Here is a 287,075-nt window from a genome sequence, read left to right as displayed (position 1 = left end):
CTGACCCTCACCGGGGGACAAGTCCCACACACACTGACCCTCACCGGGAGTCAGGTCCCACACACACACTGACCCTCACCGGGGGACAGGTCCCACACACACTGACCCTCACTGGGGAACGGGTCCCATACACATACTGACCCTCACTGGGTGGTGGGTCCCACACACACTGACCCTCACTGGGAGACGGGTCCCATACACACAGACCCTCACTGGGGGACGGGTCCACCACACACACTGATCCTCACTGGGGGACGGGTCCCACACACACTGACCCTCACCGGGAGTCGGGTCCCACACACACACTGACCCTCACCGGGGGACAGGTCCCTCACACACTGACCCTCACCGGGGAATGGGTCCCATGCACACTGACCCTCACTGAGGGACGGGTCCCATACACACTGACCCTCACTGGGAGACGGGTCCCACGCACACTGACCCTCACTGGGGACAGGTCCCACACACACAGACCCTCACTGGGAGACGGGTCCCACACACACTGACCCTCACTGGGGGACGGGTCCCACACACACTGACCCTCACTGGGAGACGGGTCCACCACACACACTGACCCTCACTGGGGGACGGGTCCCACACACACTGTCCCTCACTGAGAGACGGGTCCCACACACACTGACCCTCACTGGGGGATGTGTCCCACACACACAGACCCTCACTGGGGGACGGGTCCACCACACACACTGACCCTCACTGGGGGATGGGTCACACACACACTGACCGTCACTGTGAACGAGCCCCGACACACACTGACCCTTACTGTGGGCGGGTCCCACACACACACTGACCCTCACTGGGGGACTGGTCCCTCACACACTGACCCTCACTGGGGGACAGGTCCCACACTCACTGACCCTCACCGGGAGTCGGGTCCCACACACACACTGACCCTCACTGGGGGACAGGTCCCACACACACTGACCCTCACCGGGAGTCGGGTCCCACACACACACTGACCCTCACCGGGGGACAGGTTCCACACACACTGACCCTCACTGGGGAACGGGTCCCATACACATACTGACCCTCACTGGGTGGTGGGTCCCACACACACTGACCCTCACTGGGGGACGGGTCCCATACACACAGACCCTCACTGGGGGACGGGTCCACCACACACACTGATCCTCACTGGGGGATGGGTTCCACACACACTGACCCTCACTTTGAACGAGCCCCCACACACACTGACCCTCACTGGGGGACAGGTCCCACACACACTGACCCTCACCGGGAGTCAGGTCCCACACACACACTGACCCTCACCGGGGAATGGGTCCCACACACACTGACCCTCACTGGGGAATGGGTCCCTCCTCAACACACACTGACCCTCACTGGGGGACGGGTCCCACACACACTGACCGTCACTGGGGGACAGGTTCCGCTATTTCTTCCTGACATTGGGTGTACTTCACTTGCCACCTTCCCAGGAGTTCTTCCTTTCAGTTCCCCAATTTTGTCAAACTCACGTCCGCTGCTGTCTGTCCTTGTGTCTACATCTTCTGCCTGCCAGTAACTATCCAAGAGAAATTGCAATATTGTGACATGCGGCATTGCTCAATAGTGTCATACATTTAATGCAAGTCTCTCCAACAGCTGTCAATCTTGTTCTGTTGCTGGCTGCTGGTCATAACACTTCTTCTCTTCTGGAGGTGAATGTTTATTTTCTGCCACAACACCCTTGCACTTTAGAGTTATTTGTTCCTGCTCTCAATGTCAGAATCAGAATCAGGCTTAACATCACTGACAACACAAGTGAATCTGCAGATGCTGGAAATAAATAAAAAACACAAAATGCTGGCAGAACTCAGCAGGCCGGACAGCATCTATGGGAGGAGGTAATAACGATGTTTCGGGCCGAAACCCTTCATCAGGAGTGAAGTAACACGGGATGGTCGAGGGGGGATAAGAAGTGGGGGGAGGGATAAAGTAGAGAGCTGGGAAGTGATAGGCTGGAGGGAAATGGGCTGGGGGAAGGTGGAGAATTATGGGAAATAAAAGAGAAAGAAAGGTGGGGCTGGGGGGAGAGATTATAGTGAGGGGAGGGGAAAAGAGAGAGAAAGAGAACCAGACTAAAATAATAGATAGGGATGGGGGTAAGGGTGGGGGCAGGGTATCAACGGAGATCAGTGAGTTGGATGTTCATAGCAGCAGGAAGGAGGCTACCTAAGCGGGAGATATGGTATTGCTCCATCGACCTGCGTGTGGCCTCATCTTGATGGTAGAGGAGACCATGGACAGACATGTTGGAGTTGGAGTGGTCTGTGGAATTGAAGTGTGTGGCCACAGGGAGGACCGTGTAGCACTTCCCAGGACACTTCTTCCCTCACCACCATCCCAGGAACGGTAGAAGTGCTACACCTGCCCCCACACTTCTTCCCTCACCACCATCCCAGGCCCCAGACAGTCCTTTCAGGTGAGGCACCACTTCACCTGCGAGTCAACTGGGGTGATATACTGTATCCGGTGCTCCCGATGTGGCCATTTATACATTGGGGAGACCCACCGCAGACTGGGAGACCGTTTCGCCGAACACTGGCGCTCAGTCCTCCAGCAGTGGCGGGATCTCCCTGTGGCTACACACTTCAATTCCACAGACCACTCCCACTCTGACATGTCTGTCCATGGCCTCCTCTACTGTCAAGATGAGGCCACACGCAGGTCGATGGAGCAATACCTTATCTCCCGCCTAGGTAGCCTCCTCCCTGCCAGCATGAACATCCAACTCACTGTCCTCCGTTGATACCCTGCCCCCACCCTTACCCCCTTCCCTATCTATTATTTTAGTCTGGTTCTCTTTCTCTCTCTTTTCCCCTCCCCTCACTATAATCTCTCCCCCCAGCCCTACCTTTCTTTCTCTTTTATTTCCCATAATTCTCCACCTTCCCCCAGCCCATTTCCCTCCAGCCTATCACTTCCCAGCTCTCTACTTTATCCCTCCCCCACTTCTTAACCCCCCTCGATCACCCCATGTTACTTCACTCCTGATGAAGGGTTTCGGCCCAAAATGTCATTATTACTTCCTCCAATGCATGCTGTCTGGCCTGCTAAGTTCTGCCAGCATTTTGTGTTTTTTAATATCACTGACATATGTCGTGAAATTATATATATATTTAACAGTTAATTTAAATAAGCAGTGCAAAAATGAAAATAAAAAGGTAGTGAGGTAGTGTTCATGGGTTCAATGTTCATTTAGGAATCAGATGGCAAAGGGGAAGAAGCTGATCCTGCATCATTAAGTGTGTGCCTTCAGGTTTCTGTACCTCCTACCTGATGGTAGCAATGCAAATACGGCTTGTCCTGGGTGATGGATGCTGCCTTTTTGAGGTATCACTCCTTGAAGATGTCCTGGATACTAAAGGGGCTCATGCCCATGCTGGAGCTGTCCAGCAACTCATGTATATTCCACTGATAGGGGCACTGTGCTCACTGAAGTAAGCTGCCTACTATTCCCAAAATTGACAGGGTAATTTGATTGCTTACAAGTCCATGGTGAGTCTTGCCCAAATAGGGAGTGAGCGGGAGTATTCAAGGACATTTTCAACCCCTCAGTGCTACAGGCAGAAGTTCCCACTTGCTTCAAAAAGGCAACAATTATTATAGTGCCTAAGAAGAATAATGTGGGCTGCTGTAATGCTGGTAGCACTCACATCGACAGTGATGAAATGCTTTGAGAGGTTGGTCTTGACTAGACAGAACTCCTGCCTCAACAAGGACCTGGACCCATTGCAATTTGCCTATCGCCACAATAGGTCAATGGCAGATGCAATCTCAATGGCTCTCCACACAGCTTTAGACCACCTGGACAACACAAACACCTACGTCAGGATGCTGCAACATGCACAACACGTTGGAGGAACTCAGCAGTTCGGGCAGCATCTGTGGAAATGAACAGTCAACGTTTCGGGTCAAGACCCTCCGACCTGACGAAGGGTCTCAGCTTGAAATGTTGACTGTTCATTTCCACAGATGCTGCCTGACCTGCTGAGTTCCTCCAGCATGTTGTGCACGTTGCTTTGACTCCAGCATCTGCAGCGTATTTTGTGTTTAAGTCAGGATGCTGTTCATAGACTATAGCTCAGCATTTTATACCATCATTCCCACAATCCTGATTGAGAAGTTGCAGAACCTGGGCCTCTGTACCTCCCTCTGTAATTGGATCCTCGACTTCCTAACCAGAAGAGCACAGTCTGTGCGGATTGGTGATAACATCTCCTCTTCGCTGATGATCAACACTGGCACACCTCAGGGGTGTGTGCTAAGCCCACTGTTCTACTCTCTGTATACACATGACTGTGTAGCTAGGCATAGCTCAAATACCATCTATAAATTTGTTGACGATACAACCATTGTTGGTAGAATCTCAGGTGGTGATGAGAAGGCATACAGGAGTGAGATATGTCAACTAGTTGAGTGGTGCTGCAGCAACAACCTGGCACTCAACGTCAGTAAGATGAAAGAGTTGACTGTGGACTTCAGGAAGGGTAAGACGAAGGAACACACACCAACCCTCATAGAGGGATCAGAAGTGGAAGGAGTGAGCAGCTTCAAGTTCCTGGGTATCAAGTTCTCTGAGGATCTAACCTGGTCCCAACACATCGATGCAGTTATAAAGAAGGCAAAACAGCAGCTATACTTTATTAGGAGTTTGAAGAGATTTGGCATGTCAACAAATACACTCAAAAACTTCTATAGATGTACCATGGAGAGCATTCTGACAGGCTGCATCACTGTCTGGTATGGAGGTGCTATTGCACAGGACCAAAAGAAGCTGCAGAATGTTGTAAATCTAGTCAGATCCATCTTGGGTACTAAAATACAAAGTACCCAGGACATCTTTAGGGAGCAGTGTCTCAGAAAGACAGTGTCCATTATTAAAGACCTTCAGCACCCAGGGCATGCCCTTTTCTCACTGTTACCATCAGGTAGGAGGTACAGAAGCCTGGAGGCATACACTCAGCGATTCAGGAACAGCTTCTTCTCCTCTGCCATCTGATTCCTAAATGGACATTGAACCCTTGAACACTACCTTACTTTATCAAAATATATAGTATTTTTGTTTCTGCACATTTTTAAAAACTATTCAACATGCGTAATTGATTTACTTGTTTATTTATTATTATGTTTTATTTTATTTATTTGTATTATTATTTTTTTCTCTCTCTGCTAGATTATTTATTGCATTGAATTGCTGCTGCTAAGTTAACAAATTTCATGTCCCATGACAGTGATAATAAACCTGCTTGTGATTCTAAGAATTTGGTCACAGGGTTACAGAGCCCTTCAGCCCACTGTTCCAATGGTGACAGTACTGTGCAATGTTCTTTGACACATACAGCTAGGGTGCCTCAGACCTATGCACAGTACTGGAGTAAATTTATGTATTGCACTGTATTGCTGCTACAAAAGAAAACAAATTTCATGATACCTGATTCTGATATGGGTCCCCATTGTGGACAGAGAGTGGGAAGGGGGCAGGGAGAGGTTAATCATGGTTGGGAAAAGAAGAGAGAACCGGAAACACCAGAGATGACATTCTGTAATGATCAATAATCCAACTGTTTGGAATCAAATGACCTTGCATCAGGGCTGGGTGTGTCTTCACCGCAGTACCACCCTTGTAAAAAGAAAATCCTCTCCAGCCCTCTAAACTTCCCAGGCTCCCAACTTAAATCTCTGTCCTATCACCGCCACCAGGCAAAAAGTGCAAATAAGATTATTGCTCCTATGTATTGCTCTTCATGGATTTGTCTGTCATTATCAAGGACCTCTCAGCCTCAACCTTTCATAGGGAAAATCAACTCATGCCAATCCATTCACTTCTTCATTTCATTTCCCTTTCTCATGCTCATCAACAAAAATGCTGCTGATTATTGTGGATGATGCAAAGTGAGAAACACTACTCCCAGTTAGGAACTGTTTCTGAAACCTCCCAACATTTCACAACCCTGCTTTCCAGTAATGCAATCAGCAATTTTCTATTTTCAAAGTTCAGAAGTATATTTATTGGTAAAGTACTTGCATGTTCCCATATACTATCTTGAGATTTATTTTACCGGGTTAAAAGGAATACAATGGAATTTACTGAAGAGCTGCACATAAACCGACAAACAACCAATGTGCACAAGAAGACAAACTGCAAATAAAAATAATCCTGAGAACAAGAGTTGTAAAGAGTCTTCAAAAGTAGGTCGTAGAATCAGTGAGTGATGTTATGCATACCGGTTCAGGAGCCTGATAATTACTGTTTGTGAACCCAGGGTATGAGACTCAAGGTGTCCGGACCTTCTAACCCTTAATGAGAAGAAGGCATGGCCTGGATGGTGGGGGTCTTTGATGATGGATGCTGCTTTCTTGTTTCAGCGCTCCACGTAAATGTGCTCAATGGTGGGGAGGGCTTTGTCTGTGGTGGACTGAGATGTATCCAACACTTTATATAGCCTTTTCCATTCCTGGGCATTGGCGCCTCCATACCAGGCTGTGACACAACCAGTTAGGATAATCTCCACTGTACATCTATAGACGTTTGTCAAAGGTTTTGATGACATGCTGAATCTGCAAAACTTCTAAGAAACTGGAAGGGCTGTTATGCTTATGATGACTCTTCTGTGCTTTGCCCTGGACAGATCCTCTGATACGTTAATTCCAAGGAATTTAAAGCTTCTGACTCTCTCCACCTCTTTGGCTCATGAACTTCTGGCCTCCTCATCCTGTAGTCAATAATCAACTCTTTGTGTTTGCTGATACCGAGTGAGAGACCGTTGTTGTGGTACCATTTATTGTCTCCCTCCTATATGCGGATTTGTCACAACCTTTGTTTCGACCACAAACAGTGGTGTCGTCAGCTCCTCAATATGGATTTGGAGTTGAGCTCATTGTATATCATTAAGTATAAAGTGAGTAAAGCAGAGGGCTAAGCACACAGTCCCGCAGTGCAGCTGTGCTGATGCTGGGAGTGAAGGAGATGTTGCTAATCCAAACTGAGTAAGGTCTGACAGAGAAAAAATTGAGGACCCATTTACTGAGGCCCAGGACTTGGTGCCATCTGCTGTCAGAAATTTGGGAAATTACTCTCTCTCTCTATAGATTGAGCAGTTCCTACCAAATATTGGAAGTCCCAGATACAGAAGACATTTCAAATAGTGAGAGAGTCATGATAGAATGGTGGAGCAAACCTGATGGGCTGAATGGCCTAATTTGCTCCTATGTCTTATGACCTTCTGGAGAGTTTAGGACAAGAGGGTACAGCCTCAGAGTAAAAGGACATCCCTTTGGAAAAAAGATGAGGAAGAATTTCTTTACCCAGAGGGTGGTGAATTTGTGGAATTCACTGCCATAGATGGCTGCGGACACTTAGTTATTGGGTATTTTTAAAGCACAGGTTGATATGTTCTTGATTAATAAGGGTGTCAAGTGTTATGGGAAGAAGGCAGAAGAATGTGGTTGAGAGGGAAAATAAATCCACCATGATTGAAAGGTGGAGCAGATTTGATGAACTGAATGGCCTAATTCTGCTCCTATCTCATATGATTTTGTGGAAAAAATTCTCTCTTAGATCACCCCCCTAAACCTTCTAACTCTTACCTTAAAGTTATGTCCTCTCCTCTTAGACACTATCATCATGGGAAAAAGAATCTTACTACTTTCCCTTTCTATCCCCCTCATAACTTTGTCTACCTCTATCTGGTCCCTCATCAGCCTCCAGAGAAAACAAACCAAGTCTATCAAACCGCTCTTTATAACAGAAACGCTCCAGTCCAGTTCACCAGTCCTGGTGAATTTCCTCTACATCCTCAACAGAGAAAGGGGAGGAGCATTTGACCCAGAGTGAAGTGATTAATCAGGCCGCTGCTGACCCTTACCTCACCAACTACATTTTCTCCATATTCTGTACCAGAAGCAAACCCTACACAATATCAAATGTTCTAAATACTTACACGTATCCAGTGATATTTATAGAAATTCCAGATTTCCACTATCCTGTGAACTGCCAGACATCTTCCCAGAAAGGGATCTTCCCCACTTTAAGCTTTATGATTTCAATCTGAGCTGTAGGATTTTTATTTTTTTCTAAATATTAGCTATTTAATATATTTCATACAAACATTTTCTCTATCAATGATTTTGAATCCTTCTGTCACTTCAGAGGGTCACTCAGTGAGCATCTTATTAAACACTGCCCTGTTCAGGAGGAGCAAGACCAGACTTACGTTATCCTCTGTGTGAAATTAGGCTCCCTGCACAGATTTTATGCTTATTAGTTGCAGGTTCAAATCCACCTCTTGGATCTTGAACTGACAAATATAAGCTGGCTCTCCTCCAAGAGATTGCAAAGTTGTTGGAGATAGTCTTTCGAGATGAGATATTAGGTCAGTAACCTATCTGCTTCTTGTGTGATATCAAAGGTACTGTGGTATTGCTTTAAAGGTGCTCATCCGCAGTGGCCTGATGAATGCTTATTCTTCAGATACTGTCACTAAGTGAAGAAATGATCTGATTATTCTCACTTTATTGGTTGGGTGATTTGTTGTGTGAAATGGGTTCCTACATCAAAGCAGGAACTACACTGGAAAATGCTTCATTGGTTGCTATGTGCCATCAAAATTTTCCAAATAGTAGTTAATTTTATTTTAACTCAATGAGACTTGTTCTGGAACACACTACCTGAGAATGTAGTGGAGACAGGTACCCTCACAACACTTACAAAGTATCAGGACGAGCATTTGAATTGTCAAAGTATGGTAAGCTACAGGTCATGTGCTGGAAGGTGGGATCAGTACATTATGGTGAGCCAGTGTCTTTTTCTGTGCTTTATGCCACTCGAACTCTATGACTAAACAAACAATAGACAATAGGTGCAGAAGTAGACCATTCGGCCCCTCGAGTCTGCACCGCCATTCTGAGATCATGGCTGATCATTCACTATCAATACCCAGTCCCTGCCTTGTCCCCATATCCCTTGATTCCCCTATCCATCAGATATCTATCTAGCTCCTTCTTGAAAGCATCCAGAGAATTGGCCTCCACCGTCTTCCGAGGCAGTGCATTCCATACCTCCACAACTCTCTGGGAGAAGAAGCTCTTCCTCAACTCTGTTTTAAATAACTGACCTCTTATTCTCAATCCATGCCCTCTGGTACTGGACTCTCCCAACATCTGGAACATATTTCCTGCCTCAATCCTATCAAACCATTCTGTTCACCTCCTAAGTTTCTCAACTAAATGTTATGAATAAAGTGGTTACAAGTGGAACAATTATTCATGAATTATTCATTTGATTGTATCATTGTTTTATTTTGCGCTGTCTTACCTTTGCAGTCATTGTTTCCACTGTATGCTATAATTTTATGCATAATTTACATTCTGTGTGTTATTTGTACCTGTGGACCTGTGATGCTGCTACAAGCAAGTTTTTCATTGTCCCTTATTTCTCGTCTTATTTGTGCACATGACAATAAACTCAACTTGATTTGAACTTGAAAGAAACAATACTTAATAAAGATACAAAGAGTGACTCTGGTGTGGATCTCTTTTCCGCCATATTTTGTCAGCGTGTTCCTGGTATATCTGTTCTGTTCCAGTCTGCAGGGATTTTATAATCTTTGAATCATAGAGTCATAGAACATGAGAACAGGCGTGTTGCCCACTAGGTCCACACCAACCCTCAAACACTAGCTGTTCACTGATCTTGTGTTCTCCATGACCCCGTCAACTCCCTCTGGATTCCACTACACACATTCGCTCAGCAACGTACTTGCAGCAATCAGCGGTCAACCAAGCCAGCACGTCCTTGGAATGTGGACGAACCCAGATGTTCATGGGGAGGAAATGCACACACTCTGCACGGACAGCACCAAGATCAGGCTTACCCAGAGGTGTGGGGCAGCCTCTCTGTAAGCTGCACCTCAGTTGCAGTTGGTAGGACTGGTGTTGTAATTATATTTACTCATGACTTTGATGCATCTGAGTGTCATGGGTTATAATCAATAATTCTGAAACCAACATAATCCAGAATAAAAAAATCACATGTTGCTACCCTTTCACCAAGTCTGTATCTGGAGATTTCCAGTGACTTCTATCTCCTACCTTGTGAGATTCATGCTAATGAACTGACCTTGGTCAGACAACTAATCATGATGTAGTTCATTTTCATGATAGATGTTTATTGATTGTTCAGAGGGGATTAACCATTTCTGGCTCATAATTTCACTTCTTAATTTTCTCAATTAAAAGTTATAACTAATGTGCAAACATAGACATAAATGACTTAATTGCTCTTGGCTAAACATTTCCATCTCTGAGATGTTTATTGCAAAATATTGTTTCCTCTTTGCCTTCTCTTTTAGAAACATCCTCCCAATTTCAATTCTTCTTAAAAATGGTTTAACTAAAATATCACCTGCTTCTAGTCTATGGAGCTTCTGTCAATGCTTTGATAGTTCAAACAACTTTTTGAAGCCATATTAACATGTATAAGTCAGAGACCCAATCTTCAGTGCAAATGCACCCGATATTTCCACGGCATATTGTCTCACTTACATCCACTTCATTCGGCACTCTCACTGTATCATGTCTCTTATCTGATCCACTGCAAACCAACCTTCAGCTTTCAGGTGATCTTCAAAGGAACACCAAATCACTGGAGATCAAGACTTCTGTTCACCACTCTGTGTTCACCACAATTGTCTCATTTTCACCATGGAAGTATAGCTCCATATAGTTATATATACAGCTCCATTCCCCATCAGGAGGGCCTTGAAGCTCTCCACTTCTTTCTAGACAACAGACCCAACCTGCCCCCCTCCACCACCACTCTCCTCCATCTGGTGGTCATGTTGTCAAATGCAGTTCTTTTCAAATATTGATAAATAGGGACACAACCTGTTCAGTTTGAGTAATTAAGAATTGTCCTTAATGACACTTTTTCTCACTGATATCAAAACCAAACTTACCCCCTGTTTATGAATCATGCCGAGTTATTCAGGCGAATTAATAATACAAATATTTTTGAAAAAGTACCCAGTTAGTGAAGTACCACTTATGATTGAGAATATACAATTGAAATTACTGTTTTCTTTAATTCTGGTGCTCTGGAAACCCTTAACTGTACCATACAGAACTTATACAAAAGTAATAAAGCATTATGTTACTAAGAGAAGATTTGAATTGAATTGAATTGAATCTCGGATCGGTTATTCAAGATCTCATTGTACTCCAAGAGTGGAGGGAGACAGATGACGACTTTACAATCTAGCGACTCAAGCTGGAAGCCTTCTGCCTTCCTGCCAGATTTTTCTGCAATGCCAGAGCAAGATGTAGTATGGGAGTGGATTACTCTCTACACTGAACAACTCGAAGAACTCTGGTCTGACTAGTGAGCGGTTGCTCTGGTCATCCAGAATTATGTAGGCTTTGATGGCCTTGTCTTTGGCTCCCTTAGGGTATACCTTAGTAAGGCAGATCTTTGAGAATGAACTGCTTGACTAACCTGAACCGCAAACTTCTGTGCAGCTCGAGCTGACAACAGTTGTATCGGGGTGATCCTTTCCCTCCCCGATGTCCTCTTGTGAGGGTGAAGGAGCCTTGGCAGTTTGCGGTGGCAGGCCAGGATGCATGGCCACATCGTGATTAGTGCTGTTGCATTCTGAGCACTTTACGGGGAAGTACACTCTTTAGCGAGGTGGGAGGTAGAGGAAAAGCACTTAGAACATATTCTTTTTTCTTTGAGAAGGGCCTTTCTTTCATCAAAGGGTTTGTTTCTAAACATTCTGCATCTTTTGAGGGGGTGGGGTTTGTTGTGCAATGGACAATTCTTGCTAGGGTCTTTGTTAGTTGTGGAGACTTCGGTTTTATGCACTGAGACGGGTTTATTGATGTCAAAATTGTTTGAAATGGATTTGACTGGTTTTGTGTGAGTTGTGATGCTACCTTGATTCATGAATGACTGAGCGTGTACGTTCATGATGGGATTTGCTGTTCTGACTTTAGCCTTTGTTTCTGCTCTTGCCAGATCTGATAAGTTTGGATGTCAGGAAGTATTTGTAGTCAGCCCTTTCATACTTGAGTTTGTTGCGAGTTGCAATTGTGAATTGTCTTCCCCAGGTGGATGCAATGCAACAAAGCTTCCCTGTGATTTCACATGAGGTGGGATACCAACAGGCAAGTATGGAGAGGGAGAACGAATCTGCAGGTCAATTTGAGATTGGACATATTCGCTGGTGCATTCCAATTTGCCCCTTTCTGATGTAGATTTTCCTGTTTCATCCAGAACGTGCATTTCTTCAGCATTTTCCAACACTTCTGCTTCCACCACGGCTGCATCAGCTTCTCGTTGTAGCATCAGCATTTCTAACTCTGCATCTATCCTTGCCTTTTCCAACTGGTTTTCCGCTTCTCTGGCAGCCTTTTCCATTTTCAGTTTTGCTTCTTGGTTAGTGTATAACACTCGCACCTTGGCGGCTTCTGCTTTAGCTCTTGCAAGGTCAGCCACATTTGCTGACGTCCTACTGCCAACGACTTAATGCTTGATCACAAAGACATCATACCACTTGTCGAAACACCTAACAATGCCGCCTTTTCACTGTAGTGTTATCGTGCAATGTGTTGAAACTCTGACTAAACACCAAGTTAAATTGGAGCCAATGAAGACAGAGTCCCAGTCAGATTAACCATTTACTGTTCACTCTTCCACATTAACGTATGGTGAAAACTGTTGATAAAATAATACAGAATATATACAGTATCTGTTTCCTTCTTGAGACCACGTGTGCTCTTTTCTTTTAGCCAATGTCCTCAGACGCCCAGGGGAGGGAGGGGGTCACGTCAAACCGCCACCGGGCTCGAACTGCCCCCGTATTTGAAATTGAAAAGCACGCTGCTCCGACCACCGCTTCCTTTAACAGAATCCATGTTAATATTTTTTACTGCAAATACTGTCATATGAACTTACGGAGTTGCTTCTATAATGTTTCTTTGTGGGTAGACACGGAGCTCTTCGCGCTCATGCTGCACGCACACCCCCACCTTTCCACCTTCTCTGAACCAGAACTTGCCCACAACATGCGGCGATACATCACAGACAATGAACTTTATCTTTAACTAGAAATAGTTGCGAACAAATTATTTAAAGCGGAAATGTAATACAGTTAAATAAATGCCTTAAGGGCAACACAGTACACATTCTCTGATATTAAGTTAAACTATTGACCCCCCACAGCCAGCGATCTGGGAATTACTTGAACACATAGAATTTCTTATAATCGGGTGACCGTTGTCTCAGTAGGAGGCTAAATAAAGTTGGCCCAACCCCTACTAATTTTTGATCAGTGTGTTATAAACAGAATCCTGACTGCATGATGGTTTGGTATGGCAATTGCTCTGCACGCGATTACTACAGTTTTGGACACAGCTCAGCATATCTGGGAAACCAACTTCCCCTCCGTGGATTCCGTCTTTATTTCTCAGTGCCTCAGCAATATGGGCAGCATAAGCAAAGATCCCACCCACCCTGGACATTCCCTCTATCTTCTCCCCTCTCCCATTGAGCAAAAGATGGAAAAGGCCTGAAAGCACTTACCACCAGGTTCAAGGACAGACTCCACCCCACTGTTACCAAACCGCGAGAGCACTACTTGTACAATAAAGCCGACTCTTCACCTCACAATTTACCTCGTCTACACAATCTATCAATCACAATCTTGCACTATCGATTATCTGCACCGCACATTCTTGATAGATTTTACTTTTTATTCTGCATTGTTTTTCCTTATTCTAGCCCAATGCACTGAGTAATGATTTGATCTGCATGAACAGCATGCAAGGCGAGCTTTTCACCATCCAATGAATTGAATTGAATTGACTTTATGACTTATGTCCTTCATATACATGAGTAAAATTCTTTAAGTTACATCTCTGTTCAACTGTGCAGTGCAATTATAGCAATTTACAATAAATACTATGTACAACAGTATAGTCAGTGTAACATAGAAATACAGTAGCGTCAGCATGAATTAAGCAGTCTATGCCATGTAAAGGCTCTCTCTACAATTTTTTCCCTTTGTTAACATCAGCATAAAATTGAAGTAGTTGCCGGGTGGGGGAGATAAATTGCCACAAGACCATAAGGCATAGGAGCAGCAGTAGGCCAATCGGCCCATTGAGTCTGCTCTACCATTTGATCATGTCTGACTTATTATCCACCTCAACCCCACTCTCCTGCCTTCTCCCTGTAACTTTTGACACCCTTATTAATCAGGAACCTATAATCTCTATGTAAAACTTGCCCAACAGGCTGGTATACGTCTAGGGGAAAAAAGTCCAACCACTCTCCAACCCCGCCTCCCGTATATGCATGTGCTGTGGGAATCAAGTTAATGCAGCGTTGCACACGCAATATCAAACTCACACCAGATATCATTATGGAATATACTTTAAAGATTTTATAAAACTAAATGAGTACTAACAATACTATCAGTACTAACAATATATGAAGGAAAAGAAAATAAAGTAAAAGGCGCCAAACTTATCAGAGTTCAGTCAGCTTAGTGCACATCGTTGGAGCTCAACCATCAAACCATTCGACCCCTCGTCGCTTTCCTCCAGCCTCCATGTCCTCGCACCTGGGACCGCCCTGGTGGTCAACCGAGCAGTGCAACGCACGCCCACCTTCCTCGGCGTCTTCTTCCCGACCCCCCTAAAAAGACTACGAAAACCCCGCTCCCATACCCACAAGACAAAATAACATTTCCCCATTGGTTAACAAATGAATACAATCCCCGTTATCAGCGATTCTAAAACTAAACAACTGCGGGAGAAAGCACTTATCATAACAAAGAAGCATTCCTACTTTTAACAAAACAAAGAAGCCATTTTGATTAACATACACAGTACATTGTACATCCATTTTAAGTATACCTAATGACTTGGCCTCAAGCCTTCTGTGGCAATGAATTCCACAGATTCACCACATTCTGGCTAAAGAAATTCCTCCTCATCTTTGTTCTAAAGTTACATCCTTCTATTCAGAGGGGGTGCCCTCTAGTCCTGGACTGGTCCCCTCTCCCCACCCCCAATCTAACAAGTTTCCACAGGAACACCTTTGAGAGTCCTGTCCGGCTGCATCATTGTGTGGTATGGGGGCTGCAAGGCATCAGACCACAAGACAGTACTAAGGATCAAAGGTTCATTTTATTATTAAAGCATGTATGCAGAATACAACTCTGAGATTTGTCTTCTCCAGATAGCCATAAAGTACAGAAAACCATAGAAGTAGCTAAAAAAAAGACATCACTTCCCCCGCTCAAAAAGAAAAGGAAACAAAAACTCACAAACAACACTTGCACAAAAACTAACAGATCACCCAAACCCCCAGCCCGTCCATCGGCAACAAGCAAAAATGGGCGAGAACACGATAGAAACATGGAACTGATAGAGGCCAATATGAACTACAGTTTAATCCATAAATATCAGAATTTCAATAACTTTGCCAAGAGCATCAGGGCCCAACAGCCTCGCTAAGGGCAGTGACAGGAACAGGCGGTCCTTCCACCAGCCTCTCCAAGAACGGCTTGCTCTCTTCCACATTTGCCTCGATGTTTCAATCTTTTCTGACGTTTTAATCAGTGAGAAATGTAGTTGGTCATGCCCCCTTGTCTCGTTTCTGAGCGTCTCCTCGTGGTAGCTTGTGCTCACATTTCTCTCCTGGAGTTTTCTTGGGAACAGCAGAGTGCTAGCTCACTCAGTCGAGTTACAGACTAAGTCCCAGGCTCCAACAGTTTCAAAAACAAAATTAAGATAAAAAGATCAAGAAGATGTAGAAAAACTGAAATGATTGACTATCTGGAAGATGTCACCTGAGGAATCGTCGTTCGCTGGCACTATCTTGACCGGAAGAAAGTGAGTTATCGCTCCCCACCATTTGTGATTTTTACAAAGAGTATTGTTGACAAAAAGCGTGAAGCATTGTTGGGTAACCCTACCACCCATCCCACATTCACTACAGTCAGGAAGGAGGTACAGGAGCATCAGGACTAGGACTGCCAGACTGGGTAACAGCTTATTCCCTCAGGTTGTGAGAGTAATGATTACCCTGTCACCACCAAGGTCTCATCACTAGGACAACAAGATGTTTACTGCCCTGAATACCCAGCTGCCACTGAGGTCCCGTCACTAGGACAACAAGATGTTTACTGCCCTGAATACCCAGCTGCCACTGAGGTCCCGTCACTAGGACAGCAAGCTGTTTACAGTTTACCTGTGCCGTGCACTACATTCATTTTGAATTATATTTTATTAATATAGTTTTGATAATATTTTATTTTCTGTGCTGTGTGCGAAATATGCTTGTGGGTGTACCATGGTGCGAAAAAGCGCTGTTTTGTTTGTTTATGTGCATGTATGATCAGATGAATGATAGGAAACATCCTCTCCACATCTACTCTATCTATCCTTTCAATGTTCAATAAGGTTCAATGAGATCTTCAGGTTCATCAACCTCTTGACTGAGATGAATTTCTCTACACTGATCCTTCAAGTTCAAAGAGATCTATTATCAAAGTATGTATAAATTATACAACCTTGAGATTTGTCTGCTTATAGGCAGCCATAAAACAAGATACCCAAAAGATTCCAATTTGAAAAAAGACCAATACCTAATGTGCACAGAGAGAGTGAAGAAACACGGGCGCACACACGCACACACACACACACACATCATGCAAACAATAAAAACAAGCAACAGCATTCAGAACGAAAGTAAGTCCATAGACCCGAATCTTGGAGCAGTGGAGTAGGCCCAAAGCCTATGTCTCAGTTTATCAGACAGCGGGGCAAATGGCCATGAAGCTTGCAGACTCGAAGCCAGGTATTTCTTGATCTATGAACCACCCAACTTCAGTAACACCTGTTTAAACCAGACCTGTAAAACTGACTTTCCCATTTTCCTCCTACTGATTGTCTCCAAGGTCTACTTGCTGGTTTAAGTCCCCCCGCCCCCACCACCACCCATGGGCTGACTTCAATATGGAAATCCTGGTCAAATGACAAAAAAAAAGTCCAGGAAATGAATTCTGTAGCAGCTATTCAAGATGAGTCATTTCAACAAGTGGTGAAATTCAGTAAAGAGGAAACCCGCAGAAGAAAGGACAGAATAAAAGCCCAGTGAGGAACCAAGAGGAACTCCACTCCATCCCATCATGAGGAATGCATCGATCATGAAAGCTTCTCCTCCACAGTATAACACTTTCCGTGATATTGAAAGAGAACAGGAACCGCAAACAGGGTAAGAGCTGGAATTAAGCTTTTTAAATCAGATGAAATTAAGCAAAGCTGAAGTTAAAATAAGCTTTGTGTAAATGTTGTGTTTATTGTTTAAACTGGATATTTAGTAGGAAAGGAGTAAGAATTTGCATTTTGATGTTGTAAAATGTCCTTGTCTGCTTTCACATAAGCAGCACCAGACAAAATTCAGTACCTGCCCAAATGCAGGAGACATTAGAGCAAAAAAATGGGACCCATTCTCAGGGTCTCATGACAGGACGTGGCCTGGAAGATTAGTGTGCTTTCAGGGAGCTGGATTTTCGTGGCTCTGGAGGCGGGCGGATTCGAGGCCGGTGCCTCCACCTAATGTGTCGTGGGAGTACAGGGAAGGTCGAAAGCAGCAAACTGACTGGTGGCTGTGTGCCCAGAGACCCAAGTTCTTTGGGCACAGAGCTTGGAAAAAGCAATGCAACAGACTTTTTTTTAAATTAGTTTTTTAATACATTTTCTACATTGCTACAGATAAAAAACCCAGATTGAAATGAAGAACATTAATACAGTGCAAAAATAAACATACAATAATAATATAATACAAAAGAAGATAATTGAGAAAGTACCCAAATTGAAGACATGTAAAATTAGTATCCTTCCCAAGCCCTGCAACAAAAAAGAACTCCAGACCAACCACAACACAATATAGAGAATATAAATCAGGACATTCAAACCCCCAAAACTGTAAATACACTTAGCAACAGAAGATATTAATGCCTACTACCAAAAAAAAGGAGCTGAAAGCAAGGGACTGAAAAAAAAAACCTTAATTAAGAGGAAGGTTATGAAAATACTCAATAAAAGGTCCCCAGACCTTATGGAACTTCGTATCCGAATTAAGAACTGAATAATGAATTTTTTCAAGGTCTAACCAGGACATAATATCGTTAAGCCATTGAGCATAATTCGTGGGCGGGGCAACATCTCTCCATCTAAGGAGGATTAAACGTCTAGCCAGGAGAGAAGCAAAAGATAATATTCGACACTTAGTTGAACTCAGACGTAAATCTGTCTCACCCAAAAAACCGAACAAAGCAATTAAAGGGTTAGGTTCTAGGTGGTGATTCAGAATTTAAGATAACGTTATGAAGACATCTTTCCAAAATTTCTCCAAGCTAGGACAAAACCAGTACATATGAATAAGAGAGGCCTCGCCCCTTTTGCATTTATCACAGAGAGGACTAATGTTAGGGTAAAATCGAGATTGTTTAGATTTAGACATATGGGCTCTATGAACAATCTTAAACTGTAAAAGGCAATGGCGAGCACAAAGAGAGGTTGAATTAACCGATTTGAGAATCGAGTCGCAAGTCTCATCAGATAAGGAGATGTTTAAATTATGCTCCCAAGCCATTCTAATTTTATCCACAGGGGCACGCCGTAAAGATGCTAATTTATCATGAATAAATGATATTAAACCTTTATCTAGTGGATTAATAGAAAGAAATAAATCCATAACATTTTTCTCAGGTATTTCAGGGAAGTTAGGAATTAAAGGATTAATAAAGTGTCTAATTTGGAGATATCTAAAAAAATGAGCATTGGGCAGATTGAACTTAGCAGAGAGCTGTTGAAAAGATGCGAAACAATTATCAATAAAAAGATCTTCAAAATGTCTAATGCCCTTCCTATACCAATCATACGTAGTAGGTAAAAAAAAGGTGATTATGTAAGATAGGGCTAGAAAAGGAAAAACCATGGAAACCATAAAATCTCCTAAACTGAGCCCATATACGCAAAGTGTGTCTAACAAGAGGATTAACTATTAATCTGGACAAACTACTAGGGAGTACAGAGCCAAGAAGTGCAGAGATAGATAAATCTTTAGTGGAACTCAACTCCATTGCCACCCAATTAGGGCACTCGGGTTGGCCATGGAGAAAAGACCAAAAGGTAGCACAGCATATATTGGCTGCCCAATAATATAAACGAAAGTTAGGTAAAGCCATACCACCCTCTTTTTTAGATTTTTGGAGATAAACTTTATTAATTCTAGGGCGCTTATTCTTCCACAGATATGACAAAATAATAGAGTCTAAGGAATCAAAAAAAGATTTAGGAATAAAAATTGGGATTGATTGAAATAAATATAAAAGTTTAGGGAGAACATACATTTTAACAACATTAATACGACCTACCAAAGACATAGATAGAGGTGACCATTGTAACAGACTCTGTTTTATAGTATATGAAAGATTGGCAAAATTTTTACGAAAGAGATCTTTAAACTTCTTTGTGACTAATCCCAAGATAAGTAAATTGATTATGAACTACTTTAAAAGGGAGATCACGGAATGTTAATTCTTGTGCTTCCTTATTAATTGGGAAAAGTTCGCTCTTATGTAAATTAAGTTTATAGCCAGAGAACTGGCTAAACTGATCAAGAAGTGAAAACATTGGAGGTAAGGATGTAGATGGATTTGAAAGAAAATGTAATAAGTCATCAGCATAAGGAGAAACTTTATGCTCATCACCCCCTCTCCAAATCCCGGTCAATTCAGGACAATTTCGAAATGCTATCGCCAAAGGTTCTATAGCCAAATCAAAGAGAAAGGGACTTAAAAGGCATCTCTGACGGGTGCCACGTTTGAGGTTAAATAACTGGGATTTCTGAAAATTAGTCAAAACAGAGGCAGTAGGACACAAATACAGCAATTTGATCCAAGAGATAAAACTTTGACCGAAGTCAAATTTTTCTAAAACTGCAAAAAGGTAGTTCCACTCTATACGATCAAATGTTTTCTCCGCATCGAGGGAAATAACACATTCAGGAATCCCAGTTGGAGGTGAATATAAAATGTTAAATAAACACCGAATGTTAAAAAAAGGAAGACAGTTTTTAATAAAACCAGTTTGATCATCAGAAATAATAGAGGGAATAACAGTTTCTAATCTATAAGCCAAAACTTTGGCCAAGATTTTAACATCAACATTAAGCAAAGAATGTTGATGTTAATGTTGATGGCCTATACGATGAATACTCTGTTGGGTCTTTACCCTTTTTTAATAAAAGAATAATAGATGCCTCATTAAAAGAGGGTGGCAATTTACCGTAATTAAACGAGTCAGGTAATACTGAGAATAACTGAGGAGAAAGAAGTGAAGAGAATGATTTATAAAATTCTATGGGGAACCCATCAGGTCCAGGAGATTTCCCTGAAGACAATGCAGAAATTGCAAAAGATATTTCTTCTGATGATATAGGCGCATTAAGTTTGGCTTTAAAATCAGATGAAAGCGAAGGAATATTCAGATTATTTTAAAAAAATGATCAACAGAGATATTGTCATTCAAAGATACAGAGGAATAAAGTCGAGAATAGAAATTTTTAAATGCGTCATTGATTTCTAAGTGATCCAATGTAAAGTCTCCATTCTCCTTCCGGATCTTTGTAATATGTTGTTTGGCTTTGGAACATCTCAGCTGATTGGCTAGAAATTTACCAGATTTGTCACCATGAATATAGAAGCGACTCTTACTTTCAAGAAGTTGGCGTTCGACAGGTTGAGTAGACAGAAGATTAAATTTAGTTTGAAGTTCTACACGCTTCTTGTATAATTCAGGATTCTTAGTTTGAGCATACAGTTGATCCAATTCTTTAATCTGATTAATGAGGTCTAATCAATCTGCACAGGACTTTCTATTGAGATTTGCTGTATAGGAGATTATTTGACCCCTCAAATATGCTTTAATGGCATCCCAGACAATCTAGATGACATTTCAGATGATGTATTAGTATTAAAATAAAAGATTATCTGATCCTTAATAAATTTTAGAAAATCATCATCTGATAATAAAGTCGAGTCAAAATGCCAGTGTTTATTCCTCTGAGGGAGACCAGGAAAATTTAAAGACAAAGTAATTGGGGCATGGTCAGAAATCGGTATACTCTGATAGTCACAAGAATAGTCAAATGGAATAAGTTGATTATCGATTAAAAAGTAGTCAATTCTAGTAAAGGTATGGTGAACATGTGAAAAAAAAGAATAATCTCTCTCAGTAGGATGAAGGAAACACCATATATCAGAGATACCATAATTAGAGAGAAAAGAGTGAATAGCTAAGGCAGATTTAGTAGGTAGTCTAGTAACAAATCGCCACCCAGTATAAGAGAGTATGAGTTTAAATCTGGTAGTGAGGAGAAAAAACATTCAAAAAAATTAACATCATCAAAATTGGGAGCATACAGGTTTGCTAGTACAACTTTAGTATTGTATAATTTACCAGAAACAATAATAAAATGGCCATTTGTATCAGATATCTTATTATGGAGTTCAAAAGGAATATTTGAATTAATAAGGATGGAGACCCCCCCCTAGCTTTGGCAGCAAAGGATGAATGAAAATGCTGATCCGCCCACTTTGACAGAAGCCGAGAATTATCAAAACTAATATGAGTTTCTTGAAAGAAAGCAATGTCAGCTTTGAGTTGTTTAATATGCGAGAAGACCTTCCTTCTTTTAACAGGATGATTCAATCCCTTTACATTCCAGCTCACAAATTTAACCATTATCAATTGTTAGTGTATAGAAGGTAGCAAGCATATAAAAAATCAAGCAGTACAATAACAGTCTGGGAGCAAAAATGTAAACATAGATCTGTAGAATCAAAACAGAGACATGTCCTGAATAACAAAGGAAAACAAAAGAAACAGTGAGTAGTGTTGGAACAGGAGAACCCACCCCCCTGTAACCCAAAATTAGACGGCAACCTAAAAAAGCAGCTAGCTCTACCAAAAAAATTAACCCAAGTATGACTTACAGTTCTGTGTCATTAACAAAAGTTCCGTATAAATAATATAGCAAATAATAGCTAATTTATGCACTAGAAAACAGAATTACAAATAGGAACAACTTCAACATAAGTATAAAACTTAATACAAAGAAAATCAGAGGAAAACTAAAACTAACCTACCCGCGAAAAATTATAAAAGATTAAAAGAAAAAAAAGGGAGGGAGAAAAGGGGGAAATTATAAAATTCAAAGAGAGTCCTTATCAGCCATTTACAGAAAAAAAAGCAAAACTTAAACTATGAATCAACCAACAGGGAGGCCTTCAATAAAAACTCCAAACCTCCAAAACAAGTTAAAGACAATTGGAGTTCTCTATAGATAAGGTTATACAAAAATAAAATAGATTACACAGGTAAAATCTAAAAGTTCGCGGGGAAACATTAAACTTAAATTATCTATTTAGAAAAAACGCACCAAGTCCAGGGGGAGATTGACTACAGCCCTTCGAGTTTCAATAGATAATGACTGAATTATTCAAGTAAACTCTGAGTTCAGAAAAAATAGTTTTACTTCGAGAAGTACTATCAACCATTTTGGAAGGTCAGGCCGGTTCCGAAGAAGAGGTGGCTGGAAGACTTCCAACAAATGCCTCAGCCTCCTTCACTGATTTAAACCACTTATAATCTCCAGTAGTAAGTGTAATTCGAAGATCGGCTGGATTTCGGAGAGAGGGTCTGAATCCGCGATCAAAAAGCACTTTCATTACACCTTTAAACTCAGCACGTATCTTCAGAACCTGGGGGGCAAAATCCTCCACAAAACGAATGACTGTATTTTGAAAAGCAAAAGTACCTCTGCAGCGTGCCTCCATCATCAAACGGTTTTTCACCTGGTATTGATGAAAGCATAAAATAATCGGCCGTGGGCGGGAACCCAGAATTGCTCGAGGAACATAGATCCTGTGTGCCCTTTCAAGCTCAGGTGGAGTCTGAAGAAATTCTTTCCCGAAAATCTCACAGAGAAACTTAGAAAAAAATTCAACGGGAGAGCCCTTTTCAGTGGCCTCTGGCAAACCAAGAATTTGTAGATTGCAATGTCTGCTCCAATTTTCAAGACCCACCATTTTGGAAAAAAGTTTACTATTCTTCTCCTCCAGGTTGGAACAGAGAGTTTCAAGATATTGAACACGGCGTTTTAAATTTCCAGAAGTTACATCAATGCAAGATAAATGTTCAGCACGTTCATCCACTCTAGCATTAATCTGATCCAATTTGACATTCAGCTGGTTGAAAGAAGTTCTAAATTCAGTTCTAAAATCCATTAAAGTACCTTGCTGATGTTGTTCCAGAACAGCGATGTCAGCCGGCAAAGCCGTATAAGTTTCCTTTTTCCCGGTTTTAGTACTTTTGGTAGCCATTATAAGATAGATGTGTTTGCAGGCAGGTAAAACAGAACTAATAAAATACCTAACTAAGGTTTAAGAAGGGAGACATATAGTGCAAAGGTAAGAAGAATAACGGAGCAAAAGTTTGGAGCAACTAAACAATCGCTATCTTACCGGAAGTCCGCAACAGACTTTTAACACTGTATATTAGCGAGTTGTTTTGTTATGTCTCCCCTCTCGCTGTGAAATGGGGTCACCTCTTTTTCCCTTATTAGAGACAGAGAGTGCCTGTGGTACGTCAAATTACTGGGTGAACGAGTAGTAAAAGTCTGTGTCTTTGCTGTATGCTTGAGTGCTCAGTGGAGGGTGCATATGCTTTTTTGCTGGTGGGGAGTCATTGCTTTGCTGTTGCTTATATATGGGAGGAGGAACTGGAGGGGGGTTTCTGGGGTTTTAATATTTAACTGTCATTTATTCTTTGGGGCACTGTTTTCGAGGATGTTTGCAAAGAAAAAGAATTTCAGGATGTATATTGTACACATTTCTCTGACATTAAATGTTCCTATTGAAATTGTTCTAATGGCTGTCATAGACTCACTGGGCTGAATGACTGTAGAATGATCCAGAATGAAAGGGTTAATGTATGAAGAGTATTTGATGGCTCTGGGCCTGTACTCGTTGCAGTTTATAAGAATGAGGGGAGACCTTATTAAAACCTGTCAAATAGTGGAAGGCTTAGATAGACTGGAGGTGGAGAGGATGTTTCCTATGCTCGTGGGGTCTGGGTCCTGAGGGCACAACTTGAGAACAGAGATAAGAAGGAACTTTTTAAAAAATTTAGCCAGAGTGTAGTGAGTCTATGGAAATTATTGCTACAGATGTCCATGGAGGCCACGTCATTGGGTATATTTATAGGCTTTCGGTTAACAAGGTCATCAAAGGTTACAAGACAGGAAAATGGGGTTGAATCTATAAATCTTCTCATGTTCTGTTTGTGACCTCCAATTAGCGGCACTTTTTTTGACTAAGTCGACTTAAAATGCGTTAACATACAGAATGCATGCGAAGTTCAGGGTCGTATATTCGTATAAAATCGCTCACTCGTCAATCACCAGGCCCCGCTTTCCACGACCCGAGCCGATTTCAGCTCCCATGGAAACCGCGCCGCCACACCATGACGCATGCGCACGGCCGGCACCAGCAGCGCCTCACGACGCATGCGCACGCGGGCAGGGCTGTGCATCCATTTCGGATAGCGCCAACCGCATCGTCGCGGAAAGTCAGCATCCTGGAGGTGTTGGTGTTACTCTCTATGCAGCATTAGGGGAAAAAACTAATTATGCCGCGTAGAAAGAGAAGGGGGACATTATGGTCAAGAGATAACGCCACACGTCGTCGGGAAGCGGCAAGGAGAGGGAGAGAACAAGAATCGGATGAGGCCAGAGCCACATGACTCCAGGATCAAAGAGTCAGGGCAAAAAAGATGAGAGAAGAAGAGACAAAGGAGGAGAGGCTTGCAGTATTCTTGAAGGGTGGCAGATCAACCAGAAGTCAAGTAAAGTTTGTCATTTTGACCATAAACTGCTGGTACAGTACACAGTAAAAACGAAACAACATTCCTCCAGGACCATGGTGCAACATTAAACAACATAAAACTACACTAGACTATGTGGGACAACACAAGGCTACAGTAGACTACGTAAAAACAACATAAAACTGCACTAGACTACAGACCTGCACAAGACTACATAAAGTGCACAAAGCAGTGCAGGGCAATACAATAGTTAATAAGACAATCAGCACAGTGGAGGACAAATTGCAATATAATAGTAATTGTTGTAGATGTCAGTCTAGACCTTGAGTATTGAGGAGTCTGATGGCTTGGGGGAAAGAAACTGTTGCACTACTGGTTGTGAGAGCCCGAATGCTTTGATACCTTTTGCCAGATGGCAGGAGGGAGAAAGGTTTGTGTGTGGGGTTCTTCACAATACTGTTAGATTTGTGGGTGTGGTGTAAATGTCTGTAATAGCAGGAAGAGATACCCCGATGGTCTTCTCAGCTGATTTCACTAACTGTTGAGATCCGAGACGGTGCAATTCCCGAACCAGGCAGTGATGCAGCTGCTCAGGATAGTCTTGATACCGCCTCTGTGGAATGTGATGAGGATGGGGGGGGGGGGGTGGGAGATGGGCTTTTCTCAGCCTTCACAGAAAGTAGAGACGCTGCTGGGCTTTCTTTGCTGTGCAGCTGGTGTTAAGGAACCAGGTGAGATTCTCCACCAGGTAAACTCCAAGAAATTTGGTACTCTTAACGATCTCAACCGAGGAGCCGTTGGATGTTCAGTGGGGAGTGGTGGCTCCCTGCACTCCTGAAGTCAACAACCATCTCTTGTTCACATTCAGAGACAGGTTGTTGGCTCTGCACCAGTCCGTTAGCCACTGCACCTCCTCTCTGTATGCTGACTCATCGTTCTTGTTGATGAGACCCAAGACCCAGCACAGTTGTGTCATCGGCGAACTTGATGATGTGGTTCGAGCTGTGTGTTGCAGTACAGTCATGGGTCAGCAGAGTGAACAGCAGTGGACTGAGCACACAGTCCTGGGGGTCCCCCATGCTCAGTGTGATGGTGTTGTCATCAAAAGTGTCCTTCATTAAATGAGGATGAGCTATATTTATCTTGCTACACATCTTTCTTCTTTAATAAACGGAGTTTTTCTTCTTTAATTTCCAAAGGACATCACATCGGACTGCACTACCTTTCTATCAAAGGATGCCCCAATGGGTCACCCAATTATCTAGTAATAAATAAGGCTTGGTGGAATGGTGAAGCAAACTTGAAGGATCAAGCTGTCATTGTGCTCCTGTGTCTTTATGGTCTACTACATTGTAAGGAAATATGAAGTAAAAATCCAGCAGAAATACTGTGCTTCCCCATTTCTCTATCCAGATAAAAATCTGAAATTAACCAATAAGGTAGTCTGAGCTGACTGAAGAATACTGGCAGAAGTAAACTTTCTGGTGGTCGTGGCTGACGGTGTAGGTGAGGGTGAGGTGACATCTCAGTAAGGGCTCCAGAGAGCCCATGTGTGCCTTGGAAACTATGTGTACTTGGGGAAGGGGACAGAAGTCCCTTGTGATAATGATGCAGCTGTGCAATTGGGTTCATTTCTGGAGAGGTGATTATGAAGGGAACTTGATCATTTGGGGAAAGCACACTTGTGAAATCGTAAGTAGAATTCTAGTCTTGCTATTAAAAAGAGAATTGAAAGGTTCTAGAGTGTAAAAATAATTTGCAGATTTCTTGCTGGAATCAAGAGGTTGGGAAAGATCGCAGATCGGCAATACTTCCTCAATAAATGACCACTAGAATATCTAATAGAGATCTTTGAGGTGATGCAAGGCTCTGACAAATAGATGTATAGGAAGTGTGGGTACAGGAAGTCCACATCTTCTTCTCTCCCTTCTGCACCGCAGAACTAGGCTCAGTGCCAGAGACCCGATCGCCGTGGCCGTCCTCTGTCAGGTCACCCCCTCAACAGCATCCAAAATGAGATAACTACCGAGTGGGACGTACAGGAAGTGGGTGTATAAAACCAGGGCAAAGAATATAAAATAGTCATTTACAATTCAGTATGAGGCACAGGAGAATTTACTGGAGAGTGTTGACAGATAAGATGACCTGTTACAATGAGTGGCTCATGCAATTGACTTGCATGCACTTAAAGAAACCCCAGGACAGGTGTACATGGTGGTATAAATCCTGGAGATGGATTGGAATAGGAAGGTTGAAGATCCAGTGCTTTACTGCCAACTGAGAGACCTATTTACTTTTTCCTTGCAGGAAAGTCAACAACAGGCGGATGTTTCTGGCTGTATTCACAGCAGTCTTGGGAAATGTAAGCTTTGGTTATGCAATGGTCTACACTTCCCCTGTGGTCCCAGAACTGGAACATTCTCCAAACCCGAACCTTCAAATGAATACCCGATCAGCATCGCTGTTTGAGGTAGGAGCTCATGACGATGATCACAAAGGGGACTTCACTCTGCAGTCAGGAATGTTTGATGGGACAGGATAGGGGAAGCTCTAATTTGCATCTAGCCTGTGTTATCTTTGCCATGCCAATGATTAATGAGACATTGAAGGAGAAGTTGTACTCTGTATCTAGTCTGTGTAGTTCATGATTGATTGATTTATTGATTGAGATACAGTGCAGAATAGGCCCTTCCAGCACTTTGAGAAATGCCGGCCAGCAATTCCCCCAATCTAATCCTAGTCCAATCATGGGACAATTTACAATAACTAATGAACCTACCAACTGGTACGTCTTTCAAGTGTGGGAAGAAACTAGAGCATTAGGAGGAAACCCATGCAGTCAGTGGGAGAACATACAACTCCTCACAGACAGTGTCATGAATGGAACCTGGATCACCTGGACTGTAAACCATAAGAAATAGGAGAATTAGGCCATTCAGCCCATCAGGTCTGCTGCACAATTCCACCATGGCTGATCCCGGATCCCATTCAACCCCATACACCTGCCTTCTCACCATATTTTTGAAGCCCTGTCGGATCAGGAAACAAATCAACTTTCGCCTTAAATATACGTACAGTCTTGGCCTCCACCACAACCTGTGGCAGAGCATTCTACAGATATACAACTCTCTGGCTAAAATAATTCCTCCTTACCTCTGTTCTGAAAGGTCAATCCTTAATTTTGAGGCTGTGTCCTATAGTTCTGGATAGCCCCACCATAGAAAACATCCTCTCCACATCCACCCGATCTAGTGCTTTCAACATTCAGTAGGTTTCAATGAGATTACCTCCCCCCCACCCCGCCGGCGTTCTTCTAAATTCTAGTGAGTACAGGCCCAACGCTGCCGAACACTCCTCATATGTTAACCCTTTCATTCCCAGAATCATCCCCGTGAATGCCCTCTGGACTCTCTTCAATGACAATACATCCTTTCTGAGATATGGGGCCCAAAACTGTTGACGGTACTCCAAGTGCGGCCTGACTGGTGTCTCATAAAGCTCAGCATTCTCTCCTTGCTTTATATTCCATTCCCCTTGAAATAAATGCCGACATTGCTTTTGCCTTCTTTACCACAGACTCGACCTGTAAATTAACTTTCTGGGAGTCTTGCACAAGGACTTCCAGTTCCCTCTACACTTATGATGTTTGAACCTTCTCCCCGTTTAATAAAGTAAAATCTCGTTCTAAAATACTGATGTCAATTGGTATGCTGAGATAAAACCAATGTCAAAATTTTGTTATCTGTTAGAATAACATTTCCTGAGCCATCGAAAGAGTTACCTCAACAATCTGTCTTTTGAACAAAATCTTCTTTTCCAATGTTCACATTGTGACCCTGGTGCCAAACATTTCTTTTCACAGTCTGTCTTCACCTTGGGGACCGCACTGGGGGGCCTCAGTGCCATGTTCTTCAATGACTTACTGGGTCGCAAACTGACCATTATGGTGTCCACTGTGCCATCGGCCTTGGGATTTGTCTTAATGGGCAGTGCTCAGGCCATTTGGATGCTTGATGTTGGCCGTGCACTGACTGGATTCGCGGGGGGAATGGCAGCTAGCTCCATCCCGGTAAGTTAGCAAAGGATAACTTTCTGCCAAGTCCCTGAAAACACAAATTCAACCTTTGTATTTTGATGGAGGAGCTCAGCAGGCCAGGCAGCATCGGCAGATCTTCTCCAGGTGCTGCCTTCCAGCACTTTCTGTGTGTTGCTCTGGAGTTCCAGCATCTGCAAACTTCCTTGTCTTTGTATTTTGATCTTGCACAGCTAAAGAGACAGAAAAATCTGAGAGTGAGAAAGAGATGAGATAGAGATTATCTTTATTTGGCACATGTGCATCAAAACATTCAATGGGAAATGCACCATTTGTGTAACCTAATCAGTGAGGATTGAGCCAGTTTCTGGTGCCAACATAAAATGCCGCCAGCCTATATATCTATGGAATATGGAGAAAGCCAGAGCACTCAGTATGAACCCAGATAGTCACGGGGAGAATGTACCAACTCCTTGCAGACCACAGCGGGAATTGAACTCTCTCAGGACTGTCCCTCTGACGGTGTGATACTCCCTCAGTACTGTCCCTCTGACGGTGTGAAACTCCCTCAGTACTGTCCCTCAGACAGCGTGGGACTCCCTCAGTACTGCCACTCTGACAGTGTGGCACTCCCTCAGTACTGTCCCTCTGACAGTGTGACACCCCCTCAGTACTGTCCCTCTGACAGTGTGACACTCCCTCAGTACTGTCCCTCTGACGGTATGACACTCCCTCAGTACTGTCCATCTGACAGTGTGACATTCCCTCAGTACTGTCCCTCTGACAGTGTGACACCCGCTCAGTACTGTCCCTCCGACAGTGTGGCACTCCCTCAGTACTGTCCCTCTGACGGTGTGACACTCCCTCAGTACTGCCCCTCTGACAGTGCGACACTCCCTCAGTACTGTCCCTCTGACAGTGCGACACTCCCTCAGTACTGTCCCTCTGACAGTGTGACACTCTCTTAGTACTGTCCCTCTGACAGTGTGACACTCTCTTAGTACTGTCCCTCTGACAGTGCGGCACTCCCTCAGTACTGTCCCTCTGACAGTGTGACACCCCCTCAGTACTGTCCCTCTGACGGTGTGACACTCCCTCAGTACTGCCCCTCTGACAGTGCGACACTCCCTTAGTACTGTCCCTCTGACAGAGTGGCCTTGTGCAAAGACTATCCCTCCAGTGGTTTTGTATTCCCTCGACAGTACAGATGTGTCAGTGTAGATTTTGTGCTCAGTCTGACAATGGCATTCGTTTGTCTTGAAGGATAATCGATAGATCACTGGAGTGAGTTCTCCAGGACCCAAGCCTGGACAGAAAGTATGCAGACCCTGAGATGCCCGGTTGTCAAAATATCCTCCCCACGGCCTCACCGGTGTATTCCAAAGGAAAGCTTATGAATCATTATGCTTGGTAGCAGCCTGGCTGCAGGAGCTGCCAGAAGAATGTTCAATAACATTCAGCTGCCTTAGGGGCTCCACTCCAGATTTGCTGTCTGGGTTTACTTCCGTAGCCTTTGTGTCTCCCAAGGCTGCCCACAAGACAGTGGAGCTATTTACCCATAGCTGAGGATCTGGTTCACGAGGACTAGGGCATGTCCACACATCGGAGGGCCTGCGTGCTATGTGTGCAGCGGACAGACCTCCTCTCCGTCCAGCCTGAGTCTGAAAGGAGTTGAGTTTCAGTGTGTCACCAACGAGGAGGCACTACATGAGGCTTGCTGTTGGAGAGGCTGTGTACTGGCAGGGAGAGACTCACACATTCAGCTCTCCTTTTTGTGAGGCTGCTAGCACAGGCGTTAAAACTAATGTGCAGCTACTTCTCTTGAGTTTCAGTGTGTCCCCCATGGAACCGTCTGTTCCACACATCTCCCACCAAGTCTTCTGGTCAGTAGGTTATTAAACGTACCCTTTCTCTCCTGCAGGTCTACATTTCTGAGATATCAGTGGCCAAGCTGAGAGGAAGACTGGGCTCTACCCCACAGTTTATGCTTGTCTGTGGATCACTTCTGCTCTATGCATTGGGTGAGGAATTCCGTACATTGGGAGTGAATGGGAAAGGCTTAATCCATTGGGATTCTAAAATATGGGAGGGAAGGGATATCTCCTGCTGAGAAAACTGACTGAATTGTCCAAAGACATGACTGAAGTGGGGAGAAAAAGAATCTTTAAGAAGTAATCCCTGGGGACTTCCAGAGGGCATTTGATAAATTCACTCATTGATAGTTTTAACTAAAGTTCTTGTTCATGAGATTCAGGGCAAATTATGATTCAGGACAGGAAATTAACTGGTTAGGAAAGACTCTTTATGCGCAAGGTGCTAATAATTTTCAATTTTGACGTGTCCATCACTAGGCATGGAGAATTTAGACAGAGATGCCAAGATACGTATCAATAGATCAATGTCTATGATTGGAGAATGGGTTCAAAAAGGGGCAGAAGGAAAGAAATCTCTGAAGTGGAACAGAAAACAAAACTTGAGAATCTTTGCTCTCCTTTGAACATTGATGATAGCTCCAAGATGGATTGATTCTTATTTGAAATGATGGGGGGGGGGATTATGAAGTAATACCACAGATATTAATGAATGGTAAAAACAGCACGAGGTATAATCAGCCAATTCCTGTTCCTGTCTCCCACTGGGATTATGTGCACTGGAAGAGGGTGGGAAAGGCTTGGCCCATTGGGAATAGATGGAAAAGAATTGAAATTATAATGGAATGGAAGTGTTATTTATTTGCAATTTCTTTGGGGAAAAGAACACTAACAGGAGTCCTTCATTTCTTTTCCAGACCTGGCCCTATCCTGGCGTTGGCTGGCGGTAGTTGGGACAATTATACCAGTAGTATTGGTCATTATTTTGTGCTTCATGCCGGAATCCCCTCGCTATTTAGTCTCCAAAGACCGCGACAGTGAAGCTGTTCAAGCACTCATGTGGCTCCGGGGCTCGGATTTTAATTACTTGCTGGAGTACAGGGAGATTCAGGAGGCTCTGGATGGGAACGTAAGTGGAAAGTCTTTCTGTCTTGCCAGCAGAAGCAGAGACACCATGGCAATCATCAGTCGCTTTATCCCAACATTCACTCAACAAAGTGTAGACATTCCAGATCCCTTCCCACTCACTCCCATCACAAAGAATTCCAAGCTCACAGTGGAATGTAGAAACATGGTTTAGGCAGTTAGTGTCCAGCACTCAGTGAATTCCTGGCTGATCTGTGAGCACAATTGTCAATGAGGAGAGTTTATTCCCACAGCAGGGACCACTGACAAATCACAAGGAAGCTTGGATAATGTGGATGGAGTGAGACCTCCTCGGTTGATAGGCATTGATTCTACGTTAAGATTTTATTTTGTTCAGAGAACTGTGAAGGAATCAGTATATTCTTCACCCAAATTTTTTTAAATATCTCAAAGAAATTGAATCAGCACTGGCTCAATGGGGAGAGCGATGCCAAGAGACAGAAAGTAAGGTCCCACATCAAAGATTCACAATCAATGCTGGCGTCAGTGAGCTTGATTGAGGGAGTGTCACATGTTAAACTGTATGTGAATTCTCCTGGAAAAACATCAATCCATTGGATTATTCAATCATTTATCTCATTATTATTTCTGCATTCTAGTCATTGTCTGTAGTTTATCTTGTTTTCTAATACTGTGAAAGTACTTCAGTGCTGTACAAAGGCAAACTCTGTCTCTTTCCCTTTCCTTCCAATCTGAGATTGTGGCTCTTTGACTCCGACAGGTGAAAAAAGTGTCATGTACCGATCTCCGCCAGGCCTTTGTCTACAAACCCATGCTGATTACCGTCGTAATGAGGGTGTTTCAGCAGCTCAGTGGAATCACTCCCATACTGATCAATATGCAGCTCATCTTTGATAGTACAGCTGTAATTCTGGTAAGTAGCAACTCTGTCACCAACACTACCCAAACACAGAGCTTGCTCTGTTCCCAGGACCTGTTCATCTCCCACTGTCCCTAACTGCTGCCCTCCAGATGCAAGTCTTCTGTGCCATTGTCTGCAGAAAGAAGAGAGGGAAAGCTTGAGATAAGATGCAGACAAAAGTTGTCAAAGTAACAGCAAAAATGAGGAATTGGACCGAAAGTTGCAAATATCAGGAAAAGCTGATTTCCTGAGGCTCTTTACACTTGAAAATGCACAGAGAGACAGGACCTAATGGAGGTGTGATGATGTAGGTCTGGAATGTTTTCACTTGTGGGGAAGAAAAGCAGTCTAATATCATAGTTGAGAAATGAAACAAAGAACACAAAAGTCACGCCTTTGCCCAGAATGCTGCCAGATGGAAGGAGTACGAAGAAAACCTAAAATGTACGTAAAGAGAATTACAGAAATCTCATCTTGCAGCAGTTAGTGCACTTTAAGCACACATCCAAGTACTACCTAAATGTTATGAGAATTTCTGCCTCTTAGGCAGAACTCCAGACCCCTCATCCCAGGTGATAATCATTCTTTCATCCCTTCTCCATGACTTCAACCATTTACTTTAAATCTTTACCCTCTGCTAAAGGAAAGACACCTTTTGAATTTATTCTACCTCCCTCCTCTTTCCCTCTCTTCCCACTTCCTGTTCTGCACACTGACGGAGATATTTCTGTTAGAAAGGTTCCTATGATGCAGTACTGGTGGGTGCCATTCGCTTGGTGTCCGTGTCGATTGCAGCCTGGATAATGGACAAAGCTGGAAGACGGAAACTTCTCTTTGCGTCAGGTATAATAGGAAAAGAACTTTAAAGGTTCAAAGTGAAATTGTTTTGGCTTCTTCTATGGTGCATGAACAGATGCGGTAGCAATGATAACAGAGAAGGGGATCCAGCTCCATCATTGGTCTGTGTTGAGTTAGCTAGGATTTAGAAAGGACTTCTTTCTTCTAATGAAAAGAAGCAAACTTGTTCATAATCCATCAATAGGAATGTCTGTGAAGACTGGCTTAGGTGTGACCCTCATGGTCCTATAGAATACGAATGGGTCTTGGATCAAAGTTGCCAGGGAACAATAGAGCTGGTGGCTTCAGAACTGGGGGAGGTAATTGAGAGACTCTGGGAAACCAGGTTTTCCTGTCAAGGATGGCATTTATTGTTGGGTTATTGATAGTATGACACTAATTCAATGGCTCTAGATCACGTCAGAGGTCAGCTGAATCAACAGTGCTGGTGTGGGACTGGACACACAAATGGCTATGAACCACATGATGGAGATACACAAGTGAATCTTGCGTGTTTTTATGATAAGTCATTAGCTTTGCTTTTCTTTACCTGAAAGTTCAATGTCATTTCAACTTCTCAGAGTGGGATTTGAGCTTGTGTTGTGCTGAATGGCTTTCTATACCAATTAAACATTTTATTAAATTGCTGTACTTCTCAATGTGGGGGCTTTTGTTAAACAGGTCTTGAATCACTGTAAACTGCAAGGACGCTCATTTTTTCCTTCTCCTTCTCGCACCAGGTATAATTATGTTTATATCAACACTGACTTTTGGAGTCTACGTCAAAGTAAATGAGATAAGAAGTAATGTAACCAACGTTAGTACTGTGGAGAGTGGTCACTTTCCTGTCGAGCATCTCTTTCAGACCAACACAGAAAAATGGTTAACCCTCATACCTCTCATCAGCATCATGGTTTACATATTTGGTAAGTCAGATTGCAAGTGTTTTATTTAGGGGTCTGCAGAGGAAGTTTTACTTTATGCCAGATCTATGTTGTACCTACTGTAAGACATAGAAGCAGAATGAGACCATTTGTCACATCGGGTCTGCAACGCTATTTGATCAGGGCATTTTTTCTTTCAACCCCGTTCTCCTGCCTTCTCCCCATAACCTCTGACGCCCATACTAATCAAGAACCTATCAATCTCTGCGTTAAATATTCCCACGGATTTGGCCTCCACAGCTGCCTGTGGCAATGAATTCCACAGATTCGCCACCCTCCAGCTAAGTAAGTTCTTCCTCTTCTCAGTTCTAAAAGGGTTCCTCATATTCTGAGGCTGTGCTCTCTGGACCTGGAATTTCCCACAATTGGAAATATCCCCTCCATGTCCACTCTATCTCGGCCTTTCAATATGCTATCACATTCTTATTTGATCGGCTGTGCAAAGCCAATAACAATAGCCCAAGTGTCTAACCAGTGCCTTATAAATCCTCAGCATTATTTCCTTTCTTTTATATTCTAGTCTTCTTGAGATGAGTGCTAACATTGCATTTGTCTTCCTTACTACTAGCCTGACATGTAAATTAACCTTTAAAGAATCCTGCTCAAGGACTCTCTAGCCCCCTTGCACCAGTGATTTTTAATTCATTCCCCATTTAAAAAATTAGTCTACACCTTTATTTCTTCTGCCAAAGTGCATGACCATCCAGTTCACTACACTGTATTCCATCTGTCACTTCTTTGCCCTTTCACCCACTCTGTTGAAATCCTTCTTTGGACTCCCTGCTCCCTCAACACTCCTTGCCGCTCCACCTGTCTTAGTATCGTCCTCAAACTTGTCCTCAGAGACTTCAGTTCCATCATCCAGCTCATTAACATATAAATTGAGAAGTAGCGGACCCAACACCGACCCCTGCAGAAACCCAACTGGAAAAGGCACCCTTTATTTCCATTCTATGCCTACACTAGCCAGCCAATCTGCTGTATATGCTGGTATCTTCCCTGTAATACCATGGGCTTTCATCTAGTTTAGCTGCCTCAGGTGCAGCACCTTCTCAAAGGCCTTCTGAAAATCCAAGTAAGCAACTATCTTACTTGTTTCTTCAAAGAATTACAACAGATTTGTCAGGCAAGATTTCCCCTTAAGGGAACCACGCTTACTTTGGCCTGTTTTATCTTGTGCTTCCAAATACCCCGAAACCTCATCCTTAATGATGGACTCCAACACCTTCCTGGCCACTGAAGTCAGGCTAATTAGCCGATAATTTCCTGTCTTTTACATCCCTCGCTTCTTGGAGTGGCATTTACCTGATAGTGCTTGGTGGAATAGTGAGGTAGCATCATTAATATAATAAGCTGTGTTTGCTATAACCAGAATAAAGGGTTAAATCACAAGAACGTTGCACTTAGCAGAGGTAAGCTGCATTTATAAGTTAAAGGCAAGTTTCTCACAAGGAGATGAGGGGTCAGTGTTAAAAGCAGGGATTCAGTAAAAAGGAAATGGTGTTTGGGGTGAGAAACGTCCACAGAAATGGCTTCATTGCATTAATGGTTTCTCATTTGTTTCTAAAAAATCTTTTCACATTCTTATTTGACCTCTTTTCCCCATCCTATCCACAAGAGAGCTTTGCCAGTTGCCTTGTTGTGACTAAATACTTATATCTCCTTTTCACCTTTACATAGGCTATGCCCTCGGCTGGGGACCAGTAACTTGGCTGTTGATGTCGGAGATTCTTCCAATTAAAGTCCGTGGTTTGACGTCGGGACTGTGTGTCATCGTCAGTTATATCACAGCTTTCATCATTACAAAGTGGTTCCTGCCAGTGAAGGTTTGTTTGTCCTAATGTAACCATGAGGAATCCACCTTCTCTTGAATTCATGGGTTTCTGGGATTTGTTTTGTCTCCTGACCATGGAGAAAAATTCTATACACATTGATCCTCTGAATATCCAAAAATCTTCCAAGCTTGATTACTGGCAGCCCACACAGCTCACTTGCTGCATGAGTAAGTATCTTCTCTTCCCAGTCGTGAGCAGCCATTCCCTTCTCTTAGGATGTGACCCCTGGTTTGGTTTGTTTATTTATTTATTGAGATGCAGTTCAGAAAGGCCCTTCGGGCCCTTTGAGCTGTGCAGCCCTGAAATCCACCATTTAATCACTGCACAATTTAAAATGACCAACTCATCTACCAACCGGTCGATCTTTGGACTATTGGAGAAAACCGGAGTACCCGGGGGAAACTCACGCGGTCATGGGGAGAACGTACAAACTCCTTACATACAGGACAGGAATTGAACCAGGTCGCTGATACTGTAAAGCGTTGTGCTAACCACTGCATTATCTCAACATGCTCACCTGGCGAAGCTGGCATGAACTTTATTCATTTCAATGGGTTTTCGTCCCTGGAATCAACTTTACAAACTTTTGTTTCATTCCCTCTGTTGTAAGTTTATTCTGCCTTTGGTAGAGAGACTGGATCTGTCCATGAAGTTGTAGGAGTGGTCACACCAGGGCTCTGAATGACTGCAGTAATGTGTCTTCACTGCAGACTCTCAGGTGCTCTTGCAATAAAGGCCAACAGAGCATTTGCCTTCCTATTTGCCGGATGTTCCTGCTGCTTGGCCTTTGTATGTTTCTGTGCAGGAACATCGAGATTGCTCTGACTTCAAACCTAAAGACTCACTTTCAAGGGTTCTACAACTCAGTGTTATTTAATTGCTTTTAAAAACTATTTGCACAATTTATCTTCTTTTCACATTGGTGGTTTGTCTTTGTTATTTATAGTTGTTCATAAATTCTATCACATTTCTTTATTTTCCTTTAAGTGCCTAAAAGAAAATGAATCTCAAGGCAGTATACATGCTTTGATCATCTGAGTTTGAACTTCGAAGAACAACAGCTTTAAACCTTTCCCAATTTAACACAATATCTACTTCAAAATTTTGCCGCAATATATCAGATCTGGCATATCCTTACCCACTGACTTAGCCCGTCCATATTCCCTTAAAGCCTCTCTGCATTGTCCTCAAACTCAGGTTGTCACCCTGCTTCGTATTAACAGCAAACTTGGTCATAGAACACCTAGTCCCATGTACTGTAATGGTGAAGATATTTCACTGCAGCCATACAGAGCCCAGGGAGAACTCCCCTACAACTTTATGAAAGATCCAGTCTCTCTATTTAAGGAAGAATAATCTTGCAATAGAGGGAATGAAACAAAGATTCATCAGATTGATTTGAGGGACAAACACAATGAAATGTCAACATTTCTTGCCAGGGTTATTACATATAATGTTGTGCTAGCCCATGAGACACATCCACTTTACCCTAAAATGACCTATTTTCCCTACAATACTCTTTATTTACTAGATCATAGAGGATTAACTAATTTTGTTTAAACTACTGTCTGGCACCTTACCAAATCCGCCTGAAAGTCCAGGGCAATCAGTCCTGCTGGATGGTCAAGACTCGAAACATCGACTGTTCTCTTTCTCATACATGCTGCCTGGCCTGCTGAACTCCTCCAGCATTTTCTGTGTGTTGCTTGGATTTCCAGCATCTGCAGACTTTTTTCTTGTCCAGATAATTTTGCTTATTTATTTATTTATATGGCACAATACAGGCCTTTTGGCACACAATGCTGTGCCGAATATGTACTTCCTTTAGAAATTGCCCAGGGTTACCCATAGCCCTCTATTTTTCTAAGCTCCATGTACCTATCCAGAAGAAGAATAATGCCCTTAACTCCTGGTGGAGTCATCAGGAAGCTGTCACGACAAACTTTTTGCACCAATATGATTGGTGATTGCTCATCATGTGGTATTTCTGTAGCATTCTCCAAGTTTTTTTTTGTGAGGTTGAGTTGCTAGCTCGAAACTGAACCCAGCGCAGATGGAAAGTGTGCAAGGGAGCCGGCGGGATTCAAACTCAGGACCTTTCGCCCCAACATCCAGCGCTGATGCCACTACGCCACCAGCTGGCATAATTTAGTATTATTATTTCTTTCTTTTTGTCTTTTGCACCACTGGTTGAAGGCTCAAGTTGATGTGATCTTACTCTATTATGGATTTATTGAGCATGCCCACAAGAAAATGAATCTCAGGGTTGCATTTGGTGACATATGAGTTAGATAATAAATTTGTTTTGAACTTTGAAAGTTAACTGAAAACTACTCTTTTTCAGAAATCCTTTGGACTGTCTGTACCCTTCTTTTTCTTCTGTGTGATATCCATATTCGCTCTAATATTTACTGCTTTCTGCGTTCCTGAAACCAAAGGGAAAACCTTGGAGCAACTTGAGGATGAGTTCCGGAACCTGAAGGATTCCCCTAACGATGACAACAGTTGACGTGGAATCTGGACTTAGTGGAACTGGAAGTTAAAATCATGCAGCATTAAACTCTTATCTTCTTCACCCCCTGTGAGAGCAAACCAATCCTGAATTGAAATCCTTCTTTGCCTTTTCTTCATCACCTACTGTTGTGCAAAGGGTGATTGGTGTAGGAGTAGCTCCTCCTTGTGTATCTCTACACATCACTCACACGTCTGTTGCATTTGTAGGTCAGATACAGAGTAAAACCTTCTCTTACTTTGTCTCTCAAGCTCTGCCAGAGGAGCTACAGCATGGGCCAGATAAAGCTCCCTCCCCCCGTGCTCATTCAATTAGACTTCCAATGAAGGGAGCATTGGGATATACTCTGTTGAGAGTTTACAGCCTCTGAAGGTGACATATGTGAAGACTGGGATAAGCATTTCCCCATACTTCCTTAATACTTTATATATGTGCTATGCTGAATCCGGGAGAATGGTGACACTTGCAAACATGTCACAGTCACCGTTGATTTAATTTGATGAAAAAATGGACTTTGCTGTATGTTTCAACATACATGTGATAAGTAAAGTTAATCTTTTAAAAGAAAAATCTTTTAAAAAAAAATGTTGAAACAAAAGATGGGTAATTCACCCATAGACACATGCAGTCCTGCTTCCAGAGTGTAGAAATGTACTGGGTAAATTTATGTGCACTTTGTTTGTTTGTAATAAAATGAATTATTGATAAATGAATTACTTGAAATTAGTAATTGAAAGCCAACAGTGTCCTTATTACTCAAGGGACTTGGTGGATGGCATTCAGCACGTGAACTACCACAGCACACTACAAGCTTGAGAAGAAGTTGTGGCAAATCAGCTCTTTCACATAATGCATAATTGATTTATTAATTAGTAGATGAGAGGCCTATGGTCAAGGTGCAGGTAGATGTGACTAGGCAGAAAAATAGGCTGGCACAGACTAGATGGGCTGAAGGGCCTCTTTCTATGTTGTGATGATCCCGGACTCTTCATCTTTTTTCTATATACTTGAACTTCTATGATGCTGAAATGAACTTTCAATGTCCAGAACAATAGCCTTCATTATCCAGGCAAAAGGAAAATAACTGCCTATGTGTCAAGCTATGTTTATAAAACATTGGTTATTCCAGAGCTGGAGCATTGTGCACTGTTCTGTCCAGAAGACACAGGAGCAGTAATAAACCATTCTAGTTATTGAGACTGCTCTGTCATTCATTATCCCTCTCAACCCCATTCTCCTGCCTTCAACCTTATTAATGAAGATCATATCAACCTCTGCTTTAAACATACTCAATGACCTGAGTATCTTGAAATATATTCAGCTGTCTGCGGCAATGAATTCCACAGATTCACCACCCTCTGGCTATTGAAATTCCCCCTCATCTTGGTTCTAAAGGGATAATCTGTGCCCTCAGATCTTGGAATCCCCCATTACAGGAAACATCTTCTCTATCTAGGCCTTTAAATATTTGATAGGTTTCAATGAAATCTTCCCTCATTCTTCTAAACTCCAGTGAATACAGGCATCAGATACACTCATTCTCAGGAACATTATGATCCTCTTCTAAACCCTCTCCAGTGCCAGAACATCTTTTCTTAGAAAGGGGTCCAAAACTGCTCTCAGTACTCCAAGTGAGGTCTGACCAATGGCTTATAACGCCTCAGCATTACATTCCTGCTTTTATGTTCTAGTCTTCTTGAAATGAATGCTAACATTGTATTTGCCTTCCACAACACTGACTCAGCCAGCAAGTTAATTTTTAGAGAAACACACACAAAATGCTGGTGGAACGCAGCAGGCCAGGCAGTATCTATAGGGGGAAGCACTGTCTACGTTTCAGCCCAAAACGTCAACAGTGCTTCTCCCTATAGATGCTGCCTGGCCTGCTGTGTTCCACCAGCATTTTGTGTGTGTTGCTTGAATTTCCAGCATCTGCAGATTTCCTCATGTTTAATTCTTAAGAGAATCCTGCCTGAGGATTCCCAATTGCCATTGTACCTCTGATTTCTGAATTTCCTCCCCGTTTAGAAAATAGTCTACATTTTCATTCCTTCTTCCAAAGTGCATGACCATACACTTCTCTACACCATTTCCAACTGGTACTCCTTTGCCCATTCTTCTTATCTGTCCAAGTCCTTCTGCAGACTCCCTGGGTCAACTCGCTGGGAAGTTGCAGAATTTCTTTTATAAGCCTCAACACAAACGAGGATGCTCTATTTCAGGTATGAAAATAATCTTGGCTAAGCTGGATATTTTCCTTAAAGCAGAGGAAGTTGAGGAGTAAATTATGAGTGCACAGAACGTCTGGATAGTGAGAAACTCCTCCACAGAATAGGGACCGACACAAGAGTTGAGGGGAATAGAGACCAATACAAGAGTTGAGGAGGTTAGAGGTGATGAGGATTTTCTTTTTAACGTGGGAGAGCTGAAATTGGGAATGCACTCTCTGTGAAGGTGTTGGAGATCAATTACTCTTAGCACTTCAATCACCACCTAACGGAGTTTACGGACTAAGTGCTGGTTTGGATAGACGGCCAGCAACACAGTAGATTGAAGAGCCTGTTTCTGTGTTGTGCAGCTAGAACACTTAAAAAATAGTGCAGTAAAGTCTTTTATTTCACAGTAAATGGTCAGAAATGGACAAAATGTATAAAATATCCAATGTATTTAAATTTAAATAGACACATACCAAGTAAACAATGCCAATACAAACTAAAATGTGCAAGAATTTCTAATCCATTTCCAATTACTGCAGTCAGAATATGACCATGACCAATATGTTATTATTCACCCGGCCAACATTCCCTTCTCTATTATGCAAGGCTGTAAGTGTGTCTTGAAATGGATTAAGATAAGTATCACCTTTGGAAGGCATCCATTCCCTGGCTAAAAGGAATATATGCAGTGCTGAGGAGTTGAAGTAGTGATACTGGCTCATTTTATCCCCTCCACAGGGGACCAAGAATTGGCCAAGACTAGAGACATAACTTCAAATCATTCTGAAATGGCCTGGTCTAAAGTCAGTACCAACCCATTAGTCATGACCATCTTTGATAATCAGAAATGTGATGTTCAGAAGAATTATTGCACTAAAAACTGAGGTGTGAATCTGGCAGTGACTAATCAGGCAACAATAAATGTTACACTTGACTCCCACCCAGAAAGGATATTTAGCAACAACTGAGGTCAGTGTTCATAGGTCTGCTAAAGGACATCAGAGCAAAAGCTGCTATCAGTATGGAGGACTCATCCCAAAGATTACAGTATACTCCCAGTGGCCACTTTATTAGCTACAGGAGCGGAACCCCATGTGGTCTTCAGGGTTTGTTGTGTTGTGCATTCAGAGAAGCTCTTCTGACATCACTGTTGCAACACATGGTCATTTGAGTTATTGACACCTTCCTGTCAGTATGACCATTCACTTCGCCCCTCTCATTAACAAGGCATTTTTCAACACAGAACTCTCACTAACTGGATGTCCCTGTAAACTCTCGAGACTGCTGTGCATGAAAACCCCACATCAGCAGTTTGTGACATACTCAAACCACCCTGTCTGGCACTAACAGTCATTCCATGGTCAAAGTCACTTGGATCAAATTTATTCCCCGTTCTGATGTTTGATCTGAACAACAGTTAAACTGCTTTACCATGTCTGCATGCTCCTATGCATTGAATTGTTGCTACATGACTGGCTGACTAGATCTCGTATAAACAAGGTGTACAGGTGTTCCTAATAAAATGGGCACCGACTGAAACAAAGTGTGATGAGTCTTGACAAAACTAAGGCTCAGGTTGAAGGAACATGTGCGACATTGAGCTCCATAATACAAAACAACCAAGAAAGGAAGCTCAAGAGAGTACAGCACAAAGCTGCTTGTTAAGGTTTCCCCTTTGTTTTTGAGAAATATGTTTGTTTTTAAACTAGTGAAAGAGGACACAATAGATGACTCTCAGTAGCCCTGGAATTATTGACCAAGAGATATAGAGACTAGTAGAAATACCTTCACAAAACTGACAGCAATATCTACTCTAGAGGGTTTAGGGCTGATGCAAAACAAAATGCTTACAGTTTCAGGTAGACACCAAGATACAACAGTATCATTTCAGAAGCATCTGGATAGGTACATGAAAGAGTGAAGTTTGAGTCAATTGCAGGAAATTGGGAGCCGCCCGGTGAGCATTGTGGTTGGGGCAAAGAACCTGTATCCATGCAGTACTGCTCTTTGTTTAAAAGGGATATGTGGCAGTGTTAGCACCTAGTGGCAAGTCTGAATGAACTACTGACATCCGGTGCAGAACAGATGTGTGGAACAAAGTCACTCAATGTTGAATAACTTTTGTTACCAGTTGTATCATGGAGGAGCTGAAGCTTAAAAGCTTTCCCTGTCTGTACTGAGAGTCAGGCTCTGCTTTGTCTCAGGTAAAAGTTAAACAGACATTCTTTAGCACACATGATCGACAATTACAGAATGAATGAATCAAAACAAAGCTCGTTTCAAAACAGCTTTACCTTTCTCTCCTAAAAATGTTTGCTCCCAAGCCCTGTACTTCACTCAGTTGGCCACTATTTCAAAAGGGACAGCACTTCAGCTATTGTACTACGGGCAGTGTCACAGCCAAATCAAATTTGCTTTTCCCAGCATGAACTCAGTCAGCTCTCTAAAGATCATGTGCGTGTTTCTCCTTTTCTGTACACCACCGTCCAACAATACTCCAGATGGAGACAGCAGAATATAAAGGATTTTGTGACCATGCTCTGAATAGCCTAACTGGCAATTACATGTGATCCTTACACAGTCACAGTAGGACCTCCCTATAAACTTCCGCATGTCATGTGACCACGAAATTAACGCTTTCCTCTAAGGAGCACTAATTTCAGTAATTAAATACTGTAGATGCTGCAATCCTGAAACAAACAGGAAATGACAGCAATATCTAATAGGCCAGGTAACACCTATGAGAGAGCCCAATCACCTTTTATGAGAACTATATTAAGTCAATCACAAACAAGAGAAAATATGCAGAGTATCGTTTGCTAAGGCAACTCCTGAAAGATTGACAAATCAAGGGTAGGGAAGATTTAGTGATGGAACATATGAAGACGAGAGCAGGATGGGAACCAACAAAAGGAGATGAAACCTTCGACTCTGTTCAAAGGTAGGAAGCAGCACCAGTACAGATAGTCATCAATATCTTAAAAGAGTGAGAGTGAGGGAGATGGATGCAAGGATTATTGAGCAACTACTCCCATCATTGTGGGGTTCACCCAAGTTATAGAAGATGCAATTCTGTATGAGGAGTGTTGGAACACTTGAGGCAACTATGCCAAGAGTGTGAGTGAACTCTACTTTAGAAAACATTGTTGATGTGATTTATAGTGCATTACAATTCCAATGAAGGAAAATCCAAAAAAAAAGCCTGTATTTAAACAGCAAAAGGCAGGTTTGTATTAAACTGTAGTTTATAAACTAACAGTACTATTGAGAAATGATCGGAACCCCATTAATGTTGTAATCTGGCAATCACAATGGGTGGAGCACTGCCCCAGGCAGCAACTGCTGGGCTGCATTCAAACCAACCATCTCAAGGCAGTCAACATAATTTGAACTATAATCACAAGTATAAACAAGCCATCAGACTCCTGTGATTTAGAGTCAGCAGCAGGTTTCAACAAAGTTTGAAAACCAATATCCTCATAAATGAAGCAAAGGTATAAAAATTACATTATTAGAAAGAGCAGAGAAATTCTATTCTTTTGAAGGATTGATTGCATGTCAAACCAAGAGCCCATGGAAGTGGCTCTCTCTGCAGTGTATAAATTGGATGTACTGTATATAAATATAAAGTTCTGCTGGTTTGTTGATCTGTAGTTGAATGAGGTAAAACTAGTCGGTATCTTCTACTGCATCGCCATCTCATCGGTGACAGTTCCCGTCAACTTCTCCTCATCAGCCATTTTCCTATCCTTGAGCCTGGCATACGAAATGGCATCGCCCCTTCGGGGTTTGGGCAGGGTGGGGTGGGGAGAGCACATGGGGGAGAGGAAGGAGAGAAAGGCACCATTAGAAAACACAGGTCTAATAACAGACAACTCTAACATGGAACGTAGCCATCTTTCACTGCATTCTTCTTTTCTCTACTTTAAACATTTATCCAATTTTTGACACTTGATTGAATCTGTACCCAACTTCATTATGAAAAATCCTAACTAACTGTTGCAGCGAAACATTTTTTCCTCTCATCTCACTTCTTGTTCTTGTACCAATCGTTAAAGGGGTCTTCTGGCTGTGGTATAATTGCCACCAGAAAGAGTCTTGCCTTGTTTACTCAAAGTCCTACTAGTTTTTATCCCTTTCAACCCCATTCTCTGGCTTTCTCCCCATAACCTTTGATGCCATGTCCAATCAAGAACCTATCAATCTCTGCCTTTAATACACCCAACAGGGGGGGGGGGGGGGCCTCCACAGCTGCCTGTGGTAACAAATTCCACAAACTCACCACCCTTTGGTTAAAGAAATCTGTTCGCATCTGCTTTAAATGGACACCCTTCTGTCCTGAGGCTGTACCCTCTTGTCCTAGACTCCCCCACCATGGGAAACATCCTTTCCACATCTACTCTGTCTAGGCCTTTCAACATTCAAAGGATTTCAAAGAGATTCCCACCCCCTCATCCTTCTAAATTTCAGCGAGTACAGACCCAGAACTATCAAACATTTTTCATATGAGAACCCTTTCATTCCCAGAATCATCCTTGTGAACCTCCTCTGGACCCTCTCCAATGCCAGCACATCTTTTCTTAGTTGAGGGGCCCAAAACTATTCACCATACTCAAGGTGATGCCTCACTAGTGCTTTATAAAGGCGCAGCATCACATTCCTAATCTTGTATTCTAGTTCTCTTGAAATGATTGCTAACATTGCATCTGCCTTCCTCACCACTGACTCTACCTGCAAGTTAACCTTTAGAGTGTTCTGCACAAGGACTCCCAAGACCCTTTGCATTTCAGATTTTTGTATTTTCTCCCCATTTATAAAATAGTCTCCTCATTTACTTCTACTGTTAAAGTGTATGACCAAGCATTTTCTAACATTTGCCACTCTCTTGCCCATTCTCCTGATCTGTCTAAGTCCTTCTGCAGCCTATCCATTTCCTCAACACTACTGGCCGCTCCATCATCTACAAACTTGGCAACAAAGCCATCTATCATCTCAATCATTGATATAGAGCATAAAAAGAAGTGGCCCCTGTGGAACCCCACTAGTCAATGGCAGCCAATCAGAAAAGGATACTTTTATCCCCACTCACTGCCCCCTACCAATCAGCCAATGCTCTAAGCATGCCAGTAACTTTCCTGTAATACCATGGGCTCTTGGTGAGCAGCCTCACATGTGGCACCTTGTCAAAGGCCTTCCAAAAGTTCAAATAAACAACACCCACAGCATCCCCTTTATCTAACCTATTTATAATCCCCTCGAAGAATTCCAACAGTTTCATCAGGCAAGATTTTCCCTTAAGGAAACCATGCTGACTTTGTCCTATCTTGTCCTGTATCACCGAGAACTTCATAACCTCATTCTTAAGAAACTGACTCCAACATCTTCCCAATTACTGAGGTCAGGCCAACTGGTCTACAATTCCCTTTCTGCTGCCTTCCTCCTTTCTTAAAGAGTGGAGTGACATTTGCCATTTTCCTGTCCTCTGGCACCAGGCCAGAGCCCAATGATTTTTTGAAAGATCATTACTAATGTCTCTACAATCTCTACTGCTACCCCTTTCAGTTCATCTTGTCCAGGTGACTTATGAACCGTTGGGTCTTTCAGCTTTAGAAAAAACTTTATTTAATGCTGTGTTCACATAAGACATCAAACATAGTAAGTAAAAGCAACTGATTTCTATCCCATCAGAACTAAGGAGATCCAATGAGTTCAAGCCAAAATGACCAAAATCTGTTCTCATTACACCACAAACACAAATCCATAGCACTTTTCAACTACTTTATTGAGGCAAGTCATTCCAGAGTTTATTTGCAACCAAACCTATGCTATTATACACAAAATCCTGGAGGAACTCAGCAGGTCAGGCAACATATATGGGAGGAATGAAGAGCCAACCTTCTAGGCTGAGATGCTTCATCAGGCCTGACCTGTTATAGTTCCTCCAGCATTTTGTGCACCTCTGTCTGGATTGCCGGCATCGGCTAAATCTTGTGCGGACACGTATGCATTTATCAGATGAGTTTAAAAGCAATACAATGGCAGTGTCAGCCACAGTTGGGTTCTTTTTGTCTGTTTCTTACCGTAGTCCCAAAACAGCACGGCTCAAAAAAAAAAATTACAGCAGAATCTTCTTTTTCCCCTCTCTTTCCCTCTCACAATAACTCCTTGCCTGTTCTCCATCTTCCTCTAGTGCTCCCCTCCCCCTTTCTTTCTTCCAAGGCCTTCCGTCCTATGATACTGCCCCTTCTCCAGCCTTGTATCTCTTTTGCCAATCAACTTCCCAGCTCTTAGCTTCACCCCTCCTCCTCCTATCATTTTGGGTCTCTCCCTCCCCCTCCCAAATCTCTTTTCTCCGTTAGTCCTGACGAAGGGTCTCGGCCCAAAATGTCAACTGTACTTCTTCCTATAGATGCTGCCTGGCTTGCTGTGTTCCACCTGCATTTTGTGTGTGTTACAGCAGAATCTATTTGGCTACAGTCTATTTAAATAAATCAATTATCATTTCACTCTCAACTTGTAACTCCCATAACAAACCAGGTCTAAAATATAGCAAAGCTTCTAGGAACCAATGGTTGTGTAAAATGAATCGGGGGAAGGCACTTGCATTACAGACACGTATAATGTCAATCCCAGTCACCTTCAGCCATACAACCATCAGTTGCTATTTAACGTGAGGAATATCATCCAAAGATTTGTTTTGGATTATCACTAATAAAAACAATGATGTGTTGAAGTAGAACATGTTACGTAACAAAACATTAATATTTGTCCTCTCCTATCAGATTACCCCCTTTCTTCAGCACTTTCTCTCCTTCACCAACTTCCCAGCTCTTTGCTTCATCCCTCAGAGTTCCTCCTGTATTTTGTGTGTGTTGTACTAAAGATGGGTATCACCACAAATTCTGGGAAGAACTTGAAGGTTTATTGCTACAACTGAGCAGGAGCAAACATGTAATGTTAATGTTTTCCTCTCAGTTTGCTAGATATGCAATCCTTTTCCAAGGGAGTTTATTGCATTTTGGACTTTTGAAACTGATTGGGAATTCAATCACAAACAAGAGGAAATTTGCATACACTGGAAGTCCAAGCAACACACTCAAAATGCTGGAGAAACTCAGCAGGCCAGGCAGCATCTACGGAAAAGAGTACAGTCAATGTTTTAGGCCAAGACCCTTCGGCAGGATCAGTAATTGTGCTTATTCTTGCCTGTCACCTATCGTAAAGGCAGCTTTATAAATAGACCACTGAATTTTTAGGGTATCCAGATGAACACTCAAACTCAACTACTCAGTGATAACATTAATCAACTGCACCCATCGTGCTACACTCCAATCTTTAAAAGAAAAAATAGCAGGCATGAGACTCTACCAAGTCATTTTAGAATTACAGTCACCTCAATCCTGCTTCAATCATTTCCGATCTGTCCTTAAATAAGGATCAAACACGCTAAGAGTACTGAAGTGAAAACTCACTTTTTTCCAAGTGATGCAAGTCCATAAAGCACACCTGAAGCAAAAGCAATTCCATTCCCAAACAATGTAGTGAATGAAAAGCTCAGGAAAACTGGGAAAATTGCCATCCTGGGGGAAGAGAAAAATAAAGATACACTTAATATTCTGGAAGCCAGTAACAGGATTGGGAAAAATCAGGGGAAATCTTTAACACATCCAAAGATAAGTTTTGAAAATCAAAAACAACCTGTAAGTGTTAGAATATTGAAAATAGAAAGTGGTGGAAACATTTAGAGGGTCAGGCAGCATCTGTGGACATAGAAACTTCGGTGGTTCATGTATGTGATCCTTACCTAAATCAGGAAAGGGAAATCAAGTTAGTTTCTCATTTCAAAGAAGTTGTGGTGGTCAGTGGGGGGGGGGGGGGGGAGAAGGACTGGATTCTTTAGAAATGGGTCTAAGTAGAAAAGCAACTGAACTCCCTCAATCTGGGTAAGCCTGGCAACTAGCCAGTGGTGGAAAAGCTTTTACACACAATGATCTGGGACAAGACCCCAAGGGAAAAGAGTTTAGGGAAGCCAGCACAGATTGTCAAGGGGAAAATTAATTTAATCAATTTGAAAAGATAATGACAGAATTGACGAGGGGATATACAGGCAATGCGTTGTGCATGGATTTCCAGAATGTTCTGAAATGTATCATACAAAACAAATTTACCCACGAGGGCGAAGCACATGGAACAAAGCTGGATAAATAATTGAGGAGAGGTGGATCATGATAATTATTTAACTTTCCACACCCAATAAAGGCTAATAAAGTTCCTCAAGGACTTGGTACAGCGCATAGGCTTTGAGTATGCACTATTCCACGAGATCTTTACTTTTTGATCTTTTGACAGAAGGGGTCCTTACCCTTTTCATCTATATGAACCAGACATGGAGGCAGATTTCACAATTTCTAAATTTATAGTCAGATTACAAAAGCTGATCACCTCAGTCTCTTCAGATGGTTTCTGAGCTGTGTGAACAAGACTGCATATTGGCAGGTTTTGCAAATGCAATTGGCAAGATGACATGTAACCCTGCCCAGGGCAATCTGCCCGGCCCCTACCAGCTATCTACCCGAAACCATCGTGCATCATTACATATCCAGACAGTAATAAACCGCTCTCGCTGGCCACCGGCTCACCGACCATACAGTAAAGAACCCTAACAGCACTGAGCAATACAAACCTCTGTGGGTCACTGTCACTGCACTTACCCACAATAGAAGACAGCTTTCTGCCAGTAGCGGAGCTTATCAGCTCTTGCAGACACTGCATTTGCAAACTCGATAAACTGGCAGCAGAAGGGAGCTTCACATATGAAAAGGATAAATGCATTCAGCCTGCAGGTCAAAAAATAAAATGGAAACTTTACTGCACAAAATAGATACACAACACTTTGCAAATTACCATTAAAATATGCTTTAGATCATATCTCAAGAATAAAAAGTTGGGTTGAGGTGTTCTCCAATCTTGGCAAGCCGTTTCATCACCATACAAGGTGACATCATCAGTGCGCAGTTTACTTGTGGTGTTTCCTCCAAATGCTCAGCCTTTATAAACTTATCAGTTGATTGGTCGTCATTACGGAAACTCAATTGTGACACAGGGAGCATGGAGAACTCTGCATAATCTGGAATTTTGCCTGCATTGGTTTATTAATGGGATCGAGCTTTATAGAATTGTTTGTGGAAAGGCAGGCGTCCAGCAATTCTCTTGCGTCACAATTGAGTTTCCATGATGACAGCTGATCAACTGGTAAGTATATAAAGGCCAAGCATTCGGAGGACACTCCGCAAGTAAACAGTGCACTGATGTCTTCTCGTATGGTGATGAAACGTTTGCAAATGGATTGCCAAGGTCGGAGAACAACTCGACCCAACCATCAAACTTCCGAGCTACACATTTTCCGAGTTCTTTCCAAAATATATTATGTATTTAGAAAGCACGACAGGAATATTTGAAGAAAATACCCCAGGTACCAGGGCAGAGGAGCTAGCTACGTAATGGAGAAAGGAACCAGTGAATACGATAATAAACGAGCTTAAGGACAGGCCATACGTGTGTAGAACGTCACATGTATGTTGGATGAATGGTCTGTTTCAATGTAATGCAGAAAATAAGAGCAAGTCTATAGTCAAAGTGTGTGAAGCATTTGAACTAATTCAGCGCACAGAATGCAATATTTATTCAAATATAGCTGGGGCAGTCAGGACACTGAAAGGCCTGAGTGGCCTCTATTCTTGTTCTTGCAGCTAGGATAGACAGGTCTCTAGTGCAGTTACGTGATCTTTCCACATCTTGTGCACTGAGTGATGACAGATTTCAATACAGTATCAAACTTTTCTGCAACACATCACCTTTACCCTGATGGGGAAATCAATCTAAGATACTTGAGGCAAATCACTTTGGCAAGACTTTACATTAAAAATGTCCTCTGTGCAAAAGAGACACAGGGCTCAAACAAAACTCAGGCAAACTATTAAAAGGACACATCTACAATGTACAAAACAAACCCCTTTGGGCTCTTTGCATGTATTATTTTTTAATGTTTTCTGACTATAAATTCAGATGGCAAACGTGGCCAGGGGATAAGGCTCGGGATTGAAAGATGGTGTGGTAGAAAGTGAAACCAATGGCTTAGTCAAGTGAATATAATATACAGAGAAAGGGACCAAAAGAGCCCAGCTCCAAAGCAGGGACTGGAGAACTTCGATTTTGCTCTTTGGCACACTGACTGACTTTTCATTAGCCAAGTTGACCAATCTGATCGATGGTTTCCCCACAGGAGGGTTAAAACAAGCTCAAAAATGACCACCATTCCCAAAGCAAGACTTTGAAGTATGCCCATCACACCTGCTGTTTGCAGGTACTTACACCATCCAGACCCCAGCTGCGATGTTGAGGGGATTGATTGTTACACAGTTCCACACTCCAGCAATTGCACACGCTGCAAAAGAAAAACAGGACAGGAGAGGCTCAGTTGCGACTGGAATTACAAAACAGATCCAACATCTGGCGCACCGCTGGACTTTATCGGAGCACATAACCTCCAAATGCAAATATTCTTCACACTTTCCTCTCGGTTGTGCTTAGTTTAAGATGCACCACAGAAAGCTTTGCTCCAATTCGGTGCATGACCCCCGACCCCCCCGACTCAGGTCGTGGGCTCAAATGCCACAGATGCCCCATAATGTGGGTACATCACTAGAGGTGAGCTCATACAGAAGAGACCTTAAATTACAGCCCTGTCTGTTTCACTGGCAAATACAAAAACTTCCACCACATTATCACGAAAAGCAGGAGCATTTCTTCTGCACGTCTTTCGACCACCTTCACATGCGGCTAGCCGTTTGTGAGCGATTGGTATTTACAACCCCTCTCAGCAGTACAAACACTTCACAAGTGCACCACTGGTTGAAATGCAAGCCTCTGAGGTAACAAATGGTATTTAACAGATGCAATCTGCCTTTCTTACACAACCTTAAACCCAGAAAGTGCTCACTCAGCCTTCAACCTGCTTTTCTCATCTCTGGCAGCTCCAGCATCACCCCATCAGTCATGGCCTAGATCACAAGTCTCACAGTCAGAATGAAACAGGTCAGATCCCATCTGGTTGTGTTGATGCTGCCATCTTATCCTAAGATTAAAATGATTAAAAAATCATATTTGTAGCAACACGGTGATTGGGTAATAGACAAATGCACCGTACTCTGCTGTCACATACAGAACATGCTGAATTATCTTTGGTCAATCTTCTTCCACAGAAAGGATCTGGGAGAGAGGGAGGGGCAGAGCTCTGTGATAATTGAAGCCACTATGCAGAGGCGTTGCAGGAAGCAAGCATGTCCAACAGCTGGTGTTTGATGGGCAAAGGCAACACAGGCAAGGAGAAGCTGTTACTGGCAGTTCTGTATGGGTTATGGATAGTCCAGTGTGGTAATTCTCGTCCACTATCCAGTGCATTTATGTGCATAACAAATATCAAGTGTAACCAATCACTGCAGAGTGAGAAGAACCCGAGAATTCATCCAGTATGATCTTTACTAAATCAATACCAGTACCTGCTTGGAGTGGTGAAGTTTGCAACTCTACACTAGGAGTTGTTCAAGTGGATTTAACTGTTGGACTTTAAAAATCCATTGGTTCTGCTGGAGTTTTCCCAGTTGTTCAGAACACCACAAACCTCGCACTAACCAACCAACCCGAGCTTCCACTGCATGTTGTTTAACTGCTACGTTGGCCACATTACATCACGGCCACACTGCCAGGCAGTGCCTCCTTGAATTTCCCGTTTTGGATGGTGCTGAGAAAGCAGTCAAATACTTTGTTAATCTGTCTCTGCCAAACAATCATCGGAAGCAATAGCCTGCTGGGTTTCTTTGATCTATGGCTGCCTGATAGAAGACAAATTTCATGGTTGCATAACATGCACTTTGAACTTTGATTTCAGGGCCTGTAAGACTGGCTTTTTTTTTAAAGGGGAAACTAATTAAGTTCATGAGGAAGGAATATGCCAGCAGTTCAACGTAGGTAGAATATGAGTCTCAAACACAAACTCAAGTGGCATGCATTGTACTTAATTCACCAAATAACAAGAAAAATGTTCAATACTTTTAATGTGGGTTACAGAACTCAAAAAGGCTTAAGAAAGAAAGGAGAAATCTTTCCTATCTAGATGGCAAAATCCATCTAATTTTTCTCTGTACACTTTTGGATCCAATTACCCTATTGAATTATAGAAAAACTTCTTGTTAAATATGCACGACCTGCTTGTCCTGAAGCTTATGTATCACAGACCATGGTATCAGGCCTCAAAACACCAATGTAAAAGTGATCGCCACTCCAGCTGCCTCTCCCCAAATCCAACACATTCTTGTCACGTTACAGCCTGCCCACCGCCACAGGCTCTCCTTTCCTCATAACACACACAAAAAGGTGGAGGAACTCAGCAGGCTAAGCAGTGTCTATGGAAAGTCGTCGTTTCAGGCTGAGATCCAGCATCAGTCCAGCATTTTGTGTATCTTAATCTGGATTTCAGCATCTGCAGAATCTCATGTTCTTTCCTTTCTAGGATTTCAGTCATGTTAATCGAGTGCAAGGTATTTATGTATCAAACAGCTAGAGCTGAAACCAATGACTTTACTGGAGCACTAGCCCACTAATTTAAGTGTTATACTTCCAAATTCAGGAGTACTAAGTGACTATTCCACACTGGTGGGCTTCAGAGACAGACAGGACCTGTCAAATCTTCCCACATAATTGGAGATTCCTTTGTGCAAGAGCCCAGCACTGTGACTGGGCTAACAAATTCCATAGTTATCCCTCTGTTATGCAACACTTGCACAAAAAGAGCCAGGATTAGTGTGACAGGAACAGTTCCAAACACAATTACAGGTGTCACTTCAGCACCTCGGTTCTGTGGTTAAAATCAATGACTGATTCAGAGGTACTGTACAAAGGTCAGTCTCACATGCTGACACCAACAGACACTTTTCTTCACTCCCCCCCCCCCCCCACACACACCTCCCAACAGGCAGCCATTTGACCCTTTAATGACAGGTCTTCTTAGGGTCAATACAAGTCCAATCCATTTATTCACACCACCGTCACAGCTGGCTAAAATAATTTCTCTAAAAGCAGCCCGGCTAATTGTAATCATACTCCTGAGCAAGCACTAACATCACATCCATTCCCCCTCTTGACCCTCAGTGTACTGCCCCAAGATTTAGTTCACCATTACCAATGCGAAATGGTGCAGGAGCTCTTTGAAATTGTTCTGTTAGATAATACCCCATCTGCATCGCAGCCCCTCTTATCTGCACCAGTACCATGACACTTTCCCCTGATCAAATCACCCTTGGTTTTGCAAAACTCCAATCGCCCTCAGCGTCTTCTTTTAAAAATTAGAACAACCTCCCGCCAGTGTCATCCAAGTTTCAGCCAGAAAGGTGGACTGTACTCTTTTCCATAGATGCTGCCTGGCTTGCAGAGTTCCTCCAGCATGTTGCATGTGTTGCTTTGGATATCCAGCATCCGCAGCCTTTCTCTTGCTTACTTAAGCAATCACATTTGCCAGCAAAAAGTAGCTGCAGCTCCCAACATAGCAAGCTCCAGGTTGCAACCTTATCACAAGAGTGAGGAATGCTACTGCTTAACTGGTGACTCTGAAGATCTACAAATTATCTCAGTTGTGTAGCATTGTCGTTAACTAAAAAATAATCACTAACTCCACCAAAGTGTCAAATGCCCAAGTGCAATGAGACCCAATGTAAATAAGCAATTCAGAATTAAACTAAAGTATTCTTGCTTTGTTTATACAATCCAGGTCTAACGACTTTTCCACACCACAAGCGTTCATCATCTCGATCGCCAAGTACAGGGATTCTGGTCAACCCCTCACTTGCTCCCTAACAAAAGGTACCGCTGGACCAGCCCATTCGGAGCCGCAGAAACACCTCGCTCCTGGCCAGACACCCGGTCTCTGGTACCGCTACCGGATTACCGTTCCGCCCGACAAGCAGGCCCAGTACTCACACACCCCACCGATCACGGCCGCCATCCGGCACAGCCAGCGATACCACCACGTCATCTCGTCCGCGTCGGCCTGTCTGGGACCGGCTCCGCTCCCATCCTCGCTCCCAGGCCCCGCGTTGGGGTCCTCCGAGCTCGGCATGATAACCGCGGGCAAAGCGGCTCGGCGTCGTCCGCCACTCCCGGGTCCGCTCTCCGCCCTCTCCCGTCGGCGGGATGTAATACGTCAACGCGCTGATGTCATATCGGACACGTCACTGCAGGCTCGAAAGGAGGCGGGACTCATTTAGTGACGTCAGAGTTCGGTGGGCGGAGTCGATGGAGAGTCCGGGACAGCGGGTCGAGCAGCGTGTTGTGGGGAGAGGAACCGCCGACGGTTCAGGTCGTGACTGCATCAGCCCCTATAGTCCGGCAAAACTCCGATAATCCGGCGTTACTCCTTCATGCTCCAGGGAACCCTGTGAGGTGGGTGTGTACTTCTGAGGGGTGAACTGCAGCCTTTGGCACAAGTGTTGCCCAGTTTGCTGAGTGATGGCAGGATGGGGAATGTGAAGCCGGGTAGGTGCACTCGTTAGAGAGTAAGAGTATTTTGGATATATACCTCAAGAATGGTTGAAAAGAGATAAATGTTTAATGAATATACTGTTGGTGGCTGGTAAAAAGACTCTTACTAGGAAATGGTTATCACAGGAGAGTCCAGCTTTAAATACATGGATGGAAATTACAATGGACATTTACAAAATGGAGAAGATAACAACATCTGTTAACCATAAGCTGGAACAATTTGATTCATACTGGGGAAAATGGTTTAACTACATAATGCCTCATAGGCCTGATTTTATTCTCACAAATCAATGAAACTGTTGTAAAAAAAAATCACTCCCTGCTTATACATAGTTCTTTCCTTTTGCTTGTTTTTTTTTCTTTCCACTCTTTTCTATAAGTGTATACCTCAGATAAGTACTTTGTGGAGATTTCTGATATATATGATTATATGATATATATGTACAATGTCTGAAATACATCTTATGGAAATGTTTGTTTGATGATGAACTTCAATAAAAAAATAAATTACAAAAAAAAGCTAAAGAGAAAAACATGGGAGGGATCACTCTCCCCTCTCCTTCCCTTTCAAATCTACTCTTCACTTTTTTTTTCTCCAGTCCTGCCAAAGGGTTTTGGCCCGAAACATCGACTGTACTTTTTTTCCATAGATGCTGCCTGGCCTGCTGAGTTCCTTCAGCATTTTGTGTGTGTTGCTCAGAAGGGGAACATGATTGAAATTCTACAAATGCTTTTTAAAATCACAAACTGTTGGGAGAACTCAGCGGGTCAGGCAGTATCTGGAATGTCAGTGTTACGGTCAAACCTCAGGGTTGTATATGGTGACATATACAGTAACTACTTCGATAATAAACTTTGAAGCATTTCACCTGCACCAGGTCTGTAAAAATCCTCGTAAAGTGGTTACAAGATAAATCACACCTGTGCTCTATAAATAGAAGTTTTGAGAACAATATCAAGGATCTGTGTAAACATTGATTTAGCTGCAACTGGCATTATAATAAACTAGACTTGACTTGACCTTCTGTCAGTTCTGGGCACTGCACTTTACCAAAGAGGGAGTAGAAAAGGTTTACATAAATTGCAGAAATTGTAAACCAACTATCTGCAAGTCACACACATGGAATTCCTTTCCTAAATCTCTTTCTACCGGTAGGACACACCTTAATACTACTTAATTAATCAAGCTTCTGTCCTAACACAACCATGCTTATTGTGAATTTTTTTGAGAGTGCTACATAAAATATTTTCTGTTACATTGAGCGAGACCTTCTTCAGTCAGGGACAACCATGGATGTTGCATCCTAGCTCTCTAGATAGGCAAGCCTGGGCAGTATGATATCGAAAGCACGCTGTTGTCTGTATAGCAAGCTCCCCCTCTCCATGCATCTGATGAACCCAAAGGAGTGCAAGAGATGGATTCAGTTTGGTACCAGCAGTGTCACAGGAGTTGCCAGTCAGCATTAAACTCAACATAGGACTGCCTTACTCCCAAAGCCTTCCCCATGAGTGGGTATAGCCACAAGGCAGTGGAGGTTTGAGATCAGTTTTCCTTCTCCTAGATGAGCTGCCAACCATGACTGACAAGCCCCATCTGCCTGAAGCGACGGGTTTTAAGGCGCCATTAATCTGCCTTTGCCCCTTCTCTTGTTAGTAGAAGCAGTTCTGCTGGACCTGTTTGTCCAAGGCTAGTTGAGACGCACGCCATTGGGAGCATTTAATAGGTAGTGGGAGGTTGTCCCCACGACCACCCCTGGCTTTAACAACCTTAAGGAACCAATCTGCTACATTAATGGTGCAATATTAATACAGATTGATATTATTTGGTAAAGTGGGTAAAGGAAGAGATATTAGCCAGGACACTGAAAAAAATAGCAGTCGAATAATTTATGATTGCTTTAACGAGCCTGGTTTAATATCTCACTGAATGACAACTGCTCCAGGTTGTATTCTTTACACCTACCATCCAGGTTCTTCTAGGTGGTAGAGGTTGCAGTTTTAAGAGTTAGTAAATTGCTGGATTGCATTTTACTGATGGTTTATGTGTAACAGTGGTAGAGAGGATGAATGTTTAATTTGGTAATAGGAGGTGGAAGAGCCCGAGGCCTGGGGCCAGGCAAATAACCACTTCCTGAATGTCCACAAGGCAATGGAGATGGTCATTGATTCAGGAGAACCTGCGTCCCTCATGTCCCTCCTGACATTAGCAGTTTCAAACTCCTGTGAGTGCCCATCTCACACAACATGTCATGGTCCTTGAACACATCCTGTGTAATTTTGAAAGCTTATCAACGCCTGGACTTTCTGAGGATGCTGAAGAGAGCTGGACTATGCATTTCAGTACTTGCAACCTTCTAATGATGTGCAGTAGAGAACATTCTAACATGCTTTATCACCGTTTGGTACGGAAACTACACTGGCGGACAGGAAGTCTCTACAACGGGGAGTCAAAACTGCCTAACACATCAGTGGCATCAGCCAACCCACCATCAAGGACATATGTATATAAAGGTGCTCAGAAAGGGCCAATAACATCATTAAGAATCCTACCCACCCTGCTCATGGACTGTTTGTCTCAGTCCCATCAGGGAGGAGGCTACGTAGCTTCCACGGCAGAACCACCTGACTCAAATCAGTTACTTTCCCCAAGAAGTAAAGCCCATCAACACCTCCACCCACTAACCTACCCCTCCACTACTACTTTATCATTTCCTGTCAGAGCCACCCTTATGTACAGTCACTCCTGCACCTGACTTCACTTTACGCACATTTAAGCAATCTATGTGTGTAAGCTATCTTATGTATTTTTACTGATTTTATTGTATTTTTTGATACTAATCAACAGAAAAGACTTTCGTGTCAAAGTGAAAATTTATTTTTACAAATTGGTCTAAATTTATTTAAGTTACTAAACACAAAATAATTGATCGCACAATTACTCACCCCCTTCAAGTCAGTATTTAGTAGATGCACCTTTGGCAGCAATTACATTCTTGAGTCTGTGTGGGCAGTTTTAAGTACCCATTGTAGAGTCCTCTTGTCCAGCACAGTGCAATGTGTTAGTATGCTCTCATATACAATGCCTACAAAAAGTATTCACCACCCTTGAAAGTTTTCATGTTTTATTGTTTTACATTGAATCACAGTGGATTTAATTTGGTTTTTTTTGACACTGATCAACAGCAAAATACTCTTTTGTGTCAAAGTGAAAACAGATCTCTACAAAGTGATCTAAATTAATTACAAATAAAAACCAGAAAGTAATTGATTGTGTAAGAATTCACCTCCTGCAAGTCAGTATTTAGTAGATGCACCTTTGGCAGCAATTACAGCCTTGAGTCTGTGTGGATAGGTCTCTATCAGCTTTGTGCATCTGGACACTGTAATTTTTCCCCGTTCTTCTTTACAAAACTACTCAAGCTCTGTCAGATTCCATGGGGATCATGAGTGAACAACCCTTTTCAACTCCAGCCATAAATTCTCAATTGGATTGAGGCCTGGACTCTGACTTGGCCACTCCAGGACAAGTTTGTTGTTTTTAAGCCATTCCTGTTTAGCTTTGGCTTAATGCTTGGGGTCATTGTCTTGAGGGAAAACAAATCTCCCGTCGCAGTTCTCTTGCAGACTGCATCAGGTTTTCCTCCAGGATTTCCCTGTGTCTTGCTGCATTCATTTTACCCGCTACCTTCACAAGCCTCCCAGGGCCTGCTGCAGTGAAACATCCCCACAGCATAATGCAGCCACCACCAGGCTTCACGGTAGGAATGGTGTGTTTTTGATGATGTGTAGTGTTTAGTCTGATGGTCAAGAATTTTGGTTTAATCAGACCATAGAACCTTCTTCCAGCTGACTTCAGAGTCTCCTATGTGCCTTCTAGCAAACTCCAGCTGAGATTTCTTGTGAGTTTTTTTCAACTTTCTCTTTGCTACTCTCCCATAAAGCTGTGACTGGTGAAGCACCCAGGCAAGAATTGTTGTATGCACATTCTCTCCCATCTCAGCCACTGGAGCTTGTAACTCCTCCAGAGCTGACATAGGTCTCTTGGTGGCCTCCCTCACTAGTCCCCTTCTTGCACAGTCACTCAGTTTTTAAGGATGGCCTGCTCTAGGCAGATTTACAACTGTGCCATATTCTTTCCATTCCTTCATGATTGACTTGACTGTACTCCAAGGGATATTCAGTGACTTGGAAAGTTTCTTGTAGACATCTCCTGGCTTGTGCTTTTCAATAACCTTTTCACAGAGTTGCATTTATCTTCACGGTGTAGTTTTTGCCAGGATACTGACTCACCAGCAGTTGGACCTTCCAGATACAGGTGCATTTTTACTACAATCAATTGAAACCCCTTGAATGCACACAAGTTTATATATAGCTAAGACACCTTAACTAATTATGTGACTTATAAAAACAATTGGCTGCTTTGGTGAGCATATTAAAGAGGGTGAATACATATGCAATCAATTATTTTGTGTTTTATACTTGTGATTAATTTAGATCACTTTGTAGAGATCTGTTTTCACTTTGACATCGAAGAGTCTTTTTCTGTTGATCAGTGTCAAAAAAAAGCCAAATTAAATCCAGCATGATTTGATATTGTAAAAGAACAAAACATAAAAACTTCCAAGGGGGTGTGAATACTTGAATACTTTTTATAGGTATTGTACAACGTGTGTGTATGTGTGTGTTTGTGTGTGTGTGTATGTGTATCTATCTATCTATAGATATGCCACCCTGCCCGAGGTCAGGCCCTACCAGTCATTAGATACCAGCTGCAATATAGTATGCTGGCCAAGGAAGGAATGAACTGGACCCAGAAACTACTAATAACACATGGAAGATTCCGCCCAAGGTCCAACGTCGAGCGACTGTACACCTGCTGGAAATGCAAGGCCACAGTTCTGGAAGAAATGTGAAATATCCATGAGCATGTCCGAAAGATGGCCCCTAAGGATGACTTGCTAGGAGAATACCTCAGACTGCTGACAGGGGATATGGAAATGGAAGAGGGTGAAGCAGAGCCAGAGGACCAGAGGCCATGGCAGGACAAGCCACTGCATGGGATGTTCCATTGCCAGGTATCAGAGGTGGCTGGCATAAGAAGGTCTGACCAATGGGTGGAAGTGGCAGGGCTGAGGGATGGCACAGAGGCACTGTTCATGGCTGCACAAGATCAGGCGCTGAACACAAGCGCAATCGAAGCAGGGGTCTCTCACACCAGACAAGACCCATGATGCAGACTGTGCAAGGAATCCCCTGAAACCATCCAGCATATCGTAGCAAGGGGCAAGATGCAAGTAGGGACTGTAAACACTGAATGGCACAACCAAGTTGCAGGAATTGTGACAGGAACATCCGCGCTGAGTATGGATTGGACACAGCCAAGTCCAAATGGGAAACACCCAAGAAGGTAGTGGAGAAAGACAGAGCTAAGACCCTGTGGGACTTCCAAATACAGACCGATAAGCAGGTATTGGCCAACCAACCAGACACAGTAATACTGGACAAGGAACAGAAGAACGCAACAGTAGTTCATGTGGCAATCCCGAATGACAGTGACATCAGAAAGAAAGAACTTGGGAAGCTGGAGAAATACCGGGGCTTGAAAGAGCAGATAGAGAGGACGTGGAAGGCTAATCCCAGTGTGATAGGAGCTCCCTGTGACACCTGGACTGGGAGAGCGGACTACTAGGAACAGCAAGGGCACTGTACAGAACTCTCAAGCTCCTAGGCCTCTGGTAGAGGACCCAAGATTAATGCACATACACACTGCCCATAAGGGATGAGAAAAAATTATTAGATATATTACATTGGATCCAGACTAACAATTACATTTGTGTCCTGGAAAAGACATTAAACAATCTTGACCCCTGACTCTCAGCAGTGGTCCATAAGTATTGACCTCCTTAATGTACCCTGCCTCCCGGGGACTTTTCCTCAGCACCAGGGCTCCGTGTCTCATTGTTGTCACTGGGAGAGTTAGAATCAGTGCTTAAGTGAGACTTGAGTCCACAGATTTCTGATCCAACAAGCAATGCGTTCCCCCGTGAGGTAAGGATGACTGGCTGCTCCATTGAGTGGCCATGACAATGGGCATCATTGCAAAGGAAGGAGATAATGTGGACGAGTGAAGTCTTTTTTTAAAACATTCTTTTGGTATAATTCAGTGAAAGACATTTTGTTAAATGTCACTTATGAAACTGAAGAAATAAAAGCAGCAATTAAATATTAAGCAAAGTTTAGTCATTGAGAAACATTCATTACAAAGTTAGTTTTAAAGTTCAGTGGCTCCTTACTTACAACACATGCAGACCCTTTTTGAAAGTGATCAGTCGAATGCCTGAAGACAAAGAGAGATAGACTGGGATGCTGGGCACAGAAAATGTGGATGTGGGAATCAGGGAGGGTCGGGAGTCGGGTATGATTGCATACACATATTGGCCACTTTGATACTGCGTGTACCTAATATACTGCGTGGCCACTGAGTGTATGTTTGTGTCTTCTGCTGCTCCAGCCCATCCACTTCAGTGTTTGATGTTTTACACGTTCAGCACACGCTCCAGATGTAACGTGTGGTTATTTGACTTACTCTCACCTGTCCTGTCAGCTTGAACCAGTCTGGCCATTCTCCCCTGACCTCCCTCATTAACAAGACATTTTCACCCACAGAACTGCTGCTTACAGGATTTTTTTTGGTGGTTTTGTTTTGCTTTGTTTTGTTTTGTAAACTCTAGAGACTGTTGTGCAACGTGTACAGGTGTACCTAATAAAGTGGCTACTGAGTATGTATCGGAAGTGACTGGATGGAATGGGCTGGTATGGTTTAGCTGGGAGTCCTTGTGATTTTACTTGTGTAATGAGTATAGTCTGCATCCTAGGGTGAGAGTAATGTCCACGTGGGAAAGGAGAAGGCTAAGAATGCCTTCAGGTAGCACACGGTCTAAAACACACTAAACCAAGAGAGATAACTTTATGGGTGACTGCACGTGTGACCTTCTTCATGGCTTTCTTACCAGGCCAGCTCTGTACAAGGTAATTGCATGTGTCCACAAAAGCACTACAGAGTCCTCTTGTTTGGATAAAGAGTATTTGGAAGAGAGTACGCATGTCACCTTGTTACCATGACAATTGGATTGTTCATTGGGACCTCACAGTCCAGTCAGTTTCCACAATATACCAACAGCAGGGTTGTGTTGGTGCCGCTGATTAGATCACTTGCCTTGATAGAACTGCATTTAAAAACTGGATGCCAGGAGAGATTCACCTCAAGGGGACAAAGAGCCACAGTTTCTGAGCTGGAAGAAATTTCTTCTGTCTGTTGCAGAGGGTTGCGGATGCCGTATCACTGGATACATTCAAGGCTGAACAACCTTGCACTCTGTCAGTAAGACCAAACAGCTGACTGTGGACTTCGAGAAGGGTAAGATGAGGAAACACAAACCAACCCTCAGAGGGATCAGAAGTGGAGGGAGTGAGCAATTTCAAGTTCCTGGGTGTCAGTATATCTGAGGATCTAACCTGGTAACAACGTATTGATGCCCCTATAAAGGAGGCAAGACAGAATTATATTTCATTAGGAGTCTGAGGAGACTTGGTTTGTCACCTAAAAGACTCATAAGCCTCTACAGATGTACCGTGGAGAGCTTTCTGACTGGCTGCATCACCAGCCGGTATGGGAGGGGGTCTACTGCACAGGATCGAAGAAAGTTGCAAAATTAGTCAGCTCCATCAGGGATGCTAGCCTCCGTCGTATCCAAGACATCTGTGAGGAGCGGTGCCCCAGGAACACACCCCCACTACCCAGGACATGCCCTCTTCTTATTGTTACCATCAGGAAGGAGGTACAGGAGCCAGATGGCACACACTCAAAGATTCAGGAACAGCTTCTTCCCATCTGACATCTGATTTCTAAATGGACAGTGAACCTCAATATTTTTTAAATTTCTGTTTTTACACTACTTAATTAATTTAGATACATGTATAATTACTGTAATTAGTTTTTTTCTATATTTATCATGATTTGCATTGTACTGCTGCCACAGAGTTAACAAATTTCACAGCATATGCCAGTGATATTAGACCTGATTCTGAAATAGGCAGACCTATTCTCTGGAATAATAGGAGCAGGAAAGTTGAGCTGAAGCCAAAGTTTGAATGGCAGAGCAGGTAAGAGTGACCTAGCAGCCTTCTCGTTTCTGGTTCCTGTTTTCCCATAACTAAAGATGTAAGTGAGTCAGCATTCAAAATGATTCTGGGCTCACAGATGATGGGAGTTAACAACACCTCAGTACATATAAATTGGATATTTTCACATGCTTTCTCTATAATCCAGGCAGAATGAAACCAAGTGGAGAAACAGCCTGTTAAGTTTTACATGGAAATGAACTTTGCACATTACAGATTCATGCTGGAGTTTCTGCATTCTTTCTCAGAAAACATTTAATCACAAACAAGCCACTTAGTTCAAGAGCAATTAGGGATTACCAATAAATGTTGGACCCACATCCTGGAATTTTTTTTACCCATAAAGCCATCTCAGTCAATTAAACTGGATGCACCAGCCTCTCCCAAATATTAAATCACCCAAAAATGTCTCTCAGTCTCATTTTTGAAACTTTCAGTTTGTCTCCAGCCTCCAATGTTTTGGTGCACCAGATTCCTTTGTGATGAAAGCTTCCTGATACCATCCCTAAATAACCTCACCTGAAATTCAAGGTTAACCCCCCCCATCCTAAAATATCCCCTTCAGCAGAAATTATCTCCCTTCCTCCTCCCCACACCCTTCTACTCCCCTCCCCACATCCCCCCCCTTTCCTCTCCCCTTTCTGAAGTACCACATGTTCATCTTTAATCTTCGGGTCAATGTTGTCTCCTAAAGCCTTGGAGCTATGGGACTCAGAACCTCCCTCAGATCTTACTACTCTACAATTTACAACAGCATAGGTAACACATAAGGCCCCTGAGTTTTTGTGTTGCAGATTACTAGAGGGACTCATGCCAATTAATTAATTTCTGGTTTGATCATGTTGAATTTAATGAACCATAAATTGTCTAATCCTCAACTGTTGACAACACAAATACAACAGAAATCCATGGATCACAGTTTAGTTGTAATGTAACACTTGTTCGACCATCTTCACATCAGTAGCTCCAGGTGACCGATTCTTAAACCAGAAGTTACAGAAAGAGGTCAAGGGAAGGTTGTTTTCTGGTGGTGGGAACGTGGGAAAGAGGCAGTCCACTCGTTCTTCAGAGAATGCCAAGTCCTCATAATCACAACTAGGGGAAGATGTAATCAGCTGCTGCTTGGATGCGAACAGAAATGGATAATCGGACATTCCAGGGGGTGGAACCTGCTATAGTGTCCCATTATCCACAGTTCAGATGGTGGGTGCCCCTCATGGTTTGGGATGGTACGGCTCTGAACAAGGCCCGGAATTCAAAATCTCCATGAAATTCAATTTCAACAGAGTTTCCCAGCGACTGCCAAAGGAACAGTCGATTACCACGAAATGCAGAATATCTCTGGGTGCTGACATCCTTTATCTGAAAACATAAAAAGCTCAACTGTTAAAGACAACATACTAAAAATAATGGAGACACGTCAGGTCACAGTACATATAGGCTGAGCACCCCTTATCTGGAGTATTTGGGACCAGAGTATTTTGGATTTCAGACTTTTTCAGATTTTGGAATACTTGCATCTATTTAATGAAATACCTTGGGGATGGGACCCAAGTCTAAACACAAAATCCATTTATACTACATATACCATTTTTACATATACCCTGAAGAGGATCTTGGCAAACTCACTGAATTTTTCTGCAGCTTTGTAATCAGCAGACACTTTATCACCACAATTTTTTTTTAAATTTCATGCTGTGCCTTTTCTTAAATTTCTGCAACCAGCCTGCTGGATATTCACAATCACCTTCAATTTTCAGTTCATCTTAATAGATCGCTGCTTGTTTCATGGTCAGCATACTGTTAAGCAGCGTATGTTCATTCTGACACTGACGAATCCACTCTTTCAATACACCATCGAGATCTTCATTTTTTGCTTTATGCAGTATGTTTCTATTTTTCATTAACTTTCGTTCATCACATAAGAGAGGTCACGACTTCTGTAGTACACAGAGACCTGGGAACTTTCACAGCACCTTGTGGAATTTTCCATTTGTGACACCATGTCAGTGCACAAAATTTTTTTTTGGATTTTGGAGGGTTTCAGTTTTTGGATTTTTGGATAAGGGGTTCTCAACCTGTACTTTGTTCAAACTCAGTAAATCACAATTATTCAGTTCATTCCTTTTGACAGTCAGTGCCCATGGAACCTGTACCCCAGAGAATGTCTGTTTTTGTGAAACCATACCCCACTGAGAGTTCACAGAAGGGCCAGCAGAATATATAGTGTATAATACTGAGAGCAACTCACCAGAATGTAATCAGAGGATGTTGTGTTCACCCTGTTGTCAAATTTCAGGTGCAGGACTCTGATTATGATTCGATCTATTGGAGATACGGTGATAAAAGTCCGACAGGCTTGGCCCTCCTTGTAGGACTGCATGGGGTTGACTATAATACCCCAAGGTCCGTACAGCTGGACGTCACATTCTGCAAAATGGAAACCATCGCTGGCATGAATTTGGGTTAATGCTGACGTCCCATTTATCAACACAGACACATTTTACAGTGAAGCAATGATACCTTGAGTGGTTACACATATTAATATGTATCTCAGTCTTATTCGTCTTTGGCCTATACCTCTTCATAACCATAGTGACCAAATATCTATTGCTCTCAATTCCATAATGTTTCGTGTGAAGTTAATGGCTGTTTTATGATTTCACCTATGAGTGGCCTAGGTCTAATTTTAAGATGATGCCTGCTCTTCGCTGGGAGGTGGGGTGGAGATACAGCTCTACCAAAGGAGATGTAAGGCACTCCTTTGCTTTGCTAACACGAGGAAATCTGCAGATGCTGGAAATTCAAGCAACGCACATAAAATGCTGGTGGAACGCAGCAGGCCAGGCAGCATCTATAAGGAGAAGTACAGTTGACGTTTCAGGCTGAGACCCTTCGTCAGCGCTAAATGAAAGAAGAGATAGTAAGAAATTTGAAAATGGGAGGGTGAGGGGGAGATCCTGAATGATAGGAGAAGACAGGAAGGGGAGGGATGAAGCTTAGAGCTGGAAAGTTGATTGGCAAAAGAGATACAGAGCTGAAGAAGGGAGAGGATCATGGGACGGGGGCCTAGGGAGAGAGAAAGTGGGAGGGGAGCAGCAGAGGGAGATGGAAAGCAGGCAAGGAGTGATTGTAAGAGGGACAGAGAGAGAAAAAAGAGAGAGAGAAAAGGGAAATAAATAAATAGATAGAGAGATAGATAGATAAATAAATAAATAAATAAATAAGGGGTCAGGTAGGAAGGGCAGGGGGGCATTAACGGAAGTTAGAGAAATCAATGTTCATGCCATCGGGTTGGAGGCTACCCAGACGGAATATAAGGTGTTGTTCCTCCAACCTGAGTGTGGCTTATCTTGACAGTAGAGGAGGCCATGGATTGACATATCAGAATGGGAATGGGATGGGAGCACAGGACTGGTGCGGCCTTTTATATATTGGTGAGACCCAACGCAGACTGGGAGACCGTTTCGCTGAACACCTATGCTCTGTCCGTCAGAGAAAGCAGGATCTCCCAGTGGCCGCACATTTTAATTCCACGTCCCATTCCCATTCTGATATGTCAGGTTGACAGGTTTACTGGGCACTGGGCACTGCTGGTAGTGTGCAAGTGACTGGTAGAACCTGGGGAGAGACAATGTGAATGGGGAAATAAAATGAAGTGATTATTGTAGGAGGGGTGTGAATGGGTGGTTGATGGTTGGTGCAGACTTGATTTCTGTGCTGCATCTATGACACTATGAATTCTGTACAATGGGAGCATCACTTCCAGTTTTATATTCTAGCCTTCCCTCTGAAGGTGAAGCCAACATTCAAAATGGCCTATTTTTGAGATTTTAATTATTATTCTTCTTAGTCTCCTGAAATCTAATTAATGTGCTCCCATTCAAGTTCTTCCACTGTTTATAAAATACTCTGATCCCTCTCGCTGGTCATTAGTTGACCACTTTACACTTGCTGACACTGCTCTCTATTAGATATGTGTTAATATACATTTATTATACACTCCTCATGTTCTGTCTTGGTAGTCCCCAACCTAACGACATCAATGTTAATTTCTTTAACTTCCGGTAACCACACCTTTCTGTCCCCTTTTGTTTTCCCTATTCTCTTGGCCCCTTCCCCCCTCCCCTAACCCCTTGGCCTATTAATTACTCACACCTTCTCTCTTGTGTTCCCTGCCTCATTCCTTTTATTCCAGTGCCTACTGTTCTCTCCTATCACATTACATTTCATTTAGTACTTTGCCTCTTCTACCTATCATCTCCCAGTATCTCACATCATTTCCATTCCCCCTATCTTTCTTCCCCCCCCTCACCTGGATTCACCTATCACCTGCCAGCTCATATTCCACCCTATTGCCACCCTTTTATTCTGGCTTGTGCCTTCTCTGTCCAGTCCTGATGAAGGGACTCTGCCTGAAATGTCAGCTGTCCATTTTTCTCCATGGATGAGGCCTGGCCTGGTGTATCCCTTGGCATTTTGTGCTTGTTGGTCTCTAGTTTCCATCAGCCCTTAGAGGCAGTTTATTTGTAAACTCCCTGTCTCTCTCAGCTCCTTACCCTGACCTCAATGTGCAAATACACATTTTGTCCCCTCAGGGAAGACCCTTTGGAAAATATAACTTCCTGAGCGGTCTTGACAGTGGTGGGTTCAGAGAAGATGTTTCCGCTTGTGGGAGAACCTAGAGATTAGGGGTCATCTAATTAAGACAGAGATGAGGACATTTGCTTTCTGAGTGTCACAAGTCTTTGGAACTTCCTTCCTCAAGTAGCAGTGGAAGCATAATCCTTGAATATTTTGAGGTAAAGGTAGACAGAATGTTGATTACAAGTGGTTGAAAGGTTGAAGGGGGTAAGCATGAGATGAGGCTACAGTCAGATCAGCCACAATATTACTGAATGTTGAAACAGGCTTGAGGGACTGAGTGGCCTATCCCGAGTGCTAATTCATATTTCATATGCCTTGGCTTTCTGTTTTGATGTGTCTGATCACAGCCAGAGTGGTAAAATCTGCTCCCATATTTCTCCACTTGACTTTCAACAATAACTTAAACACCTTGGAATACCATGATACTTACTGGTGTATCTGGAATATCATGATCTCCTATGTTGCCTTTTACTTCTTTTGTAGTGTTGCCTTTCTCAGAATCATTGCAAAGCATATCTTTGCTAGATGGTACAGCCATCAGATTAGTCCCATAGACACGTTCCTTCTCCAGAGCCCTGGGAAACATTCCTCATTCTCCAAGTCTCTGTTAAATGTTTCCATTCAACCTGCTACCATTGCCCTTGATTCCAGATAACAACTTGCTATATAAACATAATTTTTCTTCATATTTTCCTATCTTTTACTCCTTTTTAATTGTTGACCCATTATTTTTTTATCTTTATTTAGAGATACAGCACAAGTCAGACCCTACCAGTATAATGAGTTGCACCTCCTATTTAACACATGGGCCAATCTACAATTACCGACTGACGTACCGGTTAGTTATAATCTACTAACTGTATGTCATTGGACTATGGGAAGAAACCAGAGCACTTGAGGGAAACACACATGGTTCATGAGGAGAAAGTGCAAACTCCTTAGGGACAACACTGGAATTGAACTCTGGACTCTGTTGCCCCAAGCTGTAATGGTGTCACACTGCTGCTCTGTTACCTGTGTTAATTAGCTTTGTTTTGCTCTAAAGTGAACAAGCCCACCTTGTCTTATGACCACCTGATGGTTCACTGATATTGGTCAGGCCACCAAGCTGTGCGCAGGGCTTCTAACAATAATACACTGTGAATGTCTGAGTTACTCCGAGAGAGCATAGGCTTAACATCTTATCTGAGAGCAGCAACTACAGCAGAACAGTTCTCTATCAAATTGCACTGGTGGTGACAATCTCCAGTTTGGCTTCCACTTTGGAGTTGTATTCAAGCCCACTGCCCCAGGCTGTTCCTTAGGCCTGACATGCAGCCAGAGACATACCTCTGTGGTACTGTCGAGATGAGTGGCTGCTGGAGAACTGGAGGACAGTTCCAAGATCCTTAGTGCTGCTCCACTGCCTGACTGTCAGCGTGTTGGTGATAGACGTGAGTGTAAACCCTTTCAGTGGGGAGCAGGTCTTCCAGAACAGTCGTCGCCCACAGAATGACAGAGAGTCCCCTGGTGGAAGAGTAAAGACATCTAAAAGATCCATATTTCTGCATTTAAAATGGAGTCAAAATTTCAATTTGTGTAGTTTACGTGACAGTTGTTCCCCTATCCCTGACATTGCCGCACCCCTCATCCTTCAACCCCAACATGCTGCCCATTCAATCAGCAACCTGCTGAAGCTACATTTCAGCACTGCGGACAGCGACACTGGTCTCTTACGCCTGCTGCAGCTCAGAGAGCTGGACAGAACACGAATTGTGATGACCTCATCCAGTGGACGTCCAATGCTGAACGTGCATTCCTTCACCTGCAGATCGGTCAGGTTCAACATGCCTGATTTGCTCAGAACCAGCTTGCCACAGACACCTGGAACAAAACAGCACACAGTCGGTGTAAGTGCACATCTCATGGCCTGGTTAGTAAGGTGTGGTAGTCAAACAGCCTGTCCAGCTTCCAAATCAAAGGATAAGAACAAATGTAAAAAATCATTGTATTTCAGTCAGAGGGGTGAATCTGTGGAACAGTTGCAGTAAGAATTTAAAAACATGTACTACACTTAAGTTTTAAAAATTATTTAAAAATTATATAATGAACAAATATACAGTAATACATGATATAAAATGAATGGGAGTCATGTAAATAAATGATATTTGGAATTGGATTTTGTGTTAAAAGATTATGAATTTTTTTTGTTTTCGATGTGATGATTGACACCAAATATGTTGTTGTATAAGTAAGAGGGGTAGGCATGATAAGCTGTAGCTTCAATCTACACCCTTTCAGTCTGTTTTAAAGAATATCTAAGTTTTTTGTTATAATTTTGACCTATGAAATCATCGTTGTAAATGATGCTCTTTTTCATGTTTGTACTGACCAAAAAAAATTAATTTCATTCATTCAATCCCATTTTGTTGCGATGAATGTTTCTGGTCTCTGAAGGAGCCCAACACTATTTCGGAGGACCTGTCCTGGACCCAGCACATAAGTGCAATTGCAAAGAAAGCACAACAGTGACTCCACTTCCTTAGGAGTCTGCAGAGATTTGGCATGACATCTAAAGCTTCTGTAGTGGAGTAGAGAATCTATTGATTGGCGGTGTCATGCCTGGTATGGAAACACCAATGCCTTTGAATGGAAGATTGTACATAAGGCAGTGGATTGAACCCACCACATCACAGGTAAAGCCCTCCCAATCATTGAGTGTATCTACATGAAACACTGCCATAGAAAAATAGTGTCCATCATCAGAGATTCTCACCACACAGATGATGCTCACTTCTCACTGCTGCCATCAGGTAGAAGGTACAGGTGCCTCAGGACTCACACCACTGGGTTCAAAAACAGTTACTGCCCCTCAACCGTCAGGCTCTTGAACAAAGGGGATAACTACGCCCACTTTACCATCTGTTGAGATGTCCCCACAACCAATGATCTCACTTTAAGGACTCTACCTTGTCATTTCATGTTCTTGTTATTTATTACTATTTATTTATATTTCCATTTGCACGGTTTGTTATTTCCTGCACTCTAGTTGATCTTCAATTGATTCTGGTATAGTTACTATCCTATAGATCTGCTGAATTTGCCTGCAGAAATTGAATCTCAGGATTGTATATGGTGACATATATTTACTTTGATAATAAAATTTATTTTGAATTTCTCCAGTTTGCCTTGGCACTCAGATCACAGTATTTAACTATACTGAATTAAGTTCCCAATGGTAACTAATTAAATCACCAATTTCTATTTTTATATTCATGCCTTACTGTATTTGCATTATATTAACAAATAATCTTTGAGACTCTGTAACCTGGTTTGTATGGATCTTCCCAAGAGAGCAATGTAAAGGAAGTCTTATTTGATTACCATCCCAAGCTTTAAGAACTCAGTGCTGGTCTCTGGATGAGCAAAGTGCTGCTATTATGTAGTTCTTCTCTCTGTACCTTCATTCCTTGAGCCTTTAGCCAGTGTAGTTGTGTTTGTTCTAGATTCTTGTGGTGTCACTGTAGCCATAAGGCTGATGGAGGCAGTCCCTGTAGGAGCCCGTGTCAGAGTTACAGTCTGGACTGTTGATTGGGTGGAGCAGAGTCCCACTTCACAGGACTCCTCGGTAGCAGGTTTCGTCAGCTCGTCACAGAAGGCATCAAGCACAACCTCATTTGAGTCTAGGTTGACACAGAGCAACTGCCTGCTTCGGACTCCATGCCCACAGGAAACCGAACACTGGAAACAGAAGAGCAATCAGGAGCGTTCTACTGGCTTTGCCTTCCAATCAACCCTGACTGCTATCGGAAGCCCAACACCCACCATCTCCCATCAAGTGATCCTTCCCCTCAATCCCAGCCACGCAACTCCTTCCCTGTAGCTGCATCTTCCCACCATCTTCACAACCACACCTTCTCACTCGTCTACATGCTATGTGTATCAGAATCGGGATTATTATCACTGACATACCAAATGTTCTTCTGAGCCAGCAGTGCAGCGCAATACATTTTAAAAAATCACCACAAGTTACAATAAGAAATATATTCCAAAGAATTGCACAAAAAGAAACAAAGTAGTGAGGTAGTGTTTATGTATATTTCAGAGGTCTGACGGCAAAGGGGAAGAAGCTGTTTGTGAAATGTTGAGTGTGTATTTACGGGCTCCAATACCTCCTCCCTGATGATAATAATGAGAAGAGGGCATGTCGCGGATGGTGAGGATCCTTTAAGATGGGTGCTGCCTTTTGAAAATGTCCTCAGTGATGCACCCTTCAAATCTTCCTATTTATTATTTCAAAGTACCAAACCCCAGTTACCCATTACTCCCTCATTCCATTTACCTGCCTTCTCATCCTATCCTTCCTTGCTAAACATAGGTCAGTGAGGTCTCCATCGACCAGGGCAGACCATGAATGCTGCTTCCTCGCTGTCTAGATACGCAAACCTGGGTAGGACAATATGGAGAGCAAGCTGTTGCCCATGTAGCAGGCTCCCCCTTTCTATGCATCTGATGAACCCAAAGGAATGGCAGAGACTGATACAATTTGGTACCGACAGCGTCTCAGGAGTTGCCGATCAGCATTGAACTCAATGTAGAACTGCCTTAGGGACTCCAGTTCCAGATTTTTCCCTCAGGGTTTACTCCTGAAGCCTTCCCTGTGAATGGGTATGGCCTTAAAGTAGCAGAGATTTGAGGTCAGAGTTTTCCTTCTCTGAGATGAGCTGTTAACCACGGCTTACAAGCCCCTTCTGGCCGGAGTGACTAGTTTCAAGGCACCAATAATGCATCTTTGTCCCTTCTGTCAGCAGAAATGGTTCCGGCAGGCTTAGTAGCTAAGCCACACATGAAGGCTAGGAGCTGGACGAGGTTGTCAGAGGGTATTTGAGACACACACCATTCAGAGCATTTGATAGGTGGTGGGAGCTTGTCCCCACTACCACCCCCAACTATAACAACCTTAACCTTAACAAGATAGGTCAAAGAAGATGCACTTGTAACATCTGTTGTGGGAAAATTATTGCATTCTATGTTATAAAGAACAGTACATAGAGAATCCGGAGCTGATCAGTGTTTACAGAAACTGTAGGTCATGTTGAATCATGCAGATTTACAGTGCAGAATCTGGCTTTTCGGCCCATCACATCCATACTGACCATCAAGCACCCAACTATACAGTCGTACACAGTTCCCATTTTGTTCTCCGGACATCCACATGACTCTCCCAGACACCCTAGGAACAATTCACTGCAATTAACCCACATATTTCCTTTGGGTAGGGGAGAAAAAGTGGAGCATCTGAAAGAAAGCCCCATGAATGCAGGGAGGACAGGAAATCTCAATCTAGCCAGCACTGCGGGTCAGGATTGAATCCCATTTGCTGGTGCTGTCTGACAGCCACCGTTTTAATTACCAGATAAAGGAAACTCAGTTAGCAGGAGGAAAATGTTACTGACCATCATTTATGTGGACTTCCTGAAACCATCCAATAAAATTCCACTAAATAAAATTATAGATTATGGGACTAGTCAAGCAATCCATATGTGGTTCACTCCAAGGATATGCTCTATGACCTCAGGTATTCATTACATCTTAATTATAATAACTAAATTACAATAATTAGTTATTGGGCACCTAGAATAACCTCCTGTGTTCCCATTCCCAGGCAGGGCCACTAACCTCAGACCAGTTTTGGGGATTCCAACCAAATGGGCAGCTGATGACACATGGGACAAGTGACAGAGGTTCCTCCAGCCCAGAGCAACGGGTTCTGTTCACTTCCACGTCTGTCCCATTGTGAAGCTGGACACAGGTCACCTTCCTCTCAGCCACACCAGTCCCACAAAGTACTGAGCACCGTCCTGGCTCTGAGACCTGCCACCTGAACATGAAAAGCATAAATTAAGCCAGTGTCCCAAAATCCATTTGATCGTCCTCTTCTCACTATGACTATCATAGTGACATAATGTTACTGTCTGGGCCAGTGTTCTCCTAATTCTTTTTACCTGTTTATCACAAACAAGCGAGAATCTGCAGATGCTGGAAATCCAAGTAACACACATAAAATGCTGGAGGAGCTCAGCAGGCCAGGCAGCATCCATGGAAAAGAGTACAGTCAATGTTTTGGTCCGAGACGTCATCAGACGAGACGAGCATCAGGGAGACGTTTGCAAATTGCTAAGTTTTCAGATTCTGTTGTGCCCTGCAAGAGCTGATGCCTGTCGAATCCTTTACCTAATGAGATTAAGTCTCCGGTGAACTCCATTCGTGCCGGAGCTATATAAAATGTTGGTATGGAAATATTTATAGCCTCACTGCAGGAAGGGTGTGGAGGCTTTGGGGAAACAGAGGGATGTTGAGTGTGTTAGTTATAGGGAGAAGTTGAACAAACTTGGATAGTTTTCATTGGAATGTAGCAGACTGAGGAGAAATCTGATACAAATGTTTAAAATGATGAAAGGTATTAATAGGGTAGATAGCCAGAATCTTTGTCCCAGGTTGGAAATGTCAAATACTAGAGGGCAAAGGCTTCAGGTGAGGGGGGGAGGGAAGCTTAAAGGAGATTTGATTTTACACAGAGTGAAATACAGTGCCAGAGGAGGAAGTAAAAGCAGACATTTAACATAGAAACAGAGAAACCTACAGCACATTACAGGCCCTTCAATGTTGTGCCGACCATGTAACCTACTCTAGAAACTGCCTAGAATTTCACTACTGTATAGCCTTCTATTTTTCTAAGCTCCATGTACCTGTCTCAGAGTCTTTCAAAAGTCCCTAGCGTATCCAAGACCCTATTGTATTAAAGAGGCATTTAGACAGACACACATATAGGCAGGGAGTAGAGGAATATGGACATGTGCAGGCAAATAGAATTAGTTTAGATTGGCCTCATGGTTGGCATAGACTTGGTACGCTTAGGGCCGTTCCTATGCTCTACTGTTCTATGAACAAAACTCATTCAGAACCAGTGCTTTCAAAGAGGCAAGGAGCAGAGAAGAAAGCTCACAGACCTTGGAGGGCAAGGATGGAGATTGCAAATTTCTAATTCCTCAGGTCGGCTCAGATGAAGACAGTCTTTGTCCGACGTCAGCTCCTCGCGGTCAGGTAATACCTTCGTACAGTACAGCAGTCTTTGCCTCACTCCTCCTCCGCACGGCATGCTGCAAGATTCAGACTTGTACCGCCATCTTCGGCAAAGATCAGGGAGAAGGAAGCTTGTTATTGTGGTTGTCAGCACAAGCCAGTAAACAAATTCAGACAGAGAGAAGGTTAGCGAAAATCCAGTGAGCAGATTACTGGACAGACCCGTAACAGAAACCCAACAAAAAGGGTAATTGTCATAGATACAGTTTAAATGAAAGGATATCATCTGTTGTCTGCATAAAAGAATTGATTGGTTCTAACCATCCTGGGGTAACCCAAGAACGTGAGGAGGCATGGAAAGAATGTAAGCCCCTTTATGTACTTCAAAGAATAAAATCCTTGGAACTTATCAAATAGTGGTGGTGGAATCATAGATAAGGAATTTATCAATATTGTTGATGATGAGCCACAGTGTCAGGACATGAGAGTCAAAGCCAGAGGTTGGTTGGGAAGATAGGGTAGCTGGGGTTGTATTTTAGGTAAGATGCATAGTTTCTGGACTGACCTTGAGATAGATGGGTTTGATGTTCGGGCTGGGGAAGAGGAATTTGGTACTGTGGGACTGAATATTGTGCATTGGAGATGTGGAGTAAGATGCTGGGTTGCTGACTTGGGGAAAGTTGGTGTTGGATTGGAAAGATGTGTTGGCTGGGGGAATTTGGGTTGGGGAAGATTTGGTGATGGGCTGGAGTCAGACAGTGAAGGGATGCTTTTTAACTAGCCGTCCCGAGCCAAGATGTTCACCTGCGATGAGCTGTACAATCCAGACTTCAAGTCTGTTTCGTAGCAATAACAAGCAAACAAAACACACAGTTTCTTATCCATGGATGGAGGTTGTTACCTTACAGGACAGGGATTGGAATTGCATATCTCTATGGAAGCTGGCCTTGAAGTGTTAGCACATTCCAAGGGAGGTACCCTCTGATATAACTGCCTCTCTTTCTTTACGCAGTACACCTCCCTCTCACGTACTCCACCTCCACAGCTCACATTACACGGGCCATACTCGTGGACTTTCCACCTTTAAGAAAATAAATGACAATAATTCCATATTAAGGTCGAAGCCTCTGGGTGAAGAGGAATGAAGCTGAGACAGGGTGTCTGGTCTAATATACATTTGTCTTTGTCAAGTTCACATGCATCCAGATTGGAAGTGTAGATTTTTAAAAATGTATTTTGTGGGTTGTGGGTGTAGTTGAGAGGATCACCATTTATTGCCCATTCTCTATGATCTCTGAAGGAAAACAGAGTTTTGCTGCATCACCTCTGATGGCCATGAAGGGTCAAACATATCGATAAGAGACTGTGGATAACCAGTCCAGAATGAGAGGGGACAGCAGGTTTATTGCTGTAAAGAATTTACTAAAAACACTGATGGGTTTTTATGGCTGTTTGACACTTACAATGTCACTTTTTACCAATCTCATTTACCTTCTGGGTGGGCTTGACAGGAGAGCCTAGGAAGAGCTTTATTCTGTATCTAACCTGTGGTGTTTCTGAGCTGGGAACACTTGATGAGGCAGTGAAACGTATAAAATAAGAGAACAGGTTAACCCTTTGACACTTTGAGTTGGCTCCATCAATCAATGTGATCATGACTGATCCTTTATTTCCATGTTAATATCCCGCTCTCCCCCCTTTGCCCCTTGATATCTTTTGCACCTAGAAATCCATCTCCTTTCCTCTTAAATATATTCGGCAACTTGGCCACTGCCTTCTGTGAAAGAGAAATCCACCTCAGTGTGACATCACTTTTTAGTCACCTCAACTCTAAATGTATTACCCTATATGCAGTCTGAGTTTATGCCCTTAGGTTCTAAAATCTCCTAGTCTGAGGAATCACCCTTCTTGCATCTGGTCTGCCTCACTCTGTTAGAATTTTGAGATGCCCCTCTCATTCTTCTAAACTCTGGTGAATACAAGCCTAGGTGAACCTTCCTCGTACCACAGCTATAACATTTAATGAAACTTCTCTGTGCTCCCTCCTTGGCAAGCATATCCTTCCTTAGGTAAGGAGACCAAAACTTCACACAATATTTTTGGTATAGTCCCACCAAGACCTTGTTTACTTGTAGAGGGACCTAGTCAAGGGATCTTTATTCTGCATCTAACTCACAGTGCATATTCCCTTAGATTGTCTGATGCTGGTGCAGAAATTTAAAGACCCTGGTTTCGATGGAGAACAGATTTTTAACCATACCTCCCTGTGATGTTTCAGAGCTGATTAAAAAGCTCGGAACTTTATCAGAGTAATGATATCAATTGATGATGTTGAACTGACTTACCAAGGGGGGCATGGCTTACTGGTGCATGGCATGTAGAGCATCTGAGGTTGGAAGTTCTGATTACAATATTCTTGTTGTGACTCCTCCTTCGTCTCAGCGCTCATGCACAAATACCTGATCTCTGATGTTCCTGTTTGGATCAACAACAATTGTTCACATAGCTCTGACCTTCTGCAAAAGCATGCTAATATTGAGAGTCACTGTTTGCAAATACACTATGGGCTGAATGGCCTTTTCTGTACTCTACTGTTCATTTTGGGCTTGGGAGAAGCCTCTTTTGTATTGAGATGGATGAAAATGAGCCTCATTAGCCTCAGAAATATCTCCAAGAAAGACTGCTTGTCGTGGTTCTACAAAATCTTTTATACAAATGCCAGTGGGAGGAAAGAGATTATCAACTGCCAATGCTGCTCGACACACTGAGTTCTTCCAACAGATTTCCTGTTGCTCCGGATTCCAGCATTTGCAATCTCTTGTCTCTTATTTTGGGGGATATCAGAAATTGTCAGGTTCCTGTAGGACTGTTCCCTAGTTCCTTCAAAAGAGAAACTCATGTGCGTGGGGCATTTGGGGTAAAGCCTATGTATTGTAACTATTGTGGACAAGTATGGGATTCTGCTAGACAGTGCAACAACAGTTCAGTCTCGGCACCTCTCCAACCTCAACAAACATGTATGGTGTTTATCAAGGCAACTGGACTTGCCGTGTTGTCTAGAAGATATTTCACCACTCATCCAAGAAGCTTCTTAAGTTCTGATCCCCGCTGGGTAGTTTTCTGTGAGTTGTTTAAAGGTATAGCAATCACCTGAGGGTCGTTGAGAGTTATAGAGGTAATGAGAGGGTCATTAGCCTTATCCTTGACTGAATGGAGGTGTGCGGAGATGCCAGGGTAGAGGTGTTAGGAATACATTGTAAGTAGCTGATAGGTGGTGTCGTACCCCACCCCCTCTGTTCAGGGATGTGTTTTCCAGTTTGACAAAGATGCAAAAATTAGACTAATGACCCTCTCATTACCTCTACAACTCTTAACGACCCTTATGTGTTTGCTATATCTTTCAACAACTCACAGAGTTTATACGTCGGAGAACTACCCACCGAGGACCAGAACTGAAGAAGTGTCTCAGATGAGTGGCGAAACATCTTAAAGACAACACAGCAAGTCCAGTTGCCTTGTTTTACTACTGCTTGATATGCAACAACCTGGATGACGGAGAACTTTCATATGGTGTTTAGACACCAGGAGCAACACCAATTATTAGAACATAAAATGTCATTGTATCCTTACCTTCACCACAGCTAACAGAACATGATCCCATTATGGGAACCCAGAGATAAGTGCTTCTCTCAGTTGGCACGCTCGACAAGCCTGTGACGTTCATGATATTTTTGACCTCCTTCCTCAGTTGCTTGGATCCCTGAATTGGAAACAGCATGTTCAAAGGAGAGTCACCTTATTCCACAGAGTGATGCACTGTAGGAGGTCACTTGGCCCAACATGACTGTGTCAGTTCTTTGAATCTGCTTTGCAATTAGTCCCACATCCTCTGCTTTTCCCCTATGGTTCTGTTACATTGTCCTTCATGTACTTAGCTTACACCTTAAGGAATGATATTTCTGAAATGCTACTAGGTATCACATTCCAGATGATAAAAGCTTTCACAAAATATTTTTTGCTCTTCTTCCCTGTATTTTCCTCTTACAGTATATCTGGCTTCTGATTCCCAAGCCAGTGGTTACAGTTTCACCTTAATTTTGAACACCATTACAAGTCACAAACAAGAGAAAATCTACAGACCCTGGAAATCCAAACAAGACACACAAAATGCTGGAGGAACTCAGCAGGCCAGGAAGCATCCATGGAAAAGAGTACAGTCGACATTTTGGTTGAAGACCCTTCCCAAAACTCTTTTCCATAGATGCTGCCTGGCCTGCTGAGTTCCCCCAGCATTTTGTGTGTGTTGCTATCATTACAAATCATTTTTCTGCTCTACAAGGAAAGATCTCAGCTTCTATGGTCTCTCCACATAACATAATTATAGCCCCCTCTTTCTAGTAAATGTCCTCTGCATCCTCATCTTTGTCTGACACCCTCCCTAATAACCAGAAGTGCATTCTACTTGGAACGTAGGCAGTGATGGGAATGTACTACCACCTGAGCCTACTCTCCCCTTGGGTATCATTGTGAAAATTCAGTATCAACTCCACTTTCTGCCCTTCACCTATATCATTTGATAACTTTGAGTCTAAAAATCAATCACTTGGTCTTGAATATAGTCAACTGATATCTCCAAGTCCTGTGCTGCAAAGAATGTTCAAGTTTCACCATCCCCATAGGTACGAAAATTCATGTCCTTGAGGCCATAAGTAATTTTCCCCCAATCCATGAGTCTGGACTCCGAGTTTTTTTAGGCTTCATAGCAAGGAGAAAAGTGCAAGGATTCCATCTGCCTTCTCAACCTATCCTAGCACCTTCAAAGAGTTGTATAAATGCATTATTAAGAGTTCTTTTTCCTGCATTCCCTGTATTACACTAATTAGTTTGCATCATGTCTCCCCACTCACCTCTCCTTATTCTTCCTGCCAAAATGCATGAGTTATCACATCCCCAAAGCAACTCAAAATGCTTTGTGGACATCAGTGATTTAAGTGTCAGCTATTGAAACTCAGGAATATCCCACTAACACAGGGGTTCCCAAACTGGGCTCCACAGATACCATTAACCTCAGTTAATGGCATACAAAAGTTTGGAAACTCCTGCACTAAAAGGACTGAGTCAAACTAAAACATTCTTGAAACTCACTGCACAAATGTTGACTGTTAGGCCCATCATTTCTCTACTGGCTCATCAAGCCTTAGAGGTTCTTGGGCCCAGTGAGTCATGCGGACAATTAAGGGCCTGTTTTCATTATTCCTACATTGATCCCATCTTTTTCTTTACACTTTCCCAGATTCAACCCATCACCTACACACTAGATGTAATTAACAGCAACTGATCGACTTAACACCCCACTCACACCTGAGGAGGAAACCAGAACATCAGGCGGAAATCACGCAGTCATGTACAAACTACACAACGACAGCGCAGGATATCAGAATTGAATCCTGGTCACCGGAGCAGTGACACGTAGCTCATTTAACCACATCACCCTGCTGCCATCGTGCTTATTCCCACGGCCATACATTTTACTTGAATCCAATATATTCATTATTTTTCAATACCAGTTCCTATCACTGTCTAAAGAATGTCAGGGTGGAGATAGGTCTCTACCAAAGGAGGTGTAAGGTGCTCCTTCCCTCCGCTAGCCTGCAGGCCACCCTTGGGCAAGGTGTAGCACCTGCTTAGCCCCCTGACCAGGCTCACATGAAGCCACAGGAGCAGGTGGTGGATGGTCGTATGAGTGGCCGGTATGTATCACAAATCCTGGTTATGCCACTACTGATGCCAGGTGGATGATCTCTGAAGAGTATTGATAATGGCTGGGATCACTCATCTTGCAAAGACGCTGCCCAGAAGAAGGCAACGGCAAACCACTTCTGTAGAAAAATTTGCCAAGAACAATACTGGTCAAAGATCATGATCACCCATGTCATACAACGTGGCACTAATGAATGAATGTATCACTTTTTAAAATATTTATGGAACCAGCTTCCACCATCTACTTATGGAGAATATTCTGGATGCCGACACTCTCATTGAAAGAAAATCCATCTCATCCCATTTGGTCCACCTATACACATTTTATGCTTGGTCACTGAACCACACACTGTAGGGAATGACTTTTCATCATCATATTCTTTGTCAAATCTTTAATAATTTTTAGTGATAAGACATTAATGTGCAACATTAACTCTGCTCCCTTTTACACACGTTTCAAGAACAACAGAAAAATTCCAGGCATTTTATGTTTCTATTTGAATTCCCAACATTGCTGCATCCTGCCTTTAAAAACTTTTCCCAGATCATCCCTCATTCATGTCCATTTTATGAAGGATATTCCCAACTTTTCCAACCTCAGCCATTAACTAAAGACCCTTATTCTTTGCAGAGATCTCATCAGGTATAAAATTGAAACCCAACTGGCTTGATATCAGCTAATACAAACCCAACCCATCTACGCTTCTTTCCTTTTACCAAAGTACATGACCATAGATCTCCTGACATTGTACTCCAGTGGCCTCTTCTTTGCCAATTCTCCTAATCTGTCTCTCTTCTGCAGCCTCTCTGCTTCCTCAGCTCTCCCAGCCCCTCCACCTAACTTTGTATCATCCGCAAATTTGGCCACAAAGCCATCAATTCCATCATCCAAATCACTGATGTGTAACGTAAAAAGAAGCGGTCCCATCACTGACCCCTGCGGAACATCACTAGTCACCAGCAGCCATCCAGAAAAGGCTGATTCCTTTATTTCCTTTGTCTCTTGCCAATCAGCTACTGCTTATCCATGTTAGTATCTTTCCTGTAATTCCATGGGCTCTCATCTTGTTAAGTAACCTCGTGTGTGGAACCTTGTCAAAGGCCTTCTAAAATCCAAGTAAATAACATCCACTGATTCCCCTTTGTCTACCCTGCTTGTTATTTCTTCAAAGAATTCCAACAAATATCTTGGGCACGATTTCCTCTGAAGGAAACCATGCTGATTTTGGCCTATTTTATCAAGTGCCTCCAAGTACTCTGAGACCTCATCTTAACATTTGACTCCAACATTTTCCCAATCCACTGAGGTCAGACTAACTGGCCCATAGTTTACTTTCTTCTGCTTCCCTCCCTTCTTGAAGTGTGAAGTGACATTTGCAATTTTCCAGTCCTCCAGACCCATACCAAAATCGAGGCATTATTGAAAGATCATTACTAATGCCCTTTCTGAACCCTGGGGTGTATACCATCTGGTCCAGGTGACTTATCTACCTTCAGTTTTCCAATAAACATCTTCATAGTAACAGCAACTACACTCATTTCTGCCACCGACCCTCTTGAATTCCAGCATACTGCTAGTGTCTTCCACAGTGAAGACTGATGCAAAATACTTATTCATTTCGCTTCCCCCCCCCCAATTATCGCCTCTCCAGTGTCACTTTCCAGTGGTCCAATATCTATTCTGACCTCTCTTTACCTTCTTATGAGATGGAGGACCTTCATTGCTACCCTAAATGCCTGCGGTGTAACGGGCAGTAATAATAATTACAATAATGAGTGTTTCTCCAATATATTGGAAAGCAAAATGGTACAGAAGTTGGATGTCTGAAATAAATACAGGAAATGTTGCAAGTACTCAGTAGTCAGGCTCTGACTGCGGAGAGGGAAACAGAATTAATGTTCCCTGATCAGAACCAGCCTCTAATCTTTGGTAACATTCTGAAAAATCTCTTTGGTACCTGTGCTTGGGCCTTCACATTTGTTCTGCTGTGAGGTGTGCAGAATTAACTTCATTATTCCTTACGAGGTCTGAACACTCCCTCACAGCCTGTTTGCTTTAAAAATTCTGTGGTTAAAGATATAAGCCCAGGAAATTTATGTGCCTCTTTTAGCCAGATTATCAACTTGTCCTGTCAGCTTTAGTGTTTTGTGTTTGCACAAACCACGTATATCTTCCGCAGGTGCCTGCTCACACAAGGAGTCTCAGGGGGACGAATGCACTTACCTCTGACCAGGGTACCTGATCCAGCTTAAAGGGACAGATGCTGATGATGCATGGTGTGATGTCTGGGGGCTGCGTCTCTGCCGGACACAGAGTCTTATTCACCTCGACGTCTGCCCCGTTGATGAACTGGACACAGGTAACTGATCGCTCTGCAACTCCAACTCCACAGGATGCAGAACACACTCCCGACTCAGAAACATTCCACCTGCAAGGATCATTGAGGACAAAATTTTGCCAGAACACTCAGCTGTTCCAGAGTTTATTGAACAGGCTGCACCGTCAAACCCTGCAGCCAGTGTCCACAAGAGCTCCCGAACTCAGGGTGTACTAACACTGTCAAACCCTGCAGCCAGTGTCCGCAAGAGCTCCCGAACTCAGGGTGTACTAACACCGTCAGACCCTGCAGCCAGTGTCCACAAGAGCTCCCTAACTCAGGGTGTACTAACACCGTCAAACCCTGCAGCCAGTGTCCACAAGAGCTCCTGAACTCAGGGTGTACTAACACTGTCAAACCCTGCAGCCAGTGTCCGCAAGTGCTCCCTAACTCAGGGTGTACTAACACCGTCAGACCCTGCAGCCAGTGTCCGCAAGAGCTCCCGAACTCAGGGTGTACTAACACCGTCAAACCCTGCAGCCAGTGTCCACAAGAGCTCCCTAACTCAGGGTGTACTAACACCGTCAAACCCTGCAGCCAGTGTCCACAAGAGCTCCTGAACTCAGGGTGTACTAACACCGTCAAACCCTGCAGCCAGTGTCCACAAGAGCTCCCTAACTCAGGGTGTACTAACACCGTCAAACCCTGCAGCCAGTGTCCACAAGAGCTCCCTAACTCAGGGTGTACTAACACCGTCAAACCCTGCAGCCAGTGTCCACAAGAGCTCCCTAACTCAGGGTGTACTAACACCGTCAAACCCTGCAGCCAGTGTCCACAAGAGCTCCCGAACTCAAGGTGTACTAACACCATCAAACCCTGCAGCCAGTGTCCACAAGAGCTCCCTAACTCAGGGTGTACTAACACCGTCAAACCCTGCAGCCAGTGTCCGCAAGAGCTCCCGAACTCAGGGTGTACTAACACCGTCAAACCCTGCAGCCAGTGTCCACAAGAGCTCCCTAACTCAGGGTGTACTAACACCGTCAAACCCTGCAGCCAGTGTCCACAAGAGCTCCCTAACTCAGGGTGTACTAACCCACGACAACAAGCTGTTGGTGATTCCACAACCTTAATGTTCTTGGATCAGGAGGGGGAGTTGAGTTAGGCTTTCTGCTGATTATACAGTGATTTGCCTGGCTGAAAATTTTTTAACATCAGGTGAGAAGGATCGGGTCAGGTAGGATGCCTTTCATTTTTGAAACCTTGCCGTGAGTTGTTATCTGCAGGGAATGTCCATCTTCCTCCCTCTATCTCTGACTCTGTGAGTGGTTCCCATCTAATCCTAGTGTAACTCATTCTCCCTGCGTAACTCTGCACCCTCAAGATAAAGAACGTAGATGCAGAGTAGGGGGGTGAGGATGACCAGGAAATTTGTAACCCATCATGAGCAGAGTGGAGGAATTGGGAGGGCAGTGGTGGAGTGGAAGGATTAGAGGATCATAGTGAATGAAGAGCATGTCACATTGCATGGATCAGCCTAAAATCTCCACTGTGAACACTTAACTGCATTCCAGTTCCCCCAATGTGCCAACCAACTACCCTCCTTCCTCACTCCATCTGTAATTCCCTTACTCCTCATGTAATTACCTTACTCCACACATAATTCCCCTGCTCCCTACATAATTCTCTACCTCTGTTCTTTATGGCCAGTGTCCATTTTCCTCCCTCTATCTCCGACTCTGTGAGTGGTTCCCATCTAATCCTAGTGTAACTCATTCTCCCTGTCCCTGCCCCATGCCACCCCTTGCTTTTGGGGTAATGGGCTCGCTTCTCAACCACATACCTGACAGGGCAGCTGTGGTTGTTACACATTTCCCTTGACTTGGGCCTGGGAGAACCAGCGCAGTCGGCGTCAGAAGTCCACTGGGTGTCAAGTCCCTCTTGCTTCAGGCAACGAACGTCCCTTCTTCGCTGTCCCCCGCCACAGGAGACGCTGCACGCGCCAAACTCGCCCACCTCCCACCTGTAGATCCAGATTAGCAACCAGGAGAAGTTCAGGGACTGCACGGCAGTAGCAAGAGGAAGTTTGCAACAGAGACTTTCTGTTTAATGGGTCAGAGAGATGAGGAATGGCAGGGAGTGGAAAGGTGGTAAATTTCTTCCTGCAGTAGCCATAACAATAAATATGTTCCCTGGGATTCTCTAGGAAGGCTGGGGTTCCGTGTGAGCAGGGAAGATTAAAAAGAAAATCCATAGAAGATTGTGCTGAAGGGATGGTAAACAAAGTGTATATGTGTTACTGAATGAAACAGAGAGAAGCTGGTAATTACAATACCATGCATTGCATTGCACTGCTCTGATCTTGAATTTACTGCTTGAGGAGTTTTGGGAATCAGGAGTTAAAGAGAACGAGCAAGCAAATAGGGCTAATTAGTTGAAAGAGCTGGTGGAGACACAATGTGTTCAGCGGGTCCCTCAAAATAGTATCATTCTTTGAGTGGAAATGCTTGCTGTTCTTTTCATTGAGAAGAACAATGTCCTCAAGTCTTTTGGTTCCACATCTTGTCCTGAGCTCTGGTCACTGAATACTTCCAAAAGAGTTCAGAAGCATCCTGACATCTAATTTAATAAATGCACATGGCATTGGGACCAGACACGTTCCAGAATTCTGGTGAACACACGAATCTTGCCTGGCTCACTTCAGGCATTTGGATAAGACATTTTAGGAGAGGGTTAGATGATGTTACTGATGCTTCTGATGGGTAAAGTCATCAGTTGAGGACAGGATTAAGCCAGGTATCACACCCCACTGTGGATCTGGGGTCACAGTGAATGAAGATTGCCCATTTGGGCCAGGAACTGCTGGCAGGGCCAACAAGGTGGAATCCAAACTCAAGTGAGCTCAGTATCTGTGGAAACAATACCTCAACTAGAATTGGTGTCTGTGGAATTCATCCCTTCTGAAGTTCATCCCCCAGTGAGGGTCAGTGTGTGGGACCCTTCCCCCAGTGAAGGTCGGTGTGTGTGGGACCCTTCCCCCAGTGAGGGTCAGTGTGTGGGACCTGTCCCCCAGTGAGGGTCGGTGTGTGTGGGACCCTTCCCTCCAGTGAGGGTCAGTGTGTGGGACCCTTCCCCCAGTGAGGGTCAGTGTGTGTGGGACCCGTCTCCCAGTGAGGGTCAGTGTGTGTGGGACCCATCCCCCAGTGAGGGTCAGTGTGTGTGGGACCTGTCCCCCAGTGAGGGTCGGTGTGTGTGGGACCCTTCCCTCCAGTGAGGGTCAGTGTGTGTGGGACCCTTCCCCCAGTGAGGGTCGGTGTGTGTGGGACCCTTCCCTCCAGTGAGGGTCAGTGTGTGGGACCTGTCCCCCAGTGAGGGTCGGTGTGTGTGGGACCCTTCCCTCCAGTGAGGGTCAGTGTGTGGGACCTGTCCCCCAGTGAGGGTCGGTGTGTGTGGGACCCATCCCCAGTGAGGGTCAGTGTGTGTGGGACCCATCCCCCAGTGAGGGTCAGTGTGTGTGGGACCCATAGAACATTGTCCGTACATCCCAATAGGAGTCAGCACAGTCAAGTAAGGGCAGAGAAAATAGGAAGAACATGGAATTCTGCTGTTGAAGGTTTCACTAACTTACCAGGAAGGGCATTGTGCAGTGTAACAGGATTGCAGCCTGTCAGGTGGCCTTGTTGCCTTGGAGCAGTGCTGCAGTTCCACTTCTTGCCCCAGTTTCTGGTCTCTACACACATAATGAACCCTTGCAGTTCCTGCAATGGTGCAAAACATATCATCAAATCCACGGTCATTCAGACCTTCAGATGTCTGGTCACTATGGAAGAATGACATTGGCACAGGGTGTATGTATACAGTGATATTGTGAAGGCATAGTACTAAGTTCAAAATAAATTTATTATCGAAGTCAACACGAGGAAATCTGCAGATGCTGGAAATTCAAGCAACACACACAAAATGCTGGTGGAACACAGCAGGCCAGGCAGCATCTATATGGAGAAGTCCTGACAAAGGGTCTCAGCCCGAAACGTCGACAGCGCTTCTCCTTATAGATGCTGCCTGGCCTGCTGCATTCCAGCATTTTGTGAGTGTTCCTTATTATCAAAGTGCTTCGATATCACCATATACCTGCCTGAGATTCAGCTTCTTGCAGGCTTTCACAGTAGAACAAACAAATGAAACAGAGTCAATAAAAAAATTTACACACAGATACAGACAAACAACCAATGTGCAAAAGACGACAAACTGTGCAGTGTGCGTATTTGTGAACTCACTCAGCACCTCTACAGAAATGAGAAAATGTGACTGTAAGCAGGTAGATGGTGAGCAACAAGTGAAGCTACCAACAGATGCCACATCTCATGAAGGGTGGAGGATTCAAGGGCAGAAGGAAAATGTACGGGTCCTGCTGGTTAAGAAGTGAAGGTAAATAACGGCATGATGGACTGAGATTGTGAAAAAACAGCAGGTAGTAGATCATGGTTAGGTGTGTAAAGATGAGAGATAAGTGCAGAATGCATTTCTTTTTTGTTGAATTCACCAAGATCTAATCAGAATCAGAATCAGGTTTATTATCATCGGCATATGTCGTGAAATTTGTTAATTTAGCAGATGCAGCATAATGCAATACATAATCTAGAAGAAAAATAACTAAAACAATCAATCAATTACAGTATACGTATATTAAATAGATTAAATATCGTGCAAAAGCAGATATATATATTTAAAAAGTGAGGTAGTGTCCGAGGGTTCAATGTCCATTTAGGAATCAGATGGCAGAAGGGAAGAAGCTGTTCCTGAGTCGCTGAGTGTGTGCCTTCAGGCATCTGTACCTCCTTCCCGATGGTAACAGTGAAAAGGGGATGCCCTGGGTGCTGGAGGTCTTTAATAATGGACGCTGTCCTTCTGAGGCACCGCTCCCTGAAGATGTCCTGGGTACTTTGTAGGCTGGTGCCCAAGATGGATCTGACTAGATTTACAACCTTCTGCAGCTTCTTTTGGTCCTGTGCAGTAGCACCCCCCCCCCCCCCCCCACCACCATACCAGACAGTGATGCAGCCTGTCAGAATGCTCTCCATGGTACATCTATAGAAGTTTTTGAGTGTATTTGATGACATATCAAATCTCTTCAAACTCCTAATGAAGTATAGTTGCTGTCTTTCCTTCTGTATAACTGCATCGATAACTGCATGACATTTAAGTTACTGGAAGGACGATTAGAGGTTAGTAAAAGTCATAATCTCACTAAATGATAATGGAGATAGAAATGTTCTCCACAATTAAATATACTTAGAAGTATGTTTGATGTACTGTAACTAAAAATGCCACAGACCCAAGAGATGAAAATTGAGAGTAGGCTGGTATGTATTCAATGAATCAGTTAGCCTCCATGTGCTTGTAAAGTTCTCTATTTATATGAATCCTAAATCTATTGGTTTAAGCAATAAAAATTCATGTCACCTCTGCTTAGTATGATGGACATGAGTATTAAGTAAGAGTTTTGATGGGATTTCTCACCTGGCCCGCAGCTTGTTGAACACGCCTCAGTAACTGGGAGCCAGACGTATGAATGATCTCGCTTTGCAACATAGAGGCTATACGTGATGTTCGGATTCACAATATCTCCATATTCCTTCCCATATTTCCGATACACCTGAGAAAACAAAAAGTGTAAGCAACTTTATGAATATTTGAAGTGGCCAAATACTCTATTAAATAGCACATTCGTGTAATTAAATCATACTATATGAAAATCTCCAGTATGACAGCCTTTCTCAATAGTCATTGGCAGTGTGGCACTCCCTCAATACTGTCCCATTGATGGTGCGATACTCCCTCAGTACTGCCCCTTCGACAGTGCAACACTCCCTCAGTACTGTCCCTCTGACAGTGAGACACTCCCTTAGTACTGTCCCTCTGACGGTGTGACACTCCCTCAGTACTGTCCCTCTGACAGTGTGACACTCCCTCAGTACTGTCCCTCTGACAGTGTGACACTCCCTCAGTACTGTCCCTCTGACAGTGAGACACTCCCTTAGTACTGTCCATCTGACGGTGTGACACTCTCTCAGTACTGTTCCTCTGACAGTGTGACACTCCCTCAGTACTGTCCCTCTGACGGTGTGACAATCCCTCAGTACTGTCCCTCTCACAGTGTGACACTCCCTCAGTACCGTCCCTCTGACAGTGCGACACTCCCTCAGTACCGTCCCTCTCACAGTGTGACACTCCCTCAGTACTGCCCCTCTCACAGTGCGACACTCCCTCAGTACCGTCCCTCTGACAGTGCGACACTCCCTCAGTACTGTCCCTCTCACAGTGTGACACTCCCTCAGTACCGTCCCTCTGACAGTGCGACACTCCCTCAGTACTGACCCTCTGACGGTGTGACACTCCCTCAGTACCGTCCCTCTGACAGTGCGACACTCCCTCAGTACTGACCCTCTGACAGTGCGACACTCACTCAGTACTGTCCCTCTGACAGTGAGACACTCCCTCAGTACTGTCCCTCTGACAGTGCGACACTCCCTCAGTACCGCCCCTCTGACGGTGTGACACTCCCTCAGTACTGTCCCACTGACAGTGAGACACTCCCTCAGTACCGCCCCTCTGACGGTGTGACACTCCCTCAGTACTGTCCCACTGACAGTGAGACACTCCCTGTACCGTTCCACGGACATTGCGACACTCCCTCAGTACCGTCCCTCTGACAGTGTGACACTCCCTCAGTACCGTCCCTCTGACGGTGCGACACTCCCTCAGTACTGTCCCTCTGACAGTGTGACACTCCCTCAGTACCGTCCCTCTGACGGTGAGACACTCCCTCATTACCGTCCCTCTGACGGTGAGACACTCCCTCAGTACTGTCCCTCTGACGGTGTGACACTCTCTCAGTACTGTTCCTCTGACAGTGTGACACTCCCTCAGTACTGTCCCTCTGACGGTGTGACACTCCCTCAGTACTGTCCCTCTCACAGTGTGACACTCCCTCAGTACTGTCCCTCTGACAGTGAGACACTCCCTCAGTACCGTCCCTCTGACAGTGCGACACTCCCTCAGTACTGTCCCTCTCACAGTGTGACACTCCCTCAGTACCGTCCCTCTGACAGTGAGACACTCCCTCAGTATCATCCCTCTGACAGTGCGACACTCCCTCAGTACTGTCCCTCTCACAGTGCGACACTCCCTCAGTACTGTCCCTCTCACAGTGCGACACCCCCTCAGTACCGTCCCTCTGACAGTGCGACACTCCCTCAGTACTGCCCCTCTGACAGTGCGACACTCCCTCAGTACCGTCCCTCTGACAGTGCGACACTCCCTCAGTACCGTCCCTCTGACAGTGCGACACTCCCTCAGTACTGTCCCTCTCACAGTGTGACACTCCCTCAGTACCGTCCCTCTGACAGTGCGACACTCCCTCAGTACTGACCCTCTGACGGTGTGACACTCCCTCAGTACTGTCCCTCTGACAGTGCGACACTCCCTCAGTACTGACCCTCTGACAGTGCGACACTCACTCAGTACTGTCCCTCTGACAGTGAGACACTCCCTCAGTACTGTCCCTCTGACAGTGCGACACTCCCTCAGTACCGCCCCTCTGACGGTGTGACACTCCCTCAGTACCGTCCCACTGACAGTGAGACACTCCCTCAGTACCGCCCCTCTGACGGTGTGACACTCCCTCAGTACTGTCCCACTGACAGTGAGACACTCCCTGTACCGTTCCACGGACATTGCGACACTCCCTCAGTACCGTCCCTCTGACGGTGCGACACTCCCTCAGTACTGTCCCTCTGACAGTGTGACACTCCCTCAGTACCGTCCCTCTGACGGTGAGACACTCCCTCATTACCGTCCCTCTGACGGTGAGACACTCCCTCAGTACTGTCCCTCTGACGGTGTGACACTCCCTCAGTACTGTCCCTCTGACATTGAGACACTCCCTTAGTACTGTCCCTCTGACGGTGTGACACTCTCTCAGTACTGTTCCTCTGACGGTGTGACACTCCCTCAGTACTGTCCCTCTGACGGTGTGACACTCCCTCAGTACTGTCCCTCTCACAGTGTGACACTCCCTCAGTACTGTCCCTCTGACAGTGAGACAATCCCTCAGTACCGTCCCTCTGACAGTGCGACAATCCCTCAGTACTGTCCCTCTCACAGTGTGACACTCCCTCAGTACCGTCCCTCTGACAGTGAGACACTCCCTCAGTACCGTCCCTCTGACAGTGCGACACTCCCTCAGTACTGTCCCTCTCACAGTGCGACACTCCCTCAGTACTGTCCCTCTCACAGTGCGACACTCCCTCAGTACCGTCCCTCTCACAGTGCGACACTCCCTCAGTACCGTCCCTCTGACAGTGCGACACTCCCTCAGTACTGCCCCTCTCACAGTGCGACACTCCCTCAGTACCGTCCCTCTGACAGTGCGACACTCCCTCAGTACTGTCCCTCTCACAGTGTGACACTCCCTCAGTACCGTTCCTCTGACAGTGCGACACTCCCTCAGTACTGTCCCTCTGACAGTGTGACACTCCCTCAGTACCGTCCCTCTGACAGTGCGACACTCCCTCACTACTGACCCTCTGACGGTGTGACACTCCCTCAGTACCGTCCCTCTGACAGTGCGACACTCCCTCAGTACTGACCCTCTGACAGTGCGACACTCCCTCAGTACTGTCCCTCTGACGGTGTGACAATCCCTCAGTACTGTCCCTCTCACAGTGTGACACTCCCTCAGTACCGTCCCTCTGACAGTGCGACACTCCCTCAGTACCGTCCCTCTCACAGTGTGACACTCCCTCAGTACTGCCCCTCTCACAGTGCGACACTCCCTCAGTACCGTCCCTCTGACAGTGCGACACTCCCTCAGTACTGTCCCTCTCACAGTGTGACACTCCCTCAGTACCGTCCCTCTGACAGTGCGACACTCCCTCAGTACTGACCCTCTGACGGTGTGACACTCCCTCAGTACCGTCCCTCTGACAGTGCGACACTCCCTCAGTACTGACCCTCTGACAGTGCGACACTCACTCAGTACTGTCCCTCTGACAGTGAGACACTCCCTCAGTACTGTCCCTCTGACAGTGCGACACTCCCTCAGTACCGCCCCTCTGACGGTGTGACACTCCCTCAGTACTGTCCCACTGACAGTGAGACACTCCCTCAGTACCGCCCCTCTGACGGTGTGACACTCCCTCAGTACTGTCCCACTGACAGTGAGACACTCCCTGTACCGTTCCACGGACATTGCGACACTCCCTCAGTACCGTCCCTCTGACAGTGTGACACTCCCTCAGTACCGTCCCTCTGACGGTGCGACACTCCCTCAGTACTGTCCCTCTGACAGTGTGACACTCCCTCAGTACCGTCCCTCTGACGGTGAGACACTCCCTCATTACCGTCCCTCTGACGGTGAGACACTCCCTCAGTACTGTCCCTCTGACGGTGTGACACTCTCTCAGTACTGTTCCTCTGACAGTGTGACACTCCCTCAGTACTGTCCCTCTGACGGTGTGACACTCCCTCAGTACTGTCCCTCTCACAGTGTGACACTCCCTCAGTACTGTCCCTCTGACAGTGAGACACTCCCTCAGTACCGTCCCTCTGACAGTGCGACACTCCCTCAGTACTGTCCCTCTCACAGTGTGACACTCCCTCAGTACCGTCCCTCTGACAGTGAGACACTCCCTCAGTATCATCCCTCTGACAGTGCGACACTCCCTCAGTACTGTCCCTCTCACAGTGCGACACTCCCTCAGTACTGTCCCTCTCACAGTGCGACACCCCCTCAGTACCGTCCCTCTGACAGTGCGACACTCCCTCAGTACTGCCCCTCTGACAGTGCGACACTCCCTCAGTACCGTCCCTCTGACAGTGCGACACTCCCTCAGTACCGTCCCTCTGACAGTGCGACACTCCCTCAGTACTGTCCCTCTCACAGTGTGACACTCCCTCAGTACCGTCCCTCTGACAGTGCGACACTCCCTCAGTACTGACCCTCTGACGGTGTGACACTCCCTCAGTACTGTCCCTCTGACAGTGCGACACTCCCTCAGTACTGACCCTCTGACAGTGCGACACTCACTCAGTACTGTCCCTCTGACAGTGAGACACTCCCTCAGTACTGTCCCTCTGACAGTGCGACACTCCCTCAGTACCGCCCCTCTGACGGTGTGACACTCCCTCAGTACCGTCCCACTGACAGTGAGACACTCCCTCAGTACCGCCCCTCTGACGGTGTGACACTCCCTCAGTACTGTCCCACTGACAGTGAGACACTCCCTGTACCGTTCCACGGACATTGCGACACTCCCTCAGTACCGTCCCTCTGACGGTGCGACACTCCCTCAGTACTGTCCCTCTGACAGTGTGACACTCCCTCAGTACCGTCCCTCTGACGGTGAGACACTCCCTCATTACCGTCCCTCTGACGGTGAGACACTCCCTCAGTACTGTCCCTCTGACGGTGTGACACTCCCTCAGTACTGTCCCTCTGACATTGAGACACTCCCTTAGTACTGTCCCTCTGACGGTGTGACACTCTCTCAGTACTGTTCCTCTGACGGTGTGACACTCCCTCAGTACTGTCCCTCTGACGGTGTGACACTCCCTCAGTACTGTCCCTCTCACAGTGTGACACTCCCTCAGTACTGTCCCTCTGACAGTGAGACAATCCCTCAGTACCGTCCCTCTGACAGTGCGACAATCCCTCAGTACTGTCCCTCTCACAGTGTGACACTCCCTCAGTACCGTCCCTCTGACAGTGAGACACTCCCTCAGTACCGTCCCTCTGACAGTGCGACACTCCCTCAGTACTGTCCCTCTCACAGTGCGACACTCCCTCAGTACTGTCCCTCTCACAGTGCGACACTCCCTCAGTACCGTCCCTCTCACAGTGCGACACTCCCTCAGTACCGTCCCTCTGACAGTGCGACACTCCCTCAGTACTGCCCCTCTCACAGTGCGACACTCCCTCAGTACCGTCCCTCTGACAGTGCGACACTCCCTCAGTACTGTCCCTCTCACAGTGTGACACTCCCTCAGTACCGTTCCTCTGACAGTGCGACACTCCCTCAGTACTGTCCCTCTGACAGTGTGACACTCCCTCAGTACCGTCCCTCTGACGGTGAGACACTCCCTCATTACCGTCCCTCTGACAGTGAGACACTCCCTCAGTACTGTCCCTCTGACGGTGTGACACTCCCTCAGTACTGCCCCTCTGACAGTGAGACACTCTCTCAGTACTGTTCCTCTGACGGTGTGACACTCCCTCAGTACTGACCCTCTCACAGTGTGACACTCCCTCAGTACCGTCCCTCTGACAGTGAGACACTCCCTCAGTACCGTCCCTCTGACAGTGCGACACTCCCTCAGTACCGTCCCTCTCACAGTGCGATACTCCCTCAGTACCGTCCCTCTGACAGTGCGACACTCCCTCAGTACTGACCCTCTGACAGTGCGACACTCACTCAGTACCGTCCCTCTGACAGTGCGACACTCCCTCAGTGCTGTCCCTCTCACAGTGCGACACTCCCTCAGTACTGTCCCTCTCACAGTGCGACACCCCCTCAGTATCGTCCCTCTGACAGTGCGACACTCCCTCAGTACCGCCCCTCTCACAGTGCGACACTCCCTCAGTACCGTCCCTCTTGACGGTGCGACACTCCCTCAGTACCGCCCCTCTGACAGTGTGACCCTCCATCAGTACTGTCCCACTGACAGTGAGACACTCCCTGTACCGTTCCTCGGACATTGCGACACTCCCTCAGTACCGTCCCTCTGACAGTGTGACACTCCCTCAGTACCGTCCCTCTGACAGTGTGACACTCCCTCAGTACCGTCCCTCTGACAGTGTGACACTCCCTCAGTACCGTCCCTCTGACAGTGCGACACTCCCTCAGTACTGTCCCTCTCACAGTGCGACACTCCCTCAGTACTGTCCCTCTCACAGTGCGACACCCCCTCAGTACCGTCCCTCTGACAGTGCGACACTCCCTCAGTACTGCCCCTCTCACAGTGCGACACTCCCTCAGTACCGTCCCTCTGACAGTGCGACACTCAGTACTGTCCCTCTCACAGTGTGACACTCCCTCAGTACCGTCCCTCTGACAGTGCGACACTCCCTCAGTACTGTCCCTCTGACAGTGTGACACTCCCTCAGTACCGTCCCTCTGACAGTGCGACACTCCCTCACTACTGACCCTCTGACGGTGTGACACTCCCTCAGTACCGTCCCTCTGACAGTGCGACACTCCCTCAGTACCATCCCTCTGACAGTGCGACACTCCCTCAGTACCATCCCTCTGACAGTGTGACACTCCCTCAGTACCGTCCCTCTGACGGTGAGACACTCCCTCATTACCGTCCCTCTGACGGTGAGACACTCCCTCAGTACTGTCCCTCTGACGGTGTGACACTCCCTCAGTACTGCCCCTCTGACAGTGAGACACTCCCTTAGTACTGTCCCTCTGACGGTGTGACACTCTCTCAGTACTGTTCCTCTGACGGTGTGACACTCCCTCAGTACTGACCCTCTCACAGTGTGACACTCCCTCAGTACCGTCCCTCTGACAGTGAGACACTCCCTCAGTACCGTCCCTCTGACAGTGCGACACTCCCTCAGTACCGTCCCTCTCACAGTGCGATACTCCCTCAGTACCGTCCCTCTGACAGTGCGACACTCCCTCAGTACTGACCCTCTGACAGTGCGACACTCACTCAGTACCGTCCCTCTGACAGTGCGACACTCCCTCAGTGCTGTCCCTCTCACAGTGCGACACTCCCTCAGTACTGTCCCTCTCACAGTGCGACACCCCCTCAGTATCGTCCCTCTGACAGTGCGACACTCCCTCAGTACCGCCCCTCTCACAGTGCGACACTCCCTCAGTACCGTCCCTCTTGACGGTGCGACACTCCCTCAGTACCGCCCCTCTGACAGTGTGACCCTCCATCAGTACTGTCCCACTGACAGTGAGACACTCCCTGTACCGTTCCTCGGACATTGCGACACTCCCTCAGTACCGTCCCTCTGACAGTGTGACACTCCCTCAGTACCGTCCCTCTGACAGTGTGACACTCCCTCAGTACCGTCCCTCTGACAGTGTGACACTCCCTCAGTACCGTCCCTCTGACGGTGAGACACTCCCTCATTACCGTTCCTCTGACGGTGAGACACTCCCTCAGTACCGTCCCTCTTGACGGTGTGACACTCCTTCAGTACTGTCCCTCTGACAGTGTGACACTCCCCCAGTACCGTCCCTCTGACAGTGTGACCCTCCATCAGGACTGTCCCTCTGACAGTGTGACACTCCCTCAGTACCGCCCCTCTGACGGTGTGACACTCCCTCAGTACCGCCCCTCTGACGGTGTGACACTCCCTCAGTACTGTCCCACTGACAGTGAGACACTCCCTGTACCGTTCCTCGGACATTGCGACACTCCCCCAGTACCGTCCCTCTGACAGTGAGACCCTCCATCAGTACTGTCCCAATGACAGTGAGACACTCCCTCAGTACCGCCCCTCTGACGGTGTGACACTCCCTCAGTACTGTCCCACTGACAGTGAGACACTCCCTGTACCGTTCCTCGGACATTGCGACACTCCCTCAGTACCGTCCCTCTGACAGTGTGACACTCCCTCAGTACCGTCCCTCTGACAGTGTGACACTCCCTCAGTACCGTCCCTCTGACAGTGCGACACTCCCTCAGTACCGTCCTTCTGACAGTGTGACACTCCCTCAGTACCGTCCCTCTGACGGTGCGACACTCCCTCAGTACCGTCCCTCTGACGGTGTGACACTCCCTCAGTACCGTCCCTCTGACAGTGTGACACTCCCTCAGTACCGTCCCTCTCACAGTGTGACACTCCCTCAGTACCGTCCCTCTGACAGTGCGACACTCCCTCACTACTGACCCTCTGACGGTGTGACACTCCCTCAGTACCGTCCCTCTGACAGTGCGACACTCCCTCAGTACCATCCCTCTGACAGTGCGACACTCCCTCAGTACCATCCCTCTGACAGTGTGACACTCCCTCAGTACCGTCCCTCTGACGGTGAGACACTCCCTCATTACCGTCCCTCTGACGGTGAGACACTCCCTCAGTACTGTCCCTCTGACGGTGTGACACTCCCTCAGTACTGCCCCTCTGACAGTGAGACACTCCCTTAGTACTGTCCCTCTGACGGTGTGACACTCTCTCAGTACTGTTCCTCTGACGGTGTGACACTCCCTCAGTACTGACCCTCTCACAGTGTGACACTCCCTCAGTACCGTCCCTCTGACAGTGAGACACTCCCTCAGTACCGTCCCTCTGACAGTGCGACACTCCCTCAGTACCGTCCCTCTCACAGTGCGATACTCCCTCAGTACCGTCCCTCTGACAGTGCGACACTCCCTCAGTACTGACCCTCTGACAGTGCGACACTCACTCAGTACCGTCCCTCTGACAGTGCGACACTCCCTCAGTGCTGTCCCTCTCACAGTGCGACACTCCCTCAGTACTGTCCCTCTCACAGTGCGACACCCCCTCAGTATCGTCCCTCTGACAGTGCGACACTCCCTCAGTACCGCCCCTCTCACAGTGCGACACTCCCTCAGTACCGTCCCTCTTGACGGTGCGACACTCCCTCAGTACCGCCCCTCTGACAGTGTGACCCTCCATCAGTACTGTCCCACTGACAGTGAGACACTCCCTGTACCGTTCCTCGGACATTGCGACACTCCCTCAGTACCGTCCCTCTGACAGTGTGACACTCCCTCAGTACCGTCCCTCTGACAGTGTGACACTCCCTCAGTACCGTCCCTCTGACAGTGTGACACTCCCTCAGTACCGTCCCTCTGACGGTGAGACACTCCCTCATTACCGTTCCTCTGACGGTGAGACACTCCCTCAGTACCGTCCCTCTTGACGGTGTGACACTCCTTCAGTACTGTCCCTCTGACAGTGTGACACTCCCCCAGTACCGTCCCTCTGACAGTGTGACCCTCCATCAGGACTGTCCCTCTGACAGTGTGACACTCCCTCAGTACCGCCCCTCTGACGGTGTGACACTCCCTCAGTACCGCCCCTCTGACGGTGTGACACTCCCTCAGTACTGTCCCACTGACAGTGAGACACTCCCTGTACCGTTCCTCGGACATTGCGACACTCCCCCAGTACCGTCCCTCTGACAGTGAGACCCTCCATCAGTACTGTCCCAATGACAGTGAGACACTCCCTCAGTACCGCCCCTCTGACGGTGTGACACTCCCTCAGTACTGTCCCACTGACAGTGAGACACTCCCTGTACCGTTCCTCGGACATTGCGACACTCCCTCAGTACCGTCCCTCTGACAGTGTGACACTCCCTCAGTACCGTCCCTCTGACAGTGTGACACTCCCTCAGTACCGTCCCTCTGACAGTGCGACACTCCCTCAGTACCGTCCTTCTGACAGTGTGACACTCCCTCAGTACCGTCCCTCTGACGGTGCGACACTCCCTCAGTACCGTCCCTCTGACGGTGTGACACTCCCTCAGTACCGTCCCTCTGACAGTGTGACACTCCCTCAGTACCGTCCCTCTCACAGTGTGACACTCCCTCAGTACCGTCCCTCTGACAGTGCGACACTCCCTCAGTACCACCCCTCTGACGGTGTGACACTCCCTCAGTACTGTCCCACAGACAGTGAGACACTCCCTGTACCGTTCCTCGGACATTGCGACACTCTCTCAGACAGTGCGACACTCCCTCAGTACTGCCCCCCTCACAGTGTGACGCTCCCTCAGTACCGTCCCTCTGACAGTGTGACGCTCCCTCAGTACCGTCCCTCTGACGGTGCGACACTCCCTCAGTACCGTCCCTCTGACAGTGTGACACTCCCTCAGTACCGTCCCTCTGACGGTGAGACACTCCCTCATTACCGTCCCTCTGACGGTGAGACACTCTCGCAGTACTGTCCCTCTGACGGTGTGACACTCCCTCAGTACTGTCCCTCTCACAGTGCGACACTCCCTCAGTACTGACCCTCTGACAGTGCGACACTCACTCAGTACCGTCCCTCTGACAGTGCGACACTCCCTCAGTGCTGTCCCTCTCACAGTGCGACACTCCCTCAGTACTGTCCCTCTCACAGTGCGACACCCCCTCAGTATCGTCCCTCTGACAGTGCGACACTCCCTCAGTACCGCCCCTCTCACAGTGCGACACTCCCTCAGTACCGTCCCTCTTGACGGTGCGACACTCCCTCAGTACCGCCCCTCTGACAGTGTGACCCTCCATCAGTACTGTCCCACTGACAGTGAGACACTCCCTGTACCGTTCCTCGGACATTGCGACACTCCCTCAGTACCGTCCCTCTGACAGTGTGACACTCCCTCAGTACCGTCCCTCTGACAGTGTGACACTCCCTCAGTACCGTCCCTCTGACAGTGTGACACTCCCTCAGTACCGTCCCTCTGACGGTGAGACACTCCCTCATTACCGTTCCTCTGACGGTGAGACACTCCCTCAGTACCGTCCCTCTTGACGGTGTGACACTCCCTCAGTACTGTCCCTCTGACAGTGTGACACTCCCCCAGTACCGTCCCTCTGACAGTGTGACCCTCCATCAGGACTGTCCCTCTGACAGTGTGACACTCCCTCAGTACCGCCCCTCTGACGGTGTGACACTCCCTCAGTACCGCCCCTCTGACGGTGTGACACTCCCTCAGTACTGTCCCACTGACAGTGAGACACTCCCTGTACCGTTCCTCGGACATTGCGACACTCCCCCAGTACCGTCCCTCTGACAGTGAGACCCTCCATCAGTACTGTCCCAATGACAGTGAGACACTCCCTCAGTACCGCCCCTCTGACGGTGTGACACTCCCTCAGTACTGTCCCACTGACAGTGAGACACTCCCTGTACCGTTCCTCGGACATTGCGACACTCCCTCAGTACCGTCCCTCTGACAGTGTGACACTTCCTCAGTACCGTCCCTCTGACAGTGTGACACTCCCTCAGTACCGTCCCTCTGACAGTGCGACACTCCCTCAGTACCGTCCCTCTGACAGTGTGACACTCCCTCAGTACCGTCCCTCTGACGGTGCGACACTCCCTCAGTACCGTCCCTCTGACGGTGTGACACTCCCTCAGTACCGTCCCTCTGACGGTGTGACACTCCCTCAGTACCGTCCCTCTCACAGTGTGACACTCCCTCAGTACCGTCCCTCTGACAGTGCGACACTCCCTCAGTACCACCCCTCTGACGGTGTGACACTCCCTCAGTACTGTCCCACAGACAGTGAGACACTCCCTGTACCGTTCCTCGGACATTGCGACACTCTCTCAGACAGTGCGACACTCCCTCAGTACCATCCCTCTGACAGTGCGACACTCCCTCAGTACTGTCCCTCTCACAGTGCGACACCCCCTCAGTACAGACCCTCTGACAGTGCGACACTCCCTCAGTACTGCCCCTCTCACAGTGCGACACTCCCTCAGTACCGTCCCTCTCACAGTGTGACACTCCCTCAGTACTGTCCCTCTGCCAGTGTGACACTCTCTCAGTACTGTTCCTCTGCCAGTGTGACACTCCCTCAGTACTGTCCCTCTGACGGTGTGACACTCCCTCAGTACAGTCCCTCTGACGGTGCGACACTCCCTCAGTACCGTCCCTCTGACAGTGCGACACTCCCTCAGTACGGTCCCTCTCACAGTGTGACACTCCCTCAGTACCGTCCCTCTCACAGTGTGACACTCCCTCAGTACCGCCCCTCTGACAGTGTGGCACTCCCTCAGTACTGACCCTCTGACGGTGTGACACTCCCTCAGTACTGTCCCTCTGACAGTGCGACACTCCCTCAGTACTGACCCTCTGACAGTGCGACACTCCCTCAGTACTGTCCCACTGACAGTGAGACACTCCCTGTACCGTTCCTCGGACATTGCGACACTCCCTCAGTACCGTCCCTCTGACAGTGTGACACTCTCTCAGTACCGTTCCTCGGACATTGCGACACTCCCTCAGTACCGTCCCTCTGACAGTGTGACACTCTCTCAGTACTGTTCCTCTGTCAGTGTGACACTCCCTCAGTACTGTCCCTCTGACGGTGTGACACTCCCTCAGTACTGTCCCTCTGACGGTGCGACACTCCCTCAGTACCGTCCCTCTGACGGTGCGACACTCCCTCAGTACCGTCCCTCTGACGGTGCGACACTCCCTCAGTACCGTTCCTCGGACATTGCGACACTCCCTCAGTACCGTCCCTCTGACAGTGTGACACTCCCTCAGTACCGTCCCTCTGACAGTGCGACACTCCCTCAGTACCGTCCCTCTGACAGTGCGACACTCCCTCAGTACCGTCCCTCTGACAGTGTGACACTCCCTCAGTACCGTCCCTCTGACATTGTGACCCTCCATCAGTACTGTCCCTCTGACAGTGTGACACTCCCTCAGTACCGCCCCTCTGACGGTGTGACACTCCCTCAGTACCGCCCCTCTGACGGTGTGACACTCCCTCAGTACTGTCCCACTGACAGTGAGACACTCCCTGTACCGTTCCTCGGACATTGCGACACTCCCTCAGTACCGTCCCTCTGACAGTGTGACACTCCCTCAGTACCGTCCCTCTGACTGCGACACTCCCTCAGTACCGTCCCTCTGACAGTGCGACACTCCCTCAGTACCGTCCCTCTGACAGTGCGACACTCCCTCAGTACCGTCCCTCTGACGGTGCGACACTCCCTCAGTACCGTCCCTCTGACGGTGCGACACTCCCTCAGTACCGTCCCTCTGACGGTGAGACACTCCCTCATTACCGTCCCTCTGACGGTGAGACACTCCCTCAGTACCGTCCCTCTTGACGGTGTGACACTCCCTCAGTACCGTCCCTCTGACAGTGTGACACTCCCCCAGTACCGTCCCTCTGACAGTGTGACCCTCCATCAGTACTGTCCCTCTGACAGTGTGACACTCCCTCAGTACCGTCCCTCTGATGGTGTGACACTCCCTCAGTACCGTCCCTCTGACGGTGAGACACTCCCCCAGTACTGACACTCAGGTCTGATCAACAACCTGTGGGCCAGGTGAGAAATTCCACTAAACACCCACCTTGCTGCCCCCTGCGTCCCCACCCGGCCCTGTGAAAATCCACTCTGTCAAGGCCCAGGAGTAAACCCGGAGGACATCGTACAAATACCCTGCTCTTCTCAGGACCTCTCGCACTTGTAATGGGCACCATTGATCACCTTGTCAATGGGGTTGAATTAGTCATTTAATCCTAATACTCCATGAACTTCAAAAAACCAAGGTGCACCGTCACATATCCAGCAGTGTGAGAAGTGGTTATCTCACCGTTGTACATGACTTTGCCGCTCCCCTGCCCCGGAACACTGACAAGCTGAGCCGGCACTTGACACATATTCCCAGCCTGTGTAATTTGTACATGATATGGCTGACAGCTGAACTTTGAGATTCAGAACTTCTTTCCCTTTCCCCACACAACTCTTCCTCTCCTTAAGAGCACAGTGTGAGGAGCCATAAATCATTAATTCTAAAGCAGGTTCAATCAATAATTTATACCCTCGCTCTGGTTTTCGAGTGGCATCATTGCCTTTATTGATGCAGCAGCTCCTTGGGCTTGTTACCAAACTAGGGATCCTCATCAGTAGTTCCTGAACCTTTATCCTCCTTGCTCAAGCTTATCGCCATGCCTTATGATTATAGTTTTACCAGTGTCCACAATAAGAGATTAGGAAGAGTTTGCTACCACACCTTTCAGACAGCCCCAAGCCAGATATCCAGGGCGGGGGGGGGGGGGGGACGTCGAGCACAATAGTGTAGTGCTTAGTGTAACACTACTATCAGTGCCAGCGATTAGCAATCAGGATTCGATTCTCCCTGCTTCCAGTTTGTGACCGTGTGGATTTCCTCCCACTTTCCAAAGGCACGCCAGTCAGGGTTAGTCAGCTGTGGGAACACTACATCAATGCCAGAAGCAAGGTCACGCTTGCGGGCTGCCCAGCACGATCATCGCTGATTTGGTTTGATGCAAACTATGCACTTTACTGTGTGACTTGACTTACATGTGACAAATAAAGCTAATCTTTATCTTTATTGTGACCTTTCCAGTACACTTGACTGACATTCCTGCAGTCACATCATAACTTGGCTTTGAAATCTGGCCAACACCACCTGATAAGGAAAGGAACAGAGGTGTACACCAGGACCAATGCAGTACTCCCCAAGCACTCCTTTGCTGCTGGCCGTCTGCCCCTCTGAGAATGCAGAACTCTTCCCACAATACCTCCAGTGGTACACTTTGCTCCCGAGTAACAGCACGGACAGATAAGCTGTGTGGCCAGTTTCCATTGCCCCCCTGTACTGAAGTATTGGAAAATATTTGTATGGGGCAATTTCTGAATGATTTTATATTTTCTCACCCTCACCTGTATTTCAATGGCTTCAGCTGTGGGTCCATTGATGATGATCTCCTCATAGGCTGGCAGGTTTTGCTGGGTGAGATACAGCCTGTACACAATTCTGTTGTCCTCCAGGTTGCTCGGATATGATGTGTTGAGTGAAATCTTCTTGGCTCCGCCAATCACATATTGACCCTTAACTTTCACACCTGCAATAAAAACTTACATTCATACAGTAGGACTCAATAGACCATGGATTTGTACCTTGGAAAGTTTCCAGGGTGCAAGCCTGAGCAAGGTTTTTTTTATGGGAGACGGACAGTTGCCCAAGCTGCAGGTCTCCCCTCTCCACGCCAACAATGTTGTCCAAGGGAAGGGCATTAGGACCCATACAGCTTGGCACCACTATCGTTGCAGAGCAATGTGTGGTTAAGTGCCTTGCTCAAGGACACACACGCAAGCCTCAGCCAATGCTCGAACTAGCGACCTTCAGATAACTAGACAAACGCCTTAACCACTTGGCCACGTGCCAACACACATTCATATAACACTTCTAATAAACCCGGGCACACAGAAATCCATCAGACAAATGTCGTGACACTAGATCACATAATACAACATTCAGACTAAAGTTGTGAAAATTATTATGATAAAAAAGAGTTAGACATTGAGAGAGAGAATGAGAGTGAGTGAGAGTTTGAGTGAATGAGAGAGTTGAGTGAGAGAATGAAAGAGTGAGAGTTTGAGAGTGAGAGAGAGTGAAAATGAATGAATTCCAGTCTTTCAGCTCAGGTGGTTGATATAACTAGGTTATGCAGGAGGATCGGATTGAAAAAAGGTTGCAGAGTTAGTGAAAATGTAAGTTTTATCCACTCCCTTCCCACCTATTTGGATCCAAAAAGGTTTTAATTTCCAAATGGCAAAGGTCACATTCCTGAGCTTGCCACATCTCCTTTAATTATGCAGATTAGACATTTCACTATTAAAAAATGACATGTGGCCAATGGAATTACCGCAATATTTTCTTCCTCTGTTGTTCATTCACAGCTTGGAAGATTTTGTAGATTATAGACATGGTCTCTAAGTAAGAAGAGGGTAAGTAGGTGACTCAATACAAATATTTAATAATGTGATGTGGGTATCATTGGCAAGAGTATTTGCCCTTGTTGGACAAAGTGCTCAAGAATTTAGTTTGACCTTTCCATATAAGAATGGTGTATGACTTGGGAGGGAAACTGCATCTGAGAGGTGACACACTGTCTTGGGTCTTTAGAGTGGTGGAGTTCCCAGGTTTGGGAGGTGCTGGACAAACAGACTGTGCAAATAGCTGTACAGTTTTTTTTGTAGACGGTACTTATTACATCCACTGCGTGCCAATAGCGTACTAATATATCTGAGGCTTCCATTGGTCAGTGTTGATCATGGATGTTGTGTCCTGGCTGTTCAGATATGCAAGTCTCGGCAGTACAATATGGAGAGCACGCTCCCCCTCTCCTCACATTTGATGAACCTGAAGGAATGGCAGAGACAGATACAGTTCGGCACAAGCAGTGTCACAGGAGTTGCCAGTCAGCGTTGAACTCAACGTAGGGCTGTCTTAAAGACTCCAGCTCCAGATTTTTCCCTCGGGGTTTACTCCCAAAGCCTTCCCCATGAGTGGGTATTGCCACAAGGCAGTGGAGGTTTGAGATAAGAATACTCCTAGATGAGCTGCCAACCACAGCTGATGAGCCCCTCTGCCCAAAGTGACTGGTTTTAAGGCACCAGTAACCCACCTTTTCACCTTCTCCTGTCAGTAGAAACGGTTCTGCCGGGCTTAGTAGCTAAGCCACATGTGTTGACCAGGAGCTGGACTTGATTATCAGAGGCTACTTGAGATGCATGCCATTGGGAGCGATTAATAGGTGGTGGGAACGTATATAGTATTGTTAATTATGAATGAATTTGATGGAGATCAAAATAGATACTTCCACTTCTAGAGTTGAAAATCTAGTACTGTCAGTACAAGATGGTCCCTAGTCAGTCCAATAGAAATCCCAGCAGAAATCCCAGGGAGTGATGAGAATAGAATTTGCTACCAAGTGTTAATTCAAATGAATAGATGGATGCAGAAAGGGTGGCTGAATAATCACATGAAAAGGCAAAGAATAGATGAATATATTAGTGAGATGAGAAGTGTTATTAATCTGTAGAAATGTTACACAATTCTAAATAAATTTGATCTAACACCATTTAGAAGGTTTGAATGGTAATCCCTCTCCTTCACCAGTCATCCTCCTCCTGGTTTTGGTAATGAGTAACTCCATGTAATGACTGAAACCTTTTCGCTGATAACTTACCTAGATGAGAGAACATAGCCTGCCTGTTGGAAACTCGGACATTGGTAGAACGTGTTGGGACTGTGAGGAAAGTAACATACTCTGCAATTCAAAAGTAAGAACATGATCAGTTGCACATTGTTGCAGAAAGTCTTGCTGAATTAAAATTGCTGCAATGACTGGCTGTCAGTGAATGTGCTTACTGCCCTTAGGCCAGCACAGGATAGAGGGATGAATATTGGGGGTCACTTTTTCTCATCGTACAGTATTCCCCTGTAAGATTGTGAGCATTGTGTGTTTGAAGCTTCAACATCCAAGCTTAATGAGGCAAGATTGAAAATCACTATATGAGCACCCCAAATGTGCTGATTTATACAGGGATGCTGATTGATCGGATCAGTGATTACAGATTGATTCTCCATCCAGCCTCCAGCACTATTATTCTTCAGTAAGTTGAGACAAAGAGCAGAGAAGCAGATTAAAAATAGAATAGAATGGGGCCTATTGCTTTTAATTTAGCAGAGTGAGCAGTGTAAAAAACTCTTCGAAAGCTTGGCCAGTTAGAAGTTTTGATATAGTTTCTTCTATCTGGAAACTAATATTGTCTGAACGAACCAGGCAGGTCACAGTCTCAAAATAAGAGATCAGACATGTAGTTCTGATTTGTTTTTTTTTTACTAAAAGGCTTAAATCACTGTCCAGAAGACTCTGAATGCTTGGCCAAATTACTTTATTTAAGCCTTAAAAAACAGATGTTTGGATACTGGGATATCAAGGAATATGATGATGGGCAGGCAACGGAATAGGAACTGGCTTGAGAACCCATACAGATCACTCCTGTGTCTTCTGGAATGGACACTATAACTTTGCCCCAGTCATCTGCATAAGAAAATGTGAATTTCATTAGTGTTAGATGAGTAAAAGCAACAACCCATTACTGCATCTTCTTGCTTCCGTGGAGCACTCCAACAAAACAGTATTCCCCTGACCGTGACCAACCGAACCAAAGCTGGCTGGTGGCTCACACCTCCCTTACTGCAGAGAGTCCAGCAGACCCATTGTTCAGTCTGGGAACTTCCAAGCAGGAGATTCTTAGCCCACAGATCTTGCATTGAAACCCAGGATAAAGGTTCGTCATCTTAATTACCCGCTCCACCCCATTTATCAGAGCACTGGAGTGACAGCAGCACATCAAAGTGATGTTACAAAGAAAGCCATCCATTACTGCGCAGCGTCACTCCTCGCAAGAAACATCCCACTTCCACTTGGTTCATTCTAACGATATCAGCGTCTCTACAATAAATTTCCCATTTCCTCTCAGTTCATTCTAACGATATCAGCGTCTGTCTCTACAATAAACTTCCCATTTCCTCTCGGTTCATTCTAACGATATCGGCGTCTGTCTCCACAATAAACTTCCCATTTCCTCTTGGTTCATTCTAACGATATCAGCGTCTGTCTCTACAATAAACTTCCCATTTCCTCTCGGTTCATTCTAACGATATCAGCGTCTGTCTCTACAATAAACTTCCCATTTCCTCTTGGTTCATTCTAACGATATCGGCGTCTGTCTCTACAATAAACTTCCCATTTCCTCTCGGTTCATTCTAACGATATCAGCGTCTCTACAGTAAACTTCCCATTTCCTCTCAGTTCATTCTAATGATATCGGCGTCTGTCTCTACAATAAACGTCCCACTTCCTCTCATTTCATTCCAACGAAATCAGTATCTCTACAAGAAACTTCCCATTTCGACTCGGTTCATTCTAACGATATCAGCGTCTCTACAATAAACTTCCCATTTCCTCTCAGTTCATTCTAACGATATCGGCGTCTGTCTCTACAGTAAACTTCCCATTTCCTCTCGGTTCATTCCAACGATATCAGTGTCTCTACAAGAAACTTCCCACTTCCTCTCGGTTCATTCTAACGATATCAGCATCTCTACAATAAACGTCCCATTTCCTCTTGGTTCATTCTAACGATATCGGCGTCTGTCTCTACAATAAACTTCCCATTTCCACTCGGTTCATTCTAACGATATCAGCGTCTCTACAAGAAACTTCCCATTTCCTCTCGGTTCATTCTAACGATATCGGCGTCTGTCTCTATAATAAACTTCCCATTTCCACTCGGTTCATTCTAACGATATCAGCGTCTCTACAATAAACTTCCCATTTCCTCTCAGTTCATTCTAACGATTTCGGCGTCTGTCTCTACAGTAAACTTCCCATTTCCTCTCGGTTCATTCTAATGATATCAGTGTCTCTACAATAAACATCTCATTTCCTCTCGGTTCATTCTAACGATATCGGCGTCTGTCTCAACAATAAACTTCCCATTTCCTCTCGGTTCATTCCAACGATATCAGTGTCTCTACAAGAAACTTCCCATTTCCTCTCGGTTTATTCTAACGATATCGGCGTCTGACTCTACAATATACTTCCCATTTCCTCTTGGTTCATTCTAACGATATCGGCATCTGTCTCTACAATAAACATCCCATTTCCTCTCGGTTCATTCTAACGATATCGGCGTCTGTCTCTACAATAAACTTCCCATTACCACTCAGTTCATTCTAACGATATCAGCGCCTCTACAATAAACTTCCCATTTCCTCTCGGTTCATTCTAACGATATCAGCGTCTCTGCAATAAACTTCCCATTTCCTCTTGGTTCATTCTAACGATATCGGTGTCTGTCTCTACAATAAACTTCCCATTTCCTCTTGGTTCATTCTAACTATATCGGCGTCTGTCTCTACAATAAACTTCCCATTTCATCTTTTTTCAATCTAACGATATCAGCGTCTGTCTCTACAATAAACTTCCCATTTCCTCTCGGTTCATTCTAACGATATCGGCGTCTGTCTCTACAAGAAACTTCCCATTACCACTCGGTTCATTTTAACGATATCAGCGTCTCTACAATAAACTTCCCATTTCCTCTTGGTTCATTCTAACAATGTCAGCGACTGTCTCTATAATAAACTTCCCACTTCCTCTCGGTTCATTCTAACGATATCAGCGTCTGTCTCTACAATAAACTTCCCATTTCCACTCGGTTCATTCTAATGATATCAGCGTCTCTACAATAAACTTCCCATTTCCTCTCGGTTCATTCTAACGATATTGGCGTCTGTCTCTACAATAAACTTCCCATTTCCTCTCGGTTCTTTCTAACGATATCGGCGTCTGTCTCTGCAATAAACTTCCCATTTCCACTCGGTTCATTCTAACGATATCAGCGTCTCTACAATAAACTTCCCATTTCCTCTCGGTTCATTCTAATGATATCAGTGTCTCTACAATAAACATCTCATTTCCTCTCGGTTCATTCTAACGATATCGGCGTCTGTCTCAACAATAAACTTCCCATTTCCTCTCGGTTCATTCCAACGATATCAGTGTCTCTACAAGAAACTTCCCATTTCCTCTCGGTTTATTCTAACGATATCGGCGTCTGACTCTACAATATACTTCCCATTTCCTCTTGGTTCATTCTAACGATATCGGCATCTGTCTCTACAATAAACATCCCATTTCCTCTCGGTTCATTCTAACGATATCGGCGTCTGTCTCTACAATAAACTTCCCATTACCACTCAGTTCATTCTAACGATATCAGCGCCTCTACAATAAACTTCCCATTTCCTCTCGGTTCATTCTAACGATATCAGCGTCTCTGCAATAAACTTCCCATTTCCTCTTGGTTCATTCTAACGATATCGGTGTCTGTCTCTACAATAAACTTCCCATTTCCTCTTGGTTCATTCTAACTATATCGGCGTCTGTCTCTACAATAAACTTCCCATTTCATCTTTTTTCAATCTAACGATATCAGCGTCTGTCTCTACAATAAACTTCCCATTTCCTCTCGGTTCATTCTAACGATATCGGCGTCTGTCTCTACAAGAAACTTCCCATTACCACTCGGTTCATTTTAACGATATCAGCGTCTCTACAATAAACTTCCCATTTCCTCTTGGTTCATTCTAACAATGTCAGCGACTGTCTCTATAATAAACTTCCCACTTCCTCTCGGTTCATTCTAACGATATCAGCGTCTGTCTCTACAATAAACTTCCCATTTCCACTCGGTTCATTCTAATGATATCAGCGTCTCTACAATAAACTTCCCATTTCCTCTCGGTTCATTCTAACGATATTGGCGTCTGTCTCTACAATAAACTTCCCATTTCCTCTCGGTTCTTTCTAACGATATCGGCGTCTGTCTCTGCAATAAACTTCCCATTTCCACTCGGTTCATTCTAACGATATCAGCGTCTCTACAATAAACTTCCCATTTCCTCTCGGTTCATTCTAACGATATCGTCGTCTGTCTCTGCAATAAACTTCCCATTTCCACTCGGTTCATTCTAACGATATCAGCGTCTCTACAATAAACTTCCCATTTCCACTCGGTTCATTCTAACGATATCAGCGTCTCTACAATAAACTTCCCATTTCCTCTCGGTTCATTCTAACGATATCAGCATCTCTACAATAAACTTCCCATTTCCTCTCGGTTCATTCTAACGATATCGGCGTCTGTCTCTACAATAAACTTCCCATTTCCTCTTGGTTCATTCTAACGATATCGGCATCTGTCTGTACAATAAACTTCCCATTTCCTCTCGGTTCATTCTAACAATATCGGCGTCTGTCTCTACAATAAACTTCCCATTTCCTCTTGGTTCATTCTAACGATATCGGCGTCTGTCTCTACAATAAACTTCCCATTTCCTCTTGGTTCATTCTAACGATATCGGCGTGTGTCTCTACAATAAACTTCCCATTTCCTCTCGGTTCATTCTAACAATATCGGCGTCTGTCTCTACAATAAACTTCCCATTTCCTCTTGGTTTATTCTAACGATATCGGCATCTGTCTCTACAATAAACTTCCCATTACCACTCGGTTCATTCTAACGATATCAGCGTCTCTACAATAAAGTTCCCATTTCCTCTCGGTTCATTCTAACGATATCAGCGTCTCTACAATAAATTTCCCATTTCCTCTCGGTTCTTTCTAACGATATCAGCATCTCTACAATGAACTTCCCATTTCCTCTTGGTTCATTCTAACGATATCAGCATCTGTCTCTACAATAAACTTCCCATTTCCTCTTGGTTCATTCTAACGATATCAGTGTCTCATTACCCACCACTCCAAAATGTTCTCACCGAAATCATCTCCAGCATCGTGAGTGCATCTGATACTTGCTAATAGCAGTAGAGGTATGCTACAGTTGTCTAAAGCTGTGTTTAGGGTCCAGCTGGTCAACATACTTAATCTGAGTACTGCACCTCAGGAAGTTTGCATTGACCTTGGAATGGGTGCAGAATAGAATCACAAGATTGACACTTGACTAAAGAGCGTCAGTTGCATAAACCAGCCTTATAGATTCTGATAGATGGTTACCAGTCTTAAATATCATATGTTTCTTTGCGCGTTTTCCAATACCTTCTGTTTTTTATTATTTTGGCCACTTGAATTTAGATAAACGATGGTCTAACGCAAAGGTTCCTAAATTTTATTATGCCATGGACCAATACCCTTAAGCAAAGGGTCAGTGGACCGCAGACTGCAAACCCCTGGTCTAAACCGTAATCTAAGTTTAATAGTTGTCAGGATGGAGCTCCCAGGACTGGGCACCATCTATTCTAGTAAACTCAGGAGGAAAGCAATCAGCATAACCAGAGACACCACACACCCCAGCCACTCCCTGTTTGACCTGCTGCCGTCCAGCAAAAGGTTCAGGACACTAAAAGCCAGAACAAATTGACTGAAGAACAGCTTCTACCCCAGAGCTGTGGCCTCCATCACACCACTCCCACAGAACAATGACTGAAACTGTGAGCACACACAAGGACTCAAATACTTGCACTGACGGCACTTTGTGCATTACTGTGATATTCTGGTGCTGATGCAACTTATTTTCTGCTACTTATCTATTTAATACTGTTTTTCTATTACTGTCTTGTTTTTATCTACCGCTTTGTTTGATTACCTGAGAGGAAGCCAAACAGTTTCATTGTATCTATGTATAATGACAATAAAGATCAATCAATTCAATTCAAAATATATTCTACTATTGTTAGTAGAATCTCAGATGGGGAAGAGAGGGCATACAGGAGCGGGATATACCAGCTAGTTGAGAGGTGTTGCAGCAACAACCTTGCACTCAGCGTCAGTAAGATGAAGAGCTGATTGTGGACTTCAGGAAAAGTAAGACAATGGAACATGAACCAGTCCTCATAGGGGGATCAGAAGTGGAGAGAGTGAGCAATTTCAAGTTCCTGTGTGTCAATGTCTCTGAGGATCTAACCTGGTCCCAGCATATTGATGTGGCTATAAAGAAGACAAGACAGTAACTATATTTCATTAGGAGTTTGAAGGGACTTGGTTTGTCACCTCAAACAGTTGAAAATTTCTATAGATGTACTGTGGAGAGCATTCTGACAGGCTGCATCACTGTCTGGTATTGAGAGGGTTGGGGGGTACTGCTACCTGTTTTTGGGACTGGATAGGAAAAGGGAAGATTGCAAAATAAAAAGGAGCGGGGAGGGGAAGGAGGCTAGCTGGAAGGTGATGGGTGAAGGCAGGAGGGTGGGGACATGCAAGTGCTGGAGAAGAAGGAATCTGATGGGAGGGGGAAGTATTAGGCAAGTCAGAGGCTGCCTTTCATTGCATTACCCAATACTACAAGGCTGCCTCACAAGTCATAGTTACCCTGGGTAGTCCCCTCAGTGTAGGAACCAACTAGCTTCTGGCAGCTGGAGTTGTCACCACCACAAACCATGCAGCTGTCCCACATCTGGCCAGAGTCCAGCTTTCCATCACAGCCGAATGCCTACAAGCAAAACAAAATCAACGCAAAATAAATGACGCTCAGTCAGAAAAGAGGGTGGAAGACGATGAATAAATTACACAGATCGCAAGGGAGATTGAAGGAGCCATAAGGGCCAGGGGGCTGAGGGATGTTTAGGGGTGAATGACAATGGCTGAAAAGGTGGTGAGGGACATGCAGCTGGGGTGGGGGAGGGGTGTGTGTGTGTGTGTGTGTGTGTGTGTGTGTGTGTGTGTGTGTGTGTGTGTGTGTGTGTGTGTGTGTGTGTGTGTGTGTGGAGCTGTGAAGGGTGAGGAGTGGAGTGACAGGATTTGAGAAGTCACGGTTTTGACCATGTAGGGGAAGGCAGAGGTGAGGAACTACAACGCTGAGTGATAATGGAGAGTGTTAGGGGCAGGGAAGGGGGAAAACACTGGATGAAAACAAGAGATGGTGCCTACGCACAGAGTGACGAGCACTGGACATGAATGGCAGGAATCTGTCACTGGGAGTCCAGTGAAAACGACGTGAGGTGAGGAGATACTTGTCAATTGTGGGCATGAACAGGTTGGGCTGAAAAGCTTGTTTCTATGCTATATGTATTATTCTACGACTCAAATTACCCTGCAATTTCCTTTAACACAGAGTTTGTACAATGCTGTTGTCTCCAAGTTACTCGACTCACATCTGGTTCCATCCACAAAACTGTCCCCCCGACTCAGCATGAAATTCTTGCCCTCCACTCGGCACATGTACTTACACAGCAAGCTACCTGGTAATGGACAAAGGCAGAGTGTTAATACAGGTCACCTGGGCCAACATATCAAGGCCATACACAGATCCCATGCAATTCCATTACTGCAATACAGTTCATCACCAGCAGTTTCAGAGAGAGAGAGAGAGAGAGTGTGTGTGTGTGTGTGTGTGTGTGTGTGTGTGTGTGTGTGAGTGAGAGAGAGAGAGATTGTGTGTTTTTATTACAGTTTCTGGGATACTTTTCTCCATAGGCACTGCAGTTCTGGATTGCAAGGTGAGTAATAAGGGCAGTGTGAGACAGAAAATGGGGCAAGAGATGCTTGGGAGGGCAGTTAGGGGGGCAGATTGTGAGGTGGTGAGCTCCTTCGGCTCTTTATGCTGAGATTCTCAACGTTCCCAATGTATGGATCAAAGATCTCATTGTTGTACTGAATACTCCTTTGAGCAGTCACGAGTCAGAATTTCTAGGAGCCAACACAGATTCACCCAGCACTGGAACTGGCCCTTAACCCACCAACCTATCCATATTGATTCCATTTCCCTGATTGGCCTGTAGCTTGTGACTCATACTTGTCCAATACTTCTAACATGTTTGGAGACTAACTGCCTCCGCTGCCATCTCAGGGAATGTAACAACCCCTTGGATGAAAAAAAAATCACCTCCTCTCACCCTCTCACCAAAAACTATATCTTCATCTTAGACATCTATGCCATAAGAAACTGTTTCTTACTATCTACCCTACCCTTGCCTCTAACTTCTTCAAAAATGCAAAACTTCTCCTCCATCCACCTGATCTTACCATGACAGGGCTGTGAGTACATGGTCTGCCTTGGTAATCTCTTGTCAGCCTTGCAAAAGACATGGCCCACCCAGTGAGTAGTCTCAAAGTGGGAGATATTAGCCAGGGAGAGGTTTGCTTATCCTCCCAATGGATGGATGATTTTGTGGGGATAGTGTCAGTGTTATCTCTCCAGTCCTTTGAAGTGCCTGATGTCAGAAGCACGAAGCCTTGGATCACAGATGGCTGGAAGTCCATAAGCTTTGTGCCAGATTTGAGGTCTTGATCTTCTAACACCCATTCCTCAGACGACCATGGCCTTGCTGGTGTACCAAAGGCACTGGTGAATTTCATCAACAATGCCTTCTGTCACTAGGCTTTCTGTCAAAATATGTGAACTTCCGAAGATCTCATCATGTCAACAGGTGATATTGTGCACTGGGGACAGGTTTGTCGAGGATATTTGTTTTGTAAGTGTTGAATGTGAGGTCCATCCTTTTGTTTGCTCCAGCAAATGAGCTGACGATGATATGCACGTACAAGCAATGTCCTCATTGATCAATTCAACTGCTAAAGTTGGAGAGATCTTGGTTCAGAATGGAGGTGAACAGTGCAGTGGGTTAGTTCTACTCCAGTGGGACACTTGTTGGAGATGAAGTGTAGCCCTTAGCAAGAAAGAGTGATAAGGATTTTGGGCCAGTGAAACACCCTTGCCTAACACCAGTCTTCACCTAGATTGGATCTGATGTGCAGTTTTGATCACAGTTTGTCTGCTCAGATAAAGTACAAATTTGAGGAAAGTGCTTTGCAATCCCTCTTACTGGAGGTTCAAAGACTTCATTGAGGTAAAAAAACAAACAGCATGTTGAGTGGTTGTGTAGCTCCAAGCATTTCCCTTGTAGTGGTGTAGTGGCACTGGTGCCTGACCGAGAGGCAAGTGGTCCGGGGTTTGAATCCGGCCGGCTCTTTACATGTTTTCCATCTGTGCTGGTTTGAGCATTGGGCGTCGAGCTGGCAACTCGGCCTCGTAAAAAACAGACAAAAAAAAATCCTAAAGAAATGGCAAGGTTGCTGCTCGATGGGTCACATGACGCGGAAAGGAACAACAACAAGCTGCTCCCTTGAAGTTATTGTACTGTGGAATTGTCTCTGGGCTGAAGAATCCACACTGCAATTTCGACAGCAGCTCTTCTGCCCCTGGGAGGAGATGGTTGAGGAGGACCTTGACAAGAAGCAGATAGTAAATCTGTGCTCGAGAGTGTGGCAAATGTATGGTTGGGGGTGGCTGCACTTGTCCCATAAAGGATATACTGGCAGGAGTGTGGGAGAAGGGCAAGGCATGTGGGTACAGAAAGAGGTGAAATGTTCAGGTTCTACTGAGTCACTGTATGCCTGTGGATGTATTAGATTAAAGAACCAGAGATGAAAATAAATGCTTTTAATAACGACCACAGCAAATTATTATGCTGCTTGCTATTCTGGAAGTAGATTAAAAAGTATTTTTCAGAAGGAAATTAACAACTTGTGAGGAAGATTGGGAAAGAGCAGAGGCTCAGGATCAATGTTATCTGAACTCTATGTCTGTACACAGCGAACTCCTCTTAACTTCTAACTGGCACTAGGTTCAGAATTTTACCTTTTGCATAACCGACTGCAGGTAACCACTTATAATAAACTGGAACCCTTGGTGTCAGGTCGAGAGGCTGAGAATCCGTCTGTGAACACTGCAAAGCCATGAAATCAAGCTGACCTCCCTGACAAGGCTGCATAAAAAGCAGAAAGAAAGAGGCAGATGACAAACTACAGGTACAGACACCCCAGTCAATGTCAGTGTTGGCTGCGCTGTAGTGTAAACCAAGGAGGGTACTATAACACGTGAGGTTTGATGCCTGAATCTGTGGAGGTGTTGCGTAAGAAATGCTGTTGGCACTGTTCTGGAACTGGGACTAAAGTATTTCACTACTACTTCAGAGCTTTTTGAAACAGTGTTAAAGATATTGCTAATGCTCTTCCAGAACTGGGAAAATGGTGTAAAGAAATCTCTACCAAGAAACTCATTCCGTAACTCAACTTCCACTTGGACAAAAGCATTGCCTGTCTTTACTGTAAACACATCCTCAGTATAGGGAATGAAATGTCTAGCTCATCTTTCTAATTTATCTTAAGAGTCTTAAATGGTTAAATTAAAATAAAATTTCCTCTTTTTATTCAAATAACTACAATTTTCTGGTGTATTGTGAATAAATTAATTTTCAAAGACATGGAGTTCCTCTTGTACCTCCCTCTGAAAATCTTTATTATGTCTTTGTCTCTTTGCTTCTTAAATATAAATAGCGAGGAGAACATGTGGCTGGTTCCTGACTCTCAGCACACCGCAGATGTCCATTTCTCGAGATCCTGTGTTGCTAATTCAAATGACAATTACCTGTGTATTACACATTTCTGCCTCCATATCTGTTCCCTCGCACTTACGACCACCAAAAGCAGGTCTAGAAGAACACAAACACGTAATGAATGATCACATCTTGGAGAGAGAGAGAAAAATCCCAGTATGGCTTTGTGGTGAACTACATATACCTGTCCTGACACGCCCCCTGCTTGACTGCTCCTGTGGCTCCTCCCACAGACCCCGGTATAAAGGCGATTGAGGCCTGAGCCCGGCCTCTCAGTCTCCAGGATGTAGTATGGTGGTCACTCACTGCTTGTTCCTTCTTCCAGTCAATAAAAGCTGATATCTGGCCTTTACGTCTCAGAGTGAGTTATTGATGGTGCATCAGGCTTCATTAGTTAAGGTGGAGTGATACTGAGTGTCGCAGATAGGGAATACCCCATTCAACGTACCACTGAGACAAGTGGACCAGGGGATCCACATCCAGTGCAGTATTGAAGCTCACCAGCCAGGCGAGCCCCACCCACCCAGTATTGTAGTCACAAAGACCAGAAGTGTTGGATTACATTTGGTACAGCGGTGTGCCGGGATGGCAAGGTAGCATCGTGTTTAGGGTAATCCAGCCCCAGCAACCTGGATTCGATTCCAGCTACTGTCTGTAAATACGTACTTGACCAAGTGAATTTCCTCAGGGTGATCTGGTTTCCTCCCACATTCCAAAGACATGTGATTAGTGGTTAATTGGTCACATGGGTGTAATTGGATGGTGTGGGCTCATTGAGCTGGAAGGGGCTGTTACTGTGCTCTATCTCTAAACTAATCAATTAATACTATACATAAATATACCATGAGTGCCCGTTCAGAATCAACTGCACAATTCCATTAAAAGACACTTGGTCAGTTAAGTGGATAGGAAAGGTCCTGGTGAAGGGTCTCAGCACAAAATGTCGACTGTTTGTTCCACTCCCGAGATAATACCCGGCCTGCTGAGGTCCTCCAGCATTTTGTGTTGCTCTGGGATAAGAAATGGGTCGAATGAGGGTAAGTCTGATTAGCTTAGACAGTTGTAGCCAGGATGAATGCACACAGATTTTTTCCCCAAGGTTGGGGAATCAAGCACTATGGGACATAGATTTAGGGTGAGAGGGGAAAGAACCTGGAGGGCAGCTTTTTCACCCAGAGGGTGGTCCGTATACAGAATGAGCTGCCAAAGGAAGTAGTTGAAGCAGGTACATTAACAACAGTTAAAACATATTCGGACAGTTACTGTACATGGATAGGAAAGGTTTAGAGCAGGGTTTCCCAACTTCGTTTTAATGCTGTGAACCAATACCATTAAGCAGGGATCTGTGCACCCCAGGTTGGGTGCAAACCCCTGGTTTAGAGGGATATACACACCACTGGAACTAGCTTAGATGGGACTCTTGGTCTGCAAGGACCAGTTGGGTCAAAGAACCTGTTTCTGTGATATATGTCTCCATTACACCCAAACTGGGTAATCATATAGCACCATCTTTAATAAACTCACTTAATGAGTTAAAGCTGGTGCATTGGTATGAGCAACTCAGAAGAATTGGTAGAACATTCAGCGTTTGTGGTCCATTACCCGTTAGCCTTGGGAGGGATGACCCAACTGTGGAGATACCCTGCGGCACTTTATAGATCAAGGAACCAGGGTTCTTCCAGGCACAGTAGAATCTGGTTAATTAAGCCATAGGTTAATCAGGGCAGCTGCTTATTTGGGACTGTTTCTAACTAGTGTCAGTCATGTGAACTTGTCTGGCTGTTAGACTCTACACTGTGCTTAGAGTAAATAGATTTTAAAATAGCATTAAAATAGTGTTAAATGGCATTTGGTTTAAAAAAGCAGTGATTTTTGTCACTAATAGTTGGTGAGAAATAAGCAGTAAGACAACTTAGGACTGTTTTGTTCACCACAATTTGAAGCATTCAGGCTTGGAGATGCCAGAACTGGCAGGGAGTGAAAATGAAATGATTTAACTACTTCAAAGAGTTAATTATGAAGAATTTGAAGATATTGACAATCGCTTTGAATGTTGCAATGAACATGTAGATTTGGAGGATGCAATCATCAAAAGTATTATATGAAAGCAGTCTATTATCTGCACTAGGTGTCCATTTATAAGAACACAGCAGTGTACACTGGCTCAATTCTTGTGTCGATAACCATTGGGAACTAATGTTCAGGTTTATAATACTGTAGATGTATTAGTAGTGTTCTAATTTGTTCTTTATTCATTTAAATACATAATCTATTGCTTGGTTAAATGATAGTCTTTTTTATTTCCATGAAACTTTGGCTAATTGGGCCAGCCGCTCAAATGGGCCAAAATGTGTCCCAACTAACTGGAATCCACTGGATGTTTAAGATGATTAATGGAACTGAAAGGGCAAAGATAGACAGAATTTGATTTCCCTCAGTGAGACAGTTCAAAACAAGGCATATTCTTAAATTTGGAACTAAGCCATTTGGATGGGGGCAGGGATGTGGGGGGCAACAACAGAGAGCATGCTTCAAACAAAGAGCGCTGAATATCTAGAATTTACTCCCAAAAACTCCAGCCTGAGGACAGGGATCAATTGAAGGCCAAAATTGGTAGATTTTTATTTGACAAGGCTATTAAAAGTTAGGGAAACACAGCAGGCAGATGGAGTTCAGATACAGTTCAGCCATAACTGAAGGAGAACAAGTTTGAAAGATAACATATCTTCCACCCATTTCTTACTTTCCCTTTCCAGGGTTGTCCACCCACCTTGGATTGTTGCAATGTCGGTGTCGTTGACTGACCCCTCCCCCACAGCTCCTGGAGCAGCTGCTAAATGGTGTCCAGGCTGACCAGGCCCCGTGGACAGCCCTAATCATTTTCAGCTCCCCCAGAGATGTGCAGCTCCTTCTTAAACACCACTGGAGAGAAATGACATCAAGTCAGAATCATTCTTCGTTTGCATAGTTCAACAAAGAAATAGGATTTGTTTTGATATAAAACGCTGCAAACAAGCCAGAGGCACACCTTCAGAGAGTAAGTACACTGGCCACGTAGGAGTACCGGCCGCTGTTGTGCATAGTAAGAGCCCACAATCAGTAATGAGGTAAGTGACTAGGCCATGCACTTTTGTGGAGCTAAAAGGGATTGCAGATGCTTTATTCAAGAGCAAAAGCAAACTGCTGGAGGAACTCAGGTGGGTTCAGCAGCATCTGTGGGAGGAAGGTCATTGTCGACATTTCAGGTCGAGAGCCTGCCTCAGGACTGAGAGTTGAGGGGGGGGGGGGAGGTTAAAACGGGCTGGTAAGTGATAGGTGGACCAAGGAGGGGTGAAGAACAACGTTTCTCTTTTTTTTACAGCTGCATGGACCAAGCATTGCACTGAGTGGGAAAGTTTTACACGGCCAGAAAACTGTGCGACACTTCAATGAAACATTATACAAAAGGTAATTCCAGCTGAGCGGCACAAAGGCTATGTGCGTGGGGCCATTTCAGTTACTGCGTGGCAGCACACTCATGCAGCTTATCAGGAACAGTGGTGAAGGGTGATGAGCAGGAGTCAGGTGGGAGAGCAATGCAGCTGGGAGCCAGACATGTGGGTGGTAGGTGGAAACAGACAAGGAACGAAAATCCATCTACCTTTTCTCCTTGCTTGCTTCTGCATTTCACTTACCCAGCCCACTCCTCATGTTTCCCTTCCTGGCTGCTTCTGTCCTTCTCAGTTCACTTGACACCTACCAGCCTCTGTCTCAACACCCCCCTCCCACCCACCCCTTCTCAGTCCACTTATCAATTACCAGTCTCTGTCTCAAAACCCCACCCTCATGCCTACCCCTTCTCAGACACCTACCAGCCTCTGTCTCAAACCCCCCCCAACCCCTTCTATTTTCATAGGCTATCTGCCTCTTCCCCAGGTCCTAATGCAGATCTCAACTTGAACATTGACAAATCCTTCCACCATTGCAGATGCTGCCTGACTGGCTGCGTATTTTTTTTGCATCAACTTTAATGGTGCTGATTATAGAATTAAAAAATAGCCCAGAAAATCGGGGAATCACTTTCCTTCTTCAAAATAATGCTGTGGACATTCTATGTCTGAAAGTGGACATGAACTTGAGCTAAAAAAAAAAGTACCCTCAACGATTCAGCCCTCCTTTGGTACAGCTCCGTTGGCGGTATTTCCATATTCATCTACCTATCTGAGCTTCCCATTCTTCATACTGGCTCTACAAGCATGCAGTGTTTACCGGGGACTGTCTCTCTCACTGTACTGTTTCAAAATTTCACTGAGTCTCCATAAATCATGGGCTCAAATCTCCAGATTAGAGTTAAGTCTATGAGCTTCTGAATTTAAGACATAAATCCTACCATCGATCCTCAGCTGCCACACTACAATGCAGTGCTCTACATTTTCACATGCACGACTAAGATGTTGGCTCCTGTACCTTGTTGGGCCCGCACTCCGTTCCATCTAGTAGGGGAATGAATAAGCGTTTGCACTTGCTGTAGTCTGATGGATCTGTATGACATGATAGAACATTGCATACGTCCTGCACAGACACAAAAGCACCTGGTATCATTAATAATAAAAAATGGCAATACACATTTCACTACATATTTTATATACACACACTCTTAACACATGGCTTAACCCATCTGAAAATGGAACAGGATTTATATTTAGTTGTAAGAACGTTTAACTATATTTTTCAAGCTCAGGCCAGACTGGAATGAAGTTCATGGCATACAGTTAGAGCAAATAGCCTGGGGTGGAGTGCTGGGGTAAAAGCATCTCTTTTAGACAGACAGACAAACAGACATACTTTATTGATCCTGAGGGAAATTGGGTTTCGTTACAGTCGCACCAACCAAGGATAGTGTAGAAATATAGCAATATAAAGCCATAAGTAATTAAATAACAATAAGTAAATTATTCCAAGTGGAAATAAGTCCAGGACCAGCCTATTGGCTCAGGGTGTCTGACACTCCGAGGGAGGAGTTGTAAAGTTTGATGGCCACAGGCAGGAATGACTTCCTGTGACGCTCAGTGTTGCATCTCGGTGGAATGAGTCTCTGGCTGAACGTACTCCTGTGCCTAACCAGTACATTATGGAGTGGATGGGAGTCATTGTCCAAGATGGCTTGCAACTTGGACAGCATCCCCTTTTCAGACACCGCCGTCAGAGAGTCCAGTTCCACCCCCACAACATCACTGGCCTTACGAATGAGTTTGTTGATTCTGTTGGTGTCTGCTACCCTCAGCCTGCTGCCCCAGCACACAACAGCAAACATGATAGCACTGGCCACCGCAGACTCATAGAACGTCCTCAGCATTATTTATCAAAAGATGTGAGCTTCATTGGCAAGAGTAACTCACAATACCCATCTCTGTTGGACTTAGAACATAGAGCAGTACAGCACAGAACTCGGGCCGAATGGCTTGCTTTTCTGACCCTGGTTGAGGATGAGCCACTTTATTAGTAGTCTGGAGCCAAGTGTAAGCCAAGCTGGAAATTTCCTTTCACAATGAACTTTAGGGGTTTTAACCACCAACCATTAGTTTCATGCAACAGCCCTGGGAGTGGATGGGGCAGTGAGTGTGGTCAAGGTGGAGAAGGCAAGATCAGGGTGAGGACAGCTTTAATTTGGATAGAGATGTGTTTGCTACAGTCAGTGAGTCAGGGTGGGTCACTGGGGGATTTGAGGGTGGGATTTGATACAAGGAGTGGAGTCACACCAGTATAATTCTGAGACACAAAATTCTGTAGATGCTGGAAATCTTGAGCAACACACACAATACTGGAAGAGTCAGCAAGTCAGGCAGCATCTACGGAGGGAACTGCCTTATCTCCCTTGCTTCTTTCATCAATCATCTTAAGTATTTCTTCTTGGCAGTAAATTGTGATTTGAACTGCACTGCTTGAAGGCGCAGTGGAATTATATTCAATCGTAATTTTTAAAAGTTAACTAGACAAATATGAGATGGAGGAGGGGGCAAGTGGGATTATACAGATAATTCTTTCAAGGACGTGCTGCCCTCCCACTATTCTGCAAGTGAACCAAGATTTAACCTCTGGCTAAGGAATGCTAGTTAATCTCAGGCACCACCTACGATGTCGTGTCTGCTGAAGCTGCAAGAGGACGCCTTGCCTCCAAAGGCAATTTTGCACTGGTCATCCACCCCATAGTACAGTCCCGGCTTCTGGCTGGAGAGATCAGATTCTGTTGCTGGAAGGTTATCCAAACACGTCCCTCGTCTCGTGCTGGCAAAACAAATATAGCCAATGATTATTATAATTGGGCGTCTATTTAGCAATCAATAGTTTTGGAAGGGTACACTCCTTAATTGTAGTATCTGCTACAATGTCAGAATATTCCACAGTACTTCACACCCTTTTTTTTATATATAGTCATTATTTGAAGACCATAAGGTACAGGAGCATAATTAGGTCCATTTGGCCCATCGAGTCTACTCTACCATTTCATCATTGCTGATCCATTGACCTCTTAGCCCCGATCTCCTGCTTTCTTCCCATATCCTTTCCTGATCTGACTAATCATGAATCTATCGACCTCTGACCTTAAATACATCCAATGTCTTGGCCTCCACAGCTCTATGCAGCAACAAATTCCACAGATTCACCACTCTCTAGCTGAAGGAACTCCCCCTCATCTCTATCCTAAATGGACATCTCTCAGTTCTGAGGCTGTGTCCTCTGGTCTTAGGCTGCCCCACCACAGGGAGCATCCTCTCCACCCGCACTCTATTGAGGCTTTCAACATTCAATAGATTTCAATGAGATCTCCTTCATTCTTCTGAATTCCAGTGGGTACAGGCCCAGAGTCATCAAACGTTCCTCATGTGATAAGCCTTTCAATCCTGGAATTTTGAAATAAGAAATCTGGCAGTTAGTTTGTGTGCAGGACGCTCCTACAAATAGTCATGTGATAAAGAAGAAGGAATTGTTCATGGATATTTAGAGGAGAGAGATCTTTAAAAGAGTCTGTTGCATCCATCTGAGTTGCAGCTAAACTGACAGTGTAGTGCACTGGGAGTACAACTTGGTTATGGCGTGAATGCCTAGTGGAAGGGGGCTTCCTTCTGGGGTTCACTATTACATATTCAATGTGTGCTACTGAGCCACCATCCCATTCTCTCCCCAGCCTTTGCTCAGTTAGCTGGTCATGGGCAGGTAAAGTGGAGGGCCACAACGGATCACAGTGCCCTGGAGTTACAGATTGAAAGATCAGTAAGAAATCAGCCAGTCTCAGCAAGGTTGGGACCAGTAAACCTGTGGGCTCATACGGGTATGGAGAAGCACAACATGGAAACAGGTCCACACCAAACATCAATCGCCCATTTTACACAAGTCCTATGTCTTACTTTCCCTGCAATCTTTGGTGAGGTGTGGAGGTGGGGAAAGGGTTTGATGGGGAGTGTTGCAGTTCTGCAAATGCCAGAGATCTGAAGTAAGTGCAGAAAATGCTGAAGGTATTCAGGCCACATCAACAAAGAGAGAAACTGTACTGGTGCTGTGGGCAAGGGAGTAGGAAGCTGAGCTTAGGTTTTAGAAGAAGGGCTGGAAATGGATGGCAGAACATTAGCGGAACAGTTTGTTAAGCAGAGTGAACAAAGGTTAGAAAAGAGACCAAAAATGAGTCTGGTCTGTTGGCTCGTGCCCTTAGTGACGAAAGCAGATGAGACAACGCACAGTCAAAGTGAAAGAACAGCATCAGATGTTTGAAATTTGTCTCAGAGAGAGCAACTCAACATTCCTGGTTATAGAGTTCTGGGATGAGAGAGCAAGGGGCTTTGTGAGTGGTGGCATTGGTGGTTAATGAAATACTTAGAACATGAGAAGGGATGATCTGTTACTTGTATCTTCAACAGAGGCTTTGCAGGTAGAATTGAAGGGGTGCTGTGCCAGTAACCAATAGACTGTCTGAAGGAGAGAGAAGTGAAAAACCAAATAGAAGTACTTGACAATAGAATAAGGCAGAGGGATAGAGAATAAACTGGAGGATCCTCGGAGGTGTGGAGGGTAAAGATGATGCCAGGAGTGAATGTCTACATTTCCTCAAAGATAGCAATGGTCAATTAGGTGTTAAGATGGCACACTGGATGCTTCTCCTTACTGGCTGAGAAATAGATTCTAAAATTATTGCCAGGACTGTGGCTCTGCCCTTAGTACAGGTTACAGTCTTGGTCAACACATTGCAGGAAATATATGATTGTATTAGAAAGGTTGCACAGGAAATTTATGAGTATGATAAAGTTACCTATAAAGGAAAAATTGGATAGGATATGCTTGTATTTTTTATTGTAACTCAGCAGTTTACAGAAATTTTTAATTAAATTGTACAAACCTTTGAGGGGTCCAAATAAATAGGAAGAATCTGTTTTCTGAAGTCAAAAATCGAGTAGTGTTGACTTACAGTGAATGGAAGAAGGGAGATCAGCAAAGAAATTTTCACTCAGCCTGTGGTAGGGATGAGAAACTCGCAGCCTGAAGGGATGGTTGAGGTGCAAAGCTTCATATTGAAAAATTACTTGAATGTATCTCTCTGATCAGCAAGGTTATATGTCTAGTGCTGGGAGGTGAGATTAAGTTGGGTAGCTAGTTTTCAAATGGCACGAACACTGTGTGCTGAGTGATTGCCTTCTGTGTTAATTAGTTTCTGTAAGCCCATACAAGCAAGTGTGTTCCATCCTCTTCAGTGCATTGAATTCTAGGAAGAATATATTAGCTCTGGTGAGACTGTAGCTGGTAATATTGGAGCTTGGAGTATTAACTGAGGACAGGAGACATTCACTTACTTTGAGGTTTTAAGGTTAAAGGGTGTTATGATTTAATTTTGTACAGTTGACTAGAGGAACTTATTTCCTCTGGTGAGGGAATCTAAAACAAAATTAGAGCTATTCTGTTTGAAGGAAACTAGAGAGCATTTTTTCAGACAAAATTTTGTGGAAAGATGGGCCTCTTTCCAGCTATTAGTGTTAAGGTCAATAAATCTTTGTTAGACAAATATATTAAAGGATATATGGCACAAAGAAAATGACTAAAATACAGATCAGGACAAATCAATTCTGATAAACACCCCATCAGCTTACTTTTGGTGTTAATTATATATCCATATATAATTAACAGCAAAATATCCATACCTCCATATATAGACACATTGAATACTACAGATGATATTTTTTATCATTTTACAGATGATTGAGAGTAAGCTGATGGGGCATTAACAATTCCTTCTGATTATGCATGACATTGCACTTTGTTAATGCAAAGATGCAGCATTCCCCTGTAGTAATGCACCCATTGTACAAAGGCCCCTCAAAGCTGCCCCATCCAGAGTACAGTTGGCTCTTGGTACTACTTTCTAACGGTGCTATTCATCCAAATATGTGACAGTGGAATCAATGAGCAGTTTGCCTTCCACTGGGATCATCTGGATCTTGTAAAACTGAAGTTAGTGGGGATTGGGATACAGTGTGAAGAAAACTTTACCTGAAAAACTTCATAAACTGGTCTCGGCTGCACTTGGACCAGGTCAGGTCGACGCTGTTGTAGCCGCCCTCTGCTGCCATGATATGCAAGTTGCCAACACAGCCATTTTTGTGCCCATCATGGTTGATGCCAAAACTACCAAAGTTAAAGGAAAGAGAATTTGGTTCCACGTGATACTGACTACAGATACCGTCTCACTGTCAGGAATTGCTGGAACTGCTCACCAGCATACAGTGGGCAAGGAATTGCCCTGAATGTTTAAGGATTGGGGGATTTTGTCAAACTATTGACAGCTGATTGTCCTATGGCATTGCCACTAGCAGCTTCTGAGTGAACAGTGGGGCTCTGTGGGGAAAGAGCATTCATGGGATATGATAGTCCCTCAGTATCTACTGAGTCCTTAGAATTCTCTCTCCACGTTGAATGAGATTCACACCATCTCAAACTCTACATGGTTCTATCATCCTCAAAGTTGGTCTATCACTTTTTTTCTCTTTATCTTTATCTTCCCACTCCCCCTCAGTCTTCAATACCATGGTATCTAATGTCCCACCATGCAATGATGTATCATTTTTGTTGTCTCAGTCTCCCTCTATAGTGTTCCACAATTTCACCGCCTCTCATCAAATCTCCTTCTCCTCACTCCACATGGTAGATTTTTCCACCTCTAAAGCACTGTTGTGCTGCATGAATGTTGTTCCCTCACCCACCTGTGGCCTATCTCATGAGCAATGGTGATGCCGAGGTTGAATCCTGTGTCCTCGGTAATCACACAGCTCCATAAGTGGCTGCACAACCCACCCAGCTGTGTCACGCCTCGGACCATCTTGTTGCCATCGTCAGATTCCAAGTCAAACCTTGAAAAGAAAAGCAACATGCTGACATCAGAGTGATCAATGAAATTTAAAACAAAGTATTGCCTCAAACCCAAACTCGACTAGAACCCCAAACAAATACAAACCCAGTCCTACAACCGTAATTCAAACTGAACACATCCACGCTTCAACAAGAACCCAAGTCCAGATAACTATCAAGAGAAAATCTGCAGATGCTGGAAGTCAACCCCTCTGATTTCTCAGCCATTTTTCCAGACCTGAAGAAGGGTCTCAGCCCGAAACTTTGACTGGCCTGCTGAGTTCTTATCGCATTTTGTGTGTGTTGCCTAAATCCAGGTGCAAGTTTGCCGTTCCAGCAGCAACGACAAAGCAGTGTTTCTGTAGTTCTGTGGTTATCACATTCATCCCACAGGTGCAAGTTCCCTGGTTCAAAACCAGACAGAAACCAGACAATTTTTTTCTGGGTGGATGTTAGAGACAAGTTTTTTTTTACAGAGAGTGGTAGGTCGTGGCATGTGCTGCCGTGGCTTGGTGGTAGAGCCCCGTATGTTAGGAGAATTTAAGACGTTCTTAAATAGGCACATGGACGATGGAAAAATGGGCAGCTATATAGGAGAGAAGGGTTAGATTGATCCTAGGGTAGGTTAAGAGGTCAGCACAACAACATGGGCTGAAGGGCCTGAACTGTGCTGTAATGTTCTATGCTCAAACACCAACCCCAAATAAATTACTAAACCAGTCCTAACTCAACCCAGATTATTCTTCCAACCAGAACCAGAACTCATTATTAACTAAACCATCCCAGTCACCAGGCAGTCACGATTTCATTACTAATTTAACCATAACCCATTCTGTGCTCAGTGCAACCCCACCTCAACCCACTACCAACTCCCTCCCTCCTGCAGAAATCTATTACTGTTATAGCTCTCAAGCTGTATACAGTCTTCAAGTGTGCCTGAAAACAGAAAATGGTGTCTTATGAATATCAAAATTGACCGATTTAAATAGAAGGGGACTAAACCTTAATTAGGCAGTTGCTTCAGTATCTATGCTCCTCTGAAAACGGAAGCAGGTTGATTCTTTCTGGTAGTGAACTGGAACAATTACCCACCCCAACCTGAGGCAGTTAATTGTGCAGTCCTTATTTGGCTAGTTAATATCAATCCCAATAGCCACAAGAAATGAAACTATCTTGAACTAACCTAGTGCCCAAAAGCCCACAGCCCCAAAGGAAAAGAATAAGTAACGAAATGAGAGATTTGTTCAGTACCTGGTAATGTAGAGAACCAGATCGGCATGGAGTGGATCAGAATTGTTGCCTGGGTTAATTGTTCGACTCCACTTGCATAGGCTAATGAGAGATGAAGTGAGGTTTTTTGTGATCTGCAGTTCCGCCTGTGGGAAAAGATAACATGGGTGGTAAATATGTCTCAGATTTTGCACCTCACTGATTATTATCTTGTTTGTTTTATCAGGGAGCTCAGAGATTAAACTGGAAGAGGAACAATTACAAAAATCCGATTGTGTATTTGACAGGTGAATGTATTTGACAAGTGAATGAATTTGACGAGTCTGGAGGCTGCTTAAGAAGAATACACCTTTGTGTTTTTTTTTATTCTTGGCTGCTGCTTTATTTCTTAGTTTTCTGACAGACCATGATGTGATTTGGACCTAAGGATCTGGATTAATATATCTGAAACAGGCAGGTTCTTTAACTGAAGAAATTGAGGAGGAGCAGATCATAAATCCCAGGTCCTCATGCTGGGAAAGATACATCAAAGGTATTTAATTGGTCCATTCTGTCAGGTATCCTACTCCATCAGATAAAGCATCAAAAGAGGAATGAAGAGCAGCCTTCTCTTGGGCAGATTTCAATTTTCCTATCTCTTCATTGTCAGATTTGCTCTTCCCTTCACCACCTTCCAAAATCTCCACAATTACACAAATTTCACACCTCAACCACGTGACCATGCTTCATACTGGAATTCCTCCCTTCACTTCTCTTTCTTGATCCTTAAAATCTACCTCATTATGACCTTGTGCCTTACTGTCTACCTGCACTTCACTCTCTGTAGCTGTAACCACTTCACTCTGCACTCTGTTACGGTCTTACCTTGTACGACCTCAATGTACTGTTGTAATGAATTGATCTGTACAAAGAGTATGCAAGACAGGTTTTGAGCACCTTGGTACATAAACCAATTTACCTCGTTAACCAAGTTTTTCAAAGAGTGATCAAAGGGAGATCGATATACACTCAGTAGCTATTTTACTAGGTACAGGAAGTATCCAATAAAGTGGCCGTTGAATGCATTTATGTATGTTCATGGTCTACTTTTACCGTAGCCCATTCACTTCAAGGTTCGACGTGCTGTGCGTTCAGAGATGCTATTCTGCAACACCACTGTTGCAATGTGTGGTTACTTGAGTTACTGTCAGCTTGAACCAATCTGGCCATCCTCTCTCGTCAACAAGCCATTTTCACCCACAGAATTGCTGCTCACTGGATGCTTTTTCTCTCTCGTGCCATCTCTTTAAAGCCTACAGATTGTTGTACCTGAAAATCCCAGGAGATCAGCAGTTTCTGAGATACTCAATCCACCCTGTCTGGCACCAATAATCATTCCACAGTCCAAGTCACTTAGATCACATTTCTTCCCCATTCTGATGTTTGGTCTGAACAACAACTGAATCCCTTAACCATGTCTGCATGCTTCTATGCATTGAGTTGCTAACACATGATTGGCTGATTAGATACTTGCATTAACGAGCAGGTGAACCCAATAAAGTGACATTGAGTGTGTTTCTCAGCACGGAAAGCCTCAGGTTATGGGTAGAAGGTGGGAATGAGGGAGACACAGTGGTTCAGCCAGTACACCCATTGCTCCACAGCGCAGAGGCCCAGGTTCAATCCCAAACTCAGGCGCTGCCACCGCATGCGGTTCCTCTAACTGCTTTGGTTTCCTCTCACATTGCAAAGATGTGCAGGTTGGGAGATTAATTGGCTGCTATAAATCACTTCTGTATGTAGATGAGTGGTAACATTTGAAGGAATTTATGAGAGTGTCAGATTACAAAAAAAGGATTAGCATGGGATTAGTGTAAATGGGTGGTTAGTGGCTGGCAGGGACAGCGTGGGCCGAAGTGTCTACTTCTGTACCATATAAAGTCATTGAGACAGATGATCATATTGAATGGTGGTGTCGCCTCAAGGATGGAAGGCTAACTCCTGCTTCTACTTTTCCAGGAGTCACAGAGCTAAACAGCATGGATTCAGGCCCTTCGGCCCAACACATCCTTGCCAGCCAAGATGTCCACCTATGCTAATCCTATTTTCCTGCATTGGGCCAACTTCCCTTCACTCTCTTACTATCCATGTCCCTGTCCAAATGCTTTTTTAATGCTGAGATGGAACCTCCCTTCCCAACCACCTCTGGCAAACTGTCCCATATCCTCCGTGTGAAAAACCTGCTCCTCAGATCCCCCTTTCACCTTAAACCTATGTCCTTTCCTTTTAGACTCCCTATACCCAAATAATGCTCCTCATAATTTTGTAAACTTCTATCAGGTCACTCCTCAACCTCCTGTGCTGTAGTGGGAACAATCTCAAGCTAACTAATCTCTCCTTATAACTCAAGCGCTCCATTCCTGGTCGCATGCTGGTGAATTTCTTCCCACTCTTTCTCCTGCTACCATATCCTTTCCATAGGTGGTTACTGGAAATTCACACAGTATTCCAGGTGTGGCCTAACCAACGTCTTGTACTACTGCAACATGATGTCCCAACACTGACACTCAATACCCCGCCGACAAACGCAAGCGCGTTAAATGTCTCCTTCATTGCCCAATCCATCTGTGTCACCGTTTCAGTGAGCCATAAACTTACATCCCAAGATCCCCTCTGCACTTAAACGTACAATCCCATATGACTTATATCTCATGTAAAGTCCCTTCCTGCGCCTTGCTTGGCGCATCAGGCGGCAGCCTTGCCATGTCGTTAGGGTTTGTCTGTTTTATGAGGCCGAGTTGCTAGCTCAATGCTCAACCCAGCGCGGGTGAAACTTGTGCAAGAAGCCGGCCAGGTCTGAACCCTGGACCTCTCGCTCCAAAGTCTGGGACAACTCTGGCACCGACTTCTCAGGTAAAGGTACGTGTTGACTTTTGTTTGATTTCACTCTTATGATTAATTTTGGGACACTCTCATTGGCTTAAGTACACAATATAAATATGTGGAATCTCCGTAGATTGATGTTTGTACCTCAGGTTCTTTCAGAATGACTATCTTTGTGAGGTGGACTCGCAGCTGAGCACCTAGGGAAGCATCTCTCAACAGTTCGGCAGCCTGCGGAAAACAAAAAGACACTAGGGTTCTGTCATGAATCACTGGCTTGGATGGGATAGATTTACGTCTGCTTCCCATGGTAGAGATGGATATAAGCTTAAGGTTAGAGAGAGTGCAGAGGAGATTTACCAGGATGTTGCCTGGATTGGAGGGCGTACCTTATGAAAATAGGTTGAGTAAACTTGGCCTTTTCTCCTTGGAGCAATAAAGGATGAGAGGTGACCTGATAGAGGTGTATAAGATGATGAGGTGCTTTGATCGTGTAGATAGTCAGAGGCTTTTTCCCAAGGCTGAAATGGTTAACATAAGGGGGCATAGTTTTAAGGTGCTTGGAAATAGGTACCAAGGGGATGTCAGGGGTAAGTTTTTCACACAGAGAGTGGTGGGTGCGTGGAATGCACAGCTCTCAGCAGTGGTGGAAGCGGATACAATAGGGTCTTTTACGAGCCTCTTAGATAGGTACATGGAGCTTAGAAAAATAGAGGGCTATGCGCTAAGGAAATTCTAGGCAGTTTCTAGAGTAGGTTACATGGTTGGCACAACATTGTGGGCCAAAGGGCCTGTAATGTGCTGTAAATTTCTATGTTCTATGTTAGAGGTGAGTAGGTTCAGAAGGCACATGAGGGGTAACCTTTCCACACAAAGAGTAATTGATATTTGGACTGAGCTGCCAGAGGAGGTGGTGGAGGCAGGGAGGATAACTATAACATTAACATTTAAGATGCATCTTGAATATTAATAACATTTAAGACACATTTTGAAGGTAGTTTGATGAGCAGGACAGAGCAATATAGAATTAATGCAGGCAAATGGGATTAGTATAGATAGGTTTGATGGCTGGCACAGACATAGTGGGTTGAATGGCCTTTTACATTCTGTACAACTCTGTGACCACTCTAGTAGGAAAGGGAATTACATGAGAGGAACTGGACAGTAGTTGCCGTGGAAATATAACAGAGTACTCTTTCTGCCAGAGGCACTGCTGTAGGCAGATTGGCTAACGAACACGTTCTGTAGTTTGCCTTCTAATACCCTGGCGATGGCACAGTAATGAATTTGTTGCAAAAGCCTTGGGCAGTTGTTTTTATTTTGAAGGAAGGGCAGAGATACTCACGATATTCAAGTTAGTGAGGACGTAACGCTCTGTGTCTTGCTTGTGGAAGTTGTACACATCGTGCCCCACCACAACCAGGAGCTCCAGGTGTTTTGTCTCCTGCACTGACCGTCTTGTAACAAAGGAATGCTTAGTTTGTCCTGGGATGTAAATTGGTAAGTTAGTTCATTATTGTCATGTTTACCAAAGTACAGCGAGAAGCATACTGCCCATACAAATCATTTCACTACAGTGGGGCAATGAGGTAAGACAATAACTGAGAGCACTCGGAAAAGAGAACACTCAATATTTCTTGAGAATTATTCAAGTCATAACTGTGGGATAGAAGCTGTCCTTGAGTTGATGGTACATACTTTCAGACTTTTGTATCTTCTACAAGAAGGGAGGGAGGAAGAAGAGAGAAGGTCCAGGGTGGATAGACTCATTGATTATTTCATAGGTATAGCTACGTAATTGGGAGAGGAAATGGCAAACTGACAATGGAAACAAGGAAAGAGAAGGTCTTCTGACACAGGAGGATTGAGGTAGGCTATAGGTTGACTTCATTTACCCACCTCTGTTCCAATTTCCTCAACAACTTTTCCATCCTCAATATTGAAGGTACAATGCCCTTAACTTTTGGGAGACTGAGTTCCAGGGTTCTGCTGCATTTACCTTCTGAATATGCTGTGAAAATATCTAGTTCTGATTTTAAGATTAAGTCCTCCTTGTCCTGGATTTTCAAAGAGAAAATAATTTCTCATTGGTTTGATTTATCATGTTAAACGTATCATGTTTAACTCTGTAGAGACTATGCATTTCATTCACCATTGTGGTGCTCCCCATGGTCATAAAGCCCACCGGTGAACCTCTGGGTGAGTCCTAGAAGCAGTCTGGTGCTGTACTCCAGAGAAAAGTTACAGTCTTCAGGGAGATGGTACATACCTGAAATCAGTTTTCCCCTTAGTACTCACTCAATAATTTTCTCCATTTAAAGAAAAAAATATGTTTGGGATTGCAAAGACTTTACAGCCAGTGAAATACGTTTGAGCTACATGAATGGTTGTAGAAAATGTGCCTGCTAACTCATAGGCAGTGAGATTAACCTTTGGTTTTAGCAACATTGGTTAAAAAATAAAGATAGCCCAGGTCCAATCACCTTATTAGTTCCTTTCTGCTTGTTGGGATAGGGGTGCCGCTATGGAGACTACTAGACAGGTGTACGGAGGAATTTAAGGTGGAGGGATATATGGGAGGCAGGGTTTAAGGGTAGGCACAACATTGTGGGCCAAAGGGCCTGTACTGTACTATTCTATGTTTTATGGTCTATGAAACAAGTGCAGGTAACCAATATCCCCCCTCCCCACCACTCTCCCCCCCCCCAACCTCATTGAGTAAAGAACAGGATTGGGAGTTTAAGGGCAGCCGTCAACCAAATCCTGGGTTTGGCTCTACTCTTGTGTCGGGACATCAGTAGTTACCCACAAAGCTCTGGTATCCCTGGTGTCCGCCTGGGAAACACGTCTGAAGAACCAGACTCTCCAAGTCCTGGTGCAGCTGTTCAGTGACGTACCTTCATCCTTGACAACAACCCTAAACAAGGAGGGGACAGTGGATCTGCAGTGCAGATAATGCAGCCTTGTTGAACAAGGTCCTTGAACTGTTCTACAACATACTCAGTACTCAAAACTCTACTCAGTCTGGCTTAAACCAAAACACAACCAAACTACTGATAAACACAAGAGATTCTCTAGATGCTGGAAATCTTAAGCGAAACATACAAATGTTGGCGTTTGAACAGTTGAACATAAATGATTGATGCTTTGGGCTGAGCCTCTTCATCAGGACTGGAAAGTAATGGGCATAAGATGAATAAGAAGGTGGGGGAAGGGACGGAGTACAAGCTGGCAGGTGATCAGTGAAGGGGAAGGGAGGATGAAGTAAGAAGCTGGGAAGTGATAGGTGGAAGAGGAGAGGGCTGAAGAAGAAGGTAAAATTTTGATAAGCAGTCAAAACAATTGACTAAAGCACAAATGCTGCCATTGATTATTTTAGCTGAACCGCAGTCTGCAGCATACTGACAACAGAGACAGAAACTACAAGTAATGTTAGAATGGCATAGAAATAGATGGAATGGGGCTCATTATTACAACAAAACTGCTTTTGCAAATACTGAATGAGTAAGAGACTGCAGGCTTTGTGCAACTGTGCTTTTGAGGCCAATTAAACTCCTTTACCCCTCTATCAGGTGATCAATTTAAATGAGTCTGGAATCTCAGGAGCACAGCCAAAGTCACAACCATCTCCCAGAGCTGGAACTGATCAGATATCAAATGTTTTAATTCTTACTGTCACTGGCATGACTCCAAGCATCTTCTGAGAGTGGATAATGGAAAGCTACATGAGGAACAATATCCCCTCTGTCAGTAGACAGTCTCAGATCTCTTGGGCGAATGTAAATCTTCTTTTCCTTTGTAAATATCATTGCATGCTATAGGAAGAGGTGTTGGAGAATGAAAAAGAAATTAAATTAAAGTTGATTTAAGGTTAACTTACATGGATCAAATACTTAAGAACTTCCAGAACATTGTTGTAGATGTAGTTCCTACAGTGTAAACAAGTATTACATCCCAGGACTGCAGATTCCAAGTTCTCTTGAAATGGGATTTTGATTTAGGGATAACTATCTACCCTTACACCTGGGAGAAGTCCCCAACTCTCCTCATAATCCCTCAAGGACCTTTGGAGATGCAAGAGGCTGGAATGTGGAGCAACAGTCTGCAGGAGGAACACAGAGGGTCAAGCGACATCTGCAGGAGAAAAGGGATCGTAGTTGAAATGTTGACAATCCCTTTCCTCCCGAGGATGCTGCTCGACCTTCTAAGTTCCTCCAGCAGTTTATTTGTTGCTCTGAAAGACGTGTTATGTCCACCAGAGGCCAGATGGGTCCTCAGTTCAACATCTCATAAGAAATGTAGTGGAGGCACTCAATACAACCCCTCAAACCTACTCTACCATGCAATAAGATCAGTGCTGGCCCTCACCTCATCCATTTTGGTATCTGATCCTCATTCCCCTTAATTCTCTTAGTGTCCAACAATCTATCAATGTCATCCTTAAATACACTGAGACCCATAGTAACTTGGTGTAGAGAATAATAAAGATTTATGATCTTCTTAATAAAAAACTTAAGTGGCCAATCCTTCAGCCTGAATTCTCCAGCCAAAGGAAACATATTCAACCTAAAGTAACATAGGTTTTACATTACAAGCACACTTGGCACTCACGAGATGACCATGGCAAAAGCTGATCAGTGCCCGAGGCCCTGGGGGCCATACCAACTCGCCATTCTGCACACAGCTCTCTGGCAATTGCCTGATGACGCTGAAGGACGAATTGAAGACGTGATGAATGAAACACAAATTTGAAGTGAGTCTGTTCTCAGCTGAGAAGCGAATCTGGTACATCTCCTCTGAAGTCCTCAGGGTACACAGTTCCTTCTGGCAAGGGTGCCCCTGAATCAGATCCTGGCATTGACACTGGATATTTGCTGAACATGGCTCTGCAAATTAAAATGGCAAATTGTAATCCAGCCTGTGATCCTACAGCAAAGCAGTTCATGCCAAAACCCAAGATCAAACATACTGTACATGTAAGCCCAGGAAAGTACAGTTTCCAAATCCCTCACTTCCATTATACAGAATAACAAAGGATCAGAATTCCTATGCATTCACATTTATAGAATATACTGAAGCTAAAATTTCATTTACATTAATTCCATAGAATTGCTTCCCATTCACTCTCATTATATGAAATAGATCAAACAGTTTACATTTACTCCTATTGTCCATAATTCCACATAAATTAAACCCCCTTCCCATTCATTCACATTGTACCAGTGCTACCTCTTTGAAGAATTTTTATCAGCACCCCTTCCTTTCTTTCTATTGCTTATCTCTTTCCACTTTATAAGCCAATAAGTATTTTGGTTGCCCCACTCTTTTAGGACATCACCCTCCCCTGAAAATTATAAGAATATAATTCTGTTATTTTGATGATGTTATGTCGATCCCCTCTAATTATCAGTTCAACCAATGACTGGTGGAAATAGTTTCCCAGATTTACTCAGGTAAATTTACTCAGATAAAACCGGTTATAATTATGATATATTTTGCATCCTTTATCTTTTCTTGACCTAATGAAAAATACAATCTTCTCTCATATTATAGCACAATTTAAATCTATCTTTCCAGTCAATACCTTGTGACTCTCCTCCAAATCGGGGTTTCCAACCTGGGGTCCATGGACCCCTTGGTTAAAGGTCAGAGTCCATGTCACATAGAAGGTTGGGAACCCCTGCTCTAAATTACCTCCAAAGAAGCCTTGTTTTTCCCCAAAACAAAGGTTTAAAATCTTGAAAGTGTTCCAATTCTGCTCAACCTATCATTTGTACACAGTTATTGAATAAAATGTGAAAGATGCCCCAAAGTGCTTTACAACTCATTAGGTACTTTTGAAAAAAGCCACAGTTGTACAAAAAGCAGCAGTAAATGTGATTCCACAACGAGATCCACAAACAGCAAGGAGAGATACCTGTTTTTGGGGTTGTTAGCATATGTGAGAAGACACTTGGGAAAATTCACCAACAAACACAGGAGATTGCAGATGCTGGAATCAGGAGCAACACACAAATGCTGGGGCAACTCAGCAGGAAGGGCAGCATTTATAGTGGGAAATAGACAGTTGACATGTTGACAAGAAAATCTGCGGATGCTGGAAGTCCAAGCAACACACAAAATGCTGGAGGAACTCAGCAGGTCAGGCAGCATCTATGGAAAAGAGTGAACAGTCAATGTTTCGGGCCAAGACTCCTTATCAGGACTGGAAAAGTAGATGAGAAGTTAGAGCAAGAAGGTGGGGGAAGAGCAGGAAGAAGTGCAAGGTGGCAGGTGATAGGTGAAACTGGGGGAGGGGTTAAGAAATGAGCTGGGAAGTTGGTTTTTGAAAGAGATAAAGGGTTGGAGAAGGACAGTAGGGAAGGGCAGGAGCCCCAGAGGGAGGTGATGGGCAGGTAAGGAGATAAGGAAGAGAGGGAAATGTGAATGGGAATGGTGAAGTGGGTGGCAATTACTAGAAGTTTAAGAAATCTCAAACTGTCGGTCTGAGCGTGTCCCTTCTCTATCACCTGCCTATCCTCCCTCTCACACTGTCTACAAGCTTTCTCCATTTGTGAGCTAACCACCTCTTCCCCAGTCTCTTCAGTTCGGTTCCCACCCCCCAACAATTCTAATTTAAACTATCACCAGTAGCCTTAGCAAACACCCCTGCCAGGATATTGGTCCCCCTGGGATTCAAGTGCAACCCGTCCTTTTTGTACAGGTCACACCTGCCCCAGAAGAGGTCCCAATGATCCAGAAATCTGAATCCCTGCCCCCTGCTCCAATCCCTCAATCATGCATTTATCCTCCACCTCATTCTATTCCTATACTTGCTGTCACGTGGCACAGGCAGTATTCCCGAGATTACTACCTTTGCGGTCCTGCTTCTCAACTTCCTTCCTAACTCCCTGTAGTCTGTTTTCAGGACCTCTTCTTTTTTCCTACCTATGTCATTGATACCAATATGTACCATGGCCTCTGGCTGTTCTCCCTCCCACTTCAGGATATCATGGACGCGATCTGAAACATCCCAGACCCTGGCACCTGGGAGACAAACTATCATCTGACTTTCTTTCCTGCGTCCACAGAATCGCCTGTTTGATCCCCTAACTATAGAGTCCCCTATCACTACTGCCTTTCTCTTCCTTCTGAGTCACAGGACCGGACTCTGTGCCAGAGGCACGGCCACTGTTGCTTCCCCCAGGTTAGCTGTCCCCCCCCCCCAACAGTACTCAAACAGGAGTACTTATTGTCAAGGGGTACAGCCACAAGGGTACTCTCTAGTACCTGACTCTTCCCCTTCCCTCTCCTGACTGTTACCCACTTGTCTGTCTCTCGTGGCCCTGGTGTGACCACCTGCCTATAACTCCTCTCTATCACTTCCTCGCTCTCCCTGATCAGACAAAGGTCATCGAGCTGCATCTCCAGTTCCCTAACTTGGTCCCTCAGGAGCTGCAGCTCGACACACCGGGTGCAGATATGGCTGTCCGGGAGGCTGGGAGACTCCAGGACCTCCTACATCTAATACCAAGCACAGAACACCAACCTCACACACATACTTCCTTTCCGCAATTAACACAGGTAAACCTACCTCATCCTGTTACCACCTAAGCCCATTGAGCCAAAGCCCTATCACCCTGCTACCTTCTCACTCCGTTGCCCGCTCCAAACACGGCCATTAACTTTAATGCATCCCATTGGAGATGGCAGAAGTTAGGGATAATTATGTGCTGGATACAGGGGCTACTGGGATGGTAGGTGAGGACAAGAGGAATCCTATCCCTGGTGGGTTGTCAGGAGGATAGGATGAGGGCAGAGGTGTATGAAATGGAAAAGATGCAGGTGAAAGCAGTGCTGATGGTGGGGAAAGGAAAGTCCCTTTCTGTGAAGGAGGACATCTCACTAGTTGTGGAATGAAAAGCCTCATCCTGAGAGCAGATGCAGCGAATACAGAGGAACTGAGAGAAAGGGATGGCATTTTTACAAGTGACTTGTTAGGAAAAGGTACAGTCCTGATAGCTGTGAGAATCGGTGGGTTTATAAAATATATCAGTAGAAAAACTGTCTCTAGAGATAGAGACAGAGAGATCAAGAAAGGGGAGGAAGGTGTCCGAAATGGACCAGGTAAATTTGAGGACAGGGTAAACACAAAGTACTCTGTAGATGCTGGGGTCAAAGCAACATGCCCCACACGCTGGAGGAACTCAGCAGGTCGGGCAGCATCTGTGGAAATGAACAGTCAACGTTTCTGGCCGAGACCCTTCGTCAGGACTGAAGAGGGAGGGGGCAGGGGCCCTATAAGAAGGTGGGGGGAGGGTGGGAAGGAGAAGGCTGGTAGGTGCCAGGTGAAAAAACAATCAGAGCGAAAATCAAGGGAAGGGAAGCAAGGAGGGGATAGGCAGTGTGTTGTGTTTGAGGACAGGGTGGAAGCTGGAGGCAAAGTTGATAAAGTTGACAAGCTCAGCAGGGGTGCTGGATGCAGACATCAATGTAACATGAGAAGGCTGGGGAGTGATACCAGTTTAGGCTTGGAACGTAGCCATCAAAAAGCCAGGCCCATAGCTACACCTTCGGTTTAGAGGAAGTGCGAGGAGCTGAAGGAGAAATTATTGAGAGTGAGGACTAGTTCCACAAGACAGAGGAGAGTGGTGGTGAAGAGGAAGAGGTTGGGTCTGTTACCTGGAAAGAAGCGGAGAGCTTTAAGGCCCACCTGATGTGGGATGGAGATGTATCGGGACTGGACGTCCTCGGTGAAAATGAGACAATCGGAGTCAGAGAACTTGAAGTCGTTGAAAAGATCCAGAGTGTGTGAAGTGCCATGGATGTAGGTAGGAAGGGAATGAACCAGGGGGATAAAACAGAGTCGAGGTATGCAGATATGAGTTCAGTGGAGCAGGAACAAGCCGAAACAATGGGTCTATCTGTACAGGCAGGTTTGTGGATCTTGGGTAGAAACGGGAGGTGTGGGGTAAGGGAACCAAGAGGTTGCTGGCAGTGGATGAGAGCTCCCCAGAGTTAATGTCAGTGATGGTGGGGGTGATATTTGAACTAAGACCCTTCATCTGGACTGAATGAGGATTACATGCATTTGTCACTTCTTTCGAATGGCAGCATCTCAACCATGCTGCGGTTCCTCATCTGTACGTAAGTTCCTGGAGTGAAGAACGAGGGTGACACCTTCAGCTCGGGGTGAGCTCAGTTTGTTGCTCTGATCCAGAGGTTACAATTAGTGTCACTACACCAGATTAGGGAGAGAGGGGGAAAAAATCAGCTCAGTGACCCTATCCTCCCCGTGCCCTGTGGCCACACTAACTCCAGAACTGAACATTCATTGCCTATGCCAGGCGTGTGCCAATGAAGGCTAAGGCTTTAAGTCACGTTCCAGCAACTTTCACAAAAATCTAGCTCTCATTCCAGTGGAGTACTGACATAGTTCTACTGTGTTAAGTCCTGCCTTTAGCCAGAGGCATCAAAACGAAATCTTTCATGATCACATGGTACTATTTCAAAGAAGAGCACCATAGTTCCCCGTGTCCTGGCCAACAATTAACAAAACTAGAAGGAAGATTAGTTAATCGTTATCACATTGTTGATTGTATCCATGCTGTGCAAAATGTCTGTTCTTTTCCCTACAAGAATGATTTCACTTAAGAACTATTATACTGGCAGTGAAGCAATTTGGAATGTCCTCAGCTATGAAAGATGCAATATGGAGACGTCTTTCTTTAAGATATATGCATGAAGAACATTGGCGTTTCTTTCCCTCCAGTCACCCTCTTTCATTCCTTGCTTCATTCCTTTTATCCAATTTCCCCCCAGTGACCCTGCCCCTTTAATAAGCTAGCAGATATCCTTATTTACAATAATGAAGCAATCTAGTTTTAGTGTAATATTAACAGTTTTAAGCTCTGTAAACACAAGGGGTTCCCTGTAGGGAAAAGAGTGAGCGTGCATAGTCATACCTCCAATCTCTGACTGGTCTCCAAAATAAGACAAGTCACTCGTGCCCCGGACAGATTCCGGAAATGCCTAAGGAAGAGGTCAGCATGAACAATTACGCGTGTAATACAACATTTTACTGGCTTTAAAATAAACTTCAACCAGATCAATGAAAAACAATCTGCGTTCAAGGAAAACTTGGTCCAATCTTTCAGCTCTTTCGTCCAACACGTTTCTTTGTAAAGAATCGTTATGGATGTCGTACTCTGAAAATGAGGAGACAGGCCTACCTGGTTAAGAAACAATCCAATACACCAGAGTTGAGGAAAGAGGCTCAGAGACGGGAAGAGTGGTGAAAGGCTGATCATTGTGTCCACATCAGGCTGTAGCAAAGTCCGCAATGAAGGACAGCAACATTTCCAGGGAACTTACGGCCGTACCTTATCAGCTGGGCTATCACTCAGCAAAAGGTCTGCACAATAACCTTTTGGTAAATTAAAGCCCGGTAATTGCACAACCCACTCTCTCTCCTTCTGCAAATAGTGATTGCTCACAGTTACAGCCCCCGAACAGGTCAGAACCATTGCACACAAACACAAATAAAACAGGAAGAGGGGAAAGTTATAAAACAGTCATAAAAGAAGGAACATTTTATAAGAATATGGACAACGTACAGGGGGAGTGGAACTAACAGAATAGCTCTTTCAAAGAGCTGGCAGAACCACAATGGGCCAAGTGTCCTCTTCTGTGATACGATATGCCCATTTGATCAGATCAGGCTTGGAGCACCGTGCGCAGTACTTGGCCTTTATATTACAGAAAGGGCATGGAGCATCAAAGCACAGAGGGATAAAGTTGGTAAATAAGGTGAACAGCATACTTGCCTTCATTTCTATCTATTTATTGGGAGACAGTGCGGAATAGATGCTCTCTGTCCTTCAAGCCGCGTCATCCAGCAACCTCTGATTTAACCCTAGCCTAGTCACAGGACAATTTATAATGAGCAACTGACATACCAACTGGTGCGCCTATTTGGTCTGTGGGGGGAAACTGGAGCACATGGATGAAACCCACGCGAACATGGCGAGAAGGTACAAACTCCTTACAGGCAGTGCTGGGAATTGAACCTGGACTGTAAGGCGTTGTGCTAACCACTACGCTACTGTGTCGCCCTAATCATTAATCTACCCCATCATCGGTGGCGACATTGAGTATAAAAGTCAGACACAAGAGAAAATCTGCAGATGCTGGAAATCCGAGCAACACACAACAAAGTGCTGGAGGAACTCAGCAGGCCAGGCAGCATCTATGGAAAAGAGTACAGTAGACGTTTCAGGCCGAAACGTTTCGGCCCGTTCTCTTTCCCGTAGATGCTGCCTGGCCTGCTGAGTTCCTCCAGCATTTTGTATATAAAAGTCAGAAAGTCATGTTGCAGCTGTATAAAACATTGGCCAACCCATGCTTAGAGTATTTATTTCACACAATTCTGGTCACCAGACTATAGAAAGGATGTGCAAGCTTTGGAGAGAGTGCAGAAGTGGTTCAGCAGATGTTGCCTAAATTGGAGAGTATTAGCTGTAAGGAGGGGTTTGTTTCCTCCAGAGCAACAGAGGCTGAAGGGCGACCTGATAAGTGTTAGATCGTCAATCCTTCTCCCCAGGGTAGAAGGAAAGGTGAAACACAAGACAACTTTAAGGTGAGGGGGAAGTTTAAAGAAGATTTACAAGGCAAGCAATTTTTTTCTTAGAGAGCGGTAGCTTCTTGGAACTCCCTGCCAGGAGAGGTGATACTGTAACAGTGTTGAAGAGGCATGAACAGGCAGGGATATAAGGACCATGTGGAGACAGAGGAGATTAGTTAGATTGGTGGCGTGGCTGGTGCAGACAAATTGGACTGATGGGCCTCTTCCTGCACTATACTGTTCCACGAGAAGATGCAAAAGGGTTTACATTGATAATTTCAAACCAGAAAGTCTGTAACACTTTACTCTAGACTTATTCCTCTAGAACCGGGAAGTCCGAGGGATTGTCACTTAAAATGTAGTCAAAATTAAGAATACAAATGAAAGAAATAACCAGGGCAAAGGTGGCAGACATTTTTGAGAGGTTGTGCCCAAGTTAATTCTTAAAAAATCGCTCGTGAGCCATGTGTGTTAAATAAAATTTTGTAAAATATTGGATGAATGTTTGGAGGATAAAATGACAATTTAACTTTTTCTGAACTCTTAACATGCGGGTCTGTAAATTTATTAGTCTGTACGAGGTAAACACTGTAGAATGCTGATAGCAGCTGCATTCTTTCTTAGTCTCAGGCACCATTAACATGAGAATGTCTGTTACTGACTGAATGTCTGTGGGACACTTTGAGAGCTAGGTTGATGGAGTCTTACTCAGTTTCTGTCAAGTGGCTTCATGAATTCTTTTTTTTATTCTGGTTTATTTCTTATGTGATATTAATGCTCTTTTGTAAGTCCAAGGGAATGCTGTCTCCAAAACTTGGTGGACTAGTGGATGAGGAGTGACCATTACAATGTCTAAGTGATTTATGAAGGTATGCTCAACATTGTGTTAATAGACACAGGATGTGTTTGAAACAGGCTCTGTTGAGACAAAAGATCAAAGAGTTTGTCTGTTTCGTCACTCCTCTATGCTCATGAAGCTGACATTTATTGGGGTGCCTTTCCTGGTTTTGTCGAACTTCAACCGAGGGAAGGTTAAATATTACCACATTTCCTGGGCACTCAAAATGTTGGGTCTGATTAATCCAGCCCATTACACCATGCTATATTTGAGCAGAGATTACCATTGATTAATGAAATAGTAACAACAATTACAGACTTTTTAAAGGAAAAATGATGAGTCCTGTTACTTATTTATGTGTGTTCATTGTTTTACTATTAATAAAATTATAACAGTGATAAATTGAAATAAATGAAGCATTTTAGAAACCTGTTCCAAAATTCTATTACTCTTTTAAAAAGACAAGTGAAAAATAACTTCATTTCTAAATAGTATTCTGATTGTAATTATTTACTATCTAAAATACTGATGCACACACCAGGTCTGCAAGGATTTCAAAAGATATCATCCAATGTCCCATGTTCTCACAGAAGTCTAGCTGGCGCCAGACCACTGGGAGTTGTTTTCTAAGAAGATATCTCACTACTCTCAAGGTTATTAAAAAAAAAATTATTCACTGCTTCATTTGGCAGTAAAAAGAATCATTACGTATCTTTTTATTATTGGGTTGAGGTTAAAGAATTGAAGGCCATGTATCATCAAAATTTGTGCACGTGCCATCTTGGGAATGCATGCCATAGGTTCACCACCCCTGAACTAGGGCACATAAATTTTTAAATGTCTCTAATAAATCCAACAAAGAATCAGGGAGATATTTCTTTACCCATTGAGCGGTGAAGAGGTTAGACTCGTCACCACAGGGAGTAATCGGGGGAAGTAGGGCTGAGGCATTTAAGTGAAAGTTACTTATTTAAACAAAGAAGATAGTACATGAAATGAAGAAAGATGGGTAAGTACATGTGCCAGCATGGATCAAATGGGACAAATTCTATAGAGTTTTAGTTTAAAAAAAGTTTTACTTCTCACCTGCTGCCCCCCCCCAAAAAACAGACTTAGAAACATACTTTGTAGAAAACCTACAGCACAATACAGGCCCTTCGGCCCACAAAGTTGTGCCAAACATGTCCCTACCTTAGAAATTACTAGGCTTACCTATAGCCTTCTATTGTACTAAGCTCCATGTACCTATCTAAAAGTCTCTTAAAAGATCCTATCGTATCCGCCTCCACCAGCATTGCCGGCAGCCCATTCCACGCACTCACCACTCTCTGCGTAAAAAACTACCCCTGACATCTCCTCTGTACCTACTCCCCAGCACCTTAAACCTGTGTCCTCTTGTGGCAACCATTTCAGCCCTGGGAAAAAGCCTCTGAATATCCACACGATCAATGCCTCTCATCATCTTATACACGCCTATCAGGACACCCTTCATCCTCCTTCGTTCCAATGAGAAAAGGCCGAGTTCACTCAACCTGTTTTCAGATTTCCCCCTTCTTTTCCAGTCCTGAAGGAGAGTCTCATTCTGAATTGTCACCGGTTTATTCATTTCCACAGATGCTGCCTGGCCTGCTGAGTTCCTCCAGTATTCTGTGAGCATTGCAAAGGATTTCCAGTATCAGCAGAATTTCTCCCGTTTAAGATTTTCACCTTGCGGTTCCAGCTGGGATTAAAATTTCATTGTACTGATATCCTCCTGAGTTTCACACAATAAACCATTTGTAAGTGCAAGTCCAAACAACATTGAGGTGCTGTTATGTAGCACTGTTACTATAGTAAAATAAGCTAAGCTACTTCATGGGAGCATATTCAAACTAAATCCCGAGCCATGCCATATCCTCACTGATATTTTCTTACCATTCTCAAACCGTTAACCACCCTTGTGTGTGAAAGCCTCAAAATGTCTGTTTAAACTATGCACTGCCCAATCTTCTATTCTGTGATGGCAATTTTAACCCTTTGATTGCCAGAGTGGATGAAGGCACAAAATTTCTAATAAAACTATTAAAATTACAGAACTGGAGGAGAGTGGAGATATGGGAGGGATGTAGGCGATTACAGATATTGAGAGGGTTGAGCCATGGGAAATTTAAGGCAATTGAATAAGGATGAGGTTCTTATGGTCCAACAAGCCCTTCAGCAATGAATGGGATATACCGCAAACTAACCGGTTTGCAGTCCCAGCAGGAGCCACAGGGGGAGTACATGGGTAGAGGAACCCTGCTGTACTTTATTCTCCCTATACACTGGATACTGAGGTCAAATGTATCTCTTACAGGAGGTCAACCTCAGAGATGCACAGGCTTGAGAACTCGAACCTTTCCAAGTCTGTGTAAAAGTGCTGCATCTTATTTCTTCTGGGACAACTGTGCATTTTCATTTTCATAAATTGAGTCCAAAAAAACACAGACGCACATACAATTCCACAAATAAATAATATGGAAAATTATAAATTTTTAGCAAATATACATAGCCTCTACTGATTTGCATCACTCTTTGGAATTTATTCCGGCTAAATAAATAATGGGCAAAGCATGTCGCAGAGTGTACTCCCTTCCCCCATTTCTTGGTCAGTGAATCACAAATAAATTGTTTATCATGTGCTTTGGGAAAACCTAATCATCAATTTACAAACAATCTACAGGCCATTCAGTCTATGCCGGCCCTCTGGAAGAACTGACTCATCTTTCTCTACTGCTCTTTTCCCCAGAATATACTCATTGTATGTCGGGCTGATGTTTATTGATTACAGTTCAGCATTTAACACCTTCATCCCCTCAGTACTGATCAGCAAGCTTTAAACCCTGGGCCTCTGTACCTCCCTCTGCAACTGGTTCCTTGACTTCCTCACTGGAAGACCACAGTCATTGCGGGTTGGAAATGACATCTCCTCACTGACAATCAACACTGGTGCACCTCAAAGTTGTGTGATTAGCTCACTGCTCTACTCTCTCTACACCCATGACTGTGTGGCTAGGCACAGCTCAAATGCTATCTATAAATTTGCTAATTACACAACCGTTATTGGCAGAATCTCAGATGGTAATGAGGAGCTGTACAGAAATGAGACAGATCAGCTGGTTGAGTGGTGCCACAACAACATTCCTGGACTCAACATCAGTAACACCAAGGAATTGATTGTGAACTTCAGGAAGGGGAAGCCGAGGGAACACACACCAGTCCTCATCGAGGGACAAGAAGTGGAAAGAGTGAACAGTTTCGAGTTCCTGGGTATCAACATCTCTAAAGATCTTTCCTGGGCCCAATATATTGATGAAATTATGAAGGAGACATATTTCATTAGGGTTTAAGAAGATTTGATACATCACCAAAAACTAGAAAATCTCTTGATTATCTGAGATGGAGAGCATTCTAACTGGCTGCATCACCATCTGGTGTGGAAGGGCCACTGCACAGGATCGGAAAAAAGCTGCAGAAGGTTGCAAACTCAGCCAGCTCCATCATGGGCAGTAACCTCCCCACCATGAAGGACACATTCAAAAAGTGATGCTTCAAAAAACAGCATCCATCATTAAGGATCCCCATCACGCAGAACCTGCTCTCCTCTTATTACAACCATTGGAGAGGTGGAGCACTCATTTTCCCCTGACATCAGATTTCTCAACAGACAATGAACCAACACAGGAACACTACCTCTTTTTGCACTAATTTAATTTTCAAATGTATATTTATTGTAATTTCTAGTTTTAAATGTATTGCACTGTACCGCTGCCGCAAAACCAGAAATTTCACAAATGTCAATGATATTGATGCTGATTCTGAAAAACGTGCAGATCTTTCCCTTCATTTTTAACTTCACCTTTGAGCGTTATTTCCAGTGAGTTTTGGGGAGTGTGTTCTATTCCTTGCCAGCTCATTTCTGTTCTTGGTCCTCCAAAATATTCCACATGGAATTTAAACTGGAGGTGGCAGAGGGTGGACTTAAGAAGGAGATGTTTGAAGAAGAGCTGTCTTAAATTTAATTGGGTTTGATTGTGTGTCTATGGTAGAATGAAAATCATTCCATGCTTTAATTGTGCGGGGGAAGAATGAATTGCTGTACCCATCTGACTTGGTTGTTAGTATTTCAAATTGAAATGAGTGCCTTCGTCTACTCCTAATAGGTTTGGGTACTGGTTCCTGTGCCATTTCTGCCAGTGAAACCACACTTACTTAGCCAAGGATTTTTGTTTGCTTTCTTCAAAAAGGTGTTTTCAGTTTGCCACACCACTGAAAGGATTCGGAATATATAAATCTCCATATTCAGAGGTCGAGAGGGGAGGGAGACGCGGAAAAACAGAGATCTGGTGTCCGGGAGCAGGAGGCCTACACCACATCCCAGAACGTGGGCGAAATCTCCCTCCCGCGCCGAAGAGCACCTTGTTGACGACGAGCCCCTCCAGCGGTGGAGGGAATGAGGAGCCGGTGGGAAAGTGAGAGGGGCTTCCGGTCGGACGCTTTTAAGCGTCGGCACAACTTCCAGTCCCGGAGCCTGGACGCATCGGACTCACACGTGCGGACGGCACCGCGTTACCGTTCATTCCCCGGAGCCAGGGCTTGCTGGGCCATGGTAATGTCATTAAAGGTAGGGGGTGATGTCTGTTCTATCTCCTTTTGCTAGCAGTGTTGGGGGGAGGAACGTAGGCGTCTGTGCCTCGTAATATGCTCTCTGGACTATACTGAGACATATCCACTGTTGCTGCAGAACTTTCAGCCCGGTTCTGTCTGGCCAAATTCACCAGTTTTTAGAAGCGTGACCCGTTAGAAAGACTCCGCAAATCAGGCAGTTAATTTTTTCAGATTTTTGAGGTGTTACTCACAGTCAAATGCCTGCAAACTGTTACACTCTGAGGCCCAGGACTAATTGCTGAAACTTGGAGCAATCACTGTAAGAGAAAGAGCCAAGTTAAGGAGATCCCACCATTACTAAGTAGATGGAATAAAAGTTGTGTTAAAACCTCACAAACTGTTTGTATATAAATCATTAGTGATGTCATGCCAAGAGGTATAGCATAGCATATGATAAAACTTGGCTTGAATGATCCACGTTATTTACATTAGAATTTTTATGAATCATATATTATTTGAAATAAAATATATCTGCTCCGTATGAGAGAGAGTTCAGGTCAAGTCGCTTTTATTGTAATTTCAACCATAACTGCTGGTACAGTACACAGTAAAAATGAAACAATGTTCATCCAGGACCATGGTTGGAGATGTAGGATCTGAGAAAACTTATGAAAGTAGGAAATGGGGAGGCAGTTCTGCAGGCTGTTGTGTGGTCTAGAACCATAAATATTACAGCACAGAAACAGGCCTTTTGGCCCTTCTTGGCTGTGCCAAACCATTTCTCTGCCTAATCCCACTAACCTGAACCTGGGCCATATCCCTCCAAACCCCTCTCACCCATATACCTTTCCAAGTTTTTCTTAAATGTCAAAAGTGAGCCCACATTTACCACTTCATCTGGCAGCTCATTCCACACTCCCACCACTCTCTGCATGAAGAAGCTCCCCAATGTTCCCTTTAAACTTTTCCCCCTTCACCCATGACCTCTGTATTTTTGCTCCCCTAGAGATTTTATCTTTCAGATGAAATGTTAGTGGACCCCCGCCCCAGATGGTTTAGGGAAAAAAGAAAATAGCTGGAGAAACTTGTTTGTTTTTATTTTAGAGATACTGTGTTGTACAGTCTCTAGCCCAACGAGTTGCACTGCCTAGCAACCCACCTATTTAACACTAGCCTAATCTCAGGACAATTTGCAGTGATCAATTAAGCTACCTACTGGTACATCTTTGGGCAATGGGAGGAAACCAGAGCACCTGGAGGAAACCCATGCGGTTCACAGGAAGAACACGCAAACTCCGTACAGACGGTGCTGGAGTTGAACTCTGGACTGCCCTGAGCTGTAATAGTGTTGCACTAACCACTACACTTTCATGGTGCCCAATCAGAAATGAGAGATACTCTTCTGACTGGGCAGCATTAGGAAGAAACAGTCAACTCTTTAGCTTGAAAATGTGAGAGATAAACAAGATGCTGAGGGAGAAGGGAGAGATTTTGTAGAAGGCAGTTCTGATCACATGACAAAACAGCAATCGTGCAAGGTGAAATAGACTGGGAAAGGAATTGGAAAACACTAAAACGCAGCCCTGGAAAGAAATATAAATGGTCCATGGCCTCCTTTTGTGCTAAGATGAGGCCACCTTCTGGGTGGAGAAACAACACCTTGTATTCCGTCTGGATAGAAACATAGAAAACCTACAGTACAGCACAATACAGGCCCTTCGGCCTGCAAAGTTGTGCCGAACATGTCCCTACCTTAGAAATTACTAGGCTTACCCATAGCCCTCTATTTTTCTAAGCTCCATGTACCTATCCATCTTCTTGAAGTAACTAGTTCTAGAGTACCAGTAACATGTCTTTTCACCTTCTCCTGTCAGTGGAAATGGTTCGGCTGGGCTTAGTAGCTAAGTCATACGTGAAGGCCAGAAGACAAACTTGGTTGTCAGGGGCTATCTGAGTCTCACAGCATTGGGAGCATTTAATAGATAGTGGTAACTTATCCCCATTGCCCGGGTATGACAGTCTTAAGGAACCAAGTTCATCATAGTGTTGCCCAAATTAGAGAGTATTATGTCAGCACATACAACCCTAGACTCCAACCTGATGGCATGATTATCGATTTCTCCTTCTGGTAAACCCACCCAGCCTTTCTCTATTCCTCATTCTGACCTTTTACCTCTTTTCATCTGCCTGTTACTTCACCCTGGGTTTCCTGCTCCTTCCCTTTCTCCTATGATCCACTCTCCTCTCCTATCAGATCCCTTCTTCAGCCCATTACCTTTCCCACCCACCTGGCTTCACCTATCACATTGCTCTATCCTCCTTCCCTCTTCTCTTCTCTCCCCCCCCCCCCCCCCCCCATTCTTTTTGGTGTATTCTCTCTTCCTTTTCAGTCCTGCAGAAAGGTCTCGGCTGGAAACGTCGACTGTTTACTCTTTTCCATAGATGCTGCTTGGCCTGTTGAGTTCCCCCAACATTTTGTGTGTATGGTGCTTTGAATTTCCAGCATCTGCGGAATTTCTCCAGTTTATAAGCGTGAGAACATGCGTTCGAATGCTGTTAATAGACTTCAGTTCAGCATTCAACACAATCATTCCTCAGCACCTGACTGGAAAGCTGAAACTACTGGGCCTGACACCTCCCTCTGCAACTGGATCCTAGACTTCCTGACTGGGAGACCTCAGTCAGTCTGGATTGGGAGCAGCATCTCCAACACCATCACACTGAGCACGGGGGCCCCCCAGGGCTGTGTGCTCAGTCCACTGCTGTTCACTCTGCTGACCCAAGACTGTGTAGCAATACACAGTTCGAATCATGTCAAGTTCACCAATGACACAACCGTGGTGGGTCTCATCAGCAAGAACGACGAGTCAGCTTACAGAGAGGAGGTGCAGCAGCTAACAGACTGGTGCAGAACCAACAACATGACTCTGAATGTGAACAAAAGAGATGGTTGTTGACTTCAGGAGAGCATGGAGCGACCACCCTGTGCTGAACATTGACAGCTCCTCTGTTGAGATCGTTAAGAGCACCAAATTTCTTGGTGTTCACCTGGCGGAGAATCTCACCTGGTCCCTCAACACCAGCTCCATGGCCAAGAAAGCCCAGCAGTGTCTCTACTTTCTGCAAAGGCTGAGAAAAGTTAATCTCCCACCCCCCATCCTCACCGCATTCTACAGAGGATGTATCGAGAGCATCCTGAGCAGCTACATCACTGCCTGGTTTGGAAATTGCACCATCTCGGATCGTAAGACCCTGCCGCGGATAGTGAGGTCAGCTGAAGGGATAATCAGGGTCTCTCTTCCCGCCATTACATTTACACTACACGCTGCACCCGCAAAGCTAACAGCATTGTGAAGAACTCCACACACCCCTCACACAAACTCTTCTCCCTCCTGCCATCTGGCAAAAGGTACTGAAGCATTCGGGCTCTCATAACCAGACTGTGCAACAGTTTCTTCCCCCAAGCCATCAGCCTCCTCAATGCTCACAGTCTAGACTGACATCTACATCATTTATTATTATATTGTAATGTGTCCTCTACTGTGCCTATTTATTATTTATTGTAATGCCTGCATTGTTTTGTGCACTTTATGTAGTCCTCTGCTGGTCTGTAGTCTAGTGTAGTTTTTATGTTTTATGTAGTCTAGTGTAGCCTTGTGCTGTCTCACATAGTCTAGTGTAGTTTTGTGTTGTTTCGTGTAGCACCAGGGTCCTGGAGGAACATTGTTTTGTTTTTACTGTGTACTGTACCAGCAGTTTACGGTCAAAATGACAATAAACCTGACTTCAGAAGCAGAGTAACTGAGGTTGCCCGAAGGGAGAAATGTGAAATGGAAATTATGGAAAAACTGATGATCTGAATGGGTTAATGATTTCTAAAAGATATATTGTCTCCAATTGTACAGTGAAGTTTAGTGTCTAGAGATCACATTGAGATGCACTCTGCCTATGTTAGGTTCTTGGTGCCAAGAATATTGTGTCTCTTTCAACAAACACTGAAAGATCATTGAGAGATTTAAATATTTCATTGCCACTTTGGGCATTTGCTCTGTGAAAACAAGGATTTCCTACATTAAGATGCCATCAACAATTGAAAAATTAACTTTTAGGGATCCTGAAATGGTGAACAACGGCATATACAGTCGGCCCTCCTTATCCGCGGATTCCACATGCGCGGAAAACCCGGAAGTTTTCTCTCCAGCACTCGTTGTTTGAGCATGTACAGTCTATTTTTTCTTGTCATTATTCCCTAAACAATACAGTGTAACAACTATTTACATTGTATTGGTTATTATAAGTAATCTAGAGATGATTTTAAAGTACAAGCAGTCCCCAGGTTATGAACAAGTACCGTTCCCGAGTTCATCTTTAAGTCGGATTTGAAGTCGGAACAGGTACATCCGGTATTATGTAGCCTCAGTTAGTCAAATGTTTGTCTTAGTATATATTTTACCTTTCTATGCATATAAAACACTTAAGAAACATAAGTATTTCAATAATTAAACCACTGCGTTGCTTAGTACTAATTGTAGCTTTCATTGGGGCAGTGCCTTTCAAATACTCCATTAAAATTGTTTCAATTGTTGACTGACTGTAGCCTGACGCTTTTCCAATGACCAATGGCATGTCACCTCTTTCCGATCGCTTTATTACTTCATCTTTATTTTCATTCGTGATCGTCATTATTTTCATGAACATAAACACTGCAGATTCAGAGCTGCACTGAGACAGGTTAAATAAGATCCGGGGTTCTGCTGGGTCCTAAAGACCACTGTTCTGAGACAGGTTAAATAAGGGACTTGAGCATCCATGTTTTTTGGTGTCCGCGGGGGGTCCCGGAACCAATCCCCTGCAGATAAGGAGGGCCGGCTGTAAATGCATTTTCCATTTTTTGCGCTGGATTCCCAGCATCTGCATTTTTATTTTCCTCCAGCTGTATGATTGTGTTCGTATGCCTGTTGGAACACTTGAAATTCTTTGTTTCTTTTCAAGTTGATCTTTCTTGGAAAGTTTATTTCAGAAATGAATAACTGAAGTCAGAAATTATTGTAGAATTAGTGATGAAGTTATAAAGCAAACATGTTAAATATGAATGTGGTTCACTAGTTCAAGCTGGAGTGTTGTACAGTTTGGACCATGATTCTTGAGAAAGCACGTGAAAGCCTTGGAGTTGAGAGGAGATTTAATTGGTGAGAGACTAGGGGTGGGTGGAGGAGGTGCTTCCATAAGGTAAATGCAAGAAAGCAAAAAGATTGGTAATCTGAAGGCATGAATGATTAACATCAGTGATGGAGAGACGATGAGAATTGTTTTGCTTTTTTTCTGATCTGAAATGCAGGAGAAATATTCAGTAATAGTTTTTATAAAGGGAAAGGCTTAGAAAAATACTTAAAACAATGTGAAGGTGCAAGAGGGAGGAGCATGAGAATTTGGCATTAGTTGGACTGCTCTTTCAAAGGGCTAATGTGGGGAACTGCGGTTTCGTAAAATGAATATTGTGCATTGTGCTTTTTCCAGGGACAACAGTTTGGCTTTCTGGATGAGTAACTGGCCAGGACACAATGGCAAAACCTGATCAGCAGGCAGGCAGTGTCGTCCCAGTTGGATTTAACCAGGGACACCCAAAAAAGAAAAAGAGGAAGAAATTCTGGGCCAAGGAGAAAACTGTCACCAAACAGAAGACTGAACCAATATTGCCTCCGAAGGATGTTGCAGAGTACTCGTCCAACTGGAAGGCTCTACGGCAGGTAAAAAATACAATGACGTTTCCAAATGCTGCCAGAAACTGAAATAAGGAACATTATGCCAAGCATTAACACATCGAAACAAAATCTGCCTTGGGAGATTACCACTGAATAGTTTGAGGAAGTAGTAGCATCTCACACAAGATTTATTAACAGAATAATGGACTAATTTAAGTCGAGTTTAGACTGTAAAACATAGGAGCAGAATTAGGCCATTCAGCCCATCAAGTCTGCTCTGCCATTTCATCATGGCTGATCCATATTCCCTCTCAAACCCATTCTCCTGGCTTCTCATAACCTTTCACTTCCTGACTAATTAAGAACCTATCAACCTCTGCCTTAAATACACCCAATCACCTGGCCACCACCTGTGGCAACAAATTCCACAGATTCACCACCTTCCAGCTAAGGAAATTCCTCCTCTCTATTCTGAGGCAGTGCCATCTGATCCTAGACTCTCCACACCATAGGAAACATCCTCTGCACATCCACTCTATCTAGGCCTTTCAATTTTCAATAGGCTTCAATGAGATCCCCCCCCCCACCCCAGCTAAATTCCAGTGAGTCCAGGCCCAGAGCCATTAAACGCTCCTCAAACACTAACTGTTTCATTCCCAAAATCATTCTCCTCTGAACCCTCTCCAATGTCAGCACATCCTTTCTTAGAAAGGGGGCCCAAAACTGCTCAAAGTACTCCAACTGAGGCCTCCGTGCCATATAAAGCCTCAGCGTTACATCCTTGCTTTTATATTCTAGTCCTCTCAAAATGAATGCTAACATTGTATTTGCCTTCCTCACCACAGACTCAACCTGCAAATTAACCTCCAAGGAATCCTGCATGAGAATTCCCAAGTCCCTTTGCACCTCAGAGTTTTGAATTTTCTCAGCTTTTATTCCTTCTACCAAAGTGCATGACCTTACTCTTCCCGACACTGTGTTCCATCTGCCAATTCTTTGACCATTCTCCAAATCAAAGTCCTAATGCAGCCTCATTGCTTCTTCAGTACTACCTGCTCCTCTACCTATCTTTGTATTGTCTGCAGACTTGTCCATTTTCTGTCATCATTGACATACAGCATGAAAAGGAAGTGGTCCCAACACAGACCCCTGTGGAACATCACTAGTCACTGGCAGCCAGCCAGTAAAAGCACCCTTTATTCACACTCTTTGCCTCCTGCCAATCTGCCAATGCTCTATCCATTCTAGTACGAGTCCTGTAATACCATGGGCTTTTGTTTTGTTAAGCACCCTCTTCTGTGGCACCTTGTCAAAGGCCTTCTGAAAATCCAAAGTACGCAACATCCACTGATTCTTCTTTGTCTATCTTGCTTGTTATTTCTTTAAAGAATTCCAACAGATTTATCAGACAAACATTTCCTTTAAGGTCTTTGGCCTATGTTATCATGTCTCTAGGTACCTGAAACCACATCACTCCAACATCTTCCCAACTACTGAGGTCAGGTTAACTAGCCTATAATTTCCTTTCTTCTGCCTCCTTCCCTTGGAGTACAGTGACATTTGCAATTTTCCAGTCCTCTGGAGCCATGCTAGAACCTAGTGATTGTTGTAAGATCATTACTAATGCCTCCACAATCTCTTCAGCCACCTCTTTCAGAACCCTGGGATGTAGTTTATCTCCACCAGGTGACTTTATCTACCTTCAGACCTTTCATTTTTCCAAGCATCTCCTCCTGAGTAATAGCAACTGCACTCACTTTTCCCCCCGATACTCTCGAATTTCAGGCATTCTGCTGGTGTCTTCCACAGTGAAGACTGATACAAAATACTTATTCAGATCTTCTGCCATTTTCTTGTCCCCCATTACCACCTCTCCAGTGGTCCAATATCTACTCTCGCCTCTTTTACTCTTTATATATTGAGAAAACTTTATTATCAAAGATACCAATTGGCTAGCTTACCTTCATATTTTATCTTCTCTCTCCTTGTGGCTTTTTTAGTTGCTTTCTGTTGATTTTTAAACTTTCTCATTCCTCAAACTTCCCACTGATTCAGAGAGGGCATATAATAGAGCAATTTTTCCTTCGGCTCCTCCCACTTGCTCCAAACTCAAGGGGCACGCCAATTATACCTGCCCCTTCATCGGTTACATAGAACAATCCATGTTCCAAGCCTTCTGTGGTAATACTCCCTAACTCTTCCTTTGCTGCATTGGCACTGCTTCAGGCACCCATGCTGAGCTTGTCAATTTTATCAACTTTGTCTCTAACTTCAACTCTGCCCTTAAATTCACTTGGTCTCTGACACCTCCCTCCCCTTTCTCAGTTTCTCTTGTCTACATCACTGGAGGCAAACTGTCAATCGACATCTTTTATAAACCTACTGATTCCCACAGTTATCTATGCCTGTTCTCACCCTAAATCCTGTTTCTAAATGCTATTTCCTTTTCTCAATTTCTTTGCCTCCACCTGTTTCCAGCACACAGCTTTCCATTCCAGGACATTGGAGATGTCTTCCTCCTTCAAAGAACAGGGTTTCCCTCCCTCTACTAATAATGCTGCCTTTACCCGAATCTCCTCCCATTTCCTGATCCATTCCTCATCTTCCTGCCACCACTACAGAGTTCCTCTTGTCCTTGGCTACCACCCCATCATCCTCCACAACTTTTGCCATCTCCAAAGGGATCCTACAACTAATTGTGTATTTACCTCCCTCACCCTCTGCTTTCCTGAGGGATTGCACCCTCCAAGATTCCGTTGTCTGTTTGTGCCTCCCTGGTAATCTCACTCCCAGCACTTATTGCTGCAAGTGGCCAAAGTGCTGCATCTGCACATTCACCTCTGCCCTCACCTGCATAGGCAGTCCTTCCAGGTAAGGCAACACTTCACCTGCCAATCTGCTGGGGTCGCCTACTGTGTCGCCTACTCCCAACACGACCTCCTCTACATTGGTAAGACCCGTCGTAAATTGGGGAGCTGCCTTGACGAGCTCCTCCGCTCTATCCACCACAAGTGGGACTTCCCAGTGGCCAAGCTTTTTAATCCCGATTCATACTCCTATTCTGATGCATCAGTCCTTGACCTCCTCTTGTGCCAAGATGAGGCCACTCTCAGGGTGGAGGAGCAACACTTGTGTTCCTTTTGAGCAGCCTCCAACCTGATGGCACGAGTATGGATTTCTCCTTGCGGTAAACAGATCCACCCCACCCCCTCTCTTTACTCTATTTCCTACTCTTACCTTTTACCTCTTCTCACCTGCTTGTCACTTCCCCCTAGTGCCCTCCTCCTTCCCTTTTCCTATGGTCCACCCTCCTTCTCCAACCCTTGACCTGTTCCACCCGCCTGGCTTCACCTATCACCTTCCAGCTAGCCTCCTTCCCCTCCACCCACCTTTTTATCCTGGCATCTTCCCCCTTCCTTCTCAGTTCTGAAGAAGGGTCTCAGCCCGAAACGTCAAATATCTCTTCACTTCCATAGATGCTGCCTGACCTCCTGAGTTCATTCTGCATTCTGTGTGATATACATTCTTTTATTTTTAGGTTAGCTTTGACTTCCCTTGTCAGCCATCCTGCTTCATCCTCTTTAGGATGCTGCTTCTTTGGGATGTAGCTAGCCTGTGCCTTTTGAATTGCTCCCAGAAACTCCAGCCATTGCTGCTGTGCTGTCATCCCTGCTAGGGACCCCTTCCAATCAACTTTGGCCAGCTCCTCTCTCATGCTTCTGTAATTCCCTTTACTCCACTGTAATACTGACACATCTGATTTTATCTTCTACCTCTCAAATTGCAGGGTGAACTTGTTCCTTTACCTTCAGCTCCCTAAACAGATCCAGTTCATTACACAGCACCCAGTCCAGAATAGCTGATCCCCAAGCAGGCTCAACCACAAGCTGCTCTAAAAAGCCATCTCACGGGTATTTTACAAACTCTCTCTTGGGATTGTCAACTAGGTCTTCCGAATAGACAGTAACAACAACAAACTCAGTGGATCAGTGTGTGGGCATATTTGTTATTTGCAGGAGAAAACTACTTCTACATTAAGTCATTGGTAGGTAGCTTCAATCTTGCAAATAGCTTTATGCATTTACAGAGTCCAGTAATTCATCATCTTTGTCTTTGAGGTCATTCCATCCCTTAATTGCATTCCTGTCTTATCTCACATCTGTCTTGAATGACCCGCATTCATCGTTAATGAGCCGATTTGTCTTTGAGGCTTTTCCTCCCAAAGCTGTGTCCTGTTTTTCTCTGCTTTTAATCATGCAATACCTAAACAGTTACTGCTATAAATAACATACCACACCAGCTTCCCATCCAACCACGGCAGCAAAGCACTCTGGGGTCACACAGGTTCCATGTTGTCACATTACATTTTACAAAAGTTATAAATCCATAAGGTCATCAGGGTCATATATTTCCACAGGATCCAGCACCAACCTGATTTTCCCAGTCGATCTGCATATTGAAATCTCCTATCACTTTCGTAACATTGCCCTTTCGACTTGCCTTTTCTATCTCCCATTGTGATTTGGAGCCCACATCCAGGCTGCCATTCAGAGGCTTGTATACAACTCCCGTCAGGGTCTTCTTACCCTTGCAGTCTCTTAACTCTACCCACAAGGAGTCTAGTCCTATGTCACCTCCTTCCAAGGATTTGATTTCATTTTTACCAGTAGAGCACCCCACCTCCTCTACCTTCCTGTCTGTTCTTTCAATACAATGTGTACCCTTGGATGTTACGCTCCCAACTATGATCATCTTTCAGGGCCGATTCAGTGAATCCCTCAACATCATACCTGCCAATCTCTTAACTATGCTACAAGATCATGCACCTTATTCCATATACCACGTACATTCAAATATAACACCTTTAGTCCTGTATCCATCACCCTTGCTGATTATATTGTCATATACACACATACATACAGTGAGGTACAAGTACAATGAAAGTGTCACAGGCATGTGGGTTTGGATGTGACTTTCCTTATCAAGTGAAGTCCCATCTTGCTCAGATGCTGGAAATCTAAAATAAAGTAGAAAATACTGGGTGGTGAGGGGGGAGCTCAGATCAGGCAGTGTTTGTGGAAATTGAACCACTTAACAGTTCAGGTTTTAACTGTGATCGAAGAAAACAAGATGGTTTTCAGTTTTAGAGAAGGTGGGGGAGGGGTGGGCAATACAAAATGAATATATCTGATAGGGTGAGACCAAATGGGTTAACTTGGCCAATAGAATCAGATAGTTCTACTTTTGTCTGTGCAGTGTGTTGCTGCTGACACAGTTCTGGGACGTGTCCATCAGGCCAGACGTTACCAACAGAAGGAGTGAAAATTGAATCAAGGTATTGACAGGCAGAAACAGCCAGTTCTACTGCAGGCAGAAAGTGAGTGAGTTGCCTCACATCAGACTGGATGGCTGCAGTGTGCCCAAATGGAAAGTGAAGTGGTGCTCTTCGGAGTTGTGTCAAGCCTCGTATTAATGCAGGAAGCAGCAACAGAAGTCACCGTGGGAATGAGGTGTTCCCCTTCGTTCTACCCATCCCTTCCTCACCGTACGGGGCATTGTCGTAGTATAGGAAGGATGCAGAAAAGATTCAGAAGGATGTTGCCAACACTGTGGGGGGGGGGGGGGAATTAAAAGGAGACAGTGGGACTTACTCCCCCAGAAGGCTGAAGATGAGCTTATGGAAGTTAATAAAATCATGAGGGCCATCAATACAGTGGATGGTCAGTCCTGTTTCTTTTCTTGATGTGGAGTCCAAAACTAGAAAGCAAAGTTCAAAGTAAGTTTATTATCATAGAACACGCACATCACCATATACAGCCCTGAGATTCAGTTTCTTCTGGATATACTCAATAAATCCATAATAGAGTCAATGAAAGACCTCACCAACCTGGGCATCAAACCAGTGTGCAAATACAAAAAGAAAAAAATAATAATAAATAAGCAATAAATATCGAAAACATGCGATGAAGAGTCCTTGAAGGTGAGTCCATGGGTTGTGGGAACATTTCAGTGTTGGGGCAAGTGAAGTTGAATGAAATTATCCCTTGTGGTTCAAGAGCCTGATGGTTGAGGGGTAATAACTGTTCCATGGGCTTAAGTTGAGAGAAGACAGATTTAGTGGGGTACTGACGAGCTTAGTTTTCGCAGAGAGTGCTGGGTATTGTGTAGTGAGCTGCCTGAGGAAGCTGGAGAGGCCGGTACAGTTACAGTGTCTAAAAGCCACTTAAGCAGGTACATGGATAGGAAATATTTTCATGGGATCTCTCTCCCCCTCTCCCTCCCCTGATCAAGGGTTTCAGATCTAAAACATTAACTGTTTCCACATATACTCCCTGATCTTTTAAGGGATACCATCAGTTTCTGTTCTTATTATGACTACATTGTACAATGCGTGTAGATTGTACCATAAGACCTGGGAATAGAATTAGGCCATTTGGCCCATTGAGTCTGCTCTGCTATTCCACCATGGCTGATTTGTGCAAATGCCACAAGGAAGCAAGAAAAATAAATGCAGCAAGCTCTTTAGACTTCATATGTTGTTAGTGAATCCCGGGTTGAACACACCTTCACTGTGCTGCAGGGGAATTGTTAGATGAGGAAAAAATTAAGAATCATCCAGTTTGCCCTCCATATTCCTGGTGGTTGAACAATCTAACACTATCATTAAAGCAATCAATTTTTTCTCTTTACTTTTTACACCCAAGTATTCTGCTTCCTACATCAAGTCCCAGACTTCTAATGTTGTTCTCCATGCCATTTCTTTAGCATTTTTCATCTGTTTTTCACAAGGCTGAGTTGCTAGCTTAACGCTCTACCCAGCACAGATGGAAATTGTGCAAGGAGCCGGCTGGATTCGAACCCTGGACCACTCGCATCAAAGTCCAGTGCAGATGCCGCTACACAACCTTTTAGCTTAGGCTTAGACTTTACTGTATCATAAACTAATTGCGGGTTAACCTTCCTCTGGAGAGGACATACCAGTGAGAGAGAGAGAGAGAGAGAGGGAAGCAAGAAATTTTGCAACCACATGGGTATTTGTGCGCGTGGAATGTCTCTATTGATGGTCTGAACCTTGGCATCTTATTCATGCAACTGCTCGTAATTTAATCTAGTTACTGAATCAGAAGTCTGAAGAGGAGAACAAAGTTCCAGTCAGCAAATTCAAAAAGAAGAGAAAGGAGAAAAAGGAACATCGCCAAGGAACACAAGGAGTTAAACCTGAAAAGGGAGTGGAAAGGAAGACCCAGTCACTCTCTCTGGCTACAAGTGCACCTGTGAAAGAAAATGGAATGAAACTGGATAAGAAATCACACCAGGGGACTAAACACAGGGAAACTGAGCCGGGTAGGAATAGCCAAGTGCCTCCAGATAAAGATTATTCCCCTCATAGGAAAAAGAGACGGAAGACTCAACCAGAACCAGAACCTGAGAAACCGACTGAGTGAGTGTTTGTGAAATTATTCACCTCTCCTGCTAATTCACTGCACCACTTTCCTGTAAATAGAACAGATTAAGGAGTGATTATACAGTGATTTAAAGCTCTTAAAACAAGGGGTGACAAAGAGCAGTTATGTGCAAGTAATTTAGAACAGGATGCTGGACATTACATGGTCAGTGTTCACACTCAAACAACAAAGACAAGATTTTCTTTTGTTTAAACAACTTTGCTTTTTCCGTTCAAGTTCAATGCAAGAGGGCCACCATTTTCTTACCCACAATACCCCCACTTCCCCCTCGAGCGCATGCCCATAACAGGGAAAAAGTGCGTGCCAACTAAATGAACGCGTAGCCCAGATGAACAGAACTCATCACAGAGTTAGTGATTAATAAGAACTAATAAGGCAGATGGTTAGGGTAAAGGAGGTGTTGAATAGAATGATAGCTTGTGTGGAGGATAAACATCAACGTTGATAGGTTGAGACTAACCTGCTGCCCTGCTTTACTAACAATTGCACAGAAGTACCACGCTTGACCTTTGATAGAGGAAGAACAACCAAAGACTTTTTGTTGCTCCCAGTGTATAACAGAGAGGAAGGCATCAGCTGTTTCCATTAAGCCTGTTCCACACTCTGATGAATATAATCATTGTAATTTGACCCTTCCTTCCACGCCCCTCAGCAGCTGTCTAATCTCCTGAGCAGTTAACCAGTATAAATGCCCTTGGCTCATGGAATCCAATCCTGCAGATCATACAGACCAAGTGTTGCCCATAAACAGGCTTGCCTCCTCAATAATGTGACCTTTGCCCAGGTGAGTTTCCTCTTAAAGGCAGAGTCAGTGTGTACTGCACCAAAATCAGGACATTCCAGAATTTGGGTTCTGTTCCTATTCCGTGTGAAGTTACCTGCTGTCCACTAGAGGGTTCTGCTGTAATAGTGATGGTGACGGTGTTTTTTGTTTTGTTGATTGAGAACTATCTGCAATAGTATGCAAGACACTTTGGGAAGAGAAAAAGAAACTTCTTTCTACTCCTCAGGTTGTGTAATGCATGGCCAAAATTGGATATTAAATTGCCCCTTTGGCAGTGTTGCCAATAAGAAGCGTCCAGTGATCCGTGTTGGAAAATACTTATAGTGTTGTATGAGGGCAGGGTTGTAATCATGGGGCTAAAAGTACAATAGTTGCAAGATGGGGCAGGACCTATTCATGGTTTCACTGATCGTATTTCCGTGCCTCGTGACTCTTGCCCAACAGGCCGGACATTTGGTTTGATGACGTGAATCCCGATGACATCGAGGCAGCGATAGGACTGGAAGCTGCAAATGTTGCTCGACAGCGGGAACGTGCACCACAGGGAAATCCAGACCCTACACAACAAAGCCCGGAAAAGTTGCTGGTTAAAGATGGAGCGTTTGAAGGGTAGGTACTGAGCAATTAGTTAAACTTGCATCTTAATGGGACAGCATACAGAGTGCTCCACCAGATACCTACTTTGTGCCAGATTCCCTAGGAGTACTTAAAAACCTGTGCTAGTCATTTGCTGCTGATAGAACATAGTGTTTAGTTTTCAATGAAGTATCTTCTATGCTTTGCAAGATTTTCAAAGATATAGATGTCTATATGAAGTCTCTTTGATGGTGTGCAATGACCTTGCTGTTATACTCTCAGACTGACGAAAGCTATAGCAATGGACTGTGAGATGGTCGGTGTGGGGCCGGACAAAGTGGAAAGCATCCTCGCACGGGTTTCCATCGTAAATAAGTTTGGCAAGTGCATTTATGACAAGTATGTGAAACCAACAGAAAAGGTGACGGATTACAGGACCTGGGTGAGTGGAATACGACCGGAGGACGTTAAGAACGGTAAGAGGCTTTCTGACCTTCTGATTTTAAAAATATTTTTGTAGGATTTCCACATTAAGTTTTTGTTATGACATTAGAATTGAGGTAGAGGTATCAGTAAATGGGAGAAAACAGTAGGGTATAGAATTTCAGTGGAATTGCTATAGGAGACGGACAGTTAGCCATACAGACCATTTATATTTATCCTGAACTAATTCTATCCTAATCCCGCAAGTCCTCTGTGTTCTCGAATCTCTATATTCCACAATTCCTTCACCTCCCAGTCTAAAGTGTTCTTAAACGTTTTTCATTCTCTGCCTCGTTCACCAGCTTTTGCATTCCACAGTTTTTAAAGCTTCTACTGTGAAAATGCATTTCCACTTCCCTGACCCAAATCTCTTGCATTTAATTTTGTATGCTCAGACATGGATCTGAAGGATGATTTTGTCTGACCCCTTTCCCAAATTATAACAGAGAGGTCATGAAATATTGCTGGCGACAAGATTTAAGGACAACCCCAATGCACTTTACATCAAGGGTAACCGAGGAAGTTAAAGATAACTCAGAACTAAGTTATGTTTATAGAGCCAGTGGACAATGATGGGGTCTTAAATTAATACATCTTGTCTGTACTTATTAAGGACAAGGCCATTGTAGTTGGAAAATTCAGGGAGAAAGTAGCTGAAACTCTAGAATGTGTTATCACAAAAAGGGAAGAGGTGCGTCTCAGTGAGCTGAAAATGGAAAAAATCCCTGAGACCTCATGAGGGGTATCTTAGACTTGTATGGAATGCAAGGGAGGAGATCCCGCAGAGTGGACTACTCCGAAAAGATGGAGCACATGGGATCTAATGCAAGATAGCAAATTGGATTCAAAATTGACTTGTTTATTGGAGGCTGAGTACAACGGAGGTTTGTTTTTGTGATTAGAAGCCTGAGACAGGTGGTATGCCAGAGGGACCCTTATTGTTTTGTTATATATGTAAGTCATTTCAGTAAGTTTACAGATGATAGGAAAATCAGTGATGCTGTTGATATTGAGAAGGATAGTCTTTCACCTGCAGGATGAGATTGATCAGTTGGTTTGATAGGCAGAGTTATGGCATGTGAAATCTAATCCAGGTAAGAATGAGGTGATGACATGAGGAGGACTACACAATGAATAGTCCAATCACAAACAAGAATAGTAGGATCACAAATCACAAACATAATGAATAGTAGGGACTTTAAACTCAGTAAGGAGTATTGAATGACAATGGTTCCAAGTTCAAGGATACCTAAAGGTGGGAGCTCAGGTAGATAAGCTAGTGATGAAGGCCAATGGGATCCTTGCTTTCATTAGCTGGGACATAGAATACAAGCAGCCAGAGGTTATGGTACAACTTATTACACACTGCTTAGGTCTCAGCTAGAGTCTGCATATATTCCTGGTAACTGTACAATAGGAATAGGTGGTTGACATTTGGTGTAGAATTGAGGGTTTGTTTCTATGTTGTATGTCTATTTGACTCTAAGAAGGATGTGATTGCACTGATCTAGAGATTAAAGGTTGTCTTTATTTGTCAAATATACATCGAAATGTACAGTAAAATGCTTAATTAGTGTCAACGACAAACTCAGCCTGAGGATTCTGCTGGGAAGCATAGCAAGAGTCACTATACTTCAGTGCCAACTAGCATGCTCTCAACTTATGAAACCTATCTCTGAACTGTGGGAGGAAACCAGAGCATCTGGGGAAACCCACAGGGTTATGGGGAAAAATACAAACTCCTGTCAGAATCAAACCCAATCGTCACAGGGTCATGGGGAAAACATACAAACTCCTGTCAAAATCAAACCCCAATCATCACAGGGTCATGGGGAAAACATACAAACTCCTGTCAGAATTAAACCCCAATCGTCACAGGGTCATGGGGAAAACATACAAACTCCTATCAGAATCAAACCCCAGTCTTCACAGGGTCATGGGGAAAACTCCTGTCAGAATCAAACCCCAGTCTTCACAGCTGCTGCTGTAGAACATTGCACTCGCTGCTGTGCTGCCTAATTCTTGGCTGAATTTTTAAAATAAATGTATGGAAAAATAGTCAATGAACCAGCCATCGCAGAGTTGGTGTTATATGAACAAGTAATAGGAGTTCATTGACAAAGAAAGTGTACTGTGCATTGCCTAAGGCTACATCTACACTAGACCAGATAATTTTGAAAACGCCGGTTTCGCGTAAAAATGATAGGCATCTACATTATGCGTTTTAAAAAATATCTCTGTCCACATTGAAAAGGATATTTCAGCAAATCTCCTCCTCCTGCATATGCGCAGGACACACCTACTGAAAACAAGCGACGTGTTTGGTGTTGAATCTCGCTGTGAAAGACAGTGCGTATTTGTTCAGTTACAGACATTGCCGTCTGTTTTGAAATTGTTAGGTTGCATTCAAGAAAAGAATGAAATAGCGCACTGCCGTCTGATAGCGTTTTCAGATTTCTCTGGTTACCCCATCCACACTGATCTGCCCAAGCGGCATTTTCAAAATTACTCACCCTGGAAAGCATTTCTGAAAAGCTCTCGTTTTGGGGAACGAAAACGCTGTTTTAGTGTGGACGGAGGGTAAAAACAAAGAGAAAAAGCTTCGGTTACGGATTTATCCGGTGTAGTGTGGACGTAGCCTTAATGTATATATTCAGAAAGCTTCGGAGTGAATAGGAAATTGGGTAAAGAACAAAAAATGCCAGCTAATGATTTCTCATAGGAATGCAAACAAGTTGTTTGTGTGCTTCATTGAGGCAGTGTATGGATTATTGCTGTTAAGTAAAGAATGTTTGAAATGCTGTGTTTATTTTTGTACAAGAAACTAACTTTGTTTTCTGTCTGGCTTGGCTAAGTTTAGGTGAAGATTTTAAAGTCGTGCAGAAGGAGGTGGCAGACATCTTGAAAGGAAGGATCTTAGTAGGTCACGCTGTTCACAATGATCTTAAGGTCAGTTCTTTGGAGTCACCCAGTCTGACCCTTTCCCCAAACGCCAGACTGTTTGGGGAGTGGGTTGGGGTTCGGTTTGAACTTAGTAGAAGAGAAGCCCAAACAATCTTTTCTTTTGAAGAGTAAAATATGAGACATGGTTAATATCGTCACACTTTCCTCCAACCAACTCAGTTGGTTCTCCTCACCTTTCGGTGCTGGACGAGATCTGAGCTAGGTGGCCATTCTCCAGCAGTCTCATTGGAGTTGAGAGACTGTGTTGCTACAGCTCTGTCACTGGCATGATTAACTCAGAAAGCGTTCATTAATTTGTGTTGTTTTAGAATTTGAATTAAGTTTAAGAATACATTGTAAGCAATAATAAACACTGATGCTGACAGATTGTTAAAAACTCAGCTGCACTACTAATGTCCTTTTGGTAAACTGTTTGCCAGTCTTAGTCAGTACGTGACCATGCTGGTAGGGAACTTGTTCCTTAAATTCTTAAAAAGGGATTCCCTCATCTTGTTTCTGGTTCTTAATTCTATACATTGGTTATCAGCTCTCAGGAAGCAGTCATTCTGTCAAAGACTCCTCATGAATTTTGAACAGGTCTTTTTAAAAAAAAAAGTGATGTGTGGGTGGATTCTAAATAAAGCTGGAAATTTCTGCTCTGACATCCATAAATAAAAGCAGAAAATGCTGGCAATAGTCAACAAGTCATGCAGCTTGGGTGCTGGTAAATATGGAGTGGTGCCTTCCAAATACAGGGAAGGGAGAAATGTCCACTGGTAGCCTTGTATTGAAGCTGGCAGAGGTTACGATTTATTATTTGGAGGCTGGCGGGTGGGAGGTGAGGGAAAGCGTTAGTTTGTCCCTGCACTGGATGAGGTGGGATATGGAACACATGCATCAGAATCAGGCTTATTATCACGGAATTATGTCATGAAATTTGTTATTGGAATACATAAATTACTGTGGGTTGCAATAGAAAATGTTAAATAAATAGTACAAAGAGAGAGCGAAATAGTGAGGTGGTATTTGTGGATCACCAGAAATCTGAGTTTGGAGGGGAAGAAGCTGTTCCTGAAATGTTGAGTGTGCGTCTTCAGGCTCCTGTACCTCCTCCAGGATGGAAGTAATGAGAAGAGGGTGTGTCCTGATTGGCGAGGGTCCTTAACGATGGCTTTCTTGAGGCACCACCTTTTGAAGATGTCCTTGATGGTGGGGAGGCTAATGATGGAGTTTACAACTCTGCAGCTTCTTTACCTCCTGTGTGCTGGAGGCTTCATACCAGGCGGTGATGCAATCAGTCAAACTGCTCTCAGTGGTACATCTGTAGAAATTTGTTGGAGTCTCTGGTGATGTACCAATTCTCCTCAAACTTCTAATGAAGTATAGAAGCTGGCATGCCTTCTTCGTGACTGTATCAATATGTTGGGGCCAGCTCAACATGTTAGAGTACTGTCAGTAATGGTGATGATGGGGAGGAGATGGTGGTAACCACAGTTAAACAAGGAAAGACATCTCAGAAATACCTTTATAGAAGGTGTTGTTTTTTGAGGTGATGAGTGTTAGGAAAAAAACGATTAGGGAATTTTAAACATCAGCGAATCCCACCTGGAACCACTTGCAGAGGCACAAGAAATCCTGCAGATGCTGCAAACCTTAAGCAGCACACACTGAATGCTGAAGGAATGCCAGCAGTATCTGTGAGGGGAAATGAACAGTTATTCCCCTCCTTCGGTGATGCTGACCTGCTGAGTTCCTCCTGCATTTTGTACTTGTAATTCTGACTTGAACTGGTTCAATATTCATTTCACTGAATCGGCACTCACCCCCAGAAGTGCCATGACCCCAGATCAAAATCGCAAGAGTCTATAATTGTACTAGTTAGCAAAGGAATTTTGAGGGTCTTTATTTTCCCAGTCACAGAGAGTACTTTTAAACATTCTTAAATCAGTTACCATTGAATTTACTGATAAACCCTGTATAATTTATGGCAGATCCTGTTTTTGAGTCATCCAAAGAAGAGAATTCGTGACACGCAGAAATATAAACCTTTCAAAGCACTTGTCAAAGTAAGTAAAGTTTAAGTCTATCATTCAAAAACAGTATCCTGTTGCACAGGCTGAGAATGTTAAATTTCAGCTAATGGATATTGGACACAAATTCAACATCCAAGTACTGACTGATTTCATCCAAGACCTTTATCCACTTAACCCAGCCACCAACTATTAAACCATAATACTTAGGAGCAGAATTAGACCATTCAGCCCATCAAATCTAATCCATCATGTCATATTTATTTTCTCTCTCAATCCCATTCTTCTGTCTTCTCTCCATAACTTTTGACATGCTTACTGATCATATCCCACCTCCACTGTCTAGGCCTTTCAATATTTGGTGGGTTTCAATGATATTTCCCCCTGCAAACCACCCCCCCCCCCCAAATTCTTCTAAACTCCTGTGAGGGCAGCCCCAAAGTGCTCAAACACTCGTGTGTTAACCCTCTCATTCCTGGAATCATTCTTGTAAACCACCTCTGGACCCCCTCCATCCTTCCTTAGTTATAGAGTCCAAAATTGCTCACAATTCTCCCAAGTGGCATCTAACCAATGCTTTATAAAGCCTCAGCATTACGTGCTTGTTTTTATACTCTAGTACTCTTAAAATGAATGTTAACATTGCATTTGCCTTCCTCACCACTGACTCAATCTTCAAGTTGGGTTAGGGAATCCTGCACTGGACCCTCTCCAATGCCAGCACATCGTTTCTTTGACATGTAATTCATATAAGATGTGATCCTGCTGTCTGAGAAACCTTTCTAACATGCAGAGTTTATCTGCTAGAATTTCAATTTGTTGTCTTTACATAATGAAATTCCAGAAAACATGCAATAAAGAAGTCCAATTACCCCAACTGGACTAAAATCAGTTTAGATTCTGTGACAGCCTCTGTCCCACACCATCTTGCTGGGCCTTCCTTTTTGACCCTTCTTTCCAATCTTCTCTGTCTCCAGCACTTGTGGTGGCATTTTATCAATCAGCTGCTTTTAAAGATAAACTAGGTTCTCCAGAAAGTATAACCAAATCTAGAATATGTATAACTCATTGCCAGAATGGATGCATCAGTTAAGCTTGTAGATTTGAAAGCAGGAATTCTGATGTCTTCTGTTCCTAATCAGCATTCAGTCGGCATCAGATATAAAATAGGTTATGCATGATGGTCATTATTAAATCTGAATGCAAAGAAGACAATTCATTGTTTTCTCAAAGGAGAAAGTATTAGGGAAGTTAATAGGACAAATCTTTGAGATTGTGACAGGCAGGATCAATAAAGCAGAACGGGTACTGTGCACGATGAGAGATCGTGGCTTTGGGGATTTTGGCATGGATCACGAATCAGCCAACTAGACTTTCAGGTTGGTAAGCTGTAACCAGTGGGGTCAGTGCTGGGGCCTCAACTGTTTACAGAGTCACTAACGCAAGTTGTGCGAGGGTAAAGAGTCTGCAAGGAGCTCTAAATAATCTAAAATTCGGAGGTTTTTTTGTGGTGAATTGTGAAGTTAATCATTTTGTAGGAAGAAGGGTAATGTAGAATATAATTTAAATGGAGAAAGAATGCTGTGTAGATGTCTCAGGGTATCTTTGTGTATGAAATAAAGTTATCATGCAGGTACAGTGGTGATTAGGAAGACAAATGGACTGTTAGCCTTTATTGCAAGGGGGTGGAATTATACAGAGCCCACTGGGTCCACACCAGACAACCATTTACACTAATCCTGTTTCAACTTTCTGCTAAATTCAATCTCTCATTTGCACACTAGAGACATTTGACAGCAGTCTATTAGCTTGCCAACCCACACACCTCTGGAACATGGCCACATGGTTAGAGTGAGATTGTGCGAACCGCACGTTGGCAGGGCTGAACCTGGGTCACTGGAGCCAGGGACTTGAACATTTGGAATCGTCCAACCAAGAGAGTGGCAGAAGCTGAGTAAGCGAATACATTTAGAGCTAAGGCAAACACGTCCTTTGTGGGAGTTTAGGAAACAGGTGGGGAGGTAAAGTTGAAGCTAAGAACAGATCAGCCATAATCTTACCTAATGACAGAGAAGGCATAAGGAATCTTGCAGCCTCCTCTTTCTCCCTTTTTTAATATCAGGAGAAATGTTTTTACACATACTTGAGAAAGTGAAACACAGTACCAGGAGTGATAGTGAGGCACACAGGATACTTAAGTTGGCTAAATAGTGACCATACAGGAAAAAGGTATGGTTTAAGGAAGAAACTACTGGAGAGTAAACAGCAGCGTTGCTGGTTGAGCTTTAAATGTTATTTCTGTCTTTACCAACAGTTAGGAGTAGCACTTGGGTTAGAAGCCTCAATTAATAGGAATTTAGAAACCAGAGGGCTGTCAGATAAGGATAAACCCTAACATCATTAAAGACCTAATCTCAGGTCCTGTATTTAAAAATAAAATGGGGAGTAATTTTTTGTGGAAAAGGAGGATGTGTGAAATTCTGAAATAAACTATCATCTGTTACTAAAAGCTGCATGAGCATATGTCTCCAGTGATGTTTGTGAAAGTACAACCAGGACTGATGGTGTCAGGTACAGGAAGTTGTTGTTCACTCTTATATACCTTTTGCCTGAAACTCTGACCCAAACCAAGTGGAGGCAAGGAATGGAATGGCATGTATTGGGCCTTTTTAAGATATTTAGGGCCTTTAAATGATCTGAACATCCTATTCCTGGATTTATTTTCTTTACAGTGTGGTCGGCCCTCACTCAAGCATCTGTGCCGACAGATCCTAAAGGTCAAAGTTCAAGAGTCCGAACACTCTTCGGTGAGTATGCTCATTGAAGACGTTACTGGGCATCAGATAGTTTATACAAGTAATGGTAGTCTCTCACTGTAACACTCCAGGCTTTCAGCTAACCTCAGATGAACTCAGCAGGTCGGGCAGCATTCATTGAAATGAGCAGTCAGCGTTTCAGGCCGAGGCCCTTCGTCAGGGCAGGCGCCCCATAAAGAAGGTGGGGGGAGGGTGGAAAACCAATCAGCGGAAAGATCAAGGGGTGGGGGAGGTGATAGGCAGCTAGAAGAGCAGACAGAGTGAAAGTGGGATGGGGGGAGGCAGAGGGAGGGAATTACCGGAAGTTGGAGAATTTGATATTCATACCAAGGGGCTGGAGACTACCCAGACAGTATATGAGGTGTTGCTCCTCCAACCTGAGTTTGGCCTCATCATGCAGTAGAGGAGGCCGTGTATGGACATATCCGAATGGGAATGTAAAACAGAGTTGAAGTGGGTGGCAAGCGGGAGATCCTGTCTGTTGTGGCGGATGGAGTGGAGGTGCTCGACGAAGCGGTCCCCCAATCTGTGTTGGGTCTCACTGATGTAGAGGAGACCGCACCAGGAGCAATGATGCAATAAATTACCCCAACAGACTTACAAGTGAAGTGTTGCCTCACCTGGAAGGACTGTTTGGGGCCCTGAATGGTGGTAAGAGAGGAGGTGTAGGGACAGGATTTCCCTACTAGATGAATTCCTCAGTCGATAATTATTAGGAACTAAATATAGTTTCATAGTACTGCAGAACTACTGGTAGTATTATAATGTGTTCTGTTTCATTTAAATACATAATTTGTACTCAGTTAAATGGCAGTTTTTAAAAATATACTTTTTAACAATTTCCGTGAAACTTCAGCTAATTGGGGCAGTGGCTTACTTAGGCCAAAATGTATCCCAGTTAACTGGAATCTTCTATATGTGTTCTAATTAACTGGAGTCCACTGTATTCAGTCAGAGACGAATTAGTGGAGGGAGGAGTTCAGAGAGGAAATTCAGGATCTGGAGCTCTAGATCTCTATAAAGGACAGCCACTGGTGGTGGAGGAAGGAATGGAAATCTGGCTGTGCAGGAAGGCAGCATTGTACAGATTAGAGGGGTGGATAATGGTGAGAGTGCAAAACAAAACCATTGTAGGTATGAGAATTTTTAAATTGTGGCATTGACAATTAGACACAGCCTCTTGGTGGAACTTAGGCTCCTTAAGTGTGTTTCGGCTCCATAAATGGGTTGGACACAGGGCTTAAAGGTAAAACAATTCCCTGTAACTTTGCAACATACACACAAAATGCTGGAGGAATTCAGCAAATAAGAGGCAGCATCTATGGAAATGGTTCCTAGCTGAGTCCCTTCAGGAATCTGTAACAATGCATCTGTTTGGATCTAGTTGCCCTTTTCAGTTGTGGGACCTTAATTTTCTTTTTAATTCCTTCAAAAGTAAGAGAAACATCAATGATTAGGTTGTGGAAAGAACTTGTTCTGCAAGTCCTGGCATAACACTGCTTGGTACTCAGAGATGAGCAAGATCTTGCTCCTAATTTAAATTAAGAGAAAGGGAAGAGCTAGCCGTTGGCCTTGTCAGGCACGGACTTGCTCAGAGATGCATTTGCCTGGAAGCGCTGATTTTATCAGATGTAATCGGGCTGGGCAGTGAAGTCTGTCCTGGGCTATGTGACTTGTCGATGTTCTACCCAGAGTGGAAACAGTAAAATAATTCTCACTGACAGCCATTCTTCGAGTCTGGACCTGTGTAAACTGCTTTCAAGTGAGTGTAACAGGAGCTTGAATGAAACAGTAGTGTGCAGAAGCCCAGAGTTGCAGTGCTGGTGGAGTTTCACCTGCTGTCCTCTTACCCTTTAGGTTCAAGATGCACAGGCGACAATGAGGCTTTACACGTTGGCACGACAACAGTGGGAAGCAGGATTAAAGGCAAAGTACAGAGCGAAGAAAGAAGATGTGAAGGAGAAAACTGAATCGAAGATGGCTAAGACTGCAAGAAAATGATGAGGGGGTCAGTGTTCGGTATTCTATGAGAGGTCAGTCTGAGCCCTCCATTCCCCTACAATTCAAATTTGACAGATGGACCTTGTGACAGCAGATGAATTTTCCTACACGTATAGATATTTCAATGAAAAACATGCGGAAGGAGTAGAAGTTGACGGCAAATCCCTTACATTTGTACATGTTTCCTGCGGTAACCGGTTGGTCTGGACTGATAGTGAAATCCGGGATATCGCAGATGCCCCACCTCATCTCAGTTAATTTTTTTTATAGAAAATAAATCTTGTCAGAATTTTATACTCGAGTTGAAACTTGGTGCTTTAGTATCCTATAAAGTTATTAATCACTCAGCATGAGCTGCTAAGTAATTAGTATGGAAGCTTTATTGCCTCACTTTGTAGCTGATAACTCACTTTGTAATACTCAATGCTTATTCCGTACTGCATGGAGAGTTTTCACATGATCTATTTAGAATCATTCCCCTGGTTACTGACTCTGAAAAAGCTAATTTCTCAAGACTCTGGAGCAGGGTTTGAATTGCCAATCCTCTTCCGTCTTGGGTTTTATTAATTTTATTTAAAGGTGTCCATGAAACAAATGTGAGTGAGTCAAGCCTAATAGATTTCAGGATGGTGCAGTTAGCATACAGCTCAGGTTGGAAGGATGAGGGCAGGACTAGGGCAGGATGAGGGTTGAAGTGATCCATGTTTGACTTAAAGCACCTTTGGGAGAAGATGATGGCTGACTGTGTTACCAGTATCTGGTGCTGTGATCAGGTTCTATAATCAACGTGAGCCAGAACATTCATCAGTTTAATTGAAGACATTATTCAACAGAGGTCTTGCGGCTTGCATCCTCAGATTCTCCGTCCACCATCTGAAGTCTTAGAAGAGTGGAATTTACTATGATGACAATGTCCTGAAGGGAGAATGAAAACAAGTAAATTACCGTTTTATTATTTCTGTTTCTGTCCTGTGCATGCACTTGCACAACTCTATCCCTTTCCTGAAGATCCTGGTACTAACTCAGTTCCTGTTCTCCCGTATTCAGCACCAACAGGACAATGAAAGGAATGAGAGAGACCATTCAGCCTCGTGGCTGATCTTCAACTCCATTTATCCAGCCTTGTGCTTCATAAAAACTCCATCTAACAATAGGCCTGCTGTATTCATTGGTCTTTAGATCCAAAATTTCTTTAGTGGAAGAGGTCTTTCCTTGATTCACCCCTAAACTGGTTTCTCTGCAGTAATTGGTTTTATGAATCATTTAGTTATCTTAAATTATTGAAGGGAGTAAAGCCTTGCTTATGGAATCTTCTTAGCCTTAATAAGACATGAATCTTTCCTGCATCTTCAACAATATCCATTCCGAATGTAATAATCTAGATGTGATTTAACTACAGCTTTAAATTCTTGTCATATAGCTTCCCCCATTTTTGATCATTTGTAACATCTAATTTGAGTATATATTCATTCCCTACATTTGAATCTGGTTTTACTGCCCTTTCTGACATGTGAATAAAGATTAAAATTCACTTTTCTAAAGCTTTTGCCAATTATGTAAAATGTCTGTTTACTGGTTCTTTGATATGCAAGCATTCCATGTTTGCTTTATCGGAATATCTTGAGATTTTGAACACCTCTATCAAATCTCCACTTAATATTCAATGCTCAAAGGAGAGTAACTACAAGACAGATGGTTAAATCTAACCTATATGTAGTTTAATAGGATTTAAGTTTGTAAGTCCACAAGGCTGGTGTATGGAACTGAAGGAAATGCACAAAACCAATATTCAATGTAGTCCACTCACCTCATTAGATGCAAATTTGATTTTGATTTCGTTCAGTAGCTTGTCTACTTTTTGGGAGATCAGATCAGGCAAAACGTCCTCTGGAACAGCGTCATTAGTAATCAGGTTTATTAATGAAAGTAAGATTTGTTAATTAATGCAAGTATCAAATTAAAGAAAAACACCTCTCAACTTCAAGACATCCCAAAACAGATTTTGAAATATAACCATTATTATAACGTGGGAAAACTCTCATATACTGCAATTGTCTTATTTGATTGTTAACCGAAAGATAAATATTGGCCCAGGAGACCAGCAGTGATATCTCCACTCTTCAAAACAGTATCATGGGATCTTTTAGCTCCACTGGGACAGGTTGTTGTAATGACAGCTCTATCAAACAACTGGTATCTCTGGCAGTGTAGTGTGCCTGCAGTATTACCCTGAGGTTCTGCCTGGACAATGTATGAAACTAACCAGTGCTTTGAATCATCACTCCCCAATAAAAGCCAGAGGCAAGAGGATGAAATATTAAATGGCAGTGGTAGTAACTCAGCAGTTTGGCATTGTACTTGAAGGTTGACTCTAGAGTCAGGGATATGGAGAAATCCAAACTTGTTTGGGGTCCTGGTGTGGGACACAGTGTGTTCTACTCCTGCAAGGAGACTTTTAGTGGGAATCATCCCAGAACATGGCTAACTATTAGCCAGGAAATAATTTGGCTGCATTAGGGTAGTATGTTCTCCTCTTTCCCCCACTCCCCCACTCTACCCTTCAATCCTTCCTCCCGTGCAACAACCCGGACATTTGAACCCACCATACTGCACCATGTCCAGAAACACCAAGCAGATTGTCTGCACCACCTCAGCGTTAGTCTGGTGGATGTGGTAACTCTCCATGATCACACTCAAGCCATCACGTTGCTCGTCTGGCACCAGAATCCGAAAGGCCACAAGCTCTGAAGGGGAGAGTGAAGAATCCAGACTGAGTATCTCAGTTGCAAATCCACTAGGCCTCCCATCAAAACTCTGCATTTGCTCTGATCCTTTAATTCATTCCTGTATTGTTTTTTTTTGTTATTGATTTGGTTTTCCTGGCAATCTTTAAAATTCAAAACTCAATCTTTATATTTGTTGCTCAGGCCTTTAATCTTCACATTTGTTTCTCAATTAAGGTACAACTTGTACCTCCTGTACTTGATAAAGTGACTAATGAGTGTATGTTACACTCAGAAAATGCTGGAGGAACTCAGCAGGCCAGGCAGCATCTACGAAAAAGAGTAAACAGTCGACTTCTCAGATCGAGGTGTCAACTGTACTCTTTTTTTTTCATAAATGTTACCTGGCCTGCTGAGTTCCTCCAGCATTTTGTGTGTTTTGCTTGAATTTCCAGCATCTGCAGATTTTCTCTTGTTAATGAGTATATGTTCATGGTCTTTTGCTGCTGTAGCCCAACCATTCGAAGGTTTGGCATGTGTGTTCAGAGATGTTCTGCATACCACTGTTGTAATGCATAGTTATTTGAGTTATTGCCACCCTCCTGTCGGCTTGAACCATTCTGGCCATTCTCCTTTGACCTCGTCATTAACAAAGCATTTTCTTCCTTAGAACTGCCATTCATTGGATTTTTTTTTTCCTCACACCATTCTCTAAACCCTGGAGACTGTTGTGCATGAAATTCCAAGGAGATCTGCAGTTTTTGAGATAATCAAACTACCCTATCTGGCACCAACAATCATTCCCTGGTCAGAGTCACTTAGATCACATTTCTTCACCATTCTGATATTTGATCCAAAGAACAGCTGAACCTCTAGACCATGTCTATATGCTTTTATGTATTGTGTTGCTGCCATGATTGGCTGATTAGATATTTGCATTAATAGGCAGGTGTTTAGATGTACCTAATAAAATGGCCACTGGGTGTATGTTTATATAGTGTATCTTAAGAATAGAAATTTAAGGAGGACATCCCAGAGATTAGGACTTTGGCAGCTGAAGATAATGGATGCTAGTGAAGAAGTGATCAAAATTAGATCTAAAGGAACTCAGAGATTAAAAGGGAGCGGTGAGGTTATGTAAATGACCATGAATAATTTGTAAATGAAGTTATGCTTAACTTGTAACCAATGTTGGCAAGTGAGCCAGGTTATCCAACACTGCTTTGACCATCGTAACTTGGGCCAAAGGTTACAATAAGGGCAAACAAATGTTGGATAACCTCATTTGCAGAAATTCAAAGAAGGTCTTGGGAGTAGTTTAAAAAGTCAGCACAACATCATGGGTTGAAGGGCCTATACTGTGCTGCACTGTTCTATGTCAGTGGAGAGGTAATAGAGGCATGCAAGAGCGTTTAGGCTGAAAAGCGTGGACAGGCTGTGGGGGAAATCTAGCAACCTTGGTGGTGGCATGAACAGGTCATCTTGGAACTGAATACAAGCTTCTGACCAGTCTCAGAAAACTGCCAAGGTGAGGGACGAGTCAACAGAATCTGTGGCCATGACTGAACACAATGGCTTTAACCTATTCAATATTTAACTGCGGGAATTCTCTACTTATCAACCTGCTTGAAGCTGGATAAGAGTCTGACAATTTAGGAACAGCGGGACGTGGGTGTAAGGGAGAAGGTGATATCACAGAAGGGACACAAACATTATCAGCAAACTTGAAAATAAAATAAATTTTGGAAGGGAAGCTTGTGGCTGGTTGTTACACTGAAGTAGGGTTGAGGAAGCAAATTTTGATCTGTTTGGCCTGATAGCATGATGGAATCTACCCAGAGTGCAAATTCAGAGCTATCAAATTTATAAGTAATAGGACTGAGGAAAACAGCAGAGGCCTGTGATCGAACAATGCAACATTAGCATCACAGAAGTCAGTGATTTGGCTTCAAAGTTTAAAGTAAATTTAAAATCAAAATACATACAAGTCACCATATACTACCCTGAGATTCATTTTCTTGCAAGAATTCAAAATAAAACCAAGAAACATAACAGAATTGATGAAAAATCACACACAAACGGACAAATAGCTAAAACAATGCACACAAAATGCTGGTAGAACACAGTAGGCCAGGCAGCATCTATAGGGAGAAGCACTGTCGACGTTTCGGGCCGAGAACCCTTTCTCGTGTTTGCTGACAAATAGCTAATGTGCAAATGAAGGCAATTTATTTAAATGCAAAAAAAATTGATGATACTGAAAACAAGTTGCAGAGTCCTTGAATGTGAGTCCAGAGGTTGAGGAATCAGGAGGTGAGTGAAGTTTGCATTTGTTTGAAGTGAGGAAGGGGGAACATAATGGGGGAAGGGGTGAAGAAAAGCATTTATAATTAAGATAAGTGGGGATTAGATTTGTATTCCACAGTGCTGAAAGATTACTAAGGCTAGGTATTAAAGTAAAGCTGAGGTTACAATTAAATTGAAAATGATCTTATAGTTCGGTTAAGATTAGTGCAATATAATTTTCTACATCAATTATATATTACACCACAAAAAATAAATAAATTAAATCCAAATTTATCTGATCAGTGTTTCCGATGTAACCAAGAAACTGGTACTTTTTTACATTCTACATGGTCTTGTTCTAAAATTCAACCTTTTTGGACAAATTTAAGACTTTTACTGGAACAAATTACAGGAACACAACTTCCTCATAATCCAATATTACTCTTACTAGGTGATATTGAAGGGATAAAACCGAAACTCACACTAAATAAATATCAGAAAGAATTCATAAAAATTGCACTGGCAGTAGCCAAAAAGGCTATTGCAGTTACTTGGAAATCGGATACATATTTAAGTATAGATTGTTGGAAGAAAGAAATTTATGGCTGTATTCCATTAGAAAAAATTACTTATAATTTAAGAGATAAATATGAAACATTTCTGAAAACTTGGTGCCCTTATTTACAAAAGACAGGACTAAATATATAGGTGATCTGAAGATGAAACAATTGGTTACTTGGGGAAAGAAATAAATATATATACTAAAGTTATTACGAACTCCATGGAGCATGTGGGGATCTTCCAATATCCAGGCACTCTTTTTTTTTTCTTTCTTTCTCTTTTTTTCTATAAGGAAGTTGGGGGGAGGGGGGAAGGGTTATATACATTTTTTTCCATACTTCACTCTGTAATCACTTAAAAATGCAATAAAAAAAAGTTTTCAAAAAAAAAAAGAAAATGATCTTATTAAAGTTCTGAGCAGGCTCAAGGGGTCAAGTGGCTACTGCTCCTTATTTACATCTTCCACATGAGGATATTTTGTTCATTTGATGCTGTAAGTGTGAGGGAGCTATCCACAGCAGTATAGCTCCATGTTATATGAACCAGCTGGAACGAAGAGTAAATGGGCAAACCATTTATCTACCGTATCTACTCAAATCTGCCTCCCTTGTCTGTCTGGCAGTAGAAACAAGGTTCGTACTACAAGGAATATCCAGATGAGAAAAGGGCTAACAACACACACAAAATGCTGGTAGAACACAGCAGGCCAGGCAGCATCTATAAGGAGAAGCACCGTCGATGTTTCAGGCCAAGACCCTTCGTCAGGACTAACTGAAAGGAAAGATAGTAAGAGATTTGAAAGTAGTGGGGGGAGGGGGAAATGCGAAATGATAGGATAAGACTGGAGGGGGTGGGATGAAGCTGAGAGCTGGAAAGGTAATTGGTGAAAGTGATACAGAGCTGGAGAAGGGAAAGGATCATGGGACTGGAGGCCTCAGGAGAAAGAAATGGGGAGGTGGGGAAGCACCAGAGGGAGATGGAGAACAGGCAAACAACTAAATATGTCAGGGATGGGGTAAGAAGGGGAGGAGGGGCATTAACGGAAGTTCGAGAAGTCAATGTTTATGCCATCAGGTTGGAGGCTACCCAGCTGTATATAAGGTGTTGTTCCTCCAACCTGAGTTTGGATTCATTTTGACAGTAGAGGAGGCCATGGATAGACATATCAGAATGGGAATGGGACTTCCCAACCTGATGGCATGAACATTGACTTCTCTAACTTCTGTTAATGCCCCTCTCCCCTTTCTTACCCCATCCTTGACATATTTAGTTGTTTGCCTGTTCTCCATCTCCCTGTGGTGCTCCCCCCCTTCTTTCTCCCAAGGCCTCCTGTCCCATGATCCTTTCCCTTCTCCAGCTCTGTATCACTTTTGCCAATCACCTTTCCAGCTCTTAGCTTCATCCCACCCCCTCCAGTCTTCTATCATTTCGCATTTCCCCCTCTTCCCACTACTTTCAAATCTCTTACTATCTTTCCTTTCAGTTAGTCCTGACGAAGGGTCTTGGCCCAAAACATCGACAATGCTTCTCCTTATAGATGCTGCCTGGCCTGCTGTGTTCCACCAGCATTTTGTGTGGGTTGTTTGAATTTCCAGCATCTGCAGATATCCTCGTGTTTGCTGAGAAAAGGACTGAGGGCTTTAATACCAATTTTAACATCAAAAGGTGTGGTTGAGAATATCACCATCTGTAGAAACGTCACGATGATCAGAGTGCCAAAACAGTCATAAATACCATTAGACATAGGAGCAGAATTAGGCCATTTGGCCCATCAGGTCTGTTCTGCCATTTGATTGTGGTTGATTTATTTTCCTTCTCAACCCCATTCTCCTGTCCTCATTTGATGCCCTTATTATTTAAGAACCTATCAACCTCCACTTTAAATACACCTAATGACTTGGCTACCCAACCATCTGCGACAATGAATTAGAATAGAATAGTACAGCATGTTACAGGCCCTTCGGCCCACAATGTTGTGCCGACCCTCAAACCCTGCCTCCCATATAACCCCCCCATCTTAAATTCCTCCATATACCTGTCTAGTAGTCTCTTAAACTTCACTAGTGTATCTGCCTCCACCACTGACTCAGGCAGTGCATTCCACGCGCCAACTACTCTGAGTGAAAAACCTTCCTCTAATATCCCCCTTGAACTTCCCTCCCCTTACTTTAAAGCAATGTCCTCTTGTACTGAGCAGTGGTGCCCTGGGGAAGAGGCGCTGGCTGTCCACTCTGTCTATTCCTCTTAATATCTTGTACACCTCTATCATGTCCTTTCCTTTCCGGGGAATGTGCTAAGACGGTAGCGTGATATTAATATGCAGCAGCCTCTCCAGACTCTGGATTGGGGATTGCCAAACGTTATGTGGATTTTCTGGTGGTGTCTGTTTTGTCATATGCTTTTGTGATATCATTCTGGAGGAACGTTGTCTCATTTTTTTTAACTGCATTGATTTGTGGTTTCTAAATGACAATAAACTGAATCTGAATGTCTCCTCTCATCCTCCTTCTCTCCAAAGGGTAAAGCCCTAGCTCCCTTAATCTCTGATCATAATCCATACTCTCTAAACCAGGCGGCATCCTGGTAAATCTCTGTACCCTTTCCAATGCTTCCACATCCTTCCTATACTGAGGCGACCAGAACTGGACACAGTGTGGCCTAACTAGAGTTTTATAGAGCTGCATCATTACATCGCGTCTCTTAAACTCTATCCCTCGACTTATGAAAGCTAACACCCCATAAGCTTTCTTAACTACCCTATCTACCTGTGAGGCAACTTTCAGGGATCTGTGGACATGTACCCCCAGATCCCTCTGCTCCTCCACACTACCAAGTATCCTGCCATTTACTTTGTACTCTGCCTTGGACTTTGTCCTTCCAAAGTGTACCACCTCACACTTCTCTGGGTTGAACTCCATCTGCCACTTCCCAGCCCACTTCTGCATCCTATCAATGTCTCTCTGCAATCTTCGACAATCCTCTACACTATCTACAACACCACCAACCTTTGTGTCGTCTGCAAACTTGCCAACCCACCCTTCTACCCAGGTCGTTAATAAAAATCACAAAAAGTAGAGGTCCCAGAACTGATCCTTGTAGGACACCACTAGTCACAACCCTCCAATCTGAATGTAATCCCTCCACCACAACCCTCTGCCTTCTGCAGGCTAGCCAATTCCGAATCCACCTGGCCAAACTTCCCTGGATCCCATGCCTTCTGACTTTCTGAATAAGGCTACCGTGTGGTACCTTGTCGAATGCCTTACTAAAATCCATGTAGATCACATCCACTGCACTACCCTCATCTATATGCCTGGTCACCTCCTCAAAGAACTCTATCAGGCTTGTTAGGCACAATCTGCCCTTCACAATGCCACGCTGACTGTCCCTGATTAGACCATGATTCTCTAAATGCCCATAGATCTTATCTCTAAGAATCTTTTCCAACAGCTTTCCCACCACAGATGTAAGGCTCACTGGTCTATAATTATCCGGACTATCCCTACTACCTTTTTTTGAACAAGGGGACAACATTTGCCTCCCTCCAATCCTCTGGTACCATTCCTGTGGACAACGAGGACATAAAGATCCTAGCCAGAGGTTCAGCAATCTCTTTCCTTGCCTCGTGGAGCAGCCCGTGAGGAATATTCTGTGAGGCTCCGGGGACTTATCCGTCCTAATGCATTTTAACAACTCCAACATCTTCTCTCCCTTAACATCAACATGCTCCAGAACATCAACCTCACTCATATTGTCCTCACTGTCATCAAGTTCCCTCTCAGTGGTGAATACCGAAGAGAAGTATTCATTTAGGACCTCGCTCACTTCCACAGCCTCCAGGCACATCTTCCCACTTTTATCTCTAATCGGTTCCACAGATTCATCACCATCTGGCTAAAGAAATTCTTCCTCATCTCTGTTCTAAAGGGATTCAGGAAGTTGAAAGTAAACCTATCCAAATGTGGTCAGCAGGAGTGGTGGAATGGAAGGTGAAAAGTTGTTGGTGAACATTAGAAGTGATCAGTGATTGTCCTGTCTGGGATTAAAACGACAAGGGCAGTTCGGCTGTGTTAAGTGGTAAATTCAGCAGAGTGACCATCAGCACAAGGTTAGGCAGCATATGTGGAAGGGGCTGATAGGAGACTGCAACTCTGAAGAGGAAGTGTATGAAGTGATATGAAAAAGAAAATAAAATGGGATTGAAATCTTAGAAAGGAAATGTTCGTGTGCTGGCCTTGGAGTGAAAAGCCGTGAAGGCAACTCACCGATTAAAAACTTTATTGTCGTTGAGTAGGTGCAGGAGAAAGAACAGATGATTTGGTGATAATTCTAAATATAATTTGTAATAACAACTACTGCAACAGTTTAACAGTCTTTATTTAGTGGAAAGGAGTTATTGCCCTCAGCCAGGATACCAAGTCCTCCTCCATATTGATGCCAGCATTCACAGCAAGTTCACAAGTACATAGACATTATTGGGGGAAGTGCAGGGAAAGTTATCTATTCCCAGAACCCACAAGGTTAACAGATGGAAAGTGAACTGGTCTGAAAACCAGTTGACAGAATTAGCCACCAGAGTAGTCTGTTCATGAGCTGGGCCAATTGGCATTGTTACCCTTAAGGGAGCAAACAGTGATTCAATATCCTCTTCAGGAGAGGCAGAAGGACAGTAGTTCACTTGATAAACTGCACACTGGTTAAAGAACTGATCTCTACATCTTACCTGATATTCGAATCAGACTAGACAGGGCAAGACAGATGTTCTTCACGCTGTTTTCTTTTCGTAGATGAAGAATGTATGCTTGAATTAGGAGCAGAGTGATGTCTTCAAACTCCTCATCGGACAGTGTCTCTGAAGAGAAAGAAAATACGACAAACTCCTAAAGCTCGGATCAAGCGTGCAGTTGGTAGCAGTATGTGGGGACCGGGTGAACACACTGAATGAATTCCACGGAGACACTGGAATAGACGAATTGAGTCATGTATGGGTATTACACATGGGATGTGACACTCACCAGACTCCATTCACACTTTGTACTGTCCTGAGACACCGAGAAAAGCACAACCACCAACTCATGAGCACAACACAAACTACAGCACACAATGCAGTACACTCTGCACACACACACTGTACCCATACTGCAGCACATGATACACTCCAGAAGAATGCAAGGTCACAAATTACTTTGTGTGTGCATCTGTGGTGATATTTGCCACGTGATTATGTGTATGCACTTACTGCTTTAATTTAATGTTTGTTTATTTGAGTCCCCACACCATTTTTTGCTTATAAAGGTATATGCTTTGTTATGATAGGTTTATGAACTAACCCTCCAAGGAAAGAGCCCACAGTGCCGAGCAGGCTGACTCCACTACATCTCCATTCTGAAGATGATTCTTCAGTACTTGCCAAACAGTCCTCAGGGCACCTTCCAATTTTGCTGTTCGCGCATTTTTTTCTACAGGAGGAACAGGGAAAAGGACGCGGTTACACAGTAATTCTATTCTATGACCACTCCGAATTACGCCCAAGAGTGGGCTTCCCCCTCTCTCCCCCACCCCGAGGTGATGTTGGCCACGGTTCAGTGAGCAGCTCAGTAGCCCTTGAGTTCTGGGTTTGTCCCCCTCTCGTTTGTACAAGCAAGGCTGATGCAGCCTGTGCACTCGGCTCCATGGTTACTATCTTTTGCGCAGTAACTTAAACTAAAGCCTGTCTGCTATTGCAGCATTTTGATGAGCCAGGTGTTCTCCTGTGCTGTACCAAGTCTACGAGTTTGAAGATGAGTATGGGGCTTCCCCAGGGACAGGACAATACCCATCATTTCAGCATCACTGAAAAAAAGATCATTTGATCACCATTGCAACTATTGGAATATTCTGAGGTTCTTAAAGGAATGTCTAAATATGTCCCTTTAAGAAAAAAACAAGGGTCTGATTTTCATAAAGTATAGGAAATCCAGGGTGGGGGCGCGGGAGAGTGTTTAGGCCAAGAGCAAGTTGCTCTTCCTAAAATCTGAAAAATACTATAAACCAAAAAGCAGATTCAGGTGTGGACTGCAAAGGCAGGGATAACAGCAATGGGAAGGACCCTGGTGGCATTATCAATAATTAACAAAATTGCCTTGGTGGCAGGAGGCAGGGAATGGTGGTGGCAGGTTGTATTTCAGATTCGAGATCCGCGGGAGATCTGAAAACTGGTGGTGTGTCACAGTGCATCAGCACTGCTGGTAAAGTCAGCAATTGTTGCCGAGGAGGTGGAGAACCATAATCCATGTAGCTAAACTGCTCCCGGAGTCCAATGGCTATAGATTTCTGGAATTAAACATCAGCAAAAGTGAAGGAAAGGGAATATATTTGTAGATTAAGACGTAAAAATTAATTGCAAGATAAATTTTGGTGACAAACTCAACTGCCTGTAAGGAGCTTGTCCACTCTCCCTGTGACCGCGTGGGTTTCATCTGGTTCCCTCCCACAGTCCAAAGGCGTAGCAGTTGGTAGGTTAATTGGTCACTGTAGACTGTGCCGTGATTAGGCTGGGGTTAAAATTGGGGGATTGCTGGGCTTGAAGGTCTGGGAGGGCCTTTTCCACGCTGTATCTCAGTAAATCAAATGAGTGAGTAAAGTTGTGGCAGACTGAGTTCTGGGTGATGAGATGTGTACATAAGGAAGACAGATCGGAGTGGTTTCTAAGTAGTGAAGAACTAGGAAATGTGAAGTTATAGACTTAGATACCCACATATAGAAATCTTTAAAAATTAGTGGACAGGTAATAAAGACTGATGAGTGTTTTGTTACAAATTACACAGATTAAAGTCCTCATTTCTAGACCATTTTCACTTTTGATTTGGAGATTCACCAAAATATCTCTTGGACTAGCAGAACTACATCGTAAAGATGGATGGTCTAAATCATATTCCTTTGAATATGGCAAATTTAAGGTGACCTAATTAAAGTTTAAGAATGTTAAATGCTTTGAGTTTGTGTAGATGGGGAGATGTTATTTCCCCTGGTAGATGAGACTGGAGCTAAAGTAAATTATCTTTACATTAGAGCTTGACTATTTAGAAACTACTTCAGGAAAAGAATGATTAAAATCTGGATCCTATCCTGCAATATATGGTTGAGACCCAGCATTAATTTATATTTTTTTAATTAGATAGGGGCGTGAAGAGTAATGCAACCAAGGCAAGAAAAAAATGTCTACGATCTAAAAAGCAGAAAATATGCAGAGGGACCAGACAACTAATTCCTTTTCCCATGAAAATTTTAGAACCTAAAATTCATGTTTTACTCCCTAACCAAACCATAGCAAGCATATAACACACAAGATATATCAAACATACAGGTTATTTGGTTCATCACGATAAATTGGTGCTTATCACCTTCCTATCTGCAATTACAAGCAGGAGGGGGAAGAACAAGCAAGTACTTACTGGTGGTGACGAGGCTCCAGATAGCTCCACAGCAGGGAATGCAGATGCGGCTGTAATCAATGTACATTCTCAATGTCGTCAAGATTGACTGGATCCCATTGGCTCGCCCAATCAGCTTTCCAGCTGCTTCTGTAAGGAGGAAAACAGTATCTCAGGGTTTGGGCACTTCCAGATGATCTGGGCTTTAGATCAGACAATGTGTTCCTATTCTGACCTCAAAGTAATTCAATCCCTGTTGAATAGACAGTAGATCTCAGTCACATAACTATGAATAGTCAGGCTTCCTTTACACAGTTCTATTCAACACTTCCCGAAATGAAGATGTGAATTAGGTGAAGGAAGAGTAAAGCTCCCATTACTCTTTTACATCAATTATACCCAGGGCAGGAACAAAATCAGTTAGTAATGGAATAAAGCTGGTTCTACACCACCCAGCAAACACTGCCACTCAAGATGTAAAATTGTTTAAATATCATTTCCACTTCACTCATGTAAAGAGAACAAAATAATTGTTACTCAGATCCAAAGCAGCACATAAAAAACACAAAAGTACACAATAATTTTTTTAAATACAATAAATATGTGCATAAAATGGCTTATATACACAGCTTGCACATTTAGACAGATGTAAAGATTTTTACTCCTCATGTATTTTAAGGATGTAAGAAATAAAGTCATTTCAATTCAGATTGTATGCCCATTAAGTGACACTAGGCAGAGGTGTGTCTGTACGTAATATGACTCTGATAGGAAATGCTAATGCAGTGGTGGTGGGTGGATTAGTGGGATAAGGTGTTGATCAGTCCAACTGATTTTGAGCCTGGTGGTCCTGGCATGGACGTTACGTAGCATCCTCCGTGATGGCAGTGGGACTAACAGTCTATGAGCAGGGAGGGTGGGATTCTTCAAGGTATCACTGGCCCTTTTTCCAACACCTTTCTGTATATGTGCATCCTAACTGTCTGAGGTCTGGTGGTCGGGAAGGCCAACACCCAGTTGCACAGTGATGTAGTTAGATCGAGGAGTACAGTTTGTTCACCAAGTTCTGTGGGGCAATGGCATTTAAAGTTCTCACTGTACTTCACCCCATCAGCCTTTCCCAGGTTAGTACACATGGAGGTGAAACTGTCTTGTTAAGTACAGACAAAAGAGGTACTGCAGACGCTGGAAATCTAGAGCAATACCTACAATGTGCTGGAGGAACTCTGCAGGTCAGGCAGCATCGATCGATTGGAATAGGACTGCTGAATCCTGATGAAGGGTCTCAGCCCGAAACATTGACTGTTTATTCCCATCCAGAGATACAGCCTGACCTGCTGAGCTCCTCCAGCACAAAGTGTGTCTCGTGAAGTACTTCCAGGATAAAGGCAGAACAAGGCTTCCTCTGAAATGTTCCATCAGACGTTCTCCAGGCTGGTTCAATACAGGTTTAGAAAATGGAGAAAAGCTCCCTCAGGTAGTTTTGAGTTAATGTTTATAATAACACCTTTGTTCCCTAGAACATGTGTACATGATGAAGCAGCCTTCGAAATAGTCTTATTGTTGCAGTAGCAAACCGTTACTTGAATTCCTAAAGCTCTGTTCCAATCAAACTGGCAGTATCCAATCTTACCACTTCCTGACAGCACCATGAGAATTTTGCAAATGACTATCTGGAGATCCACACACTTGCGTTGTGACTCCATCACTGACAGAACTGTGTTGATCACAGTCTCACTGAACAGGTTGTCATCTTCCACACTGAGCTCCATGGCTGTGGGAAAGTAAAAGAAAAATCAGAATGGCTTTCAGAGTTTCTCTGATGTTGCTGCAGATTTTCCTGTTAGAAAGACCACAATCTCAATTATTTTTAAGTGACGCTGCTCAAGAGATAAATATGGATGAAGAGAGATCTTGGAATCCAAGTTCATAGCTCTGTGACAGTGACTACACAGATTGATAAGGTAGTTAGGAAGGCTTACGGAATGCTTGCTTTTATTAGTCGAGGCATTGAGTGCAAAAGTCAAGAGGTTATGTTGCAACTTTATAAAACTCTGATTAGGCCACATCTGGAGTATTGCATACAGTTCTGGTCGCCCCTCTAGAGGAGGGATGTTGAGGCTTTGGAGAGGGAGCAGAGAGGTTTACCAGGATGCTGCCTGGTTTAGAGGGTACGTGCTATCACGAGAGGCTGGACAAACTTGGGTTGTTTTCACTGGAGTGGCAGAGGCTGAGGGAAGATCTGAGAGTAGTTTATAAGATTATGAGGGGGCATGCATTGAAGGTGAGTGGGGGCAGGTTCAAAGGGGATATAAGGGGTAAGTTTTTTTTTACTCAGAGAGTGGTGGATACCTGGAATGCATTGCCCAGTGGAATCTTTTAAGACACATTTAGATAGGCTCATGCATGTAAGGAAGATGAATATAGACATTGTGTAGGTAGGAGGGATTAGTGTTTGGGTCTTTTGATTTGCTTTTTAGCTGGTTTGGCACAGCATTGTGGGCTGAAGGGCCTGTTCCTTTGTTGTATTGTTCTACATTCTAAAATGCTGAAGAAATTGCCCTGCCTTTTAAATTAAAGTAGCAGGATCATCCGTGAGGTCTTTTATCTACGTACTCTGAGGTCCTTATTGAGATAACGTGAGGTCCTTATTGAGGTACTGTGTGGAGTAGACCATTCTTTAGAGAGCAGGTTTGACAGTGGACACTTCCAGAGTAATCCCTCTATTGAAATGTCTCTATTGAAACATATAAGATTGTGAAAGGGCTTGATCGGGTGGATGCGGAGAGAATGTTCCCAATGATGGGTGAAACTAGGACTAGGGGGCATAATCTTAAAATAAGGGGATGCCATTCCAGGACTGAGATGAGGAGAAATTTCTTCACTCAGAGGGTAGTGGGGCTGTGGAATTTACTGCCCCAGAGAGCTGTGGAAGCTACTACACTCAATAAATTCAAAACGGAGATAGACATTTTCCTGGATAAAAATGGCATTAGGGGATACGGTGAGCGAGCAGGTAAGTGGACATGAGGCTAGGTTTAGATCAGCCATGTGATCTCCTGGACCAGTTTTCGATAGCCTGGATGGGTCAGAGAGGAATTTTCCAGATTTTTTCTCCTCAATTGGCAAATCATTTTTTTTTCCCCCAAGTGATCACATGGGTTTGGGCGGGATGAATAATCAAATAAAATGGGCAGCATGGTGCCCTGTTGGTTGGCACTGTTGCCTTGTGGGATTCGGTGAAAACTACAGTTAAGATTGGATCAGCCATGATCTTGTTGAATGGCGGAGCAGGCTTGAGGGGCCGATTGGCCTACTCCTGCTCCTATCTCTTATGTTCTTATGTAATCCCCATTCAATATTGCAGTGCTGCCTGAACAATAGTGCAGAATTCTCTCAGTGATGTCCCTGATGGTGCAGAGGCACTGTGCAGTATTACTCAGTACATCCATTGTCTGTACAGAGCTTCCTCAGTGCTCTCTCTCCAAATGCGAGGGGGGGGGGGTCCCTCAGACCTTATTACACAACAGTCCAGCACCCCTCAGAACAACACAGGAGAGTATGTGCTCAAATAGCCATCTGATCTCAACGAAAATCCAGTAATAGGTGCTAAAAATGTTGGTCAGATTCTGCATGACTGGTTAAATCTGATTACCTTACCTTTAACTGCAAACTTCAGGAATATCTGGCACACATCAGCCTGTATTTCCAAGCAGTCTGGATGGACGTTCAGCAAAGTGATAAGGACTGGAGTAACCTGTGCGCTGTCCATCAGCACTGAACAGGGGAAAGAAACAAAGTTAATGTTTAGTGACAGGAGACTCTATAGTCAGGGGTCAGACAGGTGATTCTGTGGACGCAGGTAAGAAGCTCGGATGGTAGTTTGCCTCCCAGGTGCCAGGGTCCGGGATGTTTCTGATTGTGTCCACGATATCCTGAAGTGGGAGGGAGAACAGTCAGAGGTCGTGGTACATATTGATACCAATGACATAGGCAGGAAAAGGGAAGAGGTCCTGAAAACAGGCTATAGGAAGGATGTTGAGAAGCAGGACCTCAAAGATAGTAATCTAGGGATTACTGCCTGTGCCACATGACAGTGAGAATAGGAATAGAATGAGGTGGAAGATAAATGTGTGGCTGAGGGATTGGAGCAGGGGGCAGGGATTCAGATTTCTGGATCATTGGGACCTCTTTCGGGGCAGGTGTGACCTGTACAAAAAGAATGGGTTGCTCTTGAATCCTAGGGGGTCCAATGTCCTGGCGGGGAGGTTTGCTAAGGCTGTTGGGGAGACTTTAAACTAGAATTCCTTGGGGTTGGGAACCGAACTGAAGTGATGGAGAAAAGGGAGGTTGGCTCACAAATAGAGAAAGCTTGGAGACAGTGCAAGAGCAAGGCTAGAGAAGGGATGCGCTCAGACCAATGGTATGAGATATGTCTATATTAATGCAAGGAGTATTATGAACAAAGTGGATGAGCTTAGACTGTGGATCAACACTTGGAGCTATGATGTTGTGACCATTACAAAGACTTGGATGGCTCAGGGGCAGGAATGGCTACTTCAAGGGCCAGGCTTTAGATGTTTTAGAAATGACAGGGATGGAGGCAAAAGAGGTAGGGGCATGGCACTGTTGATCAGGGAAAGTGTCAAAGCTGCAGAGAAGGAGGAAGTCAGGGAGGGATTTTCTACGGAGTTTCTGGGTGGAAGTTAGGAACAGGAAGGGGTCAATAACTCTACTGGGTGTTTTTATAGACCACCCAATAGTAACAGGGACATCGAGGAGCAGATAGGGAGACAGATTCTGAAAAGGTGTAATAATAAAAGGGTGGTTGTGGTGGGAGATTTTAATGTCCCAAATATTGATTGGCATCTCCCTAGAGCAAGGGGTTTAGATGGGGTGGAGTTTGTTAGGTGTGTTCAGGAAGGTTTCTTGACACAATATGTAGATAAGCCTACAAGAGGAGAGGCTGTACTTGATCTGGTATTGGGAAATTAACCTGGTCAGCTGTCAGATCTCTCAGTGGGAGAGAATTTTGGAGATAGTGATCACAATTCTATCACAGATACGTTCCAATGAGACAGGGAAAAGGGTAAGGTACAGGAACCGTGATGTACGAAGGCTGTTGTAAATCTAGTCAAGAAGAAAGCTAGGTAATGATAGAGATCTAGAATATTATAAGGCTAGCAGGAAGGAGCATAAGAATGAAATTAGGAGAGCTAGAAGGGGCCATGAGAAGGCCTTGGCGGACAGGATTAAGGAAAACCCCAAAGCATTCTACAAGTATGTGAAGAGCAAGAGGATAAGACGTAAGAGAATGGTATATGGATTTCAGCAAGGCATTTGATAAGGTATCCCATGCAAAGCTTATTGATCCAAGGGGACATTGCTTTGTGGATCCAGAACTGGCTTGCCCACATAAGGCAAAGAGTGGTTGTAGACGGGTCATATTCTGCATGGAGGTCAGTGACCAGTGGTGTGCCTCAGAGATCTGTTCTGGAACCCCTACTCTTTGTGATTTTCATAAATGACTTGGATGAAGAAATGGAGGGATGGGTTAGTAAATTTGCTGGTGACACAAAGGTTGAGGTGTTGTGGATAGTAAGGAGGGCTGTCAGAGGTTACAGCGGGACATTGATAGGATGCAAAACTGGGCTGAGAAGTGGCAGGTGGAGTTCAACCCAGATAAGTGTGAGGTGGTTCATTTTTGTAGGTCAAATATAATAGCAGAATATAGTATTAATGGTAAGACTCTTGGCAGTGTGGAGGATCAGAGGGTCTGAGACCATAGGACACTCAAAGCCTGCTACGCAGGTTGACTCTGTGGTTAAGAAGGCATATGGTGTATTGGCCTTCATCAATCATGGAATTGAATTTAGGAGCCGAGAGGTAATATTGCAGCTATGTAGGACCCTGGTCAGATCCTACTTGGAGTACTGTGCTCAGTTCTGGTCACCTCACTACAGGAAGGACATGGACACCATAGAAAGGGTGCAGAGGAGATCTACAAGGATGTTGCCTGGATTGGGGAGCATGCCTTATGAGAATAGGTTGAGTGAACTTTGCCTTTTCTCCTTGGAGTGACGAAGGATGAGAGGTGACCTGACGGAGGTGTATAAGATGATGAGAGGCATTGATCGTGTGGATAGTCAGAGGCTTTTTCCCAGGGTTGAAATGGCTAGCACGAGAGGGCATTGTTTTAAAGTGCTTGAAAGTAGGTACAGAGGAGATGTCATGAGTAAGCTTTTTACGCAGAGAGTGGTGAGTGCGTGGAATGGGCTGCCGGCGGTGGCAGAGGCCGATACGACGGTCTTTTAAAAGACTCCTGGATAAGTACATGGAGCTTAGAAAAATAGAGGGCTATGGGTAAGCCTAGGTAGTTCTAACATAAGGACATTTTCGGCACAGCTTTGTGGGCTGAAGGGCCTGTATTGTGCTGTAGGTTTTCTATGTTGCTATGTTTCAGTTCAGGGCAGTTTCAATGGGGAAGAGCACACAGAAAGTCATGGCTGGGAAATACACCACTTGAACAGATAACAGAGTTGTTATTTGTGTAATATCTGGTATCTCTGCTCCCTGTTCTCTCAGAGGGACTTATACACTGACTGGTGTCTCTGCACCTCTTTCAGAATATTTGTACATGAACTAGTATGTCTCATGTCCACTCACGAAGGCATCTCTACACTGTCCGGTATTACAGTCAGCAGATAAGATCAAAAGCCAAGCTACTATAATCAGAAACAAAGTTGCCTCAGAAAATATTTAAATTTACAATTATATTTCAAAAACTTTAATGAATAAAATAACATCGAATTATTATCACAATTCCTTGGTAACTGGAGTGAGGGATGCATTGGACGCACATCATGAGGTAATCCGAGAGTAATAAAAAATTTGTAATAAAATGAGTGGCTGGTTGTGAGTGGAATTAACACCTGCCTGAACAAGCACCTGACCGCAATGTTGTGCCAAATTAAGTAAACTATAAACACCTAACCACACTAACCCCTTCGACCAACACAATATCTGTGTCACTCTATCCCCTGCACATTCATGAGCATGTCCAAGAGCCTCTTAAATGCCTCTGTTGTATTTCTCTCCATTACTGCTCACGGCAGCACATGCTGGGCACCACGACTCTCCCTTCAGCTTAACCGCCTCACCTTAAGTGCATGAGAAGATCCATTCCAAGTTAAAACCATTTCACCAACGGGTCCAAAATCGTCAAGACAGCAGGGTCAATACGTGTTGCACTGGTTCTTGTCATATTTCTTCCCGTCCCACATCTCCCCCTTTGCAGTCACACGTACTTCCTGACTGTTAGGGCAGCAATGGAAGTCCTCCATTCCCATCCGTGTGGACGGATTCTTTATTCCTGTTTCCGTAACGACTGTTTTTGACCGGTCAGGGTTGTTAGACCTGAGCTGAATCCTTGAACCTGGCAGACATTCTAGATCTTCTCCCATCCCCATGAATACAGTATTAACCATTTTACAAATGCGTGACAGATGATGATAAAAAGGAACTTTGGGATCACTGCACAGAGTATGTCCATTCCATTCCAGAGATGGCTGGAAGTATGAAGGTTCTCCAGCTGTCATTCATTTACTTCCAAATAAAAGCTCTATATAAACCCTTTGGGCTCCTCATTTAAGAAAAGATGTGCAGGCATTAGAGAAGGCTGAGAGAAGGTTTGCAAGGATGATTCCAGAATGGAAGGGTTTTTATATGAGGAATGTTTGATAGCTCCAGGTCTGTACATGCTGGAATTTAGAAGGGTGAGGGGACATCTCATTGAAACTTTTCAAATGTTGAAAGGCCTAGACAAAGTAGATGTGGAAAGGATGTTTCCCATGGTGGGGGAGTCTAGGACAAGAGGGCACAGCCTCAGGATAGAGGGGCATCCATTTAAAGACAGAGATTGATAGGTTCTTGATTGGACATGGCCTCAAAGGTTATGGGGAGAAGGCCAGGGAGCGAGGCTGAAAAAAAAAGGATCAGCCATGATTGAATGACGGAGCAGACTCAATGGGCCAAAAGGCCTAATTCTGCTCCTCTGTCTTATGGTCTTATTAAACATAATATCTGGTGCATTCTGTATGATTGCATAGAATCTTGGTGGACTACATAGTTCAGGCTCAATGCGACAAAGTAATTAGCCACTGGGGCAGAAATTGAGAAGAATGAAGGGAGAACTGAAAGATTATATTCATCAGGAATGGCCGAGCAGGCTGGGGGTGACCTAAAGAGGTCTTTCACACTATGATAGAGTTTAATAGTGGTAGAGGTAAAGATGTTTGTTTATTCATTTACAGGCTCTTCCAGCCCAACGAACCACTCCTCACAGCAACCCCCACCCTACCCATCCCCCGAAATGTTAAATGACTCTTCTGTTGGCAAAGAAAATCTCTCCTGCTGGAAAAACTTATTTGTTTTATTTTTATGAAAATTCACTGTCCAGCAAACTGTCCCCCCCCCCCCCCAATTTAATCTTAGACTAATCACAGGACAATTTACAATGACCAATTAACCTATCGGCATTGAACTGTGGGAGGAAACTCAGAGTCATAGAGAGAATCAGATTGAGAATCAAGTTTATTATCGCTGGCATGTGTCATGAAATTTGTTAACTTAGCAGCAGCAGTTCAATGCAATACATAATACGGAAAGAAAAAATAAATATGTATATCAACTACAGTAAGTATACATATGTGTATTGAATAGATTAAAAAAAACGTAAAAACAGAAATAATATATATTTTAAAAAAGTGAGGTAGTGTTCATTAGTTCAATGTCCATTTTGGAATTAGATGTCAGAGGGGAAGAAGCTGTTCCTGAGTCACTGAGTGTGTGCCTTCAGGCTTCTGTACCTCCTACCTGATGGTAACAGTGAGAAAAGGGCGTGCCCTGGGTGCTGGGGGTCCTTCCATACCAGACAGTGATGCAGCCTGTCAAAATGCTCTCCACGGTACATCTATAGAAGTTTGAGCATTTTAGTTGCCAAACCAAATCTCTTCAAACTCCTGATGAAATACAGCTGCTGTCGTGTTTCCTCTGCAGCTGCATACAAACTTCTTTATAGAGAACATTCAAAGTTAGAGATGGTGCCAGAATTGAACTCCAAACTTTGGTCCGATCTGTAACAACATCGCACTAACCCAACACAACCACGGTGCTGCCAAACACTAAATCCATCAGGTACAAACGCTAGACAGTCACTAAACAAATTCAATAAGGAACTCAGAAGAAACTCTGTTACCTGGGGAATGGTTAGTTTGTGACACTAGCTTCCACAAGGGTTCTTCTTGTTGTTTTACGGCGGTTGGCACCCAGCTTAATGGTGCATTACCGCCACTTTCTGCTCCGGAGTGTGGATCAGACGATAGACTTACATTCTAAATCCCTTCACCCATTCACACACACACACAGATATACACACCCTGATCTACACTTTATCCTTCCTTCTTTGGCCATCCTAGTACCCTGTTCCTGCTTATCCATCATATCCTATTAAAAAACCCTTGTATCCCTTAAGAAAGCTAAAAATACCCTAACCTGTATTCTCTCACCCATGCCCAGTAACCCTTTTAATGTGAATCCCTGCACCCCCAATTCCCTTAGATTAATTCTCATCATCTCTCTCTGTATCCCATTCTTCCTGCAACTCAGAACTACAAGTTCTACTGACTCCTCTTCCTGACATTCCTCACTCAGTAGTCCTGTCTGGTGTTTCCCTATCAATTTCAATGTTTGGTTTAGTGCACAGTGTCCCAGCCTTAACCGAGTTCACACAGTTTCCTCTCTTCTGTATCCACTGCCTACCCTAGTACCTGTAACACTCTTTTGTATTTGATATAAATGCCTCCCTTTCCCCTCTCTGTCCCATCTTTCTTGCCACATTTGGATAATTCTTTCCCAAATTATACACTTAGCCTCTGCTTTACTGATACTAATGTGCATTTATGTATTTTCTTCCTTTAACGCCCTCTTTGCCAACTCATCCACCCTCTCATTCCCCTTCACCCCTACATGAGCTGGAACCCATAGAAATTTAACCTGACCTCCCTGATTTGCAACTCTTGGGACTGACTGAAGGACTTCATGAAGTACATCTTGCCGGCTGTTTGAGTGAAAAGACCTTAAACTTGCTAGAACTGAGGATGATTCTGAGCATATCAACACTTTGACTAGACTAGCTTTCTCCACCCTTCGCAATGCAACCAACACTGCCAACATCTCCACTGTATACACCGCTAACTTATCAGATGTTCTTCTGCTGATTGCAATTGCTTTTGCTGGTATAGCCACCCCAAACGCTATCATCCTTGTTTCAGGTTCCTTAGCACCATCCATATAAATCTGAGTATAACCATTATACTTTTCCATCACATGATAGTTAAATGCACTTACCAATTCAGTTTTATATTTTCCTTTCCTTTTTACCTCTAACAAGGGTTACTCGAGGCAAACAGTGCAGAAGGATTTAACTAGAATCTAGGCAATTATCTGAGGGAAGCAGCACAGGAAGGAATAACTGGTACAAAAAGCAATGAGAGAAGGCTCATATTGAAAATAAAACAGCCTGATTCAAAGTACTAAATGGGCAGTTTCCATGCCATAAACGTAATGAGATTCTCATACCTCCCTTCATCCAATTCTACCGTAAATCAGCAAGTTTCTTGCACCTCTGATCAGTGCTGGCTAAGAGAATGATGGTCGGGAGCCCACAGACAAGCTCGCAGCCATGGAGCACACAACATCCTCGTCCCTCAGGTCCCTCACGAGGAAGTTACATCAAATTAATTCCTTTCTACCGTGCAGCATTCATGACAGCCTTGCTCAGATGACATGTTACTCCTTACACTCCTCAACTAGATTTCACTTCTAGGTGTACATACAACTACACAGCAGGTTGCAGGCTCCATGGGCCCTGATTCTCAGGAGAATACGTGTTTGAAGGCTGCTGTTTCCACTGAAATGCAAGTTCCAAAGACACCTATTTTCTCCAGTATCTTCACGTAGGAAAGCCCAAGCAGTGATAGTGTTAATCATAGAACACACAACCCAAATGCTGAGAGATAAACATTATATCCCTCGAGCTGTGCTTATAACATTTACTTACCCTTGCCTTCATGCAATAAGTAAATCATGTATTTCAGTGCTTCTATCTGGACATCTTCTACATCGATTTCACTCTGCATATAGTCTGTAACGACAGCCACAGGAAGGGCACAACATCAAAACGGAGTAGTGCTCTGAGCTTCCCGATCCCTTCTGTATACTCAGCTAGAGATCAAATCTGGGCACCACACCTCAGGTAAGAGACAGAGATTACAGGACAAGGGGAACAAAAGTGCTCACCTTCAAATTGTAGACAAGCTGTCAAAAAAAAGAGGTTAAGTCTCAGGTAGCAAACTTTTTCTGCATAAATATGTCATGGAAATCTGGAATTGTCCGCATTGATGGTGATTTCTATGGGGGTCAGTTGAAGTTGGGAATGGATGGACTTTTATTAAATGAGATTATCCAAGGAAGTGCAAATAAAAAGGCTGAAATTTGTATCAGCTGAATGATCTTATTCGGTCATATATTCTCCTGTTCAGTTACTGACAATGGCAAAATAATTCAACCTTCCAATTACTCTTAACAAGTTAGTTGAGGTGTTTGGTGAAACTTCCAGAGGGTGGCACCAAGATGTCAGTCATAACATCTACTGAACCGTATTTTAGGATATTTTTCCATCATTAAAAAAAGGTCTGTCGCACAATGCAGCCTTACAAGACGTTTCAAGGGCACTGTGACAAGTTCATGATGTACACATGGCATCAGGAGGGTGGTGCTTTTAAAAAGTCACCAGAAAACACTTGATGACTGTCAGGCTCAGGAAAAAAAGACTTGCAGCAGAGGTTCCCAACTTGTGATCCATGGACCCTTTGCTTAATAGTATAGGTTCAGGGCGTAAAAAAAGGTTGGGAACCGCTAACTTAGAGGTAGGATTCATCTAAATAACTAAATGGTGGTAAGAACCTGAAATAAAACTAAATACATTCAACATGTCAGGCAGCATCTGTGGCATGAGAAATTAACTCTCCTCTACGTTTCCAGTATTTTATTTAAATAGTTCCCATTTTGCCTCACTGTAGATTTCTGTGATTCATTTGTTCCCACAATACGATTGGCATTTTGCATACCTACTAGCTTATCAATGTCTCCAACATATGGTATTTTCAACACGCCCAGCAGTGACTTCTTCCTTCCAGACAGCAAAGAATTGCAGACCATCAGTGATTCCATCACATAGTCCAGCTCCATCAGCTCCCTTCAGAGAAATACAGACCCAGCATTATAGAACCAAATGTGCAAACGTCTCACTCGTTCAATCATTAGCAGATTAATACACCCCATGTTATCCATCCCCCTTCCACCAGCCCCCAGTTGTCCTTTAACACATCTGGGTCTGGACCGAGCCCAGATGCACACCAAGGGGGTGGGGGCAGCTCAATATATTTCCAAAAGCCTCACCAAATTGTCCCTTGGACTACAGTATCAAACCAATTCAGCACCAAAGCTGACATCACCATGAAAGAACTACGTTTGGAAGACACCACGTTGAGGTGCGAGGAATGTTCCATACGGAGCTCGTGGCGTACCTCTGAAAGTACACTGGGAAAGCAGCTTTACCTTGTACCATGCTCAGGATTCAGCCATCTTGGGAAGTTTGGAAGAGGCAGTTTAGAGCAAGGGCTCCCAACCTTTTTTTTAATGCCATAGACCGATACCATTAAGCAAGGGGTTCATGGACCCCTGGTGCACAGGGAATTTATTCCTAACACATTCTCTATCTCCTCTGAGAGTGTTTGATGCAAACAGTGCAGAGGGAGTTTGTCTTGAATCTAATCTGGGCTGTGTGAATTTTTGAAAGAACAAGTTTCTCTGTACCTGATCCATGCTATAAATAACAAAAGATTTTCTCACTCTACAGAATATCTGTCACTTGGTACATCACTCACCATAATAAAGCAATTTGTCTCCTATCTGACTGGGTACAATTATAGACGTAAGCTGTACATTTAAATAGTAAAAGGAGCAGGTGGCTGGATTCATTATTCACACAAGCTCAGTTAAATGCCATGTAATTCACTTCCAAACAACTACTGATCTATTTTTTTTAATGCAGTTAGAAGCCACCTTATAATGCATCTCCTGGCGTCTACTATATCTTGTTGCTAGACTCTAAAATCTTCTGTTTGTTTGCTTACAATGCAGTGATTCTTTTCTGGTAATTTGGTTCCATCATTGACTGCACCAGGTCACACAGACCGGAGGTGTACCTCTGTTGCATGTGGAGCTCCTCCAGGATCAGCTCCAGCTGTTTCCCATCAACTTTGATATCCTGAACCAGCTGCAGAAACTCGGTTTCCTTTTGAGACACAAGTTGAAAAGCTATTTGCGCCAGTCAGGTGGCAGATCGAGAAAAGCCAAGTCCAAAAGACGATAGGAGTGTTAGGCCATTCAGCCCCTCGACCCTGCTACATCATTCAACAAAAACATGGCTGATCTTCTACCTTGATACTATGTCATATCCACATCTCTTTGGATTCCACCAAAGTACAGAAATTCATCAATACCAGGTTGAATACAGTAATCAAAACCCTCAATTCTTCACAGTAGAGAATTCCAAAGGTTTATCACATTTCTCCTCATTTCAGTGTGGAATGGCCGGCTCCTTATGGTGGATCTGTGAGCTATCAGGGAAGCAAACTCATATCTACCCATTCTGCATGCCCCAGTAAGGTCACCTCCCTTCTAAACGAGGGGTGACCTCACTGAAACCTATCGAATGGTGAAAGGCCTTGAGTGAGTGTGGAGAGGATCTTCCCTGTGGTGGGAGAGTCAAAGACCAGAGGACACAGCCTCAGAATAGAGGGGTGTCCTTTTAGATCGGAGACGAGGAGGAACTCCTTTAGCCAGAGGGTGGGGAATCTGTGGAGGCCAAGTCTTTCGGTATATTTAAGGCAGAGGTTGATGGATTCTGGATTTATCGGGGATTGAAGGGACACGGGAAGGCAGGAGATTGGAGCTGGGAGAGAAAATGGATTAGCCATGATGAAATGGCGGAGCAGACTCGATGGGTCAAATGGCCTAATCCTGCTCCTATTTCTTATGGTCTAAACTTAACGGGCTGCTCCTTCTGTGACAGGCCGACCACCTCAGAAGCCAATGTGGCAATCCTTCACTGTTTCACTTTATGACAAGTTTATCGTTCTTTTGGTAAGAAGAACCAAAACTGCACATAATATTCCAAGTGCGAAATCAAGTATGATCATACACTCGTGGGCACGCCTGCTCAGCGGCTCTGTGGGTGAAAAAAACCTTGTTAATGTGAGAGGTCAGAGGAGAATGGCCAGACTGGTTCAAGCTGACAAGAAGGCAACAGTAACTCAAATAACCACGTGTTACAATGGTGGTGTGCAGAGGAGCATCTCTGAAGGAAGAACACATCGAACCTTGAGGTGGATGGGTCACAGCAGCAGAAAAACATGGACATACACTCGATAGTCACTTCGTTAGGCAGAGGAAGTACATAATGAACAGGCTATAAGTGTAGTTAAAAAAAAAACTTACCTCGTGTTCTCAAGTCCTCTTGCAATATAGGCCTTTTGTCTTTGTAACTGCCTGTGTTAACTTTCTGTAATTTATGTACAAGGACACTCTGGTCTCTTTGAACATGAATTTTCCCAATTTCTCAGAATTAAAAAAAATGATCAGCAGAGTGAATCATCTCACATCTTTCCACATTAAACGCTACCTGATATGTTGCAGCCCACTCGCTCATTTCTGTGGAAATTCCAAAAAAAAATGCATTTGGGGCGATCAATGAAAATCGTGAACATTTGGAGCTGAACTGTGCCAAACTTCCTCAATCACAGCCTACCAACTCTCAAGGATCTGTTTGTTCTGTCTGTTAATCAACTCTCAACCCAAGCGAGCAATATTAACCCTTATCCATGTACTCTAACATTCTTCACCAAGTACTTCTGTGGGACCTTATTGAAAATCTTGACACCACATCCACAGATTACCCCTCACTGCTCTACTTGATGCATCCAATAGATTCTAAGTGATTAGTCAAATATGACTTCCTTTTCATAAATTTATGTTAACTCTCAATCATAATGTTAGTTTATAAGTGCCCTGATACCATATTCTTTATGAGATTCCAGCACATGTTCGGTTGCTGATGTCAGGCTAACAGGTTGGCAATTCCATTTTCCCTCTTCCTCCTTTATCCAAACCATACATGTCTGCTCATTCAGCTACAAAATTTTGATATAGAACCATGGAACATTAGAACACAGAACAGGCCTTTTGGCCCTTCTTGGCTGTGCCGAACCATTTTTCTGCCTAGTCCCATTGACCTGCACCTGGACCATATCCCTCCATACACCTGTCCAAGTTTTTCTTAAACGTTAAAAGTGAGCATGCATTTACCACTTCATCTGGCAGCTCATTCCACACACCCACCACTCTCTGTGTGAGGAAGCCCACCCCGATGTTCCCTTTAAACTTTTCCCCCTTCACCCATGTCCTCTGGTTTTTCCCTCCCCTAGCCTCACTGGGAAAAGCCTGCTTGCATTCACTGTATCTATACCCATCATAATTTTATATACCTCTATCAAATCTCCCCTCATTCTTCTACGCTCTAGGGAATAAAGTCCTAACCTATTCGACCTTTCCCTGTAACTCAGTTTCTCAAGTCCCAGCAACATCCTTGTAAAGCTTCTCTGCACCCTTTCAATCTTATTAATATCCTTCCTGTAAATAGATGACCAGAACTGCACACAATACTCCAAATTCGGTCTCACCAATGTCTTATACAACCTCACCATAACATTCCAACTCTTATACACAATACTTTGATTTATAAAGGCCAACATACCAAAGGCTCTCTACAACCCTATCTACCTGTGATGCCACTTTTAGGGAATTTTGTATCTGTACTCCCAGATCCCTCTGTTCTACTGCACTCCTCAGTGCCCTACCATTTACCTTGTGTGTTCTACCTTGGTTTGTCCTTCCAAAGTGCAATACCTCACACTTGTCTGTATTAAACTCCATCTGCTATTTTTCAGTCTTTTTTTCCAATGGGTCCAAATCCCTCTGCAAGCTTTGAAGACCTTCCTCACTGTCCACTACACCTCCAATCTTTGTATCATCAGCAAATTTGCTGATCCAATTTACCACATTATCATCCAGATCACTGATATAGATGACAAATAACAATGGACCCAGCACTGATCCCTGTGGCACACCACTAGTCACAGGTCTCCACTCAGAGAAGCAATCCTCTACTACCACTCTCTGACTTATCCCATTGAGCCAATGTCTAATCTAATTTACTACCTCACCATACATACCTAGCGACTGAATCTTCCTAACTAACCTCCCATGCGGGACCTTGTCAAAGGCCTTACTGAAGTCCACGTCGACAACATCCACTGCCTTCCCTTCATCCAATTTTCTGGTGACCTCCTCGAAAAACTCTAATAGATTGGTTAAACATTACCTATCACGCACAAAGCCATGTTGACCCTCCCTAATAAGTCCCTGTCTATCCAAATACTTGTAGATCCAATCTCTTAGTACTCCTTCCAATAATTTACCTACTACTAACATCAAACCTACCCGCCTATAATTCCCCAGATTACTTTTAAAGCCTTTTTTTTTTGTAATTTATTTTTTTTATTGAAGTTCATCATCAAACAAACATTTCCATAAGCGCAGTGATGGCCATGCAGGGGAAAGGTGTCTCCGCACCGCACCCGCTGGCAGATGGGGCGAGGCCCAGGTGGGCACGGGTCGAGGGCCTCCAAGGTAGCTACGCGGCTCCACAGGGGAGCTGTGGGTGTGGAGGGACTCCAGCGTCTGCACTTAGAGGGGTTTAGAGCCTTTTTTTTAAACAACGGAACAACATGAGCTTGTTCCAATCCTCCGGCACCTCACCCGTAGATACCGACATTTTAAATATATCTGCCAGGGCCCCTGCAATTTCAACACTATATCACTTTATGATACAGATCACAAAGTCTTGGGAATTTTCAGTTTTGCGGTTCATTAAAAAAAACCTACCAGGGAAATTCTTAAGTTTTAGTTTATCATTTGCACTGGGCCTGTGGTTCTCCAGTATTTCTGAGAAAAGCTTTATATCTCCTTCTGTAATTCCTCTGGTATTGCTATGTCCAGTTGTAAATGTTCAATTTTTCTTTTGCTGATATTTTAATAAGATATTGTTAGTCTAATGTACCTATAACCTATTTAATTTCACAATGTTTTTTTTATATATGAAATTCAATAAAAAGATTGAAAAAGAAAGAAAGTAAATGTTCTGTCTTTCAGCTTTAAAAAGTTTATAGAAGCTCTTAGAGCCTGTTTTAAACTTACTGGTTGCTGATCTCCTATTTTAATTTCTTAGCATCCGTTTGTGAATTCAAAACATTTCTAATCCTCAGGCTTATTGTTTACTGTTGGCTTTTCCTTAGATTTAACATTGTCTCTAACTTCGATGAGTTGAACACAGTAAGGGTTCCAGAGGGCTATGCACTAGGGAAATTCCAGGCAGCTTCTAGAGTAGGTTACACAGTCAGCACAACATTGCGGGCCGAAGGGCCTGTAATGTGCTGTGGATTTCCTGTGTTTTTATGCTTAACCGCTTTTCATTTTGCAACTTTATGCTTTGAAAAAATGCATTTTTCTTGTAAATTGTGTATTCCTTATGTGCCAACCATCACCTGCCCACTGAAATGTCTGGGAGAAGTTTCCAGTCTACTACAGTCATCCTGCTCCCCATATTTTCATGCACTATTTTATTTAAACCAAACACCTGATTTTAGATTGAATATATTATTTTTAGTGCACTAACCCCAGGAAGGCTTGTTAAAGAATAGAAAAGGGTTTCATACAGACATCCTGCAGCACATCATCATCTCAAGTATAATACATCCTGTCGACCAAATGTCATTTTCTGTGTCAAGTCTGCCTTCCAGCACTTCTGGTGCCATCGAAACCTTTTGATCTAGCAGAGAGAGAAAATGAAGGAGACTTACATATTTTAAAAGCTGCATTGAAAGGACGAATGATCAATGTCAGAGACCACACTATTGCTCCTGCTTCAGAGTAGGGAATTTTGAATCATGGACATTTTCAAATGGGAAATTTTCTCACAATTCTGTATGTGGTGTCAACATTAGGCACAGCCGAGACAGTGCCGCAGGAATTATGAAGGAGCCCAGTGGTGTAGCTCCCCTACTCTGCCTCACCACACAGCATCAGCACCTCTCAGACACAAGATCTCTTTACACCGAGTCAAAATATTCTTAACTGTATATATTAGATAATGGGTAATACTCCGTCATGGATTGAGAGCCTACTTGTTGCAAGTACTCAACAGGTCAAGCACCATCTGTTAATGTTTCAGATTCTCTACAGATGCTACCTGATCTGCTAAGTACTTAACACACTTTCTTTTTGTTTAAGATTTACAGAACTTGCATGATCGTTTTTTATAATTAAGGTAGAGATTTTTCCTGTAAGTAAAAAGAAAGTGAGATATTTTCATTTTGGTAAGTTTCACAACTCACATTCTCTCTCCAATGTTGGGATATACATATTTTACGTGATTATATTCTTTTTCTCCTCACTACTTTGAATGTGCTGTGTACGTTTTTCAACTTGGCCCCAGAGAAACACTGCCTCACTCGGCTGTATCCATGTATGTAACCATATAACAATTACAGCACAGAAACAGGCCATCTCGGGCCTTCTAGTCCATGCCGAATGCTTACTCTCACCTAGTCCCACCGACCTGCACTCAGCCCATAAACCTCCATTCCTTTCCTGTCCATATACCTATCCAATTTTACTTTAAATGACAATACCGAACCTGCCTCTACCACTTCTACTGGAAGCTCGTTCCACACAGCTACCATTCTCTAAGTAAAGAAGTTCCCCCTCATGTTACCCTTAAACTTTTGCCCTTTAACTTTGGTTGAATGATAATTAAACTTGATTTGATTTAATTCCAATTTGGGAAAATAACTATTTCCAAAGGCATGCAAAGTTAAGGGCAGACCTGTGCTGTGGCTTCTGATTCACATGATTGCAGAAAGACCCAGAGTCAGAGCCGTTCATCCATTCAGGACAAGGTGAGAGCACCGAGCATAACACCTCACTCATTGTCCTTTTCCAAATCTTCTGTCTAAGGAGTTTACTCAAGTTGACCAACCTAAAACGATAGATTCAATGCGTCCATTCACAATTTCTTTAATGGACAGTGGTCTCAAATCACACTGGTGATCAGAATTTTATATTTCACAGCATTTCTCACTCTCTCCAGAATCACGTGGTCTGTACACACCGGCTGTGTGGTGAAAAAAGCATAACAGCACCTCTTTCACCTCAGACAGCTGAAGAAGTTTGGTGTGGGCCCCAAAATCCTAAGAACTTTCTACAGGGGCACAATTGAGAGCATCCTGACTGGCTGCATCTCTGCCTGGTATGGGAACTGTACCTCCCTCAATCGCAGGACTCTGCAGAGAGTGGGGCGGACAGCCCAGCACATCTGAAGTTGTAAACTTCCCATGATTCAGGACATTTACAAGGACAGGTGTGTAAAAAGGGCCCGTAGGATCACTGGGGACCCAAGTCATCCCAATCACAATCTATTCCAGCTACCACCATCTGGGAAATGGTACTGCAGCATAAAAGCCAGGACCAACAGGCTCCAGGACAGCTTCTTCCACCAGGCCATCAGACTGATGAACTCACGCTGACTTGAGTGTACTCCATATTACATTGACTGTTCTATTTATTATAAATTACTATGATTGCACATTTAGATGGAGACATAATGTAAAGATTTTTACTCATGTATGTGAAGGATGTAAGAAATAAAGTCAATTCAATTAAATTTAGTTCCTCTTTTCATGTCAGATTTCTACTAAAATCTTTTGGGACCTTGTACCATTATTTTTGGTTGAAATGGGAGAAAACTAGATAGCTGCTGGAAGGACACCACAGCTGAGCTGATATCGACCTAGCCTATCCAACCTCGGGTAGCCAGCATTGGCTACTACAGACAGTTTGCATCAACCAAACTTCCAAGCACCATCTGGTCAATGTTTCCCCAAGTTACAACAGAAGACATTGGCACACTTCTCTCAAACAACTCTGTAAAAGATTTTGCAGGAAAATAAATGACTTCTTACCCTCTTTTATCCTTATTTTGAATTTAACCTCATCTTTGAAAAACATAGGAATGGTGAAATCAGAAACTACGAAGGAGAGATCCTCCATCATTAGGATGCTAGTGGCTTTCAAGTTTCTAGGAAGAAAATAAATTTAATGGATTATATCAATACATGTTATTCTTCACAGCGTCAGGAAGTTATTGCATAAGTGGCAGACCTTACTGCTTTCTTAAACGCCAAAGGAACTTCGCACTTGTACAGCATCTTTCATAAATTCAGGGCATCTCCAAGCACTTTCAGAACTTTCCGATTATAGTCACTGGGAAGCTCAGCAGATCATCTGCAAGCACCAGTTCACACAGACAGTGTAACGTCAATGACATCTGTTTGGTACTGATGTCGACCGAGAGATAAATATTGGCCGGTCCGCAGGAAAAACTTCCCTGGGCTTCTCTAAAATGTGGCTGTGGAATCTTTTATATCCATCCTAGATCAGGTGAGATCTCATTTTAAAGTCTCTTTCAAACTACCATTCCAGCACAAAGCACAAAATCTTGGACGAATGCTGATGTAAACAATGAGGAAAAAGTCGAAAGTGAAGCAAAATGCTTGGAGCTGATTTTGCTGAGAAAATAACACTACGATTAACAGAGCCTAAAATATGGAGTCTTTTTATTTGAAATATTAATTATTACTAGAAATTGAAACAAATTGTAAGAATTACAGTTATTTCTTCATTTTTTCTCTCTCCCCCATATATCTAGTTTGCTTCCTAAATATTATTTGACATTGAACTAAATCCAACTCACAGTCTGAAGCCACACTGCTCTTTTACAATATATAGATGTTCTTCTAGTTCATACCCTCTAGAGGAGACTATGCCTTTTATATGGAGACTAACATTAAAATCCATAAAAAATTAATAAGCAAGAAAAATCCTAACTAATGCCAAGTAAATTCCATCCACTGTTCAGGGTAAAATTACCACATTGATACTAAATATCATCGGAAACTAACTCTGATTCCTCTTAACCTATGTTGTAACTACTGTGGGAAAATTTGATGGAACAGAGAAGAGAATTTAAGTGGATATCTAGAGTAAGCTATCTTGAGAGTGTTAATTTCTATTCTGCAGCATTAATTTCCCAGCGCCAACTTCCCCAAAGATAGCGAGTCAGACACCAACCCATGAATCACATTTTTGGACTGCGTGTAGACAAGGACATCCACCATTTGTCCCAAGAAGTTCTTGATCACCTTAGGAAACAAATACATTTGGTATAAATAAAGCATAATGAAACAACTTATGAACCAATGTCCCAATGAGTAAAGATTTATACTTGGTCATTGCTGAGCCAACTGATCTGAACTGGGACGCATCCTGTGCTGTTCATTTTCCAGTTGACGTCATTTTCACTGGACGTCATTTTCACTCAACAGGAGAGTGTTTACAGGGTTGAATATTCTGTTTTTCTTCTAGATCTCACGCGGTGACATACCCTCCAAAACGCCTCACTTCCACTCTCTGGAACTGTATCTATCACCCCTTCCATATTACCTCACAAAACAGTTTCGCAATTAATCTTGAGCTCGCCTCTGCTGACTGTCATGGCATGGGTTGGTACTTGAACCTTCTTCAACCCAACCAATAGCCTTGGCGTGATTCTAATGTTTTCAAATAAAATCACTGGTAAGTTCCAGTTGAAATTGTGTTCACAATTCTGGATACTACACTTCAGGAAGGGTGTCAAAACCCTGCCAAGTATGGAGAGAATTTTTGCTAGACTTTATCTGGACTAAAGGGTTCAATGATGTGAGGAGAGCAGAGGAGTTGAGATTGTTAAGGTAAGATTTAATATTCAGCTCTGGGGTAGATAAACTGGTGAAGGAAAGGCACAGGAAGGTAGGTAACAAAATATCACACTTTTAAGGAAATGAACTTTAGAACTAGCTCATTCAAATAAAATCTAATAATCTAGGTTCAATATGTAAAATTCTGTGATAAATACAAGTACAACTACTTAGACTAGCAAGACATTTTGTCAATGAACCAAAATTAGGAAGTCCAATTAATACATAAAAAGATATTAATAAAATTAAATAATGGCTACATAGTTGGCAAATGAACCTCAATGTGGGCAATAAAGTGATCCATTTGATAGGAAGAACATGAAGATCAAATAATCTTTTAAAAATAAGAATCCAATTAAGATGAGTGAGCAGTAGGGCCTTGTGGACAGGTTAGCCAATCACTTAATAAGTACCAAACAATTTGAATATACGTAACAAAAAAAAGTCAAACAAAACACTGGGGTAATCAGCATCTAAAGGACAAAATTGAAAAGTGGAGAATATATGTCAAACTTTGATTTGCCTGCATTTGGAAGACTACAAAGTTTCTGTAAAATAAAGATATGAGGTGCTGTAAAAGATCCAGAAAGATAACAATAGTACAAAAATATTTAGAACTATTAGGAAAAATGAACAAGGTAAGAAAACATTCTGTAGAAAAGATACAAACTTTTCTGCCCTTTGGGGTTTATTGGTCCATTTTTGTGTGGGTTCTTTTGGGCTTCTTTGTTTTGTGGCTGCTTGTAGGGAGATGAGTCTCAATGTTGTATAATGTATACATACTTCAATAATAAATGTACTTTAAGCGTTCCCTCTTAAAACTGCTGTAAAAAGCTTTCTAATCCTTTGCAAAATTTAAAGAAGGAAACAATTTTGCATTGTTTCTTGAGGGCTGGAAGTCATTGTGAACAGGAGGAGTGCAGCAATTCTAAATGAGCTTTTTCACTTTATGCTAACTGCAAGAGGTATATTTTACCCCTCGGAAAGTTCTGAGTTTTTGTCCCACTCAACTATCAACAATCAGTTGTATGGCTGCCTCCTTCTGTTAGGAAAAATGAACTACAACTACAAATCTGGGTGAAATGCTTTCATTCGTCCTTACCATCTCCCTGACTTTCTCCTTCCTCTGTCTCTTCTCTTGGACGACTACACCCAAGTTTCCTACGTGACAGTATTCCATCACCAAACAAACTGACAAAGCTGCTTCCTGCAATGTAAAGCATAAAGGACAAAGTGAAAGACAAAGAATTGGGATTCATCCCTTCTGCCTTACGTTAAAGAAGAAATGTCCTTACAGCAGCCTCAGGGAGAGCAGTGACGCAGTGGCCCATTACTGAACTAGCAATACAAATCCTGGACTTCTGAGATGAACTCAAAGTTAACCACAACAGCAGGAAGATTTCAACTTGGTTAATTCAATAACTTGGAATTTTTTTTATACACTGTATGTAAAAAGCAAGTTTCAATAACAGTGACCACAAAATTGCCAGACTTTTATAAAAACCCATCTGGTTCATTGATGCCCTCCAAGGAAAAATAATTTGTCATCTTTATCTAGTCTAGTCTATGAGTATACATCTGAGTATGCCTGCAGGAAAAAGAACATGTACTCTAATAATAAAATTGACTTTGAACTTTGAGTAAGTTTGGTTTATTGTGTAAAGGGGGTTTCTTCTTTTTTCTTTGTTACTGTTGGGAAAGGGTTTCTTTGTTTTGTTAAAAGCAGGAATGTTCCTTTGTTGCGAGAGAGTGCTGGAAGCTTGTTTGGGTTAAAATTTACTGATAACGAGAATGGTATTCCTTTGTAACCAAATGGGGATTAATTTTCTTTCTTCTGAGTCGGGCTTTTGGGCAGATCGGCGCGAGGGGGTCGAGAGAGAGGACGCAATGCTGTAAGCTAGGTGAGGATCGGACCCCAAGCGGGGGTCTGAGGCCTGGAGGTACTGCGAGGAGGGGGGATGAAGCTAGAAGTGCTTGGTTGACCACTCGGAGGGTCCTGAGCTGCGAGTCGAGGAGTTCGGAGGGGATCGAATGGTGGCCAGAAGACTTCAGTAATTGAGCTCCAACGGTTGTGCACGAAGTGGTTTGGACTTTGATAAGTTTGGCGCCTTTTCTTTATTTTTTCTCTTCATATATACTGTATCGTTATTAATCACTTAGTTATAGTAACCTCTATAAATTGTACTCATTTAATCGCTTACAGTGTACTGTCTGTTTTTTGGGTGAGGCGGGGACATCACACAGCATCCACACCAGCTGATTACCCAGCTTGGCGGGGCCAAAGGCTGCTCCACCTAGACGAGAATGAGCTGAGCGAGCCTGAGGTGACATGGAAGGATGTAATGAATACGATGCAAGGTTATACCACATGCAAATAGGAAGGCCAAAAAGACAGATTGGCCTTTATTGCCAGAAGATTTGGCTACAGTAAAGGTGTCTTGCCCGCAGCTGTGTAGGGCCCTGGTGTGAACACATGGGATTCTGTGGATGGTTTCCTTTTCAAAGGAAGGATATGCCTCCAGTAGAGAATGACAAAGTCAAAATAAATTTACCAGATTGATTGCTGGGATGATGGGATTTATCCAATAAGGAAAGATTAATTCGACTGGGCAATGTTCCTTTTTTCACCCAAACTACAAAAGTTTATTCACACAAAAATGTACGAAATACCAACATCAATAATTTACAAGACAGTGCACAAGTTTGAATTAGATACAATTATTACCATCTATAAAAGTCAATTCCTTGTGGGGGGGGGGACAACATTCCCGAAAATCCCCCACTGTACCCACATTGACTACACTCTCCCTCTCCAGGGACACCCGGGCACGAAGGTATCCCCAGAAGAGGGGCAGGCAGGCAGGCCCGGCAGAGCCCTCAACCGCCTGCCACCTGGACCCGTGAATGCGAACCTTGGTCAGGCCCAGGAGCAAGCCAAGCTGCAGACCCTCTGAGCGAACCGTAGCCCCCCTCCCCCGCTTTGTGCTGGGTGCCTATATATCAGGAGGGCTGAAATGCAACTGAAATCAGAGGATAACTCCTCCAGATACTCAAACAGGGGCTGCAACCTCTCCCACTCCCTATACGCGCGGTACACTGACTCCTCCTGGCCACAGAATGGACAGTGAACCAACTTAAAAACCTGTTGCACGGGATTGCCCTATGTAAGAGCTTCCGCCTCGGGTCCCCAGTGTACAGGGGAAGGAACCCTGCAGAAAGAGATGTCACCCGGGGGTTGCCCCTGCCGCGGAATGGTAAAACAGACCAACCTCCACGGTGTGTCTGGTCAGCAGAGAAGTGACATGTACGGGAACAGCCCGTGACCCGCGTCATGGAAAGGCACGGCAGGCATGGCCACAGGACAGCTCATGTTCTGTGGGACTCTCTCCGGCTTTGGGTCGGACGAGCAATTCCAGCTGACCAGGTGTTAACACAGCCGGGACGGGACCCCTCCTGTTCACTTAAATCTTAAATCTGTCCTAAATGACCTACCCCTTATTCTCAAACCATGCCCTCTGGTACTGGACTCTCCCAGCATCTGGAACATATTTCCTGCCTCTATCTTGTCCAATCCCTTAATAATCTTATATGTTGCAATCAGATCCCCTCTCAATCTCCTTAATTCCAGCATGTACAAGCCCAGTCTCTCTAACCTTTCTGCGTAAAACAGTCCGGACATCCCAGGAATTAACCTCATGAATCTACGCTGCACTTCCTCTACAGCCAGGATGTCCTTCCTTAACCCTGGAGACCAAAACTGTACACAATTCTCCAGGTGTGGTCTCACCAGGGCTCTGGACAAATGCAAGAGGATTTCCTTGCTCTTGTACTCAATTCCCTTTGTAATAAAGGCCAACATTCCATTAGCCTTCTTCACTGCCTGCTGCACTTGCTCATTCACCTTCAGTGACTGATGAACAAGGACTCCTAGATTTCTTTGTATTTCTCCCTTACCTAACTCTACACCGTTCAGATAATAACCTGCCTTCCTGTTCTTACTCCCAAAGTGGATTACCTCACACTTATTCACATTAAACATCATCTGCCAAGTATCTGCCCACTCACTCAGCCTATCCAAGTCACCTGAATTCTACTAACATCCTCATCACAAGTCACACTGCCACCCAGCTTAGTATCATCAGCAAACTTGCTGATGTTATTTTCAATGCCTTCACCTAAATCGTTTATGTAAATGGTAAACAGCTGTGGTCCCAATACCGAGCCCTGTGGCACCCCACTAGTCACCACCTGCCATTCCGAGAAACACCCATTCACCGTTACCCTTTGCTTTCTATCTGCCAACCAGTTTTCTATCCATGTCAATATCTTCCCTCCCCCCAATGCCATGAGCTCTGATTTTACCCACCAATTTCCTATGTGGGACCTTATCAAATGCCTTCTGAAAATCAAGGTACACTACATCCACTGGATCTCCCTTGTCTAACTTCCTGGTTACATCCTCGAAAAACTCCAATAGATTAGTCAAGCATGGTTTGCTCAGACAAGAGAAAACCTGCAGACGCTGGAGATCAAAGCAACACACACACACAACGCTGGAGGAACTCAGCAGGCCAGGCAGCATCTATGGAAAAGAGTAAACAGTTTGACATTTCGGGCTGAGACCCTTCATCAGGCAGTCTTAGCCTGAAATGTCAGCTCTTTTCCATAGGTACTGCCTGGCCTGCTGAGTTCCCCCAGCATTTGATATGAGATTAGTACAGGATTGTGGGACTGAGGTAAAAAGATCGTGATGAGCAAATGGACCACCTGTTTCTTCTGTATTCTCAAGATCCTGTTAATATGAGTCTACCTTATTTTAGATTCACCTGTCAATGACAGTACAGTACTCATAGAAACAACCATTGAAAAGACCTTTTAGAAACAAGGACCCGTCTTTATGCTAAGGGCCTCTGCACTGTTTCGTGAGGCAGGGGACAAAATGTGCTAAGTAGATGGATTCAGAAAAGAAATGGCAAATCAGAATTGGGGCCATCAGCAGTAGCAGAATTGTGTTCCAGCACAAACTGAAACCTCAAAGCCTTACATTTCCTTAAATTTCAGTTTCATCAAACCAGAGTTCAATAAGTAAAGCCAGGCACAGTTAAGATTGATGAAACCCCAAACACAAGAGTTTGATCATCAACAAGCACAACGTAATAAGCACACTTAAGTGAATCTGCAGTGAAAGGATCAGATGGGGATGAATAATTTTAATAAGCTCCTAAAGGAGGAATCTCCAGGAACATTCCCTCCTGATTGATGTGGAGCTCAGCAGGTGAGCACCAAGTTTGCAAACATATTCAGCCTTGGCTTTTTCCCTGAGCTCATCACAAAAGCCTGACTTCAGCAAATTTGATTCTCACCACTCCATATATTAAAAAACACAGCTGAGTGCACTGGGAACAACAAAGGCTATGGGACTCGACAACATCCTGCCTGAACTTATACTCCAGAACTAACTCATCCCTGACCAAACTGTTCCAGTAGTTGTAAGTCCTGACGAAGGGTCTCAGCCCAAAATGTCAACTGTTCACTCTTTTCTATAGATGCTGCCTGGCCTGCTGAGTTCCTCCAGTACTTTGTGTGTGTGGCTTTGGATTTCCAGCATCTGTAGATTTTTTTGTATTTGTCCAATATTTAACACACTGGCATCCACATAACAATGCAGAACATTGGCCACATGTCTACTGTTCACCAAAAGCAAGACAAATTTAATTCGCAAACACGAGGAAATCTGCAGATGCTGGAAATTCAAACAACACACACAAAATGCTGGTGGAACGCAGCAGGCCAGGCAACATCTATAGGGAGAAGTACAGTTGAAGTTTCGGGCCGAGACCCTTCGAAGTCCTTCGGGTCCTGTTGAAGGGTCTTGGCCCGAAACGTCGACTGTACTTCTTTCTATAGATGCTGCCTGGCCTGCTACGTTCCACAAATTCAATTCAGCAGCTACCATCCAACATTCTTCTCCCAATCATTTAACTAGTGATGATTGCAAAATTTTGGCGTACAAGGAAATCCTGGTATCATTGTGCACCAATCACTGAAACCAAGTGTGCAGAAACAGTTAAGAAGAAAAATGGCATAGTGGCTATTTTATGAAGAATGAGACACAATCTTATTGATACGTACAAAATGCTGATACAATTTGACAGACTTGGTGTTTCTCCTGGTTGGCTCCAGAACCAGAGATCATAATCTCAAGACTGGGGGACTACTTCATATACTCACAGGGTGATGACGCTCAAAAATTATCCACCACAGAGGCCATGCCACTGAACTTAACAAAGAATGAGATAAATACATTTGAAGACACAAAAAGGTATACGGTAGCAAAGTGGAATTTAGTATCAAGATAGAGGATGGCAGAGCAGAAGGGCCAAATGACCTTCCATGCTCCTATTTTTCTGCTTTCCTTCTTTCTGTAAGAAATGTGGCTGAAGATGCGGTAAAAAGTATTATCGAACAGCACTTAGTCTCTAATAAGCTATTCATTCACATACAGTTTGGCCAGGGCCAGATCAGTTTTAGATTGTTCGTATAGAGGTGCTCAGTGGTGAGAAGGGATTGGATGGACTGGGCTGTATCCAACACTTTTTGAAGACTTTCCCATTCTTGGGTATTGGTTTCCGTACAGGCCGTGATGCAACCAGTCAGGATATTCTCCACGGTGCATCCATAGCAGTTTGTCAAAGTTTCAGATGACATGCTGAGTCGGTGCAAACTTCTAAGTAGAGGCACTGTCTTGTCTTACGTGCTGGTCCCAGAACAGATCCTCTGATATGAGAATGCTGAGGAATTTAAAGTTACTGATCCTCTTCACCTCCAACCCCCTAAGGCGGACTGGCTCATGGACCTGCTGTAGTCAATAATCAGCTCTTCAGTTCTGCTGACATTATGTGAGAGGCTGTTATGGCACCATTCATCAGCACTGTGACTAAATCCTGAAAATTTGTGTTCAACATCTTCTGGTTGTACCTTCATCAACAATTCAAGAAGATGGCTCCCCTAACTTACAAGGAGGAATTAAGGGTTGTTAATAAACACTAGCCTTACCAATAATGCCTGCATTCTGAATCCCAAAAAGCAAGTAAGTAAAAGGACTCACAACTCCCCAGGTGACTCATTCGGAGGATGATAAAATATCCTCCACTTGATTAGATAAATGAGAGTTCCATTCTCACTGGAAAAGCACAACATTATTCAGGACAAAGCTGTTCATATATCCACATCCATCAGTCTAAATGTTTATTCCCTCCAGAAATGATGCACCAGAGCAACAATGTTTAGCATCTAAAAGACAATAGAATGCAGCTACTCACCAGGACTATTTCTACAGCAGTTCCCAAAAACACAGCCTCCACAACCAAGAAGAACAAGGGCTCTCCTTCAAGTTGCACATTGCTATTACTTTATGATTATTGTGCTTAAATTCTGGAACCCCCAAATCCACAACTTAATGGGAATATCTTCGCCAAAAATAAAGAGGATTCAAGAAGGCGGCTCAAGAGCAACTTAGTTTTAGGAGGCAAATTTTAACCCTGTGACTGTATCCTATAAGCAAACAAACCAAAAAATCTACATTTTGTCGAGCAGGGTAGCGGCACAGTTTTCACACAGAATCAAATCATGAGTTTCTTTGGCGATAATTCAATGATAAGTATTGTCACATTATGATCAAGAACGTTGCCTGTTTCTTTATTTTTGAAAAATCACTCCAGGAGACAGAACTTCAGGTTAACACACGGTCAGAAGATCTCTGCATACCTACATAACTTACATTAAGGGTATCAGGCTGGATTACATGTTCAATTTTCTGAAACAGGACTCAGCCTCAATTTTTCAATGTCAGCGCAAGGTGAGGGGAGAATAGTTGCTGGTTTGAGTAAAGATGTGAGCAGGAAACATTTGGATAAGTTGAAGTGCAAGGGAGATGGAAGTACTGATGCTGGCATTAGTGTAGGCAAGGTTGGAGGTGACAGAGGCACAGTAATGGGAAGAATGTGAATGTGCCACTGCTACTTGCCTGGGGCTCCAAACCGACAGTCACCAAGTACCAGATATCAAACCAACTCTATACATACAATATTACACAGAGTAAAGCTTTCCCTGACATAAAGTATATTTACAACTTTTGTTTCTGTTTCAGAAACCCATGACCTACACATTTTTGATTTTTATGTTTACAAGTGAGGAATTCTCGTGCATTGCATTCCATACCTCTTTATTCCAGGCAACAAAGATCTCCTTGTATTTACAGATATTTTCATGCTGCAGGTCCAACAGGAACATGGCCTGAAAGGAGAAGTTACAAGTCAAAAACATATCAAAGTTGCAATAAAGTTCTGATTGTCAACTGGATTTTGGCAATGACTTCCATTTGGCTCACATGCTTGTCATCATCACTGTCGAAGCCCACCGGCAACCCCAACCCCACTACCTCCCAACTCAACAAATTAGTTACGAGAATCTTTTCCACACAGACAATACAAAGGAGAAGCATCACACCCAAGTATCAAACTCCTCCACAGGACAGAGTTCCCTCTACAATACTGGCACAACAGACTGTAGATGCTGAAAAGCAAACAAACTGCTGGAGGAACTCAGCATGTCAGGCAGCATCTGTGGAGGAAAATGGACTGTTAGTGGTTTGGGTGGAGACCCCTTCATCTGGGCTAATATCAAAACCATCCAGGTGAAAGATCTTGACCCAAAATGTTCACTGTCTGTTTCCCAACATAAATGTTACCTGACCCACTTTCGGCTAGCTCTGCTCTGTCCCATCAACCTGGCATGTTTAACAAAGTGCCCAACATGCAGAGCTCCTACACGTGGCTAGAATTTGTTGCCTAAAACTAATTTGCTCTTGCAAAGGTGGTGTGCTGCTTCCTTGAATCCTCATGTGCTCTTCACCAACTGCTACTACGTATTATCCACTGAACGCTGTACTGTACACCAGTTGTAATGCAGTCCATCAAACAAATACTACTGACTGTATCAGAATGACTTCTGCACTCTCTGCCAAACGCTGAATGTAACGGCATTCACCCTGTACTGAGCACCACTCCGTCACTAACATGTTGTACATTGCCACTGCAGGTGTCTCACTGTGTAATACATTAACCACCTTGCCATAAACTCCTGGGTGTTCTGCGATTACAGAGCAGATACAATCATCGTTGGGCGACAAACTCGAGTGAAATGCGGGGAAGATCACCCATCACAATACATGGCTTTTCTTAACTGCACTAGAGCCCTTGACTTCAAAAAGAGGGACCCTGAAGCACATGCCTCAAAGTCAGCTGTCCAGAGAAGCTCTAACCAATGAACCTACAGAAGAGCCCAGCTCAGATCAGTCTCAAACCAGGCTGCGTCCATGCCCGATATTTTCAGCTTCTGCCATCACAATACGGCATCTCATTTCCGATAAGCTTCCCAGAGGACTGCAGCAAACTCTTGGGAGTAAAGGGAAAACACCCAGCTTATGGCTGATTCCCAGCACCAGGATCACCCAGCCTCAGTGGATGAGCTGACGTAGGCAGCCGGTACTTGCATTTGCGCACACTCGGAGGCCAAACTCCAACCAGTGACTGGGTTCCTCTCAGTCTGGAGCATATGAAAGGGCAGGGCTTACACTCAACAACAGCAAGGCAAAAGCTCCTCTCCCAATTTTCCTCCAACCTTGAACGTTCACAGCAGGACCCTGGAAAAAGAAATGAACCTCTTCTTTCATCTCAATGCCTGTCAACAACGGTATACTTCCATAATGAAGTTCAATCACCACCTTCAATGCACCAGCACAGCCTTTGGACGATGAACGAGAAAGAGTGTCTGAAGATTCAGACCTCTGACCAGGTCCAAAGCACATGGTTGATCAGACACCAGTGATGCCTGCTCTCCTAAATGCTCCTGACCCCTGCACTGCCTGGGAATACACCGCCAATGGTATCCCTACAAACTGCTTCAGATTCACCGGAAGGACCGGCATCCTCTCCCTGGCTAACATTCCCAGCATTCCGCCAGGGTAGTGTAGCAGTTAACGTGATGCTATTACATCACGGAGGGAGGTCGGAGTTCAGAGTTTAATCCTGACGTCCTCTGCGAGGAGTCTGTACATCCTCCGTGTGGAACGCATGGCTTTACCCCAAGTGCTCTGGTTTCCTCCCACAGTCCAATGACTCACCAGGTAGGTTAATGGTCATTGTGAATTGTCCTGTGATTAGGTTAGTGTTAAATCGGGGTTGTCGGGGGTTGCTGGGGTGGTGCTGTCTGAAGGGCTGGAAGGGCCAACTCTACACAGTATCTCTAAATAAATAAATAACACTTACTCATTCCATTCATCAAAGATCTAACGCCAGGGATTCCACCTGCACAAGAACAGCTTACCAGGCAGAGAATGTTAGAGAACGTGCTCAAAGCCTCCTTGAAAGAAAAGTAACATTTCCACTGACCTCTGGGAATCGCAGGTGCAGTCAAAGTAATGGAAGAGCAGTTGGCATGGTATGGAGAATGCCTGGTCCGTGAGCCAGAAGCACACTGAAGCTCAGCACCAATGGTGCTTAATCTACTCACCCAGCACCCCATCAGAACCAGCCAGTCTGTCCGCAGAGCATACCCATTCCCACAGTGGCTTCAATTGTTCATAAACTCGGGAAATGTTGAGCTCGGGTGGTTGGTGGTTGGGTTGAATTGTTCTCCAATCCCGGCAATCCACTTGCAAATGTCTCATCGGCGTACCAGGCGATGCCATCAACGTGCTGCTTACTTGTGGCGACCGCAAATTAACACAACGCACCGCCGATGTCCCCTCGTACGGCGGCGAAACGCTTGCAAGTGACTTTGCAAAGGTCGGAGAACAACTCAACCCAACCAGTGGCTGCAATAGTCACCTTGCAGCCCACAGGAATGGAATGGAAGCAAATCATCTTAATTCCCAAGGGAATGGCCGTGAAGAACACAGGGAGACCAGACCACTGTAGCTTGTTCCAGGCTGGTGAATATTATGCAATATACTGTGCCCGTGGCAAATCATACACTGACTGTTGCATCCTATTGTACAATAACTGTCGTGTACTTACCTCCCTTAGGGCTTTGTTGGCCATTGCCTCATCCATGCATTCAACCTGTTTTCACAAGGTGGATAAAAAAAGGTAAATCGTGAAGGTCTGTAATAAGTAATACAATCATTTAACATGAACCAGAATTTTCCTTTCATGAAGCATAATAGTATCTATTCCTACTGCTCCCATAATCTGCTAGGAAGTCCAAATCCAGTTTCAATAAACAATGGAAATGGAGATCAGCTCTCTAGTTTGAGGATCTAGCTTCAGAAAGCAAGAAGGAACCAAGGGCCAAATCCCACATTGCAGGATATGGGGAGAAGCTCTTTCCCACTGGTAAAGCCATCAGAAGAAAGGCACAGTGCAGAACGTCAAGATAAGGAAAATCTTTGTTTTGCTAAGGTTGCAAAGAGATTTTCGTGAGATCTGGTATACCTAATGATGCGTGCGCTGGGCTTGGAGTTAATGCGTCATAGATTCACTCTGTTCGTTCCTGGGATGAGGAGCTGCCCGATGATTAAGGAAGATCAGCCATATTTGGCTGAGTCCGAGGAAGAGGTACTGACAAGGTAAATGTTGAGAATCTGTCCTGCTCCCAGGAAAGTGTAGAACTACAGGGCATGTTTTCAAGATAAGTAGTTGGCTTTTTAGGGCTGAGATGAAGTTTTTTATACACACAAAGTTTTAAATCTTTAGATAACTATCTCAAATGAGATACATCAATACAAAGTAGAGTGATATTCAAAGACAATTAGAGAACATTGGCGAGGAAGGGAACGTGACCATTCGTGATGCTCAAACCAACTGTTTTTCCTCCTTGCCAAGGGAAGGGATTGGTCTTCCTTAATGATGTCGACTCACGAGGAGATGCCAGTTCTAATCTTTCCGTACGGACCAAAGCCTCCGTGTTACCACGGGAAACGTTGCCATGGAAACTAGGCTTACCATCTTTACAAGAACTGTGGTGTTATCTTTCATGTGTTTCATCATTTTCAGAACCCCATGAGCGTCCTGCGAAACTATTTCCAGAAACTAGAATTAATGTGGGCGGAGGGAAACAATAGACAAAAAAGGCGGAATTATTAATGAATAGTTGCAATTTATTAAAGAAACCGTTAACATCACCTACTAAAAAGATGAATAAGACAAGAAATCTGAAAAAAATAAACACAATGTGAAGCGCAGGCTAAATTACCTCGTAGTTCTCCATCGGGTCCAACACCCTCCACCCCCCACGCCACCTTGTTTACTCGTCGCCCGGGAAACGGGTGGCGCGCCCCGAACAGGTTAAAAAAAACTTAAAACCACTCTCATAAATCTCATCCAAATCATTCCTCTCTCCTCCCCACAACGGGATTGGAAAATATTATAACATAAACAAGTTTCCAAAGTTTGGTAAATGTAGTGTGCACGTCATCGTGCGTGTGGACCGAGGGTTGTGATGTTGGGTTGGAGTTTTTTTGGGGTCTTTGCAAGAGTAAATATCCAACTTGACATGATACTCGATTTAGAGTGGAAGTTGGGAGCGTACGTGATCTCACTTCCGCTCCTGGTCTTTACTTCTGGTTGTTCTGGGAGAGAAGTGAGTTTTGAATGGTTGCTGTTAAAGAAGTTCTTTTGCCTTGAATGCAGTTTCTCATAATGTTATCTTAACAGACTTCGCAATTTAATACACTGTTCGTTTTTGTATATTGTGGACAGCTTTAATTAAAAACATTTTAAATAATAGCTTAAAATTGACATATCTGGAGGTTTATATTTAGTCGATAATGTTTTATAAAAAAACAACGTATGGGGTGTTGTATGTTGGTTGACTGTGCCTTTAAGAAATATGATACTTTGTAATAGTTTAAGGCAAATACTCAACACAGGTGGCATCTGGGGAATGAGGAAAATATTACTAGTTCCATAAAAATATTAACAGTTTGTTATTCCCTCAAGCCCATTCCATTCTTGGAACATTGCTGACTTGGCCATTGTCTCATTTATCTGCCTTTATTGCATGTTCTTTTATTACAGTTGCCCAACAACACTTGCCAATTTGAGTCTTAAAACCTAGAATTCATTCCCAAAGGACAAAATATTGGCGGTTAAACTTGCTAATTAAACCCATCCATTGTATAGAGAAAAGAGTTATCTTATTTTATGGAGTAATTGAAACTAACTTGTACTTCCAGAACTTTAGAAAGCTAAATTCAATTTCTGAGGCAGTTACAATAAAATTTAAATACTTGGCCTCTGAATTATTGGTTCAGTATTATTTTCCACTTGGAGTTTTTTGAGGATGTAACCAGGAAGTTAGACGGGGGAGATCCAGTGGATGTAGTGTACCTCGATTTTCAGAAGGCATTTGATAATGTCCCTCATAGATTGGTGGGTAAAATCAAAGCTCAGGGCATCGGGGGGGGGGGGGAAGGCATTGACATGGATAGAAAACTGGTTGGCAGATAGAAAGCAAAGGGTAGCGGTGAATGGGTGTTTCTCGGAATGGCAGGTGGTGACTAGTGGGGTGCCACAGGGCTCGGTATTGGGACCACAGCTGTTCACAATTTACGTCAACGATTTAGATGAAGGCATTGAAAATAACATCAGCAAATTTGCTGATGATACTAAGCTGGGTGGCAGTGTGACATGTGATGAGGATGTTAGGAGAATTCAAGGTGACTTGGATAGGCTGGGTGAGTGGGCAGATACTTGGCAGATGGCGTTTAATGTGAATAAGTGTGAGGTTATCCACTTTGGGAGTAAGAACAGGAAGGCAGATTATTATCTGAACGGTGTAGAGTTAGGTAAGGGTGAAATACAAAGAGATCTAGGAGTCCTTGCTCATCAGTCACTGAAGGTGAATGAGCAAGTGCAGCAGGCAGTGAAGAAGGCTAATGGAATGTTGGTCTTTATTACAAAGGGAATTGAGTACAAGAGCAAGGAAATCCTCTTGCATTTGTCCAGAGCCCTGGTGAGACCACACCTGGAGAATTGTGTACAGTTTTGGTCTCCAGGGTTAAGGAAGGACATCCTGGCTGTAGAGGAAGTGCAGCGTAGATTCACGAGGTTAATTCGTGGGATGTCTGGACTGTCTTACGCAGAGAGGTTAGAGAGACTGGGCTTGTATATGCTGCAATTAAGGAGATTGAGAGGGGATCTGATTGAAACATATAAGATTATTAAGGGATTGGACAAGATAGAGGCAGGAAATATGTTCCAGATGCTGGGAGAGTCCAGTACCAGAGGGCATGGTTTGAGAATAAGGGATAGGTCATTTAGGACAGATTTAAGGAAAAACTTCTTCTCCCAGAGAGTTGTGGGGGTCTGGAATGCACTGCCTCGGAAGGTAGTGGAGGCCAATTCTCTGGATGCTTTCAAGAAGGAGCTAGATTGGTATCTTATGGATAGGGGAATCAAGGGATATGGGGACAAGGCAGGAACCGGGTATTGATAGTAGTTGATCAGCCATGATCTCAAAATGGCGGTGCAGGCTCGAAGGGCCGAATGGTCTACTTCTATATGAAAGCGATAGGAGAACTTGAATAGAAATACAATGAGGAATAGGCCCTTCGAGCTGCACCACCCAACAACCCCCATTTAACCCTAATCTAATCACAGGACAATTTACAATGACCAATTAACCTACCAACCGGTACATCTTTGGACTGGGGGAGGAAACTGGAGTCCCCGGAGGAGATCCACATGGTCACAGGGAGAACGTACAAACTCCTTACAGACAGCAGCAGGTCACTGGTACTAAAGTGTTGTGCTAACCATTATGCTACCATGCCACTCCACTATGGAAATTGATTTGTACCCGCCTTTTAAATGCTATCTCAGATCACCCAATACACGTCTAGCTAGTGTAAATTGATGTCATCTTTCCAGCCCCTGCTTTAGAGCAGGGACACAGCGTGAGTGCAGCAAGAGAGGGTAACAACTTTAAACAGAATGACATAGAAGCAGGGACAGGCTTTTCTGTTTTGTCATTCAATGAAGTGATGGCCAAACTCATCATAACCCCAATACCACATTACTGTCTACCCATGTTAATCTTTCACCCCCTTGGTTATCAAGAACTTGTCTTTCACTGCCATAAAATATTTGAAGACTCTGCTTCCAGTGTTCATCAAAGGAAGAATTCCATAACTGAGTAAGGGGGGAGTAAAAAAGAGCCCCATTTCTGTCCGAAATGATTAATCATGGCTCTGGTTCAGGAATCCTCCACAAAATGAAAATTGTCTCCACCATCAACGTGTCAAGAAACTTTGGACGTTGTTTATTTCAATCGAGTCCTCCTTGTTTGGAGTCCTCCCCCTCCTCCCTCTCTTCCCACCATTGTGGTGTACTTTCATCCATTTAAAACACAATGCCTCTCACTCAATGTCAGCAAGACCAAAGTGCTGATTATTGACTACAGGACGAGAAAACCAGAGATCTCATCGGAGAATCAGAGGTGGAGAGGGTCGGCAACTTTAAATTCCTCAGTGTTATCATTTCAGTGGAGCTTCCCTGGGCCCAGAACACAAGTGCAATTACCAAGAAAGCACGACAGTGCTTCTACTTCCTTAGGAATTTGCAAAGATTTGGCATGATGTTTAAAACTTTGACAAACTTCTGTAGTTGTCTGGTGGAGAGTATGTGGACTGACTGCATCACAGCCTGGTATGGAAACACCAATGCCCTTGAATGGAAAGTCCTACAAAAAAGAGTGGATATGGCCCAGTCCATCATGAGTAAAGCCCTCCACACCATTGAACACACATGTACAGAGCACTGCCACAGGAAGGCAGTATCCATCATCAAGGACCCCGCCAACCAGGCCACGCTCTCTTCTCACTGCTGCCAACTAGAAGAAGGTACAGGAGCCTCAGGACTCGCACCACCAGGTTCAGGAACAATTATTACCCCTTAACCTTCAGGCTCTTGAACCACTTGCCCCATCATTGAAATGTTCCAAAAACATTCTTGAGGGAGTGGCAGGAGCATTGCTGGATAAGATTGCAAATCCAACTTGGGCTATCAGACAGTGGTAGGCTCCAGCCCTACATTATCACCCAGAGCTCTTATTCAGAAATAGGTTGAGAAACAGCTACTTCTCTTCAACCACTCAGTTCTTGAACCAACCGGCAAAACCCTAATCACTAAAGTTTAGCAACACTATAACCACTTTGCACTCAAATGGCCATTTTCTTTGCTCCTTGTTTTCTTGTACATAAAATCATTTAAAATTTACACTTAATTTATGTTTTTCTTCTGAGTGCTTCTTATCTGATGCAATGCACCTGTGAAGCTGCACATTCAATGACAAAAAAAAACCTCGACTTTGGCTGTTAGACATAGAAGTGGGGAGTAACAGTGCGAACATGTTCCAAAGAACATGTTTCAAAACCAGCACGGCCTTGTTTGAATAGTATCTAGTTCAATATTGGACAGTTGCAAGAGTGGTCTAGTGTTGTTGGCTAGGGAGTTCTCTTTGAGATTGGACAGAAGTTGTTCTCCCAATAACATGTTGATCTATTTCTGTGCTGTACTTTTCTATGACTCTATGGCTCAATATTTAATTGAATTGACTTTATTACTTACATCCTTCATATACATGAGGAGTAAAAATCTTTATGCTATGTCTCCATCTAAATGTGCAAAGTGCAATTTATAGTAATTTATAACATAAATACTATGTACAACAGGATAGTTAATATAGCACAGAAATACAATTGTATCAGCATGAATTAATCAGTCTGATGGCCTGGTGGAAGAAGCTGTCCCGGAGCCTGTTGGTCCTGGCTTTTATGCTGCAGTACCATTTTCCAGAGGGTAGTAGCTGGAACAGATTGTGGTTGGGGTGACTCGGGTCCCCAATAATCCTTCGGGCCTTTTTTACATACCTGTCTTTGTAAATGTCTTGAGCAGTGGGAAATTCTCAACTACAGATGTGCTGGGCTGTCTGCACCACTCTCTGCAAAGTCTTACGATTGAGGGAAGTACAGTTCGCACACCAGGCAGTGATGCAGCCAGTCAGGATGCTCTCAATTGTGCCCCTGTAGAAAGTTCTTAGGATTTGAGGGCCCATACCAAATTTCCTCAACCGTCTGAGGTGAAAGAGGTACTGTTGTGCCTTTCTCACCACACAGCCGGTATGTACAGGCCACGTGATAATGATGCTAACCAGAGCAAGCTTGGTGATGTGGCAGGAGTAAAAATCTGTTTAGGGAGTTTCAAGCAAGGAGCACGTTCGCTCTGAATCTTCTGAGCAATCACTCATAATTGAGGGCCATTTGCCTCCACTCCATTTCTGTGGCTCCAGAGGCAACAGTGAGGCTGATAAGGAACCTGTAGATTCAGCCACAAGAGATGGAGGTGGATAAGAGGCTAGGAGGCTGGGTAAGTGCTTTGTGAAGTGGTGCACTCCTTACACCAGTTATGCCGGGCGTCTGTATCCTCACAGAGAATGAATCTGAGGCCCTCAATGCCAGTTTGCTCCACTTGACCAGTGTGCACCAGGGAGTCCTTTGAGTTTGTGCAAGTGTTGCCATTTTTCCAAAGAGGTTCTGAGAACATCCTCGAATCATTTCATCAATCCAAAAAGTTCTTCTGTGCAAGTGCTTGGGACCGAATGTCAGCTTCCGGAGGGGAGAGGGATCACAGCTTGGTGAACATTCTGGCCTGCCGCTGGAAACAACTTAACGTGAGTGGAGGCTCGTTGCTGGTGTTGCTGCTCATGAAGAGGACTCTGTTGTTGATCTATCAATCCCGCCAGTAGACTTAGAGAAATTTGCAGAAAGAGGATTGCTGATATTTCTTCCATGCCTTGAGGTGGAGTCCCAGTCTCCGAGGGAAGTAGGAGGGCAGAGGTTTGAGATGTCACTGTTTTACTCGGTGCTGATGGTGAATCTCATCATCCATGTCTACCTAATGCATGGGAAGTAGCTCATGGCTTTCGAGGTTTTATTGTGTACTTTTGTTGTAAGGGAGTGGTGTGGGCCAGAGGGGCAGGCTGGCTGAGGACCTCTGATTGTCTAATGGTCATCTCGAACTATTGAAGTTCAAAATGGCTGTGCCTTTGGACGGTTCTAGAGATTGGTTCTGCTATACAGTTGCTGCTGTAAGAGAGAGCATGGGGTGGCTCAGCATGAAGGGTGTGCTAGTCCTTAGTTCGTTACTGTGTTTACAGAACCATGACCTGACACTGAGGCTTGACTCTTTTCTCCTATTTGTTAAACTCAGAACTGAATGGTATGTTTAACTTCTGCCGCCCCGAATACCAATGCATAACAAATGCATTCGTGGTGGATGGGAGTCCTTGTGTTTTTTTTAAGAGATACAGCACAGCAATAGGTCCTTCCAGTCCAATGAGCCCATGTCACCCAATTACATCTTCTTTCTCTCCTTCCCTCCCTCCGTCTATCTCCATCTCTATCTCTCTCCCAACCTCCATCTCTCCCTCCATCTTTCTCTCCCTATCTCTCTACCTCTTTCTCTATCTATCTCTTTTTCTATCTATCTAGCTCTCGATTTATCTATTTATTCCTCTCTCTCTATCTGTCATTGGACAGGCTTTCTGGCCTTTTGAGCCACACTGCGCAGTAACGCCCTGATTTAATCCCAGCCTAATCACGGGACAATTTACAACGACCAATTAACCTATGACCTCTTTGGGATGTGGGAGGAGAGTGAAGCACCAGGAGGAAATACGTGGGGTCGCAGGGAGAATGTACTAACTCCTTACAGGCAGCGGCAGGAACTGAACCTGTGTGGCTGGTGCTGTGACGGTGTTACACTAACAGCTACACTGCCACGCCACACACTTATTTAAGGGCAGTGTTCCTGTGCCATGTGCGGAATGGGGCACTCAAAGGCAGTGACACACACCTTTGTGTGGAGGAACCCATTGGGACAGGCAACATCAATGGAGGGGAATGGCCGGTTGATGTTCCAGGTCCAGGCCCTTCATCTGTCCCTCTTGCGCCTTTGTGTGTTCTAGCATCTGCAGTCTTTTGTGTGTCCAGTATGCAGGGCAGTTCCTGTCTGTGAATGTGTAGAGTGTGTGTGTGTGTGTGTGTGTGTGTGTGTGTGTGTGTGTGTGTGTGTGTGTGTGTGTGTGTGTGTGTGTGTGTGTGTGTGTGTGTGTGTGTGTGTGTGTGTGTGTGTGTGTACTTAATTTCAAAAATGAACTTTAATCACAACTATGTAAACAAGAGCAAAACACTGCAAAACTCTTTACATTCCTTTGTCATTTGATCAGTACATTCAACAGCATTACTTCAAAGTTCGAAATAAATTTATTATCAAATTACATCTATGTCATCATTTACAACCCTGAGATTCACTTTCTTGCAGGCATACTCAATAATTTCATAAATGATTAATAACCATAATAGAATCAATAAAAAACCAGATCTGCCTGGGCATATAAGCAGGGTGCAAAAGACAAAACAAACTGTGCAAAAACAAAAAGAAAGAAATAGTAATAAATAAATAAACAATAAATATCGAGAATGTGAGATGAAGAGTCCTTTAAAGTGAAGTGACATTTTAATGATGGGGCAAGTGAAGCTGAGTGAAATTATCCCCTTTGGTTCAAGGGCCTGATGGTTGAGGGGTAATAACTGTTCCTGAACCTGGTGGTGTGAGTCCTAAGGTTCACCTTTGCCTGATGGCAGCAGCAAGAAGTGAGCAGACCCTGGACGCTGAGGGTCCATGGTGATGGATGCTGTGACAGTGATCGGTGAAGATGTGCTCAGTGGTGGGGAGGGCTTTACCCATGATAGACTGGGCTGTATCCATTATTTTTGTAGGCTTTTCCATTCAAGGGCATTGGTGTTTCCATCTCAGGCTGTGATGTAGCCAGTCCATATACTCTCCACCATACAACTACAGAAGTTTGTCAAAGTTTTAGATGTCATGCTGAATCTTTGCAAACTCCTAAGGAAGTAGAGGCACTGTCGCGCTTTCTTGGTAATTGCATGTGTTTTGGGCCCAGCGAAGGTCCACTGAAATGATAACACTGAGGAATTTAAAGTTGCCGACCCTCTCCACCTCTGATAAGGACTGGCTCATGGGCCTCTCGTTTCCTCCCCATGGTTGATAATCTTGCTGACATTGAGTGAGAAGTTGTTGTTGTGGGGCCACTCAGGCAGATTTTCCATCTCCCTCCCACAAGCTGATTCGTCACCACCTTTGATTCGACCTATGGCAGTGCTTTTGTCAGCACACTTGACTATGGTGCTGTAGTTGTGCTTAGCCACACAGTCATAAGTGTAAAGTGAGTAGAGCAGGGGGCTACATACTTGAGGTGCGCCAGCGCTGATGGAGACTTTAGTGTCATCAAACAATACAAGAGCATACAATCATCACAGTGATATTTGTTTCTGCGCTTCGTGCTCCCTGAAGTACAAATCAAATTAAATATAATAAAAATTTAAATTATAAATCATAATTAGAAAATAGAAAGGGGAAAGTAAGTTAGTGCAAGTCCGGTCTGGATATTTGGAAGGTACGGCCCAGATCCGGGTCAGGATATGTTCAGCAGTCTTATCACAGTTGGAAAGAAGCTGTTCCCAAATCTGGCCGTATGAATCTTTATGCTCCTGAACCTTCTCTCGGAGGGAAGAGGGACAAAAAGTGTGTTGGCTGGATGGGTCGTGTCCTTGATTATCCTGGCAGCACTACTCCAACAGTGTGTGGTGTAAAGTGAGTCCAAGGATGGAAGATTGGTTTGTGTGAAGTGCTGGGCTATGTTCATGATCTTCTGCAGCTTCTTCTGGTCCTGGGCAGGACAACTTCCATACCAGGCTGTGATGTACCCTAGAAGAATGCTTTCCACGGTGCACCTATAAAAATTAGTGAGAGTTTTAGGGGACAGGCCAAATTTCTTCAGCTTTCTCAGGAAGTAAAGACGCTGGTGGGCCTTCTTGGCAGTGGACTCTGCTTGGTTAGACCAAGTCATGTCATTTGTGATATTCACCCTGAGGAACTTAAAGCTTTTGACCTGTTCCACCTGCGTACCACTGATGTAGATGGGGTTGTGCGGTCCCCTTCTCCTTCTGAAGTCAACAACCCATTCCTTTGTCTTGCTGACGTTGAGGGATAGGTTATTGTCTTCGCACCATGCCACCAGGTTCTTAATTTCCTCTCTGTACTCAGACTCATCATTACCCAAGATACGGCCTACAATTGTGGTGTCATCAGCAAACTTATACATTGAGTTCAATGAAAACATGGCTGCACAATCTTGGGTGTACAGTGAGTACAGCAGGGGGCTGAGTACACAGCCTTGTGGGGCTCCGGTGCTCAGAGTGATTGTAGAGGAGAGCTTGTCCCCTATCTTTACAGCCTGGGTCCTGTCTGTGAGGAAGTTGAAGATCCAGCTGCAGATCTAAATGCTAAGACCCTGGTTCCGGAGCTTAGGAATCAGTTTATTTGGAATGATGGTATCAAAGGCAGAGCGGTAGTCGGTGAAAAGGAGCTTTACATATGCATCTTTATTCTCCAGGTGTTCTAAGGAGGAATGTAGTGCGAGAGAGATGGCATCTGCCATTGACCTGTTGCTCCAGTAGGCGAATTGCAAAGTGTCGAGGTTGACCGGTAGGTTATGGTTGATGTGTGCCATAACCAATTGCTCAAATCACTTCATAGCAATTGATGTTAGAGCCACAGGTCAGTAGTCATTCAGGCATGCCACCTTGCTTTTCTTTGGCACCAAGATTATCGTTGCTTTCTTAAACACGAGGGGATCTTAGACTGAAGCAGGGAGCAGTTGAAGATGTCAGCAAACACTCCAGCTAGCTCCCTTGCACAGGCCTGGAGAACCCATCCTGGGACACTATCTGGCCTGTCGCCTTCCTTGGATTCATCTTCAGGAAGGCTCTTCTAACGTCTTCCTCAGTGACGATGAATCTTGATGCCACCAGGTCCGGTTCATCCGGAGGGAGCGGGACTATCCTCTTCTGTTCTAATTTTGCATAGAATACGTTAAGTTCGTCAGGAAGAGAAGTGCTACAGTTATTGATATTCCCAACCTTTTCTTTGTGCCCAGTGATCTCATTTAGACCCTGCCATAGTCTACTGGCACCCCTCTGGTTAGCCTGGGCTTCCAACTTGGCTCGATTTTGCCTCTTGGCGCCCTTTATGGCTTTCCGAAGTTCACACCTGAATTCCATGTAGCTGCTGAGTCCTTGAATACTAACCAGTCCACCGATTCAAAGCAGTCACGGAGGACCTCATCCTCATCCATCCACCTATCTCAAAGAGCTGCCAACAACACACTGCATCGATGGAAACCTGGAAAGATGTACAAATTACTGAGGAAGCATTGGAAAAGAGCTGGGCTGCTGGTCAGATTGAAGCAGAGGGGCTTTAGGATCCCTCTGCCCACCATCCTACTCGCTAATGTGCAAGCCATAGAGAACAAGGTGGATGATCTTAAAGGGAGACTCACCTACTGCAGGGAGCTGCAGACTTGCTGTGTATTCTGTTTCATCTATTAAGATAGCGCCGGTAACTGGCGACTCTGCACATGCTCTCCCAAGCAAATTGCCCTCTACACTATCCTATACCCGAGAAACCCTTCTGAACCTCTAATTTGCTACATCTAGCAAGATCAACAACACCCTGGCAAAGTTACTGACCCAGCAGAAGATCATCGACGCAGCAGAATTGCTTCAACTCCAGACCGTATCTGGACCCGATCATCAAGGGCTGGTCCGAGGTCCACCATGTTCCCAGAGACCCGCGGGAATTTTGTATTCTGTTTGACTGTGATGGAAATCTGAGTGACTGGGGTCTGCAAGTGAGAGGATCAGGGTTCCAATTGCACAAAGTGAGGCCAAGGTCTTGAAGCTTATTGATTAGCTCTGGGGGGGATGAAGGTATTGAATGCCAAACTGTTGTCAATAAAGAGCATCTTGTTGCATGCATCTTTGCAGTCCAGATTGTTGCAGGGTTGAGTGAACGCTTCTTTAAATAAAACATGGTACAATTGCCACTGATAAAGCCCCCATCGAGAGAGGCATCCAGTCCCCCTTTCAGGAAGGAGTCCATGTGGCTCAACTATAGTGCGCCTGCGCCCTGTTCCCATGACAATGGGTGCCCTGAGTGACAGCTGGCAACACTGCGCGCGTGGGTGGACGCATTGTGCGTCACCCGCTCACGTCCCGCCCCCCGATTTGCATAGCCCGACGTGGCACTTGCGTGGCGCTGCTGTGTGTTCTGGGAGACAGACGGACTCGGCCCCGCCTCCCCAATCGGTGGGAGCGGGGATCACTTCCGGTGGGGAGCCCGGGCGGCGGGAGCGCGGCATCGGCAGCGGCACCATGGGTCACACCGATATCATGGGAGCGGCGGAGGACATCGCCGACCAGGTACCGGCCGGAGCACCCGACTGCCCCGAGATCGAGCACTGGCCCGGTGGCAGGCTCGTCGGTTACCCCCCACCTCAGCTTCAGAGGAACTCCTAATTTAGTCAAAATAACGACCCCAGGCCTCTCCGGGGCCCAGCTTCCCGGCTCCCCCTCCCCGGTCTCCCTCGACCCCCTCCTCCGGAATGCCGGCCGTCCAGCCTCCGTCCCTCTGCCCCCGCCAAGGCATCCCAGCAAACGCCGCAGTGACGAGCTCCAGTTCTCGGCCGTCGTCTCCCCGCTCTCCTGGCCAGACTGTCCCCCCACCCTGCACGTTGTGCCGAGAATAAATCGCCACCAATTTTATTGTAATCATAAAACTGTAAAGGAATAGCTTATTTACAGAAGGTAAAGTACTTTAAAGTCAGGCTTGTTATCACTGTGTCTTGAAATGTGTTTCGTGGCAGCAGTTCAGAGCAAGACATAAAAATTAAGTTACCAAAAACTAGAGTAAAAAAGCAATAGTGAAGTGGTTTAGTGGACCAATGAGAAATTTAGTGGTGGAGGGGAAAGACCCTGTTACGGAATCATTGAGTGTGGGTCTACAGGCTCCTGAACCTCCACCCCAGTGATAGTGATTAGAAAAGGGCATTCCTGGAGAGTGAAGCTCCTTACTGCCGCCTCCTGAAGATGATGGGGAGGGCTGAATCCAAAGCCCTTGCAGCCTCTTTCTATCCAACACATTAGGACTTTCTACACCAGGCAGTGGTGCATCTATTCAATGCTCTCCATCACACATCACCACCACAGCAATAAATTGGTTTATTATTATCAGGTATACCAAGGCACATTTGGGAAAAAAATGGTTTAGAATGCCATACAGATTATTTCGCAATGCAAGGTCCTACGAGGGAAAAGCAAAACCAAGAATGCAAGGTAAAATGTTACAAAGAAAGTGCTGGGTGAACAGACAATAAAAATGCAAGGAACTCATAAGGTAGACTGTGTGGTTTAATAGATTGCTTTATCCTTCTATGTGTATATTCTCTAATATTATAGAGTTTGCTGTTTTAGGTCTACCATTTTTAAACTCCAGTCTCAGATTGGAATTTCAAATGTAAACATACCCTTATCATTGTATCTTCCAACTTTCAGAGTGCTGTGGTTCCAGTTTAAAACCATGCATTGGAATGTTATATTGTCTGATTGTGACTGTGACAACTCAGTCTGGTTCAGACTTTGGTAATCCAAAGTCACAAATATGCAAACTTCAAAAGAAAGTGGAAAAGCAAAATTCTGCAGATTGCTGAAGTTCAGAAGATGCTGGATGTGCCCAGATGCAATGAGAGAAACATAGTTAACATTTCACGTCAATATCCTTCAAATAGTATGGAGAATTAAGTGACATCAGTGAACTCTGGCTGAGTGCCAATTGCTTTTAGAGTCATGTAGCTCTACAGCAGAGAAACAGGCCAGTTGGCCCACCTAGTTGCTCCCTAACTTGCTTCCTGTATATTTGTGGAAATATCCTAATGACATGAGATATGCCCTCACTAGCTACCTACACAACTTTCTCAGCCAGTGGCAGTACTTGGAGTACAAGAAAGGCAACAGTATAGCTTGCACACAGCAAGGCACATATACTAATTGGCTAAGCTGGTTTCATTGAGTGTGGTTGGAGGATAAACTTTCTTGCTCCTGTTCAAGTTTGTTCTTTGGAGGAGTCAAGAGGGCAAGTGGCCCTTTGCAGGGATAAGAACATCTTTAGTTGTTCCTGTGTCCCTTCAATACTGAAACAGGATATGTTTCACTTGGAGGGTAATGAAGCTTTGATTAAATGCTCAAGTTGTGTTAAAATTAAGGCACTTTACAGTAGTTCTTGCTGTCCTGTTCTTTCCTAACTTGGTACTATTCACAAGAAAGACATTTAAGATCTTTTTAAGTTTTAAGTTTTGCTAAAATGGCAGCTGAACATTGATTGCTTAATGATTATCAGACACTACCTTTCCAGAGTGAGCAATGTAAATGCATACTGTCACTCAATTGGTTGGAATTTTTTTAAGGTATGTCTTTGAAAGGATTAACAATCTGTAGTTCAGTGGCTCATAATAATCTCTAGCAAACAGATTTCCTTCACTTCGGGTTTGGGTCTGGTGTAAACTAATTGGGTGAAGAATTCCATTTTTCATACCACAAGTTGATATTCCATCCGAGAGAAGAACAATAATGATTTTTCTCTGTTGCGCTAAGTTCCAAGGAGCTGTTTACAAATTTAAATGTTTATTTTTTGGGGGAAAATTATAGCCAACTCAGCCGTTCATATATACAGTTGTTTGATAATATTGGAGAGTTGGCTTCCAAATAACTTAAAAGCAGGAAGGTATGATTTAATAAAATTGTAGCCTGATTTTTTTTTTAAAGCTAGTACTTTGGAAGACTGTAAAGTTGTACTTGAAGTCTGTAAAGCTCCAATAAACCCAAAAGTCTGCATGGTAGCCCCTGGGATTGAAGATAAACTGTTTGCACAACATTTCATAATTCTGAGGTAGCTGCTGATGTCAATGTGGACTAGCTCCTCCCTTCAGGGCAAATGGGAAACTTTTCAGCCTACTTCATCTCCACTCCAGAACCAAGTCATCCCAGTAAGCTCTCAGGGCCGAGCTGCTTGTGCTTGGAGCTGGACTCCCAAGTCAATGGTCACTCGGTTTGCTCAAGTCTTACACTGCAGAAGAAGGGTCTGTTACCAGCATATGCCTGCTGTATAGCACCAAATTCCCAAAATCAAGAAGCAAGGCCAGATTTCAATCAATGTGAAACGCTTCCCAGCTCTCAAGGGAAATCTCCCTGCAATGGCAGACATTACTGATGCAATTCAATGCCTGCAGTATCTCAGGAAAATAGTTTTTGAAGATCAAGGTCGCAATCCCAATATGAAACTCTTGTTCTCCTTGGGCACCAGTGATTCTAAACATTCTAAATACTTTGGGGATTTGTACTCTTTACAACACACAGCTCTGGACTGGAATGGTACCACAAATGAACATTTACTTGCCAAATCCTCTGAGCGACTGGGAAACTCACATCTGCCTGAAGGAGCAGATCATCTCATGAGCTACCAGTCTGGCTCCCACTTTTTTACATTTTAAAGAAAAATTAAAACAAACACCAATGGCCTGTACTGTTGTGTGTTCTAATAAACAAGAAAGTTATCACTACTGAAAAGTAAGTTAACTTACTTTTTTTTTAATAAACATGACACTCTCACTGGTTCTCAAGGCAAATGTAACATATTTGAGGGTGTTTCCACCCAATTCAGCTCCTCCATGCCCAGTAGCAGAAGAACCCTGAACTGTGGTCCTTCCCTGAGTATTTGCAATAGCTGCATGTGTCCCTCAGCACTGGAATGGCCAGTCAGCAGTATTTGCTTACGGGCATCTCACTGTGCTCTTGGGATAAACATTCAAGTGAGAAAAACAAAGATCATAAAGATGAACGCTTCCAACCTCCTGCCAGTTATCATCAATAATCAGCAAATGGAAGAGGTAGATGAGTTCACGTACCTTGGGAGTAAAGTTAGTACTGATGGAGATGGTGGTAAGGACGTATTAGCAAGACTATCTAAAGCAAATCAAGCTTTTGGCAGCCTCAATGCAGTTTGGAAATCCCCACAACTCAAACTTAATACCAAAATCAGAATTTTTAAAAGCAACAACCTAAGCGTGCTACCTTATGGAAGTGAACATTGGAAAATGACGAAAGACATCTGCGAGAAACTTGACACATTCCAGACAAAATCAGAAACCAAGACTTGCTTACATCTTGCAATGTGGGATCAATTTCAGTTTGTGTGAAAAGAAGACAATGGAGATGGCTGGGTCGTGTAATGAGAATGCTAAATGATCAACTAGCAAAAGTAGCACTAAGGTGGATCCCACAGGGAAAACGGAGTAGGGCCACGCCCAAAATGACATGGCAAAGATCTGTAGAAGCAGAACTGAAAGAAGTAGGCATGAACTGGGTAATGGAGAGCAGCAGAACAAAAGACCGGCAGAAATGGAAGACCCTTGTGGAGGCCCCATGTGCCACTAAGGACTGAACTAAGGGTTCAGACGATGATCTCACTGTGCTGGGAGACCACCATGTTTCAGACCAAAGTGCCTTTCAGTTGAGTTGATGGTCTTTTAGCGGCAGTTGAAGTCCAACCCTTTGTGTGTCTCTGGAAGCAGCCCCTAATTCCGAGCCCTGTGTTACACAGCTGCTCAGGATAAACTGTGAGGAGGATTCTTTCATCACTATAAAAAGATTGTGGCAAATTCCCTAATCTAATGGCTTCCTCAAAAACCTTACCTAACCAAGGGGAAAGAGTAGCGGAAAAAAATTTTAAAAATTCAACTGTATAACCATCTGGACCCGGTGCTTTCCCAGAATTCATTGAGGAAATAGCCCCTTTAATTTCTACATCCGTAATAGGAGTATCCAATATCAAAAGATCATCAGATGATAACCTTGGAAAATTTAATTTTCCAAGAAAATCAGACATGGTATTATAATCTTGAGGAAATTCAGATTGATACAGGGAGGTATAGAAATCTTGAAATGCCTTATTTATCTCATCATGATTAACTGTCAAATTCCCATTCTGCTGACCAATCTTAGTGATTTGACGTTTAACCAAAGCATTCTTCAATTGACTAGCTAACAGTTTACCAGATTTATCACTATGTATATAAAAATCAGATTTAGTTTTCATTAATTGATTTTCAATCAAGGATGTAAGTAATAAACTATGTTCCATTTGAAGTTCAACCCTTTGTTTGTAAAGCTCCTTACTAGGAGCAATCGAATATTTCTTATCAATCTCTTTAATTTTATCAACCAATAAAAGAGTTTCCATCTTGATACGTTTCCTCAAACCAACAGAATAAGAAATAATCTGTCCACATATATAAGCTTTAAAAGTGTCCCAAAGTGTTCCGCAGGAAATATCATCTGTAGAATTAGTTGAGAAGAAGAAGTTGATCTGCTCCTCCATAAATTTTATAAACTCAGAGTCTTGCAACAAGGTAGAGTCAAATCGCCGTTGTCTAGCATTAGAAGCTGTATCCGTAAATTTCATAGAAAGTAATAACGGAGCATGATCAGAGATAGCTATAATATCATAGTTACAACCGATTACCAATGGAATAAAACAAGAGTCTACAAAAAAATAATCAATTCTTGAATAAGAGTGATAAACATGTGAGAAAAAAGAAAACTCTTTGTCATTAGGATACCGGAATCTCCGAATATCAAAAACTCCATTGTCAGTCAAAAAACAGTTAAAACAAGTGGCCGACTTATTAGGTAAAGTCTGAATAGATAAAGATTTATCCATCAGAGGATTTAAACAACAATTAAAGTCACCACCCATTATTAACTTATATTCATTTAGATTGGGTAAAGAAGTAAATAAAGACTTAAAAAAGTCGGGACAATCCACATTTGGAGCATAAACATTAACCAAAGCAACCTTTTTATTACAAAGTAAATCCGTAATTAACAAAAATCTGCCATTCGGATCCGAAAAAATATTATGTTGAACAAATGAAATAGAGGAGTCAATAAAAATTGAAACTCCTTTTACTTTAGCATTCGAATTTGCGTGATACTGTTGACCCCGCCAAAATCTAAAAAAACGAAATTTGTCCTCCCTCCTCACATGAGTTTCTTGTACAAAAATGATATGAGCATTAAGTCTTTGGAATACTTTGAAAATCTTCTTTCGTTTAATTGGATGATTTAAACCATTAGTATTCCAAGACACAAAATTAATGGTCTGAGCCATAATTCTATAATCAACCCTTTGGTATAAGAAGGGTTAACCAACTTATAAACTCATGCACCCGGAAGAGGAACAAAAGTAGTGAGAAGACCCGGAAGTGACGACAACACAGACATATTTGAAGTTCAAAAACAGCCCAAATAAAAAAACTAACACAAACTGGTACAAAAAAAATAGAATTAGAAAACAGACCATCCCCCCACCCCCCGAGAAAAAGAGAAAAAGCCAAAATATGACTTAAAAAGAGAAAAAGTAAGACTAATCCTACCCCCATGTCAGCTGAAGAACACTCCATATAAAAAGGATATATATAAAAGAATCACCCCAACTTTAAAAATTAAAATCGCTATAATAAAAACCATATTTCTAAGTATAGTTAGTTGTAAAAAGAATAAAAATATAATCACTAAAAAAAACTTATAAATTGGGCTCTGGCCCAGACAAAACAAAAAATATTTAAGCTAAGATAAGCGATGCATTGTACGGAAGAAACGCGAAAAATATATACATAACGCCATCTTAAGCAAAACCAAAAATCTTTTCCAAAAAACCACCATCTTAATCAAGGAAAAATTCACCTTCAAAGAATTAAAAATATACCTTCGAAGGAACAAAGTTAATAGACAAATATGTAGTTAAATGATTAAAGTGTATAGGGCAAAACAATTAATATGACGCAAACGCACTTTAACTTAACTATAAGGTGTAGGATGAACCTACACCAATAACCAGATTTTAATTCTGGTTTAAGAGATCGAGAACCATCTTACACGATCAGAATCATTCATTTATTAGAGACTGGTGTCTGTAGCAGTAGGTTAGTTCTCCTCCATATATTTTCTCGCTTCTGAAGTTGAAATGAAAACCTGTCGTGGAGCATTCGACGGAGAAATTCGAAGCTTCGCAGGGTATAGAAGCGCAGGTTTCAGATTCTTCTCATAATATTCAGCCATCAACGGTTTAAAAAGAAGCCTTCTTTTTAAAAGGTCTGGACTAAAATCTTCGATCAGGCGGAAGCAAAAATCTTTGAATTTAATCATTCCTGCTCGATGAGAAGCTCTTATAAGTTCTTTGTCATGTACATAATGGAACCGGACAATTACCACCGAAGGTTTGTCTGTAACACTCGGTGATCGACGCCGAATTCTATGTGCCCGATCCAATAAAGGGGGCTTATTCGGGAAAATCGTCGGAAACGCTTCTTTTAAAAGTTGAGCAAAATATATCGAAGGGTCATCTTTTTCTATGCCGTCTGGAAGACCAAGTATACGTAAGTTCTGTCTTCTGGACCGATTCTCAAAATCGTCACTCTTGGCTTTAAGGGCTTCCATCAGCTTAATGGTCGAAATTAAATCCTGTTGCAGTTTTCCAATAGTCAAATCTCGCTTCCGAGCATCTTCTTGCAGAGACGCAATAAGAGCTTGTTGCTGTTTAATTACTAAATCCGTCTTAACCATGTACTCTTGAAAAGCCTTTATATCTTCTTTAAAAAATTGTTGTAGTTCAGCAAATTTTTTATCCAAAACCTCCATAAACAATTCAAAAGTTAATTGAGTTTGTTGTGTTGGAGCCTGCTTTTTTCCGTTACAGTTTGGATTACGTCCGGGATTCCGTCCCTTAGACCTGAGAGACATTTCTGTTTGCATATCTTCAAAAGTTCACAACAAACTCTTGGCAGTAAATCCAAAAAAAAATGAATAAAGAAACTTTCGGTATAGGTAAAAATAAGCTGAATAAGTGTGATCAAAGGTTAAAAAAAGTAAAGGTTATGGAGCGAATCCAAAACAGTACTCACTCCATGAGCGTCTCCAGCTGAACTGTGTTACACAGCTGCTCAGGATAAACTGTGAGGAGGATTCTTTCATCACGTCAGCCCGTGGAACTGAGATTGAAGGAATGTACTCAATCCCGAGAGGCAATCAATAAGTTGATTTTTCTTTCTGTCGATATTGCTGAGAATGTATTGATTTGATCACCAGCATATTGAAAATTGGCAGTTCCATTTCATATTTCAAGGCAAGAACTGTGGTTGAAATGTTAAATGGGCATGAAGCATTTAGTGATAATGAGATTTGTGGAAGGTGAATGGAATACAAATTGTTCCTCATGCCACGGCTCATTACACACTTTCACGTGTGTTTGCCAGTTTGGTCCTGCTTTAGTTCCCTGCGTTTACAGTGCTATTCCTTTTTGCGGAAGGAGACTGGTAATTCCATAGATAGCTGGTTGGTGGGGTAAGAGAGATGGATTTGTCTCAGTGGGAGTTGCAGGTTACAAACACTGTATGCCGGAATTGGAACTCAGCAATCAATTGAAGTAAAATGATCAGCTTGTAGCGGTATGCTACATGCAGCGCTAAAATAATGACACGGAGTCGGTAAACTGCAGTTAAAGAAAATTTTATTTGAACTTCACAGCCTTGCTTTAAAGCCTCCCTGATTCCGCCCTCCCCGGGCGCAGATGCTGTGGGGGGCACGTACTCACAATCCCACGCAGGCTTTTCTCTTTGTTGGTGAAGCAGACCTGGCGCCCTTTTGGGACTGGACTTTGTGCCGGCGCGCTGGCTATTTGTGAGCCGGTTCGAGTCCGCTAGGAAGTGGGTCGCCACATAACCTCCCCCCCCCCAGAACCGGCGATACACCCCCCAATGTCCACAGTCTGGGCCGGACCCTGTTTGGGAGGTTGGCCTCTGCGCTGCAGTGCCAGAAATTCAACCGGTTGCGCCAAGTCCACATGGGCCGGTTTGACTCGGTCCACCGTGAAAACCTCCTCTCTCCCCCCAACGTCCAGCACGAACGTGGACCCGTTGTTCCTGAGCACCGTAAACGGTGGCCGATGCCCGCCACTTCGTACAAACACAAACTTACAGTTCTGCAGGTCTTGGGGTATGCAGGTCGGGTTCTGCCCATGCTGCGAAGTGGGTATGGGGGCCAGGTCACCGAGCCTCTTGCGTGGTCTGCCCAGGACTGCTGCGGGTTCTTCTTCTTGCCCCCTTGGGGCTGGTATGAACTCCCCGGGGACGACAAGGGGTGCGCTGTACACCAACTCGGCTGACGAGGCGTGCAGATCGTCTTTGGGCGCTGTGCGGATGCCGAGTAGGACCCAGGGAAGCTCGTCCACCCAGTTAGCTCCTCTCAGACGGGCCATGAGAGCCGACTTTAGGTGACGGTGGAAACGCTCCACCAGGCCATTCGACTGTGGGTGGTAGGCAGTGGTGTGGTGCAGCTGTGTCCCCAAAAGGCTGGCCATAGCTGACCACAGGCTGAAGGTGAACTGGGTGCCTCTGTCGGAGGTAATGTGGGCCGGTACACCAAAGCGGGACACCCAGGTGGCAATCAGTGCCGGGCGCAAGATTCGGAGGTGGTGTCGGTGAGCGGGATCGCCTCTGGCCATCTTGTGAACCGGTCCACGATAGTCAGGAGGTGCCGTGCTCTGCGCGACACTGGCAGGGGGCCCACGATATCCACATGAATGTGGTCGAAACGCCGGTGGGTGGGGTGGAACTGCTGCGGCAGAGCTTTGGTGTACCACTACACCTTGGCCGTCTGGCAGTGCATGCATGTTCTGGCCCATTCACTGACCTGCTTGCGGAGTCCGTGCCAAACGAACCTGCTGGAGACCATCCGGACGGTTGACCTGATGGAGGGGTGCGCTAAGTTATGAATGGAGTCGAAAACGCGTCGCCGCTAAGGTGCCGGGACAGGGCTGGCCGGTGGCAATGTCACAGAGTAGGGTCCTCTCACCTGGGCCTACAGGGAGGTCCTGGAGCTGCAAACTGGAGACTGCAGTTCTGTAACTCGGGATCTCCTCGTCTGCCTGCTGCGCCTCTGGCAGCGCCTCAAAGTCTACCCCTTGGGAAAGGGCATGAATGTTAGGGCGAGAGATCGCGTCCGCCACGACATTGTCCATACCCAAGACGTGCCGGACATCCGTCGTGTATTCAGAGATGTAGGACAGATGGCGCTGCTGGCGGGACGACCAGGGATCGGACACCTTCGTGAACGTAAAGGTAAGCGGCTTGTGGTCCGTGAACGCGGTGAAGGGCCTACCTTCTAAGAAGTACCTGAAATGCTGGATTGCCAGGTATAGCGCCAACAGTTCCCGGTCGAAAGCACTGTATTTGAGCTTGGGTGGCCGCAGGTGTTTGCTGAAAAATGCCAGGGGTTGCCAGCGACCCGCGATGAGTTGCTCCAGTACCCCACCGACTACCGTGTTAGAGGTGTCCACTGTGAGGGCGGCAGGGACGTCCATTCTGGGGTGCACTAGCATCGCGGCGTTTGCCAAGGCTTCTTTCGTTTTAATGAAAGCGGCGGCGGACTCCTCATCCCAGATAATGTCCTTGCCCGGACCCGACATCAGGGCATGATTCGGGCAGCTGAAGGGAGGAAGCGGTGGTAGAAATTGACCATACCTATGAATTCCTGAATGCCTTTGATTGTGGTGGGTTGGGGGAAATGGCGGACTGCATCTACCTTAGCGGGCAGAGGGGTCGCCCTGTCCTTAGTAATCCTGTGGCCCAGGAAGTCGATGGTGTTGAGCCCGAACTGGCATTTGGCTGGGTTGATTGTTAGACCGTACTCACTCAGTCGGGCGTAGAGTTGATGGAAGTGGGACAGATGCTCCTGATGACTGCTGCTGGCTATGAGGATGTCGTCCAAATAGATGAATGCGAAGTCCAGGTCGCGTCCCACCGCGTCCATTAACTGCTGGAATGTCTGTGCGGCATTCTTCAGGCTGAACGGCATGCGGAGGAACTTGAAAAGGCCGAACGGGGTGATGAGAGCTGTTTTGGGGACATCGTCCGGATGCATCGGGATTTGATGGTATCCTCGGACGAGGTCTACCTTGGAGAAGATCTGTGCGCCATGTGGGTTTGCTGCAAAGTCCTGAATGTGCGGCACAGGGTAGCGGTCCGGTGTGGTAGCCTCGTTCAGCCTACGGTAGTCGCCGCACGGTCTCCAGCCCCTGTCGCTTTGGGCACCATTTACAGGGGGGAGGCCCATGGGCTGTCAGACCGCCGGATGATCCCCAATTCCTCCATCCTCTTGAACTCCTCCTTCGCCATTCGGAACTTGTCCGGGGGAAGCCCCCGAGCACGGGCGTGGAGGGGTGGTCCCTGGGTTTGGATGTGGTGCTGTATGCCGTGTCGGGGCATGGCTGCCATGAACTGCGGTGCCAGAACCGATGGGAAATCCGCCGGGACTCTGGTGAAGTCGTTGTCGGACAGTGTGATGGAGTCGAGGTGTGGAGCTGGCAACTGGGCTTCTCCCAGGGAGAACGTCTGAAAGGTCTCAGCGTGGACCAGCAGGCTGTGAGCCCGCAAAAAATTCGCACCCAGAAGCAGTTGGGCTACGGCGGCTAGTGTGAAGTCCCACGTGAACCGGCTGGAGCCTAACTGTAGCTGCACCGTACGGGTGCAGTAGGTCCTTACCGTGCTGCCGTTCACGACCCTCGGGGGGACCCGGTGCCCTGTTGCGGGTGTTGTAACTCGTCAGAGGTAAGACTCTGATCTCGGCACCAGTGTCGACCAAAAAACGGCGTCCTGACCTCTTGTCCCACACACACAGGAGGCTATCCCGATGGCCAGCCGCCGTAGCCATCAGCGGCGGCTGGCCCTGGCGTTTCCCGGGAACTTGCAGGGCGGGCTACAGCGGCGGGCTTCTGTGCCCCGCCGCTGGTGGTAGAAACACCATTGTCCGTTGGGCTCCTCACCCCTGCCTCTGGGGTTAGCGGGCTCTGTGGCCAGGCCTGGTATGGTTTGCTGCTGGGAGTGTGGCCTGGTGATCTGTGCGACGGACGCCCCACTCACCTTCTTGGTGTTCCACAGTAAGTCCGCCTGGGCTGCCACCTTCCGGGGGTCACTGAAATCCGCGTCGGACAGCAGCAGGCGTATGTCCTCAGGCAGCTGCTCCAGGAATTCCTGCTCAAACATGAGGCAGGGTTTGTGTCTGCTGGCCAGAGACAACATCTCATTCATTAAAGCCAATGGAGGTCTGTCTCCCAAGCCATCCAGGTGCAGTAAACGGGCAGCCCACTCGCGCCGTGAGAGTCCGAAAGTCCTTATGAGCAGGACTTTGAATTCCGTATACTTGCCGTCCGCTGGGGGAGACTGTATGAACTCCTCAACCTGGGCCGCTGTGTCCTGGTCGAGGGAGCTCACCACGTAGTAGTAACGTGTGTCCTCTGAGGTTATCTGCTGAATGTGGAATTGGGCTTCTGCTTGCTGGAACCATAGGTGAGGTTGCAGCGTCCAGAAGCTTGGCAGTTTCAATGAGACCGCATGAACAGATGCAGCATCGGTCATCACCGGTCCAAAAATCATTTGGACCATCGGGGTCACCAATGGTAGCTACACGCAGTGCTAAAATAACGACAAGGAGTCGGTAAACTGCAGTTAAAGAAGATTTTATTCGAACTTCACAGCCTTGCTTTAAAGCCTCCCTGATCCCGCCCTCCCCAGGCGCGGACACTGTGGGAGGCACGTACTCACAATCCAGCGCAGGCTTTTCCCTTTGTTGGTGAAGCAGACCTGGCGCCCTTTTGGGACTCGCCTTTGTGCCGGCGCGCTGGCTATTTGTGAGCAGGTTCGAGTGTGCTAGGAAGTGGGTCGCCACAAGCTCACTTTAATCCCAAAGGTATGTTGTTCGGTTAACGAGCTTCAGTAAATAGCTCCTAATGGAGGGGAGTAGCAGGCAAACAATAGAGGGTTGGGGAAGTTGAATATGCTGTGGGAAAGAAAACAGTGGTGGGGTGAGATACTGCTGATGCGTTCTGGCTTGGAGACTTGTAACTGGTTGGTTTATTATTACCACATGTACCAAACTTGCTTTGCATATCAATTCTTTACCACCGTGCAAGATAAAACAATAACTGCAGAAAAAAGTGTTACTGAGAAGATGAATCGCAGGTAGGCCACAACGGGGTAAATTATGATCAGGAGTGTGCCTTCCAATGGGGACCAGCAGGACAGCTGTCCTTGGTACATGCCTTCAAATTGGTGTATCTTCTGCCCAATGGTAAGGGGCAGATAAGGTCGATCGGGGAAATCAGGTTGGTGCTGGATCATGGGAAGGAATTTGTAGAATGACCACAAATGGCTTTTTAGAGCAGCCTGTAGTTGAGCACACTTGGGGAAAAGGAAATGTTGGATTGGGTGTTGTGTAATGAAGCAGGTTTGATTAGGGAACTTGAGGTAGAGGAACCCGGAGGCAGTGATCATAGAATTCATCCTGCAGTTTGGGGGGGGGGGGGGAGTTAAATCAAATGTATCAGTATTACGTTGGAGTGAAGGGAAAGACAAGAGCTGGCCAAAGCTGTTTGGAAGGAGTGACAGTATTGCTTCAATGGCTGGAGTTTCTGGAGTTATCCAGACAATGTAGGATTGGTTCATTCCAAAGAAAAAGCATTCTAAAGGGAGAATGATGCAGTTGTGACCAATAGGGTAAGTCAGAAAGGGCATACAGTGTAGCAAACTCTAGTGAGAAGCTAGGGGATTGAGAAACTTATTTAAAAAACACCAACAGAGGCAACAAAAAGAAATTGTGATGTGTAAGTAAGTTAGCCAATAATATAAAGAGTTTTTTTTTCCAGATATATAAACAGTAGGAGGCAAGAGTAGGCTTTGGACTACAGGAGAGTGATGCTGGAGGGGTAGTAAATAGGTGACAAAGAAATGGTGGGCAAAATGAATAAATGTTTTGCATCACTGGAAGATACGAGCAGGATTCTGGAAGTTTCAGAGTGTCGGGTAGATGTTATTACTAATGAGAAGGTGCTTTGGTAGCTGTAAGTTCTGAAGACGGACTACGCCCAAGGTTCTGAAAGGGGTAGCTGAATAGATAGTGGAGGCATCTTTCAGAAATCTCAGAATTCTGGGGTGGTTTTGGAGATCTGGGAAATTACAAATGTCACTTCACTATTCAAGAAATGAGAGAGGCAAGATATGGGAAATTACAGGCCAGTTAACCAGACTTCAGTGATTGGCAAGATGTTAGTCCACTACTAAGGATAGTGTTTCAGGGTACTTGGAGGTGCACAATAAAATAGGCTGAAGTCAGCATGGCTTCTTGAGGGGAGATCATGCCTGAGGAATCTGCTGAAATTCCCTGAGAAAATAGCAGACAGGATGGACGAGGGAGGGTCAGTGGATGTTGTTTACTTAGGTTTTCAGAAGGCCTTTTCCACATTGAGGCTCACGTGAAAGCTCAGCATCAATGAGTCTTGCATACAAGCCTGCCTGTTTCAGTGCACAGAATGTGGGAAATGTTGAAACATGTTTAATCTTAACTTGTTGATCATGTTGTGTTGATGTTTGTGGCCAGCAGCGAGCGATCTCCTGATCATATTGCACTGTAATGTATCCACAGCTGAATTCTCAACACTTTTCTTCGTGCAAATTTGAGCGCCATGAGTGGTTTCAAATAAGCTCCTGATCTCTCTACTGGAGCAAGTATTTTAAAACCCACTCTTAAGAAGAAAAATGCAGGATGGTTTCATTCTTAAAGAGAAAAAAAGTAGTTGTTGGAAATCTGAAATCAAACAAGAAGTGCTGGAAAAAGTTAGCAGGTTGGTAACATCTATGGAAAGAAAAATGGTTGATGTTTTGTATTTGCAGTCTTTCATCAGAACTGTTGAAAGGTCAGAGTTTCAAAATATTGATTGTATCTATGGCGCTGCCTGACCTGCTGAGTTTTTCTAGCATTTTCAGTTTTTATTCCATTCTTGAAGTGTCTTGCATGATGTTAGTCTTCCCCAAAGGACTTTACCAGAGAACTACACATATTAAATGTTATCTCTATTATTATCTCTGCATTGATTTCTGTTTGTATCCTAGTTTTCAAATAACTCCTTTATTCCCCTTAAAACATAGAACCCCCCCCCCACTCCAAATCACCAGCAAGCATTGCCTTCATTTAACTCCACAAAAACCTCCCTCTTAGGCCAAACTTTGTGTCTAGACTTTGTAGAGCTTGTTGAGTGAAGCAACAAACTCATTGTTGAGTTTGTTGCTTTACTTGGTGTTCTTGTGCTTGTAATTGTTCGCAGAGGAGCATAAGGTCATAATAATGATTTTGTTTATCGAGCACTTTTCATCCCGATGTAATTCAAAGTGCTACATCTTTAAGTGCAAACATGAAAGTTAAAATGAAAAACTAAAAATAAATAAGAAAATAAAAGACCAGGATGTTAGTTAAGAAGCAAGATTAAATAAATAGGCTTTAAGCTGGCATTTCAAAGTGTCAACCGAGTCTGCATCCTTACTGTTTTAGGTTATTGAATTGCACAGTTTAGGAGCATAGTTCAAAAAAGCTGACCTGCTAGTTACCTTTTGAGGGAAATTGTTTAAATTTAAAAGACCAGCTGAAGAAGACTTGAGAGCTCACGCAGGATTATAAAACAAAAACGCTTCTGGGATGTACTCTGATATCGCACCATTAGGAGCTTTAAAAACGAGAGAACTTTAAAATCAATTGTAAAAGATCCGAGATGTCAATGTGGAGTAGCTAGTATGGGAGTGATACGTTCCCTCATCCTGGTTTCGGTTAAAAGTGTAGCACTGGCATCCTAATGAGTCGAAGTTTATTGGTAGATTACTTTGGAAGGCCAGTACAAAGGAGTGAATGTTTTTCAGCAGCATTACGTCACAAAAGTGAACATACTTCCGCAATATTTCTTAAGTATAGAAATGATGCTTCGGTTACTTCGTGAGATTTAAAATTCAAATCTGAGTCAAAGGTAACTCCCAAGCCAGTTACTTCTAGTTTTACAGGGGAGCCAAGTTCCCGAGTTTATAAAAACACAAAATGTTGGCGGAACTCGGCAGGCCAGACAGCATCTATGGGAGGAGGTAGTGACGATGTTTCGGGCCGAAACCCTTCATCAGGAGTCTATACCAAGTTTATCTCTTTTGGGTTTGGGACCAACCAAGAGTATTTCAATTTTATCTTTATTTAGTTTTAGGAAATTATTGCTCATTCATTTGTTTATAGCAGCCGTACCAGAAATCAGAAAAGATAGGATGTTATCACCATCAGGCTCAACTGAGATACACAATGTGTGTCATCTGAATAACTGTGGAAATCAAATTTATGCTCTCTAATGATGTCTCCTTAAAGGAAGCATGTATAAGGAGAAGACAGCTTCCCTGAACAACACCAAAAGGTACACTATATCTTAGAAAATCGGTCTCCATGACAGACAAAAGAAATTCTCTCCCAGAGAATTAAGCAATTAAAAGGACTACCAGAGAGGCCGACACAGTTTGCAAAGCAATCTAGGAGAATGTTGTGGTCAATTGTGTTAAAGGCAGCACTTGGATCTCAAAGAATCAGAACTGAGTTAGTATCAGTGCTGAGCTTAAGGTTGCTGGTGGTTCTGGTAAGGGCAGTCTCTGTGCTGTGGTTTGCTCTAACACCTGACTGAAACTTTTCTAGAATATTATTCTCATTCAGAAATCTGTTGAGTTGGTTTAAAATGACTTCCCCAAGGACCATGCCTGGGAAGGGAAGATTTGATACTAACCTGTCATTAGCTAGTATCTCATTGATGAGGTTTAGCTTTTTAAGTAGAAGTTTGACAGTCACAGTTTTGAAGGCATCTGGAAAATCTCCAGTTAATAATATTTCTAACAATCCTCAAAAAGTGTGATAGGGTCTAGTCAGCAAGTAGACTGTTTACCTTTATAGAGTTCTCAGTCAGAAATACTTGGAATTTTGGTGTGATGGCTGTCTTTTTAAGAAGTTGGCTGTACAGGTTTCTAGTATCTGTAGTTGTCCTCTTGCTAATGGAAGTAATTTTGTTGATGAAAAAAAATTGCATTTTGTGGTCAATAGTTGATATATAGTTGAGAACAATGTTCTTGAATCACTGCTATTCTCTACAGTTTTGGAAAAATTGGCTCTTCTTGCAGAGCATATGTCAGTGTTAAAGGAGCACAGTTTATCCTTGAAAATATGGCTGACTTCTAATCCAGTTTCCCTTCATCTTCTCTTAACGCTCTGCAGGATCTCTTGGGTTCATGGGTTTTCACTGTGATTTCTTTGTAACTCCAAGTGGGGCCACTGTGTTTGATTTAATTGGGTTATTGCTGAAAGAATCAGCCATTTTATTGCCCAGTTTAAGTCACATGGGTTAGATAACCAGTCAACTCAGAGAATTTGTTGTGCTGCAGCATCAGAAACATTTTTTAATTGTGGTTTTTTGGTCTTGGTTCCAGGCAGGAGGACATCAAAAGGTATATAAAAATGATCAGAGATAATGGTATCAGACAGCCATCAACAGTATTTCCAAGTCAGTGACATGCTGGGTAAGATCTAGTCGGTCTAGTAAGCTCACAAATTCAGCTACTGCAGAGTCTGCATCTGAGAGATCATTCATATGAATATTGATGTCACCAGAGATGAGAATCCTGTTATAGTTCAATGTAATAAAGAAAGTAGGCTTTGGATTTCAGAGGGCAATAAATGTTAACGTAGAAGACAGCATCTGTATCACAAATTTCCAAACACAGCGTATTAACTAGGTGCAGCTCTAGTTCTTCGCGGAGCAAACCGGGCCTTTTGGATGGATTTATTTACTGGGGAATGACTTGTTTACACCAGTAGAGAATTTCTACTTCTGTTGCTCTTTTCTGTAGTCTTCCACAACATGCCTTCAGATGTTGAAGTGGCCTTTGATATGTGCTGAGTGGAATTAGGTGAGGTTTTCTTGGTGAATGCGAAATTGCATCTGACAATAAACACAAGAGATTCTGCAGATGCTAGAACTCCAGAGTTACAGATTTCAGCATCTGTGGAGTGGAATAACAAGCTGGCGTTTTGGGGTCGAGACCCTTCCCCAGCATTTTGTGTCTGCATCTGATATCACTGCGTTTCAGTAATGGGTGCTTGGGTCTGTCACAATAACATTGGGCTTTGGTGCTATGATTCAAAAACCTGTTCATTTATAGCACTGGGGTATTGTCTTGAAGGGCTAGGAGCTATTGCAATAAAGTTTTAAATTTTCCTTGCTCCAATTGATATTTTCCAGTTTCTGCGAATGACCAAGCAGTATCTGCCGCATCTTGCCAGATTGTGTCTAATAAGTACCTTCCTGGAGGATGGAATTCGGATGTGGTTTCAGTGGAACGAGCAGCGGGATTACATTGAGGTCACCTGGGGCTGTGGCTACTTCCTGGCTACCTGCTTTGTGCTGATTAATCTATTCGGGCAATTAGGTAAGCGAGAGCTAATTACCCTTTCTCATCTTTCCCATGATGTTTTTCATTTTGTTCTATTTATTTCTTTGTTTTCCATTCCCCAGGGGGATGCATCCTGATATTAAGTAGAAATTTTGTACAATATGCCTGCTTTGGACTATTTGGGATTATAGCATTACAGGTAAGCATTTGAGGTAGTGAATGTTTTTTGTTGGCTTGCATCAGAGACCAGTAGCAGAAGTCGTGATTCCATTGACCACCCCCCCCCCCCCCCCTTTCCTATAATCTCCAGTGCTCCCAGAGTAAAGAACATCTTGGTGTTTAGGTACTCCCTTCCTTTTCTACCATCAGTGAGGACCAGTAAGACCTCCAGTTGCTCTGCCTCATTGGGTCAGACCTTGGCATTCAGCATCTCCCTCCTTTCTGGCTGGATTGTGCTAGCAAGGCAGGATTGGAGTTGGTTCTGATTAGTTGACTAATGTCCCCCTAAATAGAAGACATTTCTTACGGAAAATAAATCTCTTATTTATACATGTGCTCTGTGCCATGTGTTCATCCATCATTCCTCTGATTTTATTCACAAGATTTCTTCCTTAACCCAAAGGCACAAATTGGCCTTTGCATTCCCTGGTTGTAGGGGAGAGAGGCACGGAATGGGAAAGGGATGAATCGAACAATCTCCAATCCACATTCCTCCCTTCCCTGCCACCCCACATACAAAGGTAAATTGTAAGTACCTTTTGCCCCACTGAGAGATTTTCTTGAGATAAGGGGCGTAGGATTGAGGTGAGATTTATGGGGGTACTGAGGAGAAATTCTTTCCACACAGTTGAATCTGAAGCATGTTGCCTGAGGGAGGCGGTGAAGGCAGGTCTCTTCCAAACATCTAAGCTTCCAGACAGGCTCTTGAATTGCCAAGACACCAAAGGCTATGGACCTAATGTGGGTAAATTGGGTTAGTATAGGTGGGTACAATGGTCAGCATGGTTATGTAGGGCTGAGGGGCCTGTTGCATATAATTCTGTAATATAGGGGCATTTATAGGAACAGGACTTTAGTCCTATTCTTCTAATCATTCAGTTGGTGACTACACAATCTCAACTGCTTCTTTTATTCCTTAATAAAACAGGTAGCCATTTCACCCAATGAGTATGCCAGTTCTTGTAACAATCCTAGTTGCCATCTTGGAGCCTATTCCCTACAAACTCCCTGCCACTCACCTCCAGTAGAAGTAATCTTACAGGGTCATTTAGTCTGAATTGCATGCCTTTATTTGGGAAATAGGAGGGAACTGGAGCATCCAGACGAAACTCTCCTGGTCACAACTCAGGTGGTTGTAGCTGTGACAGCATTTCTGAGCTACCCACTGCTTACCTGCTTTTAATAAGACCATAAGATACAGGAGTGGGATTAGACCATTCAACCTATTTGGTCTGCTCTGCCATTTGACCATGGCTAATTTATGTTCTCTTGCTATCCCATTCTCCTACTTTCTCCCTGTAATGTTTTACGCCCTTACTGATCATGAGCATATCAACATTCACCTTAAATATAGCCAGTGACGGCCTCCACAGAATTCCACAGGTTCACCAACCTCTGGGTAAAGAAATTCCTCATCTCTGTACTAAAAGGACATTCTTCAGTACTGAGGCTGTGTCCTCTGGGTTCTCCCACTATTGAAAGCATTCTTTCCACCTCTAGGCCTTCAATATTTGATAGGTTTTAATGAGGACCCCTCTCCCCCCCCCCCCCCCCATTATTCTTCCAAACTCCACGTACAGACCTATCAAGTGCTCTTCACATTAACCCTTCCTTTCCTGGATCATTCTCGTAAATCTCTGGACCCTCTCCAGTGGTTAGATATGGGTTCCAGACTTGCTCAGATACTCCAGATGTAGTCTGAGTAATACCTTATAAAGTCTCAGCATTACGGCTCCATGTTTCCTTTCGCTCCACTTCAAACATGAAACTTGCAAACATTTATTGACTGGGTACATGGTTGCAGAGAAGTTAGCTTCTCACTTTATAGTCCCATCAATCACCACCTGTGAAGAGATTGTATTGCTGTTTCCTCCCTTATTCCAAAGGTGGATGAGCATGCTCCGATGCTGATCTGAATTGATGCAAATGATGTGATTCACTGCATGTTTCGATGTACGTGTGACAAATTAGACTCAGCTCTCCATCTCCTTTTCAATCTTAGCAAAGTGACCATTCCTAGTGAGGCAAAGCTCCATTCTATATGAATTGTACTTCATTCCCCTGCCCCTAGAGGGGGAAGCATGTGAACACAGGTTGGTGGGCACTAACTCTTTGTTTCTTGATTGCAGACTATCGCCTACAGCATTTTATGGGATCTGAAGTTCCTGATGAGGTGCGTCTCTTTTGCAGTGTGCTGCATCCTGTACCTTGTGTCTTTGCACTCCTGTGAAACTGCATCCTCTAGAGGGCAGCTCCAAGGGCAATAAATGAGAATAAGTCAACCCCTAGAGTAAACACCTTGTTGTTGTCAGCGATGTTTCTACTTAACGTGTCAGTGTCCTAATGGAGCTGCGTATTAATTCCCTGATTCCCCGCCTCTGCTCTTATTAGGAACCTCGCACTTGGGGGTGGCTTGCTGCTGTTGCTTGCTGAGTCCCGGTCGGAAGGTAAAAGCATGTTTGCTGGAGTTCCAACAATCAAGGAGAGTTCGCCGAAACAGTACATGCAACTCGGAGGCCGGGTGCTGCTCGTCCTGATGTTCATGACCTTGCTGCACTTCAACTCCAGTTTCTTCTCAGTAAGTCTGGTGACCAGGCCGGTGTGTGCAATTCATGTATTCGTGCAAGATTTGAAAGGACACATAGCTAGCAGAACTTGGAAACAAAGCTCGCTTCCAAAGTGTTCTGATAGTAAAGCAAAAACAACATTCCTTCTGGTGTTCTGTCCTTTCTCTTTCCACATTCGAGACTTGTGTCATATCTCGATACTTGTATAATAATCCCATTGAAATGTATATAAGATTATTGGATCTGGCATCTGTCTAAACATCTTGAATTTAAAGTAGCAAAGTGTCCCCGAGGAGTGTAGTGCAGTGAGCACCAGATTATGTGGACAGTTGGAATGGTGAACAGCAATGGTCTTTATGGACTTATTCCCAATTTTCTTTAGCAGACAGGTTGATCTTTTGTAAAAAGTATTACATGTATTTTGGCAAACTGAAAATTAGAGTGCAGGGCTTGCATTATGTGGACAAGTAGCTCTTTTAGGAAACAATATAGTTCAGTTAGTTGCTTTGAAGTAATATTCTGGCATTTGGATGTGATATTGTGAAGTTTGCCCAGCACTCAGATCCAAGGCACTGCAAGTAAAACAGCCTGACTTGGTATTAATTTCAGAGTATTTACATTCCTCTGTGTTCTCCCTAATTGTTCCCACCTTTTCTTGGTTTTCTCTTTGACTTCATCACCCCCCCCCCCCAAACCAGGTAACCCCTACAGTTATTCCATGGCCTTGAGATTCTCTTTGTCTACTTTCCTCTCCCACCCTCTCTGCAACTGAAAACTAATGTTTTCTCTGTGCAGATGAAAGATCAACTCTGTTTCTCTTTTCACATATGCAACCTAATATGCTATGTTTCCAATATTTTATGTTTGTATTTGAGATTCTTCAATTGTCCACTTATCCTCTTTCAATGTACAATGCTTGTTTATCTCTGGGACAATATACCCCCAGGTTTATTTGTTGGCTCCAGGATGAGGGATTGATTTTGAATGGTCATTTTGTTCTAGCTTTCCTAAAGATCCAAAACTGTACAGCCAGTATGTGATTTAGACTATTCTGTCGGGTAGTTTATTCCCAGGCCTCATGGATCAGAGAGTCCCCTCTTGGTCTGACACTCCCACTTGCATCCATTGAAGGGAGGGATCAGTAACGGTTGGAGGCTGGCATGTGAGAGGATTAAATTTAAGGTAGTTGGTGTGAGGATTAGAAATGATTTGGGAGAGAAAAATAAATCACCCAAGGAGTGGTGGGAGTCGGAACTTGAGGTATAAAAGGATGGTGAAGGTAGAAATCTTCATGTTTCAGCAGTGTCTGCCACTTATTCTGCCTTTGCAGCAGAGCTACGGACGGAGAGCAGGGAAAGGAGATTGATCTAAATAACTCCTTTCTGACCACGGACATGAAAAACTGCATGGTTATCTTTAACAACAGAAATACTGTTGTATTTCTATATGATTATGCAGTATTAGGGCTGGTAGCCTGGGTTAGCGGTGGTTGGGTATTTCTTTCTGTTCACCTCAGTGCATGAGGGGCTTGTAAATACACCTCATGTCGGGGAGACCAAAATTAAGAATGTTAACTGTAAAACAGAGGGGTTGTGACAGTGCCAGCCTTAATGTCATGGAATCATATTGTATTTGCCCCATTCTGCCTACCTCTACTTTTCATTCAGTTCTACAATTCAGAATCTACAATTCTGTTAATTATTTTCTAAGTTATTAAATTTGATTTTACCATCTTTATGGGCAGCACATTCCAAAACAGGATGTTTTTTTTGTTTGAAATGATAAATTCCCTCCCGTAACCTCTGGTTCTTTTTCCGGTGACTGTAAATCAGTTTGTCCTGTGTTGTAAATACAATCATAGAGGTTCAGCCCTCTGAGCTTGGATTGACCATCGAACTTCCATTTACACTAATCATACTTTTATAATCCTCCTCCTACATTCTCATTACTCTGGACAAGTTCCACCATTCATCTTCACACTAGGGGCAATTCACAATGCCCAATCAATGTGCCAGCTCACATTTTTTGGGATGTGGGAGGAAACCAGGTCACCTGGAAGAAACCTACATGGTCACAGGGAAAATGGGCGAACTCCACTCAAACAGCAGCCAGCTGTGTCACGAATGCACCTAACAAAGCTGCCACAGTGTTCTAAAATATGGTACTCTTGTGGCTGAGTGGCCCACTCTGCTAGCCTCGCAGAGACTGCAGTACTCGCTGAGCAATCCTAGTCCAGAATCAGATTATCAGGGCTCAGTAATGAGTTTTAGTGTACTTTTGAAGTTGATAATTTATCCCTATTGAAATGTGCAGTATGTTTGATTTTGATTCTTTCCCATGCAGATTATCCAGAATGTCGTGGGAACAGGATTGATTGTCTTGGTGGCGATTGGATTCAAAACCAAGCTGGCAGCTCTAACCCTGGTCATCTGGCTTTTCAGCCTCAATCTCTACTTCAATGCATTCTGGACTGTCCCCACCTACAAGCCCATGCATGACTTCCTCAAGTATGACTTCTTCCAGAGCATGTCTGTGATTGGAGGGCTGCTCCTTGTGGTGGCCCTGGGCCCTGGTGGTGTATCCATGGATGAAAAGAAGAAAGAGTGGTGATTGGTGTCACGTCTCCAAAGCCACAGCCCTTTCATCTCCCTTCTTTCCCTGCTCTCTCTTCTCTGTTCCCTCAACATACCCCTCTTTCCTCTCCCCAGTGAACACTATTTTGTACTGTTTGTGTGATTTTACCCAGACTTCAGTGTATTTGCATATTCAGGGTATATAATGCTCCACCATTCATTTTGGTAACATCACAAAACAGAGCCTTAATCTTTGATTTCACCCACTGAAAAATAAATTAAGATGTCACCATAAGACCTATTCATAGTTCACACTTTAAATATTGTGTGATTCTGTAATAGAGTGAGCCCACCCCCTTAAAAAATGAAGTAAACTCACAATTTTGGCTCCGGCTGTTGTGGAGTGAGCTCTCTTTATATATTTGTGTCTTAAGAAGAATTGAGAGAAGGTATTGAAAATTTTCCTGTTCTCTTAGGTTGCAATCTGCGACTGTCTGACAGAAGTCTTAATTACTGTAGATTACATTTCAGTATAATGGTTACATTCTCAAAAAGGGTTGCAACAATTTCTCTTAATACAAAAGAACACTAAATATACCATAGTTGTGTACCCTATCTTATCTCCTACCCGGACAGCTTTTGTACACAAGATAATAATTAGGATTGGGAGATCTGGTTAAAAATTAATGTATCCATTTGGATTGATATTTTTAATTGTATGTTACATTTACACTGCCAACCAAAGCTCTTTACCCACCCCCCCCCACCCTCTCATTCCCCAGAGCAGAGGTAGGTGGAAGCTATGAGTCAAGCTTTTACAGATTGTGATTCACCCAATCCAACCTCTCACGGCAAGATTTAAAGTCAATAATGCAGGCTGCCCTATGATCGCGTAGAGCAGGCCAGGCAGTTCGCGAACGTTGACAGTTCTGTCCATCTGGCCTGTGTTGAGATAAATAATGGAAGCTGATGAAAACTTGAGGGTCCCATTGCCAGGATTCATTTCACCACCTGGTGGTCTATGCCAAAAAGGTTACATGCATGTTCAGCTTGATTTTATAACAGTAATTATGTTAATGTGTGCACTGATTAATGTACTTCAGTCCATCTTCATTGTTGAAAATCCTGCTGTCATCCTCTGCAGTCACGCAAGGAAAATGGCTCCCTTGTTTGAGATTCCAAGTGATAGCCCATGCCCACAACACCCACATTCCAAAGTAGACAATGCCCTTCTGAAGAAAGGTAATATCAAGTTTCAGTAGCCACTGTAAAAGAGGTGAATTGCGAAATGAAGCCTGATCATGTTAACAAAGAACATCTACATTGCCTACACTGTCAATCAATGATTTGTGAATTGGATGAATATGTGGAACCTATACACCAATTCCCAAAGGGCAAGTCTTGGTCTTGCAGTCCAAGATGTTACTTTAACCACATCTCTTTTAGCTTGAGTTTTGGTTTCTACAAGTGAGCTGTGGGGGAAGCAGCAAGAGAAGCCAGTTGATAGGTGGCCCCATAGAAGTTTGAGGATATCACAGTATCATTGTGTAGGTTAGTCTTCGATATAAAGCCTTGTATGTTCATATAGCAATTTAGGACGCAGTTCATTTTCACTCGACACTAGCTTTGGGACTGGAGGTCCTTGGCAGGATGTGGGAGTGGAGACAAATTATTTATATAATACAGCAATAAGGATGGACTCTTGCTCAAGACACTGTGGAGTAAATTGTCAGTATTAGTCAACGTGCCTGACTGGGTGGGGAAGGGGAGGCGAAACTACATTCAGCTGGAGAACCTTCACACAGTACTGTGGTATGTTTTTACGCATCAAGTACAAATTCCTTGGTGCTGATGTGCGCTCTGTCATACAGTCTGCTCCTGCCCCTGCCCCAGGGGCAATAAGAGCTACAAAAGGTCAGGAACCTTCAGAAATTGTAATGTCAAGTTTTAGCTGTTGAAATAAAAGCTTTGATTCCTTTCCCCACCCTTCATATTGTTGACATGTGCAGTTTTATTTCCAAATGAATTGCTGTGTAGTACTGAATCAATTCAGTATTCCTGGATAGCAGCTTCCACACCAGCCAGAAGGACTAGGGCAGCAATGAACTGATGATCCTTCTCTCTTTATCCTGATTGAGCAGAACCAGAATCATCACCCTAACTACTGTAAACATACTGACTCTGTCATGGGAAATGTCCAGCTCAGTGACCTTTCCAAGAGGTTACCCAAGTTACTTGGAGAATTATAGGTTTTTGTGGGTATATCCAATTTTCACAATCAATAGTACCATTTCTTTACATCTCTGCTTATATTGACTGAATTTAAATTCCGCAATGTCAGCAGTTCCATTTGAACCACTGGGCTTACTGGCCTGATACCATGGTAACCCCCATCAACATCCCAGTGAAATTCAGCATTGTTGCAAACAGGAGGAATAACATTTTTCCACAGCCGTCCGAAGACCACGTGGAGGAAGAGAAAGCGCAGCCTTTGCATTTATCAGATCTGTTTTACTTTACAAAAACTGTACAGTGAGCATATATCCTGCATAGCAGCAAACACACAGAAAATGTTCTCTTCCAGAATCAGTTCCATTTTCCAGCTTTCTTTTCTAAAACTTCATGCTGTTACTAGATTTTCCAGTAAGTCCTTTCTTTAATTTCTTCTTAATAAAATGATTCTCTTCTGTCTGTATAAAAGAGATGAGGAGGAGAAACAATGGTGTAATAAGTAATAATTTCTACTGCAAAAAAATTCATCACAGGAGGTTATTCGGCACCTCAAGCTTTTCTGCACCTGGAGGTCCGTTATCCATTAATTCTTCCACATCCTCTCATTGAAATTTGAGGTGCACTGGACTGGGGAACAGGACTGGTTTGGGTAACACAAAGATGAACCCATTGAGATATTATGGTAAGTGACAATACTTAAAACTCTCCTTGGATCTTTTGAAATTATGAAAGGGGATATACTTTGTGGAGTGATTGCCGGTTGTTTGAGTATCTCTGAAACTGCTGATCTAGGATTTTCATACACAACAGTCTGGAGTTTACAGAGAATGGTGAGGGAAACAGCCAGATTGGTTCAAGCTGACAGGAAGGTAATAACGCAAATAACCACGTTACACAGATGTGCTGAAGAGTATCTCAATGTACAATGTGTTGAACCATGAACATGCACTCAATGGTGACTTTTATTAGGTATAGGCCAAAGTGGCCACTGTGCAGAAATGCAAATCCCTCACTAAAATTGGGCTAACTCACACAAGCCAAAACAATTCATATCAGAGGTTGCTACTTTCAAGCTGTTCCAGACCAAGTTCTCTATTAAGACAAAGAATTGAGAAGTACAGAAATCACTAGCTATTTAGCAGTGAAATCTGGTTGAGCCCCATTTAGAGTAATACCGTCAGTTCTTGGGTGGTGCATTGCAGGAAAGGAATGTTTGCGATAGGAAAGGAGGCAGACTGCTATAATCCAAAATAATTGCATCAGGACAAGTATACAAGTTCATCTTGTAATTCCTCAAGTGTCAAGGATGGCAGGTGATCTAATTGAGAGGTTTCAGATTAAAATGTGAATGAAGAATACAAAAAGGGTCAAAAACTAAACTGATTGGAAATGTCAGAACATAGTCAACACATAACTATTAAAATCAGGGCCCCATCCCTGTATAAATAATAATTTTATATTATATGATATAACAATTATTATATAATAACAATTAGAGGATCAATTGAAAATCTCAAAACTGGTGAGTGGAATGATTAATCAGGGCAGGAGAAGATGGAGATCAAACATGATCTGATTGTGTTTCCCAACAAGCTAAAGAGGCCCAGTGATCCCAACGGTACCCAAAATGGCTAAGACGAGAGGGCAGAGTTTTAAGGTGCTTGGAAGTAGGTACACAGGAGATGTCGGGTAAGTTTTTCCGCAGAGAGTGGTGAGTAAGTGGAATGGGTTGCAAGCGACGGTGGTGGATGTGGATACGATGGGTCTTTTATGAGACTCCTGGGCAGGTACATGGAGCTTAGAAAAATAGAGGGCTATGAATTAACCCTAGGTAATTTCTAAAGTACATATGTGTTCAGCACAGCATTGTGGGCTGAAGGGCCAGTACTGTGCTGTAGGTTTTCTGTGTTTCTAGTACCAAAGAACTCAGAAGTTGAATAGTTTACTCTTGGTGAACAGTTTACAATGCTTACATTTTTCCGCTTCCTTGGCAATGGTGCCACGACCTCCATCTCATCATCTTGCTCATCTGGGATATGTTCATTCATTTTAGCCTTTTCCCCTGCTGCTTCCTGCCTGCTAAACAAGTGCTCTGAAAGGCAAAATTGAATTGTTAGACAGCCCGTTGGGGGCTCACTCATGAATAATGCCAGTAGAGATGGGTAGTCAGGGAGGAGTAGCAAGGGAGTAAAAGAGCTGGATTAACAGAGAGGCACTGATGATGGGAGGGGTTACTTGGTCATTGTACTGGGGATTATCCATATTGAGTATAAGAGTTGGAATGTTATGGTGAGGTTGTATAAGGCATTGGTGAGACTGAATTTGGAGTATTGTGTGGCATTTTGGTCACCTAATTACAGGAAGGATATCAATAAGATTGAAAGAGTGCAGAGAAGGTTTACAAGGATGTTACCGGTAAACTTGAGCAACTGAGTTAGAGAGAAAGGTTGAACAGGTTAGGACTTTATTCCTTAGAGCGTAGAAGAATGAGGGGAGATTTGAAAGAGGTATATAAAATTATGATGGGTTTAGATAGAGTGAATGCAAGCAGGCTTTTTCCACTGATGCTAAGGGAGAAAAAATACCAGAAGACATGGGTTAAGGGTGAAGGGGGAAATGTTTAAAGGGAACATTAGGGGGAGCTTCTTCACACAGAGTGGTGGGAGTGTGGAATGAGCTGCCAGTTGAAGTGGTGAATGCAGGCTCACTTTTAACATTTTAGAAAAACTTGGACAGGTACATGGATGAGAGGTGTATGGAGGGATATGGTCCAGATGCAGGTCAGTGGGACCAGGCAGAAAAATGGTTCAGCACAGCCAAGAAGGGCCAAAAGGCCTGTTCTGTGCTCTAATGTTCTATGGTTCAGTCACAAGTTACCAGGGCATAGTTAACTGAATGACATTAAGGCAAAGAATCGTCAGGGGAGATCAGTACCATAGTGGAGTGTGTATTTACCCAATAAAGCATTCAGTAAGAGTTATGATTTACATGGAAAGATCCCATTGGCTGCAATGCTCTTTACAGGAAGGGAGGATAAGGAGCAAACTTCTGACTGCAGTGATTTATTCTGAACAGGAATTCACTGCTGGGAATTTTAAGTGGGACAGGGACTTGAGAAGCTTTCAAGTCCATGCTAGCAAGAATGGGGAAATGGCTAACCAGATAGACTTTTAAAAAGGGTCACAAGATCTATAATGGAGTGACCTGGACAGGAGGGCTTGAGGCTGGCACTAATCCACCCGCTCACTCCCCCCAAGAGTATAGGCAGACAAGTACTGACCGTGTAAAGGCATTAAAAAAATCACTAGAGGGAGAGGGTTTAAGGTGAGCGGGAGATTTACAAAGGCTCCTGGTGGCACCCTTTTCACGAGAGGCCAGTAGATAAATGAAAAGAACAGCCTTAAGAAGGTAGAACAAGTTTAAAAGACTAAATCGCTAGGTAGATGGGTGAAGTTTAAGGGGGGGGGGGGGTATGGCCCAACAGACACATGGGACTGGCACAGACAGGCAGCTTTGTTGGCATGGATGATTCTCACCACAGGGTCAGCTTCCATCAGCCTTCTTCATTAACAAATGCCACATGGCTTGATCAACAGTGAAATTCAGATTAAAGGCGGCACCCTCAAAGTCAGCATATACTCACCTGGGTACAGATCGCTCAAGCTGTCATCCGAGTCGTCACTCTCGCTCCCTGCACTCTCACTAGGCTCCCAGAACTCCTTCGATTTGGGGCGAGATTCCTTACCAGACTCTCGAGTCCGATTTTTCTTTTGGGATAGAGACGCTGGGACGTAGGGGACCCCAAGAGCTACAGACTCCTCATCTGGACATGGGTACAGGAACAAGGCACCAGGTCAAGACTAGCCCCTGGAGTAGAACAGACCTGTAAACAAGGCTCTCCCGAGGAACCAGTTACTAGCTGGGATCCAGCCCAAGGATTAAAATTGTTGAGAGGATGTTTATTTAGTTACAAGTACCACTACTGCCCGTAATGCATTAAGCAAAAAGCAATACTGGCCACAAAGATTCAGCAAGTGCCCTGATGATACTAACCACCAAAATATACAGTGGCAAGAAAATTAATGCAGAAAACCAGGTACTTGCAAAAGGTTCACAAACTTGCAATTGTATGGGGGTGATTGATAAGTTCGTGGCCTAAGATAGGAGTCGTCAATTTTAGAAAACCTAGCACATTTCCACACTTAGTCCAGTGGTTGTGGAACATACAGATCCCTTCTTTGTGAAGTTGGCATCTTGGACCTCCAGAAATGGTCCATAGCAGGGTTCATTGATAAGTTTGTGGCCTATTAACTTCAAACTTTCTGCATAATCACTCAAAGAGTTGAACTGCACGTGCATGTAATGAGAGCTGTATAACTCATCTCCTTCTACCTTAGGCCAGAAACTTATCAATCACCCCGCTGTGGATCACTTCTACAAAGAAGGGATCCGTATGCTCCATGACCGCTGGACTAAGTGTGTAAATGTAGGAGGGGACTATGTTGAAAAATAAATGTGCCAGGTTTTCTAAATTTGACTCCTTCTACCTTAGGCCACAAACTTACCAATCACCCCTCGTATATCTGAGATAATGTTACAGACAGGAATCGAACCAAAAGTCTGGGAGAAAGGATAGGGGGGGGGGGGTGCTGTTAAATGTATTATATTTGGAAATAAGTTCTGAAGTGGATCACAAGTATGGTAGCAAAGTTTATATTGGACGACAGTTACTTCGGACTGAATTGCAGAATAGTTCAATTGTGGAAATTGAAATGCACTTAGCAGTTTATAATTATTGAATCTTTAAAGTTATTCAGCTCGTGTGCCTTCTCCTCCCCGTGTCCCCCAGTCTGTTTCGCACGGCTGACTCACATTTCTGCAGTGCTTTCTGATACCGTTTCCCGTTCACGTGCCGGAGGACGTGTTGTGGAATCTTGTTAATGTGGCGGATTGTTAACTTGCAGAACAGCTGCAGTCTGAGGAAAAAGAAGCACAGTGAAAGCTAAAGGATATTAGCCTGGAATCACCGATAATCCCCACGTGCTCCAAGTGCTAAAAAGCCAATGAAGAACTATCATGTTCAGTCATTTAAAATTGCAGGCAGGCAATCTCTGACCAGCATGGTTCCAGTACAGCAGAGTTCCCAACCTGGGGTCCACAGATCCCTCAGTTAACAGTAATGTCCCATAGCGTAAAAAAAGGTTGTGAACCACTGCACTAGAATAATTAAATAAACCACTAAATATTGACTTTGGTCAAGGGATAAAAATTGCCTCAGGTTTCTTTACACTCACAGTTTGAGAGACATCACCTCTATTAATGCAGCACTCCATCTATACCACACTAGAAATAAAAGTCTAGAGTTGTGGGACTTCAAACTTCCAAGTGTTTGCTGGGTCAGCTCAGAGATTTGTTCTATATTCAGTCCATGCTTTTAGCCGGCTGGTGGTTTAGTGGTACCCGCACCAGACTTCGAGGCGAGTGGTCCCGGGTTTGAATCCAGCCGGTTCCTTAAGCGCTTTCCATCCTGTGCTGCGCTTGTTCAAAAAAATAATCGTAAAAGTACTGAAGAAACGGCAGGGTTGATGCCTGACCCAGCGAGGAACAGCAACAGTCCAACAGGTGTTGTGTAAAGCTTGGTTGCCCTAAACATGCAATCAGATGAACACAAAATTCTTGCACTTACGGATTTTTCGTGCTGGGCACGATGTGTGGCTCGAATTGACTGTAGTCAAATGGCTCTTTCATCATCAGACGCTGGTATTTCTTTCCCTTCGTGTAGGCCTGTAAATCAGCCAATCGGTATGGCAATTCATGCCCGGTCAGGGAACATTTCACCTTAAAAGGCAGCAGAAACACACACATTTACAATCCATAGTTTACACCAACTATTTTTGTGACTCTATTTAAATTTAGTGACTATTTAAATTTAAAGCTAACTTGGGTCTGTTAGCATCTTGACCCCCTTCTCTGGAGGTTTGCAATCCTGGCAGCATTATCATAGGACCATCATCTGCTCAGATACATGGGAGAGCAAAGATGGTTCTCTAATAAACTGAACCAAGACATCTCTCGAAATCAAAATGCACAATGGCTGCGATTTTTCTGTGCGCAGTTTGCAAAGATGACTCTACTCCACAATCCCAGCACTTCGCTGCACGAACCTCTCATCTAGATCCCAGTGGGAGGACTAGAGCGTCCTGGAGAACCAATGAGGTCGTGGTTCATTTCTCATTATGTACAGCAAGTTCCAACCCATTTTACATCAGTAACTATTGCTGAGTCCCACCAGTATTTTTGTAATTATTCCAATGAACTCCTAAGCCAGCATTCCTTTATTTTATCAATACTTTTAATCCAGCACTCTGGTGTTCGCTAAGACTCTTGGTAAATCAACAATTTTAACAGTTCTTTAAATCCTCAAAATCCCCCTTTCTAATAACCTTCATTTCTCACTTTTTCTTCATCCTTGGATTTAATTCTGACTTAATATGCTTCCAGTTGCCAACAAGCCTCCTCTCCACCAGCCTGGAGAGCCTTCCTTCTACGGAGTTTTTTAAAACTTCTTTGTTGAGTGCCATTGAGTCGTCTCATAGTAACCTATGGATATCGTAGTTGCCCATGGGGTTTTCCTGGCAAGAGATGGAAGTACAGTCTGCCCTCCTTATCCGCAGAGGATTGGTTCCAGGACCCCTCGCGGATACCAAACTTGAGCAGATGCTCAAGTCCCTTATTCAACCTGTCTAAATGCAGTTGACCTTAGGACCCAGTGGAACCCCAGACCTTATTTAACCCGTCTCAGTGTGGTGAACATTGGTGCCAGAGCTCTGAATGCACAGTGTTTCTGTTCATGAAAATAATCACGATTGAAAATAAAATGGAAATAATAAAATGATCAGAAAGAGGTGAAACGCCATCAATCATTGGAAAAGCGTTAGCCTACGTCAGTCAACGATCAGAACAATTTTAAAGGATGAAGTGAGAAAGGCTCTGCCCCAATGAAAGCTACAATTATTACTAAGCAACACAGTGGTTTAATTATTGGGTTTTGGGATTTTGAGTTTTTGATCCTCCACATCAACCCGGCATGGTGGAGAGCGCACTCGGGAGCGATCTGTCCTGAGTCCCAAGAACTTCCATTCCCGAGCCCAGCGCTGAAACATACGTTCTTAAGTGTTTTATATGCATAGAAAGGTCAAATATATACTATATACTAAGACAAATGTTTGACTAACTGATGCTAAATAATACCAGATGTACCTGTTCCGACTTACTTAGTAACAGAACTTCCAATTTTTTTTCAATCCCGATGCACGATAACCCACGCACATCCTCCTGTATACTTTAAATCATCTCTAGATTACTTGTAACACCTAACACAATGTAAATGCTATGTAAAATGGTTGTTATACTGCACTGTTTAGTGAATAATGACAAGAAAAAAGGTCTGTACGTCCTCGAACAACAATTGCTGGAAGAGCACTTCCAGGTTTCCGCGATTTGGTTGGTTGAATTCATGCATGCGGAATCCGCGGATAAGTTGGGCCAGGCCTCTCCCCTGCACGGATACTGCTGCTGTCCAGGTTAGGAGCCGGCCGGATTTGAGCTCAAGCCCATCTACCCCGAAGTCCAGCGCTGATGCCACTACACCGCCGGCCAGCCCCTTTTAAACCTCTTTTACCAACCTTTGAGACACTGTCCTAATATTTTGAGTGTGTCATCTTCTTTTATAACTATGAAGTAATAAGACGTTTTAATAACACTCCTGCATTAAAAGTTGAATTCCCTTTTACTGAGGCTTGTAAAGAAGCCACAAGTTGGCTTACAGAATGGAGTCACACTCGGGTAAAAGACTTCTCGTTCCAAGGGTGCATTAGTGAATTTATTTGCCTTTTTACAAATATCCAGCGGCTGAATTGTCACTTTTACCATAATGGGTGTGGCGTGGCATGGTGGTTTGCTCAACAAACACCATTACAGTTCGGAATGCTGGGAGTTCAGAGCACCCGCTATACAGTTTGTACATTCTCCCTGGGGAATGTGGGGGTTTCCTCTGGGTGCTCTGGTTCCCTCCCACAGTCCCGAGACGTACTGGTCAGTAGGTCATTGTAAATCGTCCCGTGACTAGGCTAAGATTAAACTTGGGGTTGTCAAGGCTTGTGAGGAAGGGCCGGAATGGCCTATTCCCCGATATATCTCGAAATGAAATAAATAACAGAAATAGTAGGAAAACCAAGGATTTGGTAAACATTGCCAATAAAGTGCTCGGTACTGATTCAAAGCAGCTTTCAAAAGGTAACAGACAGTTGTTTCAAGAAAAGTGCTGGACTGATGTAAATGTAATGGAATGAGATAAGCAGGTCGGCTCTTCCAGGGGTTACCATGAATGGAATGAGTTGCCCTATGCAGTGACATGTATCTTCAGGACATGAACTACAGGACAACATCACCTGCCTGTGTTGGTGATGCCTCCCTGCCAGATGCATAGAACAACTTCCACACGCGTTCTGAGGCGGGAAATGACGTGGTGGACTCCTCTTCCCAACGACCAGGTGCTGTGTCTTACCGTGGCCAATGTGAGGAACTCTATGCAGGGTCAACCCACAGAAGGCTGCTGGACCAAACAATATTGCTGGTAGAGTGCTTAGAGGGTATGCAGACCAGCTAGCAGATGTTCTCACTGACATCTTCAACATCTCCCTGAGCAGCACCATCGTTCCATCGTGCTTCAAGGCCGCCACCAACGTCCCCGTGCCGAAGAAGTCTTCAGTGTCCTGCCTCAATGACTACCGTCCTGTTGCACACACATCCATCATGAAGTGTTTCGAGAGGCTCGTCATGAGGCACATCAAAACCCTGCTGCCCCCCTCACCCTGCAGTTCACGTACCGTCCCAACCGCTCAACAGATGACGCCATTGCCACCACCCTCCACCTGGCCCTAACCCATCTGGACAAAAAAGACACGTACGTTCAAATGCTGTTCATAGACTTCAGTTCAGCATTCAACACAATCATTCCTCAGCACCTGATTGGAAAGCTGAAACTACTGGGCCTGACACCTCCCTCTGCAACTGGATACTAGACTTCCTGACTGGGAGATTTCAGTCAGTCTGGATTGGGAGCAGCATCTCCAACACCATTACACTGAGCACGGGTCCCCCCAGGGCTGTGTGCTCAGTCCACTGCTGTTCACTCTGCTGACCCATAACTGTGCTGCAACACACAGCTCGAACCACATCATCAAGTTCACCAATGACACGACCGTGGTGGGTCTCATCAGCAAGAACGACGAGTCAGCTTACAGAGAGGAGATGCAGTGGCTAACGGACTGGTGCAGAGCCAACAACCTGTCTCTGAATGTGAACAAAAGAGATGATTGTTGACTTCAGGAGAGCACGGAGCGACCACTCTCTGAACATTGACAGCTCCTCTGTTTAGATCATTAAGAGCACCAAATTTCTTGGTGTTCACCTGGTGGAGAATCTCACCTGGTCCCTCAACACCAGCTCCATAGCCAAGAAAGCCCAGCAGTGTCTCTACATTCTGCAAAGGCTGAGAAAAGTCCATCTCCCACACCCCCCCCCCATCCTCATTCTACAGAGGATGTACCGAGAGCATCCTGAGCAGCTGCATCACTGCCTGGTTTGGGAATTGCACCATCTCTGATCGCAAAACCCTGCAGTGGATAGTGAGGTCAGCTGAGAAGACCATCGGGGTCTCTCTTACTGCTATTACAGACATTTACACCACACGCTGCACCCACAAACAGCATTGTGAAGAACCCCACGCACCCCTCACACAAACCCTTCTGCCATCTGGCAAAAGGTACCGAAGCATTCAGGCTCTCATGACCAGACTGTGTAACAGTATCATCCCCCAAGCCATCAAACTCCTCAATACCCAGAGTCTAGACTGACATCTACATCACTTATTATATTGTAATTTGTCCTCTACTGTGCCTATTGTTTTGGTGATTAACTATTGTGCTGTCCTGCAGTGTTTTGTGCACTTTATGTAGTCTTGTGCAGGTCTGTGGTCTAGTGTAGTTTTTGTGTTGTTTTACATAGCGTAGCCTCGAGTTGTCTCACATAATCTAGTGTAGTTTTGTGTTGTTTCATGTAGCACCAGGGTCCTGGAGGAACGTTGTTTCATTTTTACTGCATACTGTACCAACAGTTTATGGTTGAAATGACAATAAAAAGTGACCCGACTTGAATATCTGACGAAGGCTCCAGCTGTGAACTGTCAGCTCTTCATCCTTCTCCAGTGATGCTGCTTGCCAAGTTTCTGCAGCATTTTGTACGTGTCACTGGATTTCCAACAAGTACAGAATCCCTTGTGTTTCTGATAGCTGCCAGGACTTTTAGAGACTGATGGAGTGACAGATGAAGTAGCAAAACAAACAGCGGGAGAGTATCACCAAGGGCATACCGTATTTTTATCTGAAACGTACGTATAAATATAGGATGAAGTTCAGTTTATTATCATTCAACCATACGCTGTACACTGCCAAACGAAACATTCCTCTGGACCAAAGTGCACAACACAGTACATATAACTCACACACATAACAAAGTAATATTACCACAAATAAATTAACAAATAATAGAAGACAAACACTACACAAATTAAATTACATATTCGACACAAACCAACAATATAACAGCATTCAACGTCAGGAATTACTACTATCAGGAGCCAAAGCAGGGGGGTTTAACTGTGAGACCGGATATTTATCTATAATAGCCGGGACGATGGCTAATAGCTCCGAAGACCAAGTATTTATTCCCAAACGTCCTTCCCCAACGTTAAAGAAGATTAAACAAGAGGAAATCTGCAGATGCTGGAAATTCTAACAACAACACACACAAAATGCTGGTGGAACACAGCAGGCCAGGCAGCATCTATAAGGAGAAGCACTGTCGACGTTTCGGGCCGAGACCCTTCGTCAGCACTAACTGAAAGGAAAGATAGTAAGAGATTTGAAAGTGGGGGGGGGGGGGGGATGCGAAATGATAGAAGAAGACCGGAGGGGGTGGGATGAAGCGGAGAGCTGGAAAGGTGATTGGCGAAAGTGATACAGAGCTGGAGAAGGGAAGGTTTATCCCTGTGGAGTGAGGGGCAAGGGGCTTTAGAGATCTGGGTATGTAAACATGCCTCCACTCACCCGGTTGTTACCGCACGGCTGCAGGGCTGGATGTCGCTGCAGGAAGGCGGTGAGGTCCGAGGACTCCGAACTCGAACTCCAGTCGGACAGCTGCTCCATTTTCGCAAAGCCAACACTATTAGAACTGAACGTAACTTAATTTCCGGGTCAAACACGAGGCCCACGAGGAAATGCAATCGCGTCACTTCCGGCTTAAAGAGACACCGAACCAGCAAAACCAGGATTTAATATATGATTTTTAGTCAGAATTTCAAAGCCATCTTGATACTGCCCGTGGATTAAAGCTATATTTAACGTCACCTCATTTCACAAAGGTTTTAAAACTTGCATTGTCATAGCGTTAGAAGCCGTTTCGAGCATAAAGTAATTGGAGACACAGGAACCTAAAGAGAACTTCCGGTAATATGGCGAATGTGAAAGTGCCCTATCTCCCACACAGCAACCTATCGAGTTCACTCAAATTTAAAGATTCAAGAATTGTTTAATGTCATTTACAGTACGCAAGTGTAAAAAAGAATGAAGCAATTGTTATGCCGAATCCGATGCAGCATAAAAAATCTCAATAAAATAAAGAACACAATAATAATAAAAACAATAAATTTACTTCTTATTCTGGCTATCCATTCCATAGGATGATGATGGTTCCTTTCAGTCAGTTAATGGGGTCTAAGACGGCTGGGGGAAGTTCTGTTGCTGCGAATGGCCAGATCAAGCTTTGAAAGGGGTTTATACCCCACTCCTCAGAAAGGAACAGCGTGTGCGTGAATGGATTTTAGGTGAGTAGGAGGTTTCACAGGTCCAGACCCACCCTCTCGACATCCCTTCCTGGATCCAGTGGCAAGGTGGGGTCCAAGACGGCTAGGGGAAGTTCTCTTGCAGGGAATGGCCAGATGCACATTCTTCGATGCGAGGGTTGCCCTTTCTGTGTTTGCTAGGGGTGGCTCGTGTTTGCTAGATGGCCTTTGACCCTACAAGAGGGTTCATCTGCCCTTTGACAGGTCTTGTTTTTCATCTTGCAGGGTGTCTAGACACCATCCTCAGCAGGCAAGCCTGGTGGGGGAGCCGGTTTAATCGCCGATCACCCGACCATGCGACAGGTAGTACTGGATTACATGGGACCAGTAGCACTCAGACCAGTGACCTGACCACACAATAAATTTACAGTACTGTGCAAAAGGCTCAGGCACCCTTTCTTATATATATATATATAAAACTAGGGTGCCTAAGCCTTTTGCAAAGTACTGTAAAGACGTGATATACATAGATACGTCCACAGAGTGATGCTAGACACAGGAGTGTCTGTACTTAAGGTGACTAACAGGCAATGATGAAGTAGTGGTTGTGGGGTGGTGTGGAGGGGTGGGTTAGAGGGTGGAGGTGTTGATCAGCTTTACTCTTTGGGGAAAGTAACTGTTTTTGAATCTGCTGGTCCTGGTGTGGATGCTACGTAGCCTCCTCCCTGATGGGAGTGGGACAAACATTCCATGAGAAAACATCTGCAGATGCTGGAAATCCAAGCAACACAAAAAAAAATGCTAGAGGAACTCAGCAGGCCAGGCAGCATCTATGGAAAAGAGTACAGTCAATGTTCTGGGCTGGGTGGGTGGGTGGGACCCTAAATAATGTTACTGGCCCTTTTCCAGCACCTTTCAGTATAGATCTCCTTGATGACAGGTAGCTGGTGTTGGTGATGCATTGGGCAACTTTGGCTAACCATTGTAGAGCCTTTCTGCTGCAGTTTTCGTATGTCAGGATGCTCTCTATAGAGTATTAATATTTAATATTTCAGTTCTATTTGAGTAATATTGTTAATATATTGTTTACATAATTCATTACGGGTTATATGTAAGAAGTATGTGAATGGCACATGTCATTATGACACCACATCATATGTGCACTTCCTCACTAAAAGTAGAATTAAGAGTACACACAAGTTACCTAGCTCCATTTTTCTCTTTCAATTAGTTTTTGGAGTTACAAAACATAACAGTAGTGAAGAGTAATTTTGAAACAAACATGAGATGACTACTCACTTGTTGAAGCGCAGAACATTTTTTTCTTCACAAGGGGAGAAAGATGTTTGAGTTTTTTTTAAAAGAGCAAAGCATGCATTTCTTCAAAAGGGGAAAGAGAAGGTCGAATTCTTTTTTTAAATGCAGAAAACCAACAAAGTACATGAGAGCATAAACAGTGAGTATCAGGAACATAAACAGTGAGTACTGGGTGATAATAATCATAAATAAATAAAACTCAGAAATGGCTGGCTGCATCAGAAAGATAGATGTGTTCATTTGCACAACAGATAACTGGATGATGTATACCGAATGAATTGAACAGTATTTTGAAGCAAATGAAATAGCCAATGAAAAGTGAGTGCCAGTGTTACTGAGTATAGTAGGTGGAAAAGAAAACCAACCAAACCAGCTGAAATGAGTTTTGCTAATATTGTAAATTTAATGCAGGAACATTCAGAACTAAAACCATTGCAGAGTGCTTTAGGTTTCATAAGCGGAATCACAAAGAAGGGGAGCCCATTTCAGCTAACGTGGCTGAATTGAAGTTGTCTGAGCATTAACAGTTCAGTGACTGGCTTAATGATTCACTGACGGATTGTTTAGTTTGTGGAATCTTACAAAAAAGTGTTCAAAAACAGCTCCTAACTGAAGCGCACCTCAGTTGAAATCACTATGGAAACAGGACCAGTGACACAACTGAGTTGCAGTCAGGAATGAAGATGAATGTTAGTGAAATTGTAACACCTAAACAGAAACTTGCCTGACTGAACATATGGTGTTACCATTAAGGCAGAGGATCATATACACCAGACCAATGCAGATTTAAAGGCAAAACTTACCGAAAGTGCAACAAAGTAGGATGCATACAAAGAGCACATTGGGCAGACAAAGATATATAGACTGCTTAAGAAAAAGATAAAAAGTCAACTTGCAGTTTCAAAAAGAACATTACTCTGCATATCGTTAATGAAAAATCTGACAATTGTGAGAATAGCACAAGACTGAGTAGCCTTGACATTTACAATGTGAAAAGTAAGTTAAAAATAACAAGAAACAAGCAATACAGCAGAGATGAAAGGCAAATTAATTAAAATGGAATTGGACACTGGCTTAGTCATTCCACAAAATGAGTTTGAGCGACTTTTCAAAGATACTGAACAGAAGCCTGCAGATATCCAGCTAAGAATTTATACTGGATAAAATAAATCTCCTGTGGGAATGACATTCATAACAACAACCAACAAGCCACATTGAGCTTGTAAATGGTAAAAACCGCAGGTCCGGCATTGTAGGGATGTGATTGGCTGAGGCAACTTAATTGGAGATCCATCCACTATTTGCAAGCCAAATCCTCTGTAGCAGAGGAAACTGAAAGCAAATTTTAAAAAGTTACTAGATGATGCCATGGCACTGGAAAACTCAAGTATATCAAGGATAAGTTAGTCTTAAATGAAAATGAAATGAAAATGACACACGTTTTACAAAGCCCGTCCGTGACAGAGAGCACATTTACAGTATACACACACACTCATATACACGTTCACACACGCATACACACACACACACACACACACACACACACACACACACACACACACACACACACACACAGACACACACTCACACACACACACATTCACAAACTTCTTCTTCGGCTGTCCACGATTTTCGATGATAACTGAGACCTGGACAAGGTTGTATGGAAGACCTGCAGTTGCCCATGCTGCAAGTCTCCCCTCTCCACACCACCAAGGGAAGGGCATTAGGACCCTACAGCTTGGCACTGGTGTCGTCACAGAGCAATGTGTGGTTAAGTGCCTTGCTCAAGGACACACATGCAGCCTCAGCCAAGGCTCGAACTAGCGACCTTCAGATCACTAGACCAACGCCTTAACCACTTGGCCACATGCCACACTACATTCACACACACACACACACACACACACACACACACACACACACACACACACACACACACACACACACACAGAGACTCACACACACACGTGCACACATTCACACATGCACATACACACAAAAACATACAGACACAGACAGACAGGCACACACACATTGCCTTGTCATTCTGCTGTCATTGCACTGTATGTATGCACTGCAATGTCTTCCCCAGTATATCCTCATTACAGGTCCTAAACCGAAATGATATACTTGGTATATAAAGAAAAGGAAATAAAGTATATGAAGTATATAAAGGAAAGATGATATTCTTTCTCCTGAGGCCTCCTGTCCCATGATCCTTTCCATTCTCCAGCTCTGTATCACTTTTGCCAAACACCTTTCAGCTCTTAGCTTCATCCCACGCCCTCCGGTCTTCTCCTATCATTTCACATTTGCCCTCTCCCCCCACTACTTTCAAATCTCTTAGTATCTCTCCTTTCAGTTAGTCCTGACGAAGGTTCTCGACCCGAAACGTCGACAGTGCTTCTTCCTATAGATGCTGCCTGGCCTGCTGTGTTCCACCAGCATTTTGTGTGTGATGATATACTTGAGTTGGCTTTATGGTGCCTTTCCCACCATATTCAGTGGAAAATTTCATTAATTTAGTAATAGGGATGTGTAATTATATATATCATATTTGTATAATGTATTTAAGATAGATACTTCTGTTTATTCTGTAATATAACTGTAACTACATTGTGGGTTGCATCATATTCTAGTTCATGTGTAGTTTTAAATTAACTGTTGGTAATTACAGATGGTTATGTTCTACTGCCAAATAAAAAGGAGCTCTTTTCCCTCAACAGGGGAGGGTGATTGGGACTGCCAGGATTTCACAGTCGACAAGAATAGTAAGGAGCTATTATTGTGTTTTCTGGTAGATTAGGTTTTGTAAATACTGGCAGTTTTCTTTTCACTACTTTTGTTAATTTTTGTAAGTTTGATTTTTGATTCACCTAATAAACACTCCCGCACTAAAGTGCTGAGCGACTCCAGTTATTTTTTCCTTTGGTCATAACTCATGTATTAACACAGTCCAGTTCCTAATACCATTCATGATAAAGTGGCCAGCGAGCTAGATCACATGGAGGTTGAAGGATTTTTTTCAAAGGATGAGTGGAGCCCATGGGCAATGCCAATGGTCATAGTAGCCAAGATAATGGGTCTGTCAGGATCTGTGGTGAATTTAAGATCACCATCAAACCAGTTCTAAAAGTAGATCAGGTTAAAGGATATCTTTGCAAACCTTTCTGGAGGAAAACACTTCAGCAAGGTGGACTTAGCTGATGCCCACCTACAGATGGAGATGGAATAGAATCCAAAGTGTTTCTCACCATAGACACTCACTAAGGGCTTTATCACTATAATTGGCTTATTTTTGGTGTGGCATCTGAACTCGCACTCTGGCAGAAAGCTATGGAGTAAGGAGTTTGTACATTCTCCCCGTGACCACGTCGGTTACTCTGGGTGCTCTGGTTTCCTCCCACAATCCAAAGAAGTACCAGTTGGTAGGTTAAGTGGTCAGTGTAAATTGTCCTGTAATTAGGCTAGGGCTAAATTGAGGGTTGCTGGGCTGTGTGGTCAGGGGGGCCTGTACCACAAATAAATAAAAAAGTGCTACAAGGCTGCCCAGGTACTCAGTGTTACCTGGATGACAAGGAGCATTTCTAAAATTGCAAGACAGTGTAAACATGATTAGAAGATTATGAGCTCAGAGCACGATGCAATATGTGAATTCTTTAAACCAGGCATCACTTACTGTGGTCACACCATTGACACACAAGGATTACACAAGTGTGCTGAGGAAATTAAAGCAGTGGTGGATGCCCCAAGGCCAAAGGATGTGCCACAGTTGGGGTCAACTTTAGGATTTGTCAATTACAATAACAGTTTCCTGCAAAACTTGGCTCGTATGTTCCACCCCCTGAACTTATTACTACAGATCAGGAAGAAATGGAAATGGACAAAGCAATGTAAGGTGGCTTTCCAAAAGGCAAAGGAAGTGGTGATGTCAGACTCTGTTCTCACAACTTATGATCGACATGATCCAGTGAAGTTTGTCTGTGGCGCCTCACTGTATGATATAGGTGCAGTCATGTCACGTTATGAGTGATGGAAGTGAATGCCCCATATCCTTTGCATCACGCTCCCATACTGCTGCAGAGAAACATTATGCACAGATTGACAAAGAGGCCTTCAGTCTAGTTTAGGATGTGAAATGTTTCAACCAGTACTTATATGGGAGAGAGTCTACCCTCATTACTGATCATCAAACATCCTTCAATTCACAGGAGGGTGTTCCACTAACAGCAGCTGCATGAATACAGAGATGGGCTCTGTTTCTCAGAGGACACAATTACAAGATCAAATTCAAGACGACATCTTATAATGGAAATGCTGATGGGATTGTCCCAATTACCCATGTATTCTCCTTAATGCAAATCAAAAGTCTCCCTATTATGGCAGAAATGATCCATAGAGAAACCAGAAAAGACCCTACACTTTCTCGGGTGCTAATTCAAAGTAAACCTATTATCAAAGCACATATATGTCACCATATCCAACCCTGAAATGAATTTTCTTGCAGACTTACTGAAAATGGCTGGAACGTGCAGTAGAGATTCCAGTTCCCCCAATCCCTACCAGTGCCAGTCTGAACTTGCCCTATATGGGGATTGAGAGTTGTTGTACCATCCATGCTGAGAGCTAAAGAGTTGGAGGAGCTACGTGACCGTTATCTAGGTGTGGCCAAAATGAAAAAGTTGACTCAAAGCTTTGTCCGGTGGCCCGGGATAGATCAGCAGATCTAGCAGCTTGCCATGCACTGTTCAGGGTGCTAACACGTCCAGAAGATGCCAAGAGCAGCACCCCTCCGTCCCTGGGAATGGACTGCACTGGGAATGGTAGACGATTCATACAGAGTTTTCCGAACCATTCTTGACATGCACAAATTTCTTGGTAGTAGTGGATGTAACTACAAAGTGGCCAGAAGTGTTCCCAAGAGCCTCCACTACAGTCTCACACACTGCTGATGGGTTGAGAAGCCTCTTCTCAAGAGCTGGTTTTCCAGAAGACTTAGTCAGTGACTATGGACCACAGTTTGTTTCAGTCAATCCTAAAAATGAATGGAATAAGACACATTACATCTGCACTGTGCCACCCAGCTACAAATAGCTTGACTGAAAGGTTTGTCTTGAGTCTAAAGAATGCCCTGAGAGTAGCGTCAGCAGAATGCACCACATCAACACTGAATCAGATCTCCAGTTTCCCCCTTGCAAATCGCAATGCAGCACACTCCACAGCCAGCAGCTCACCAGCTCTGCTGTTCCTGAGCCATCCCTTGCACTCACACTTGGATCTCCTCAAGCCCAATCTCAGAAAGAGTTTGAAACAAGGAGGTTCGATGTTTCACTCCTGGACAAGCAGTTATCAAAACTACAGAGGTGATCAAAAGTGGGTATTTGGAAAGATTAAGGACAGAACTGGACCTCATCCCTACACAGTGGAATTGTGTCTGATATCATCTGAAGATGACGCATTGATCAGTTGAGGAGTGCAGAGTCAACTGTTGGAGAAGAAAGGTGTCGAGAACTGTCGGAAACATTTTCCTACAACCACCGCTGAGGAGGCTCCAGAACCTGAGATTGTTTCACAGCCACGTCTCACCTGCCAAACGGAGCGACACCCCCTTGTCAGGAGTGATGTCATCCACAGGAAGACTGGAAAATTGCAAATGCCACTCCACCGTTTAAGAAAGGAGGAAGGCAGTAAAAAATAACTTATAGACTAGTTAGCCTGACCTCAGTGGTTGGGAAGGTGTTGGAGTCCATTGTTAAGGATGAGGATATGGAGTACTTGGTGACACAGGAAAAGATAGGACAAAGTCCGCATGGTTTCCTTAAGGGAAAATCTTGCCTGACCAACCTGTTGGAATTCTTTGAGGAGATTACAAGTAGAATAGGTAAAGGGGATGCAGTGGATGTTGTATATTTGGACTTTCAGAAGGCCTTTGACAAGGTGCCACACATGAGGCTGTTTACCAAGTTAAGAGCCCATGGTATTACAGGAAAGTTACTGGCATAGTTAGAGTATTGGCTGATTGGCAGGAGACAGTGAGTGGGAATAAAAGGATCCTTTTCAGGTTGGCTGTCAATGACTAGTGGTGATTCGCAGGGATTGGAGCTGGGACCACTTCCTTTCATGCTGTATATAAATGATTTAGATGATGGAATAGATGGCTTTGTTTCCAAGTTTGCAGGTGATACGAATATTGATGGAGGGGCAGGTAGTGTTGAGGAAACAGGTAGGATGCGGAAGGACTTAGACAGATTAGGAGAATAGGCAAAAAAGTGGCAAATGAAATACAATGTTGGAAAATGCATGGTCATGCAGTTTGGTAGAAGAAATAAATGTGCAGACTGTTTTCTAAATGAGAAAATTCAAAAATCTGAGATGCAAAGGGACTTGGGAGTCCTTATGGAGAACACCCTAAAGGTAACTTGCAGGTTGAGTCGGTGGTGAGGAAGGCAAATGCAATGTTAGCATTCATTTCAAGAGGTCTAGAATATACAGTAACAGCAGGGATGTGATGCTGAGGCTTTATAAGGCACTGGTGAGGCCTCACCTGACTATTGTGAACAGTTCTGGGCTGCTCATCTTAGAAAAGATGTGCTGGCATTGGAGAGGGTTCAGAGGAGGTTCACAAGGATGATTCTGGGAATGAAAGGGTTTGCTAGCTCTGGATCTGTACTCTCTGAAATTTAGAAGGATAAGGGGGGGAGGGGAGCTCATTGAAACCTTTTGAATGTTGAATGACCTTGACAGAGTAGATGTGGGAAGGATGTTTCCCATGGTGGGGGGAGTCTAGGACAAGAGGGCACAGCCTCAGGATAGAGGGGCGTCCATTTAAAACAAAGATGCAGAGAAATTTCTTTAGCCAGAGGGTGGTGAATTTGTGGAATTTATTACCACAGGCAGCTGTGGAGGCCAGGGTGCTGGGTATACTTAAGGCAGAGCTTGATAGGTTCTTGAATGGACATGGTGTCAAAGGTTACGGGGAGAAGGCCAGGGAGTGGGGTTGAGGAGCATAAAAAAACGATCAGCCATGATTGAATGACGGAGCAGACTTGATGGGCCAAATGGCCTAATTCTGCTTCTGTGTTTTATGATCTTATAGTGTAAGAGTAAGAAATCCTCCACAGCAATGAAATATTTATACCTGAACGGGACAATTTAAAATTTACTACGCTGTTTACATAATTAATCACGGCTATTATAAGAAGTAAGTGAAAGGCACATGTCCTTACACCACCCTGTCGTCTGTGTGCTTACTCACTTAAAGTAAAACTAAGAGTACACAAATTATCCTGGCTTTGTGTTTCTCTTTCGATTAGTTTTTGGAGTTACAAAACATTCTCTACCACGTACCTGCAGAATGACGTGTATAAATGTGCAGAGTCCAGCTCTCTTCAGCCTCCTCAGAAAGTAAAAGCATTGGTGAGCTTTCCAGTGTAGGATGTGTTCTGGGACCATAAGATGTTGTGCAAGATGTGACTCCCAGGAGTTTGAAACTGCTCACAGTTTCCACTGCTGTCCTGCTGATGTAAAGAGGGGCGCAAGTGGTATGAGTTCTCCTGAAGTCAATAACCATCTCCTTTGTCTTGTTGACGTTGAAGGAGAGGTTATTTGCCTGGCACTGGGTCTCAAGTTTTCCCACCTCTGCAGGCCATCTCATCATTGTTGGTGAAGAGGTCCATCACTGTCGTGTCATCGGTGAACTTGACCATGTTATAACTCGGGTGTTTGGCTGTGCAGGCTGCATAGCAATGGGCTCAACACCCAGCCCTGGGGGCAGGGGCGGGGGCTGCTCCTGTGTTAAGGATGATGGGGAAGGAGGGTGGTTATACATCTTGACAGAACGTGATTCATATACGAAGATTGATTAGGCTTGGTGTACAGCATAACACACATAAAATGCTGAACTCAGCAAGTCAGGAAGCATCTACATGTGTGTATGTTCCTCAAGGTTTTCAGCATCTGCAGAATTGCTACTGTTTAGGGTTGGGATGCCTTCGATTTCAAAAGCTTTATTTTCCATCTTTGTAATGATTGGATAAAGTAGAATTCAATGAAGAAGAAGTAGAGCGATTCAGCCCCAAAGTTTATCCTATACATTTTCCCAATCTCTGCCCATCCTATTGAAATCTCCTCCTCTTTCACTTTTGTATACCTATCTGGCATTTTTAAATGCCTTTCTTCTACCTGCCTCGAGTTTTCTAACATAAGAAATGGAAACAGGAGCAAGCCATTCAGCCCTTGCTGCCTGCTGCACCATTCAGTAAGACCATGGCTGAACTTCTATTTCAGCACAGCTATCTGCACTAATCACAGCCCTTAATTTCATCAATATCTAAAATATACCAATCTTTGCTTGAAGAAGTATTAAGAGCCTTAAATGGGTAGAACATACCAAATATTCTCTACACTCTGGGAAAAGGAATTCCTTCTCACTTCGACCTTCAATGGCCAATCCTTCATTTTGGGACTATAGTCCTTGGTTCTAGGAAACCAGCAAGGGGAGGCAGCAGCTCTGAATTGACCTCTAATTTTCCTAAACTCAGGAAAGTCCAGGCCTATTCTATTTAATATTTTCACACTCACCCCAGAAATCCATTTGGGGAATTTTTTTTTGCACGCCATTCATTATGTCTACCCTTCCTTAAGGAGATCAGATCTGTACACAATATTCCAGATGTGGTCTCGCTAGAACTCTACAGACCTGGGTCACGACCTCTCCACTCTTGACTCAAATCCTTTCGCCTTTCTAACATGGTGCTAAGCCTGGTAATTCCTGTACAGTGATAACCAGATTTCTCAGAACAGCAACAGCTTTCAGTCTCTCAGCCTATAAAAAATACTCAGTTTTCTGCTGTTTCTACCAAAGTGGATGATCCCACATTATTTCTCATTATAGTTGCTGTTTCCTCATATCTTTGCATCCAAGCTGACCATCCAGTTATCATCTCTATCTAGGTAGATGGAGTGTTAACTTGCAGCTCCAGTGCTGAAGGACTGTTTGTGCAGAACTGGTTTAGAGACTAAATCAACAATTGCTTACAGATATTCTCCCGTGAGGTCAGTTGAACATTACCTCAGTGTATTACGATGATCATTCAGAGAAAGGTGAGAATTTATGGAGACAGCTAATATTCAGAATGGGAAATTTAATGCACCATCTAGTTTACTGTCATTAGAATCATGTTTAATTTCACTGATGCGTGTTGTGAAATTTGTTGTTTTGCGGCAGCAGTACAGTGCAAATTAAACAGGCAGTGCAAAAAGGGAACAAAAGTCGTGAGATAGTGTTCAGAAGTTGGTTCACTGTCTTTTTAGAAATATGATGGCAGAGGGGAACAAGCTCTTCCTAAAATGCTGAGAGTGTGTCATCAGGCTCCTGTGCCTCCTCTCCAAGGGTAGTAACGAAAAGAGGACATGTCCTGGGTGATGAGGGTCCTTAATGATGGATACCGCCTTTTTGGCGTATCACTCTTTGAAGATGTCCTAGATGTTGGGGAGACTGTTGCCCAAGATGGAGATGGCCGAGTTTGAAACTTTCTGCAGCTAATTCCAATCCTGTGCAGTCGCCCCTCCATACCAGACAGTGATGCAACCAGTTAGAATGCTCTCACAGTACATCTAAAGAAATTTACACAGCTTATGAATCCCATGCCAATTAGCTTTTGGCAGCAGACCCTGGTTGTTGCACCCTAGCTGTCTATGTGATACACCAGCCAGGGCAGTGCGATATGGAGAGCCCATGTAGCAGGCTCCCCCTCTCCACGCTGATACGGGATCCAAAGGAACGGCCGAGTTTGCCGCTAGCAGTTTCGCAGGAATTTCCAACAGCACTGAACTCGATGTAGGACCACCTTAGAAACTCCAACTCTGGTTTTCCCTTGCGGTTTACGTACATTGTATTCCCCACGAGTCATTATAGCCACAAGGCAGCGGAGGTTTGAGATCAGAGTTTTCCTTCTCCTAGATGAGCTGCCAACCACGGCTGATGAGCTCCACTTGCCTGAAGTGACTGGTTTTAAGGCGCCAGTAACCCGCCTTTGTCCCTTCTCCTGTCATTAAGCCCATAAGACCAAGACATAGGAGCAGAATTAGGCCATTCAGCCCATCAAGTCTGCTCCGCCATGCCATCATGGCTGATCCCGGATCCCACTCAACCCCCCTAGACCTGCCTTCTCGCCATATCCTTTGATGGTCTGACTCATCAGGAAACGATCAACTTCCACCTTAAATATACCCACAGACTCAGCCTCCACCGCAGTCTGCGGCAGAGCATCCCACAGATTCATTACTCTCTGGCTAAAAAAAATCATCCTTATCTCTGTTCTAAAAGGTTAGCCCTCAATTTTGAGGCTGTGCCCTCTAGTTCTGAATACCCCAACCATAGGAGACATCCTCTCCACATCCACCTGATCTAGTCCTTTCAACATTTGGTTGGTTTCAATCAGGTTCCCCCCCCCATCCCCCCCCCCGCATTCTTCTAAATTCAAATGAGTTCAGGCCCAAAGCTGCCAAACGATCCTCATACTTTAACCCCTTCATTCCCAGAGTCATCCTCGTGAACCTCCTCTGGACTCTCTCCAATGACAATACATCCTTTCTGAGATATGGGGCCCAAAACTGTTGACAATACTCCAAGTACGGCCTGACTAATGTCTTACTAAACCTTTCCATCATTTCATTGTTTTTATATTCTATTCCTCTTAGAGTAAATGCCAACATGGCATTTGCCTTCTTTACCACAGACTCAACCTGTAAATTAACCTTCTGGGAGTCCCCTTGCACGAGGACTCAAGTCCCTTTGCACCTCTGATGTTTGAACATTCTCCACATTTAGATAATAGTCCACACCAGTGTTCCTTTTACCAAAATGTATTATCATACATTTCCCAACACTGTATTCCATCCGCCACTTTTTTGTCCATTCTTCCAATTTGTCTAAGTCCTGCTGCAATCACATTGCTTCCTCAGCACTACCTACCCCTCTGTCTATCTTCGTATCCACCACAAACTGTGCCACTAAGCCATCAAGCCCATTGACAATGTGAAAAGCAGCAGTCCCAATACTGACCCCCTGTAGAACACCACTCGTCACTGGCAGCCAACCAGAAAAGGCCCCTTTTATTTCCACTCACTGTCTCCTGCCTGTCAGCCATTCCTCTATCCACGTCAGTTTCTTTCCTGTAATGCCACGGGATTTTATCTGGTTAAGCAGCCGCATGTGTGGCACCTATCAAACGCCTTCTGAGAATCCACGTTAATGACAACCACTGCCTCTCCTTTGTCTACCCTGCTTGCTACTTCCTCAAAGAACCAGTAACAGATTTGTCAGGCAAAATTTCCCTTTACAGAAACCCTGCTGACTTTGACTTATTTTGTCATTAGTCTCCAAGTACCCCAAAACCTCATCCTTACTAATAAACTCCAAAACTTTCCCAGCCACTGAGGTTAGGCTAACTGGCCTATAATTTCCTTTTTTTTGCCTTCCTCTCTTCTTAAAGAGTGGAGTGACATTTGCAATCCTCCAGTCCTCCGAGACCATGCCAGAATCAAGTGATTCTTGAATGATCATGACCAATGCATCCGTGATCTTGTCAGCAGCCTCTCTCAGGACTCCGGGATGTAGTCCTTCTGGCCCAGGTGACTTATCCACCTTAAGACCTTTCAGATTGCCTAGCACTTTTTCCTTTGTAATAGCAATGGCACTCACTCTCACTCCCTGACACTCACGGACCTCTGGCACACTGCTAGTGTCTTCTACGGATGCGAAGTACCTATGAAGTTCATCTGCCATCTCTTTCTCCCCCATTACTACCTCACCTCCAGTGGTCCAATATCAACTCTCAACTCCCTTTTACTCTTTATATAACTGAAAAAATTTCTGGTCTTCTGTTTTATACTGTTGGCTAGTTTGTCCTCATATTTCATCTTTTCCCTTCTTATAGCTTTTTTAATTACCTTTTGTCAGATTTTAAAAGCTTCCCAATCATCCAACTTCCCACTTACTTTTGTACCTTATATGCCCTTTCCCTGGCCTTTATGCAATCCTTAACTTCCTTTTGTCAGCCATGGTTGCCTAACCCTGCCACTTGAGCACTTCTTCGTCTGTGGGGCATATCTACCCTGTGCCTTGTGAACTATTCCCAGAAACTTCAGCCCTCTCTGCTCTGCCATCAACCCCACCTGCATCCTCCTCCAATCCACCTGGGCAAGCTCCTCTCTCATAACTCTCTTTATTCCACTGCGATACTGACACGTGCGACGTGCTTCTCCCTCTCAAGTTGCAGAGACGGTTCTGCTGGATTTAGTAGCTGAGACACATGTGAAGGCCAAGAAAATGGACTTGATTATCAGAGGCTATTTAATAATCATTACCAACATAACAAACATAAATTGACAGAAACCTAAATTCACATAAATTATACATAACACCTTTGGGACTCGTGTATAGAACCTGTTCTTATTCAGACCTCATTCAATTATCCATTTAGGATTCTGATCACTTCGAGGTTCTAGTGGCACCTCCACTGCCCCTCCTTCCCCATAGCCCAAGTCCACCCCAGAATCAGAATCAGATTTAATCTCACTGACTTAGATTATGTGAATTTAATGTGACCTTTTATTCCACTTTATTTTCAGAGGAGGCAGTTTGAAATTAAATTTTCCTTGAGGGGTCAGAGATTGGTAGACCATCTCATATGGCAGAGGTTAAGGTGTTTGCAGGAAACTAGGGGTTAATTATTTCTCAAGTATTTTTGTAACTAGTTTCTCAGATTCAAGTATGTTTGTGTTGCATATCTATAAACTTTAGGTATCTGATGGAATTTCCCCATTTTTGCACAACATCTCTACTGAACCATCCTCTGATTACAGATTAAATAGTTTTGCAATGATTATTCTACATTATTTTGCTAAACTGAGATGTATCACACGAGAGCGTAAAAGCTATCTGATAAAGTTGTATTCCGGATTTGGGGTATGCAGCAAATATTTACTTTATCAGCAGCCAACCTTCAGACCTGTACGTGGATTGTAGATTGAATTTAAAATGCAGCCCTGAACATTCTGGAGCTGATGGCGAACCAGACAATGCTGATTAATGTTCATCTGGGGTGTCTGGAGTGTGGGTGCGAAGAAGGATGTGTTTGAAAGCTGTATGAAATTCAAAGGAAGCATTGTAGATACATTTTAACTATGGAATAGACCTGCAATTTGATCTTTAGCATATAAAAATGTCATGTAATATTGGGTCAAGAGGCCTCTACCTCCAAGCGTGTCTCATTTTGTTGAATAAAACACTTCTGTATCCACTAGCTTTCATATCTCTCTGGTGACTTCGTTCTCGTTACAACAAAAGTGACAATGATTCATTTAAAATTGGTAGAACCGAGTCACACAATAGTGCAGCGACTAGTACTGCTGAATCCTGATCTTAGTGCTTCTGTGATGGGTTCACCCATTTTCCCCGTCTGTGGGTTTCTCCGAGTCCTCTGGGCTCCTCACACAATCCAAGGACATGCTGATAAGTGGGCCACTGGAAGTTATGGTAAGTGGGAGGCAGGAGATTGAGGGGAAGTGCGAGAGAAAATAAGCTACAGAGAATGAAGGGGAGGTGTGGGACTGCACAGGCCTGATAGGCCACATCGTACCCTCTAAGCTGCGTGGGGGCATGGCCACACAGGAACTGAAACACGTCCATGCACATAGCCTTTGTAGTTGTGCCGCTGGGATTTTCTTTCATACTGTGTCAGTACAATTGTGAAATTATACAAATATCATTTTGAAATCTATTTTAATATGATGGTGAAATGCCCTGTAATTAATATGTTAATTAATATAATACTCTTTTGGAAGAGGACAGCGAGGCTTTGAGAGGAAGTGCGGCGGCGGCCATTTTCAAATTGTCCAATTGTGTCTCAGATCGGAGTTCTGAGAGGCGGGACTGCGCAGGCGCGTGAGGAGGCCTGGGAAGGAGGGAAGATATAAAAAAGGAGAGACTGAGTGAGGTAGTTCTCTTTTGGAAGAGGACAGCGAGGCTTTGAGTGGAAGTGCGGCGGCGGCCATTTTCAAATTGTCCAATTGCGACTCAGATCGGAGTTCTGAGAGGCGGGACTGCGCAGGCACGTGAGGAGGCCTGGGAAGGAGGGAAGATATAAAAAGAACGCAGCCTTAAGAAGCGGGCAGCTTCGTTTGCGGGCAGCGGAGTGCGCCGGGAGCAGAGTGTAGGGCGTGGGTTCAGGGGGCTTAGGCGGAAGAGGGCACAGTAGGCTTATCTTTTAGTTCTTGTTATTTTCAGTTATTCAGGAAGTATGAGTGTGAGGGCAGCTTGTTGTTCTCGGTGTCGGATGTGGGAGGTCCTGGAGTCTCCGAGCCTCCCGGGCGTCCACATTTGCGCCAGGTGCACCGAACTGCAGCTCCTGAGGGCCCGAGTTAGGGAACTGGAGCTCCAGCTCGATGACCTTCGCCTGGTCAGGGAGAGTGAGGAGGTGATTGAGAGGAGTTACAGGCAGGTGGTCACTCCAGGGCCACGGGAGGCAGATAGGTGGGTCACGGTCAGGAAGGGGAAGATGCAGGTACTAGAGAGTACCCCGGTGGCTGTACCCCTTGACAATAAGTACTCATGTTTGAGTACAGTTGGGGGGGGGGGGACAGCCTTCCTGGTGGAAGTGACAGTGGCCGGGCCTCCGGCACAGAGGACGGCCCTGTAGCTCAGAAGGGTAGGGATAGAAGAAAGAGGACCATAGTAATAGGGGACTCAATAGTCAGGGGCTCAGACAGGCGTTTCTGTGGAGGTGATCGGGAGTCCCGGATGGTAATTTGCCTCCCTGGTGCCAGGGTTCGGGACGTTTCTGATCGCGTCCAAGATATCCTGAAGTGGGAGGGTGAGGAGCCAGAGGTCGTGGTACATGTAGGTACCAATGACATAGGTAGGAAAGGAGAAGAGGTTCTAAAATGAGAGTATAGGGAGTTAGGAAGGCAGTTAAGAAGAAGGACCGCAAAGGTAGTAATCTCGGGATTACTGCCTGTGCCACGCGACAGTGAGAGTAGGAATGGAATTAGGTGGAGGATGAATGCGTGGCTGTGGGATTGGAGCAGGGGGCAGGGATTCAAGTTTCTGGATCATTGGGACCTCTTCTGGGGCAGGCGTGACCTGTTCAAGAAGGACGGGTTACACTTGAATCCTGGGGGGACCAATATCCTAGTGGGGAGGTTTGCTAGGGCTACAGGGCAGACTTTAAACTAGTAAGATGGGGGGGGGGGGTGGGAATCAAGTTGAGGAAACCATGGGAGAGGAGGTTAGTTCACCAGTAGAGCAAGTAAATAGACAGTGTGTGAGGGAGGAAAGGCAGGTGATGGAGAAGGGATGCGCTCAGCCCGAAGATGTAGGGGAGAAGAAAGAAAAGGATAATAAATTTGAATGCATTGTTAGGGATGAAAAGAGAGGAGGGGGTGGAGAGTATCTTAAATGTATCTATTTTAATGCTAGGAGCATTGTAAGAAAGGTGGATGAGCTTAAAGCGTGGATTGATACCTGGAATTATGATGTTGTAGCTATTAGTGAAACATGTTTGCAGGAAGGGTGTGATTGGCAACTAAATATTCCTGGATTTAGTTGCTTCAGGTGTGATAGAGTAGGAGGGGCCAGAGGAGGAGGTGTTGCATTGCTTGTCCGAGAAAATCTTATGGCGGTGCTTTGGAAGGATAGATTAGAGAGCTCCTCTAGGGAGACTATTTGGGTGGAATTGAGGAATGGGAAGGGTGTAGTAACACTGATAGGAGTGTATTATAGGCCACCTAATGGGGAGCGTGAGTTGCAAGAGCAAATGTGTAAGGAGATAGCAGATATTTGTAGTAAACACAAGGTGGTGATTGTGGGAGATTTTAATTTTCCACACGTAGACTGGGAAGCTCATTCTGTAAAAGGGCTGGATGGTTTAGAGTTTGTGAAATTTGTGCAGGATAGTTTTTTGCAACAATACATAGAAGTACCGACTAGAGATGGGGCAGTGTTGGATCTCCTGTTAGGGAATGCGATAGGTCAGCTGACAGATGTATGTGTTGGGGAGCACTTCGGGTCCAGTGATCACAATAGCATTAGCTTCAATATAATTATGGAGAAGGACAGGACAGGACCTAGAGTTGAGATTTTTGATTGGAGAAAGGCTAACTTTGAGGAGATGCGAAGGGATTTAGAGAGAGTGGATTGGGTCAAGTTGTTTTA

At 44.0% G+C, this 287,075-nt stretch overlaps 7 protein-coding genes across 11 annotated transcripts; 3 read left to right on the top strand and 4 right to left on the bottom strand.

The window, feature by feature from the left end:
• Nucleotides 1-17,042: 17,042 nt before the first annotated feature.
• On the top strand, nucleotides 17,043-39,213 carry slc2a6 (solute carrier family 2 member 6). Of its 3 annotated transcripts, none has more exons than XM_059994224.1 (10): nucleotides 17,043-17,302; nucleotides 27,289-27,451; nucleotides 28,844-29,050; nucleotides 30,936-31,035; nucleotides 31,803-32,014; nucleotides 32,753-32,905; nucleotides 33,628-33,736; nucleotides 34,471-34,656; nucleotides 36,355-36,500; nucleotides 38,854-39,213. In XM_059994224.1, the coding sequence occupies exons 1-10, from the start codon at nucleotides 17,217-17,219 to the stop codon at nucleotides 39,016-39,018; spliced, it is 1,527 nt and encodes a 508-aa protein (XP_059850207.1). In that variant the 5' UTR covers nucleotides 17,043-17,216; the 3' UTR covers nucleotides 39,019-39,213. The 3 variants fall into 3 exon arrangements, with proteins under 3 accessions (XP_059850207.1, XP_059850209.1, XP_059850208.1); XM_059994226.1 differs by lacking the exon at nucleotides 17,043-17,302 and adding an exon at nucleotides 24,680-24,743; XM_059994225.1 differs by lacking the exon at nucleotides 17,043-17,302 and adding an exon at nucleotides 24,707-25,002.
• A 2,403-nt stretch (nucleotides 39,214-41,616) lies between these two features.
• Nucleotides 41,617-55,495, bottom strand: cacfd1 (calcium channel flower domain containing 1). The gene is made up of 5 exons (XM_059994223.1): nucleotides 55,269-55,495; nucleotides 51,609-51,681; nucleotides 49,949-50,074; nucleotides 48,710-48,817; nucleotides 41,617-45,017 (listed from the first exon to the last, which is right to left on the bottom strand). Exons 1-5 carry the CDS (start codon nucleotides 55,405-55,407, stop codon nucleotides 44,921-44,923), a joined length of 543 nt encoding a protein of 180 aa, XP_059850206.1. The 5' UTR covers nucleotides 55,408-55,495; the 3' UTR covers nucleotides 41,617-44,920.
• A 9,450-nt stretch (nucleotides 55,496-64,945) lies between these two features.
• Nucleotides 64,946-150,970, bottom strand: adamts13 (ADAM metallopeptidase with thrombospondin type 1 motif, 13). Its single transcript, XM_059993511.1, has 33 exons — nucleotides 150,961-150,970; nucleotides 149,039-149,091; nucleotides 141,666-141,732; nucleotides 136,333-136,607; nucleotides 135,395-135,536; nucleotides 133,067-133,206; nucleotides 131,869-131,952; nucleotides 128,881-129,005; nucleotides 127,485-127,631; nucleotides 126,775-126,909; nucleotides 123,375-123,525; nucleotides 121,708-121,812; nucleotides 120,032-120,183; nucleotides 117,294-117,357; nucleotides 116,505-116,631; nucleotides 113,957-114,105; nucleotides 113,237-113,357; nucleotides 106,523-106,603; nucleotides 104,211-104,392; nucleotides 89,315-89,450; nucleotides 87,423-87,552; nucleotides 85,638-85,817; nucleotides 83,704-83,908; nucleotides 79,350-79,479; nucleotides 78,065-78,194; nucleotides 76,621-76,800; nucleotides 75,647-75,823; nucleotides 74,316-74,517; nucleotides 72,098-72,377; nucleotides 70,374-70,520; nucleotides 69,987-70,163; nucleotides 66,262-66,440; nucleotides 64,946-65,372 (listed from the first exon to the last, which is right to left on the bottom strand). Exons 1-33 carry the CDS (start codon nucleotides 150,968-150,970, stop codon nucleotides 65,196-65,198), a joined length of 4,740 nt encoding a protein of 1,579 aa, XP_059849494.1. The 3' UTR covers nucleotides 64,946-65,195.
• On the top strand, nucleotides 148,597-184,448 carry rexo4 (REX4 homolog, 3'-5' exonuclease). Of its 2 annotated transcripts, XM_059994222.1 has the most exons (10): nucleotides 148,597-148,803; nucleotides 154,305-154,534; nucleotides 161,602-161,930; nucleotides 163,184-163,348; nucleotides 163,598-163,791; nucleotides 166,659-166,747; nucleotides 168,733-168,807; nucleotides 171,504-171,578; nucleotides 173,445-173,620; nucleotides 183,946-184,448. In XM_059994222.1, exons 2-9 carry the CDS (start codon nucleotides 154,349-154,351, stop codon nucleotides 173,586-173,588), a joined length of 1,257 nt encoding a protein of 418 aa, XP_059850205.1. In that variant the 5' UTR covers nucleotides 148,597-148,803; nucleotides 154,305-154,348; the 3' UTR covers nucleotides 173,589-173,620; nucleotides 183,946-184,448. The 2 variants fall into 2 exon arrangements, with proteins under 2 accessions (XP_059850205.1, XP_059850204.1); XM_059994221.1 differs by lacking the exon at nucleotides 183,946-184,448 and having other exon boundaries at nucleotides 148,606-148,803; nucleotides 173,445-173,882.
• Nucleotides 174,022-221,256, bottom strand: LOC132407537 (serine/threonine kinase-like domain-containing protein STKLD1). 2 transcript variants are annotated; one of them, XM_059994219.1, is made up of 19 exons: nucleotides 220,920-221,256; nucleotides 220,670-220,756; nucleotides 219,743-219,787; nucleotides 216,885-216,959; nucleotides 209,767-209,871; nucleotides 208,000-208,070; nucleotides 206,832-206,947; nucleotides 204,528-204,640; nucleotides 199,827-199,987; nucleotides 198,759-198,886; nucleotides 197,690-197,773; nucleotides 190,231-190,347; nucleotides 188,204-188,344; nucleotides 186,592-186,720; nucleotides 184,489-184,617; nucleotides 183,882-184,010; nucleotides 176,192-176,332; nucleotides 175,396-175,475; nucleotides 174,022-174,503 (listed from the first exon to the last, which is right to left on the bottom strand). In XM_059994219.1, the coding sequence occupies exons 1-19, from the start codon at nucleotides 220,932-220,934 to the stop codon at nucleotides 174,411-174,413; spliced, it is 1,959 nt and encodes a 652-aa protein (XP_059850202.1). In that variant the 5' UTR covers nucleotides 220,935-221,256; the 3' UTR covers nucleotides 174,022-174,410. The 2 variants fall into 2 exon arrangements, with proteins under 2 accessions (XP_059850202.1, XP_059850203.1); XM_059994220.1 differs by having other exon boundaries at nucleotides 199,899-199,987.
• Nucleotides 221,257-231,907: 10,651 nt separating this feature from the next.
• Nucleotides 231,908-256,174, top strand: surf4 (surfeit 4). Its single transcript, XM_059994216.1, has 6 exons — nucleotides 231,908-232,071; nucleotides 249,896-250,082; nucleotides 250,169-250,245; nucleotides 252,395-252,438; nucleotides 252,657-252,843; nucleotides 255,176-256,174. Exons 1-6 carry the CDS (start codon nucleotides 232,024-232,026, stop codon nucleotides 255,440-255,442), a joined length of 810 nt encoding a protein of 269 aa, XP_059850199.1. The 5' UTR covers nucleotides 231,908-232,023; the 3' UTR covers nucleotides 255,443-256,174.
• A 308-nt stretch (nucleotides 256,175-256,482) lies between these two features.
• On the bottom strand, nucleotides 256,483-268,959 carry surf2 (surfeit 2). Its single transcript, XM_059994217.1, has 6 exons — nucleotides 268,806-268,959; nucleotides 263,324-263,475; nucleotides 262,510-262,613; nucleotides 261,281-261,460; nucleotides 259,611-259,729; nucleotides 256,483-258,095 (listed from the first exon to the last, which is right to left on the bottom strand). The coding sequence occupies exons 1-6, from the start codon at nucleotides 268,902-268,904 to the stop codon at nucleotides 258,018-258,020; spliced, it is 732 nt and encodes a 243-aa protein (XP_059850200.1). The 5' UTR covers nucleotides 268,905-268,959; the 3' UTR covers nucleotides 256,483-258,017.
• Between the last annotated feature and the right edge of the window lie 18,116 nt (nucleotides 268,960-287,075).

This window comes from Hypanus sabinus, chromosome 18 (assembly GCF_030144855.1).
Source record: "Hypanus sabinus isolate sHypSab1 chromosome 18, sHypSab1.hap1, whole genome shotgun sequence".
Taxonomy (NCBI): Eukaryota; Metazoa; Chordata; class Chondrichthyes; order Myliobatiformes; family Dasyatidae; genus Hypanus; species Hypanus sabinus.
Note: the sequence above shows the minus strand (reverse complement) of the source record. Positions and strands in the feature narration are given on the sequence as shown.

Excerpts from the sequence above, each read along its gene's own strand:
- slc2a6 (XM_059994224.1), top strand. The coding sequence starts at position 17,217 with ATGAGGAATGCATCGATCATGAAAGCTTCTCCTCCACAGTATAACACT. Across the intron at positions 27,452-28,843 it reads GATCAGCATCGCTGTTTGAG|TCTGTCTTCACCTTGGGGAC; the intron begins GTAGGAGCTCAT and ends TTCTTTTCACAG. Across the intron at positions 29,051-30,935 it reads TGGCAGCTAGCTCCATCCCG|GTCTACATTTCTGAGATATC; the intron begins GTAAGTTAGCAA and ends TCTCTCCTGCAG.
- cacfd1 (XM_059994223.1), bottom strand. The coding sequence starts at position 55,407 with ATGCCGAGCTCGGAGGACCCCAACGCGGGGCCTGGGAGCGAGGATGGG. Across the intron at positions 51,682-55,268 it reads GGCCGTGATCGGTGGGGTGT|CGTGTGCAATTGCTGGAGTG; the intron begins GTGAGTACTGGG and ends TTTCTTTTGCAG. Across the intron at positions 48,818-49,948 it reads AAAGCTGTCTTCTATTGTGG|GATGGCAATTTTCCCAGTTT; the intron begins GTAAGTGCAGTG and ends CTCTTCCCCCAG.
- adamts13 (XM_059993511.1), bottom strand. Across the intron at positions 141,733-149,038 it reads CAGTTTGCAGGCATTTGACT|GCATTTCCGGAATCTGTCCG; the intron begins GTGAGTAACACC and ends CCTCTTCCTTAG. Across the intron at positions 120,184-121,707 it reads CGGAGTGCGGGCCCAACAAG|TGGTGTTTAAGAAGGAGCTG; the intron begins GTACAGGAGCCA and ends ATTTCTCTCCAG.
- rexo4 (XM_059994222.1), top strand. The coding sequence starts at position 154,349 with ATGGCAAAACCTGATCAGCAGGCAGGCAGTGTCGTCCCAGTTGGATTT. Across the intron at positions 163,349-163,597 it reads AAAGATGGAGCGTTTGAAGG|ACTGACGAAAGCTATAGCAA; the intron begins GTAGGTACTGAG and ends TTATACTCTCAG. Across the intron at positions 166,748-168,732 it reads CTGTTCACAATGATCTTAAG|ATCCTGTTTTTGAGTCATCC; the intron begins GTCAGTTCTTTG and ends AATTTATGGCAG.
- LOC132407537 (XM_059994219.1), bottom strand. Across the intron at positions 208,071-209,766 it reads AGGAGAAAGTCAGGGAGATG|GTGATCAAGAACTTCTTGGG; the intron begins GTAAGGACGAAT and ends TTGTTTCCTAAG. Across the intron at positions 198,887-199,826 it reads CAGAAAAGAATCACTGCATT|GGAGCTGATGGAGCTGGACT; the intron begins GTAAGCAAACAA and ends ATTTCTCTGAAG.
- surf4 (XM_059994216.1), top strand. The coding sequence starts at position 232,024 with ATGGGTCACACCGATATCATGGGAGCGGCGGAGGACATCGCCGACCAG. Across the intron at positions 232,072-249,895 it reads CGGAGGACATCGCCGACCAG|TTTCTGCGAATGACCAAGCA; the intron begins GTACCGGCCGGA and ends GATATTTTCCAG. Across the intron at positions 250,083-250,168 it reads TAATCTATTCGGGCAATTAG|GGGGATGCATCCTGATATTA; the intron begins GTAAGCGAGAGC and ends TCCATTCCCCAG.
- surf2 (XM_059994217.1), bottom strand. The coding sequence starts at position 268,904 with ATGGAGCAGCTGTCCGACTGGAGTTCGAGTTCGGAGTCCTCGGACCTC. Across the intron at positions 262,614-263,323 it reads GTGCCCAGCACGAAAAATCC|ACTGCAGCTGTTCTGCAAGT; the intron begins GTAAGTGCAAGA and ends CTTTTTCCTCAG. Across the intron at positions 259,730-261,280 it reads CTTGAGCGATCTGTACCCAG|AGCACTTGTTTAGCAGGCAG; the intron begins GTGAGTATATGC and ends TTTGCCTTTCAG.